The following is a 288,358-nucleotide window of genomic DNA, read 5'->3' as shown; positions in this document are numbered from 1 at the left end:
TTTCTATGAAGTAAAACAATAAATAGCTTAGAAGAAAATCTAGGTAAATAGATTGGGAAATCTTGGTAAATAGGTTGGGAAATATTATCAGGACGGGAAACTCAGAACCTCTGAAAGAAAGACATATTCCACTTATTTAAATTGAAAATGCTGCTAAGATAATAGATTTGGAGGGGAAAGTTTTACAGATAACTTGATAAATGATAAATAATGACACTATAAAAACAGCTCCTACAAATTGCCCAATTAGAAAAATGGGCAAAGAGTATGATAGATAATTCATAGAAAAGCAAATCCAAATTCTCAATAAACTTGAAAAGGTGCTCAAGCTCACCAGTAGTCCACAGAATGCAAATTAAGTTTACAGTGAAATATCACTTTACAAAGATCTGAATGGAAAACATTAAAACAAGAGTGATAGAGACTGTTGCTAGTAGAGGTGTGGGTATTCTCCATACTTTACTGTTGAGAATATGACGGGCCATTTTGAAAGTAATGTGGAAATACATGATAAATTTTAAAATACACATGTTTTTCAAACCTGGAATCTATTCTGTAGACGCAGGAACATCAGCACATAAAGATACATGCATAATAAAATTTATTGCTTCACTGTTTATAGGGACAGAAACTTAAAAATATCTTATCAAGAGAAAGATAAATAATGGATAAATTATGAAAGAGTATCATCAAGGATTATTATGTAGCCAATACAAAAAATGAATTAGAACCAGAGGACAGGGATGTCCACAAGATATTTTTGAATGAGAATTGGAATATGTACAAAATCCATGACCTAATTTTTCCAGAGAAAGCAATGAACTACCCAAAACCCTACATAGAGGTTCTATCAGTTTATCATCCATCTACCTATGTATCTAATCTATCTATGTATTGTGTATATATTATCTTATATCATTATACGACAATGTAGAAAGTTAAAAGGTTATTAGCAGCTGGTCATCTGGGGGTAGAGACTGGGGCACAGAGTTGGTGGGGTGAATACTTGAGAGCATTAAGAAGCGGGGCATCGCAGGGCATCTGTGGACGGGAGTGAATAGTTGCACTCATCTCTCATGGGGATTTCGGGGGTTCTGGGTATACCCAAAGCTCAAGCTCCAAGCACGCTGGTGGGGGCTGTCTTGGGGGATACTACGGCCAGACTCTCCTTGGAGCATGTGGGTGTGGGAGGTATCACAGAGCAGGTCTCCTGTCCCTCCCAGCACCTGACCTGGTGAGATCACAACAGGATGAACACCAAGCACACCCTGGGGCACCCCTGGTCTGGGATATGCAAGACCTCATGCTGTGTTCAGGGTGAATGCTCCTGCCGGTCTCCTGCCCAGGGCACCCTGGTAACCATGGGATCACTGTGTGTATGCAACCCAATAACCCCAGGGCCCTTAGGACCCAGTCTGGTTAGGTCAAAATCCTATTGAAGTCCACAACTACTTATTAAAAATAAACCCTACTTCTCACTTACATCTCATAAAAACCATTCAGGGATCCAAATCCTATTCCACATCAACCATCTCAAACTACCCCATTTCTGGGTTTTACTTTGAGATGATAAAAATGTTGCAAAGCTAGGTAAGGTGGGTGGTTCCACCACAGGGTGAATGTAACTAAATGCCACTTAATTTTTTCACTTTAAAAGCATTAATTTTATGTTATGCGAATTTCACCTCAATAAATCATTTAAGGGGAAAAAAATGCCCTTTCTTTCCCAGCCGAAAATTGCTTTTGTTATCTTACTCTCAGCTCTTCCAAAAACATTCCTCAAAACCCAGTCCACAAACCCGTCCAATTTATTCCCTTCTCTTTTCCCTCTTGTTTCTAGTTCTCTTTGCATTCATCCCCCATCCTCTATCTCAAATCCCAGGAGACAGGCTGGAAAACATGAACTTCTGCTCCTGGGGTTCAGAAAAGAGGGGAGCTGAGGGGAAAAAGATACATTTTCTTTTAACAGGTGGTGTGTGCCTCTTTCACATATGGGAAAAAAAAAGGTAATTTGGATAGCAGCCACCCTCAGCAGCTTGTCTTCCCCACACCCTGAGTCACTGCCCCTGCCTGTCACGACAGCTGTTCTCAGCCCCTCCCACCCCCTGTAATTGGGTGCCCCCATCTAAAAGTTACTTTTGGAAGGGGATAGGGAACCTCCCTTGTTTGGTGGGAGGGAGTCAGGTTGGGAGAGCTCTGCTGGGCAGCAGGGCAGTCTTGCAAAACAGGTAGCTTTGTTTACTTTTCTCCATTTCATTTGCAAAATTGTACCCTTTACTAAAACAGCCTTGGGACTCAAACACAACAAAGACAGGCACAGTAAGATGGCATTTCATTAAAATACAGAAATACAAGTAGTCAACATCATGATGGAGCAGCAGAAATCGCCACAATTAGCAAACATCCAAGCAGCCACTGAGAGGGCAGGAGACAGGCGTGTCGGCCTCAGCCCTTCACCCTGCTCATCCCGGGCAGGGCGGAAAGGCAGGAGCAGGCCAGTCTGCAGCGTCTGGGCCTCCAAGGCTCCAAAAGGCACCCTCCAGCCCCTGCCTCAAATGAAAGTGGGCTTCCTGTGCTTTTATGGCTTAACTGTGGTTTCAGGGAATCAATCTGATCATATTACTAATACCAAAAAACACTTGGAAAGTCATTATGGTACAGCAGAAAGAGCTTTCTACTCCCACTCCACCCTCCCCACACTATTTTATTTTTCTTTAAGTCAAATTAAGTGTGAAGTGAAAGTCACTCAGTCATGTCTGACCCCATGGTGGATACAGTCCATGGAACTCTCCAGGCCAGAATACTGGAGTGGGTAGCCTTTCCCTTCTCCGAGGGATCTTCCCAACCCAGGGATTTCAAATCCTGGCTCTGTCCCTTACCAGCTGTGTTGAACTTGTACAAATCACGTCAATTCTGGAGGGTTCTGTTTGCTCATCTCTGGGGCAAGGTCAGAGTGATATCACTGGTTTACTAGGAGTCTCAGTCAAGTGGGGACATAAACATGAAATGGTTTATTTTTCCTGAAATTGCTTCCAAACTCTCCACGCCACCGCCAACACCGCCCCCACCCCGCCAACCCCACCGACATTTCTCACTGGGTAGCAGCTCCTCTGAATGACAAGTCAGCCCAATTCCATGTATTTCAGTCGCTTATTATTATTAAGGGGTTATATTCAGTCCTTAAGATTCTGCTTTGTTCGTTTTAAAATTTCAGTCTTCTTTCCATTTCAAATACTTTCCCTTCCCTCTTAAAATTGCCAGACAAAATGCAGAATGCCCGTTAAATTAAGAGTTTTAGATAAATAAGTTTTTAATATATGTACTTCTCATTTTGCTTGTTAAATCTGGGAACCCTCCCTCAAGCACAGGCTTTAGGGAGGTGGTTCTCAACCCAGGCCATTCATTAAAAATTTCAATGCCTGTGTTCCATTCCAGATCAGTTAAGTCGGCATATCTGGGCATACCATGAGGTTTTTGTTTTTGTTTTTAAGTTTCCCCAGGGTTGAGACTATTCCAGGGTTTTGCAGGGTGGTCTGGCTTCCTCTGGTTCTACCAACATCTCCCACTTCCCAGCATGCTTTGCTTTGGTTTTTGGGTGTAGAGAAAGGTGAGGCCAGTCTCATTTTATTAGACTACCGATTGTAAACTAGTAACCCTCTCCACTGCTCACCATGGTGCTTCCATTTGGCACCAACAGGCTGTTCCCAGTGCATGGTGAGAGTCCAAATATGGGCTCTCCTGTGAAGCGCATTTTGTTGGTTCTCTGGAGGGCCTGTGTGTGTGTGGGGGTCTTCCTTCTGGGTGCCCCTTGGTGTAGTTGTGGAGGTGGTTTAGTGTCTAAGTCATGCAGACTCTTCTGGGAGCCCGTGGACTGTTGCCCGCCAGGCTCCTCTGTCCATGGGATTTCCTAGGCAAGAACATTGGAGTGGGTCGCCATTTCCTTCTCTGCTCCCTGGTATAGAGATCAGGTTTTATTTGCCTCTCCAAATCAGCTCTCTGCCAGAAGTAACTTCCACTCCCAACAATTTCTTGCTGCTTGCTGCCCAGCACCATGTTACACTCATAATAACTCAGGCTTGTTGAGGTTTTCTAAGTGCCCAGCCCTGTGCTCAGCTATTTCAAATGTTATCTTGCTTTAATCCTAGAAACAGGGTGGATTCCCCACTTTTCAGATAAGTAAATATTAACTAGGAGAGTTTAAGTAATTTGCTGAAGGTCATACAGCTAATAAAAATCAGAGCTCAAACTTGGCTCCAATATCTTGCCTTTACCACTATAATTTATAAATACTCCTATTGTAATGCGATGTATTAAACTTATCTTGCTGTCTGCTACACAGCAGGCACTTAGTAGATATTAGTTCTCTTCCTAGATAACCTCATACTCGAAATCTATCATCATTGAGTACAATTTTATGTCTTTCAGTCCAAGTTACTCAGAGACAATTTAAAGCTTTGTTTCTTCATCCCCATATAGTAATCTATTAACTAATTTACTCTTTTAAAACATATAGTATATGTCAGGTTCTGTGCTAGCACCAAGATAGAGAGTAAGAAAACTTTAGTATTCATTTCTTGTGGCTGCTGCTACAAATTACCACAAACTTGGTCACTTAACAGAAATCTATTCTCTCATAGTTCTGGAAGCTGGGAGACTGAAATCAAGGACTTCCCTCTGAAGATTCTAGGGGACCATCTCCTTGCCTCTTGCAGTTTATGGTGAATCAGGGTATTCCTTGGATTGTGGCTGCATCACCCAATCTCTGCCTTGATCTTCACATGACCTTTTCCCTGTGTTTATGTCTATACTTATCAGTGATTCTAGGATCTACCATATAATCCAGGATGATTTCACACACCCTAATGAAAGAAAGTGAAGAGGAATTAAAGTCCCTCTTAATAAAGATGAAAGAGGACAATAAAAAAAAATTGGCTTAAAACTCTATGTTCAAAAACTAAGATTCATGGCATCTGGTCCTACCCCCTACTGGCAAATAGATGGGGAAAAAATAGAAACAGTGGCAGATTTTATTTTCTTGAGCTCCAAAATCACTGCAGATGGTGACTGCAGCCATGAAATTAAAAGACTCTTGCTCCTTGGAAGAAAAGCTATGACAAACCTAGACAGCATATTAAAAAGCAGAGACATCACTTTGCCAACAAATGTCCATATAGTCAAAGCTATGGTTTTTCCAGTAGTCATGTACTGATGCGAGAGTTGGGCCATAAAGAAGGCTGAGTGCCAAAGAATTGATGCTTTTGAACTGTGGTATTGGAGAAGACTCTTGACAGTCCTTTGGACTGCAAAGAGATCCAACCAGTCCATCCTAAAGGAAATCAGTCCTAAATATTCTCTGGAAGGACTGATGCTGAAGCTGAAGCTCCAGTACTTTGGCCATCGGATGACAAGAGCAGACTCCTTGGAAAAATCCCTGATACTGAGAAAGATTGAAGGCAGGAAGAGAAGGGGATGACAGAGGGTGAGATGGTTGGATGGGATCACCAACTCAATGGACACAAGTTTGAGCAAGCTCTGGGAGATGGTGAAGGACAGGGAAACCTGCTGTGCTGCAGTTCATGGGGTTGCAAAGAGTCAGACAAGATTTAGTGACTGACCAACAATGACTCAAGGTCCTGAATTTAATTACATCTGCAAAGACTCTTTTTACAAAAAAGGTCACATTCACAGCTTTCGTGAGTTAGGATGTAACCATATTTTGGGGGGATGGAGGGTACTGTTTAACAATACAAAATTATAATGGAGCTTCCCAAGTGGCGCTAGTGATAAAGAACCTGCCTGCCAATGGAGGAGACTTAGAGATGTGGGTTTGACCCCTGGGTCAGGAAAATCGCCTGGAGGGGGGCATGGCAATCCACTCCAGTATTCTTGCCTAGAGAATCCCACAGACAGAGGAGCTTGAAGGGCTAAGACCATAGGGTTGCAGAGTCGGACATGACTAAAATGACTTAGCAAACACAGCACAAAATTATAATGGGGTGTGTTGGAAAGAACTTGATCTTTGGAGTGAAAAAAATACATATATCAAATTCCACCCAAGGCATTAACTCAGGCAAATTATTCATATTTTCTAACATACCAGTTCAGGTCTTCTGAGAAACGGTTGGAATTAGATGTGCAAGAGGCTTATTGGAGGACATCCCTGTGGGATTCTTACTTGTAGTTTCTCCAGATGGACTGGTCTGCATGATTATATCTAGCTGCAAGGGAGTCTAGAAAGAATATATTAACTTCCCTGTCTTTATGGTACAGATAGGCAAGAGGGAGAGGGGATTTTGAGTATCTGATACATAATACCTAGATAATACAATGCCTGAACCATACAATATTGGTGTCCACAGTGCCTGTGGCATGGCATTTGGAAGCTTCAGTTCCTATCATAGAAGCAAAGTGCCTAAACTGGCCTAAATCTTTGTTTGAAGAGGAGGGAAGGGTCATCATGGTGATGTTTGGAAGTGTACTGGTTTGCCAGATGAATGAGGACATTTCAGGCAGAAGACGTGCATATGCAAAGATGCAGATCTGTGGGTCAGAAAGGCCTGCTGAAGAAATGGTCAGCAGTTTGGGAAAGTTAGACCATAGATAATGAAGTAGAGAGTGTTGAAACCTGATGAAAAGCACATCTCACATCAAGAAATTTGGATTTTATCCTGTAAAGCAGGATCTCCAGCATTTTGATTGTGTCATTTGAGTCATTAAAAGTCTTTTTGGCATGTACACGCCTTATGTACATTTATTTATGTACCTATAATTGCTATACTGGAGAAGGCAATGGCACCCCACTCCAGCACTCTTGCCTGGAAAATCCCATGGATGGAGGAGCCTGGTAGGCTGCAGTCCATGGGGTCGCCAAGAGTCAGACATGACTGAGTGACTTCACTTTCACTTTTCATATTCATGCATTGGAGAAGGAAATGGCAACCCACTCCAGTGTTCTTGCCTGGAGAATCCCAGGGACAGGGAAGCCTGGTGGGCTGCCATCTATGGGGTGGCACAGAGTCAGACACGACTGAAGTGACTTAGCAGACTTAGCAGTAATTACCATATACCTCTACTATGCTAATATGCTGGGCGGGATATACCTGTATACTAGAGTATAAACTCCCTGAGGGTGGGGATTTATTTTATTCACCACCTATCCCCAAAGCCTAGATGGCCCCTGGCATGGAAAGATACCTAATCAATACTTGTTAATAATGGAATGAAAATGTAAAAGAACTGTAATTCTAGATTTCTTCTTGCACCCCATAGATCATCTTGCTCCACTTGGCATGCATGCAGTCCTCCCCTGGATTTCACCAGCGTGGGTAATAAGAGTTCCTGAAGGGTTTTTGAAACAGTAACATGATAAGATTTCAGAAATACCATTCTGAGTGTATGGAAGAGACAGACAGCAAGTTAGCAGGTGGACTAGAACAGTAGTTCTTGAGCTTGTAGAAGTTCATGGACCAAAATTAAATTTACTGTCTTAACCATTTTTAAGTTTACAGTTCTGTGGCCTTAAGTATATTCACATTGTTCTGTAACACCACCACCAGCCATCTCCAGAACTTTGTCATCTTCCTCAACTGAAAATCTATGCTTCAAACACTGACTCTTCATTCTCCCAACCCTTTAGCTCCTGGTGACAACCCCTCTATTTTCTGTCTCTATGTCTGACTCTCCTAAGTACCTCATCCAAACGGAATCATATAACATTTGTCCTGTAGAGACTGGTTTACTTCATTCAGCACATAATATCCTCAAAGTTCATCTGTGTTGTAGTACGTATCAGAATTTCCACCTTTTGTAAGGCTGAGTAATATTCCATTTGGGCATATTCCACATTTTATTTATCCATTTTTCTGCAAGGTCTTTCCCACTTTTGACTACTGTTAATAATGCTGCTATGAACATGAATTTACCAATATCCACTTGAATCCTTGCTTTCAGTTCTTTGCGGTATATGCTTAGAAGTGAAATCACTGGATCAGAAGATAATCATACGTTTAGTTTGTTGAGGAACTGCCATACTGCTCTCCACAGTGGCTGCACAGTTTCACGTCCCTACCAGCAGAGCACAAGGATTCTTTCCTCATACCAGCACTTGATATTTTCTGTTTTCTTTTTCTTCTATATAATTGCCATTTGAATGAGTATGAAGTGAGATCTCATTGTGGTTTTAATTTGAATTTCTCTCATGATTAGTGATGTTGAGACTCTTTTTATGCATTTATCGGCCACTTGTACATTTTCTTTAGAAAAATGTCTGTTCAAGTCCTTGCCCATTTTTAAATCTGGTTGTTTTGTTGTTGGATTGCAAGACTTCTTTATATATTCTGGATATTGATCTCTTATCAGATTGATAATTTGCAAATATTTTTTTCCATTCCATGGGTTGTCTTTTACTCTGCTGATACTGTCTTTTGATGCAAAAAAGTTTTATATTTTGATGAAGTCCAATTTTTAATTGCTTTTTCCCCTTGTTGCCTAGGTGCTTAGCATCATACCCAAGAAATTATCACTAAATCTAATATCATGAAATCTAAATCCCTATGTTTTCTTCAAAGAATTTTCTAGTTTTAGTTCTTATACTTAGGGCCTTGATCCATTTTGAATTAATTTTTATATATGCTGTAAGATAAGAGCCCAACTTCATATTTTAAGAGTGGGCTATCAAGTTTTGAGCACTTTATTTTAAATAAATTTAGATATATGGAGAAATTCACTGTAATGCCTTTAATTTTCTTTTTCCCTGAAGATTGGTACAAACTTCATCAGAGTCTGTGAGATGACATTTGGAAACCATAGTTTAAAGGAGAGACAGTGATGGCCTGAACCAGAGCTGCAGAGTGGTGTTGGATGGAGAGGCCCAATGTGGGAGGCAGAATCAACAGAGTATCATACTCTTTGTTGATAATGTTTGGGCATTTTTCAAACATCCTAATTTCCAAATATAAACTTCAATATATTTGTGGAAACATGGTATAGCTGTTGTTCAAATTCCAGCTCTGCCCTTACTATATGACTCCTCATCCATAAAATGACATTAAGAGTAATACCTCCTTATAAAATTGGCAGGAGGATTAAGTCACTGAATATTTGTAAAACCCTTAGAAGAGTGCCTGACATATGGTAAGTGCTGCTTAAATAAAAAACTACCAACTAGAAGTTTCTGGGGTCCCTGATGGGCCACTAAAATTTATCCCCTTTCCAGACACACATCTGCCTCCTTCCTCTCCTGACCCATGGCAGAGTCTGCTGGGAAGGCAATCAGTTGACCCTCCCTAACTTCTACAACATAGACTCATCTCTGGGGACCAAGAATAAATAGTTGGCCTGTTATTGATTAGACCTTGAGGTCACCCTTTCCAGTGACTATTGATCTATTTAGAACACTATGCAGTCACTGATTTACAGAACAGCGTCCTGAGTATGCAGAAGAAGACACCCCGCCTAGAATGGCAAAGTTAATGGAACATTGCTCTGGCTGGGCAGAATCCTTCAGGTGATGCCAGCATTTTGGATCTATCTTAAATGCTCGGTCATTGTCTTTTTCTTAATCATACACTCAGACAATGATTCAATGTATCGTGATGTTTATTACATTGTGATTTATAGCAAGGGAAGATTGGAAATGGCTTATATGTCCAACACCAGGGGACCGGTAAATAAATTAAAGGCAGCCACATGACAACTCTCAACAGATAAGATCCACGTTCCCGCCAGTAGGATCCCTGGGCCGCCCTGGATTCTGTACACACTGCATCCTAGCTATCAAACTCTCATTCAGTTCTGTGTGGTCACCTTGTTTCTATCCAGTAATTTCCCCCCTTAGTTTAAGAAGGAAGAGCTAGTTTCTGTTGCCTGTAAATGAAAGAACCATACCCTAATTGCTTTAGGGACATGCATCTTATATCCTCAAGTAGACGTTAGCTCTTCAATGCTAAGGACTCTGTTTTCTCTGTACCTCTCCAAGTTCCAGGAATAGCAGGAATGCAAACGCTGTGGATTTCCCTCAGGTAGGTGGTAGGCCTGAGGGGGAACCTAACAAACCACTCCTGGATGGTCGGCCCGGTCACTGGGAGGCTTAAGGTGTGCGGAAGATGACGGGAAATAAGGGCCACCTCCCATCTAATCAGTATCAGACGAGGGCTTTTCAAGAACAGAGCTAGCTTGTAAGAGGAGAAAAAGTCTGTTATATAAAAACATTCTCTTTGCTGCTAGTCCTTAACCTGCAGGCCCAGCTCACAGAGAGGGTGATCAGCCCCTCGGGCCCTGAGCTGAATCCCGCACTATCTAATTAGAAAGGGTCCCGGGGACATTTCAAGGGGCCTTTCTGAAGCCAGGCTTATACCTGCTTCCAAAGTGAACCCTCCCAATCAGGTTTTCCTTTTCTTTTTTCTTTTTTTTTTTTAGTTTTGTGATGTGGACCATTTTAAAATACTTTACTGAATTTGTTACGATACTGTTTCTGTTTTATGTTTTGTTTTTTTTGGCCTTGAGGCATGTAGGATCTTAGCTCCCCAACCAGGGATCCCCAACCACAGGCCCTGCATTGGAAGGCGAAGTTTTAACCATTGGACCACCAGGGAAGTCCCTTTTATCTTTCTTTTTTTTTTTTTTTTTTGGAAGAAAACAGTTTCATAGATGATGTCTACTGTGCAATGAAGTTTTTGTACAGTGTCTATCCCTCCTCAAAAGAAGTACATCTAGACAGGGGTAAACCACATAGCCACTGGCCTGAGCTCGGCAGCCTGCCCCTCCTGTGCGCCTGTCTCTGTCTCTTTCGGTCCCTGGTTTCCTCTTGGGTCTCGACTCTGCTCCCTGTGGCAGGAATGACAGTGCTCAAATTCCTTCCTGGCATCACCAGCCTAACACTCACCTCTTCTGCTTAGATGCATGTCCCCCAGAAAGCCTTCTCGGATCCCACTCCAACCCCCACCTACCTTCTCGCCTCCCTCATCTCTAAGCCCACCCCCCACACCCCTGGGTAACACACTGCCCCTGTTCACCCTCTTCCCAGCACTTTCACACTGAAGAGCTTCAGTCTGCTTGTCCGTCTCCCCGCTAAACTGCATGGAGACTGCATGAGGACAGGGACTGAGTCTTGCCCCCGACTGCAGTCGCCGCATTGGCGCTTGGTATAGATTTCACTCATTCGCTCAGCGATGAAGACTGCGTCCTGTGTGCCAAGCACTGGGAGCAAATGATGAACTGAAACACAATGTCTGTGCTTACGGAGCTGCTGTTCTAGCTCAGAAGACAGAGGTGAATCAAAGAGACACAAGTAAATATTATGAAACATCTCTGAGGTGCTAAGCTCTGTGCTAGATACCAGGACACAACTCTACACTGTGATCAGAGTGGAAAAATACATTTGTGATACAACGGAGAAATGCACAGTGCCATGAGGCTCATGATAGGGGACTTGACCTTGTCCAGGTGGGTGGTCAGGGAGGGAATCTCCTGAGGAAATGACCCTCTTAACTTCTTATGCCTGTGCTTTGGACACAGTAAGAGGGATGTGTGTGTCTAGATCTGCATGTCAATCTAGATATAAAACTCGAGCTAGAACTGGAGATGATGGAGAGATATCCTGAGATGGGAGGGTGAGCAGCAGGTAGCTAGGCAAGGAGGAAGGAGCCTTCGTGGGGTGTGAACAGCAGGTTCAAAGGCTCCGAGGCGGAAGGGACTGTGGGGTGTCCGAGGCCCTGGCGAGCATGTATCCCCCAATACAGACATGGAGGTAGATGGGCTGCAGAGACCGGAAGTCAGTAAGTCTGCATCGGAAGGCCACTGCAGCCGCAGCCCACTTACTACTGGAACGTGGCCTCCATGTCTACCTGCCACACTGGCTGGGGTGGTTCCTCTTTCAAGCAGGGGTACACCTCCCTGCTCTCAGCCTTTGCTTCCCCTTCCAGCTTGCTGATGAGCTACTGATTTATTCCAGTTGATTCACGGATGTGGCCTCTCAGGGTTCAGGCCCACCCGCACAGTCTCATTGGTGCTTCCTACACACACAGCTCTCTCCTCACACCCCGCTTTCTACTGCCTCCTGAATCCCCTTGTCACACAATCTGCTATGCCGAGTGACATCAGGGAACCAGACTCTGTTATACAGGTACTGTGAAAAGGCATGCAGGTGGCTTAAGCCACACTCGTTAAACAGCAAAAAAGAAAAAAAAGAGGCTGAATCATTTTCTAATTTTGCTCTTAAAATTTTCTCTCCTACCTTATGTAAAGCTGAAGAAATCTTTAAGATGATAACTTGAATTTCCTTGAAGGAGTTAATGTAAGGCTTCTGAACCTATCTGTGCTGTTGGAACAAACCAGGGAGATTCCCTTTAGTTTGTTTTTCTCTTTTCACATGTCTCTTTGACAGATCAAATAATATCCAGATGTTGGAGTGTGTTAAGTTGCTTCAGTTGTGTCTGACTCTTTGTGACTCTATGGACCATGGCCTGCCAGGCTCCTCTGTCCATGGGGATTCTCCAGTCAAGAACACTGGAGTGGGTTGCCGTGCCCTCCTCCAGGGGATCTTCTCAACCCAAAGATGGAACCCATGTCTCTTATGTCTCCTGTGTTGGCAGGCAGATTCTTTCCCACTAGTAATTGGCTCTAATTACTTTTTGCTTTCCCTTTGCAACTCATGGGCTCCTGGGACAATTGATTAAGATTTTGTGTATGACCCAACTCCCCACCCCTCACCATGTAGGAAGCTCAGGAAGAGACAGCACAAGAGAGGAAAGACAACAAAATCAAAGCGTGAGAGACCTCCATGACAGAAGTTCTTCGTCAAAGGAAACAGGACAGTGAGAAAAGTGCCTGGGCCACTCACCCTGGGGTGTCGGAAGGCTTACTTCCGCCATAGGCTCCCCCGCCCGGGGGACAGTGATTGAGTGATGGCTGGGCAAAGATGAGATGGCTTCAATCTAGGATGAATTTGCAAGCAGAGAGAGGGGGAAATCATGGCCATCTTCGGTCGAGGAATGAAGACACGGAATGACAACAGCGAGAATGGGACTTCTCCAAGCCAGAGACATCACTAAGCAGTTGGCCACCTAAGGATTTCTTGTAAGGTATCTTGGATCTTTAAGAAGATATTTTGTAATTAGAGGCCAGGCTAAAATGACAGCACTGAACAGACCGGTATCTTCACTTTTCTTGTAGATGTATTTTTCTGTCATAAAAAGTGGCATATACAGAGGAAAGGCATAGACACAAATAATGTGATCCCATCACCCATAGCCTGTGGATCTTTCCCTAAAGTCTGCATTAATCTGTGCATGTAAAAGTACCCTCAAACTTTCCCCCAAATTAGGAAATCTCACGGCATATTCTATCTTCTAACTTGCTTTTCCTCGCTTCAAAATGTATAACGATGTATAATATCAATATATAGAGATTTGTATGATGTTTTATGATAAAACAGTACTCAATTATATCAATTTTGAGCAATTTCATTCCTTCCAGCTTAGAAATTTGTCTTTTTGCATTTTTCATCATTATAAACAATGTTACAAGGAAGTCTTTGCCAATGAAACTCAGTACATAGCCATGATGATTATCTCAGGGCAAATTCCTACAAGTAGAATTGCTGGAACAAATGGCATATTTTTAAAGAATTTGAATAGTATTACAGAGTACCCTTATAAAGATCATGCCAATTTATATTCCTGGGTCCTGCTGGCAATGTAAAAGCATTCCCATTTTCTCCCATTCTCAGTAAAGTGTATCTTACAAGATGTTAATTCAGGAGAATGCTGGCAACACTAATTAGGCAGACTTGAAGGGAAGTAAGCATCAAAACTCTTTCACCCCAGTCTCCTTCCATCGTGAGCTTCCTCACACGCCTCTGTTCTCTCCTTGTTTTCTCCTTGGCATGATTTGGGTACCCATCTCTCCTGCTTTAAGTCTTAACAGGTTTGAAGGTACGGAACATGTCTGAGTCAATTTATATTCTTCTGTACTCTTAGGGCCTAGCACAGAGTTTTGTTGGTAATAGATTTGTTAAATATTTGTTTAATAAGGTAGGTTAATTGAATTAAAATGTATGATTTCAATCCAAAATAGCTCAAGAGACAAAGTGACACAGTGTAGGAAAATAGCATTCAGTAAAATTATGAAAAGAGTGAAAATGAGTGTTTTATCTTGACGTCCGAAAGCTGCTTAGCAAGAATCTGTATCCTTGGGTTCCTAAAAGAATCCTTGCCAATGTCGCCCACAGTCAACAGGCTCATTTAGTTAGTCATTCATTTATTCAGACAGTTACTAGGGACCTGTCAAGCACCAAGCACATCAGTGAAATGAACCCAGTGGCTGCACTCAGGGATTTTGCTGTGGAGCTGGAGAGCTGAAACATACACATTGATTCCACGAGAGATGATGAGTACCCATAACGTGCCAGGCCCCAGGGATACAGAAATAAATAATATCTCAACCATGACCTCTAAGAGCTTATGATCCCGTGGAGCAGAGAAACTGGAGAGAAATAATTTCACCATGGTGTGATGAGGGCTCTGCCTGTCATAGCAGTGCACCAGCAGAAGGCACCAGCATGTGGAAGGAAAAGAATGAGCTTCAGGATCAGGCAGACCTACATTTGAATTTATAATCTGCTTTCTAGTTCTGGGACCCTGGGCAAGCCACTTCCAGCTTCAGTTTCCTTACACCAGGTTTTCTAGGAAATAATGTGTGTGAAAGGCCTTCAGTATCTGTAGGTGGTAAGTGATTGTGGTTAGCAGGATGAGGGCAGGGATTCTAGCAGGTGCTAGATTGGACCGGGGAGGGTTGGAGGGGAAAAGGATGTTACTGGGCACAAAACACGGAGGAGAACCTTTCAAGGAAAGGGAACAGCGTGTGCAAAGTGGGAGCCTAAAAACCACTTGTCCGTTTGGAAAATCACGGTTGTTTAGTGATGTTGTACCAAACAACACAGAACAAGGAAGGGTGGGGAGTAAAGAGCAGGAACCGAGCAAAAGACAGATCACCGCATGGCTGCGTATGTCACAGTGAGAAGCAGGGGTGGTATCTTCTGTAGTTGATATGTCCAGTACAGCAGCCACTAGCCCCATGTGACCGTGCAACTGTACGTGAATGACAGACATCGAAAGCAGACTTCCAGTTACCAGAGGGAAAAGTGGGGGGAAGGATAGATTAGCAGTTTGGGATTAGCAGATACAAACTACTACATACAAAATAGATAACAAACAAGGACATACTATATACCACCGCGAACTATACTAAATAACTTGTAGAACCTTATATGAAAGTATATGTAGTACCTTATATGAAAAAGAATATAGTTTGTTCCAGAACACACACTGAAGCTCCCAGCTGGAGATCTGAAACAAGCTAGGCAGCCACCACAAATGGGCTGGTGTTGGCAGACAAGATCACAACGGCCCTGCAGTAGCAGACAGGGTGGAGACTGGCACCAGCAGCTGCAGTGGAAAAAAATAACAGCCCAGAAGAATATATGATCCACCTTGTGCAAGAACTCAAGATCCCAGAAGTTCAGTTCCTGAAAGTGTTTTCTGCACAGAATGGGCAAATTGCAATCACTGTTGATGAATAATTAAAAAAATAAAGCTTTTGACAGAGGATGAAATTGTTGGATGGCATCACCAACTCGATGGACGTGAGTCTGAGCAAACTCCGGGAGATGGTGAAGGACGGGAAAGCCTGGGGTGCTGCAGTCCATGGGGTCGCAAAGAGTCAGACATGAATGAGTGCACAATAACAAAGCTTTTGACATTCGGAGTTTTTAAAAAAGTGTCAATATCTGAGATGCAGAATTTTATATCTTTGGCTTCTTTAAAGTTAGCAATACAGACAACATAGAACTCTCTATTTTTTTTGTCTCTATTTTGTCAGGCAATATAGACAAAAAAAAAAGAACTCTAATCTTCCAATTAAAAAAATTTCACATTGGGCTTCCCTAGTGGCTCAGTGATTAAAAAAAGATTTGTCTGCCAATGCAGGAGACATGGCTTTGATCTCTGATCCAGAAAGATCCCACATGCTGCGGAGCAACTGAGGCTGTGGGCTGCAACTACTGAACCTACGCTCTAGTGCCCAGGAGCCTCAACCACTGAGCCCATGTGCCACAGCTACTGAGGCCTGCATGCCCTAGAGCCCATGCCCCACAGCCAGAGTAGCCACCGCAATAAGCCTGTGCACCATAGCTAGAGAGTGGCCCCGCTCTGCAGCCAGAGAAAGCCCGCACAGCAACAAAGACCTAGCATGGCAAAAAATAAATAAATAACTATTAAAAAGAATATATATATTTTATATATATATGTATAACTGAATTCCTTTGCTGTGTATGCTGTACCAGAAACTACACTTCAGTCAGACTGTGAATCAACTATTCAGTTCAGTTCAGTTCAGTTGCTCAGTCATGTCCGACTCTTTGCAACCCCGTGGACTTCAGCATGCCTGGCCTCCCTGTCCATCACCAACTGTTGGAGCTTACTCAAACTCATGTCCATTGAGTCAGTGATGCCACCCAGCCATCTCATCCTCTGTCGTCCCCTCCTCCTCCCACCTTCAATCTTTCCCAGCATCATGGTCTTTTCTAATGAGTCAGTTCTTTGCATCAGGTGGCCAAGGTACTGGGGTTTCAGCTTCAGCATCAGTCCTTCCAATGAATATTCAGGACTGATCTCCTTTAGGCTGGACTGGTTGGATCTCCTTGCAGTTTAAGCAACTCTCAAGAGTCTTCTCCAACACCACAGTTCAAAGGCATCAATTCTTTGGTGCTCAGCTTTCTTTATATTCCAACTCTCACAGCCATAAATTTAAAAAATGAACCGAAATAAATAAATGTAACTGATTAAGTATGAAATAAAATGTAAAATTCAGTTCCTCAGTCACACAAGGCACCTTTCAATACTCACACTTCATCCCAACATTCACATGAAGCTAGTGGCTATCATGTTAGACAGTTCAGATAGAGAACATTTCCGTCATCAGAGACATTCATATCGGACAGTGCTTCTCTAGAAGTCAGCAGACCAGAAGTATTGGTCTCATCTAGGGGCTTGTTAGAAATACAGACTCTCAGATCCCCACACCAAGTGAAGTGGAATCTGCATTTACCAAGATGTACCCCGTCCCCCCATCTCAGGTGATTTATATTGCACATAGACATTTAAGACGCACGCTCTCTAGAATGCAGAGCCACTGAATGGGTTAGGAAGAGACAACATGGTCGAACTCACAATGTTTTTCTTTATACTTTCTGTTCAACATCCCCCCATTTCCCCGCCCCCCACCCCTCCAGCAACCACCATTCTACTCTCTACCTCTCTGAGCAGAGACAGAATTGTCCTGTGCCCATCAATAGCAGGTTCATGCATGTTGTAGCCAAGGTCAGGATTTTCTTTTTTAAGGCTGAATATCATACCTCTCTCTCACATTTTCTTTATCCATTCACCCACTGAGGGACGCTCAAGTTGTTTCCATTCTTAGCTGTCGTGAACAGTGAGATAGTGAACACCGATGGAAATGCAGGTGCCTCTTGGTGGTGGTTTAGTTGCTAAGTCGTGTCCAACTCTTGTGACCCCAAGGACTGTAGCCCGCCAGGCTCCTCTGTTCATTGGATTCTCCAGGCAAGAGTACTGGAGTGGTTGCCATTTCCTTCTCCAGCAGGTACATCTTTGAGATATTAATTTTATTCCCTTTGGATATACAGTGCTCAGAAGGGAGTTGCTGGATCATACAATAGCTATATTTTTAATTCTTTGAGGTCCCTCCATACCACTTTCCATAACGGTGAACCAGTGTACCCTCCCACACATTGGTCAGGTGTTCCTGTTTCTCCACATCCTTTCCAGTATTTATCTTCGGTGTTTTGATACAGCCATCCTAACAGGTCTGAGATGATATGTCATCGTAATCTGAATTTGCATTTCCTCGATGACTAGTGATATTGAGCATCTTTTCATACATCTGTTGGCCATTGGTATGTCATCTCTGGAAAAATGTCTAGTCGGGTCCTTTGCTCATTTCCTTAATTGGGTTATGTGTTTTCTTGCTATTGGTTATTCCTTGTATATTTTGGATATTAACCTTTTATCAGATATATGGTTGGCAAATATTTTTCCTATTTCCATAGGTTGTCTCTTCATTCTATTCATTGCTCTCTCTGCTATGCAGAAGCTGTTTTGCTTGATGAAATCCCATTTGTCTAGTTTTGCTTTTGTTTTATATGCTTTTGGGGTCATTAAAAAAAAATTAAAAATTATTGTCCAGACCCATGTTTCCCCTACGTTTTCTTCTAGCAGTTTTACAGTTGCAGGACTTAAGTTTTTAACTCATTCTTGAGTTGACTTTTGCATATGGAGGGAGATGAGAGTCCAATTTCATATTTATACATATTGACATCTGGTTTCCCCAGGACCATTTACTGAAGAGACTGTCCTTTCCACATTGGGTATTCTTGGCACCATCATTAAAGATTATCTGGTCATATATATGGGGGTGTATTTCTAGGTTCTCTTTTTCTGTTCCATTGGTCTATATGTCTTTTTGGTCAGAAACCAAATTGTTTTGATCACTGTAGGTTTGTAAAATAATTTTAAACCAGAAGGTGTGGCGCCTCCAGCTTTGTTCTTCTTTCTCAAAACTGCTTCAGCTATTCAGGGTCTTTTGTGATAATTTTTTTTTCTTCTATTTCTGTGAAAAATAACACTGGAGTGTTGATAGAAATTGCATGGAATCTGTAGATTGCTTTGGGTAGTATGGGCAGTTTAACAATATTAATTCTTCCAGGTTATGAACACAGAATATCTTTCCAATAATGTATGTCTTCAGTTACTTTCATCAATGTTTTTCACACCTCCATTTTAGAAGTTTATTCTTGAATAAGGATAACGAAAAGAAAGCAAGACCAGCAGAAGAGAGACTGGTTAGGAGACACTAGCAATAGAGCTACTGTTGCTGCTTTTGAGTAAATTTTTAAAAGGCAATTTTTCTTCATTGTAGCAGCCTAGACAGGCCTGGTGAGCAGAGGGCAGGCTACATTTAAGCCTTGCTTCAGCCTAAGCAACCTTGTGCAGTGAACCAAGTTCATGATCATATGAGGAAGCATCTTGGCAGTTGTCCAGGTGAGTGATGCGGGAAGCCTGAAGTACATAGCTTTAGGATATTGATCAACAGCAACAAGCACCACTCTATGTAGCATTGCTTTGTAACAAGCCATGTGTGTTTTACACATACAAAGCAGAGGCAGTGGCAGTTGTGAGAAAGTAGGAAACTGCACTACAAGGACCAGTAGGAGGGCTGGCCTCTTCGCATCATGTGCTAACGGGCAGTCCTGCCCTGTAGAGTGCCTGTTTAATTTCACATCAGGAAAGTGATTAATTTCCTTAAACCAATGCTGTTATTTCTTGTGTATAATACCCATAATTTGAGATTTGAACACAATTCCAGTAAATTATACTAATCACAGAAAAACTTCATTAAACTAATATAGGTTTATTCAAAAGAGTGTCGTTTTAAGCAATCAGTATTCTCAAGTTGAAATGTACGTACTTGTTTTATAATAAAGGAGATTGTATACTTCAAAACTTTGTTCATTGGGAGCCTGGTTTTGCTAAAATCATCTGAGTTTTAGAAAATGTTAACTCATTTGGAGAATGGTCACCTTTTAAGTTGTGGGACATAATGCTGAAAAAGATTAAAACAAACAAACTTACAAGCAGCCTTATATGGAAAAAATCTTTAGACTCAGTTCTCCCTAGGCTGAATACTTCTGGATTTCTCAGACAAGGCAAAGTCTTCTTTGTGCCCTTTGCAATGGCTTTATATAATATGAGTTGAGGCAGAAAAAATGTCTACCATTTGCTACAAGAGTGTTGTACACAACGCATAATTATATTGGTCAGAGTTCCTGCAGGCATTTGATTGGCATACTCAGCCAGGTTATCAGAGGATTGTTGAATAAAAGGATCATTCACAGCTGTGTAGGTGGGCTGAAGGAATCAATGGGGACTGTAGCAGTATGCTGCGGAGAAGGCAATGGCACCCCACTCCAGTACTCTTGCCTGGAAAATCCCATGGACGGAGGAGCCTGGTAGGCTGCAGTCCATGGGGTCTTGAAGAGTCAGACATGACTGAGCAACTTCACTTTCACTTTTCACTTTCATGCGTTGGAGAAGGAAATGGCAACCCACTCCAGTGTTCTTGCCTGGAGAATCCCAGGGATGGGAGAGCCTGGTGGGCTGCCGTCTATGGGGTCGCAGAGAATCAGACACGATTGAAGCGACTTAGCAGCAGCAGCAGCATGCTGGGTCTAGCAACAGCTGAGAGCTGTTACCAACCTAGGCTGGAAGGGGGAAAGGGAGAAGGTATTTTTTGAAACTGTGCCAGTGAAGGCTGACCGTAAGGAGCCCTGGCCTTTGATAGAAAGAGGCAACTAACTTACCCAACCTGGAAGGAAGGAAGGAAAATGTGGGAATAAATGTTCTCCAGGCACCTCATGTTGGCCAAACCTAAGAGGAAGCCAAACGGTAAGAGAGTCTAATGCTGCAGTCCCTTCAGGAAAGCCTCCCCAAACAAAAAGCTACATAGAGAAGGGTGAAGAGTGAACAAACAATACCCAGCACTCACTCCAAAACCACAGACACAGTTAAACACTTATTTTACATGTTCATAATACCTTATGGTTAGCAAGGAATTTCAAATATCCTTCAAATATGCACCTCAGAGCAAATACTCCATATATATTTATTAAGTCAATAAGATATATTATTTTCAATTGATCTATTTTTTCTTATTCCTAATAATTAGGTTTCTTTTATATTTTTTATTATGGAAAAATATTCATAATTTACCATTTTAGCTATTTTAAGTGGCCTTATGTACATTCATGATGTTGTATAACCACCATAATTATCCAGTGCCAAAGGTTTTTCATTATCCCAAATGGAAACCCCATGCTACAAGTTTATTTTTAAAGTGACAGACTTCTGTGCAAAAATTTGTGGAAGATAATTTGTATATAAGAGCTATTAAATGGTGTGACAATTTTCCTGTTAGAAAAGGATAAAGGATAAAAAAATAACCTAAGTTTCAATATGACTCTGTCTAGAAAATCCCATGGATGGTGGAGCCTGGTGGGCTGCAGTCCATGGGGTCGCTACAAGTAGGACACGACTGAGCGACTTCCCTTTCACTTTTCACTTTCACGCATTGGAGAAGGAAATGGCAACCCACTCCAGTGTTCTTGCCTGGAGAATTCCAGGGACAGGGGAGTCTGGTGGGCTTCTGTCTATGGGGTCGCATGGAGTTGGACACGATTGAAACGACTTAGCAGCAGCAGCAGCATAGATAGGTAGTGAAATACATGGAGTTACTATGTTGGTACAGGTGTAATTGCAGTTTTGGACCATGAATTTTAAATCATTATAACTCGACTCAAATATATCTTTATTAATCAAAATAGTACAATAACACATTTTTTGCCAATGAGAAATAAGTTTATCCCTGTAGCATGAAAATCCATGCTTTGGGATTCAACAGCTCTTAGAAAGCATTTTCTGCCCCTGCTGATTGTGGAAGTGTTTTCCCTACAGAAAAGTATCGAGATGCCTGAGGAAGTGGTAGCCGTTTGGTGAGAGGTCAGGTAAGTATGGAGGATGAGGCAAAACTTCGTAGCCTGATTCGTTCAACTTTCAAAGTGTTGGTTGTGTGATGTGCAGTAGGGCGTTGTCATGGAGAAGAATTGGGCCCTTTCTGTTGACGAATGCTGGCTGCAGGCATTGTAGTTTACAGGGCATCTCATTGATTTACTGAGCATACTTTTCAGATGGAATAGTTTCCCTGGAATTCAGAAGGCTGTAATGGATCAGACCGGAAGCAGACCAATGACCGCTGACCTTTTCTTGGTGCAAGATTGGCTTTGTGAAGTGCTTTGGAGCTTTTTTCTCAGTCCAACAACTGAGCTGGTCATTGCCAGTTGTTGTATAAAATCCACTTGTTGTTGCATATCACAACCCAATCAAGAAATGGTTCATTGTTGTTGCACAGAAAAGGAAAAGATGACCTGCCAAAATGATGTTTTTTTTTCTGATTTTGTTGGTTCATAAGGCACCCACTTTTCGAGCTTTTTTCACCTTTCCAACTTGCTTCAAATGCCGAATGACCATAGAAAGGTCAACGCTGAGTTCTTTGGTGACCTCTTGTGTGGTTGTAAGAGGATCTGTCTCGATGATCCTCTCAATTGGTTGTTGTCAACTTCTGATGGCTGCCGACTGCGCTCCTCACCTTCAAGGCTTTCGTCTCCTTTGCAAAACTTCTTGAACCACCACTGCACTGTTTGTTCTTTAGCAGCTTCTGAGCCAAACGTGTTGTTGATGTTGCAAGTTATCTCCACTGTTTCACAACCCATTTTGAACTCAAATAAGAAAATCACTCAAATTTGCTTTTTGTCTAACATTTCCCTAGTCTAAAATAAGTACAAAATTAATAGCAAGTAATAAGTCATTAGCAAAAAAAAAGTAAGAAATGCACATTAAAATAATGTATAACATAACCACATTTATTTTAAAAATGTATTCAATGTCAAAGGCAAATTCAGTTCAGTTCAGTTGCTCAGTCGTGTCTGACTCTTTTCGACCCCATGAATCACAGCACGCCAGGCCTCCCTGTCCATCACCAACTCCCAGAGTTCACTCAGACTCGCATCCATCGAGTCAGTGATGCCATCCAGCCATTCTCATCCTCTGTCGTCCTCTTCTCCTCCTGCCCCCAATCCCTCCCAGAATCAGAATCTTTTCCATTACTTTGCCAACAAAGGTCCATCTAGTCAAGGCTATGGTTTTTCCTGTGGTCATGTATGGATGTGTGTTGGACTGTGAAGAAAGCTGAGTGCCGAAGAATTGATGCTTTTGAACTGTAGTGTTGGAGAAGACTCTTGAGAGTCTTGGAGATCCAACCAGTTCATTCTGAAGGAGATTGGCCCTGGGATTTCTTTGGAAGGAATGATGCTCAAGCTGAAACTCCAGTACTTTGGCCATCTCATGCGAAGAGTTGACTCATTGGAAAAGACTCTGATGCTGGGAGGGATTGGGGGCAGGAGGAGAAGGGAATGACAGAGGATGAGATGGCTGGATGGCATCACCAACTCGATGGACGTGACTCTAACAATGCAAAAACCGCAATTACTTTTGCACCAACCTAACACACAGAAATATTGGGCTTTTCTCATAGCTCAGCTGGTAAAGAATCTGCCTGTAATGCAGGAGATCTGGGTTTGATTCCTGGGTCGGGAAGATCCCCTGGAGAAGGACATGGCAACCCACTCCAGTATTCTTGCCTGGAGAATCCATGGACAGAGGAACCTGGCGGGCTACAGTCCATGGGGCTGCAAGAGTTAGACACGACTTAGCCACTAAACCACCACCGATACACAAAACTGACACATCGACTGTAGTTAATTCAAATATAGGACCTGGATAATTAAGGAAACAACTTCCTGTTGACCACCTTTATGACCAAATTGGCCAGAAAGTCGATCAGTGTGACTGCTCAGATGTTAATGCCTTCTGAGAGCACTGCCTTCATCCTTTTCCAATGAGGAAATAGTCATTTTTGATTCTCAAAACTTGCCAATGAGGCCAAAACAAATTCCCGAAGGAGTTTTGAGCAAGCGTTAATTTCACAGTCAGAGTCTGATGCTGGGAGGGATTGGGGGCAGGAGAAGAGGACGACAGAGGATGAGATGGCTGGATGGCATCACAGACTCAATGGACGTGAGTCTGAGTGAACTCCGAGAGATGGTGATGGACAGGGAGGCCCGGCGTGCTGCGGTTCATGGGGTCGCAAAGAGTCGGATATGACTGAGCGACTGAACTGAACTGAACTGAATTTCACAGTCGCAGCTGGCCTGTTAGTGGCAAGTACTAGTTCCAGTCCTGCATCGGCTGTTGACTAGCTGCACATGCAGAGCTTGCCCACCTCGCCTCCCTTATCTGTAAAACAGCGGGTCTGGACTTTGAGCCCTAAAGCACCTTGTGACTCTAGCCTCTGTCCAAAAACTTCTGAAGCCTTCACTGAAAAAGTCTCACAGTCTAAAGACAGCTAATATCTAAACACACGGTATTTACCCTTGTGATGAAACAGCCAATGTGGAATTTGACCCTTTTGACCAATCATGGAGGTGAAAGTCAACATTCTGTGCATGTAAAGCCAGTGGAGAAACAAATAAGCCAGATTCACTGACTAATGTACTTTTTAATGGGTATTTTAATGACAAGGAGAAGCTGGTTCTGACCTTTTATCTGCAGCACAGTTCTCCCAATGGTGCTGGCAGACTGGCACTGATCCACCCCACCTGGTCTCCTTGGTAACCAAGGGCCTAGATCTGCGAGATGCTTGCAGGACATCTGGCCAGGATTAAGGCACAGACAACCATGATAAAAGATCAAGCCCATAGCCCCGGCCTTTGAAGACCCCTTGCTAATTAGGGCTGGGGTGTGGAGCACTGCTGGCAGTTAGGTTGGTACATTGGTTGAGAAGGTAGGAATCAGACTGCTCGGGACTAAATACCAACCTGTCTCTCACTAATGGTGGAACCTTGGGCTAGTTTTAATTTGCCTCTCTAGGCCTTCATTTTCTTACTTGTAAAAGGAGTTTACTAAAAGTACCTTCTTTGTGTGGTTGTCAGTATTAAATGCATTTAAATACTGAAAGTTCCTAAGCAAGGGCTCAACATGAATTAGCCAGCAGTAGTAACAGTGAGGAGCTTCCCTGGTGGCTTAGATGGTAAATACTCTGCCTGCATTGTGAAAGGTCTGTGTTTGATCCCTGGGTTGGGAAGAGCCCCTGGAGATGGCATCTCACTCCAGTATTCCTGCCTGGAGAATCCCATGGACAGAGAAGCCTAGCAAGCTACAGTCCATGGGGTTGCAAAGAGTCAGACATGACTGAGAAACTAACACACACACACTTACAATGAGATGATTATACAACACCGATAAGAAAAACAGAGCTTTTTTGAGATGACCACATCCAGTATTGTTTTAGGGAGATCCTAGCAAAGGTGGTGGGGCTATAAAAAGACAGCTGGAAAAGTCTCTGGTCTGTTATTTAACAAATACACAGTTAGACTGGGCTTCCCTGATGGCTCAGTGGTAAAGAATCCACCTGCCAAAGCAGGAGACATGAGTTCGGTCCCTGGGTTGGGAAGATTTCCTGAAGGAGGAAATAGCAACCCACTCCAGTATTCTTGTCTGGGAAATCTCCTGGACAGAGGAGTCTGGTGGGCTACAGTTCATGGGGTCTCAAAGAATCTGATACAACTGAGCACACACACACACACACACACACACTCATACACACACACACATATGCACACAAGGTTAGAGTATCAGGGCAGGGTTATTTGAACAGCAGGAGAAGATTGTGAAGGTTGAAATTGATGGCTTTGGCAACAGACAGATCCGAGTTAGGATCCTAGCCCTGCAGATTACTAGCTGTGTACATTTAACTTAATGTGACCCTTACTCTCCTCAAACATACAACCGGCAGAACCTACCTCAGAGGGTGTGTTGATGATGAAATGGATAAAGTATGGAAAGTGCTCAGCACCCTTCCTAGGTCCCACCCTGCTCCATCTGGTCCAGTGGTCTCCCATATCACCCCCATATCTCCCATACACTTATTCATTCATTTCATCTGTCAAACATTTTCTAAGACTAGCTTTCTGTCTATTACCAAACCTGACCCCAGGAATTCAAAAATGATTGAGATGAGGTTCATGCTGCTGAATATCTAAACAGCACAAATATCCTAATGTCCCAATCTCATCTGGAAATGAATCACAGATCCACCCAGTCACAGGAGAGCCACCTCAGAGCGCCCCATGCACTGGTGTGAGATTATAGAGGAGGAGCAGTCAGGAGAAGGGTGAGGAGGTCAGGATTAAAGGAGGCATCTGGAAGGTGGCTGAGGAGAGGTAGTGTGGTCTCAGGGTGAGGGGTGCAGGCCCGTTTCAGAGGCTGCCTTCAGCATCCCAATCTCCTCCCATGAACTCATACAACATAGGTAAAGTTGTTTCATCCCTCCCTGGCTCAGCATCCTGGGCTGTAAAATGGTGAAATGAAGCTTCCTCGGCTGTAAAATGGTGAGGTGATAATATTTAAGAATAGTGGCTCAGATGGTAAAGAATCTGCCTGCAATGCAGGAGACCCAGGTTCAATCCCTGGATCGGGAAGATCCCTTGGAGAAGGAAATGGCTACCCACTCCAGCATTCTTGCCTGGAGAATTCCCTGGACAGAGGAACCTGGTGAGCTACAGTCTATGGGGTCTCAAAGAGTCGGACTAACACTTTCAAGAATTAAATGAGCTGAAACCTGATGAAGCATGCAGCTTGTATTATTATGGTGTGGGTGAGAGAAAGGGAGAATTTTTCATGCACTAAGATATCAGAAGCTTTTGTTTTTTAAACTGGACATTGTCCACATAATGCTGCCACCACACCCCTTGAAGTTGACAAAGGGGGATCCTTAGTTTATCCCCAAAGAACCCAGTCTCATTCGTGGCTTATCAAAAATAATGGGGCTCCCAAAGGCCTGGGTGCATGCCCGAGTGCTAAGTTGCTTCAGCTGTGTCCAACACTGTGCGACCCTCTAGACTGTATAGTCTGCCAGGCTGCTCTGTCCATGGAATTTTCCAGACAGGTTGTCATGCCCTCCTCTAGGGGACCTTCCGGACCCAGGGATCAAACCTGCATCGCCCGCGGTTCCTGCACTGGCAGCTGAGTTCTTTACCACTAGCGCCACCTGGGAAGCTCAAAGGCCTGGGGGAGGTACTTCTTTACCTGCACTTGGGGCCACTTTGCAGTAAGAGCTGGCTCATTATTATGTGGGAGCCTGGAAGCCCCTTCCCTTTGGTCACCTACCTTCCCACAACCACTTTCAGCCCAAGGGTCCCAGCTCCATCCTGTCATTGGCCCTGAGTAGGAGCTAGTGAATGGCATCTCTCAGGGCTCCCCTCAGGTCCACGACTGAGGTCCTGTTTGCCCACGTTTTCACATTCTTCAGGAAGGGCATGCACTGCATAAGTCAGACTCTTTCTTTTTAAAAGATATTTATTTCTGTTATTTCTTTGGCTGCACCAGTTCTCAGTGGCAGCACACAGCATCTTCGATCTTCACTGCAGCGTGCAGAGTCTTTGGTTGTGGTGGGCAGGATTTATCTAGTTCCTTGACCAGGGTCTGAACCTCAGGCCCCCTGCATTGGGAGCATGGAGTCTTCGCCAATGAAACGGCCAGGGAAGTACAAGTCAGGCTCTTTCAAGCTAAAACCAGTCTCTTCCCAGAGGATAATTTGTATTTTATACGAAAGACCCCTTCCCTGCTAAGGGAGAACAGGGAGGGACAATGGGGGTGAAAGCATTTACCCTACATAAAATATTAATGTCCCTACTCGATCCTCCACCCTGAAGTCTGGCAGAGAGACCGTTTCGTGGCTTGCTTTAATTATAAGTTCATCCAATGCCAAGCTTAAGCCCCCAAGGTCTAATTTAGGAGCGTTAAGGGTTTAGTGGAGGCTTGGCATTGCTGAAGAGCAGCTGGAGAGGAGCAATGCCTTGTGGCCCAACTAGGATTCTGATTTCCAGCGGCATCCAAAGAAAGTCCCATCGTCCCAGAGACTCAGTGGGCAGCACGGGCTCAGTGTGTCACCACGAAGCTCATCACCGGATGCGTTTGGCTTCCCTGGCCAAGTTCAGGAGAGCTCTCTTACCGTTTGATGGTCTGGAGACAACTAAGGCTGTCTTCACCTTCTGTGCTGCTGGCTCGTTTCTGTTTGGGAAGAGCAGACGCTGCTAGGGCTTCCCTTTGCCCTTGACAGCAGTGAAGGAGCCCTGTGGACTGATCCTTCCCAACACAGGTAAGGACCAGTAGTTTCGAAGAATTTAAACAGCAAGCAGCATTTCTTGAACAACTAATGCACACACTGCAAATGGCTTGGTCCACTGAGAGAAGAGAGATGAGAATGCCAATCACCGTAAAAGGAGAAAAGACCAGAGGGAAAAGGTATATAGGCCCTGGAGCTGAGAGAGCCAGAAACAGCTTCCCCAAACAGGTGCAAATTGTCTCAGAAGTAAGGTATAATTCATAGAGCATCTGTTCTGGATATTGCACTTATTTCAATTAATTCTCTCACCAGAGTCACAGAGCTAATAAGTACCGAAACCGGGGTTTGAATCTAGGTTGGTTTGAACCCAAATCCATTTCACGGCATCCTGCTATTAAGGAACCAGGGCGGCGTGGGCAGGTGGCTTGGGCAATGGAACCTCAGGCCAAGAGAATCACCTCCCCAGCAGAGGGAAATCTCTGTGGGGTCACAGTCAGAACGAAAAGGCCTGTGTAGAAATCCCTTCCTAGGTCTGAGGCAGACACACGGCATTGCTTGTTGCTGGGCCCTGAAGGGGCCTTAGAATTGTTCTCAGCGGCACATAGCAGGACCACTGTGGATCGGATTTGAAACATATCTGCCACATAGAAGGAGAGAATGGATCTGGAGGAGACAGAGAAGTTCTAAAGGAACCTCACAGAGCCAGAGGTTCAGGAAGGATGACTTGAATTTTCTTGTTTCCAGTTGCCTAAGGAGGGAAAAGTTAATAAAATTCCACTGCTAAAAAGTTGAGGCTAATGCTTACCCAAGGAAAAGGAAGTGAGGTCAGGATGACTTCTTCTTTTTTTTTTTTTCTCTAGTCTCATGCTAAAATTTCACCAATATTGCTGGTATACACTTGTTGACTACCCCCAAATTCAGACCAGAATGGTACTGAAACCTTAGGAAGGAGTGCCCCAGATTGGGCCTGGGCATAGGAAACTTAACAGCAGAACAGATTCATACCAGCTGCTTGCTTTGCTTTCTCTAATTAAAGCACTCTCCAGTTAAGGAGAAATGTTAAAGGCTACCCAGCTTTTGTTGAAACATGTATGTTGGACTGAACTAACTTGAGACATTACTCTGGTTCAGCCAGACTTTGATTAAAAACCTGCATCATTTTCTGCCTCAAGTTTTTGAGCACTAGGTTGATGTCTGAAACCCCAAAAAAGGTTAATCTCCACACTCCATTAAGAGGAACAACGATTTCTCAGGTAGGTTTTTCTTTTTTTTTTTTTTCTGCCTGCAATATCTTTGTAATATTCTTCCAAGGGCTCCTGTGGGCTTAATATATATGACATTCAAAAAATAATAGTAAATGAATTTCTATCCATTTCACCGAGGGAGTTTTTCCCTCCATTTGTAATCTTTTTTTTTTTTTTTTTTTAATGATTATCTTTGCCTTGCAGGAAACAGAAGTAGAGGTGATTTGGGGCCATCTGTGTAATTCTGGGATCAGCTCTCTGTGAGCAAAATGGAAACAAATCCCAGATGAGAGCCCCAACTGTTTGAGAAGAACATAGCAAAGCCCAGTGTTCCTGACCAAGTTGTCACATACAGAGCAGAACTATGGATGAGAGCTGTACAACATCTGTTGCCTGGGTAACCATCCATCCACTGAGCCAGCCCTGAGTCATAAGTGGTGTGGGGAGGAGGTCTGCTGATAGAGAGCAGTGCGAACTCTTCTCTTTCTTCCCCACCTCCATACATGGCCTAAGGATGCCATACAAGGTTAATAGGAACCTGCGTGTGTGTGTGCTCAGTGGCTAAGTCGTGTCTGACTCTGTGATCCCATGGACTGTAGCCTGCCAAGCTCCTCTGTCCATGGGGTTTCCCAGGCAAGAATACCAGAGCGGGTTGCCATTCCCTTCTCCAGGGCATCTTCCTGATGTATCTCCAGCGTTTCCTGCATTGGCAGGCAGATTCTTTACCACTGAGCCACCTGGGAAGCCCCAGTAGAAACGTTCTAGATCTATATCCCTAAAGACCTAAAGACCCATCTTTCCCTAACCCTCATTCAAGGATTCATGGACCTCCGTTAGTCTCATCACAAAAGCTCTCCAGATTCTGTTTTTTTTTAATTTATAATATATATATTTTAAACTTTATTTTTAACAGCAAAACATTTTGTATTGGGGTATAGTTAATTAACAATGTTGTGATAGTTTCAGGTGAACAATAAAGGGACTCAGCCACACATATACATATACCCTTTTTCCCGAAACCCCTCTTCCATCCAGGCTGGCATATGACATTGAAAAGCTCCCCAGACTCTTATCAGTGCTAGTGCATTATCAATGCTAAGCAACACTGCTCAAATGCTGGTCCTCTGCACACTAGCACCTGGCTCCCAGGCTGCACTTCAAGTAGCATTAGAGCACTGACGCCTTAGGACCACTGTGGCAGCCCACCAGAGCTCACACACTTACCTGCAGGGACGGGAAAACCTACTGTGTGGTTTTCCTTTCATGCATTTCATCACATCCTTGATACTACACACAAATTTAGAGAGAAAAATTAATAAATATGCCTTTGCTGAGTAATTAGTTCCAGTTCTCTAAAAACATCCTTAAGTATATTCCCCAAAGAATTGAAAATAGGTATTCAAACAAAAACTTGTATACAAATGTTCATAGCAGCACTCTTCACCATAGCCAAAAGTTGGAAACAACTTAAATATCCATTAACAGCTGAATGGATAAACAAATTGTGGTATATCCACACAATGGAATATTATTCAGCCATGAAAAGGAATGAAGTACTGATATATATCATGACATGGATGAACCCTGAAAGGGCTTCCCTGGTGGCTCAGTGGTAAAGAATCCACCAGCCAGTGCGGGAGCTGGAGGAGACGTGGGTTTGATCCCTGGGTCAAGAAGAGCCCCTTGAGGAGGAAATGGCAACCCACTCCAGTATTCTTGCTGAGAAAATCCAAAGGATAGAGGAACCAGGCAGGCTCCATGGGGTTGAAAAGAGTCATACACGACTCAACGGCTGAGCACGCATGTACAAACCTTGACAATATTATCCTAAGTGAAAAACTAGGCACAAAAGGTCACATATTGTATGATTTCATTTATATGAAATATCTAGAAAGGTACATACATAGAGATAGAAAGGAGGCCAGAGGTTGCCAGAGACTGAGATGTCATCTGAATTTTACCTCAATTAAAAAGGAGTATGTGTAAAAGAAAGGTGGAAAGAAAATGTATAAAAAAGAAAAACAAAAAGTATTCCCCAGAGTTGCACCACCCAAAATCCAACACTCTTCTCAATTTGTTCCAGTTTATGTTCCACAGAATTCATATTGCATTTATAATTTACATTTTGTTTTCAAGTTTAATGTTATTTCCGAAGTATTGCCTATGGTCGATATAGGCAATATAGAGCTTAAATAGTGGGTAAAGCTCTTTGATACTTATTTTTAAATTGCTTCTTAATATTATTGTTTTAATTTATATACAGATATCTGCAGTATATGAAAATATATATTTATATATATATCAATGCCAGCAATGACTAGTCTCCTAAAAGATAAAAAGAAGGAATAGTGTACGGTTGTTTTAATACTATTTCATTTCCTTGTTAGTAAGCTTCTCATCCTACATTTTTCTTTTTCAAATAATAAATGTTTAGTAGAAACTTCTTTGTTTTGTCTTTGTCCGAGTAGAGAATAGCTAATTATTATTGTTTAGAGGAGAAGTTAATAGTAAAGACTTTAAAAGACTGGAGTAGACTAAACTAGACACAGTTGTCCCTAAAGAAGGAACTGAAGAATGGGAAGATTGATATCATCAAATAACCTGGAATGCAAGACTGAACAGAGAGATAATATGCAAGATAAGCGCATATAAGATAAAAGTTTACAATCCTGGTGAAAATCAAGTAGGTTACATCTGTGAAGGATCTGACCTTGCATGAGCGAGGAAGGTGGTTAAACACTCTGCAAGACGATCGTCTTCCAGAATGATGCTGGAAGAGCTACGTTCCAGCCCTGAGAGATGCTGCCAGAGAATCACAGATAAAACACAGAGGAGCATCAGGACAGATCCTGAGATGCAGGTTGTTCAGTCTTACACGTGCTTAGCTGGTTACACCTCAGGGTATAGAGTGGGGGATAGTGCCAACAAGAGCTGTGACTGTGGAGGCCACGTAGTCTGTCTTTTCCAGGAATTAATCGATACTAAATCCCAGGCCTGAAACTAAGAAATAACAGCAATATAAAATTTTTAATTTAATCTGGAGCTTTATAGTATTGCTATGCTACTCATATGGAAATGTGGCAAAAAGCCACCAGGGTCACACTAAATTACTGAGCCTTGTTAATGAGTAGCTGAGGATGGGACATAGGCCCACCATGTCACTGACTGGCTTTGGACCCTTGCTCAGAGCCTTGCTGATCCTTAGCTTTTTCTCCTTCCTAAGCCTCAGCTTGGTTTCCTTGCTAAGCATCCTTTTTCAGGAATGCAAAGAATAGCTGAAAAGAACAGTAATTTTAGCATTACAATGAACACTGCCCAACATTAGTCTCGTCTCTGCTATTCTTTAGTAAATCCAGGGGAGAATCTCACAAATTAACAAGGACTACTGAGGATGGTGGTCTGTGAAGATGCCGAAAAGATGACCCTCTCTTTTCCATTTTTGAGTAAAAACAACAGGAAAAATGGGTTCAACTTTAGCGTGCCCAAGGAGAAACTGTGATTGAACGTGACACAATTTGTTGAGATAATGAATGCATGACAGAGGAACTTCACCTTTGGTGAGAAGAAGCTATGTTCTCAGTGGTCATGTCTCAGCCCTTTGAGGCTGAATTGTGATATACAGCAGTAGTTTCTCACTTTCTGTCACTCAGAGCATGATATCCTGCAAGCCAATCCTGCCTTTCAACCAGAGCAACTCTGCTCACAATCATTTATATACTGGAGTTGTATTAAGATACTGCTTGAAAACACAGTCCTACTTAAACTCAAAATCTTTTGCACAGCAAGGGAAACAATGAACAAAACAAAAAGACAACCCACAGGTTGGGAGAAAACATCTGCAAATGATGTGACCAATAAGGGATTAGTCTCCAAAATTTACAAACAGCTTAGGCCAATAACAGCATCAAACAGCCCACTCAAAAAATGGGCAGAAGACCTGAACAGACATTCTTCCAAAGAAGACATACATATGGCCAACAGGCACATGAAAAGATGTTCGACATCAGTAGTTATTAGAGAAATGCAAATCAGATCTACAATGAGATATCATCTTTCACCGGTCAGAAAGGCTATCATCAAAAAATCCACAAACACCAAATACGGGAGAGTGTGAGAAGAGAAGGGAATCTTCCTACACTGTCGGAGGGAATGTAAATTGGTACAGCCACTGTGGAGAAAGCTATGGAAGTTCCGTAAAAAAACTAAAAATAGAGCCACCATATGACCCTGCAATCCCACTCCTGGGCATTTATCCAGAGGAAAACGTGATCTGAAAGGATGCATGCACCTCTGTGTTCACTGCAGCACTGTTTATAATAACCAAGACATGGAAGCCACCTAAATGTCTGTCGACAGAGGAATGGATACCGAAGATGTGGTACATGTAGACAATGGCATATTACTCAGCCATTAAAAAGAACGAAATAATGCCATTTGCAGCAACATGGGTAGACTTAGAGAGCGTCATAGTGAAGTCAGATAGAGAAGGAGAGATATCGTATGGCATTCCTTTTAAGTGGAATCTAAAAAGAAATGACCCAAATGAACTCACTCACAAACAGAAAGAGACTAACAGACTTAGAAAACAAATTTATGGTTGCTGGGGGGTGGGGAAGGGATAGTTAGGGAGTTTGGGAAGATCATGGACACACTACTATATTTAAAATGGATAACCAACAAGGACCTACAGTATAGCGCATGAAACTCTACTCAATGTTATGTGCCAGCCTCGATGGGAGGGACGTTTGGGGGAGAGTGGATACGTGTATATATATGGCTGAGACCCTTTGTTGTTTATCTGAAACTACCATAATATTGTTAATTGGCTATACCCCAATACAAAATAAAAAGTTTAAGGTTTGGGAAAAAAAAGATTCAATTAGAAAATTTAGTTAAGTAAATCTTGGGGAAGAAATAAACACAGTGGTATAATAGGTAAGTTAAAAATAAAAAGATGGGCAAGGTAGACCATGTGAACACTAATGCAAAGAGAGCTAGAATGGCTGCATTAATAACAGACAAAGTAAATTTCAGAGCAACGAAAGTTCCCACGGATAAAGATAGACACTACAGCACAACAGAAGTGTCAATTCACAAGGTAGACTCAAGCCTAAGTGTGCACACAACTAGCAACAGTTTCAAAACACACGAAAAAAAAGCATATAGTACTAAAAGGAGAAATGGAAAAATCCACAGTTACAGCTTTAATATTCTTCTCTCAGGACTTGATAGAATAAATAGACAGAAAATCCATAAGGATATATGAATTGAACATACAATCAACCAACTACATCAAATTGGTGTAACATCAGGTCTAAGAAATACTGATCCCTGGGCCCCACCCCAGACCAATGACATCAAAATCTCTAGAGGGTGAAGTCCATGCAAGGGTATTTTTGCAAAGCAACCTCAGTGCTTTTGCTGTATAGCCACCATTAAGAACTACTCTTTGAAGTACTGAAAAAGTGATAGAAAATTATCTGGGGGCACAGATGAATTGCCAGGGCCCTGTCTTCAAGGAGGGTGTCACTGGGTTTGAAGAATATGCTTGAATTTATCTCGTGGGAAAGGATTAGGAGGAAAGGCCTTCAGGCATGGGAACAACATGCACCAAGCCACAGAGATATGAAAGAGTATTTAGGGAATGAAGTACAAAGTATATCTATTGTGCCACCTTATACACACACACACACATGCTTGTACATATACACACGTGTGATATATATGAATTAGTCGCTCAGTTGTGTCCGACTTTTTGCGACCCCATGGACTGTAGCCTGCCAGGCTCTGCTGTCCATGGGATTCTCTAGGCAAAAATACTGGAGTGGGTTGCCATTGTAATTCAAATGTTTATTTCCTACTGTTAGGATGAAACTTACAAACGACCTAAACTTTCACAAAGCTCTACATGGAGAAGGGATAGAAATTATTTGAAGATAGGTTCTCAAATATTTGAAGATAGGAGAAATCTGGGGAGTGAAAATTACTAAAAATCATTTGTTTGTATCTCAATTTACATACAAGGATTTAAATATTGTGGTAGACTGAAATACTCAATGCATAAGTGAGAGTCGTTCAGTCACGTCCAACTCTTTGCAACCTCGTGGACTATAGACTGTCAGGAGCCTCTGTCCATGGACGTCTCCAGGCCAGAATACTGGAGCGGGTAGCCATTCCCTTCTTCAGGGGATCTTCCCAACCCAGGGATGGAACCCAGGTCTCCCACATTGCAGGCAGATTCTTTACCCTCTGAGCCACCAGGGAAGCTCTAAATCCATAAAGCCCACCGGAATAGAATGTTTTTGAGTTCAGCCTGGGCGGGTTTGGCTTTTCCTTTTGTTCCCTCTCTAGCTCTCTAGTCTCACTTCTGGCTAGTCTCCCTCTGCCCCCCGGACCACCTTGTAGTTTATTCTTTAACAGCAGAAAGAACACTGGACCGAGTCACCTCCATACTTCTTGCCTCTGTGCCTTTGCTTATGTCGTGCTCCTTGCCAGGATGGTCTCACTCTGCCTCCCCAGCCCACCCTGGTTAATCCTCTACTCTTCAACTCAGGTATCACCTCTTCCAGGAAGACTTCCCTGAATGGAAGTGCTTGGGTTGGGTCTTAAAGATCCTTTAAGATCCTTGTTTGTAAATTCAGAATACTTTGCATTTTTCTGCATTGTCTTTGGATATGCAGTAAAATTTTATAATTTTATTTCTTAATTTTGAAGCACAGATCTGAAGGAGGTTCAAAAAGCTTATGTCATTTCTGAGTCTCCCAGGAGCAGCTGGAATCCTCTATTGTGGTTATTTTGCAAGAAGCAGATTTGAAAGATTGTAGCAAACAGACATTTGTTTGTCTTGGGTATTCCAGAAAACATTGAGGAAGGCCTTAGAAAACAAAACTCTAAGCTGTGGCAGGTGGTGTTATTTCAGAGAAGAAATTAGGCATTAATAAGGTTGGTAACACTAGACCCTGATGTCTATCTCCTCTTCTTGTTGGGAAGTTGTTGGAGGGATGCCAGAGTGCTCCATGGACACATTCTAGGCTTTCTAAGAAACATAAAATTAAATCCCCAGAGGCCCTTTAATGTAGGGTGAGGTTTGTCAGCTGTAAAGTTTTTTAACCGGAAGTGAAAACCCCAGGTAAACATTCATTCTCTCTCCCCCTGTGGCAGGGGACAGAAAGAGAGAGCACAAAAGTCTTGACAGAGTAAGGAAATTAACCTGGCATGGTGATGGTAATGAGAGTTTTCATGATGGGACATTATAACTGTCCTTTGGGACAGAACCGCCTATTGCCCTGCTTAATGATCTGACTGTGTAAGAACAAGACTATGTTTGATAAGATGTTACGTGAAAATAAAAGTAAGCTACAGAATGCTAGGCGAAGAGCCAACTCATTGGAAAAGACCCTAATGCTGGGAAAAGATTGAAGGCAGGAGGAGAAGGGGATGACAGAGGGTGAGATGGTTAATTGGGGTTTCCCTTGTAGCCCAGTTGGTAAAGAATCTGCCTGCAGCGCAGGATACCCAGGTTCGATCCCTGGGTCGGGAAGATCCCCTGGAGAAGGAAATGGCAATCCACTCCAGTATCCTTGTCTGGAAAATCTCATAGACAGAGAAGCCTGGTGCCCGCTGCAGTGCATGGGGTCACAGAGTCGGCCACGACTGAGAGACTAACACACACACAAATCAATGGACATGAGATTGAGCAAGCTCCTGGAGATGGTGAAGGACAGGGAAGTCTGGCTTTCTGCAGTCCATGGGCTCACAAAGAGTTGAACATGACTTAGCAAGTGAACAACAGGCTACTAAGGTCTTCCCCCAGGTGACTCAGTGGTAAAGAATCCACCTGCCAGAGCAGGAGATGCAGATTCAATTCCTGGGTCGGGAAGATCCCCTGGAGAAGGAAACGGCAACCCACTCTGGTATTATTGCCTGGGAAAGCCCACAGACAGAGGAGCCTAGTGGGCTACAGTCCACGGGGTTGCAAAAGAGTTGGACAAGACTGAGCGACTAAACACCAGCAACAGATTATTATACTTGATGTTGTCCTAACTCTATTTAAAACAGGAACACAAGTGCTTTACAAAAACAATTGTGGGGAATGTCATCAACTTTTCAACAGTGATCGTCTATGGCTCTTGAGACTACAGGTAATTTTAAAAGATTCTTTTCCATTATGGTTTATTAGAAGATAGTGAATACAGTTCTCTATACTATGCAGTGGGACCTTGCTGGGTGTCCCTTCTTTATATAACAGCTTACATCTGCTAGCCCCAACTTCCCACTCCATCCCTCCTCCAGCCCCCTCCCCCTGGAGAACCGCAAATCTGTTCTCTACAGGTAACTGTTTTTGCTTGCTTGCAGTTTTTGGTATTTTATCTATTTTTTTGTACTGAGCACATATTGCATTTATAGTACAGAAGCAGTGAGCTTTATTCAATAACAGTAAATAAATAATAGTAAATGAAAAGATGAGACTATGTGCAGGAAGAGGGCTCGAGCAGGACCTAAGAATCGGATCAATCAAGCCGCGAACTTGCAGAGTGAAGATGTGGACATGGTCGTTCCTTATTCTCTGCTAATTTGACAAATGGGAAAGGTAATAACTCAGTGTTTTTAATTTTTCTTATTTTAACACCAGTATTATTGAACCCTTCTCTTTTGGAAAAAAACAAACAAACACCGAGAAAGCACTGTGCGAGTCTGCCACACAGTATGATACCATCAAAGGGGCACCCACAGTATTCTCTGTATACACAAAATTCACATTTCTATCATCAGGGAGTTCTCCTTCAAAACTGGCTGAGCTTCCAATGAATGCATAAATAAGGTTTATAGGATTCTATGTTCTACCAGGGAATCTGTTAGCCTTATGTAGAAAATACAAACTCAGAGTGAGCCCATGAGTGGTAGATGAGGTGGGTGGGCTTTGGAGAAAAACTGACAATACAAAGAGAAGGCAGTCCCATGGCTACACTTTTCATACATAACTGGTACCCAGGTACCTCCATGCCAGCCTTTATGTGCCACCACTGGGCTGGGGCCAACCATCTGCCACCTGAAGGAACCTGGTAACAACTCTGTCCACCTATCAGAAGCGGGGTCAGTCACTGACAAAGAGTCAGGGCTTGATTAGAAAGTGACAGTGAAGAGGAGGTGAATCAAACTTCACAGGTATTTCTGAGGCTCCTACCCTCTGGTGCAGACCCATTGAGAGTTTGTCCAGGAAGCCGAGAGAATCATTCGGTTTCTCAGAATCACAGTGAAGTGTCACTCTGGGGAGTCCCCTGAAAGTCCTTGCCTCATTTTGAGCCATGACTTGTTGATGTTCATGCCTATGGAAAGAGTTAATATCTGTTAGGATCTCTCTACATATATGAGCCACTGAGAAAATGTTCCTGAGCTTCGGGATGCTATTATCATACCTGGTATCATCATTACCGTCATTACTGACTTTCACTAAATCGATTGTGTAATCTTCATAGCATTTGATGACTATCCTTTGCTGAATCAATTTTCTGAACAAAATCTTCCTAGTCTGACTGTGGAACTGAATGAGGTTTTAGAACACAGAAAGCATGAGCTTGATGGCAGGTTTATCAGGGTGTGGGAAATGAAAAACAGGAATACTTACAATTAGACAATGACCAGTGACAACTATTATTTACATAACAAACACTCAGTGATACCAATAGCATTAATGACTAATATTTGAATTAATTCTATATTTTAAGTTCGCATGTAGTGAAATCAACTGTGTGTGTGTATACAGCGCTATGCATTTTAATATTTGTAGGGATTCTCCTCTCCACCAGCACATCAGGGTACAGAACAAATCCATCACCTCAGAAAAGTCCCTTTGCAGTCACACTCTCCCCATCCTTACCCCTGGACACCGATCTGTTCTGTATACTTACAGTATTGTCCTTTGCTCCGGGTTGCTTCAGTCGTGTCTTGACTCTGCGATGCAATGGACTGTAGCCTGCTGGGCTCCTCTGTCCATGGGATTCTCCAGGCAAGAATACCGGAGTGGGTTGCCATTTCCTTCTCCAAGAATACTGTAGGTGGTTGCCATTTCCTCCTCCAGGGGATCTTCTGGACCCAGGGATGGAACCCACATCTCTTATGTCTCCTGCGTTGGCAGGCAAGTTCTTTACCAGTAGCACCACCTGGGAAGGTCTTACGGTCTTTTAGAGACTGTCATATAGGTAGAATCATAGGTATATAACCTTTTGAGATTTTCTTTCATTCAGAATAATGCTTTTGAGATCCATGCAAGTCATTGCATATATTAGCAGCTAGCTCGTTTTTGTTGCTAAGTACTCCACTGCACGCCTGTGTCATCGCTGATGCATCATTTGTGGAAGGACATTCGGGTTGTTTCCAGTTTGGGGAAATTAAGAATAGGGCTTCTCTAAATATTTGTGTACAGATTTTTGTATGAATACAAGTTTTTATTTCTCTAAGGTAAATGCCTAGGAGTGAGATTGCTGGGTTCTATGGTCTATATCTAAAATTACGGGAAAGTTTCAGAGTAGTTGTACTACTTTGCATTTCCGTCGAAAAGAGTTCCAGCTGTTTTCCATTCTTACCAGCACTCTGAGTGGTCAGTAATTCACCGTTCTACGAGGCATCTACTAATATCTCATTGTGACCTCAATTTGCATTTCCGCGATGGTTAATACTATCGAACTTCTTTCCTCATGCTTCCTTGCCATCCTTGTATCCTCTTTAGTGAAGTATTTGTTCATCTTTTATCTGTATTTTAGTTGGTTTATTTTCTTACTGTTGAGTTTTGAGGGTTTTTTATTTATTTATTTATTTATTTATTTATTTTTTCCCTGTAGCTTTTATTTATTTTATTTTTATATATTTTGGATAGAAATCATTTGTAGAAAATTTAATTAGCCAATATTTACTCCCAGTTTGTTAGCCCCTCTTTTCATCCTCTTAACAAACAGTATATCTCACAGACAAAAAGGCTTTAATTCTGATGCACTTTAACTTACGGTTGTATTCTTTTATGAGTCATGCTTTTGTGTCATCTCTAAGGACCCCAAGGTAAACAAATATTTCCTCCTGTGTTTTCTTCTAAAAGTTTTATAGTCTTAGATCTATGATCTATTTTGAGTTACATTTTGTATAAGGTGTGATGTTAGATCAAATCTCTCTTTTTTTTGCCTATGGATGTCCAAATGTTCCAACGTATTTGTTGAAAAGACCATCCTTTCTCCATTGAACTGCTTTTGGGCCTTTGTCAAAAATCAATTGACTGTATTTGTGTGGGTCTATTTCCGGGTTCTTTATTCTCTTCCATTGACCTACGTGTCTATATCCCTTTTCCAATTCCTCCACTGTCTTGATATCTATAGCTTTATACTAACTCTTAAAATCAAGTAGTGTGATTCCTCCAACTTTTTTCTTCTTTCTCAAAATTTCATCAACTAGTTTTCAATGAGATCTGCTATGAATCCAACACCGTGCCAAGCACCTTATGTGAATGATCTCATTTAAGCTTCACAAAAAACCTTTGAGGAACTGCGTTGGTTCAAGTCTGCCAAGAAGCAGATGTCAGGGTGGATTTAAAAGTTCAAAAGATTTATTGGGGGCAATTTCTATAGAGGATGAAGGGGTGAGGGAGCAGGGGTAACAGGGAAAGATTTCAGGTCATGATGCTGTGAAAGGCCTGACACTGTGAAAGGAGCAGATCAGGAAGGAGGCTGAAGCAGGAGGAGACACAGACTGAGGCACAGCCTGGAGAAAATCTCAGCCAAGCTTACAGGGAACAATCGAGAACAAAACTTTCCCACTAGAAGAGCCCCGTGTTGAGCAGCAATCTCCAGGCTCTTGTACTGGACCCCTACCCCACGTGCTAAGCTGTTGGTTGGAAGCAGCCTGAGGAATGTCTGGCCTCTCTATAAATGCTGCAGAGGAGTTAAAACTCAGAGAGATCTGATTCTAACTCTTATTATTTCCCCAAATGCAAATTTCATCTCACGATTAAATTTAATTGTAACATTACAAACAAATAAAATAATTTGAACCCCGCCACCCCTCTGCTCAAACATGAAGATCTCACTGTTAAAAGAGTTAGAAACTCTATGACATTTTTCTACTCTGGCAAGATCCAAATATTAGTAGAACTCAATACAGTGCATTTCTAATGGCTTTTAGATCCATTTCCCTGGCCACAGACACAGAACTGGACCTGGAATCTATTTCTTGCCCTGGTTCCTCATTAATTGATCTTTTTTTTTCCTTAGTAACATTACCCCTTCCTCTTCTTCCTTTCTTATCTCTCCATGTAAATTTCTTCAAAGATCAATATAAACATACACTCATATCCTCCTAGCTGGTCAACAGAAGCCAGCTGTCTTCTGTTTTATTAAAAACCACATTCAGAATCTCTTTAATCAATGTGCTTATTTAACATTTGTAATAAAATGCTAAAAAATGAAAAAGCTTCTGTACAATGTTTATCATTGGCAAAACTTTCACTGCACTTTGATACTTTAGGGTGCCCTATTAAAGCATTCAAGATATTTCCATTTGTACAAGACATTTTTAGTGAGATTTAAACATGTATACTGACCAGCAGCTGGCAAATCAAGACATTTTCTCCACTGATTTTTCACCAATCTTTCTATTCCTTAGGAAACTAAACAGAAATGTGAAAGGCGTTTTTAGTAACAGCAATGATAACATCAATGTAACTCCCATTTTACAGATGAGCAAAGTGTGGACCTGAAAGTTAAAGTGGCATCTAAAGCAGAGATTGTGATGAAAATCCAAGTTTCATGACTCAAAACACGTTCTCTCTTCTCTATACATGCACGTCTGTATACAGCATCATAATTTGTAAACAGAGAAGACAAACAAACCTTTAAAAAGTAAATAGTTGACAGAAGGTTTGGAGTGTTTGTGAGCATGGAACATGCTAGGCATCGCATGTTTATGTAGGAGCTCAGCCACTCACGCTAATGAGAGAATAACCTCAAGAAGTTTCAGAAACAGTTGGAGGAATGAACGGATGATTGAGGGCCTGCCTCAAACCCAAGCAAAGCCGCCACTGCCAGCATCAGGGTCCAGAGGGTGACCACGGAGTCCCACCCATTTCAGATCATCTCTTCTGTTCATGATGTCACATTTTCCTCCTATTTGCCTTAAAATAGGCAAGCCTCTGCTAAGAGGCAGTGAATGGAGAAGGTTGTCCCCCAGCCCTGGACAAAATGCACTTTCCCCCTCTGGGAAGGCATGGAAATGAGGGGTCGACCTTTCCAGAGAGCGTATCTAGGTGAATTAATTTCACGCAGAGCATCTTCCTTCTACCCTGCTCGCTGTGACCACCACCCCATCACTTAACTCACCACACTGTCTACATGTTTGTCTCCGGCATCACTGAGTGAGCAATGTGATTTCAGAAGCACACTCAACCACCTTTATACCCTACAGCACCCATCACAATGGGCTTCCCTGGTAGCTCAGCTGGTAAAGAATCCGCCTGCAATGCAAGGACAACCCGGTTCTATCTCTGGGTGGGGAAGATTCCCCTGGAGAAGGAATAGGCTACCCACTCCAGGATTCTTGCCTAGAGAATCCCCATGGACAGAGGAGCCTGGCGGGCTACAGTCTATAGGGTTGCAAAGAGTTGGACATGACTGAGCAACTCAGCACAGCACACAGTGCCCATCACAGCTCCTGATATAGTTGACACTCCTTAAGCAATGGTCCAAATGAAGGAATGAGAAAAATGATCAGTGTCAGGGCTAGGTTTTCTAGTACTCTGATGAGGAAGAGGAGGAAGATAAAATGATGATGATGACAATAATGATATCAGTTAACATTTATCAGCAGTTATTATATACCAGGCACTCTGCCACATGTTTCACACACACAATCTAATCGAATTCTCACATCAACCTTTACAAGGTAGCAATTTCCACTGATCACATATAACTCCTAGGAAGCTGGAGCTTATTAGGGTTGAATAATCTGCTCAGGACCCCACAATGAGTATATGGCAGAATTATGTCTGTTGGACTCCAGGGAGAGTAGCCTTAACTTTTATGTTATTCTGCTGGTCATACTGTCCAATCCAGAAAATGAATGCATGGTCCCAACCATGGTCTTTCAGAGAGGACAGGAAAGATTCCCTGAAAGATCTGGGAACCAAATCACCTTAGCAAAGGGGGAAAAAAATAATTTAGTGGAAGTTAGGGCTCCATCTTCAAGGAGCTTACAGCCATAATAAGGAGATGAGATCAACATACATATTATATTAATAAGATGACCCAGACATGTGAAACTGACTGTCTTGATATCCACCCATTTATCTAGACAGCCATACCTCTACCAGTTGGTACACGCATCCTATATGCCCCACACTATGCTAAATGCGTTACGTGCGTGCTTGCATGCTTAGTCACTTCAGTTGCGTCTGACTCTCTGTGACCCCGTGGACCATGGCCTGCCAGGACCCCCTGTCCATGGGATTCTCCAGGCAAGAACACTGGAGTGGGTTGCCATTTCCTTCTCCAAATCTTTACATCTACTTTTAAAACAATCCTTCCAACAACTTTTAGAAAGTAGATATTATCTTCAATTATAGATGTTTTGGTTAGGAAAAGTAAGCAATTTGTGCTAGGCCACAGAACTAAGAACAAGTGGTGGATTTGAGTTTCTGAGCCAGGTCACAGGACTGCAGACCCAAGATGACAAGCTGCATCCTCCAAGTACTCTGAACCAGGAATGGTAGAGATCTGGCAGTTATGCCATTAAAGCAGAATGTGTTTCCAAAATGGAGACATCTTGATGAAAAATGAGGATTCTTAGCAAAGACTTGTAGATCTTGTATAAACAGTTCTTTTCCAGATTGGCTAATCATTCAGCCAGGATCTTACGTACGTAGGGAGCAGATAGATATTTTATCTTCTGCCCAAAGGTGATAGGTCTGTATAAGGGCCACATGAGGCATCCTGAGTAATGGGGTGATGGAACATAAAGGGGATAGAAGTCCTATAGCCCAAAGACTCTGGAAGCCTGAAGAGCAGCAGGTCTGCAGTTAATGAGGGAATGATGAAGGCCAAGTCCACAATTTCACCCAGAACTGGCTCTGTTTAAGGATGTGGAAGACTCATGTCTTGGAGACTTATTCTTGGAGGTTATTCTGCTTATTTTGTTATTCTGCTTACATAAGCAGAATATTGTCTAGTAAAAGAACTAACATTTTGGAGCACTTAATATATGTGCCAGTGTTCTAAGCAAGTTTTACAAGATTTCTAATTAAGTTTTGCATGAATTATACCTCATTAAATTCTCACAACTAGCTATTAGGCAGTTGGCTCTCAAGAAAATAAAAAAGGATTGAAATACTGAATACTATATGTATTGATCTGTGCCTTGGGTTAATTTAACTTAACAATTTGTTCAGAGCTATTTCCAGATGCACATATAGTGATCTACTACATTCTTTTAAATGGATACACATTATTCTATAGTATTGATGTATTGTGATTTATAGAACTATTCTCTCGTCATTGGATGTTTACGACATTTCTGTTCTCTTTATACAAGCAACAATCCAATGAATGTTTTTGTTCATACAACCTTGTATACATTGCCAACATTTCTATGGGATAGATACCATCATAGAGTGTCACTGTTCTTTTTTAAAAACAAAATACCCAAATTTTATTTGTTGTTGAGTTGAAGAAACAACTCTAACTTCTGACCTAAATTGACTTTTGAAAGATTCTTTTTCTGTTTTAATATAAAGTTGAAAAAAATTTTTTTCAAGATAGGAGGCATAAATTATAGGCCTCCTATTTGGATAAGAGACCAAAAAGCTACTCATAATCATAAAACAGCTTTAAAATTTTATTCTGTGCTTCAGCATGAGGCAAATAGAAATTTTCAGAAAAATGAATATAATTTGGGGTGTTTTGATGTCAAGTTTAGGCTTTACAGTTTATAGTAATGCTTTCCATTACTCCTATTTTCAAGCGTTTTTTTGTAGATTTGTTCTCTTATACATGGAATAACAAAATATGGGGAGAAATGTACTAGTGACTCCTCACGTATTTTTTTAAAAAAACATATTTTGCCTCTGTACATACTTTGATTCAGCTGCCATTCCTAAATCCCCGAATCTGTCATTTCAGAATTAAAATGCAGTAGTAGCAATAGTGGAGTGGGAGGTATAAACTATTGGGAATAAGACAGGTTCAAAGAAGTATTGTATGAAACAGGGAATATAACCACCATTTTGTAATAACTGTAACTGGAAAGTAACCTTTAAAAATGGAATACAAATTTAAAAAATAAATAAAGATGAGGAAAAGAAAAAGAAATGCAGTTGGTGGCCAGAATCTGTAGGAGGTGAAGAAATAAGCCAGACTACAATGTTGCCTGTGGGGTCCTCCTCCTGTAAAGATGGCTCCTACACCCTGAAAGCATCACAGATAAGCTACTCAAATGTGCATCAACAAATGAATGGATAAACAAAATGAAATATATACTTACAGTGGAATATTATTCAGTCTTAAAAAAGAAGGAGAGTCTGACACATGCTGCAACTTGAATGAACCTGCAAGACATTTTGTTAATTAAAATAAACCAGTCACAAAAATACACAATCGCTATGATTCCACTTACATGAGGCATCTAGAGTAGTTAAACTCAGAATGTAGAATGGAGGCTGCCAGTGGCAGAGTGCGGAGGAAATGGAGTGCTATTGTTTAATGGGTGTAGAGTTTCAGTTTTGTGAGATGAAAAAGTTCTGGAGATCTCTTTCACAACAACGTGAATATACTCAATACTACTGAACTGTATGCACACTTACAAACGATGAAGATGGTAAATTTTATATGTATTTTATCACAACTTAAAAAATTATAGATGGGGACTTCCCTGGTGGTTCAGTGGTTGGGAACCTGCCTTGCAGGGCAGGGGGTGCAGGTCTGAACCCTGGTCGGGGAAACTAAGATCCTACATGCTGCGGAGCAACTAAACTTGAGTGCTGCAACTGGAGAGTTTGTGCACTGCAAGGAAAGATCCTGCCTGACACAGCAAAGATCCTCTGTGCCGCAACTAAGATGCGAGACAGCCAAATAAATAAATATTTAAAATTTAAAAAATAAAACCCTTTTAAAAAGTTATAATGATTTAATCCAAATAACAAGGCATCTGCTAGACTCTGAGGCACCTACTCTCTAGCGCTCACATTTAAAGTTGCATTTTTAAACTTAGTTACAGTAGTTGGTGTAGCCTAGACCCCAACAAGTTGACCTCAAAAATGTCAAGTGGCTAAAACATACTAAAAGATCATTTGTCTCACAAAACAGTCACTGGCAGGTGGTAAGTAAATGTTAGTTAAATGAATGAATGAGTGAAAGTGGCTTATTAGATGTGTATGGAAGTGAAAGTGGCTCAGTTGTGTCTGACTCTTTCCGACCCCATGGACTATACCATCCATGGAATTCTCCAGGAAAGAATACTGGAGTGGGTAGCCTATCCCTTCCCCAGGGGATTTTCCCAACCCAGGAATCAAACCAGGGTCTCCTGCATTGCAGGCAGATTCTTTACCTGCTGAGCTACCAGGGATAAGATGTGTATACAAGCCCCAATACCAAGTATGAATCTCAGTTTATTAACTCAGATGTGAAAGAAATGAGAGTTTCTTCTTCCAGAGTTAAAATTGCTTGCATGCTTAATCAGTTGTGTCCGACTCTTCGTGACCCTGTGACTGCAACCTGTCAAGCTGCTCTGTCCATAAGATTTCCCAGGCAAGAATATTGGAGTGGGCTGCCATTTCCTCCTCCAGGGGATCTTCCTGACACAGAGATAGAACTCGCATCTCCTGCATTGGCAGATGAATTCTTTACCATTGAGCCACCTATGATTAAAATTAAAATATATTAAATCTTCTTTCTGCCAGGCTAGGTGGCCAAAGACAAACCTGAGGCTGCTCTTTGCCACGCTGTGGCAGTATGCTTGTGCTCATTCGCTAAATCGTGTTTGACAATTTTGTGACCTCATGGACTGCAGCCCCCCAGGCCCTTCTGTCCATGGGATTTTCCAGGCAAGAATATTGGAGTAGGTTGCCAGTTCCTTCTCCAGAGGTAGGCAGAATAATGACCTTCAAAGATGTCCACACCCTAATCCCCAGAACGTATGAATATGTTCAGTTGAGTTCAGTTCAGTTGCTCAGTTGTGTCCAACTCTTTGCAACCCCATGAATCACAGCACGCCAGGCCTCCCTGTCCATCACCAACTCCCGGAGTTCACTCAGACTCATGTCCGTCGTGTCAGTGATGCCATCCAGCCATCTCATCCTCTGTTGTTCCCTTTTCCTCCTGCCTCCAATCCCTCCCAGCATCAGAGTCTTTTCCAATGAGTCAACTCTTTGCATGAGGTGGCCAAAGTACTGGAGTTTCAGCTTCAGCATCATTCCCTCCAAAGAAATCTTCAGCAAAAGTACTTTGCAGATATGATGAAATAAGGGAAGATTATCCTGGATTATCTGGGTGGCCAAATGTAGTCACTAAGGGTTCTTATAATTGAAAGAGGGAGGCTGGAGAGTCAGAGTGAGAGAGAGATGTACTGATGCTACTCTGATGGCTTTGAAGAAAGAGGAAAGGGCCACAAACCAGGGGATGTAGGAGCCTTCTAGAAGCTGGAAAAGGCCAGGAAGCAGATTCTCCCCAGGTCCTCCAGGAGGAACTCAGGCCTGCTGATACCTTGATTTTAGCCCCCATGAAACCCATTTCAGACTTCTGATCTCCCAACTGTAAAGTCATAAATGTGCGTTGTTTTAAGCCACTAAGTTTGTGATAATTTGTTTTAGCAGCAATAGGAAACTCATACACACCATCCTCACTTTGCTGGCATGGTAGCTAAATTCTGGAAAGGGGAGGCAACAGTATGCAGAAAGGTTGTATAGAGCACAAGGACTCAAGAGTAGAAAGCGTCTGGATTCAAAACTCAGGTCAGTCGCCTGTTTGGTTTATAACCTGAGTGAAGTTACATAACTTTTCCAAGAACGGCTACTTCCTCACCTGTAAATTAATACTCTCCTCTGTAAACTAAGATCAGTACCTACTTCTCTGGGCTATTGCAAAGAATGAATGTGTTCATTTAGGTGGAGGACTTAGCACAGGGTCCGGCATGCAGTAAACACTATATCGCTTTAGCTGTTATTGTGATTACTCTTAATATTATCATTTGGTCTTGGGTCTTGATTGGTCCATGCTGGTTCCTGCCAAGTGAACCCTAGACCCAGGTCTATGTTTCAGTTAATTCTCTTCCAGAATGTTCTGCCCACTCTGGAAACATGATGCTGATTCCCATACCAATCTGAAACAGGGACCTTCACCCAGATCCCTTGGAATCCTTTTTATCTGCTGGTTGGTGTGCTTGGCTCCCTTGCTTCTGCTTGGGCTCCAACCTAACCCTCTCCTCTGCAACCTCGTCTAGAGGATTGCCCTTGGGCAATGGAAGCCACTTTGCCCAGAGTGAAGATGCCCTCATCCAAGGTCAGAGCTCAGGGGAAGGGCGTAAAAGTTTTGCTCATCTGTTTGAAGGCAGGACAGACTCTGCAATACACTTTAAGCTCCAAAGCTTGAAGAGGACTGGACGAAACCCACCTCCTTCCCCTTCAGATCCCGCTGCACTCCCCACCCTACAGACACCTCCCGCGAGAACTCCTTCAGTCTATCACTTGCAGACACCTCCCGCGAGAACTCCTTCAGTCTGTCACTTGCACGTGAACTGCATCTTTGGCTCTGGTTCTAGGAAACTTCATCTGAAATGTGGCCTAAGTTCTTCAGACACATAATAGGGGCTGTTCAGGGCACATGATAGGTGACCTGAGTGAGAGATGATAATAAGAGGCTGTGGGACTGCAGAGGAAGGAAAGATTTGGGCCGGAGGAGCAAGGAAGGAGATCCAACCAGTCCATCCGAAAGGAAATCAGTCCTGAATATTCATTTGAAGGACTGATGCTGAAGCTGAAGCTCCAATACTTTGGCCACATGATGCGAAGAGCTGACTCACTGGCAAAGACCCTGCTGCTGGGAAAGATTGAAGGCAGGAGGAGAAGGGACGACAGAGGATGAGATGGTTGGATGGCATCATCGACTCAACGGACATGAGTTTGAACAAGCTCCGGGAGTTGGTGATGGACAGGGAGGCCTGGCGTGCTGCAGCCCATGAGGTCGCAAAGAGTCAGAAGCGACTGAGGGACTGAACTGAACTGAACTGAGCAAGGAAGGTGTCGCAGATGGCCTGGGCCGACTTTCCAGCTGTATGTACCTCATCAAAAAAGCATGCTTTTAGACCAGGCTTTGTTGTCGGCCACCTTCAGATGTCATTGTGTCCTATGCACACAGAATGCGTGATGCTATTTTCAACTCAACCTTAGTTGTCACAAAGTCATTTTTTTTTTCTTCAAAAGTAATGATGCTTCTACCTCTTAAGTTTCTCCTTAGGTCCTCTATGTTAAAGATAAGACTTAAAAGCTCAAATATTTTTTGTACCTGGAAACCAAAGTTTCCAAGACAAGTAAAATTATGTAGTTTTTCCTGAATAGATTTAAAAACAACCAAATAAACCATAAAAATTTGAAACATTTCACCAATTCATACTATGATCTTGTTATTGTCCCTTTAGGTGACATACTTCTTAATATGTAAGCATTTATTGCCATTGTGTCTCAGAACGTCAGGATTTTACTTCGTTACATTTTCTGGGGTTTGCATGTTTCTGCTGCTTCCTGACATTCCCCACTAACCAAGACAACTCCTGCCCCCATTTCAACTCTTCTCTCTCACACTTGCCATGCAAATGCTTCTCACGTGCATGCTAAGTCACTTCAGGTGTGTTCGACTCTTTGCGAGCCTATGGACTGTAACCTGCCAGGCTCCTCTGTCGAAGGGATTTTCCAGGCAAAAATATTGCAGTGGTTTGCCATGCTCGCCTCCAGGGGATCTTCCAGACCCAGGGATTGAATGCACATCTCTTGTGTCTCCTGCATCTGCAGGTGGGTTCCTTACCACTAGTGCCTTCTGGGAAGCCCCTTACATAGCCTTTTTTAAATTTTTAAACAAAAGAACCGTGGCCAATGGCAAGCCATTCTGGGAGTGATAAGAATATCATATGAATTCCCTGAGAAAGACATTGACTATATGTTCCATTGGAGCCACAGATAACAAACCTAAAGGACAGTGAGCAACAAGGTCCTACTATAGCACAGAGAACTATATTCAGGATCTCATGATAAACCATAATGGAAAAAAATTATTTAAAAAAACAATGTATATACATATACATGTATAACTGAATCATTTTGCTGAGCAACAGAAATGAACACAACATTGTAAACCAACCTCACTCAATAAAAAAATCTAAATTAAAAAGTCTGAAGGACAGCGTCTTTCCCAACACAGAAAAGTGTTCAATGAAAGGGAAAATCAACAATGGCCAACCATCCACCATTGAACAGGACAAGAAAAATGGTAACCAGTGACTCTCCACCACCCATCCGCTTCTCTGCACTCTTCTCATGTATTGGCACCTTATCTTTTCTGGACTGTTGCCAGGAACCAAACATGAACCAAACTGAATGGTGGGAACTGGCTCTGAGTTGATTCAGTTTGGGAACATAGCCCTTCCTCCAGTCCTGCTGGGGACCCCCTGGAGAGCCAGGCCCTGCCAGGGCGGTGGAAAGGCCACATGTCCTCCCCTGGACCAGACATGCTGGCCCATGAAAAGGGGACTCAGAAGGGCCTCCGTACCTGCCACTTGTCTATGTCTCACTCAGAAACACACTCACAGGTATGCTTGGACACTAGCACATGGAGAGTCTCCAATGTAATTCTTTGATCTTTGCTTGAATGACAAAAACGATGCTTTTACTTCTTCCCATTTCTTTCTTTAAAATATATATTAACATATGCTTTGGGGCTTTTGTATAGTCTTTTTTTTCAGTAGGTCTTTGCTTTCCTGTTTTTAGTTCTAAACCAAGAATGGAGATAGACCAGGATCCAGATGCCTTCTGAATCACTTCAAGGGCAAATAAGGAACTGCACTCATAAACATAGCATGTAGTAGTTAATCATACTGAAGTATTTTTATTTCTAACAAAAGCCTTGTAAAATGTCATCTCCATTTAACATAGTAACAAAAGCAGATGAAAAATAGAGTGATTTGGTCAAAACTCATCAGATTATGGCAGAGGCAAAGCAAGAAACCAAGAACTCTTTGATCCGAACCCAAAGAGCTTGTGTAACTTCCAGTTTAATGGGGCAAAAGTTGTGAGTACACATCTTTGAACATAAAACAAAAACAGAAATATAACTTCTAGCTCATTTACTAATTCTCAGAGAATGCAGCCTCCAGTTTTAGAGTTTGAAAGTCTATTTCAGCATTTGAATGGTTTTAGCACCAACCTCAATTAGGGCTTTCTTTAGATTGCTATTAGCGGCATTCCTTTATAAGATAAAAGGAAATTAATGTTAACATATCATCCCCCTATCCGCACCGCTAAATGTGTATTGCTGTTTCTTATTGTCCATAAAAGCAATAAAGCTATCATCAACAACTTCCACCTTCGTGACTCACTCTTTGGGTACCTGTCTTGAGAACGCTAAAGCTGTGTGGAAGAACCATAACTCAAACGGTCCCTTAGAAAGAAGTACTACCTTTCAGTCTATGACAAAGAATCTGCAGTGAGAATGTTAAATGCAAGCAAATTGAGAGGTATTTAGAAGAAAACGTCACCAGGGAAGAACACGAGAAAATAGGAGAAAGAGATGAAATAATTTATGGCCTTTCTCAAAATTATCAAGTTGGGGTAAGTTTTCTGGATTTTATCCATTTTTTTACAAATATGAAGATACTTATGGCTTTTATTACTAGGTAAAATATCTATCCAAGAATACAATCTTGTATTTGAATTGTAAGAAGGGCTTTCTTACTCTATTTTCTGCACATGATTGGCTAAAATGGAACTATTGTCTACTTAATTATTTCTGCCCCTTGTTTCCCTGTTATTTAAAGAAGTTCCAAGATTTAAGAATTAGCTTTAAACTCATAGTTTGCAAATCATTTTTTGGCATTTGCTGGTGCTGTTACTGTGTAAAACAATTATTATTTCTAACTCTATTCGTGTATTTATTCCCTCCCTTTGGAGGGCAAAAATAAATTGACTTAGACTTAAATATAATTAAATGGATGTAATGTTTTTCAGGGTTTCCCTAGTGGCTCAGACAGTAAAGAATCTGCCTGCAATGCAGGAGACCCAGGTTTGGTCCATGGGTTGGGAAGATCCCCTGGAGAAGGGAATGGCAACCCACTCCAGTATTCTTGCCTGGAGAATCCCATGGACAGAGGAGCCTGGAGGGCTATAGTTCACGGGGTCACAAAGAGTTGGACATGACTGAGTAACTAACACTTTCACTACTTCTCAATATTTTTCAATTAAAAAAAGATAAATATTCTCTATGCTATTAATGATCCCTGCCATCCCCACATCAGTGCTCTCTTTTATTGTCCAAAAGGGAAGCAAATGTTTTATAGGTCAGTGAAAATTTTAATGGACAAGTGTTCAAAACCTTTACCTATAATTCTAATTTAAACTAATTTGAGTTTATGATCTTTAGGGAGATTTGTGATCCATGTGCAGATTAGTATTACAATAAATTATTTTCCAGTAGGGTTCAATATAAAGGAAATGAGCATGATTCTATGACTAGGCAGAGGAGAAATTTTCTAAGAAAAACAACCAAAGGTTGGAATGAGAAATTTTTTCCCAGTGATATCTTAAAATGTGAGTCAGATACTAATTCGTCCTGGGCAATTTAGTTGAAGCATCTCTGGGGGCTGGGTGATGAATTATATGACTCTGAAGGCTCTTTCCATTCCTGCAATGTGATGATAAATTTGGGCATTGCATTAGATTTGTGTTCTTTCAAATGGGTGACATGGCTTTCTCTTCTTTGACTCCAATGAGAAAAATATCTGCTGTGAGATTTTTCTTCTTAGGCTTTCTGTCACGTTTCCTATTTAAAAACAATGAAGATGGATACAATTATCTATAAAAGGAAACAAAGTGAAATTGAATCCCTACCTCATACCAAATACAAAAATCAGTTATACATGGATTAAAGATTATTTGTCAAATGCAGAACTTTAAAACATTTTGAGTTTTCTAGGTGACTGACCATAGATGTTTTAAATACATCAACCTGTAATGGCCATCAAATAAAAGCGTGAGCTATTCAACTACAGTAAAACAAAGAACTTCGGCTCATCAAAAAGACTTTTCAAAACTGAAAAGATAAGACTGAGGGAAGGTATGTGAAACATATATAAAAGATAATTATTAAGGTATACACAGAACTCCTTCAAGTTAATAAGAAAATGACAAATAATCCAATAGAAAAGCAGGAAAAAGAAATGAGTCACTTCACAGAAGAGGTAACGTACATGGCCAATGCGAATCAAGACTATGAGATAGCATTTTATACCCATTTAATTGGCAAAAATTTAGAAATCTGACGATGCCAAATATTGGAAAGGATATGAATCAAGTGTAAATCGCTACATCCATTCTGGAAAATAGTTTGGCATCACCCAAGTCATGTCTCATGACGCTGCAATTCTACTCCTAGGCGTGTACTTGTGCAATTACCCAAACACTCATATTTTGGGGAATTAAGGATACTCACAGTAGCCAAATAGATAAATTATTCTGTGACAGTCATCCAATAGAATGAATGAACTACACCCATGACAACATGGGTGAATTTTAGTTACATAATATTGAGTGAGAAAAGTAAGTCTGAAATATTAAAAAAAAAAGCAAAATGAAACAACATATTGTTTAAAAATAACATTAAAAGTAATAAAGAAAATTTAGGATAATTGTTTCTGGAGTTGAGGAAGATAGCACATGGGTAGGTTTAACTTAGGGATCACTGTAGATCTTACAATGAATGGCAGGTTCTTAGATTTTCATTAAATAATTGTTAATAAAAAATAACTGAAAAGAAAAGATAGTTATGCTCAAAGAGGAGAGTGTGAACCAAGTATTATGATTAACTAGGTTTTATATATATATATATATTTATTTATTTATATATATAGTCTCCCTAAGCTTCCAAAAGAAATAAAAATAAGACTAACGTTTTTACAATTGGATTGTTTGTGCTTTTTTTTTTTTTGTATTTCAAGTCTTATAAAATATCTATGAACCTCCATTCATAGATTATATACTACTTAACCATATGTACATCCACCTTCTCCCACTTTATCTCTTCTTAGTGTTTCCTTTTGGGGTTGCAGTTGAAAAAATGGGCAAAAAAAAAAAAAAGCTTTAATGTTTTTCTCAAAAATCAGTGAGCCTAGAAAATGACTTTCTAGACTTTTATCTTTACACCTGACAGCACATGGGTGCACATCTCCCCTAATTAACAGCAGTGACTTCGCAGTTCTCTGAGTTTTCACTTTTGTCTACTGGGCCACTTTTTCCTTAATCAGTCTTGCTAGGGGGTAATACTTTTATCAGTCTTTTCAAAGAACTGACTTTTTAATTTATTTTCTTTACGGTTTGTCTACTTTCTATGTTGTTAATCCTGACTTTTACTATTTTCCTTCTTTCTACTCTTTAGTTTATTCTGCTTTTCAAGTTGAAAATTTAGGGAGTTGATTTGAAACCTTTCTTTGTTTCTAGCATAAGTATTTAAAATTATACACTTCTTGGGACTTCCCTGGTGGTCCAGTGGTTATGAAACCACACTTCCACTGTAGAGGTCATGGGTTCAATCCCTGGCATGGGAACTAAGATCTCTGCCTGCTGCATGGCACAGCCAAAAAATAGAAAAAAAAAAGGTAAGTTATGCATTTCTCTCTAAATGCTGTTTAGTTATATTTTACAAACTTTAATATTTTCATTCACTCAAAAAATCTTTCTACTGTATCTTATGATTTCTTCTTTGACCTACCAGTTATTTAAAATTACAGTTTAGTTTCCAAATGTTTGGGCCCTTTCTAAGTATCTTATTGTTACTGTGGCCAGAATACATATTCTGCATGATTTAAATTGCTTCTGAAACTTATAGATGCTTATTTTGTGTGACAGATTATGGTGTACCTTTGTGGATATAGCTTGAGAAGAATGTACAGTCTGCAGGGGTTGGGTATGGTGTTCTGTAAATGTTAATAAGGCTAAGTTGAGAGAGAGGCTTGTTCATATCTTCCATGGCCTTATTGATTTTTAAAATGTATTTATCCTGTCAATTACTAAGAGCATTAAAATACCCAGCTATGATTGTCTTCCTTAGTTCTGCCAGTTTCACTTCATGCCTTTTGAAGCTCTGGTACTAGTTGCATACATATTCAGGATTATATGTTTTCCTGATGAACTGACACTTTAACACTATGAAAAGTCTTCGAAAATCCTTTGTAATATTTTTTTGTCTTGATATCTATTTTGTCTGGTATTAATACTGCTACGTTTGATTTCTTAGGCTTACTGTTTACCAGGAATGTTTTTTCCATTTTTAAAATTACAACCTAGCTGGGGCTCAGTCAGTTCAGTTCAGTCGCTCAGTCGTGTCCGACTCTTTGCGACCCCATGAATCGCAGCACGCCAGGCCTCCCTGTCCATCACCATCCCCCGGAGTTCACTCTAACTCGAGTACATCGAGTCAGTGATGCCATCCAGCTATCTCATCCTCTGTCATCCCCTTTTCCTCCTGCCCCCAATCCCTCCTAGCATCAGAGTCTTTTCCAATGAGTCAACTCTTCGCATGAGGTGGCCAAAGTACTGGAGTTTCAGCTTTAGCATCATTCCTTCCGAAGAACACCCAGGGCTGATCTCCTTTAGAATGGACTGGTTGGATCTCCTTGCAGTCCAAGGGACTCTCAAGAGTCTTCTCCAACACCTCAGTTCAAAAGCATCAGTTCTTCAGTGCTCAGCTTTCTTCATAGTCCAACTCTTGCATCCATATATTTGGGGCTATATATCTATAAATGCATTCCTTATTAACTTCCCATAGTTGAGTCTTACTTTATTTTTCATAAAGCAGTCTACTTTACTTATTTATGGCCATGTCATGGGGCATGTGGGATCTTACTTCCCGGACCAGGTATCAAACCCATACCATCTGCAGTGGAAGCAAGGAGCCTTAACCACTGCACCGCCAGGAAAGCCCCAAGTGTTACTTTTTCATCCAGGCTGATTTCTGCTTTTAAGTGATATGTGTAGTCAATCTGCATTTAATACAGGTATTGCTACAATTGGGTTTAAATGTACCATCTTGCCCATTTTATTTCATTTGCCTCAAATGTGAGATAAGGTGACTAAACATTCTGGAAAACAACTCAGTTCCAGGCACACCATAAAAAGTTTGGTTACCCTCACAATATGGATCCTCACCTTATCAACATCTAATTCTAATTACTATTCTACCACTTCATATAAAAAGTCAAAGCCTTAGCACCCATGCCATTCTTTCTGCTATTTCTCTCATGGATTTTATTAACACTAAGAACACATTATAAAGTCTAGACTAGAATTGTAATTTTTTTTTTTACTGTAAACAGTCAAATGTTTTTAAAAAAAATTAAGAGAAAAAGGTTTAAAAATGTATACAGTTGACCCTTGAGCAACATGGATTTGAATAGCATGGGTCCACTTATACACATTTTTTTTCTCCAGTAACTATTATAGTCACATGATCTGTGGTTGGTTGAATCTGTGGATGCAGAACTACAGATATGGAGTGTAGAGTATGGGACTTGAGCATCCACAGTATCTAGTATATTTTGGTGGTGGTTTAGTCGCTAAATTGTGTCCGACTCTTGCGACCCCATGGACTCTAGCCCTGCTCTGTCCGTGGAATTCTCCAGGCAACAATACTGGAGTGGGTTTCCATTTCCTTATTCAAGGAACCTTCCAGACCCAGAAATAGAACCCAGGTCTCCAGCCTTGCAGATTCTTTTTTTTTTTTCCTATCTTACAGTCTCTCTCTTTTTTAAATTCTTTACTGAGTGAGCTATGAGGGATGATCCATGGTATATTTTGGTTGGTCCTAAAACCAGTTCCCCCATAGATGCCATGGGATGACTGTATGTATATTTACCATTCCTGGTGTTCTTTCATTCCTGCCTGTAGATTTAGTTTCCATCTGGTACCATTTCCTTTCAACATGAAGAATTTCCTTTAATATTTCTTACAGTGCATATCTGCTGGCAATAAGTCCTCTCAGCTTTTGCTTATGTGATCATTTCTATTTCATCTTCATTTTTCAAAGATACTTTTACTAGATAAAGAATTCTGGGTTGACAGTTATTCTTTCCCTTTCTAGCACTTTAAAGATAATTTTTCACTGTCTTCTGGCCACCAAAGTTGCAGAAAACTCAGTCAGTAATTTCTGTTTTTATTCCCCTGAGCCTGTGTCTTTTAATCTTGACTTCTTAAAGATTTTATCTTTATCATTGTTTTCCATCAACTTGACTAGAATGTGCCTAGGTGAGGTTTGTTTTGTATTCATCTCACACACTATTTGTTGAGCTTCTTAATTCTAACTTTGGAAAGATCTCAGCCACTGTCTCTTCAAATATTTTTTCTGGCCCGTTCTGGCTCTCTCTCTCGATTCCTCTTTTCTTCCCCTCTTCACTCGCCTCCCCTCCTGTTTCCTCTCTTCTGTCCTTTTCTCTTTTCAGACACTAATCCATGGGATTTTCCAGGCAAGAGTGCTGGAGTGGATTGTCATTTCTTTCTCCAGGGGTCTTCCCGACCCAGGAATGGAACCCAGGTCTCCTGCATTGCAGGCAGACGCTTTACCGTCTCAGCCACCGGGGAAGCCAATATAGATACATTAGACTACTTGATATTGTCCCACAAGTTAAAGAGACTCTGTTCATTTTTACTTTTCTGATATTTAATTTTCTGTTCTAGAATCTTTGTCTAACTCTTTTATAATTTCATCTATTTGTTTAATCCTTTTCTTATTTATTTTTAAATAGAAGATACTTGCTTTACAATATTGTGTTGGTTTCTACCAAACATCAACGTGAATCATTCATACGTTTATCCATGTCCCCTCCCACTGAACATCCCTCCGCCATTTAATTTTTACATCCATCTTTTCCTTCAAGCCTTTGACATATTTATAGTAGTTATTTGAAAGTCTTTATTGGCTAAATATAACATATTGGCCACCTCAGGGTTAACTTTTATTGAGCACCTTCCCCCCGCCCTTAATTGTTGGTCATATTTTTCTGTTTCTTTGCATGTCAAGTAATTATCAAATATATTCTGGATATTGTGAGGAACACCTTGTCGGAGTCTGGATTATTTTGCCTTCCATCAGAGAGTACTGAGTTTTGTTCTGGCAGGCAGTTACAATAGCGGTAGATTTTCATGTCAGGCTTGGTTTTATGCTCTTTAGGGTAGGTCTATTTTGATTTTATCTTTAGTCCTAAGGAATGGCTAGAACTTACTCTTAATATATGGTCTTACTCTGATTTTCAACCGAATGCAGTGATGTTTGTCTACTCTGGCTGGTCCAGGCATCCACATCAGCCAGCACTATGCAATCTCCCTTATCTCTATTCTGCTGTTAGCTTCACAATAGCTGTCTCCTACTAGGCTGCTAGCCCTCTCCAAGCACGTATGATGCATCCCCACCAGAGCTCCGGGGTCACCTTTGCCTAGCTACTTCCTTTCCAGGACTCTGCTCACAAATTCAACCTTCTGCTGCCCCAGTCTTTCATCCCTCCTCCTCAACTCAGCCAGACTGTTATTGGGCTTTCCCTTCCTGAACTATAGGCCAAAAATTTACCCCAGGAAGAAAACTAGGGTAGCCATAGACATCCTTTGTGTATTTCCCTGCTCTCAAGAACCACAGTCCCGTACTTCCCGTTAGGCAATGCTTTGAAACAGCAACCTCATTTGTTTCGCCCAAATTTATAGTTGTTTATGATGGAGAGGGGAGCAAACCCAGTAGCAGTGACTCCATTCTGGTCAGAAGGAGAGGTGACATGACTTGATTCTTATAAGCTTTCATTCTGTTTTTATAAAACTTTGAATTTTTTATAGTGTTGCAAAGGAAATTGAATTATGACTTATAGTCACAGCTCAGAGATCTAATTTCTCATGCTTTTGCAAAGCTGTCACATCCCAACTGCTCTAAGTTTTTTTTTTCCTCTCAGTTGTCAGGATATTTTTCTGGGACACTTGTGACCTTTCCTTCTACCCAATGTTTTCCTTCTCATGTCAAACTTAGGCTCACTACCCACAAAGTTTCTTATTGATATCTTCTGTAATATCTACCTCAAAATTTAAATTCTAAAAATCCTAAACCCTTTAAAAAAATCCAACATTCAGTCATTATTTGTGCATTATAAAAATGATTCTAGAATCTGTGCATTATAAAAATAGATTCCAGAATCTATTTTCAGTCTAAGCCATATTTGGGCAAAAGATCTCTAATATGTGATTTTTCTTACTTTTATGTATGTTGAAATTTTGTATAATAAAATGTTATAGCAAAAACAAAAAGAAAAATCTAAAAGTTCATCATTAGTTCTCTCTCATCTGTCCTAAAACTATTTCCTTCAAAACTAAGTGATGCTCTTAGTTCCAAGTCTAGGATTTGATGGGTGAGTATCTCTCCAAGATAATTCTCATTACTCTATAAGCATCAATCACTTTCCTATTATCCTTAATCTTGTCTGAGCTTGACTATTTCATTTAATCTCTCCTAATTAGATAGCTCCTAAATCTGCAGGCATTTTTGCTACTTTCCTCTAGAACCTTCAAATGTCCTTTTATGTCTCATTTTAAAGCACAGTAACCCCAGCTGCATCTGGTTCTCCAGGAGAGCATTCACAATGCATCTAGAGAAGAAGATAAACATCACCTAGTAAGAAGGTGCTGAGTCCACACCTCGAGTCTTCTTTAGCTTGCTACACATAAAAATCTTCTATTTACGTTCTCTAATGACAATACAAGTCATTTGACAGTCGGTATTAAAAAATAGTTTACAAAATCTGCAAATAAGAAAACCAAAATGTACAATAGAAAACAAAACTGGAAACTTCCTCAGTGAAATATTTATAAATTTTTGCTTAAGCCTTTAAACAGCTAGCAAGTAACTAGTGTTTCCAATTCCTGACTAAGAAGAATTTATGGAAGAAATTTCAGAAGATTAAAAAAAAGTTCTAGACATGCTGGTCTGGGAATCCTGCCTCTAAAACTTAAAAGCTGAGTCAATTTGAGCAAATGAGGGAAACTCTCAGAATCACAGTTTCTAGTCTGTTATATGAAGACATTTCGTGGTTTGCATGAAGTTTTCCCTGAGATGTTCACCTTGCAAAGAACACTTGCTCTTTAAACCTTCTCTGGTCTCACTAAATGGGTTTCAAATCCTAGATCTGTCTGCCTCCATAGCCCATTCTAGCTACTCTGTCATAATTTCAGTAGTGTATTTCATTTCAGAAAATATAAAAGATAGGGCTTCCCAGGTGGCTCAGTGGTAAAAGAATCCTCTTGCCAATGCAGGAGATGGAGTAGATGCAGGTTTGATCCCTGGGTTGGGAAGATCCCTTGGAGTAGGAAATAGTAACCCACGCCAGTATTTTGCCTGGAAAATCCATGGACAGAGGAGCCTGGCGGACTATAGCCCAGGGGTTGCAAAGAGTCAGACACGCCTGAGCCACTGTGCATGCACACAAAAATAAAGAAAGAGAGACTTCCCTGGTGCTCCAGTGGCTAAGAATTCACCTTGCAATGCAGGACTTACAGGTCCTATCCCTGGTGAGGGAATTAAAACCCCACGTGTGGTGGAGCAACTAAGCCCACACGCAACAACTAGACAATTTGTTACTGCAACAGAAGATCCCTCATGACACAGCAAAGATCCCGTGTGCCACAACTGAGACCCAAGGGCAGACAGATAAATAAACAGATAAGTAAATATTAAAAATAAAATACAAGATAGCTTAGGAGGGTCCATCCACAGTGATTTTGGAGCCCAAGAAAATAAAACCATGGGCTTTTCTTTTCCCCTTCCATTTTTTCCCCTCGACTCATTGGAAAAGACTTTGATGCTGGGAGGGATTGGGGGCAGGAGGAGAAGGGGATGACCAAGGATGAGATGGCTCGATGGCATCACCGACTCCATGGACGCGAGTCTGAGTGAACTCCGGGAGTTGATGATGGACAGGGAGGCCTGGCGTGCTGTGATTCATGGGGTCGCAATGAGTCGGACACGACTGAGCGACTGAATTGAACTGAACTGATGTGCCATGAAGGGATGGGATAGGGTGCCAGTGTCTTAGTTTTTTGATATTAAGTTTTAAGCCGGCTTTTTCACTCTCCTCTTTCACCTTCATCAAGAAGCTCTTTAGTTTTTCTTCACTTTCTGCCATTAGTGTGGTATCATCTGCATATCTGAGGTTGTTGATATTTCTCCCGGAAGTCTTGATTCCAGCCTGTGATTCATCCACCCTGGCATTTCACATGATACACTCTGCAGAGAAGTTAAATAAGCAGGGTGACAATATACAGCCTTGTTGTACTCTTTCCCCAATTTTGAATAAGTCTGCTGTTTCATGTCTGGTTCAAACCATTGTTTCTTGATCTGCATACAGATTTCTCAGGAGACAATTCAGATGGTCTGATATTCCTATCTCTTTAAGAATTTTCCAGAGTTTGTTGTGACCCATACAGTCAAAGGCTTTAGCATAGTCAATGAAGCAAAAGTAGATGTCTTTCTGGAATTCCCTTGCTTTCTCCATGATCCAAAAAATGTTAGCAATTTGACCTCTGGTTCTTCTGCCTTTTCTAAATCCAGCTTGTACATCTGAAAGTTCTCAGTTCATGTACTGTTGAAGCCTAGTTTGAAGGATTTTGAGCATTACTTTGCTAGCATGTGAAATGAGTACAATTGTACGGTAGTTTGAGCATTCTTTAGCATTGCTTTTCTTTGGGATTGGAATGAAAAGTGACATTTTCTAGTCCTGTGGCCACTGCTGAATTTTCCAAATTTGCAGACCCACTGAGTGCAACACTTTAATAGTATCATCTTTTAGGATTTGAAATAGCTCAGCTGGAATTCCAGCACCTCTACTAGCTTTGTTTGTAGTAATGCTTCCTAAGGCCCACTTGACTGCACATTCTTGGATGTCTGGTTCTAGGTGAGTGATCACACCATCATGGTTATCTGGGTCATTAATGAACTTTTTGTAGCCTGAGTGAGGAAAATACATTATATCTCACACCTGAAAATAAAACTGAGAAGAAAATTCACCTGAGAAGACAGATGAAAATACAAGTTAAAAAAAAATAAGTGCACTTAAAGAGCTCAAATGCATCTGCAAATAAATAATAAAAATTAATACTAAAAATATGATTTCCTAATAAAAAAATAAGAAGGTGAAAAATAATCACTGCTAAGATCTAAAATGTATTATTTATAATATAGGCTTTGTGTTTAGATGATTTTGCCCAACTGTAGGCTAATGTAAGTGTTTGAGCATGCTTAAGGTAAACAAAGCTAAACTGTTATGTTCAGTAAGCTAAGTGTATTAAATACATTTTTGACTTATGACATTTTCAATTTACAGTGGTTTTATCAGCACATAGCCCTATCATAAGCTGAGAAAGATCTGTATTAGCAAATAATAGCAAGTTCTCAAAAACTGATAGACTAAAAGCAATAAGTTTTGTTAAAGGAATGTGGAAGTGGCTTGCTATTAAAAAAAAAAAACTCACTCTCAGGGAACATCAGCACAATTTATTACATCAACTAGCTAAAGGACAGAACCCATAGATTCTTAGCAATAAATCTTGGAACAGAAGGGCTTTCATCAAATTCAACAACTATTCCTAATAAAAACTCATAATAAGTAATGAAACATTTCATCTGCTAAAAACTACCTGCAAACCAACCACAAGTATTATATTAAATGCTAAGATACACTAAATTATTTTCCTTAAAATCAGGAGCTAGATTGGAATGCCTTGTTATCACCCTCATTGTTTATAACTTCTGTTGTTAAATAACTGGCATAAATATTAGAAAAGATAATAAAACCACACTTTTTGCTGATGATATAATTGTATGCCTCGAAATCCAAGAGACTCTATTAAAAAGATATGAGAGTAACTAAGACTGAACTGAACTGAACTGAAAGAATTTTAAAAGATGGTAGTATACAAAATGTAAGATAAAGCAATTTTCCTCTAGCAATAACTTCCTAGATGAAATAGGAGAAACACTATAACAGTGCTAAAATATATATTAATATGGGACTATCTATAAAAAGAAGCTCACATGATCTATAAGGATCTATAAGAAACTATAAAATCTTATCAAAAATGGAAAGATCTTAACAAAGTTGAATATAAAACTTTCTGGTTTGAAATAACTTAATATCATAAAAACATTAATTGTCTCAAAGGCAATAATAAATTTAGTTCAATCCCAAATGGAATTCTAAAATGGTTTAACTGTCTAAAATATTCTTAGAATTTATATGGATGAAAAAACACCCAAAGATATCCAAGAAAAGTATGGAAAAAAAAGAAAACAATGTGTAGTTAGAGAGTAGGAAGATTGGTTTTGGAAATATCAGAAGGCACTGTATTATCAAGGTAGTCAAATGATTATGGTATGACATGGAAACAGACAAATCAGTTGTTGGGATAGTTAATTGAAAATAGATTATAGTATATATAAAAATATATGTAAGATGGATTAATACCACAGTTGTAGACTGATGTATTTAGAGCAATTATGCAAGAGCTCATGTAAGAAAAAAAGCATGTTACCATGTAGAAAAATGGGAAAAGGATACAAACAGATAATATACATAAGACCAACTCCAAATATAACAAATACAAACAATGCTTTAGCGACTTCCCTGGTGGTCAGTGGTTAAGACTTTGCCTTCCAATGGAGGGGGTGCAAGTTTGATCCCTGGTCAGGGAGCTAAATGGAGAAGGCAATGGCACCCCACTCCAGAGCTCTTGCCTGGAAAATCCCATGGACAGAGGAGCCTGGTAGGCTGCAGTCCATGGGGTCGCTAAGAGTTGGACATGACTAAGTGACTTCACTTTCACTTTTCACTTTCATGCATTGGAGAAGGAAATGGCAACCCACTCCAGTGTTCTTGCCTGGAGAATCCCAGGGACGGAGGAGCCTGGTGGGCTGCCGTCTATGGGGTCGCACAGTCAGACACGACTGAAGAGACTTAGCAGCAGTATCAGCAGCAGCAGCAGGGAGCTAAAATCCCACATGCCTTGAGGACAAAAAAAAAGAAACAAGATTGTAACAAGTTCAACAAAGACTTTAAAAATGGTCAACACCAAAAAAAAAAACAACAAAAAACCAAACCTTAAAAAAAAAAAAGATGCCCTAAAGTATTGCTAAGTTGCTTCAGTCGTGTCCGACTCTGTGCTACGCCATAGACGGCAGCCCACCAGGCTGCCCCGTCCCTGGGATTCTCCAGGCAAGAACACTGGAGTGGGTTGCCATTTCCTTCTCCAATGCATAAAAGTGAAAAGTAAAGTGAAGTCGCTCAGTCGTATCTGACTTTTAGCGACCCCATGGACTGCAGCCTACCAGGCTCCTCCGTCCATAGGATTTTCCAGGCAAGAGCTCTGGAGTGGGGGGCCATTGCCTTCTCTGCCTAAAGTACTAGTACTAGTACTCAGGAATATGCACATAACACTAGCAATAAGCTGTCATTTCCTACTTATTAAATGGCCAAGATGAAAGTTAACATCTATTGCTGGCTGCAACGTGGAGAAAGAAAAAGCATGCTCTGAAACATCCCTGGCGGAAATGTGAAAACTTTCTGTTGTGAAACTGTCAAACAACATCTCATAAAATTAAAAATATTTATACTTTCCAACCCAACAGTCCCACTCTTAGGAATCTAGCCTCCAGAAAGAAAATCATCATGAATTAAGGAAATATATAAATGGTATTTCCTGTAAGATTGTTTTTAGGAAACCACTGGAAACAGACTGAATGCCTTATTACAGGGAAATGACTGAATCAAGTGTGAAATACCCATACCAAAGGAAATATGCAGCCATTAAAAAAAAAATGAGTGAAAGTTCTGTCAAGTGACTTGGAGGAATTTCTAGAAGATGAAGGAGGTGTTTAATGTTATCTTTTTTGCAAAACAAGTAAGAACAAAATTAACCAAATACTTACGTGTGTGTCACGTATTTGTGTATGTTTCTATATAGGGTTATACGAGTTGGGAGGGAAAGGAAGACATTCAGACTGGGCTGTTCACATAAGTCACCTTGGGCTGTTGGTGTTGGGGTGTGATGAGTGAGCAGGTGGCAAGAGGTGCTTTCACAATGCAACACTGGAGTGAAATCTGCAGAGAATGTCTCTTCCTTTGTGTTGGGGGCACTGCTAACAGCTACAAAAAAAAAAAGAGCAAACATTAGACATACTGAATTTTGACATTATGATACAGTGTATTTTTTCCTTCCCAGAAACATTTTGCTTATTTCTATCTGAATTCAAAAGAGTAAGGGTTTTTTGTTTAACAATTCAATTCTCTTTACTTCTTTAGAATTTACAATTTAAAATTTTTACACTCCCTCTCTAAGTTTTTATATAGGTTTAAATTTGTTATGGTGCACATTTTTCTAAAGGTAGAATGCTGGGTTTTCTTGTTTACTATGCCCTTACTGACGCTATTTTTTTTGTTGTTTGTTTTGTACTTTTAGACACAACAGAACATATTTATATGAGCAAATTTTAATTAATATTCAAATATTGTATCCTAGGTTATAATTAACAGGTGAGAATTAAGTGTCTTAAAGGTCTCTTTATTCGGTTGAGGGGGATCAGGGAAGGCTACCTGGAGGAGGTGTTGTGACACACAGTAAGCCTTCAAATGTTTGCCAGTGGGGACACTTCTAAACTGACACAGAACGGTCAAGTAAGAATTAGCCAGAGAACTGGGAGAACAGATAGGTTATTTCAGACAGAGGAAACACTAATAATGACAAGGGCATTTATTGGAAACTATGTACAAAATAACTCAATAACTGCTTTGATGCATGAGCTCACAGATTCCACACATTAACCTGACTATTTCCAATCTACAGATGAGGAAACTGAGACTTAAGAGTCAATAGGCTGTTGGGTGTCAAGGCCTCTTAGAGCACAATAAAGGGTGGAATTATGAGTCAAACTCCAGTCTGTGTGTTGCCAAACTCTGAGCTATTATTCACTGCAGTGTACTAACAGCAGGTATAAAATGCAAGATTCTGTCACCTGAGTGAGTTAACAGCTCACCCAGGCGTGACCACACTGCCTGTTTCACATTTCACTACCTGAAAGAATTTGGTAACGTTTCACACCTGGATGTTTGTGCACTTTGCCAGCTAGACCTTTTAGAAATATGTTCAATGAAGCAATTGCCAGTATTAGCCTGCAGGTGGTCCCAATATTGATACTATTCTATTCAAAGAAATATGTATTCTATTCTGCTGTCAGAATATTTAACATACCTAACTCTAGGTAACTCAATGATGTAAATACCTTTTTCCTAATTTTTTTTTTTTTGAAAATCTAAATAACTTTTATGGTAGGTTGTCTTCATGAAACCTGTTCTTTACTCATGTATGTATAAAGCAGTAAATGGCAAGGATTCCATTCTATTCCAAGTGAAGGAAACATAGTCGAAACTCTCATTTTCAGCTCTGTCTTTGTCTGAGATCATTTGTTTACCAGGAACAGAAATCCTCTAAAACTAGCTAAGGAAAAATGAGGATTTTACCTTAAAGACTTGACTTTACCAGAGTATTTTGTAGATCCCAAAGGAATCGAGTTGATTTGGATCTCAAAAAGAAGCTAGGAAAGGAACTGGAAAAAAATCAGGAATCTTACGTTATTCTGGAGTCATATGTTCTCTGATTCTCTCCTCTCTGTTCACCTGCTTTATTCTTTTGACTGCAGATCAGCCCCTTCTGTTTCAGCACACAAGAACCCTTGCTGGTTTTGGATAACTCCCAGGTCAATGTACAATTGAGTTAGACTCTAAGTTCCCTAGTTTAAATGATCTGAAAGGTGAATCTGGCCCACTAATAAATTGCCTTCTCCAACATCTAGCCCTGGTCTGCATAATTGTGAGCAAGGGGATGTGGGCTTTTTAGTATATAGTATGTAGGGTTCCCATCCAGGGTCTTGGAGAAGATGGATCTCTAAGAATAGTGGGGGGAGAGGGGCGGTAGGGCTTGCTGCCGTTAAAGTAATAGTCTATGCAGACAGCAGTAACAAGAGGAATACCATTTTACATCAGATCAACCAACATTAGATATTCCTGTCCAACTGGAATACAAGTGCAGTGCAAATAATTTGAAGATACCTTTATGGAACCGTTCTAATTTCACATATATAGCTCTTGGGAAAATGTTGCTTGATGCCCAAGAATGATATATTCTATAAATAATGTTTTCTTTAAATTTTCATATCTGATTTTAGGGTGAAATTTGACATGGACCTTGTCACAGACTTGTGACTCGAGGACAACTCTCATTTTAAAATGTGTTACTGTAACATATTTTGAGAAAATTCATGTGCCTACCCCACAAGGACCAGGTGTTTGCAGGCGACCCACGTATATTTGTCAAATGAATGGATGCCAATTTTGCCAGTCTTTCAAGAACCATGCCATTCTATTCTGTTCAGTTCAGTCGCTCAGTTGTGTCCAACTCTTTGCGACCGCATGAATCGCAGCATGCCAGGCCTCCCTGTCCATCACCAACTCCCGGAGTTCACTCAGACTCACGTCCATCGAGTCAGTGATGCCATCCAGCCATCTCATCCTCTGTCATCCCCTTCTCCTCCTGCCCCCAATCCCTCCCAGCATCTGAGTATTTTCCAATGAGTCAACTCTTCACATGAGGTGGCCAAAGTACTGGAGTTTCAGCTTTAGCATCATTCCTTCCAAAGAAATCCCAGGGCTGATCTCCTTCAGAATGGACTAGTTGGATCTCCTTGCAGTCCAAGGGACTCTCAAGTCTTCTCCAACACCACAGTTCAAAAGCATCAATTCTTCAACACTCAGCTTTCTTCACAGTCCAACTCTCACATCCATACATGACCACTGGAAAAACCATAGCCTTGACTAGACGGACCTTTGTTGGCAAAGTAATGTCTCTGCTTTTAATATGCTGTCTAGGTTGGTCATAACTTCCCTTCCATGGCTAGGGAAGCCAAAAAGAGTGTTCTGCCTTCTGTGTTATTCAGGGGATGATTTATGTACTCTACGATTTTGACTTTCCTGCCTGTGTCCTGCTGCCCAAAATGAGACCATTTTGTTCAACATTAGCAAAGACTCAAATTATGAAACTCAAATCAGCCAACATCTCTGGCAAAGGCTGGACAGAGGTGAACAAGGAGAACAGTGTGAAGACTGAGGCTAAGAATAGATTTTCTTGGATGGCCTGTGGATATTCATCACAGCCTCCACTCACTTGCCATTATTAGCACTGGTAATATCTGGCTGGCTAGATTTCGTCATAGTCTCAGGTTCTATTCTTTTCTAGGTGAATTTAGTCAGGGCTGATGCTACTAAATGGATTTCTAACCCAGAGCCTTGGGAACATTCCAGGGGATGCTGAGTGGAAGAACCACCAGGTAGCATTTTTTTTTTCCTCTGCAGTTTCTTGCTCTGACAGGTCCCCCTGGAAAATAACACCTGCTAGTCCACAGTTATCATAGGATAGATACGTAGATACAAAATAGGTTCTCATTTTTATTTTTTATGATTCTGAGCCTTAGTCTCTGCATTGTTTATTTGTTATATTTTCTTTCGAGATTCTTGAGAAAGGGCATTTATTTTTAGCAATCAGTGGAGCTATTTGAAAAGTGATTGGTTTTGCTATTGTATTTGCTGTGCCCCTCAAAGCACAGTCCTGAAATAAGGACTTGAAAACATAGGTTAGAGAGGAGCCTCTGGCTCTCGTCGCAAGCTAGACATACTGTATTTGATACAGTGCACCAAATTCTACTGAATTTTAGTCTGTTATCAGTTTAAAAATATTTCAAATAGGTAAAAGCACAGATAGGTGACTATCTGTAGTGAGAGTCAAACTCATAGATTGAGTGATCGTGTCCCACCACGTGTGCTTCCCTGACAGCTCAGACGGCAAAGAATTTGCCTGCAATGCAGGAGACCTATGTTCAGTTCCTGGGTTGGGAAAATCCCATGGAGAAGGGAATAGCTACCCACTCCAGTATTCTTGCCTGGAAAATTCCATGGACAGAGAAGCCTGGAAGCTACAGTCCATGGCGTCGCAAAGAGTTGGACTGAGCAAATTTCACTTTCCAAGAAATCCTTATCTCCAAGGTGATGGTACGAGGTGGTGCAGCTTTTGGGGAGGTGCTTGGGTAATGAGAGCATAGCTCGCATGGATAGGACTTGCACCCTTACAAGAGGCTCCAGAGAATCTCGCACCTCTGCTACTACATGAGGACGCAGAGAAAAGACAACTGTCTCTAAACCAGGAAGCCTCTTCTCACCAGACACTGCAGCTGCCAGCGCCTTGATCTTGGACTTCCAGCCTCCAAGTGTGAGAAATAAACTTTTATTGTTTATAAGCCTCCTAGTCTATGACACTTTTCTTAAAGCAGCTCAAATAAACTAAGACATAGGTCTTCACCATTTTCAAGTTTAGACATGTGTCTAACACTGGGGACAACCCTGCTCCCACTCAGCAGGGTGAATTTTTTTGTAGCCAGCTCTTATGTAAGTGCTTTCACAGTCTGTGATTTTCCCATGGTCAGATTATCCTTTCGGCCACACCTGTTCATGCACTTAAGCACCAAGTCTTAAATATTTGTTATCATGTACTTGATATTATGTGACTCTCAAAATAGTTGCTGTCGTTCAGTCACGATGTTGTGTCCGACTCTTTGCAACTCCATGGACTGCAGCATGCCAGGCTTCCCTGTCCTGCACTATCTCCTGGAGTTTGCTCAGATTCATGTCCATTGTGTCGGTGATGCCATCCAACCATCTCATCCTCTGCTGTCCCCTTCTCCTTTTGCCCTCACTCTTTCCCAGCATCAGGGTCTTTTCCAATGAGTTGGCTCTTTGCATCAGGTAGCCAAAGTTTTGGAGCTTCAGCATCAGTCCTTCCAATGAATGTTCAGGGTTGACTTCCTTTAGGATTGACTGGTTTGATCTCCTTGCAGTCCAAGGGACGCTCAAGAGTCTTCTCCAGCACCACAACTTGAAGGCCTCAGTTCTTCGGTGTTCAGCCTTCTTTATGGTCCAATGCTCACATCCATACATGACTACTGGAAAACCGTAAAACAGTACCATCTCATTACATAAATTCTCCTACAGATGATTTATTAAAAAAATACCAAGTCACTCAGAGTCTCAAAAATGCCAGGAGATTTTGGGTATGTCATCAAGTTGCAGAGATGCATTCCTTTCACAGATGCATCTGCTAATTCATTTTCACCAGTCTACCTAAGCTGAAACGGAGAGCAGTCTCCATGCTCATTTGGTGGATGACCCAATAAACATCAGTAGCTGTGACAGCCAGTCGAGAAGTGCTTTTTCCCCTTTCACTAAAATTCTAGTTTATTTGATATGGTTCTTAACTGTTGGGGAGATGGGGGGAGTGGCCTTGCCCAAAGCCTGGAGAGCAGACTGGGTCTCTTTTGGGAATAGAGATGACATTTCTCTTATATTGTTCATTGTCCTTTGGAAACTCTCCATCTCAAGAAATTCTTCAACCCATGGATGAATTCTACGGAACCCACAGGTTCTGAAACCCAGAGACTGGGGTTTGAGTCTCCCTACTTGGAAGCTGCTGACTCTGCATGCTTAGCCAGACCCTTTTCTGTGGGGGGTGGTGGGAGTGGAGGCGAGAGGGGATGGGATACAGGGTATTGGTGAGGGGAGCTCAGAATACTTTCATCCAGGTTACAGGATGACAGTGGCCCTTGGACTGGCAGCCTGGCAGAAGTAGGAATGGCCACGTTCGGCTGTGTTCAAACCACAGAGAATCCACCTTAAAACACCGTCATAGTTCATTCTCCCCAAAACCAAGCAAGACCCAGTCCCACATCGACCCACAGGTACCAGTTCAGTTTCTGTGGAATCAGAAACATCTGATGTTACAGCTCCCAGGCTCCTGATATTTTCCTGTTCTGTCCACTCTTCCATTTTTCCAAACTACCTCTTGGCTGCCAACACTTTAGATTTGCCTGTTAGGAGCCTGGTAGTTGGGACTTTTAAACCAAAGAAGTGGACATCTCAGACTCAGTTCTCTTAACGTTTCCTCCGGTTCTCTAAATTTCTTTCTCTGAGATTTCTTCCATGAAATGTTACTAAGACATTGTAATTCTCACTTAGAGCATGAGTCTAATTTATTCCAAGTTCAAAATTTTTCACAGTCTAGTATCTGTGTGTGCTCAGGCGTGTCTGACTCTTTGTGACCCTTTGGGCTGTAGCCCCCCAGGCTCCTGGGTCCATGGGATGTTTCAGCCAAGAAAACTGGAGTGGGTTTCCATTTCCTCTTCCAAGGGATCTTCCCCACCCAGGGATGGAACACGCATTTCTTGTGTCTCCTGCAGTGCAGGCAGGCAGATACTTTTGCAGTTTTAGATCAAAGTTTATCTAAGAAATATCTATTGTGTATTTTATGAAGCAGGAATGAGAATACAGTGGTGAACAAGACAGAAAGTTCCCTGGTTTCCTAGAGCAGGCATTCTAGGAGCAGAATGGCTTCATAATTCATTCACTTCAGAAGTCAGAGGGAAAAATAACGCTAGAAATAGGAAAGAACTATGTGTTTGCCATGTTGTATAGTGTACTATAGACCCGGAATTGAAAAAAAGACTTCACAACAAAATATTTCAGATCGATTACTTCCATCCAGGAAATAATACTATTTTTGGCAAACTAGAAATTACTTTATCCCTCTTTTCTTTAAAGTTCTCTTAAATCGGTAATTATTCAAGGTCTCCATCCAAATCTCATCAAATTGCCCTATTTGTAGCTTCCTATTTCTGTGCTGAAATGGAGCCTATAAAATACCTCAGGGGCTTAAACTGTGTGAGGCAAAAAGGTATTTAAGTCTTTAGTTGAAATTATAAGCTTTGAAAGTGTTGCATTTTTAATTTATGGAAGTATTCCTCCACTTCCTTTTTTGGGGGAAAGTGGTTAGGGAGAGTGGGAAATACTCAATATACGTTTACTATATTGACTGTCTTCTCTTTTAAATACAGTTTTCATGAACTGAAGACTTAGAAACACTTCACACTGCTTGCACGCATCTGTAAACTTCGTGGCTTCCCGCCCCCCGCCCCCCACCCCGAGCAGTTTCTTACCGCTAGTCCAATTGTCGCAGGCAGAAAAGCTATTAATAAATACATATCTCGTTTTTCACCGATCGTTCTTCCAGAAAAGTGCAAGTGAAAAGGAAATAGAGAAGAAGGAGTACGGAGGAGGGGAGAGGAAAAGGAGGGAGAGACTAGGGGAGAAAGAAGCCAGAGAATGAAGGCGTAGCAGAGCGCTAGAGCATGGACTGAGGACGAGCGGACCCAGCGCAGCCGCGGCGCGGAGCCGCCTGTGGCCACTGGTCCCCGGAGCTGCCAATCCGGGAGGAATTTCTCCCGGGTTTCGCTGGGAGTTACACTGCCGCCTCCTCTCCTCGGGCGGCCCGGAGGAGTCCGGAGAAGCCGGCTGGGGAGGGAAGAGGGAGGGAGCGGGAGGAGGAAGGGAGGGAGGGAGGAGGAGGAGGACCTGGGGAGGGAGGCGGCGGCGCGGGAGGAGGAGGAGGCGGAGGAGGGGCGCCGCGGCTGAGCCACTAGCCCGGCTCGGACGCGCTACTCTCCAGATACTCCGGGAGCTCCAGCCGCGCGGATCGCGCGCCCCCGCCGCTCTGCCCCCAAACTTCAGCTGCAGCTACATTCCAAGCCATCTAATTTATTCCTCAAAAAAATCAGAAACGGAGCAGCGACACAGAGAAGGAGTCCGCGGAGGAGTAAAACCACAGCAGAGCAACAAGAGCCTCCGAGCCGCCTCCCCCGCCCGGAGCCACAATCCGGCCTCGGGAGTGGAGGAGCCAACAAGTGAGAAGGCGCCGCGGTCCCGGGGCGCAGCCGGAGGAAGCGGGCGCTCCGGAGCCCCGAGCCCCCCGAGTCCCCTCGAGCCCCCCGAACCGCGGTCGCTGCGGCAGCTCTGCTCCTGATCGCTCTGCGCGAGCAGCGCCGGGCGCTGGGCGAGAAGCTTCGTGTTCTCCCTCGTTGCAAGCGGGCGGCTGGGAGCCACCGGTCCCGGAGGAATATGCGACGCGCTTGGATCCTGCTCACCTGGGTCTTGGTGGCCTGCGTGTCCGCCGAGTCGGTGAGTTGGGCTGGGCGGGGGGCGCGCGCGCCGTTTAGGGTGCGGAGGCCGAGCCGAGTCCGCAGACCCCGCGGAGAATCGGGGAGCGCCCCCTGGGGGATGCCCCCCCCAAGTCCCCTACTGCCAGACGTATAGCTGGGGATCCCCCGGGGATCTAAGGGATAAATGCGCTCCACGCCTTCTCCCCTTTCCCTTCCCGCAGAAAAGCGCCTCTCGCTGAAGTTACCCCGAGGTCCCCCGGGATGAGAGCGAAGGTATTGCCGTTTTGTCGAACCGCGGAGGCCGCTGAAGACGTTCCCAACTTATTCACCCTCCCGAGGGTCTTGCTGCGTGGCCGAGAAGGACCGATGGGGAAGGGGGACGGGAGAGAGGAAGCATGCATAGGGCTTCAAGGGAAGTGGTCCCCCCCACGCGCTCCCCGAGACTCGGGGACGGCCTGGAAACTTTGGGGGTCCCTTCCTCCGTGCACCGCCCCCCCCCCGCCCCCCGCGCTAGCTTCCCTACTGGATTGAATGCATGTTCTAGGAAGATGGGGCTAAGCTTTTTAAGAAACCCGCGAAGTGTCCGGAGAGGAAAGTTTGCAAAAAAGTTCTTTTGTTTGATGTTCCCAGTGGCTGGGGCGAGGGAGCACAGACACTACGGGGTAACGCGACCCGCGGAGGCGCGCAGTCCTGGGTCCTGCTGGGGGGACGGGGGGAGTGCGTGGAAAATGCACCCCAAAATGCCGGGGTGCGGACCCTGGACTCCCAGTTCTGCCGACCCGCCCTGCTTGAGGATCCAGGGGGCTCGCGGGCCATCAGGGGCGGGAGGGCATCTCTGTATGGATCGCGTTCGAGCGCGGCAGCTGGGCGAGACGGGGGTGCGGATGGCACTGCACTCGGCCTCGGGTCGCCTGGCCGCTCGCAGCCTGAAGCTTCCAGCCTGACGCGCTCGCTCTCGTGGACCCCAGCCGGGGTGCCCCCAGGCCCGGGGGAGTCTCTTCTCCGGCTCGGCTGCGGGCAACCCAGCCTCCCTCCCCGGCCTTGGTGGTGGGAACTGGGTTTCCCCTCCTCTGGCTCGAGGGTTGGAGCTGGTTTCCCTACGACGCCCAGCGAGCGCCCTCTACAGGGAAATGCCTCCTGGGCTTGCCCTTGTGCCTGGCGGCCCCTACCTGGGCGCCCCGAGCTTTGTCCGGCTGGGTGGAACCCCGAAACACCCGCGAGCCCGTCTGCAGCCTCAGCGCGGTCCGGGGCCTCGGGTAGGGAGGACAGCTGTTTCTATCCTCCTCTCGTTCCCCATACCTCCTCCCTTGGCTACTTAGCAACGTGTCCATTTTCTAATAAATCGGACCGTCCCTTCCAAGACAAATCATGTCATCTTTAGGGGTGGTTTTGTAAGGTTTTTTTCCCCCCTCGCCTTTGGCGTGTTATTCTTCCCTTCTCTCCCGGCCCCCTCCTTTTTTTTTTTTTTTCCTTTTAAATTGATACGATTTAGGATTGGGAAACCTCTTTGGCATCGAGCAGCCGATGTGGCATTTATCATCAGTGCGGAGGGGCTCTGGGTGTGCTAGCAGGTCGCCGCCAAACATTACGCGGAGATTGGAGAGCGTAGACTGAACACATTTGGGTGCTCCGGCTGGCTGTAGAGCTCCGAGCCTTAACGGCATTTCTCTTTGGCATACGATCGTTTTTATCCGTTGGGATTGGTAGTCTCCCAGCCAGTTATGAACTTTGGCTCTTTGCACACCAAAAGAGACATTCTCTGTTTCTTTCAGAAAATCATTATTGTTCATCTTGTTGCAAAACAGGGCAAAGGGAGAACTCTATCTAAAGGTTTTCTAGCGAAGCCTGCGTAAAAAGCTGTGCTGGGCTAAGGAGGTCCCTTTTTGCTGAGTCCTGTTTGGAGATTTGCTAGAAAGTGTTACTATTTGAGGATTCTACAGGAAGAGTATCTCCCTGGGTTTTTTCTTAAATCCAACAGTGATTCATAAGGAAGCTTTTTGGCTGAAGGATACCTGTCTTCTCCCGTGACACCCTCCCCGCTGCCCCAACTCTGTATCTTTGGGGTTCTAATGTTTCTCATTTCCAGCCAGAATTGGATGCTTTCCAAATGAGGTGTTTCACCGTGGTAGATACCATTTTCAGGAATTGGAATATCATTCAAAAGGGTGATTAGAGATTTTTAAAATGTCAACTGTAGCATGAATGAAGACTGTGGCAGAGAGTCTTTGTAAGGGAGGCAGTTTTTCTCAAAAGCAGCTGTTTCAAAGCCCAGGAAGGCCAGTAGTTCATTTAAATTACTTTTCAGTCTCTATTTGTTTCAAGTGTAGCCGCATAAATGAAAGACTTCATTTTTCAACATTTTAGTCATTCTAGTACATTATTTCCAGTACTTTGCATTTTAATGGGAAAACTGCAACTGTTTTCCAGGGAGTTAGAAATAGTGATCATCTGGACTCAGAGTCTCTCTTTTTTTTGGAAGGAAAAGTGTCCTCAGTGCATTCTTGAGTTTTATACCAAGTTCAAGGGGGAAAAGAAAAGGAGATTCTCAGCAACTAAAGCTCAAGGCTATCTGTCTGTGGAAGGGAACCAGTGGCCCTTGGTTTCTGCATGCTGGAGACAGCAGGGAGAGCCTGGTCATGGCCGTGCATTTATACTTCCTACTGACCATGTGAGGAGAAAGACTGACGGAGTGTGGCAGTAGTGATATGCTGCTGTTTTTCTATCAATTTTTTACATGATTGTTTATCTTTAGAAATAATACATTGCAGACTGCTATAAACACGTAATGTGAACTGGAGATATGTTTAAGAAAAGGAAGTGTTTGAACTAGTGGAATTTTATACCCATGCTTAGATATGTGTAAATTAAAAGAAACTGTCAAATCATTTGGACCCATGCATTACCTCTCATGTATTATGAAAGGCAGGCATTGGAAAGTTTGCATTCGAAGGAAAAATTAAATTGGAACCATATAACCTTTTGCAGTTCCTTGAAAAAATAAATTTTGGCTGCTCTAATGTAGCTAATTATACGTGCTAGGGAATCTTAGAGGAACAAGGGCTCTTTCTCTGTTAGTTGGATTTTAGCAGTAGGTAGATGTCTCTTAGGAAGGAAAGATCTTATTAAGATCAGGCCTGTGGAAGAATGGGTGTCCAGAGGAATCTGAGTACACCTTCCAACTCCTACTTCTGGGACCTGGAACATGTAATTTTGATGGTGCTTGCCATTTGAGGGACTGTGTAACATGATTACACACGTGGCATCTTGAATAATCACTAGTTTGAAAAAGATTTCAAAAGATCATCTAGTTTTTTTTTCCTGGGCAGAACTAGTCCTCAAGTCTCCAGAAGCCCCCTCAGTGACCTCACTGGCCAACTTAAGGGACCAGGAGTCTACTCAAGTTGGCAAAGCCCAAGGTTGACCCAACCACACAGAGCCTGGCCAGCTCTGTCATTAAGGTTTATAGGGAGTCCGGTTAAGTCACTGTCCTATCGGGCTGTCTGCTGGCAAGAATCTTGGGTCACAAGAGGAATGTCATCTGAGTTTAGATTCCCACGAGATTGTCTCTCCTCCATTGCCAAAACTCAAACCAGAAGGTCTTGCCCATCATTTTCTTCTTCGTAAGACAGAAGACCTGCTGTTCATGCCACTGTCGAAGGTACATTCATGTATTTCAAAACCACCTGATTCTTTCATGTACCAGAAGCCAAATAAAGTTTTAGAGAAAAGCAAGAAGTAATGAAGAAGAACTGGCTTGTTTTTGCAGAAAACAAGCTACTCTTTTTTAGTCGCCTCTGCCAGTACCCTCATCTTAATTCTAGACTTTCAGATTTGAATCTTGAAGTCAGGTGCCTGATGTATTCATAGCTGTTGATTTTGTGACCAGTTGACCACTGAATGCACCGACATGTTGTTCATTCCATGATATTTATTCAGCATCTACTAAGTGTTTGGCGTAAAGGCGTGAGCAAACCAGGCAGCCCCTCTGTCTTCTTGGAGCTCATATGTTGGTGATCCAGGTAGCATTCCTTTTCACGTTTTTCTTGAAAAAAAAAAAAGGGGGGGGGCCTTGCCAACATGTAAAGCTGACCTGGTGGCTCAGTGGTAAAGAATCCACCTGCCAGCGTAAGAGACTCCAGTTCATTTCCTAGGTCAGGAAGATCCCCTGGAGGAGGAAATGGCAACCTACTCCAGTATTCTTGCCTGGGGAATCCCATGGACAGAGGAGCCTGGCAGGCTACAGCCTGTGGGGTCGCAAAGAGTCAGACACGACTTAGCAACTGAACAAGCCAGCGTGTTTCCCATGTTAGCAGCCATGTCAGCGCCCTTCCTGGCCCAAACATTTATCCTGTTGGATTTATTTACAGGATAAATCAAACAACACCTGCTCTTTGATTTATCCTGTACCACTTTGTGTTTCCCTTGTTATCCTGGTATGGAGTCTAAGTACCTCTGCCTTTCCAGGTGGCACTGGAGGTAAAGAACCTGGCTGCCAGTGCAGGAGACATAAGAGACCTTGTTCGATCCCTGGGTTGGAAAGATCCCCTGGAGGAGGGCATGGCAGCCCACTGTAGTATTCTTGCCTGGAAAGTCCCATGGACAGAAGAGCCTGGTGGGCTACAGTCTATAGGGTCGCAAAGAGTTGGACGCAACTGAAACCAGTTAGCAGAGCGCACAGCACAGCTAGCCACCACCCCGGCCCATCACTCTCCATCACGCCTCCCAACCCTTGCCCACTGGCCTCACTTTCATGAATGTGCCCTGGACATTGCTACCTCTTCAGTATTTCTCCTTTTGAATTCTGTTGATTCATATCCCACGCTCCCAGAGAGCCTTTTATGATTGATCTAGCCATATTTTTTTCTCTTTCTGTAAGGCAGACTGACAATCCGAATCACTGAAAGTATGTAAAAAATAAAGATTTCAGGGCCTTCTAACAATCAGAAGCCTAAAAGGGGGTGGGTAATCTGTATTTTTATGAAGCATCTCAGATGATGCTAATAAAGTAGCCACAGTTGGTAACCACAGGTCCAGTCATACACTTTACCCCTTCTTACAAGCTATTTTGTATTAGTCCTGAAGCTCCCCCCGGGTAAGAACCTCTGACCCTGAGGGCCAGGATAGAGACAAAGGATTTGGGATGGGGAGATGTTGGTACTTTGCTGCTTACTTCCTGTTAGGACTTGGACAAGATACTAAATATTTGAATCACTTAAAAAAAATACATATGTGTGTATATAAATTGCACCTGAGAATGCCTTTATAACAGGACTGTTGTGAGGGTAAAATGAGGGAGCATGGGAATGGTACCTAAGGTACAGAAAATAATAGTATTTACTCTTTTTCTTTCTTGGGCTCTGTTTTCTTGGCTATGAAATGAGAGAGCCATATTTGATGTTCTTGAAGCCCCTGAGCCCTCTGGGGGCATGGAGATTGGCCCTGTCTGAGGAGAGGGCCCTTGTTGCCATAACTTTGACCCCTGCAGTAAACGCCTGTTGATTTAAGCACAGGTGCCCATGGCCTGGGAAGTTGGAGTCTGTTAGACCTGCTGATGCTCAGCTTTGCTGTGGCCCCTGAAGACGGTGTGGTCTGGAATCAACTGAATCCCCCAGCCCCAGAGGAGGACCTGGGCTAGTTTGCTGCAAGTTTTGACTCTCTTGACCTCCAGTTTCATCAACATTGTAGTGTTGGTGTGAAGAACGAACGAATCCAGTGCTTCCCATCCGTGTATATTCCCGCTTCCTTCCATGTCTGTGTCGGTATCCTTCAGTTGGATCAAGTTTCTAGCAGGTCAGAAAGAGAGAGTTACAGTGGCATCGTGTGCTTGGGTGCCCCTGGGCATCTAAAATGAGATGGCATGGGAGGTGAGGCATGTTGGAGAGCTGTGAGTAGAGATAGGAGGCATTTTGATTCTTTCAGAGTAGAAATGCATGGAAGAATTTCTGGGGTGATTGCCTAGAGGGGTAATTGGCTCTGAGTAAGAAAGGATTCTTGAAATAGATGGTGTATGTTTGTTTTTCCTCTGGTGTCTTAAAGAGTTGATGAGACTGGGGGAAAGCCTTAAAGTCATTGAAGAATTCTCCATTTGAATCAGCAGAGTGAGGCCAACTGGTATACCTGTCAGTGCTATGCGAGCCAGGGCATGGTCTTAGACTCCAAGCTATAGAAAAATGTTATTAAAAATGAGATATGTTTTCACATTTCTCTCCTCTGCTGTTGAATCTGTTCTGTGAGAAATGTCACAAAGATACAGTTGTGTCCTTTATAAAGCGTTTTTGATGTTTATTGTATTTTCTTATGATTATACAGGCATGTTAAATATGAATAATACAGATGTTTAAGGAGAATGGACAATTAATAGAGTTTAGTCTCATGGTAAGAATGACACATAGAACAAGATACCCAGTGAAAGGAAAATTATTTTTTAAAAGTTCTTATCAAGAAAGAGTATGTTAAAAATTGTATGTTTGTACAATTTATTGTTAAGTATAAAGGCAATAAAAGTAAATGTATAATGTTGAAGGCAAAAGTGATGTTTTGCACACCTGTAATTAGCAATCATAATTCCTGTGGGACTTCAGCTTTCCCATCTATAAAATGATGAAGTGAGCTAGAAGAACTTTCTGTCTTTAATATTTATCTTTTCCTATGTGCTTCAGGGTATAATTGGAGCAATGTTAAGATTAACCTAATCAATAAGTGATTATTAAGCTCCTGCCAAATACTTACTATTCTATTACTGGAGCAAGGAACTTATTCATGTTACAGAAAAGCAAGTCATTTCTACTAGCTGGTGGTAATCAGTTAACTTGAGCTAGGTATTCATCATGTACTGGGATTATATACATCACTCTAAATATTCAGGATCTAGTGTTTAGTGTTTTCCCATGTATGTTCTCATATAAGCCAGTGTATTATAGCTTTAATACAGTTAATGTGATAGAACTCACTTTCATTCTAGAAGGAAGACAGCATGACTTGTTGATGCAATTTGGAGGGCTTTTTGAAGCATAAACCACCGCAGGGATCTCAGGCTACTCTTTTGGTTTCTGGCCTTGACCTTCATTTACAGAGACGGGCCTTTAACTGCCTTCCCTATGGGTTCTTTCTATAGCACTGGAACCCAGCGTCAGTGCTGTGAAGACAAGACTCTAAATGAGCAGATGGTAGAGTGGCTCAGAGCCTGCGCATTGGAGTTAAGACGTGCCTGGGTTAGAATCCACTTACTGTGTCACCTTGGGCAGGTTTCTTAACCTCTCTGTGCTTAGCTTCCCCATCCGTAAAGTGGAATATCCTAAAATAGGGTCTCAGGATTATGTAAGACAGAATACATTGGAACTTTTAGCACAGTAGTATATCTACACTCTATGTCACATGTTGCTGCTGCTGCTCAATCGCTTCAGTCGTGTTCGACTCTGTGCGACCCCATAGATGGCAGTCTACCAGGCTCCCCTGTCCCTGGGATTCTCCGGGCAAGAACACTGGAGTGGGTTAGTCACTAATATTCTAATTCCTGGTTTTCCGCTTCTAAAGTGTGGGGATTTGACAAACTATATGGGCTCATCTGATAAGTTCAAGTCCAGAGAGCAGCCCAGAATATGCATGATAGAATGGTTTTTCATAGCTGGGTTCTTTCTGTGACTTGGGGAGGCCTAGCTCTACCCTGAGATATTGGGGACATTTTTGTATTGATATACTCAAGATACTGTGGGTTAGGTTCCAGGCCACCGCAATAAAGCAAGTATTGCAATAAAGCAAATATCACAATAAAGCAAACCACATGAATTATTTGGTTTCCCAGCACATATAAAAGTATGTTTATACTATACTGTATTCTGTTATGTTAAAAAAAAAATAAGTGTACATTATCTTAATCAAAAATACTGCTAAAAATGCTAACCATCATCCAAGGCTTCAGCAAACTCTAATCTTTTTGCTGGTGGATGGTCTTGCCTTGATGTTGACGGCTGCTGACTGATCAGGGTGGTGGTTACCAAGGGCTGGGGTGGCTGTGGCAGTTTCTTAAATTAGACAACAATCAAGTTTGCCACATAGATGAACTCTTTCTCTCATGATTTCTGTGTAGAATTTGGTGCTATATGATAATTTTCCTCCCAGTAGCACTTCTTTCAAAACTGGAGTCAGTCCTCTCATACTTTGGTGCTGCTTTATCAACTTAGTTTATGTCCTATCCTAATCTTTTGTTTTCATTTCAAAAAGCTCTTTGAAAGATCAAAAAGATCTATGAAGATATTCATCGCGTCTTTGGGAGTAGATTCCATCTCAAGAAACCACTTTCTTCGCTTATCCATGAGAAGCAACTCCTCATCCATTGAAGTTTTATCATGAGATTGCAGCAGTTCATTTACATTGTCAGGCTGTGCTTCTAATCTAGTTCTCTTGCTATTTTCATCCCATCTGCAGTTACTTCCTCCCCTGAAGTCTTGAACCCCTCAAAGTCATCCCCTCAAAGGGTTGGAGTCAGTTTCTTCCAAATGCCTGTGAATGTTTATATTTTAATTCTTCCCATGAATCACAGATGTTCTTCATGGCATCTAGAATGGTTAATCCTTTCCAGAAGGTTTTCAGTTTACTTTGCCCAGATACATTAGAAGAATCACTATTGATAGCCTTACGAAACGTATTTCTTAAATAGTAAAAGTTGAAATGATCCATGAGCTGCAAAATGAATGTTGTGTTTGCAGAAATGAAAACAGCCTTCATCTCTCCTCTCAGCAATCACCAGGTGCATTGTTAGTGAACAGTAACGTTTTGAAAGGAATCTTTTTTTTTTTTTTTTTTCTGAGCAGTATGTCTCAACAGTAGGCTTAAGATATTAAGTAAACCATGTTGTAAACAGAGGTGCTGTCATCCAGGCTTTGTTGTTCCTTTGACAGAGCACAGGCAGAGTAAATTTAGCATAATTCTTAAAGGTCCTAGGATTTTTGGAATGATAAATGAACACTGACTTCAACTTCAAGTCACAAGCTTTATTAGCCCCTAACAAGAGAGTCCTTTGAACTTGGAAGTCAGGCATTGACTTCTCCTCTGTAGCTATGAAAGTCCTCGATGACATCCTCTTCCAATGGAAGGCTGTTTCATCTACACTGAAAATCTGTTTAGTGTCACCACTTTCATGAATATTCTGAATATTTCATGAATATTCACTTTCAATAGATATTCTGAATGGCTTGCTGGAAATTCTACATCAGCACTTGCTTCTCATCTTGTACTTTTGTGTTACAGAGATGGTTTCTTTCCTTAAACCTTAAGAACCAACCTGTGCTAGCCACAACCTTTTCTTCTGCAGCTTCCTCACTTCTCTCAATCTTTCAGAATTGAAGAGAGTCAGGGCCTTGCTCTGGATTAAGCTTTGGCTTAAGGGAATGTTATGTCTGGTTTGATCATTAAACTTTTTCTATATCAGTGATGAGGCTGTTTTACTTTGTTCAAATTTGTGTGTTCACCTGAGTAGCACTTCCATTTCCTTCAAGAACTTTTCCTTTGCATTCATAACTGCAACTGTTGGGCACAAAAGGCCTGGGTTTGGCTTCTCTCAGCTCTAGACATGCCTTCCTCACTAAGCTTACTCACGTCTAGCTTTTGATTTAAAGTGAGAGACTCTTCCTTTTACTTGAACATGTAGAGGCCACTGCAGGGTTACTAATTGGCCCAATTTCAATATCATGTGTCTCAGGGAGCACGGAGGCCAAAGGAGAGGGAGAGAGACAGGAAACGGCTGGCCAGTGGAGTGGTTAGAATACATACAGCATTTGTTAAGTTTGTTGTCTTAAATGGGCAAAATTCATCCCCCAAACAATTACAATAGTAACATCAAAGATCACTGATCACCATAACAAATACAGTAATAATGAAAAAGTTTTCAAAATGTGAAACAAAGCCACAGAGTGAGCAAATGCTGGTTGGAAAATGGCACAGATAGACTTGTGAGAGGCAGGGTTGCCTCAAACCCTTAATTTCTAAAAAATGTGGTATCTTTGAAACACCATGAAATGAAGTATGCTTGTGCTCAGCCTTTTCTGTAAATGTGGGCAATATGAGAGAATGTGTCATTGATTATTTCTGGCCCATGATAAGCTTCTCCAGTAATTTCATCTCTACAACTCTCTCCAAAGGAAATAATTGTAGCTGGGTAAATGTATTTATTGAAGCCTTACTTATGATAGTTAAAAAACTAGAAACAACCTTAGTGTATAATACTAGAGGAATGGTTAAACAAAAGATTCTGAGTTACACATTAAATATCATACAGCCATTAAAAGTGGATCTGAAGAATGTTTATAACTTGGAAAATGTTTATAATAGAAAAAACTCTGATATACAGCTGTATATAGATGACTGTATAAATCAACTTCAATTAAAAAGCTGTACAGTAAAACCCTGATTATCTTGAATAAATCTGTATATATCTATTCATATATGTGATGGTAGTCGTGGCTTAGTTGCGAAGTCGCATTTGACTCCTGTGACCCACGGACTGTAGCCTGCCAGGCTCCTCTGTCCATGGGATCCTCCAGGCAAGAATTGGAGTAGGTTGCCATTTCCTTCTCCAAGGTATATACTTTGTATTTATGCATCCACAAATCTATGCATATAATGAAATTGCATAGAACTAAATGAACACAGACATAAACACAAATGAATGCAGGTAAAACTGGGGAAATCTGAATAGGAATGGTTGATTGTATCAATGTCAGTATCTTTGTTGTGATGTTTACTTTAATTTTATAAAATGTTACCATTGGGGGAAATTGGGTAAAGGGTACAAGAGAAGTTTCTATATTATTTCTTACAATTTCAGGTGAATCTCAACAAAAAATTGAATCTCAGTTTCAGGTGAATCGGAACAAAAAATGTGAATCTCAATAAAAAATTGCATCAAAAAAGTGGCACCAGATCTAGGTGATTCTACAAACAAGTTCTGCTGATCCTTCAAGGACAGATAATTATTCCAAAGCTTAGAGAATGACAGAAGACTGTTCTCATTTCATGAGGTTAGCCTTATGTCAGAAGCAGATAAGGTAAGCACAGGAAAACAAGTGTTTAGGCCAGTTTCAATTGTGATCATAGATGCCAAAATTTAAAACAGAATGTTATCAAATTGAGCACAGAAGCTTACTGAAAGAATAATAATGAGTTCCAGTAGGGTTTATCCAAGGAATGCATCAACATCAGAAGAGCAGTGCAGTCATTGACAGTTTAAGGGAGATAATGATATGATCATCTCAACAAAGGCAAAAAAGCATCTGATAAAAGTTTCAGTTCAGTTCAGTTCAGTCGCTCAGTTGTGTCTGACTCTTTGCGAACCCATGAATCGCAGCACAGATAATAGTTTACAAAAATGTTAATGTAAGGGTCTAATATCTGGTTAAGTGAAGACTTACTGTAGAAGGCTTGGTACATCTGTGCTGAAGGCTCAATTCATTTGACATGTTTAGGAACCAGAAGGGCCACTGTTTACTGAGTTGTTAGGCAACGGTCTGCCTGCATGGATGACAGGTGTGTGACATCGCAGTAAGTATGGGTCATGACATATATAGATCCAACTCACGTGCAGTCGTACTCCTAGCATTGCCGCATTTCACTTGTGCGCCCACCCTAATCAAGATAACACAGGGAATGATATTGCAGGTTTTGGAATCAAGTATACTGCGGTTCGGTTCCTGGTATTACCACCTGAAAGCCATATGACCTTGGGGCACAGTTGCTTATCATTTCTGAGCTCTTTTTTTTTTTTTCAGTATAAAATCCAGAATTATATTTTGCTTTTGGGTTAATTTTCAAGACTCACCTCTATAGTGACTGAACACTTCTAACAAAAAAACTAACCCATAGTAGATGTTTTAAACTCATTTGGTTCTCTTTCCTTTCAGCGTTAAGTTTTGTGATTCTGGAATGTATTATATATGCATCAATATGTATGCATGTTTCTTGTTTCATGCTTGCATTCTGACCCTTGGCACGAAGGGACATACATTTTCACACAATTTATGACCAATGTGTTTTTCACTAAGCAGGGTGTGATGCGGCAGCTTTTTTTTTTTATTTCCTGCATCATCCATTTCCTGGATTATATTGAAGTGAAGCTCAAAATAGACTTGCATACAGGTTGGAAATTTAGTTAAGACTTGAAATATCTGACCTAGTACCTGGGATTGTAACTGTAAAATGCTTCAAGGTGTCAACATTGGAATCCTATTGTAAACACTGATTCATCTGTTAGGTGCACTAATGAATTAAAATCTTAACTTCATTTATGTCTCACCTCTGAACTCTTTAGCTAAGAGTAGGGAGTATTTTTTTCATTTTAATTTCATGGCTGCAATCACCATCTGCAGTGATTTTGGAGCCCAGAAAAATAAAGTCATCCACTGTTTCCACAGTTTCCCCATCTATTTGCCATGAAATTAAAAGATGCTTACTCCTTGGAAGGAAAGTTATGACCAATCTAGACAGCATATTGAAAAGCAGAGACATTACTTTGTCAACAAAGGTCCTTCTAGTCAAAGCTATTGTTTTTCCACTAGTCATGTATGGATGTGAGAGTTGGACTATAAAAGAAAGCTGAAGAATTGATGCTTTTGAACTGTGGTATTGGAGAAGCCTCTTGAGAGTCCCTTGGACTGCAAGGAGATCCAACCAGTCCATCCTAAAGCAGATCAGTCCTGAATATTCATTGGAAGGACTGATGCTGAAGCTGAAACTCCAATACTTTGGCCACCTGCTGCGAAGAACTGACTCATTTGAAAAGACCCTGATGCTGGGAAAGATTGAGGGTAGGAGGAGAAGGGGACGACAGAGGATGAGATGGTTGGATGGCATCACTGGCTCAATGGACATGGGTTTGGGTGGACTCTGGGAGATAGTGATGGACAGGGAGGCCTGGCGTGCTGCAGTTCATGGGGTTGCAAAGAGCCAGACACGACTGAGCGACTGAACTGAACTGAACTGAAGGGAGTATTTTAATTGTATTTGAGTTGATTAGGTTTTGTAATTGTCCTGATTAGTTATTGGATGAAGATTTATATTTGGTAAGGCAGTTGTTGTTGTTGTTTAGTCATTTGACTCTTGTGAGCCCATGGACTGTAACCCACCAAGCTCCTCTGTCCATGGGATTTTCGAGGCAAGAATACTGGAGTGGGTTGCCATTTCCTTCTGCAGGATCTTCCCAACCCAGAGATTGAATCTGTGGCTTCTGCCCTGTCTCCTACATTGTAGGTGGATTCTTTACTGCTGAACCACTGGGGAAGCTGTGGTAAGTTAATTCATGTTACTGCATATCAACCAGGTGCAAACGTCTTACTTGTCTCGTGAGTTAAAAAGAAATAACATGATTCCTACCTTCAAGCCACTATTATCTATCTTTTGATTATTCAGGGCAATTACAGATGGGTTGGGCCCATATTTAACATAACCACTCTCTGTAAACTGTCTATCACTTTGTTTTTGTCTGAATCTATTTTGACATATCTAGCAATCACAATTGCCTGAGAACTACAGTTGAGAAGGGTAAGAAGAACTGCTTATAGAAGAGAAGTCACTGCTTTCCCAGGCAAACAAAAAGTCTTCCCTAAAGTGGGACCTTGTCTTAGAGAGAAAACCAGAATTAGACGCTGGGTTTTGATCCTTTTTTCTTTTCCTCCATCTGCTCTGCAAGGAAAGACTTCTGAATATTAAAATGTACAAAAGGCACAAAGATCAAGAAATTGTTTAGAACCTGAGTAGTCTATTGATATTTACATCAGGGGAGAAAGAAATCTCACGTTTCATCCAATTTAATTCTCCACACTCTGTAAGCTTTGGACTCTTAAAGATTAGAGCTAGATCTTATATTATGTTTGAAGAGTTGATCAAAAGGTCTTAGTTGATGAATAAAAGAGGTATAAAAGTGTTGGGATGATTTTCATTGTGTTCTTTTTGGATTCTGCCTTTTCAGGATGTAAGAGTGGATTTGGGGGCTGGAATTGACTTGTCCAAGATCACGTAGTTAGCTAGTGGTAGATGTATAAATTGAGCACAGGCTATCTCATTTATTGCTGTTTTTCTTCTTGCCATAACACATTTCCTATTTGGCTCCTTCTTCCTCATTCCCTACACTAATGACTAGCACTTAATACACTTACTTCTGGCCATGTTTGATGAATAAAAAGAGTTCCAAGTAGAATGTACACTATTTGTTATACACGCTGCATCAACGTGGTTCATGTGTTTTTGTGCAAAATGAATATTTAAAGTGATGTTTAGATCGTTTCTGAATTTCTAGCCAGAAATGTGCTCCTGCTAACTCCTTTATTGTCTGTGAACCTTTGGGCTCATTTCGGGAGGAGGGCTGAGAGCACTGGGATCCGGAAGACCCATAGAGATCAGGGACTGAAATCAAATTGATTTGTAAATCTTGGGAAGATCGTAGGCAGAGATAAAAGCTTCTTGGAGATTAGAATCAAAACTAGAAGCAAAATCCTCATGAATTAATACCACATTTTATGTGAGTAGCAAACTGCTGTTGCAGGTTGAGGGGAACATTCTTTGGATTTTTAGACTAAAATTATGTCAGCGCCTTCAGGGAAAAGAGTCTGTGGAACTGAGGGCCCAAGTAGAAGTGCTTTTTCCAGTGCTGGGTGAAGGTTTATCTTCTGACATATTTTCTCTTGAATACTAATGTTGTAAATCTTAGTGTAATAGTGTAAATACGTTTGAGCCCTAGTTTTTCAGAAAATAAGTCTGTGGAATGATATTTTGAAGAAATGAATTTTGTTAAAAGACAACAGCATGAGATATTACCACCCTGATCTCCTCTGTGCTCAGAACTCTGATCGGCACTTCCCATTTATTGCCTATAATTGGTGGTATTACTTGCCACGGCTGTATTTTAGGTGACTGAGCAGAAGTCAGACCCTCCATTTTTCTACCTTTAGATAGTCCTGGTTTGATACTATATTCTTTCAAGAGAGCAGTGAGGGTTTAATCACTTTTTAATGCGGTCTCTGATGGGTGCTGCCCCCATTAGTGATGGGTCAGACCCTTCATTTGCATTGTTGAGCTAATAGTCTAGGTCACCCATTTCCTAATTTCTTTACCAACATTCAGCATCTTACCTTGAAAGCTTTTCGCCACAAGCTTCAGTCTGGTAATAGAAACTCTTTAAATGCCAGATCTGTTGGTACCTGGCTGCAGGGCTTTCAGCAGGTTACTTAGTTTTCTCATCTATGAAAAGGAGATGAGTCACAGTAGCCGTTCATCGAGATGCTGTGAGGATTAATGAGCACTTAGGAGAGGGCTTGGCGTAGACTTGGCGCTGGTCTCTGGCTGACGTGCATTGAAATGGATGGCTAATAAGATATGTTGATCAAAGAACCTTTTTTGAGGTTGTAAAACCTGAGGCTGAGAAAAATGATGGTGCTGCTGACCAGATAGGAAACACAAAAGGAGAGGCTGACTTTCTCTTTCTTTTTTTGTGGCTGTTGAGGAGTCTTTCCTCTTCAGCTCCTAGTCTTCTGTGAAGAACAAGTTCAGAATCAGTGATTCTCAGTCTTTCCTGGACATTAAACTCACCTACGGAGCTTTTCAAAGCTTTCTGTGCCTGGGCCCCACTCAGGACCAATTAAACCAGAATCCCAGCCAGCTGGGAAAGCTCCCGGGGTGATTCTCACTTCTAGAAGATTTGCGAACTACGGTTCTGGATGCTTGTTTGATCTTCCCCCAGCTCCTAGGAAAGACTGAGGGCAAGAGGAGAAGGGAGCGGCAGAGGATGAGATGGTTGGATGGCATTGCTGACTCAGTGGACATGAGTTTGAGCCAACTCGGGGAGATAGTGAAGGACAGGGAAGCCTGGTGTGCTGCAGTCTATGGGGTTGCAAAGAGTCGGACATGACTTAGTGACTGAACAACAGTAACAGCTTTGAAGGAAGTCTGGCACGCAAGATTTTGTCCTCTTAAACCCACTGTCCACTGCATGTGACCAGCCACCTGGAGTGCAGTGGCTTCCCAGGACAGATCTGCTGCTGGGCACAGCCTAAGCTGCATGCAATTGGGAAATACTCACACCCTCCCAGGGCTTCTCTTGTGGCTCAGCTGGTAAAGAATCCACCTGCAATGTGGGAGTCCTAGGTTCGATCCCAGGGTTGGGAGGACTCCCCTGGAGAAGGGAAAGTTTACCCACTCCAGTATTCTGGCCTGGAGAATTCCAAAGAGTCGGACATCACTAAACAACTTTTACTTTTCAGGCTTTCCCAGGCTTTTCAAAACTTTTCTACCCTGCTCTTCAACATCTCTTTCTGCTGGTTCACACTCTTCTGATAATTATGTTGGTAGATTAGGATACATGTAAGAACTCTTTAGACAAAAGATCATACATGTATAAATTAAATTTGTCCGAGGACGTCTTTAAAAATTTGAAATATATCCCTCGCCTTTTGAAAACTCTCCTCGGTGGAATGAAAGGTGCCTGTCTTTTTGGTCTGGTTGCAGAAAAGCATGTTTGGTCAGCTTGTTAGATTTGCCTGAGTTCAGGCTTTGAGCAAAGAGATGGTGTGTTTGACTGATTGGAAATGTATTCTAGGGCTTGTCTGAATGTACTGGTCATGTCTAAGCCGTCTACACGTGTCTTAAATGATGGCCCTCTTATTGTAACTGCACTTCAGCTTTTTGGACCTGGTTCAAGTTGAATTAATTCCATGGAACTAGAATGTTTCCGGTTAGAGCCGGGAAGAGAGAATGCTTTAGGCTGTCCTGTGAATAAGACATCCGAGTTGTCTTTAGTTCTTGCTTAAGTAAAAAAGCAGCAGCCCATTATCTACTCTATTCATAGTTTACTTTGTTCAGATAGCTAATTTGAGAGCATGTTTGCCCTCGCTCAACTCTAAAACACAGTTTTCCATCCCTTGAATAAAAGGGAGTATCTTTAATTGACTCCAGGGGAAAAAAAAAACCTTGTTTAAGAATTCTGGAGTTCTCAAAGCTTTTAAAAACGGCTCCGCAGGATAACATTAAAATGCTGACCCTTTAGAAACTGCCATTCAACATGGATCTGTCTTACAGTACAGTTGGAAAGAAGTATTATTCTGAGCAAGCTGTTAAAGTGAGCTGTTTGCTATGATTCATAGGCTTTTAAACCTGATGAGTCTGTAATAGCCAGAATAAAATTCAGCATTATTACTGTTTATTATTTTGGTCAGAACAGGGTTAAGTGTGTCCTTAGAAAAATATTAAGCCTTCACAGAGACTAGTCGTAGAAATTTAGGAAGCGGACGTGTGAGTTCTTCTCCCCTCCCCCAGTGGAGGGCATGGCAACCCACTCCAGGATTCTTGCCTGGAGAATCCCATGGACAGAGGAGCCTGGCGGGCTACAGTCCATAGGATCACACAGAGTTGGACACGACTGAAGCGACTTCGCGGGCACACACACATGCGTGCACCCCCAGTGTATCCTGATAGATGTTCCAGAGCACCGATAGAATAAAACTGGCAGATAAAGAATAAAACTGGCAGATAAAGGCATTTGCTCTTAATGGAAATTTTGGTCTATTGGAGGCATTATTAACTCTAGCATTTGCTCAGATGTTCTCAAAGTGGACAGATCAGAGCTTCTGTATCACCAAGGAACGGGTTAGACATGCGGGTTCTGGGCCTAACTCCAGGCCAACCGAATCAAATCTGTGGGTGGGATCCAGCAATCTGAGTTTCTAAAAGCCCCTCAGGTGATGTCTGTGGCTCACTAGAGTTTGAGAACTCCTGAGAAATGGTTCTCATCCCTAACAGCCCAGGCGCCACTAAAGGAGGGATCCTGGGGGCGCCCACATGTCAGTGGGCTTTTGTTTTGTTTCGCTGTTTTCAGCGCCGTGGTGATTCTGCTGTGCAGCCAGGCTTGTAGACCACTGCTTTAGGGCGTCACTACCAAAAATGTGGGCCCTGTTTTGGCAGCCTGAGCACCACCTGGGAGCTCATTAGAAATCCAGAACCCCAAACCCCACGTGAGACTGCTGACTTCTAATTTGCATTTTAACAAGACTCCCAGTGACTCATAGGCACATTATAGTTGGTGAAACACTACTTTATAGAAATAGTGAGTTCCCTTTATAGAAATCAGCCCCTAGAATGCCCTTAATTTACAGTTCTGTTGAGGAGACAGAACAGCTGCTTCGGCTTCCATCTGATGTTGACTCAGGGAACCAGGCAGTGGTTGGGAAGAAAGGGATGGCTTGGGAGATCCTCCTGGGACTGTTAGGCTTAACGGTAGCCCATAGCCATAGCCATAGCCATTTAAGCCATAGCCATAGCCATTTAAGCAGCGAAGACACGGTCAGGTGCAAGTAACAAAAATCCTAGCTTGGATCGGCATGAGCAATAAAAAGGAACTTTTCGGCTGAGATAATGCAGAAGCCCAGGAGTAGTTTTGCCTTCAGTCTGGGCTGCATCCAGAAGCTAAAGTATCAGGTCTCTCAGTACAACTTCCCTTTCTTAGGTTTAACTCCCAGGACTTATACTGATTAAGGTAGCAGCTCAGCTGTTGTTAAAAAGAGATCCCCAAATACAGTGTCTTAAAATAGCTGTTTTATTTCCTTTTGACATAAAAGTCCAAAGACAGGGCTGCTGGGATGGTTCTGCTGTTTTCACATGCAGCTCTCATCTGTGGCTCCAAGGTGGCTGCTTCATCTTTACTGTCTCCTAGCCAGGAGAGAGGGTCAAGGAGAAGATGGGCCCATTCCTCTTTTTTTTTTTTTTTTTTTTTAGCCATACCCTACAGCATTTGGGACCTTAATTCCCCAACCAGGGATTGAACCAGCGCCCCCTGCGTTGGAAGGTGGAGTCTTAACCATTGGACTGCCAGAGAAGTCCCTGTCCATCACTCTTAAGGCCTACACTTCCACCTATTAATACATCCCATTGGTCAGAGTGTACAAGATGCAACGCAGGTTGGGAAATGTAGTTTCTCCACGGGCAGCCGCATGCCTGTGGGGAGGTTGTATTAGTAAAGACAGGAAGATTTTAGATATCGATGTCAACTAGAAGAGACCACTCCCCTTGCGGTGGCAAGATGGGTCTGGCAACTCCAGGTTAGCAAGCAGCCCATCTTCTCAGCAGTTGTGGTAGAAAGAGTTTCTCTTTGTCAGTTATTCTACTAAGAATCCGAGAAGAGCTTGTCATTGACTCTTGATTGGCTTGACCTGACTGTGTCTGGCCTGGGCCACAAGCATCATCCCTGGAACTATAAGTGGAGGAAGAGGCTGAATCCCTTAGATGGTGCTGGGAAAGGCTTGGCTCTCTAGATAAAAACGGGGGGACTGTTAACCTGAGGGGGGAGAATGAACGCTGTCAGAGTGGGACACTTCGTCTTCCCTTCCCTGTGCTCTGGCTCTTAACTATAATCACTTTTCTTTCCTCTTTCAAGCCTGATCTTCACCTTACTTGATTTTTCCAGAATAAGATGTTTGGCACACACAACATTTGGCCTTGGGGCTTACACTTCTGAGACCATGTCTTGGAAGTGGGCTCATATCTTGCAGGGGGAGAGGGAGTCATAACTGGAAAGTGGAGGTTGTAACGTGGATGTAGGTTCAGGCATTGCCCTTTATCCATGTGAAAACTCCTACATCCATCTATTTAGTGACCAGTTAAATAGCAGATGTATTACAGAGTAAACTTACACTTTTAACTGGCATTTGGACCTAGACAGGCAAGGGAAGTGGAGAACTTGGGGCTGCTAAAGCCAGGGGTGGGGGAGTGTTTACTGTCAACTTAGTTGTGTATGGAATATTTGAAGATTATTGGCATCTTAGATAAAAGACGTTTTAAGAGCAAATGTATTTGATGAGTTTAATAAACATAAGAGACTGAAGCAATGCACTTTTGATGTCTTATTTTACTGATTGGTAAATATTAATAAAGGAGAAGATAAATTTGTTTATCTTTGACTGGTAAATGCTTTTTTAAAAACATTCTAAATAGTTTGCATCTTTAACAGCAAAAGATTGTATAAATAGAGGTCTTTAGTACATCAAACAGTGATGAATGTTATAAAAATGATGAATTATGCTGTTTACCTCTCATTCTCAAGGTTTTGTTTCCTTTAATATGTATATTTTAGTAACATATTCATTGCACAAAAGATCTGAGGTGGTTTCCAAGACTGCAAACTTTTCCACAAACTTTAAAAGAAATGGTATAAGTGGTTGAATTATATGCAACAGGAGCATTTTTAAAGCATATACTATGTTTAAAAACAGTTGTAACAGTTAAATGATAGAAAAATAATGCATAATATTCAAAATTACATGCAGTTTCCAAGCCTCTCAACTGAATGCTTATTGTCCTTTTTAATAAAAATATGGATTGCAGGCATATCTGATATAAATGAGTTAAAATTTCATTTGCCCAGAACTTGGTGTATTACGTTAATAAGATTTATCCAAAACGCTATTGTTGGTTTAATAAACATTAAGAGATGCCTCCTAGTGTTTGCTGTTTTTCTCCCTGGACATTCACTGCTCTTGTGAGCCTTTACCAGACTGCTTTTGTAGTTTTTTTGCCTTGAGGGTATAGATGGAGACAGAAAACCCAGAAGATTCAAACCAGTTCCATATCCTAAACTATTTGCAGATGTGTTTAGTATTCATTCAGAAAAGCCTTTTAGTTAATTTCATATAAAGCTACTCTCCTTTAGCATCTCCATGTGCTAGAGCTTGTATTTACTTTACTGGAAAATTTAAAAACAAAAATATTTTTCTGGAAAGCATCATCATCTTACAAGCACCAGGAAGACATAATGTGATGGCTTACCTTTGACCCTTTGCCTTCTTAGATCTTTCATTGTTTTGGACAGTTAGGAATAAAAAGGGTGGTAGCTTCCAAGGAGACAGATTTTGATTGAATAAAAGAAAGCGCTTTCTGAAAGGCAAGCAGGGATGGAATAGGCCACTTCAGAAGTACTGAGGCCCCAGCCCAGAAGTAAGTGAGCGTGTGCTTGGATGGCCATTTGTTTGGGATCTTTAGAAGAGATTCAGAGCATCAGGTGGCTGGGAGGTTAGTTGACCTTTATCGCATCCTTCTAACCTTAGATTCTGTTGTTCTTACAATATTTTAAAGTTAGACACTGAGCAACTTAAAATAGATTTCCTTTCCTTTCCTAATAACTTGGTTTTAGACTACACATTGTTTCCTTAGTTGAAGGACCAATTTTCTGTACAACTGAAAATTGGACAGATTTCAACTGGCCAACTTTAGGGGACAGGGAAACTATTGAAATGTACCATTGCCTCAAACTTCAAGGGACCTTGACAGGTGCTTAAAACAGGCAGAATGGGCAGCTTGATTGCCTACTGTGAGCCAGAGAGGTGTGTACCTGGGCGATGAGCAAACTCAAGTCACAGAGAGGGGCCAGGACTTGAGGGTGAAGGAAGAGTCTCCAAAGGATGAGAAGCAGCTGGCCTCCAAGTCAACATGGAGGGTGTTAGGGAAAGGAGCCACCGTCCCAGTGTGTCCCACCGGCGGGAGGTCGGCTGAGCTGCCCAACCATTCACTCCTCCGTCACTTTGTGACACACGGCCAAGGTCCTTTGCTTAGACTGGGTGAGGCAGTCATGCTGTGTCGTGACCACCCATGACCCGTGGGCTATGAAAGTCGTTCAGTCGTGTCCGACTCTTTGTGACCCCATGGACTGTAGACCATGGAATTCTCCAGGCCAGAATACTGAAGTGGGTAGCCTCTTCCTTCTCCAGGGGGGTTGTCCCAACTCAGAGGGTTGAACCCAGGTCTCCTGCATTGCAGGCAGATTCTTTACCCACTGAGCCACCAGGGAGATCCTTATGACTTTCCTTATGAGGCTTAAGCTACTATTGTGAAAAATACCCCCGACACAAATGCTGGGCTGCAGGTTAGGAACTAACAGGAGGTCGGTAGGTTGGGAACCGTTTCTCTACCTCTTCACTGTTGTCCACAGAGCACCTGCTTTGTGTTTTCTTGTTTACTCTGCGTGAAGCAAGACTGCTGGCCAGGTAGCCGCAAGACTCGGGTTCCTGTAAGCTGGCCTTTCTCTGCCGGTAACCAGCAGTGACCTCTGGGACATCTCTCGGCCTCTTCTGTCTCATCTTCCCTATTTCTAAATTCCATGATCTCTGCCACCGAACGTGCGATAGCTCTATAATGGCTGCACTTTTTTTTTTAAAGGAAATAATTTTTTTTTCTCCTTTCTGCCTACTGCTTTGGAATAAAGTTTTCAAAATTCCAGTCCATATTGTAACATGGTACTCTATTCTCCTCCTTTGTCAGCTGAGTACATTGGTTCCAGTTGTCATTTAGAATGCTATAATCTTCATGACTAACCATTTCCTCTCTCGGAGACGCCACCCCATCTAGCTGCTGTCGCTCAGATTTCTTCATCCCAGATAGGAGGATGGAGGTTGCTTCTGAATATGGGAAATAGAAACTTTTTGGAGTATGAGGTGAAATTCTCACAGTAGGGAGAATGTGGTCCACCTGCTGGAGGCAGGAAACAGCTGCAGTGTGCAGGCCAGCTGTCCTTCTTCTGTGGATCAGAGTTCCCAGCAGATTTCTTTCCTCATTTTTAGGCTCTGAGTATTACACACTACATGTACAGTTTTGTTGTCCTGGAATCTAATAGTTCGGTTGAAAACTGGCAAGCAAATGCACTCTGGAAAGTTCCTGAGGCTAGGAGTAGCTCAAGTACGGTATTCTGGGGGCGGGGGTCCCAAGGACTGACTGAATCTCCTCTTCTAAAGGTGGTGGACATTTCACCCAGTACGATTCAGCCACCGATTTTCAAATTTGACTATCTCCCAAATGCCTGTGAAGTTGATGGCCAGAATTATTATGAAAAATGCTGCCTAACTGTGATCACGACACACCCACTGATTTGCAGCTCATTAGCCCCAGGACTGCCCAGAGATGCCTTTCCAGGTGGATGGGTCTCCTTGCTCAAGTACTGTCCTCACGCTGCCTGGATTAGAATCATCTCGGGGGAGGGAAGGGGGTGGTTTATTGAAAGTGCACTTTCTTGGCTCCCACCCTCGACGCTGCATTTTAATGTCTAAATACTGAAGTTATAGAATAACTGCTCTAGGCTGGAGAACTAGAAAGCTTGGAAGGACTTTCTGTGGACTCCACCTCTCTGCTAATAACCTTTTCGGTGTGTTTATTTCTGGTCTGTGTGGTTTAGTCGTTAAGTCATGTCTGACTCTTGTGATACCATGGACTCTAGGCCGCCAGGCTCCTCTGTCCGTAGGATTTTCCAGGCAAGAATACTGTAGTGGGTTGCCATTTCCTTCTCCAGGGGATCTTCCTCATCCAGGGATCGAACCCAGGTTCCCTGCATTGCAGGCAGATTGTTTACCGACTGAGCTACCAGGGAAAGCCTGGTCTGAGGTCCTTTATTAAATACGGAATTTGACACTGAACTCAGGATCAAAACATATCTTGCATTATCTGAAAACAATTTATTATTCAAAAAAATCATTTGCTTGGCCATGCATCACTGGCAAACAGTCTTTCTTTTTGCTCTTAGTAGTTAATGTACATATATTTGTGTGTATATATATGTATATATAATTTGATAGCTTTAAGATATAACTCATATACCACAAAGTCACCCATTTAATGTGTACAGCACAGTCTAGTGATTTTGGTATTTTCACAATTGTGCAACATTTGCCACAATTTGATTTTAGAACATTTTTCATCACCCCAAAAGGAAAACCCTCTCATTCCATCAACAATCACCTCTCATTCTGCCCCCACTAAGTCCTAGGTAACCACTAATCTGCCTTCTGTCTTTATAGACTGTCTCTATAGTTTTGTCTGTTCTGGACGTTTTGTGTAAGTGAAGTTATATAATATGTGGTCTTTTGTGACCAGTTTCTTTCACTTAGCATGATATTCTCAAGGTTCATCCATGTTGGTGCACAGATGAGTACTTAATTTCTCTTCCTTGCCAAATAATATTTTGTTATATGGATGTACCAAATTTTGTTTACCCATTCATCAGTTGACGGACATTTGGATTGTTTCAACTTTGGGGCATTTATGAACAGTACTATGGGGCTAGTGGCTCAAATGGTAAAGAATCGGCCTGCAATGTGGGAGACCTGGGTTCGATCCCTGGGTCAGGAAGATCCCCTGGAGAAGGAAATGGCAACCCACTCCAGTATTCTTGCCTGGAGAATCTCATGGACAGAGAGGCTGGGTGGTCTACAGTCCATAGAGTCGCACAGAGTCGGACGTGAGTGAAGTGACTGAGCAGGATGAACCGTACTGTTCTGAAAATTTATGTACAGGTTTGTGTGTGGACATATGGTTTTGTTTCTCTTGGCTATATACATAGGAGTGGAATTGCCAGGTCATATGGTAACTCTATGTTTAACATTTTGAGAAACTGCCAAACTGCTTTCCAGAGTAGCTGGAATATTTTATATTTCCACCATCAGTGCATGAGGGTTCTCAGCAATCCTTGCTAACACTTGGTATTATCTGGCCTTTGATCATAGTCCTTCTAGTGAGAGTGTCATGGTACCTCATTGTGGTTTTCCGTTTACCTAATGACTAGTGACGTTGAGCATCTTTCTGTGTTCCTACTAACCACTTGTATTTCCCTTTGGAATATGTCTGTTTAAATCTCTGCCCACTTTAAAATTGGGTTATTTCTCTTATTACTGAGATTTGAGTGTTCTTTATATGTTCTAACTGCAGGTGCTTTATTCGATACTCAATTTGTAAACATTTTCTCCCGTTCTGTGGATTGTCTTTTCATTCTCTTGGTAGTGTACTTCAAAGCACAGAAGTTATAATTTTTATTAAGTCATGTTTATTTTTCTTTTGTTGCCATATATGAGGAACCCTTTCCTCACTTTATTCCTATGTGTTTTAAGAATTTTCTCTTTTTTAGGTCTTACATTTAGGTTTGTAACCATTTTAAGTTAATTATTAATTTTTGCATGTGTTATGAAGTAGGGGTACAGCTTTTTTTTCGCATGTGGTTACTAGGTATCCCAACATATTTTGTTAAAAAGAAAATTCTTTCCTCCATTGAATTGTCTTGGCACCCTTGTCGAAAATTACCATAATGACCAGTAGACCATAAATGTAAGGATTTATTTCCCAACTCTTGATTTTACTCCATTTATCTATATGATCTATATGCAGTATTTTATGGACCAATTTATCTATGTAAATTTATATATATTTATCTGTTAAATATATTGCAGTCAGTTCAGTCGCTCAGTCATGTCCGACTCTTTGCGACCCCATGAATCGCAGCACGCCAGGCCTCCCTGTCCATCACCATCTCCCGGAGTTCACTCAGACTCACGTCCATTGAGTCCGTGATGCCATCCAGCCATCTCATCCTGGGTCGTCCCCTTCTCCTCCTGCCCCCAATCCCTCCCAGCATCAGAGTCTTTTCCAATGAGTCAACTCTTCGCATGAGGTATCCAAAGTACTGGAGCTTCAGCTTTAGCGTCATTCCTTCCAAAGAAATCCCAGGGTTGATCTCCTTAAATATATTTAATATCCATTAAATATATCTATTGAGTTCAGTCGCTCAGTCGTGTCTCACTCTTTGTGCCCCCAAGGATGGTAGCCTGCCAGACTTCTCTGTCCATGGAATTCTCTAGGCAAGAGTACTGGAATGGGTTGCCATTTCCTTCTCCAGGGGATCTTCTCGACTTGGGGATCAAGTCTGGGTCTCCTGCATTGCAGAAGGATTCTTTATTCTCTGAGCCTCCTACCTGGTGGCTCCCTGTGTGTGCCTGGCCACCCCTTAAACAATGGTACGTTTTATCGTTGTTGCCTACGTGTGTAACTATAAGAATAAAGGTATGTCCTACTGTTGATTTCATATTTTGTTAGTAATTCTGGTGAGAAGAGCCTAGGAAGCACATAAGAAGGGGGATTGAAGTGACCAGTGCTCTTCATTTAATGGTATGAAAAGCCTAGTCACATGCTCTGAGGATATTTCCTCGTTATTTTAATATTTAATGAGAAAATATGTGGCATAGAAAGAGTAAGAAACAAAACTTTGCTGTGACACCGAGTGGTAATAGTTAGGAAGATGGCCTTACCTTGAGAGCAGTTACCTTGCAGATAAATAGCTGAAACTTCTTTCAGAAATGTCTAACTTTTGTTCTTGGGTTCATGGGAATTTTAGAGATACAGGCTTTTAATTGTTCACAGCTGGTGCATGAATATAGTGGTAATAATAATTAGGGACAATACGGTTCACCTCTTAAGTTGTTAATTTTAATCCACTAAAGTGTTTTGATCTGAAGTCTGGCAGCGTCTTCCAGTGGGAACATTTGGAGGGGTTCCATCCTACTTTTCAGTCAGGAAGTATGTGTTTCTGCCTTGTCTTGCTAATTTGTTACAATGATTTCCATGGTTTGATTTTCATGTCTTCCACCTAAAAGCACACACACAAAAACCAGCCTACACTCAACAAAACCCTTACTGTATACAGGGCCCTTGAGCAGGTGCAGCAGGCACCATGAGCCTGGATCAAGAATATCTGCAGAGCTTGTGGCCTCAGGTGTGGCCGCTTACCTGATGGAGATGGGAGCCTTGTTAGGAGAGGAAAAGTGAGTTTGAATTACGAGCTTGTGAATGGAGGCCAAACCCCAGTGTGGTTGACACTCATTACTTCCGTGGGATGAAAAGAATGCTTCCAATTCCCTAGCTAGTAGAAGCAATCGTAAAGCTGATTTTATAAGTTATTTATTCTTCCCACCTTGCTTTTTGTCAAGTCTTCAAATTCCACAGTATTAAGACAAGTTTCTGGAGGCATTCACTCTCCATGACTCCATCTTAGGGAAATTTTTCTAAGTGATAAACATTTATTAGCGAGTAAGTATGGATTTCCTTGGCCGTCCAGTGGTCGATTCTGCATTTCCACTGCAGAGAATGTGGGTTCAATCCCTGGTTAGGGAACTAAGATCCCACATGCTGCATGGCACAGCTAAAAAAAGAGAGGGGAAAGAGAGAGAGAATAAGTATTAAAAAAACGTGTATTCTTGAACAGTGATTTCAATGGAAGTAGTATTCTGAGAAATTTTAAAGCAACAACAAAACAGATTTCGTATGAGAACATGTAACTATATCAAATTGGTAAAAGACAACTCTTTCACCTTGGATACCTTGGGGAAAAAAAAACCTTAAATTGACATTGCATATGTGAAAGAAATGTAAATCCTAATTTTGGTTATTTTTAGAAGTTAGTAGTAGAACATTAATTACATGAACAATTTTATAGCTTCTCATAATTCACACTGACCCCTGGTTTGGCCGAGGCGGCCCACTCTTGTATTCTGGAACTAAATGATTTCTCCTAGCACATCCTCTTTGCTTTTCCCACAAGACTTCCTGGAACAAGACAGCGTTTGCCAGGTAGGGTTGATACAAGAATCCTGCCAAGATAACTTTGTGATGACAACCTTTTTTGCTTTTAAAAGTACACATTGTAAAAAAGCTCCCTTGAATCTACAAATAAAACCCATTTTATGAAGCTGGGTTGTTATTCACATTGTACTTCCAGGAAAGCAAATTGGAATTAGTTTTCATTTCAGAGCGCCGTGAAAGTGAAGTGCAACAAGTCAGAGAGCCGCAGGAGAGGTTGTGACTTTGTGGAAACACCAGGTCAGTATTGGGAATTAGTGTGAGATCCCCAAATGCAGCAATTTCTCAGTGGGTGATTTTTGTCATTTCATTCACTTTTGCTAGCTCATGAAAAATTGTCAGAGTGAACAGAGGGACAGCATTAATCCCTGAATAAGGAACGCTTACATCCCTACCCCTCAAAGACTTTTTTTTTTCATCCCAACCTATTTGTAGGTGATCTTTGTGCGGACACTGTATGTGCTTATGTCTTCTAAGTATTTGCTTCTGGAGAACCAGCTTGAAAAAGCAAAACAGAAAAATCCATTGGCATTTTGAGAGTTGAATCCACAGAAGATGTTGTTTGCAATGTGCTGAAAACATAAGGTTCAAACAGCCGGAACAGGCCTGGTGCCAGGCAGTTTTACTGTGAGAGAAAGAGGAGGTCTGAAGCAGTCCTTTTAGGATTATCTCCAACTCAGCAGCTGCTGTCTGAGTTTGATTACGCACATCCTGCTCCGGGAGACCTGCCTTAACCCTGGGCCCCTGGGGAACCTCAGGCCTCTCTTTTAAACAAAAGGCTCTTCCCCTGGACACCCAAGGGCAAAAGCCAAAACAATATGGAGGTTAAAAGAAAGTGGAGCTTTTAAAGACTGGATTTGAGAGAACAGTCTAGGAAGGAAACTTGAGTGCAGAAGTTTGGAACTTGCAAGAGCCTTTTAAGACCCTCTGATTTTACAGATGAAGGAGCAGAGACTTGGGGAAGTTAAGTGACTTGCCCAGAGAGAACCAGTCAGAACTGAAATCCAGATCTCCTTGCCGCCCTCCTACCCCCCAACCCTCACCACCCTACCGGCCCCACCAGCCCTGGTTTGTATAGGATCACATGCTTTAAAGATGGGATTCTCACACCCATATAAATGACGCATTGTATATTTTTGAAGATTGAGCCGAAAGAGAAGAAATGTTGAAAGAGCATTGGAGTTAGGAGCTGACCAGGTGTATTCAGATTTTTCTTTCAAGCAGCAGAGTTTCCTCAGTGTGTAAATAAGTGGACCAGTAAATAGATTATTCCAGTAAATTCTGCGTAAGATTTTTAAAGGTCAGTTCAGTTCAGTCGCTCAGTCGTGTCTGACTCCTTGCGACCCCGTGAACTGCAGCACGCCAGGCCTCCCTGTCCATCACCAACTCCCAGAGTTTACCCAAACTCATGTCCATTGAGTCAGTGATGCCATCCAACCATTTCATCCTCTGTCATCACCTTCTCCTCCTGCCTTCAGTCTTTCCCAGCATCGGGTTCAAATGAGTCGGTTTTTAAAGGTAGAACCAGGCATATTGGAGAGGTGTTGGGAGGGAAAAGTTGAATCTAGGAAGATGGTTCTGAAAACTAGGAAGGATGTTTGTGTAAGGAACTCTCATTCAATGATTGTGGTATCTGGAGCTGGGCTACACAGCCTCTGAGGATTTCTGACCTCCAGTCTGGTGAAGGTAGGTGGGCTTACATGATCTGCGTTGAAGAATGCACATGGGATCCTTGAGCCTAAGGCTGTCCAGGTAACAAAAGGCTTTGTCAGAGAAGACAGCTGCTGAGAGTTTTTGGAGAAGAATGCGTGGTTGGTTGTTTTACATTTGTGTTGGGAAGTGAGAATTTCTCCCTGCCCTATGGTTGAAATAAGATGAAGGTTTCTTCCTTTTAAAGTTTTGGAAGCTAATTTCTTACAGAAAATAATACTGAAATCCAGGAATATTACTAAAATGTGGATTCTTTCCCTTCTTGCCCGGTTAAAGGACTGAGCTGGTAGAGTTTTGTTTGGTATAACGGCACCGGGTAACATTGTTGACCTAAAAGGGTTTTGATTAAACGAGAGAGAAAAATCAGAACAATCTTATTCACTAACATGCCAGTCGGATTTGCAGCCTATTTTTATACTTTTTAATAGTGGAATTTTTATTCTCCTTTTAAGGTTATATTGAATGTGAGCTGAGTATCCTTTTCTACATGCCACCATCCTTTCTGTGAAACCTAAGAGAAAAAGACTACATTTAGGATACCCTGAGATACACTGGGATGTGTTTCTTTGCACTTAATTTTCTTTCTAGGATTTTGGTGACATCTGTAGCTGAAAATAAAAGGAGCGATGTCTCAAGCAGGCAAATGTGAGAGTCTTCTTTAGAGCTGTGCCTTAGGAATGTCTTTTATTTAGTGGCCTAATTAGGACAGGCCTGTGTTGGTTTATTGATTGACAAGCTTTTGAAGTACCTGTTGCCTGCAAGTGTGAATTTTTAAAGCAGTTACCTGATTTTCTTTTTTCCCCTCTGACTGGAGAAAAGTTAGGGCATAAGAATACGCTGTATATTATTTTCCTTGTTCTTCACCAAAGACAAAGTTTTGGGTTCTTTGGAAAAAGAAGTTTATCCGAAGGTCATGAGTCCTTTCCTCCTTTTTTTCCCTTAATTGATAGCAGCGGCTCTTTGTCCCATTGGGATACATTGTCTTAATGGTATTCTTATGCTGTAATGATATCAAAGGAGGCAACTAAAGTGATTTTCTCTGTAGGCAATTGTTCAGTTTATGATATATTATAAAACTTTTTGAAGAGCTATTTATAGTCGTAAGAGAGGGGAAGTAGCTTAAGGACCTGTGATCTTTATTTGAGATAGTTACTAATCTATCTAATTGGATCTTTAGAGCAAAATGGGCAGTTTGTGGATGTGTAGTGTAAGATGAATTCTGTGTAAGTACTACCTCTGAATTGTCAGCTTGCCCAGAAGTGACATTCCTCAGCTGGGAACTCTCTCTGGGTTGTTGTTGTTGAGTTGCTAAGTCGCGTCCGATGATTTGTGACCCCACGCCAGCCTTCCTTGTCCTTAACTATCCCCCGGAGTTTGCTCAAACCCACGTCCATTGAGTCTGTGATGCCATCCAACCATCTCATCCTCTGTCACCCTCTTCGCCTCCTTTCTCTGGGAAGGGTGTATATATATATGTCTATTTCTGGATTAGTTTCACACAAGTGAAGTGTCTTTCCCACCTGCTGCTCTTTGCCTGGGGTTGGAATTTTTCCCTTTTACTGCTTGTCACTTGGCCTTTGAATGGAAATGTGTCCTCCGTTTCAGAGTCAGAAGATTGTGTAATTCATCAGGAGAAATTTCTCCGAAGACTTATTAATTCAGTTGCTCCATGGCAAACTCCGCACACTACAATGATAAACCTCTGAATTTGAAATCTCTTAAAAATTTTTTTCTTCCCAAAATGTGTACAATTTCTGAGCTGCTAAAAATCCCACATTGTATTGGACTGTCATTCTCTGTAATCTCGCTTTAGAGGATTTGGTGGTGTTTGGCTGCTCCAGCTAAACCACATTAACATGAAATTCAGTCTTTTGAAGTGTAGAAGCAGTGTGGGAAGAATAACGGGAGATCCTAGGTTTCCTTGAAGAAGAAAGAAGGATATATGAGGAATATACATGAATGTCCCTTTCCCAGGCCTCAGATGGTAAAGAATCCGCCAGCAATGTGGGAGACCTGGGTTTGATCCCTGGGTTGGGAACATCCTCTGAGGAAGGAACTGGCTACCCACTCCAGTATTCTTGCCTGGGAAATCCCATGGACAGAGGAGCCTGGTGGGCTAGAGTCCATGGGGTCACAAAGAGTCGGACACGACTAAGTGACTAACACACACACACACTCAACCATGTTTGGAAATGTGACTTAGTAATTTTGGTTGGGAGTTAAGCTTGTTCCCGGTGCCTTGGGCCTCTTCCAGTCCTAGGTATTGTTGGAGAGGAACCTTTCATTCTTGGCGTTCTGGGGGAGATCTACGTCTGTAAGCCGGATAAAAATACGTGGCAAGGTGATTAGTTTAATTGGCCCGCTAGTATAATTATTCAGTAGGAGGTGACTGTGGGATGGCTATTCTAGCCCAAAATGCCTGGGAGGAAGGGGGAGGAGACTCACTGAAAACAGCAGCAACGTTACAAAACGTTGGTTTAAATGTGCATTTAATAGCAAATTATCCTGTCACTTTAAGAAGGATAGAGAGATTCTTAACCAAGTGGGATTAGAATCTAATCCCCCCACCCCCCAAAAAAAGAGGTGGGGTTTTTTTTTTTGCAAGGATAACTGTGGGGAATTCTGTGAACGATCTCTCTCCCCTTAAGTAGTACCGGGGGTAACAGGATTTAGTGGATGTAAACTCGCCCCAACCCTCCCCCAGGTGTTGCGACAGGCAGGGTGGCTGCAAGCTGGTGTGCCCCAAGAGTGGGGTGTCTTGGCTTCTTTCAGAAAAAGCCCAGTGGAAGCGAATGTGGTAAGGCTGCGTATTTTTCTTTCACATCAAAGGGCAGGGAATGTTGCGCAGACAGTGAGCTAAGGAGGAGGGAGCAGCCCTTTCGGTGCGCGCTTTGGGAAAGTATGTGTGGAACGCGGTGGCTCAGGGACCAGGTCCCTCCCCCACCCCCCAGAGGGCCCAGGTGTCTGCCTGGTCGCTGTGTTCCTGGAGCCCAGTGACCGGAGGCTGAAATTGCAGCCAGATGAACTGAAAATAAAATTGATGGCTTTATTGGACATTCTTTTTGTGAAATTTAACTTTCTAATGGGCACATTGATCACTCTGGGGATGGCATTATCCATGGCTGACCTTTCGTTTGGGGGAGTTGCCACTCGCTGACGGCTGCTGCCTTCAGCTCTGCTTTGATTCCTCTCCACATCTGCTGAACATGTGAGATAAATATATATATATGTGTGTGTGTATGCATGTATATACTTTTTCCTCTGAAGCACACTGACAACTGGCTAGAAAGATTTAATGAAAATCAGTCAGAACTAATTTTAGCTAGCTATTCCAGTTTAGGGTCCCGGCTCTCCTGGTTTCTTTTCAAATGTAGACATTATGGCTTCCTACAAGTTGCTGGGGGGAGCATGGGGCAGCATGGGGAAGGCTCTTTGGGCAGGAGGCTGGGGGTCTTTGGCTTATTTCCACCCCGCTCCACACTGCCCACCCCCTTTTAATGATTTGGAGGTGGCTGGGAATCATAAGCCTGCAAGGCTTGTTATCAGTGTGCTCAGTAATATTTAAAAATCTTCCTTCCTTTCCTTTGTGTGTTTCTGCTTGCTCCAGAGAAGTGGCTGGAACGCCTGCTCTCCTTCTTCAGGAGAATCCCAGTCAGGATGTCACCGTCTCCCCAAGTGCTCCCAAGTGTTTGTGGCTGCCCACTCCCTCTCCCTACGACATCCTCTGTCTCATCTTTGGCCAATCTGGAGGCAGGAAGTAGTGGGACTTCCTGTTTGGGTGTGATGTCACTAGGGCAGGAGGTGGCCTTGTCTTGGACGTGGTCATCCTCTCACCTTGGGGTTGATGCAGCCTGCTTTCTGCAGCAGCTCCATGCTCAGCCTCCCACCTGCGCTTGGTGAGTACTGCTCGGCCTTGTTGCTCCAGCACTGGTTGGTCGACTTAGGTCCCTGGACAGACTCCTTGTCAGAACACCCTTCCCAGTAGAGGGAGCCCGCACCCGCCTGCCCCTGTGTCCTGGTGGGGCTGCATTACCTCTGAGCTGCTTAGGAGATAGGGACAAGCTTCTTTACCTGGGATCTAAAAGTCAGGCCCTGTTGCTCTAGTCTTTTCCTTCTCCTTAAAGCTTCCTTATGACAAAATCTTCCAACCCTCCAGGCAGGTTTGCTGAACTCAAACAGAAGGTAGTGCTTAGAAGCGTTGAGACTCTCCTCCTCCAAGATCATGCCTTACGACAAACTGGATTCCCAGGTCTTTATTGATTTCTGGGGGTTTCCCTTGATAGTTGCATTCCCCCCTCTCCTCGGGAAAAAAAGCATTATTTGGCCTCACTTTGGCCATAAATAGAATGAGACAAGAAACTCATGTAACTGAAAAGGGGGTCATCACAGTGCTTCCAGAGGGGAGGACTCAGGATGTTTGCATATCTCTTATCAGTGTACAGAGCTTTTTAAAGTTTTACAAACTTATCAAGAACACTCATCATGGTAACTCTGTGGGGTGGGCGTCATTGACCTGTTACCCAGGGAAGGAAAGTCGGCAATCCTTGAGGTTGGAGGAGAGGCTTAGCAAAACTAAGCATTTGATCCAAAGTAAAGCATCCAGTGGTAGAGATGGTCTTGGCTCTTGGACTTGACTGGTAGTGGTTTGCCTTGGAGTATTTCTCTGTGATTTGGGCCTGGCCAAAGTGGCTTTGTACCGATTACTGTAATAGGTCTAAATCAATTAGATTTCAGTAAATACATACAGACCATCTATGATTCAAGATTTAAACATAGGAATCTTTAATGGCAGACTTGAAGTTTTGTAGAGAATGAAGCATCAAAAATCATTTTACAGAGGCAGAAGAAAAAAGTTACAAGTTTACATGCTTGATGTACAGACCAAAACCACCCTGTTATTACATTAACAATATGTGTTTCTCGCTTTGCCTCATGTGGCCAATAAATGCAGAAATTTCTTTACTCTCTTCTTTGCATTAAACATGTGGAACAAATGTCTCTAGCCTGTTTTCAATGCTATGAGGGAGAGAGAGGAACTTCTTTCTAGATTATAGGAGTGCCAAGGGAATGGTCTCCTATTAACAGTGGATAGATTGCGCCTGGAGACAGGTGAGGGGAGGAGAGTAAACAGTTGAGCAAAAAGTGAGGAAAGGTCTTTCCCATTTCTTTTTGAGTACAAAGGGCCTTTGTAAGACCTTGGGGTATATCACAAAGACAAAATGGTCAAGCCAGGGAATCCAGAATTGGATTCTACATTGATTCTCCTGCATGTCACCGTGGGTTTCACTTGGCTCTGTTGACCCATCCATAAAACCGGGATGGTGATACAGCTTCGAGGAAGGCTTGGAAGGTACTCACAAGGTCCTGGATCTGCAGGGGGTGGAGGTTGGGAGCTGGCCACTAGCCTGGAGGAGAGAGGCAGGTGTCCTCTGGAAGGTGATGACTCCATGCAACTGTCTTTCTGATGTCTGCATGGCTCCAGTTCCTAATACATGGCTCTATGTTCACGTGTCAGAGTCACACTTTGTTTTCCATGACTCCTGTTAATTTTTGGCATGGACGCACCCAGGATTTACTTCTACAGCTAGCACGGTGATTGACCCATAATGGGTGCTCAGTAAATACTGGTTGAGCAAATGTATCCCAAGGGGAAGAGGGACAATGTGCCTATTCACAGGTGGGGAGAGACCATGCCTGCGGACAAGTTTCGAGCTTCATTTCTGCCTCTGGAGTGTTTGAAGGCACGCTTCATAGCATTGGAGGCAGTGCTGCCATGTCATAAATAACCCCAGAATCGGTCTTTGTTTCCTACTGCGTTGCCCGGGTCACGGCTTATCAGGAACAGGTACCGAGGGAGGTTCCGCCCTTCTCCTGCCTCTGCTGGGTGCTTTCTGCCTAAGCTAGCCACCCATTCTCAGGGCTATGTTTGTCCTTCTCACAGAGAAATCTGATCATGGCAGTCTCCTTACTAGTAAGTGCCCTCAGTGGCTCCCTGTCGCCCCCAGTAAAGCCCATACTCCTTGCGCCCTCTGACCTGGTCCTTCTACTGTGTTGGATATCAGGACCCCCTTGGGCAGCCCTGCAGGCTGTTTGGGGGTGAAAGGCGGTGGAACGGGGGTGGTGTTGATCTACCAGATGGAGTTAGATCTGCTGGGTTTAACCGCGGAGTTTTAAAACCTGCTCTGAGTTGGTCTCCAAATGAGCTGAAAATCAGTATATTTGGTACACATCAGTACAGTACACTAAGAAAAAGGTGTTGGATGTTTGGAATAGGTGCAATAGTTCATGTTAAGGGACAGAGAAAATCACGATGCTAAAGGATCTTTGCATATAGTCTTCAAAGACCTATTTGATAAAAAGTGTTTTCAACTGACCCTGTAGTTTATTTGGAAGAATATATATATGTTGTATAGGTGCACGTGTATCTACGCTTGAATATATCTTTTTAATTTGGAAAATAAATGAGACAGACTTGTATTACTGGAGATTGAAAATTACTGTAAAGCTATAATAAAAGAGGATGACCTGGGTGTAAAAATGAACAAACAACCAAACAAAATAGCACCTCTCAAAAATTTTCAGTGTGTGGAATAACAATTATATGGTAAGTCCTTGGGAGAAGGTACTGGTTATCTGGTAAAGGAGGTTGTGAAATTGGATACTTAAAAAAAAAAAGAAAAAACCACACAACCTATTTAGATCTTTGCCTCAGGTCATCACCAAAATACCATTCTTGTGCATTGGGTTATGTATTTTTAAAACCCTAAACCAAAAAAATATTGAGGGATATTTGATCTCTGAGTAAGGGTGTCTTTTTAAGGCTGAAAGCAAGAAGCAGTGGTTGCTCAACTGAGTACATAAAATTGTTACTTTTACCGAGGAATTATCAAATGACCAGTGATCACTAGTACCAAAAAATGCAAGCCCAACAAGCGTTCATTCCTCTAACATCGTATCAGGCAAGGTTTAGAAAATGCAAAGACTCAGGACTCACGCAGTTCAGTTCAGTTCAGTCTCTCAGTCGTGTCCGACTCTTTCCGACCCCATGAATTGCAGCACGCCAGGCCTCCCTGTCCACCACCAACTCCCGGAGTTCACTCAGACTCACGTCCATTGAGTCAGTGATGCCATCCAGCCATCTCATCCCCTGTTGTCCCCTTCTCCTCCTGCCCCCAATCCCTCCCAGCATCAGAGTCTTTTCCAATGAGTCAACTCTTCGCATGAGGTGGCCAAAGTACTGGAGTTTCAGCTTCAGCATCATTCCTTCCAAAGAAATCCCAGGGCTGATCTCCTTCAGAATGGACTGGTTGGATCTCCTTGCAGTCCAAGGGACTCTCAAGAGTCTTCTCCAACACCACAGTTCAAAAGCATCAATTCTTTGGCACTCAGCCTTCTTCACAGTCCAACTCTCACATCCATACATGACCACAGGAAAAACCATAGCCTTGACTAGACAGACCTTTGTTGGCAAAGTAATGTCTCTGCTTTTGAATATGCTATCTAGGTTGCTCATAACTTTTCTTCCATGAGTAAGCGTCTTTTAATTTCATGGCTGCAGTCACCATCTGCAGTGATTTTGGAGCCCCCAAAAATAAAGTCTGACACTGTTTCCACTGTTTCCCCGTCTATTTGCCATGAAGTGATGGGACCGGATGCCATGATCTTCGTTTTCTGAATATTGAGCTTTAAGCCAACTTTTTCACTCTCCTCTTTCACTTTTATCAAGAGGCTTTTTAGTTCCTCTTCACTTTCTGCCATAAGGGTGGTGTCATCTGCATATCTGAGGTTATTGATCTTTCTCCTGGCAATCTTGATTCCAGCTTGTGCTTCTTCCAGCCCAGCGTTTCTCATGATGTACTCAGTACTCATTAGAATATGCTTAGACATCCTTTCAGGAAAGAAATGTAGTTTAAAAAAGTCTAGATATTTTTAAGTGGTTTGGATTTTATATATACTGGGGAAATATTTCTATTTAAAGACTAATGTAAATTATTTAAACATGGAAACCTCTAGTTTTATAACCTTGGTTTTTCATCTTAGTTTTGTGGTTGCCTTTTAAATAACAGAGGCCCTTTGGCCTTTGAGTTGTCCAAAAGAGAGATACCTTCAATTTGATGCTTTTAATCATATACTATTCCATATAAAATAGGGCAAAGAGATCAACCATACAGGGGTTTTATGACCCTTAATATTCTAGAAGACCATAATGAGGCATTATATGTAAAAGACAAGTCAGCCTAGACTCCAGTTTCTGAAGTGTTCACATTGTAAGTCACAGGGTGACTTGGAGTACACTGCCTTAGCTCTCTGGGTCTTAACATCCTCATCTGTAAAATGGGAGAGTTGAGTTAACTCACAGTTTCCCAGCTAGGATGCTGTGGCATAGCTGTGCTGAGATTTTGATGTGTCTGAGCCCTCGGGGCCACTGAACAGAGCCTGTGGTGGAGGCCACAGATCTGTCACCTCCAGCCAAGAATAGCCACTTCTTTCTCCCAGTGGGTTGTGCAAATACTACCCCAGATCATACTTAACTGCATCAAACCTGGATGAAGCAAGTTGTTCTACTTTCAGATTCAAGAGGTGAAAGCTAGGTGGGGAAGGAGATAATTTCACATATCACAGTGAACCACTCATCCTTTTGACTATTTTGTAGTGTGTTTAAAAATGAACAGAGGAAAATACATCAGAATGTTATCAGTGATTGTTTTCCGTGGTGTACTTATGGATAATTTTTTTCTCTTATTTATAATATTCTGTGTCTTTCAAATTTGCTGTGTTAGGAATGGGTTAAGTTTAAAATGAGAATAGTCAACTAAAAACAATTCTCCCTGTAGCCATCATCATGTTCCAAAACTCCATGAGTACAGGTGCCTCTGTGGCTGTCAGTGTTAAGATTCTGACAAAAATAAAATGCCAAACCCGGGACCCATTTCTCTTTATGTAAATGTCCTGGGGGATTTTCATCCCAGGGTTTCTTGCTTGCACAGGTTTATGCTGTGAGGAGTAACCTTTGAGCAGAGGCCTGCTGTTGAGGGAGTTAGAAACCTTCTCTTTAGTCAAGGGTCGCCTACCCCCAAAGTCATCTTCTTCCCCAAATGCTTTCTGCCCTTTCTCCCATCCCTGAGATCCTTGGAATTACTGAGTAGTTCTTTCTTTGTTCTTCTTGATCCCCAGTGTGTATATAGTTAGATGTCCCTTGTGCCCGCTCAGCTAAGCAATGGAGATTCTGTTTTTAACTTGTCCTCTCTAAGGCAGCCCTTCTAGGTCCTTTGCCATTATTTTTTTTTTTTCCCTCTCCCAGCTCCCTCCTGCTTATTTACATCTTTCTGATAAAGAGTTGCCTGGAACTTTCCGACCTAATAGTTTAAACCACACCAGAGATTGTGGGCTTTTTTTTTTTTTTTTTCGCCTCTGGTTGGTTTTGCTTTACTTTGAGGAAAAAACAATATAGACGTTAAAGGTGTTTAATCCCTATTTTCTCTGGCTTCTTAAAAAAGCATTTTTGATTGACTCCAAACATTTTAGTTCTCTGAAAAGTGTGATTGTTTTGTCTAAATGTTGGAGGTGGCAGGCCCATGGGTGGGTCATGAGAAGTGCCATTATAATTCTTCAGCAAAATTTTAGAATGATTAATAGGGAAGCTACTGGAGCATATAATAATGACTCATAAAAGTCAGAATATGCTGTAATACTGTATGTATTAAAAGTGTGCTAAATATTGATTCTTTCCTTTTATATAATGCTTTAGTGTCTTACAGGGTGCCTTGACCTTCTGAACAGAGATAATAAACTAAGGTGTTCAGTAATAGAAACTTCCAATTGGTGGAATGCTAGTAAAGGATGTTGTAATTATATATTTGATTTTTATACTAATGTTGTTTTCTTCAAGTGATGCCTCTGCAGTCTGAGCCATGTCACAAATGTTGAGTGTTTCCTGCTTATACAGCACCAAGCTCTGCATTGCAGCTGATAGCATCATTAGTCGTTGGCCACGGGCCGTAGCTCAGACTTACAAGATGTCAGAGTTAGTGGGGACCTTGAGGTCATCCAATCCAGTGCTTCCCAGTCATTTTCACTTCATAGAACACATTGAAAAGGTTTATACACTCACTGCAGGGAGATAAATGGCTGCTTTTGGCTGGAGGTGTGGTTCTGGGGCCTCCAGTGTGGGCTCTGTACAGATGCCCCGAGCGCCCGGGGGCATCAGAAGCCTGGCACAGCTGGGCCAGCACATGCCAGTTGGGGAACTGCGATCTAATCCAACCCTCCCATTTTACAAATGAGACATCTGTGTTTACACATCGAGACCTAGAGAGGTAAAACAGCTTGTTCAAGGTCACACAGTGAATTAGTGATGTTACAGTAGATAGAATTGGAGCATTTCCGAGTCTGAAATGGCTTCTCTTTTACATAGAATGACCTTTTTCAGGATCGTTAAGGACCATAAAGACCTTTTACAGGGCATGTTTTCCCAAAAGGTTTATTATCTCTTTGCCCTATTATATAAAAGAGAAGTATATGCTTAAGAGTAGTAAATCATGCATATATTTCTTTTCAACAATCCAAAGAATAAAAGGTTGTTTAAAAAAAAACAACAGTGAAATGAAAGTTACAAAACTGGAAACGGCACAGTATATATAAAAACCACCAAAACCATTTAAAAATATTTTATTTACACAAGTCAAAAATGTACTCAGTGTTTAAAAACTGTAAGTTTGGGAGTTGTCTTGCTTCTGAAAGTCAAGAGATAAAAGTACGATGGAAAAGGAGATGAAAAATGTTAATAATCACAATGAACTGCCGTCCCCTCCATCCTTACATTTAAGCCCTTTAAGAATACTAAGTAGCTGTGGTTCTCTGGGGTAGTTTTGTGATTCAGTTCTGGTAGCTTCTGAGTCCTCCTTCCACCCCATGGTATGACTCACTGATTCTAGTGTCATCACAGCTTAGTTCAGACTTACATACGACCATGTGTGTGCCAGTGAGGATGGTATTGGAACAGGGCATCTAGTTTTCAGTTCCATGACTGAACTACAAACTCTGTGTGCAGTTTAGGACAGTTGATGGCATGCTAGAGTTGTGACATCAGACGGATTTGTTCCATCATTACCTCAAGATGTGTAAGTCTAGACCAGCATCACCTACCATTTACAGCTGTATCTTAATCTCTGTCTCCTTTTTCTCCTCTATACAGTGGGGAAATCATAGTACCTGTCTGCTAAACTTTTGGCACAGGTTAAATACTTTTTATAAATGCAAAGACTCAAGAATAACATCTGGCACATAGTAAGCCCACAATAAATGTTAGCTACTGCTATTATTTGCCACCATGATTGTCTTGGGGTAAGGGGCAGGTGAGGCCGTCAGGTGAGGCCCTCAGGTGCAGATAAGAGCTATTCTACCTTATCAGTTTCAGACTAACACCTTTTATAAAAGTAGCAGTCACCTAACTGAGTTCTTGCAGCACAGGGAGTGTGAATCTTGCCAGGTACCTCCAACAGGCTCCTTTTGAGGGGGGGTTTTGTTGGACTTTCTTCTTTGGAAGAAAGATAAAGAAAGCCTGCCTCCTGGGACATGGGGAAAATGTATTTCCTCCCATATTTAACATTAAATTCTGGTCATTATTTTGTAGACTGTTGTGGAATAAGAAGGAGAGATAAAGATCCCAGCTTTTGACTTTCCTAAGACTTGCAGCTAACCAGTATCTTCAGCGTGGTACTTTTCTGAGCCATGCGCTCCTCCAGACGGTGTGGGGGGAAGGGCTGGAGCTTTGAATTCAGACAAGCTGGCTTTGGCTTCTGGCCACATGTGACTGAGCTTGTCCCGGCTGTGCCTTCACCTTCTCTGGTAGTCCTCCAGGTGGGAGGTGTACTGCTACAGGTGTACGAGCTATCAGGGATGCAGAGTAAGAGGCTAGCAAGGTGCCTGGAACGTAGCTCGTTTGCCATGAGTGTGCCTTGTCTGTTCTGAGTCCATTGTTGCCAGAATTGTGGTTTCATTTTTTAATTTTTTTTACCTGCATCTTTGGGCAGTGTTGTGTGGTAGCCCAAGGCTGTTTCTCACCAGTGGCCTTTCAAGCTCCTCGTCCTCTGCCTTCTTCCCCCACCAACTTTTAAGCATCATACTGAGTTTCTTCAACCCCTTTAGTTTTTTCACCCAAGTCGTCAGTCCCTCATTATGCTTCTTGCTGTCTCACTGTCCTACCCCCTCACCCATAGGATTGCCAGATAAAATACAGGATGCTCAGTTAAAATACAATTTCAGATAAACACCTAATTTTTTTAACATGAGTATGCCCCTTGCCCTATGTGGGACATATTTATACTAAACAGTATTCATTATGTGAAATTCAGATTTGACTGAGCATCTATTTATGACTCTGACAACCCTATGAATATCTGTTACCAGTTACACTGCTGTGGCATATTTTGGCTTTAAGAATGCCAACAGGAAAAAGAGAGGCTTCTCAGGTAGCTCCTGAGGCCGCATTTTGACTGCCTTGAAAAGAAAATGCCCGACGGTTAAGAGGAGAATCTGACAGTTGGTAGGAAGCTCTGTGATGTCAGGGCAGGAGATACATATCCACTTTGATTCAGGAGATTGACACGATATTTAAAAAAAAAGGTCATTTAGCAGTTCAGCATTATGTTAGGCAGTTTTATTAAATGTAGAAATGGCTTTTTCATGCAGCCCAAGGCATGATGTTGAAATGGAAAACCCAAACAGGAATGATTTGTGTTCATCAACTGTGAACACTTAAGGAAATGTCCATGGGGAATACGCAGTCATCAGATGACATGGACTTACCCTACAAAGAATCTAATTTATGGGTGAGAAATTTGAAAACAGAATGGCTTACGCCAACTTTTCTTTTTCTTCTTTTCGTTTCTTCCCTTTCACTTCTCTCCTGAAAGACAGAACTAGAGCTATGGACAAGAACAATCATGTGAAGGTTGGTTATGGCCTGAGTGCTCCCAGGTAGGTGTTTCACTGGTGGCTCTGTGATACTTGTTGAGTATCCTCTGGGTGTGGGAGGTCATCATATTTCCTGAGTGCCTGTGTGTGCCTGGCAAGGTTGTAGGTGCCAGGGCTGCAGCAGCAAGTGGCCTAGGCCCAGTTCCAGCTTCATGGTGCTTGTGCTCCATCAGTGGGGGCACCTTGAGAAATACAAAGATGTGCCAGGTTGGGAGGAAATCCTGGCCTCCAGGAGCCTGATGAGGATCGGTTCCTGTGTGCTTTCCCTCTGTTCAATCAGAGAAAGGGTGTGTCGTTGGCCAGAGCACTGGAAACCTGTCTGGGCACTGTTGTTCGGGAAGCTCATCAAACCTCAGTTCCCTCTTTGGGGAATTTTACACCAGAATCTTCAATCCAACCTGACAGCAGCAGGCTGTAATAAAATAGTTAGTCAACTAGCCAGTCGATCTGTCTTCTCAAAATAACAAAGGGATCTTCCATGTTTTGTCAGATAGCATGCCTGCTAACACTGGCACATTAGCGGTACCTTCATAGTCATCTACTGTTATGAAAAATGGTGGAACTTGGTTCATTCTAATGACATTATGATACATTTGAGGGGACTGAAAAGATTGTACTGTGATAGTTAGGTGTTTCTTCCTCACCAGGAGAATTTAGAAATGGTGCAGAGTAAGAGAGAAGACTGGTGGTTCTGGAAGTTCTCAATTTTTTTTTTTTTAAGATAAGAGAAAAAGCCTGATTTTAAACCCCTTGGAGTCTGAACTCTTGCCTGTATTCTAGAAGCTTCGTGGGCTGCTTGAGAACCCCAGCCTGAAGTTTTTACAGGACCTCACCGTGTCCAGATATTTCAGAGCTGTCACAAAGTTCTCCATAAATTCTGGAAGCAATATACTTAAGGAATAAATGCCTGCTGTGGAGTACTCTTTAAGGCTCCTTTCTCTGTGACAGTAATGAGGTGGTTATCAAAAAGACTGCCTAGAAATCAGTGGTTTTAGGTGTTCAGGGAAGTCAATCTAATAACTTTTCTTCTGAAAGATTTTTGCTTTGGGATATTTTGTTTATTTTGTACTGGTTTCAAATGCTATTTTAATGAGCCTAGTATGTTGTAGTGGGCCTATAACCTAGCCATGAATTTTAAGGATAATTTAGGGGGAAAAAGTTCATTCTTCTATTCCTTAAGGGCTAATATACTTAAAAATATCTGTCAGCTTTGTCTTTAAAATCTTTTTATTTACAAGTGACCCCTGACTTTAAGCCTAATTGGTTTCCAAACGTTTAGTCTTGAGACCTGGCCATAACACAAACTCTTGTTTCCTGTAGGCTGCGTTGAATGTAAAGCTTATGTGATGTATTGGGCTTCCCTTTCTGGAAATCTGCTTTATAGTGTCAAAAATAACAAAATGGGTATGAAAATATATCAGAAATTAAATTTTCCTTCAATACAATATTGTAAAGTAATTAACCTCCAATTAAAATAAATAAATTTATATTAAAAAAAATAAAAAAAAATAAAAGACAAATGTTTATTAAATATTTTAGATGAAAGATAGTTTAAAAAAAGAAAGATTTGCTGTAAATAAATGTTACTTTGGGGAAATTTTCCTGCCTAGGTTGGATTGATTGAAGTTGTTAGTTCAGTTTCCCTTAAGCAAATGTGGGTATTTTTGCCATTGCTTCAAGTTCCTTAAAATTGTATTATATAATGGAATGGTCTGCCTCAGATTCTCTTGTGCATGAAAATTGATAGAAATGCCACTAAGTTTCTTAATTGCTGAAACCTGAAGGAGGGGCAGTTGCCACAGCAACTTCTGTAGCCACCCATACTCCAATGTTTCAGAAGGATCTTCTTTGCTGAGCTGTGAATGAAATATTAAGAATTCATTCAAGTCTTCAGAATGAGCAATTGCTGGAGAAATTCATTTGCCCTAAGTACAGTTAGAGCAGACAGCTAGCTGGATATGTGCCGTCCCCAGGAGCATCAGCCGTGCCAGTTCACTGACCAAGGTGTTGACTTTTGGGGGTCTGATTGCCATCAGTTTTGTTACCCCTGTGAGGATCTTATAAGAGGAGAGGCAGTTGCAAATTGAGCTGTCTTTGGGGTTTGTTGCCTGGCCATTATTAGGATGTTCTCCTTTAATCTATGTGTGTTTGTGTCTTAAAAAAGTGAGCAAAACCAAAGTTTTGGCTAAGAGAACAAATTTATGCTGTAATCATTTGTTGGTTTTTCTTTTCAATAAGAAAACAAAGCAGGGCTTGGCATTACTTGTAAATAACCAGCACTGGCCATAGAATTTCATGTTGGAGTTCTTTCAGAAGTGACATTAAAGGAAGATCTTTTATCTCCCATGTTGTCAAAGATGAAACACATCTAAGTGTGAATGAGATGATATTAAAGTATTTTCTTCAAACATCTTGGGTACTTCTTTTTTTCTTACAGATCATCTCATTTGGTTTTGTGCTTTGTAGAGTTGCATACATGGTAAATTACTTAAGAATGTGTGGATGTGTTGACTCTTACTTTCTGGTTGAATTTTTGTTTTTAAAAAATTACTGAATTATGTTAAGAAAGGAAGAAAACCATTCATCTTGCATGATTGCTCATGGTCAAGGAAGCATCAGTCTATAAATCAACATGTGTTAAGTGTGGTAGTTATTTGCCTAGCACCAGACCACAGGGATCAAAGGAAGACAAGAGGAATGACCTCTACTCCCCTTAAAGTCTCCTGACCACTTATTAGGGATTAAAAGGCAATAAGACATGAATTTAATGAGTTTTTCACTACCAGTGCATTCTACTCTCATTTTTTTCGTTCATCCTTTTTGCTTGTGTTAGATAACATTTCTGGTCTTCTTAGTCTTGTGGGTTACTCCCCTCCTCAGATTTTCCAGTTTTCTAAGGTGTCCTTTTTGGATCAGGGTCTATTTTAACAGTTTCTTACCCTTTGGGAGGGCTTCCCGGGTAGCTCAACTGGTAAAGAATCTGCCTGCAATGCCAGAGACCTGGGTTTGATCCCTGAATTGGGAAGATTCTGGTAAAGAATCCGCCTGCAACATGGGAGACCTGGATTCAGTCCCTGGGTGGGGAAGATCCCCTGGAGGAGGGATGGCAACCCACTCAGGTATTCGTGCCTGCAGAATCCCCATGGACAGAGGAGCCTGGCGGGCTACAGTTCACAGGGTGGCAAAGTTCCAGACACGACTGAGTGACTGAGCACGGCAGCATAGCACCCTTTGGGACGTCATATGAGAGGAACAGACAGAAGCAGTTCGGACTAATTGACATGGTTGGGAAAATAGGGCCATATTGACAGGAAGAGTTCCAGAAGAAATGCTTCTAAAACAAGTCATTATATTTAGCTTCAGGAAGATAATTCGATCAGGCTTCCAGGAAGTGCTAAGGAGTAGGAAGAAAAGTGTCATGTTCATTATGAATAGCATCTCTTATCTACATGCGTCTGATGTCTGTTTAGAATCTCCAGATGGTGGAGGAAGGAGACGGGAAGCCCCTCCAGGTGCGGCGGTGAATGCCTCGGCGACTCAGAAGTCTGTTGCTCTCGGCAGGTCCCCGATGCTCCTGCCTGCCTTGGAGGTCACCTTTGTGGAGACAGTGGCTGCCCAGAACACCGCCTGCAGCCACACACACACACACACACACACACACACACACACAGCTCTATTTAAACTTCTGTGGTTTGTGGAAGTCAGGATTTGAAAGGCTTTATCAATTGTTTATTCATTCTGTAGTGGCTTTCTCTTTGCAGATGAAGAGGCTACCCTCTTGGCCTTCGTGAAAATAGGTTTTCCTCCTGCCCTGAAACAGAAGCTTTAAAATATAAACTGATAAAGGCAAGGCGTTTTACCAGGAAAATTTCAGTTCACACAGGCCCAGTGAGTTATTAAGTCCCGTACTCTCCTTGAGTGGTAGGACATAGAAGAGAGCCTTGGGAAGCATTTTCTTACATTTTTTTTTAATTGCAAGTTCATCTCTGTTTCTCTGAAAAGTGAAAGTGAAAGTTGCTCAGTCATGTCCAACTCTTTGTGACCCCATGGGCTATATATAGCCCATGGAATTCTCCAGCAGAATACTGGAGTGGGTAGCCTTTCCCTTCTCTGGAGGATCTTCCCAACCCTGGGGTTTAACCCAGGTCTCCCACATTGCAGGCAGATTCTTTACCAGCTGAGCCACCAGGGGAAGCCCTTAAGAAAGAGACTTAAAACTCACACTTGAGGAGACTGTGTTCCAGTCTCTGAGGTACTTTGATTCAAAAGGTATTTATTATAGAAAAAAAGCACATATGTACAATGGGTTATTACTCAGTTTTAAATAGAGGAGATTCTGAGACCTGCTCCATGGACGAACTTTGACGAGATTATGCTGAGTGAAATAAGCCAGTCGCGAAAGACAAGTGTTAAGTGTTGTACGATTCCACTTTCATTTATAGGCACCTAGAGCAGCCAGATTTCTGGACACAGAAAGAAGGTAGAAGGGTGGTGGCCCAGTGACTGAGGGCAGGAGGAATGGGGATTTGTGTAATGGGTACAGAGTTTCAGTTTTGCAAGATGAAGAAAATGGATGATAGTGATGGGTGTAGAACATAGTGAATGTCAACACTCTCGAACTGTACAGCTGAGAATGGCTAACGTGATATATTTTATGTTCTGCATATTTCCCTGTGGTTTTTAAAGATATTTATTTATCTGGTTTTTGGGTGCCCATTATACTCCCGTGACTGACACAAGTGTCCCCAGGTTTAGGGGAGCTTTGCAGGTCAGTGGGAGGTGAGGGTGTGATGGCTGCTGGACTGGGGGTGCACTTACATCTTGGTAAAGGATGCTTTGGCCTTAAACTCAGGTGAACCTGCACCGAGCCCTGAAAAAGGACCTCACCTGCTTCTCTGTGATGCCCGTTTCTGCCTGGCTTCGCCTCCCAACACGTGGTGTGGCTTGTCGCTGTGTCCTCAGAGCCCGTGCCTTCAGGATCCCTTGAACGAGTTTTCTCCTTTAAATTGGTTTGCTTTCTGCCCCATTCTGAAATCCAGCTCTGCCCTTCCTCCTTGGCCTCCGTTTTTGAATCACCTGTTTGGTGTGTGAGGATCTCCAATTTTACAGCCCAGATCATTTACCTCCTTTGGACTGTCCATTCAAGGAGGACATGGGCTCTGTGGCCCTCTGACCTTGGCAGCACCCAGCACAGTAAAATGCACTTAATGAATGTTTTGGATGAGGATGAGCCTCTGAAGTTGGAAGCTGATGTTGTTGGTGCCTATTTAATTGAAGGTTACTAATGCCTCTTTAACAGTGAAGGATAGTCTTTCTTCCATTTCTACCAGAGACCAACAAGCCGTCAGGTTTTCCAGTGGTCCCGTAGGGTCTCAGAGTCGGACACCATGGAAGCGGCTTAGCACACGCGCAGGCTTAGCATATGTCCTGGGTTTTCATACCTGATTTTCTGGCTTAATTAAGTGCCCTGGTTGAACGATAAATTTTATTGCTACTGTGGTTAAAAGGAGGAACTTGTGGAGAAAATCAGTTATTAAGGAAAAATGGGGAGCAGAGGAAGGCAACTTGAAGTTGCTAGATATTCAGGAGGTGAGGAATTTGAGAAATAGCTGCAGAGTCTGGCGTGTTAGGGGTTCTTTGGATGAAAAAAAGTATTTGACTCTTAAATTATAAGCATGCTAGTTAAATTATAAAGCATATGCTAGTCTAATATGTTAGAATTTGAAAGTCTTGAGGGCTGTATGGGATCAAAGGAGGATTTATTTTAATTAGTCACATTATAGAATCCTTTAGTGCAGGTTAACAGGTTAATATGTTTACTTAGGGCTTCAAACATTTTTATGGCTAATGGCAAAAGAGTTCAGTATAAGGTACAGATGTGTGTATGTGTCTTGCATTTGTTTCTTGTTGTCTGTTAAAATTCTGTTTTTTCTGTGCGTATGTATTTAACTTAGATAATTGTATAGTGGATATTCGTTATTGATTGACCCTAGCTATTTGGGAACGCATGTACACCTGTGGTGGATTCATGTCAATCTATGCCAAAACCAATACAGAATTGTAAAGTAAAAATTAAAAATAAATAAGTAAATTAAAAAAAAATAAAATAAAATAAAAAAACCAAGATGATAATGAAGGAAACTAGGTAGGACCATAGTAATATCTTTATAATTATTGAGGGAGCATCTTGTAATCTGAAGAAAATAAGTGTTTTTTTAAATTGAATATCATTTAGGATTTTTTTATGTTGCAGTTTTTAATTTAAACAAATTTGAGCTGACTTTCTGTTAAGGAGGTGTCTTTGTTTATTAAACAGAAAGACTAGCTGTAAGATACTTTCAGGATTGGTTTTCTAGCAGCCCAACAATTTTAGCATCATCTTGTTTATTTTCATTTTTCCACTCTGGCATCTGCTTCTGCCTGAGCCTAGAGCTCCCCTTGCTGTGGACAGTCAGATTATTTGAGGGTTTTTTTTTTTTTTTTAATTGAGACAATGTATACTTTAAAATATATTTTAAAACTTTTCAAAACCTACCCAGTATTATTGCCTTACATTTTGAAAAGCTTTATAATTTTACAAAGGACGTTCACATCCATGTGTTGGCATAGCACTTTTCCTGGGTGGGGAAATTCTCATTTGCATTATATCTTGCATATGATGAAACGGAGTGTGAGACTTACTCAAGGTGTTATAGCTGAAGAAATGAACCTGAACCCAGGTCTCCTGACTTTGTGTCCTTTGCTCTGCCAGAAGGCTCCCTCTCGTTTCTTCCTGTCTAGTTATTGCCAGACATAGTTTTCCCCCAATTTTCTTTCCTTGGAGGCTTAGTTTGAGGTTGGGCCACACTATTGTTAGGAAAGAAAGAACCTGCGGGCCTCTGGACTGATTGGACATGGTTTGCCCATCAGCAAAGTGACTTGACGGATATAATGTCATCCCTGTCCTACGGGTGTACCCAGGAGAAGTCAAGGAGCATCAGTTCAATTATCCTTTTAACAGCTCTGCCTCAACTGCCCGTCCCATCCCATTCCAATCATAAGGACTTTTCCTCTGTGTTCCTAAGCTCTTGCCCTCCCTGCTTGCTGACTGTCCTCTCAGTCCCAACCTCAAAAACTGGGTGAACTGCTGCTGCTTTTTTCTCTATTTATTCTGGTCATCACTGCCTCTCTCCTGAGCCCCTCTAGTACCTTGACTTTCTCTCATAGCACTGACTACACACTGCTTTGTGCTCTAGCTATTTGTCTTTATTATATCCCTTCCTACAAGACTGTGCTGAGTCCTCAAGGGTAATAACCATTTCTCGTTCATCTTGGTGTCCCCTCTGCTCTTAGCATGGTGCCACATATCTGGGAAGCTTTGCAGTTAATTTTTTTGAATAAATGAGTGGATTTAGGAATGGTTATGCCCACTCATGGGCTTTCCCAGTGCCTCAGCAGTAAAGAATCTCCCTGCAATACAGGGTACACAGGTTCGATCCCTGTGTCAGGAAGATCCCCTGGAGGAGGGCATGGCAACCCACTCCTGTATTGTTGCCTGGAGTATCCCGTGGACAGAGGAGCCTGGCGTGCTACAGTCCATGGGGTCACAGAGAGTCAGACACAACTGAAATGACTTCGCATGCTTGCACACATGCCTACTCATAAGATTTGAGGACTGAAGCTTTTTGAAACACATGCATGTTCTAGGGCAGTTTATTATTGGTATAATTATCACCCAAATTGTGCATAACTTAAAAAAGTAATTGTATATTTTTATGCAGTAGGTTATCATGTGGAGTTTTAAGCCTGCACTACTTTTTATGGGCCTGTTTAATTAAATGGCACAGGGGTTTTTGAGACGCTGCTGGGAGGAGGGGGAGGGGCAGAGTTGAGGTCTTTTCCAGAAGCTCAGTGAGCTGGCTCTTCGCACTGTCGGTATATCCTGTTAGGCTAAGCCCTGGCACAGCTGTCTCCACCTGACTAGCTTTGCTCTGGTAGCTGGCATCCATTGCATTAGCTGAGAGAGCAGGTTTAAAGACTTTAACTCTTCTCTGCCTGGGCTCTGTTTCAGAAATATTTTGGAGGCGTTTCGGAAAGTAGAAACTCGTTTCGGAAAGTAGAAACTCAACAGACAAGAGTTTGGTGGTTTTGAGAGTTCTTTCTTTTAATGTTTACATATTTACATTCATTCCATGTTCTTCCAATTCTGTAGAACCAGGACTGGGCTAATCACTAGTATCTTAAGGACTAAGTGTTAATCACTCAGTTGTGTCCGATTCTTTGCGACCCCATGCACCGTAGCCCGCCAGGCTCCTCCGTCCATGGGATTCTTAGGGCAAGAATCCTGGAGTGGGTTGCCATTTCCTCCTTCAGGGGATCTTCCTGACCCAGGGATGAAACCCAGGTCTCCCACATTGCAGGCAGATTCTTTATTGTCTGAGCCACCAGGGAAGCCCATTTTAAGGAACAGGTAGTTCAGATGTGTGAAGTTAGAAAAATTCACTTGAGAGAGGCTCACTGAGCTTCTGGAAAAGACCTCAGCTCTGCCCCTCCCCCTCCTCCCAGCAGCGTCCCAAAAACCCCTGTGCCATTTCATTAAACAGGCCCATAAAGTAGTGCAGGCTTGAGAGAGATCAGAATAGATCAGTCCATACTGGGGAAGGAAGGGCTTTGAGGTAGACCTCTTGAAATAGGTAACATTTAAGTTGGTGGAGAATATTTTCATGTAGAGATAAGAAACAGAACAAAGTCCAAGGTAAGAATGAACATGTAAATATTAGGAAGGAGGCAGGCAAGGAGAATCTCACTCAGGCTTCAGTGAAAGATGATTTGTGAACAAAGGTTCACAAACTGTGGGTGCATAAGAAATGTCCACGATCTCTGTAAGTATGCACATTCCTGCACCTTACTCTGAAATTTGGTCAGTTCAGCGTGTTCTGAGGTTTGAAGTGTGGCCTGGGCATCTGCATTTTTGACAAACATCCTGCTAACCATGAACTCCTTAGAGTGCTGTGACCCCCTGCTTTGTGGAGTAAACAGGATACCCTGACAGGGTAGCAGGGATGACATTTCATTTCATTTTTGGCATCCCTTTCATTTTTGGACGGGATTTTGTGACTTAAGGTGGGGAGACCAGAGCTCTGGCTGGAGGAGCGGTTCTGGGGCTGCTGAGTTATCCTGGTGAGGTGGTACAAGCTGTGAGGGGACAGAGAGAGGGGAAGATCAGCAATTAAAGGGCAGAACTTTTCCTGCAAAGAAAGTATTAGCTGAAGAAGGAGTTTGCCCTTCTGTAGACTGCTCAGATAGAGAAGGCAATGGCATCACACTCCAGTACTCTTGCCTGGAAAATCCCATGGACGGAGGAATCTGGTAGGCTGCAGTCCATGGGGTCTCTAAGTCGGACACGACTGAGCGACTTCACTTTCACTTTCCACTTTCATGGATTGGAGAAGGAAATGGCAACCCACTCCAATGTTCTTGCCTGGAGAATCCCAGGGACAGGGGAGCCTGGTGGGCTGCCGTCTATGTGGTCGCACAGAGTCGGACACGACTGAAGTGACTTAGCAGCAGCAGACTGCTCAGAAATTGCAGAGGAATTTTCCACTTCCATGAACTATTGCATTTTTTAGAAGGGAAACCCTTTACATCCACCCCTTGAAGGGCCCAACAGTGGTCTGTCACAGAGTCCAAAATAGCCTAAGGTGAGAGAGTGATCCAGTTTGACTAGGAGTCCATGGATCCTGGATGGAACCTAAGGATTTCATGGATCAACTGCCAGAAACTGTAGAATTTTTTGTGGACAGACCAGTTTCAGGGTGTGGTGAGGGTCCACACTCTTTCTTATGTTCTCAGAGGAGCCCTTACTAACATTTCAGTTCAGTTCAGTTTAGTTCAGTTGCTCAGTCATGTCCGACTCTTTGCAACCCCATGAATCGCAGCACTCCAGGCCTCCCTGTCCATCACCAACTCCCAGAGTTTACCCAAACTCATGTCCACTGAGTTGGTGATGCCATCTGACCGTCTCATCCTCTGTCGACCCCTTCTCCTCCTGCCCCCAATCCCTCCCAGCATCAGGGTCTTTTCCAATGAGTCAACTCTTCACATGAGGTGGCCAAAATACTGGAGTTTCAGCTTCAGCATCAGTCCCTCCAATGAACACCCAGGACTGATTTCCTCTAGGATGGACTGGTTGGATCTCCTTGCAGTCCAAGGGACTCTCAAGAGTCTTCTCCAACACCACGGTTCAAGAGCATCAACTCTTCAGCGCTCAGCTTTCTTTATAGTCCAACTCTCACATCCATACATGACCACTGGAAAAACCATAGCCTTGACTAGATGGACCTTTGCTGGCAAAGTAATGTCTCTGCTTTTGAATATGCTATCTAGGTTGGTCATAACTTTCCTTCCAAGGAGTAAGTGTCTTTTAATTTCATGGCTGCAATCACCGTCTGCAGTGATTTTGGAGCTCCCCAAAATAAAGTCTGACACTGTTTCCACTGTTTCCCCATCTATTTCCCATGAAGTGATGGGACCAGATGCCATGACCTTAGATTCATTTAGGGCAAGCTAATTTAGTAGAAGGAAATGGCAACCCACTCCAGTATTCTTGCCTGGAGAATCCTATGGACAGAGGAGCCTGGCAGGCTACAGTCCACAGGGTCACAAAGAGTTGGACACGACTGAGTGACACACCCAGTGACTCAAATTTAGTCCTTGGGCCTCCCAGGTGGCACTAGTGGTAAAGAACCTGCCTGCCAAAGCAAGAGACATTAGAGACACAGGTTTGATCCCTGCATCAGGAAGATCCCCTAGAGGAGGGCATGGCAAGCCACTCCAGTATTCTTGCCTGGGGAGTTCCATGGATAGAGGAGCCTGGCAGGCTACTGTTCATAGGGTTGCAAAGAGTTAGCCATGACTGAAGCGACTTAGCATAGCACAGCATAGCACAGCAATTTAGTACTTGACTGATTGGCTGGCCTGCTGTCTCTCTCTTCTCTGTTTTAAAAATCTGAAACAAATTCCTGTTAGTGAAAAAATTAGCCCATTAAAGAACACAGAGGGCTCCGGTTCAGAGAACGGAGTGATGGAGGAGACACGGACCTCCCTACAGAAGACACTCTCTTTCTTCTGTGTGATGGGAATGCTGTCCTCATGGTAAACTGGAGGAAAAAGGAAAGGGGGCCCATTTTTGTAGAACGTACGATGGCGTTTTCTGTTCCTCAGTGGTCTCAGCTAAAAGTGCAAAGAAAGGGAGGTGAATTATTAGTTATTGCCATCAAGTTTGGAGCTGAGAAAGAAGGCTGGTGTGTGAAACAGGACTGTGTGTGAATGGATTTCTCAAGTGTTTCATTAAAGATTTGTCAGAATGCTTAGTCCTCTAACCATCTAGAGTCCCTCACCTCTGATTCCTTATGTGGAATTACAAAATGCTTTTGGGAAGAGGACTTGCACACGCCTTTTGTTTGAATTTCCATATATTGATTAATGGGCCCAGCCGTGCATCCTGCCGTGAATTCCCTCTGTTGATGGGAGCCCTCACAAAGAGCAGAGCTCTTCTGAACCAGCACTTTCCACGCAGACCACAGGCTGCTATATTGGGTGTGACCATTTAGTAAAAAGCCGCTGTGCTAGAGTGAAAACGGACCATTTCTAAATGGCCTATTGATTCGCAAAACCTTTTTGTGTGAGGTTGAATGGTCTCATATCCGAGTTGAGTGGAAAGCGCGGGCTATTTTCAATTTATTATTGTGTCTCAAAGGCTTGAGTTGATGGCGTTTAGGCAGTGATGTCCCGTCCCCCGCCCCCCGCCAACCCCCTGTTGAAAGTTCCACTCACATCCGATACCTCGGATGTACATATGAAAATCTGGTTCAGTAGCTTATCCTATAAAAGTCTCCCACAGCCACACTTACAGTGTGAGTCACAGTTGGTAAATTAGGCCAAGAGGCCTAATTATGACTCAGGCTCACCCATAAACTTGGGGACCACCTCCCCACTAACGCTTTCCACCATTATTTAGAGAAGAAGCTGCTGGCAGTTGTTACGGTCTGCCTTCATTCGCTGTATCACAGTATTTAATCATGAGGTTAGTCTGGACTCTTCATAAAATTTGCACATGGCAATAGATGGTATCAGGGTGTACCTAGATAGAGGATTTCCCCCCCCCCCCCGCTGATATAAGATATCAAAATGGCTCTTATGTAAAACTATGGGGTCTGAATTTAAAGGATACTTTGTCTTGATGGCTGACCTGACTTGGGTGGTTCCTGGTTTGGCTTTTTATGCAAAGTTTTAGACAGGTTTCATAGATGTTTGTTACAATAGCAGCAACAACAATAATAAAGGTAGTTGAGATGCCCATGCTTTCTCTTTCCCCAGACATGAAAGGTCAAGGAGGAAGAAAGTTCTAAGGATCACAGATGCTTTTTGCTGCAGACTGCAGTGTGATCCATCTTGACAGAAGGATTCTACTCGCCTTCAGGCAATCTTCCCTGCAGGGAGCGAGCTGCCATCCTTTCTCTGTTCTTAGCCTATATTTTACCCCATCATCTCAATGCTTCCTTTTTTTTCTTCTTGAAGTGACAGGAATATTCATGAAAGGTGAGGAACTGCTGGAAGTAGCCATGACCTGAAATGGACCAATGAAATTGCTGGTCTGAGCCCTCTGTTTAAACTGTCAGTTTTAATAGGTGAGAATCTGCTTTGCAGTGAACTCAAAACAGGGAATTTGCAGCTTTGAGGGCATGCGCTTCACTCATCTTGATGTTGATTTTGGTGGTGAGTAAGACCACAACTTTAGAGCCTCCTAGATGAGAGTGTGCTCATAGAGTAGACATCATGTCATGCGTTTTTGCAGCATATTATGTGTTGGGTGAAATTTCTTCTTATCACTGTTCTAGCAAATTGAACTCAAATGTGTCTGTGTACCTTTTATCTCTATCTGTCAGAAGCATTTCTTGGGTAGTCTGAGTGTAGGCATCTAAAAATGGAGTGTTGAAAGAACACTCTTATACTGAAATTGAGATCCTTAGTTCTTCAGGTAAACTTAGGGAAGAGTGTTGTATGAAAACAGTTGGTATAGCAGTGTTTCTAAAATGTTCTCCTATTTTTCTCCCTTTCATTCATTTTCCTCCCAGGAGGAGGTCTTGATATGGGGAAAAAGCAAACAAATTCCCCCCCCCCCAATGTTTACATATGTTTCCTGAATCACAATCCCCCTAAATAGCTGGGAGGCTTGAGGGTCTCCTGCCAGTGTGGGATACCCGAATAACAAAAGTCTTATCTGTTAGTCTTATCTAACTCAGAAAATGGAGCTGAAGTCTATTTGAGAGCTGTCCAGCAACTGCTGTGAACTGAGCAGCCTTTTTAGAAATGAGTGGCTTATGAGATGTTGGGAAAGGGGGGTTCAACCCTAATAACAGTAACTTTAGGAAGCGTTAATACAGCTTGTAGATAGAACCAGTTGTCTTCACAAGTAGGCCCTTTGGAACCAGTAATTCGGGGAATGTTTATTAATTGGCCTTTTGTTTCTCCTTAGTTGGTGTGTCTTTGGGGACAACATGGTTTTAAAAGACCTTAAATCAGTTTTTCTTCTGAAGGCTATAGTGATAACTTCTGTATGTTTGCATACTCTGAAATGCCTTACTATAGAAATTTGATAAGTACTGAATATTAATCAAGTAAGTATTCAAAAAATTATTGAATTTTATAGTTTTAAATTTAATGAACATTGTTTAAAACAAAACTTATTTCTTTGGGTTGAACCAGAGCCTAAAAACTGTTGTAGTGATTAACTGTCCTAGTCTTTTAGCTCAAAGAATAGAGTTAGAAGAACTTTTCTGATTCATTGGTTTTGAAATCCAGCTCCCTTTTGAAACTTCTCTCTTGCATTTTGGTTTGAAATTTTACACTTGGGCCTCTGGGGTTTCTGTAGTAGTGTATAGGCCCTCCAAATATGGGCAGCTTAGATAGGCTGGGACCTCTTGGCTCACATGAAAATTTGAACCCCCAGCGCTTGTCAGTGATCTCATATTTACAAGTGTGTATAATGTAAAATGTAAGAATTAAAATCAAAGTGGAAGATGGGATAGTTGCCCCACTCTAAGTGTAGGATTTTTGATTGAATCTTGCGATAATTCAGTTCAAGCAGTAGGTGGAGAATGCTAACAGTCATTCCCAGGGAGAGAAAAATTCTACTGAAGAAGAAAACTTAATGGCCATCGATACTATCATTATTGGCACACTTGTGTAAGCTGTGCAGTGAGGAGGGAGTTTTGATACCCCCACCCATTGTGCGTGTGTAGCACCTCCATTGACTTGGGCCGATTCCCAACCAACAAACAGACCCCTAGAACCCTGGAGAAGTAACTTAGCCCCAAACAAGACCCCTGACCTCCCTTCTCCAGGCATGTCTCATTAAAAACTAAAGTGCTCCACTGAAGTATATTACAATGATTCTTATTTAAACTGGCCAATCATAACAATTCCAGTCGTCATGTATGGATGTGAGAATTGGACTCTAAAGAAAGCTGAGCACTGAAGAATTGATGCTTTTGAACTGTGGTGTTGGAGAAGACTCTTGAGAGTCCCTTGGACTCCAAGGAGATCCAACCAGTCCATCCTAAAGGAAATCAGTCCTGAATGTTCATTGGAAGGACTGATGCTGAAGCTGAAACTCCAATACTTTGGCCACCTGATGCAAAGAACTGATTCATTTGAAAAGACCCTGATGCTGGGAAGGATTGAGGGCAGAAAGGGAAGGGGCCGACAGAGGATGAGATGATTGGATGGCATCACCGACTTGATGGACATGAATTTGAATAAGCTCCAGGAGTTGGTGATGGATAGGGAAGCCTGGCAAGCTGCAGTCCATGGAGTCGAAAAGAGTCAGACACAACTGAGTGACTAAACTAAACTGAGTTGAACTGAATTATAACAATCCGTTGCCCTTTTCTAACTATTCCTCATCAGCGTTTGGAGCCCCCAGGAACCTTTTGTGTGGGTCCTGTTTCTGCAGTTGCAGGAGTCAAATTGCTTCTAGTTGATGAGTGACCTGATCATTTTTCTAGTCCTAGTATCATCAGCTGGAGAAAGCAATGGCACCCCCCTTCAGTACTCTTGCCTGGAATATCCCATGGATGGAGGAGCCTGGTGGCCTGCAGTCCATAGTGTTGCTGCTAAGAGTCGGACACAACTGAGCGATTTCACTTTCACTTTTCACTTTCATGCATTGGAGAAGGAAATGGCAACCCACTCCAGTGTTCTTGCCTGGAGAATCCCAGGGACGGGGGAGCCTGGTGGGCTGCCGTCTACGTGGTCGCACAGAGTCGGACACGACTGAAGCGACTTAGCGGCAGCAGCAGCAGTATCATCAGCTCCTGGTTCCTACCCACCATCTCCGTGATCATCGGTCTGGAAAGGTCCCTGGGTTGCACATAACTCACAGGCTGCTATTGAGGAAAACTTGAAACTTGTCTCCTGCCAGCCAAGTCCCACCTGAGCAGGGCTGCTGGCAATAGGAGGTGACTGTCCCCAGGGAGCTCCAACTTGCTTCTAGCCCTTTGGCCCATTAACTCATCCCCTGGGGGAGGTATTCTTTGGCCCATGCCCAGGCAGGTGGTGTAGGTGCATAGAAGACACCTTTTACACGCTTGCTCTGGGTTCCTACAAACCCCCAGAAATTCACCTCTCACCCACTAAATGGGATTAAGGGAGAATCTGCTTAAGAGATAAGAATCTTATCTTATTTCTTGATAAGAATAATTTTTCTTCTCAAACCCATCTCTACATAGGACATGAGGAAAGTCACTTCATCAGTAAAAAATTACTAGTAACTAATGCTATGCACTGCTTATTTGAGTGCCAAGCCGCTGTCCTAAGCGCTCTGTGTCTGTTCAGTCGTGGAATCCTCCCTGCCTTCATGTGAGGTGGGTATACTGTTACCCAGCCCAAGTCACAGATGAGTTAACCAGAGAGACCCAGGGCAGTTAAGTCACTTGCTCAAAGTCACCAGGAAGGAACCAGGAAGTAGCCTAACCTATCCAGCCCCAAGGCTTTGTCCTTAAGCTCTTGTACTGCTCATCACCAGTACAAGCTAGTTTCAGGATGGGTTATTTTGGGTTCTAATGGGCTTTTCAAGTGGTTGACTCTGCTTGTTTATGAGAGCAGGCAGATCGTTTTGAGACTCTATGGAGGGAGAGATACCAAGGAAGAAACCAGTTATAGAAAAAGTTCTTAACTAGCTCAGCGAGCTTGCCAGGCCCTCTGCTCTGAGACTTCAGTCTCTCCACTCTGATTCCACCCCTGCCCCTACCGTGAGCTCAGGTGCCAGAGTCTCCTGTGCCCACTTCCTTTTTCTTAGAATATGCTTTCTCAGATATCTCCATTTCCATCAGTTCCCCTCTTCCTCCTTCCTCTTCCTTGAACAAGATCAGCCTGTGTTCACTCTTGGGGGGCAGGGTGAGTGAATCAGGGACTTGATCGGCAGAATGAGGGACCAGTTCTTGCTGCCTTCTTGGAGGACTTGATGAGTCCTGGTTTGGGAAAAGGAACAAACTTCAGCATTCTTCAGCAGAAACCTTGAAACACTGGTGTGTATTTGACTTGCCCCTAACTTGATGGTGTTCTTCTCCAGCTGGGCTTGGCTTAAAGCCTTACTTCACCCAGACTTTGTTCAAGCTGGTGTCTCGGTCTCCACATGAAATAAAGAATGAAGTACAGATTCTAGTGTCTAATATTAAACTCTAACTTGTTTTTACTCATGAGTTCCATCTTGAGACTCTGTTCTACCCAGAGGTCCTGAAGACCTTCTTTCCCTCTTTTGTTTTGATAGATTAAAGTTCTTAGATTATATTCCATGTTATTGATCTTGGCATATATGGGTTTCAAAACTGAAAGGGAAGTAAATGGTGCGGTGTTGTTGCCACGCATTTGTTTGAATTCTATCCAGCATCTAAAAGGAAGGTGTTCTATCCAGCCACTGTTTTTTGACTTAAGATCAGTTTGCACTTTGCCTTTTAAAAAATGGATTGTTTCACTCAATACATTTGGTGTTTGTGTACGTAGGCATTTATTCTGACTCAACATCATTGTCAAGTCCTAACTTTTACTTAGGACAACATTTTCTAATATTCTTACTTATAGGCACTCTTTCTCTGCTTTCAACGCCGAAAGGGACAAAGGTTTTAGGTTTTTGTTCCTAACTCTTAACATACAATTAAAAGTATTTTTATACTGTTTTGAAGGCTGTCTATTTTGTTCTGTGGTTCTGTTGTTCTGTAGAAGGGATACTTTACAATCCTTCAGTGTGTACTTAGTTAGCTTTTCCTAGAGTGGTCTCCCCTCCCCCATCCCACGTTGGAAGATGGAATGATGAAATTCCTGGGGCTTCTTGAAGCTTCTTGCCTTTGTTAGCTGGTAATGCTTCTCCAATTCATTAAGCTTATAAGAGTTTTCTGGTATTGAATGGAAAAATCTTGTAGGTATTTCAGTAATTTCAGAATAGCTATTTTATAGTCAGACTGATGAGAAAAAAGCAATTTTAGGTTTGAAGTTAATATGTAATGAAAATTTCACATTTTAAAAATGATGCAAAAATCTGACACCTTTATTTTACAAAAGTTAACACCATTATTTTACATTGAGGGATAAATTGCTAAAAGACATAAAATAAGTTTCATTTGATAAATATTTGTAAGGAAAAAAATGTGTTTTACGAGGCATACTTTTTAAATAGACTTAATCCCTATAAAACCAGTATTAATTTCGGAAAATACTAATTACAGGCATTCAATTTTGATAATAAATCTGTAAGTACGCTATACTCATGGATTGTTTTAGAATGTACTTTTATAAAATTTTATACTGTTTAATTATTTTGATTTTTAAAACATATTTTTTGAAGATTCCTGTAGCCGTTTTAGCTGCAAATGACCTAGAAGTTACACTGTATAATATGAAAATAGCCTAAACTGTGTGGGTGTGTGTCTACTGAGTCATTCCTCTTGCTAAATTTGATTGCTTTAATCTCTTCCTTTTAGGAAGAGATAAGGGTCATGGGAAGTTGTAGAGATAAGCAAGCCTTACACCAACATCAGTTTTAGAGTATCCTGCTTTTTTTTTTCTTGCTTGCTATTTTTTGGCAGCAAGAACTGCACACACCAAGAACGAAGTAGATGATAGAGTCATTTATCCATCGTAAAGAACCACAAATGTATTTTTTTCTTTATGCTTTATTGCTCTGCTTTAGACTATTGCCTTCAAACCATGAAAGCCACTTGTACTTACTTATGTCTAATTATATACAAGGATTGGTAAGCTTTCTGTCTAGTTTGGCGCCAAGCTCTCTGTGTAATAAGATTATTGATTGATGACATACAATTCTGGATTAATACCAGAGATATTTTTCCTGAGGAAGTTTACATGGTGGTAGTTAAGATTCTAGTATATTGAAATATAATATATGGTGTATTGAAATATATGAATAGCTGAAGAGCAGGCTATCCATCCATAAAAGGTCATAGTGTAGGTTAACATCTGAATTTTAATTAGGTCTTAAGTTTTGTAAGTATCATTTCTTTCAGTGAAGCACAAGTATGAGAATATTATCCTTAAAGTGAGTTATATCCACCTGGGAACCCTCCCACCTTTGGGCACATGTTTCCTAATTTGATGTTAAAAGGAGAAAATAGAATTTATGCAAATCATGGTTTATGTTCCGACATTTAATTTAAAATAACCTGTAATCTTATATATGCCAATGATTTTCTAAACACTTTACAAAGTGACTTCACATGCTTTACCTAATGTATTCCTCACCGGATGCTGGGAGATAGGTCTTGGTACCTCGTTTGACACACTGAGGCAGAGGTTGGCACCCACTTGTTTTTGATCTGGAACTTGGGACTAGGATGCACTCATCTGATTTGGGATCCAATCCACTTTCTATCATTGCTACATGAAGCTTTTGGGGTTTTGTTATTTCCTCTTGTTTAATGTTAAAGTATGGACACACCCTTACCTACCTGCTGCACGTCTGGCCTCTGCCTGCTTCTGTGCCCCATCTCCTCGTGTTGCCTGCTCTCCTGTCACCCAATAGCATGGGCAGATTTCAGCTTCTCCTGTGGGCCACTTCCTTGCTCCAGGGACTTTTGCATAAACTGCTCTTTCTTTTATTCTTTTTACATTTTGGCCACACTGAGCAGCATATGGGATTTTAGTTCCCCGACCAGGGATTGAACCCTTGCCCCCCGCCCCCTGCAGTGGAAGCACAGAGTCTTTAACTGCTGGACCGCTAGGGTTGTTTGTTGTTGTTCAGTTGCTCAGTTGTGTTTGACTCTTTGCAACCCCGTGGACTGCAGCACACCAGGCCTCCCTGTCGATCACCAACTCCCGGAGCTTGCTCACACTTGTGTCCATTGAGTCGGTGATGCCATCCAACCGTCTCATCCTCTGTCATCCCCTTCTCCTCCTGCCCTCAATCTTTCCCAGCCTCAGGGTCTTTTCCAATGAGTCAGTTCTTCACATCAGGTGGCCAAAGTATTGGATGCCCAAGGAAGTCCCAGAGACTATTATTTCTGTGTGAAACGTTCTTCCTCTCTGTTTCTCTTTTCTTTTCTTTCTTCCTTTAGTTAAGGCCTGTCCACCTTCAGCCTCAGAGCAGTCTCCTTTGACCACTCCTCCCCCACAACACCCACACAGGCACGCACACTCTCGTGGCTCTGCTCACCTCTCCTGGGAACACTTGTTTCTCCAATCTGTTTTCATGGCATTTGATTGACTCTCATTAGACTAAGCTCCAGAGGGACGGGGCTCTGTTCAGTTTTGCACCTTGTGTTATAAAGGGGGGCGTACGACCTCTTTGTGGGGTCTTTAGGGATCATCACAAATGGCCGCAGAGGTTACCCCCCAGAGAGGCATATGAAATTAAAGGCGTTATCGCACTCACAGGTCCTGGGAGAGGGAGGCCCAGCATGCGGCGCGGGGAGCTGTGTGCAAGAAGCTCCAGGGAGCACACTCAGCGGGGCAGGTGGGGGCGGGGAGGACCCTGGTCCGGTGCCTTCACTGGGTTCAGGTGGGGAATACAAGCACAGGAGGTGAACTCACTGGTGTGTTTGAATGTTAGTAGCTCACAACTGGGGGAGGGCGGGAAGGAGGACGTGTGGTAGGGCCAGCTTTATTGCACTAGAGCAACTGGCCATCTGCACGAGGTGTTGACAGCCTATTTGTGGTGATTTTGAGGCAAAGGAAAATATTAAGCTGGAAAAATTTATACACATTATATTCTCAGCCTATAGTATGGTGCCTAGCACTTTAGAGGTTTCATATTCCTGGATAGGTAGGTGGATGGATGGTTAATACAGACTTTGTTTTGTCTCCTTTCTTAGGCCACTAGAATTGGGGGGCGCTCATGGGATTCAGTTAGCGTTCATTAAGAGTAGCTGGTGTGGGAATTCCTTGGCAATCCAGTGATTAGGACTCGGCCCTTCCACTGCAGTGGCCTGGGTTCAATCCCTGTTCAAGGAACTAAGATTCCGTAAGCTACAAATCAGGCCAAAAAAAGAAAAAAAAAGGAGTATCTGTTATGGCACTCGGGTAGATTTGAATAACTTAGAAATGTTTTGTTTAGTTCAAAGTCCAATCAGTTAACCAATGTCTACTGAGTACGAGCCAGGGTGTGAAGTGTTGTAGCTTTTTGGTCTTCTTTATGTCTCCATTGTAGCATTTATTCATAGTTTATAGAGCAATGAGAATGATTCAGGTAGTTGAAAGAAGCCACCAGGTAAACGTGCACAGCTAATAAATACTGATATTTATTTAAGGGAGCTGCGTAAACATTTAAACGCAAAATGTATGTCACTGGAGGAATTTAATAAAGTCAGCTAGATTAAAATTTTTTCCCTCTGGTGTATAATACTTCACAGTCTTGAAAGTTTTCAGAAAATGTGGCTACTTTTCAGTTACTCCTGACAACACTTACTCTTCAGATTTAATAGCATTTTCTGCACCAATGTCCTTCCTTTGTTCATCTCTCAAACTCCCTTTATTGACCCTGCAAGTTGAGGCATCCATAGAAATCCACAGGCTTAACTTATTTGCCTGCTGTAGAGAAGGTTCGAGTTAGTATACATTTTCTCTTGGTCTAAGAATAGTATATTTCCAGCTTGAGCTGTAATAAATTGTTAAACTTTTAGTGAAAGCTGGACCCCTCAACTTCCTCTTGAGCTTGGTTGTTAAAACATAGTTTGTTTGCAGTGAATTCTCAGAATATCACACAAACACGTATGTTCAAATATGATTAAGTGACATACTTGGAAGTCCGAGTATGAATTGGAAAATTTATGGTTTGGATTATTTTTGTAATGTAAGTTCAGATTTTTCATCATTATATTCCCCTCTTTGGGGATGATCATTTGAGAAGTTAACTACATATAAGCCAGGTTTAAGAAATTTTATTATGTTTAAAAGAGAAAAAACTAAACATGGAAATGATTCTTCCTCTTTGGCCACACTACTGCCCTCATGCTGTGGATCTTAACTTTTAACCAGTTTTAAGATTGGATCAGTTGAACATTTTGTCCTATGTGTGGTCACTCCATACCTTTATATAAGGATGGTGTTTCTTGCTAAACAGTATTTCTATCTCTTTGATACTTGCCCCAAGCCCAAGAACACAATACCTCTGTTGTATAGTAGGAAGGTCCTAGAATGCCAGGCTGGATTTTTTTTTTCGGCTGGTGGGGGCGGGGTGGGGGGGGATTTTTTTTAAAGAAGATACACAAGTGCAAGAGGAAGGTAAGCATGTTAAACTGATCCTGAGGATAAATGTCAGGGCGTGTCTGAACCGTGTCTACACTCAGTGTACTTTGTAAATAAAGCCCATAATTGGTACGCATGAGTAGTTAGCAGTTCTAATTGCATGAAACCCATCTGAGAAGGATCCATTCTGTTCTTGGCGGTTGAGGAGATTTTAAGTGTAGGGTAGAGCTGTGTGTCATTTAGAAATGGTTTGCTAGGGTTCAGACATGCTGCTTTTCTGGTGGGTAGAGATGGGGAAAGAGGAAAATAGCTGGATTTGTCTTGATTCTTGGGAAAGAAGAGGATTTATGATTCAGGCTCAAGGCTTTGGTAACTAGGAACAATGCCCAAGCAAAAGATATAGCCAATGGTGGCTTCATGGCAAGAAGCTGAAAGACTTTCATTGATAAGGATGTTGCCTGTTTAGGTGCCTGTGTTGGTTGTTGTCTTCAATTGTCACCTTGACGTGTATGGAGGAAATCTTTTCAAAGTGAACCCAATGACAACGTGTTTCTGAATGTTACCTTTTAAAATAGGCTTTGAATTCTGATGACTAAATTCCTGACACCTAGTGGGTGCTATGAAATGTTTATTGAATGGAAGAATGAATGTGATTTTTAAATGGAGTAAGTCCATATCCGTTCAGTTCAGTTCAGTCCAGTCGCTCAGTCGTGTCCGACTCTTTGCGACCCCATGAATCACAGCACGCCAGGCCTCCCTGTCCATCACCAACTCCCAGAGTTCACTCAGATTCACGTCCATCGAGTCAGTGATGCCATTCAGCCATCTCATCCTCTGTCATCCCCTTCTCCTCCTGCCCCCAATCCCTCCCAGCATCAGAGTCTTTTCCAGTGAGTCAACTCTTCACATGAAGTGGCCAAGTACTGGAGTTTCAGCTTTAGCATCATTCCTTCCAAAGAAATCCCAGGGCTGATCTCCTTCAGAATGGACTGGTTGGAAAAACAGAGACTTTACTTTGCCCACAAAGGTTTGTCTAGTCAAGGCTGTGATTTTTCCAGTAGTCATGTATGGATGTGAGAGTTGGACTATAAAGAAAGCTGAGTGCCAAAGAATTGATGCTTTTGAACTGTGGTGTTGGAGAAGACTCTTGAGAGTCCCTTGGACTGCAAGAAGATCCAACCAGTCCATCCTAAAGGAAATCAGTCCTGAATATTCATTGGAAGGATTGATGCAGAAGCTGAAACTCCAATTCTTTGGCTACATGATGCGAAGAACTGACTCATTAGAAAAGACCCTGATGGTGGGAAAGATTGAAGGCAGGAGGAGAAGGGGACGACAGAGGATGAGATGATTGGATGGCATCACCGACTCGATGGACATGAGTTTGAGTAATCTCCAGGAGTTGGTGATGGACAGGAAAGCCTAGCGTGCTGCAGTCCATAGGGTTGCAAAGTGTCAGACACGACTGAGCGACTGAATTGAATTGAACTGAACTGAAGTCTATATCAATCAAATATCCATTTTTGAAGCATTTCCGTAAATCATGTGAAATTTTTTATTCTTCTGTGTACTAAACTATGTGATACATATTAATTAAGCACCTCACTAGAAAACTCTTAAATCATATATTGTCTTAAATCTCACCTATAAAGATAATTTCCAGATTATTTCATGGGTTGCTAGTGAACGAACTGGTTTATTTTTTGACTGTTTGCATGACTTATTGGAGCTGGGAAGTAAGTCTACTCATGGTAGTTTAATGACTAAGTTATCTCCTTTATACACAGTTCTGATCTATGTGCTTGTCACATGGGGTCTCCTCCCCAAAGAATGATGATGGAAGCAAGCTTACTGTATTTGGTACAAGGTTCAGTGGTGACTAGATGGGATATAAAGTGAAAGAAGAAACTCAAGGCTGAATGGTCAAGAAGGATGTGAGACTTGAGGTAGGCTTAAAAGATACAGGATTTTGAAGGCTAGTGAAAGTGAGTCGCTCAGTCGTGTCCGACTCTTTGCAACCCCACAGACTATACAGTCCATGGAATTCTCCAGGCCAGAATACTGGAGTGGGTAGCCTTTCCTTTCTCCAAGGGATCATCCCAACCCAGGGATTGAACCCAGGTTTCCCGCATTGCAGGTGGATTCTTTACCAGCTGAGCCAAGGGAGAAGAAGGGAAGGGATTGCTGGAGAATCCCACCTAACTTGGAGATGGAATTGAGTGTGAAACAGTGAGGAGGGCAACCGACTTGAGGCTTTTATAATAGATGAGAGATGAGGAGGGGTTGGGTGCCAGGCAGAGCATTTGGAATTTAATAAGATAAATAATAAGGAACCATTGAACATTTCTGAAAAGGGAATTGGAGGAATGAAACTGTGGTTTTAAAGATAAGCTTGACTTGGTATGTTTATGAGTACTTCTCATGACATTAGCCTAACTTGCAATTTCCGTAGCCCTAATGACCAGTAATAATTTAGTGATTAAACTTTTCTGAGTATTAGGTTTTTGTCTCCATTTTTATGTCTCTTTAAGTCAGAGTACAGATAAGTAAGTTCAGTCCCTACCCTGCAGGAGAGGTAGAGGAAACTCAAGAGGTCTTCAGCCTGATTCTAGCCAAGCTGGAATTAATCCAGGAATAGTAGTAAGTCAACTTTTCTCTTCTAGCTACTACTGACCTTCCTAATGTGAAATGAATTGTAAATACTTGGGGAAATGAAAACACCTAAGTCATAGTTTTTGAGTTGTATTCATCTTGATCTTAAAGATGACGAAATATGGAAAATTGGTACTCTCCTTTAGTGTTCGTTTGATGTTGTAACAGCTTTATTGAGATATAATTCACATGCTCTACAGTTCATCCATCTAAAAAGTACACAACTCAGGGGTTTTTAGTGTGTTCAGAGTTGTGCAGTCATCAGCACACTCTAATTTTAGAACTTTTTCATCAAGCCCCTGAATGAAGACCGGTATCCATTAGCAGTCACTTCCATCCTGCTCCTAAGCCCCACGCCATTCTCACCTCATCTCTCATGCCTCCCAGCTCTAGGCAACCACTAGCCAACCTTCTGTCTCTATAGTCCAGTTGATATTTATTTAAACTAGTAGTTTCAGGGGCGGTCCTAAGATGGCGGAGGAATAGGAAGGGAAGACCACTTTCTCCCTCACAAATTCCTCAAAAGATCATTTCAACGCGGAGCAAACTCCACAAAACAACCTCTGAATGCAGGCAGAGGACATCAGGCAACCAAAAAAGCAGATCATTGTCTTCAAAACCAGCATCCCCCCCTCCCCACTGCGCGACTGAACTAGTGAGCCTAATAAAAAAAAAAAAAAAAAAAAAAAGGGTCCACCACCGCCCCCATGTGTCAGGACGGAATTCAGACCCTGAAGAGACCAGCAAACAGAAGCTAAACAGAGGGAAACGCCTTGGAAGTGACCAACACGGCCCACAACATCAGAGAAGGCCCAGATATATCTTCACAATTTTTACAATCATTCCTTTTTTTTTTTGCTTTTTTTTTTTTTTTTTTTTTTTGTTTTTTTTTTTTTTTTTTTTTCTCTCAAACTTTTTTTTAACTGTTAAGTCTCCTATTTCTCTACTTTATATTTCTATAACTATTACTTTTCAAAAAAAAAAAAAAGACTCTACTTTTTTAAAGCAAACACCATATATAGCCTTCGCGTGGTTGTTGTTGGTATTTCTTTTTTAATCTCGGGTTTTTTTTGTTTTTTTTTTTTTAATTTTTATTTTTTCTTATATATATATTTTTTCCCTATTTCTTTTTCTTAATATTATTATTATTTTTTAATCTTTACTCTTTTTTTTCTTTCTTCCTTCTGCTTCGTCTCTTTAACATTGTATTTCTGAAAATCTAACCTCTACTCTAGGTTTTTAATCTTTGCTTTTCGGTTTTTGTTGTCAATCTTGTACATTTCATAACCCAATCTTACCTGACAGTGAGATTACTGGCTTGACCACTCTCTCCTCCTTTTGGACTCTCCTTTTTCTCCACCGGGTGGCCTCTGTCTCTCCCCCCCCCCCCATCTCTTCTATATCCAACTCTGTGATTCTCTGTGTGTTCTAGATGGTGGAGAGCACCTAAGGAACTGATTACTGGCTGGACCTGTCTCTCTCCTTTTCATTCCTCTCTCTTACCCTCCTGGCCACCTCTGTCTACTTCCTCTCTCTCCTCTCCCCTGTATAACTCCGTAAATACCGCTGAGAGGTCCAGACTAAGGAGCGCACATAAGGAAGTGACTATTGACTAGCTTGCTCTCTCCTCTTTTGTTCTCACCGCATCTCATTCCAGTCACCTCTAACTACCCCCTCCCTCTTCTCTTCTCCATGTAACCCAGTGAACCTCTCTGGGTGCCCCTCAATGTGGAGAAACCTTTCATCTTTAGCCTAGATACTATATCATTGGTGCTGTATAGATGGAGAAGTCTAGAGACCACTGTAAAAATAAAACCGAAAACCAGAAGCAGGAGGCTTAAGTCCAAAGCTTGAGAACATCAGAGAACTCCTGAATTCAGGGAACATTAAGCAATAGGAGCTCATCAAATGCCTCCAAACCTACACTGAAACAAAGCTCCACCCAAGGGCCAACAAGTTCCAGAGCAAGACATATCACACAAATTCTCCAGCAACACAGGAACACACCCCTGAGCCTCAATATACAGGCAGTTCAAAGTTACTCCAAAACTTTAGACGTCTCATAACCCATTACTGGTCACTCCACTGCACTCCAGAGAGAAGAAGCCCAGCTCCACCCACCAGACCTCCAACACAAGCCTCCCTAACCAGGAAACCTTGACAAGCCACTGATACAACCCCACCCACAGTGAGGAAGCTCCACAATAAAGAGAACTCCACAAATTACCAGAATATAAAAAGGCCATTCCAAACGCAGCAATATAACCAAGATGAAGAGACAGAGGAATACCCAACAGGTAAAGGAGCAGGAGAAATGCCCACCAAACCAGACAAAAGAGGAAGAGATAGGGAATCTACCTGAGAAAGAATTCCGAATATTGATAGTGAAAATGATCCAAAATCTTGAAGTCAAAATGGAAACACAGATAAATACCCTAGAGACAAGGATTGAGAAGATGCAAGAAAGGTTCAACAAGGACCTAGAAGAAATAAAAAAGAGTCAATATACAATGAATAATGCAATAAATGAGATCAGAAAAACTCTGGAGGCAACAAATAATAGAATAACGGAGGCAGAAGATAGGATTAGTGAAATAGAAGACAGAATGGTAGAAATAAATGAATCAGAGAGGAAAAAAGAAAAACAAATTAAAAGAAATGAGGACAATCTCAGAGACCTCCAGGACAATATGAAACGCTCCAACATTCGAATTATAGGAGTCCCAGAAGAAGAAGACAAAAAGAAAGACCATGAGAAAATCCTTGAGGAGATAATAGTTGAAAACTTCCCTAAAATGGGGAAGGAAATAATCACCCAAGTCCAAGAAACCCAGAGAGTCCCAAATAGGATAAACCCAAGGCGAAACACCCCAAGACACATATTAATCAAATTAACAAAGATCAAACACAAAGAACAACTATTAAAAGCAGCAAGGGAAAAACAACAAATAACACACAAGGGGATTCCCATAAGGATAACAGCTGATCTCTCAATAGAAACTCTTCAGGCCAGGAGGGAATGGCAAGACATACTTAAAGTGATGAAAGAAAATAACCTACAGCCCAGATTACTATACCCAGCAAGGATCTCATTCAAATATGAAGGAGAAATCAAAAGCTTTACAGACAAGCAAAAGCTGAGAGAATTCAGCACCACCAAACCAGTTCTCCAACAAATTCTAAAGGATATTCTCTAGACAGGAAACACAAAAAGGGAGTATAAACCCGAACCCAAAATAATAAAACAAATGGCAACGGGATCATACTTATCAATAATCACCTTAAATGTAAATGGATTGAATGCCCCAACCAAAAGGCAAAGACTGGCTGATTGGATACAAAAACAAGAACCCTCTATATGCTGCTTACAAGAGACCCACCTCAAAACAAGGGACACATACAGACTGAAAGTGAAGGGTTGGAAAAAGATATTCCATGCAAATAGAGACCAAAAGAAAGCAGGAGTGGCAATACTCATATCCGATAAAATAGACTTTAAAACAAAGGCTGTGAAAAGAGACAAAGAAGGCCACTACATAATGATCAAAGGATCAATCCAAGAAGAAGATATAACAATTATAAATATATATGCACCCAATATAGGAGCACCGCAATATGTAGGACAAATGCTAACAAGTATGAAAGGGGAAATTAACAACAACACAATAATAGTGGGAGACTTTAATACCCCACTCACACATATGGACAGATCAACTAAACAGAAAATTAACAAAGAAACGCAAACTTTAAATGATACATTAGACCAGTTAGACCTAATTGATATCTATAGGACATTTCACCCCAAAACAATGAATTTCACCTTTTTCTCAAGTGCTCATGGAACCTTCTCCAGGATAGATCACATCCTGGGCCATAAATATAACCTTGATAAATTCAAAAAAATCGAAATCATTCCAAGCATCTTTTCTGACCATAATGCACTAAGATTAGATCTCAATTACAGGAGGAAACCTATTAAAAATTCCAACATATGGAGGCTGAACAACACGCTTCTGAATAACCAACAAATCACAGAAGAAATCAAAAAAGAAATCAAAATATGCATAGAAACTAATGAAAATGAAAACACAACAACCCAAAACCTGTGGGACACTATAAAAGCAGTGCTAAGAGGAAAGTTCATAGCAATACAGGCATACCTCAAGAAACAAGAAAAAAGTCAAATAAATAACCTAACTCTACACCTAAAGCAACTAGAAAAGGAAGAATTAGAGAACCCCAGAGTTAGCAGAAGGAAAGAAATCTTAAAAATTAGGGCAGAAATAAATGCAAAAGAAACAAAAGAGACCATAGCAAAAATCAACAAAGCCAAAAGCTGGTTCTTTGAAAGGATAAATAAAATTGACAGACCATTAGCCAGACTCATCAAGAAGCAAAGAGAGAAAAATCAAATCAATAAAATTAGAAATGAAAATGGAGAGATCACAACAGACAACACAGAAATACAAAGGATCATAAGAGACTACTATCAGCAATTATATGCCAATAAAATGGACAACCTGGAAGAAATGGACAAATTCTTAGAAAAATACAATTTTCCAAAACTAAACCAGGAAGAAATAGACAATCTTAACAGACCCATCACAAGCACGGAAATTGAAACTGTAATCAGAAATCTTCCAGCAAACAAAAGCCCAGGTCCAGACGGCTTCACAGCTGAATTCTACCAAAAATTTCGAGAAGAGTTAACACCTATCCTACTCAAACTCTTCCAGAAAATTGCAGAGGAAGGGAAACTTCCAAACTCATTCTATGAGGCCACCATCACCCTAATACCAAAACCTGACAAAGATACTACAAAAAAGGAAAACTACAGGCCAATATCACTGATGAACATAGATGCAAAAATCCTCAACAAAATTCTAGCAATCAGAATCCAACAACACATTAAAAAGATCATACACCATGACCAAGTGGGCTTTATCCCAGGGATGCAAGGATTCTTCAACATCCGCAAATCAATCAATGTAATTCACCACATTAACAAATTGAAAAATAAAAACCATATGATTATCTCAATAGATGCAGAGAAGGCCTTTGACAAAATTCAACATCCATTTATGATAAAAACTCTCCAGAAAGCAGGAATAGAAGGAACATACCTCAACATAATAAAAGCTATATATGACAAACCCACAGCAAACATTATCCTCAATGGTGAAAAATTGAAAGCATTTCCCCTAAAGTCAGGAACAAGACAAGGGTGCCCACTTTCACCACTACTATTCAACATAGTTCTGGAAGTTTTAGCCACAGCAATCAGAGCAGAAAAAGAAATAAAAGGAATCCAAATTGGAAAAGAAGAAGTAAAACTCTCACTGTTTGCAGATGACATGATCCTCTACATAGAAAACACTAAAGACTCTACCAGAAAATTACTAGAGCTAATTAATGAATATAGTAAAGTTGCAGGATATAAAATCAACACACAGAAATCCCTTGCATTCGTATACACTAATAATGAGAAAGTAGAAGAAGAAATTAAGAAAACAATTCCATTCACCATTGCAACAAAAAGAATAAAATACTTAGGAATATATCTACCTAAAGAAACTAAAGACCTATATACAGAAAACTTTAAAACACTGATGAAAGAAATCAAAGAGGACACTAATAGATGGAGAAATATACCATGCTCATGGATCGGAAGAATCAATATAGTGAAAATGAGTATATTACCCAAAGCAATCTACAAATTCAATGCAATCCCTATCAAGATACCGGCGATATTTTTCACAGAACTAGAACAAATAATTTCAAGATTTGTATGGAAATACAAAAAACCACGAATAGCCAAAGCAATCTTGAGAAAGAAGGATGGAACTGGAGGAATCAATTTGCCTGACTTCAGGCTCTACTACAAAGCCACAGTCATCAAGACAGTATGGTATTGGCACAAAGACAGACATATAGATCAATGGAACAAAATAGAAAGCCCAGAGATAAATCCACATACATATGGACACCTTATCTTTGACAAAGGAGGCAAGAATATACAATGGAGTAAAGACAATCTCTTTAACAAGTGGTGCTGGGAAAACTGGTCAACCACTTGTAAAAGAATGAAGCTAGATCACTTTCTAACACCACACACAAAGATAAACTCAAAATGGATTAAAGATCTAAATGTAAGACCAGAAACTATAAAACTCTTAGAGGAGAACATAGGCAAAACACTCTCTGACATAAACCACAGCAGGATCCTCTATGATCCACCTCCCAGAATTCTGGAAATAAAAGCAAAAATAAACAAATGGGATCTAATTAAAATTAAAAGCTTCTGCACAACAAAGGAAAACATAAGCAAAGTGAAAAGACAGCCTTCCGAATGGGAGAAAATAATAGCAAATGAAGCAACTGACAAACAACTAATCTCAAAAATATACAAGCAACTCCTGCAGCTCAATTCCAGAAAAATAAACGACCCAATAAAAAAATGGGCCAAAGAACTAAATAGACATTTCTCCAAAGAAGACATACGGATGGCTAACAAACACATGAAAAGATGCTCAACATCACTCATTATAAGAGAAATGCAAATCAAAACCACAATGAGGTACCACTTCACACCAGTCAGAATGTCTGCGATCCAAAAATCTGCAAGCAATAAATGCTGGAGAGGGTGTGGAGAGAAGGGAACCCTCCTACACTGTTGGTGGGAGTGCAAACTAGTACAGCCACTATGGAGAACAGTGTGGAGATTCCTTAAAAAATTGCAAATAGAAATGCCTTATGACCCAGCAATCCCACTGTTGGGCATACACACAGAGGAAACCAGAATTGAAAGAAACACATGTACCCCAATGTTCATCGCAGCACTGTTTATAATAGCTAGGACATGGAAACAACCTAGATGTCCATCAGTAGATGAATGGATAAGAAAGCTGTGGTACATATACACAATGGAGTATTACTCAGCCATTAAAAAGAATACATTTGAATCAGTTCTGATGAGATGGATGAAACTGGAGCCGATTATACAGAGTGAAGTGAGCCAGAAAGAAAAACAACAATACAGTATACTAACACATATATATGGAATATAGGAAGATGGCAATGATGACCCTGTATGCAGGACAGCAAAAGAGACACAGATGTGTATAGCGGACTTTTGGACTCAGAGGGAGAGGGAGAGGGTGTGATGATTTGGGAGAATGGCATTGAAACATGTATAATAACATGTAAGAATCGAAATACCAGTCTATGTCTGATGCAGGATATGACACGCTTGGGGCTGACGCGCGGGGATGACCCAGAGAGATGTTGTGGGGAGGGGGGTGGGAGGGGGGTTCATGTTTGGGAACGCATGTACACCTGTGGTGGATTCATGTCAATCTATGCCAAAACCAATACAGAATTGTAAAGTAAAAATTAAAAATAAATAAATAAATTAAAAAAAAAAATAAAATAAATTCTACTTATAAATGCAAAAAAAAAAAAAAATAATAAACTAGTAGTTTACAGAATGTTACCGCAGATTTTGGCATCAGAAGACCTGGGTTCAAACCCCAGCTTCCTAGTACAATGACCTGCAGAAAAAAATTAGCTTTGTAAGTCTGTTTTCATACTTTTAAAACATGAAAGCTACTTCACAGCTTTTTGTGAAGATTAAAGGACATTTATATAAAAGTATTAAGTGAGGTATGCCTTCCACAGGAGGTATATAACTGAATTATTAAAGGGTTTCAAATATTGATCCTTTAAAGTAGTTGGTGAAGCATAAGACAATGCGTAAAATTGTCTGGATACAAAAGGACAGAGTTTCTGTTTTTAAGGCTATAGTTTTATTGTCGATGTGACTTTAGGGTTTGACTTTTAAGATGGAAGAGTGCTTCTGGATTTCCCTATAGAACCAAATATAGTGCTACTTAAAGCTATTTTTGGATCACAGACTCCTTGGAGAATTTGATGAAGGCCGTACACATACACTTGATTTCATTTCTTTTAAAAATCAGGAGGCTGATGGATCCTTTAAAACTATCCATATACTCCCTACATAGTATATTAAGAGCCCTTAGTCTTTTAAAAGAGAGAGAAAATAGCTCTTCAAAGCTAGAGTGAACAGTCCACCCACACACTGGCAGGAAAACACAACCTTTAACTTGAAGGGTATTTGTTGATCTCCTAGTTCTTAATGTCCAGGTCAAAGTGTGCCCAGTAAGTGTTTGGCCCAGCAAAGGGGACTTTCTTCTAGGCACAGAAATGTACACACATCTCACGCAGAGAAGAAATGGAGGGTAGTGTCCCTGAAAGTCACTGCTGGGGAGAGGAAGAAAAAACAACGAGAGCATCTGTCATATTGTAAGCAGTGCCCGCTCACCCACCCCCTGGGCCTGCCCATTTTAGAACCCTTGTATAAACAAGCACTGATTCCCACTGGTCCGCGGGGATGCGGAAATTTACAACAGCCTTACTGTACGTGAGCGAGATGGCCTTGATTGAGTTTATACTCCAGATAGCTGCTGCTTGATACCGCTCCACTCTTGTTTGTTTCATCGCGGTTCTGTGACCCCATGGTGTGGCATCCCTCAGATATAACAAAGTTCTTATCATATCAAAACAGCAGATTTCTTCCTTATCGTATCTATTTTCCCAGTTCCTTCCCTTAGCTGGAAATGTTTATTATTGTGGGAAAATATGTAGGTACCAGCAGTGACAGGATCTGATGAAGAACAAAGTCCAGAAGGTTGTGATGGGGAGAAAAGATGAGCTGAAAGCAAAATGAACACTGGTGAACGCAGCATGGCCAGGTGGCCCTGACAAATAGGAAGACCACTTGTATCATAGTCCCCTACCAGATGTGTTTTCCATAAATCTTTTCTCCAGTCTGTGGCTTCTCTTCTCGTTTTCTTGACTGTGTAGTTTGCAGGGTAGAAGTTGTCAATTTTAATGAATTATTATCAATTATGTCTTCCATGGATTATGCTTTTGGTATTGTCTCTAAAATAGTCATTCTCATACCCAAAGTCATTTAGATTTTCTCCTATGGTATCTTCCAGGAGTTTTGTGTTTGACATTTAGGTCTATAATCCATTCTGGGTTAATTTCTCTGAAGGATGAAAGTCTGTGTCTAGACTTTTTTTTGGCATGTGGATCTTCCCAGGTGGCGCTAGTGGTAAAGAACCCATCTGACAGTGCAGGAGACCTAAGAGACGCGGGTTTGATCCCTGGGTCAGGAAGATCCCCTGGAGGAGGGTATGGCAGCCCACTCCAGTTTTCTTGCCTGGAGAATTCCATGGACAGAGGAGCCTGGTGGGCTACAGTCCATAGGGTTGTAAGAAGCTGGACACGAGTGAAGTGACTTGGCACGGATCCAGCACCATTTGTCAAAAAGACTGCTTTTTCTCCGTTGTATTCCCTTTGCCTCTGTTAAAAATCAGTTGACTACACAGTTGACCTTTGAATTATGCTGGTTCACCTATACGTGGGTTCGTTGTTTTTGTTTTTTGTTTTTTTTTTTTTAATAGTAAATATTACAGTCCTACACGATCCATGGTAGGTTGAATGGCTGGTGTGATAGACAGATGGGGAGGATACAGGCAACAGTGGATACAGAGAACAAACTATAAGTTGTGTGTAGATTTTCCACTGCAAGGAAGGTTTTCACCCCTAAACCCCTGTGCTGTTCAAGGGGCAGCTGTACTTATGTGTCTGTTTCTGGGCCACAACCTGTTAGTGACTTAAAGTGACAGAGGTGGTACGGTTACTGAACTGCCCTGCCTCCCTTCCTTGCTCTTGGCAGGACTTCTGCAGGCGATGGTCAGCCAGGGGAGCCAGAGGGCAGGGGGCTGACATGGCGGGGCCCCTGTGATCTTAGGAGCCCTGGGAGTTTCCAAGGAAAAAATTCTTTGTTGCCGAGGTAAAAGGGAAAGGTTCTGTAATAGAATAAAAGTGAATCTAACGTTTGTTTCCTGCTGTTCATCAGGTTCCCCATTCATAACACTTTCATTCTTACTGGTAAGATAATTAGAGCAAAATTCTGTGTAACTACTAGAACCAGGGATTCCTTTGAAACAAATATAATTGGTAATCCTCACCTTCAATTCTTCATTCTAGGACAACCTAAAATACAATTAGGGCTGTTTTCAAGCAGAGATGTTGTGTTTAAATTACCCCACTTCTCTCACTCTCTGTTTCTACAAGCTGATCTCAAGTCCAGATTTCCCACTTGGGGACTTGGATGGTTCTGCTATTTGGTGATGTTAGTAAATATAAGAAAGAAATTTACTATGAAATTCCATTCTTTTTTTTTTCTTTTCATTTGCCCCGCCAATATCACTTAACTTTGTGGCTTCAGACCATCATTTTCACATGCCCGCATCATTTCTAATCTCTTTTTCTGGCTCTGTGCTCTTTTCTTTTTCACTGTTCTGATCCCCTGGTAGACGTTTTCCTTGGATGCTCTGTTGGTATCCCAAACACCAAAACCAACATTGGCTGGTCTTCTCCCAAAATGGTGTCAGCAAGATGTCTCTGCTGCCAAGCCTTACTGAATTTTCCAATCTTGAGACCTGGTAAACCCCTCCTTTGTCCCTATTTCATTATCTTGCTCTAGAGTAGCCTTCCTGATAGCTTTCCATCAAGGCTTCCCAGCTCTCCCTAATCCACCCTTCTAAGGATCTCACTTCCTGCTCCCGTACTTTCAAGTATGCCAGCTGCCAGCATTTTGGTTGTTCTTTCACAATTCCCAGTTCAAAGTTTGGGCATCCTGGGCTGGCACTCAATATCTTCAGTTTCCTGTTTTAAAACCTAACTTCCCCCTTATTTCTACTACATTTCCTCATGCTCTTTTCTACCTGAGTGTTCTTTCCGTGTCCCACCCCATTTCATATAAATATCTTGTACTTTTTTCCTTTTGTGTCTTCATTCTCTTCTAAGCTAGTGGGCCTCAGACTTCAGTGGGCATTAGAGCCACCTGGTAGTCTGGTTGCAGCACAAATCACCGAGTCCCACCCCCAGAGTTTCTGTTTCCATAGGTCTGGGGTGCAGTCTAAGAATTTATGGTTCTAACAAATAGCATCATGCTAAATGCTGGGCTCGATGAAGCACAAGCTGGAATCAAGATTGCTGGGAGAAATATCAACAACCTCAGATATGCAGATGACACCACCCTTATGGCAGAAAGTGAAGAAGGACTAAAGAGCCTCTTGATGAAAGTGAAAGAGGAGAGTGAAAAAGTTGGCTTAAAGCTCAGCATTCAGAAACTAAGATCACGGCATCTGGTCCCATCACTTCATGCCAAATAGATGGAAACAGTGAAAGACTTTATATTTGGGGGCTCCAAAATCACTGCAGATGGTTACTGCAGCCATGAAATTAAAAGATGCTTGCTCCTTGGAAGAAAAGTTATGACCAACCTAGACAGCGTATTAAAAAGCAGAGACATTACTTTGCCAACAAAGGTCTGTCTAGTCAAAGCTATGGTTTTTCCAGTAGTCATGTATGGATGTGAGAGTTGGACTATAAAGAAGATTGAATGCCGAAGAATTGATGCTTTTGAACTGTGGTGCTGGAGGAGACTCTTGAGAGTCCTTTGGACTGCAAAGAGATCAAACCAGTCAATCCTAAAGGAAATCAGGCCTGAATATTCATTAGCAGGACTGATGCTGAAGCTGAAACTCCAATAGTTTGGCCACCTGATGCGAAGAACTGACTCATTTGAAAAGACCCTGATGCTGGGAAAGATTGAAGGTGGGAGGAGAAGGAGATGATAGAGGATGAGATGGCTGGATGGCATCACCGACTCGAGGGATATGAGTTTGAGTAAGCTCTGAGAGTTGGTGATGGACAGGGAGGCCTGGCGTGCTGCAGTCAATGCGGTCGCAAAGGGCTGGACACAACTGAGCGACTGAACTGATGAACTGAACAAATAACTGGGTGATGTTGATGGTATAGAACTCCACCTTGTATCTTGAGTACTGCTCTTCAAAGCAATTTTCAAAGCTGACACGGAAGTATTACAGTCCATATTTAATACATTTGGGTTAAATTTAGCTCATAAGAAGGTTGTCCATTATCCACATCTGTGCACTGGAGTTCGTGTACAGCAGTGCTAAAATGGAGTTTTGAACTTAAAAATGTGTATAATTTAAGCTCTTACTCTGTGCCAGCTGACAGGCCCTTTGCCTGTAAAAGCACCATTGAATTAAGGGTTATACTTCTGTTTCCTCTCTACATGCTACATGAGGATACTTGTCATCTTGACTCGTGGGCCACAGATGGCCTTGCTCTGTCATTACAGACCAGCAGGCTCTACAGCCAGTCAACTGCCAATTACCAAACTACAGGGCTGTACACTGAATGTAATGCCAGCATCTCGGTTGTTTTCTGTTCCCAGGCCTAGGTACAGCCTTGTAGCTTGGTGGCTTGGTAATTACGCCCTTTTAAAGACTCAGGTGTCCCCATGTGTCCTGCTGAGAAGGCTATACATTTTAGTCTTATTTTTAAATGTAGGGATCTATCCTTGTCCCATTGAAAAATGGATGTGTAGGCCGCCTGTACCATCAGCAGGGGGTAGGAAAGAGTAGGTAGGAAGGCGATGTGGCTTCCAGCTTCTTAGAGCCACTTGTGTGCTTTTCACTTTTCAAGGGCAAGTCCAAGGGTGCGTGAGTTTGAGGAGGGTGTCTGGAAGATAACCAGAACCTAAAAGACGACTTTTCACTCGTCTTCTCGTTATATTTATGTTCTCTGGGTCTAGCCTGCAGTCCTTTAAACTTTTAGCCTGTGGCCTGGCCTCACGCAGGGAAGTAAAGGACCTCTTTGGGGCTTCTTTTGTAAAGTATTCTGAAGGGAAAGTCTGAAGAGTGCTTGCCGCTGAGTGAATGTGCCTAAGATGTAGTTACCTCTGGACTTTTAATATCTAACCCCAAACAAAACATTCTGAGGAAATGTCTTCTGATTCTAGATATCTTTTGCTGTGGTTCGTCTTAGAAGTTTTCTCTTTTCTGTGTAGTTAGGTGATGAGGTTGACCTTGCTGGTGCTTTGCAAAGTGCTTTGCCCATTGCTTTGGGAGTTGAACTTTGTGATCCTTTAGAAAACTGACTTCATGCCTTCTGTTGCATTTTAGTCATTCTGTGTCCATTCTTTACTTCACAAACTTTGATAAATTAGCAAGCAATGGGATAGGTATCTTTTTCTGCCCAGGTATATTTATTTATTCTTTAAAGTTGTACATTGAGGAAAGGAAAGTAGTTTTTAGGAAAATTGTAACGCATTAAACATGTACAATAAAGGCATAAAGCCTATCAAGTATTTTAATTACACTTTTTAAAAATGAATATTGTATGACTGAATTATTGTGTGAATGAGTAGTGTATATTAATACACTGATGTCTTATTTCTGAAGTTTTTTTTTAGAAATAAGATTACTGTTTAATAATAGTCTGGTTAAGTGTATACATTCGCTGTCTATAAGTTCAGTTTTTAAAAAATTCTCAGAATTTTTTTCTAGAGGTGAAAGTTATATTAGAGATGCCCAATCTCTTATTTTATAGGTAAGTGCAGTGATGTCCTTTGTTTCTTGTTAGATAAGAAACGGAATCTCTGTGGGCTTCCCAATGGCTCAGCAGTAAAGAATCTGCCTACGATGCAGGAGATGTGGGTTCGATCCCTGGGTTGGGAAGATCTGAAGGAGGGCTTGGCAACCCACTCTAGTATTCTTGCCTGGAGAATCCCGTGGACAGGGAAGCATGGCTGGCTATAGTCCATGGGGTTGCAAAGAGTCGGACATGACTTAGCACACACATGCACACACGTAGTGAGGCCCTGATAAATCACACTGATTTCTGAAACCACCCTGAGTCTGACTTTTATCTTTTATTCAGATGATATCTCAGGATCCTGTGGGGTTGTCATACTGAAAAGAATCTTCTGTGTTTCTCTGTGTGGAGGAAATAAGTTTAGGTTGAGTCTTGGTTTAGTAGCATTTTGGATAAACAGAGCACACATGAGCCCCAGCATGGGTCTTGTGTGGTCTTGCTTGTTGCGGTAGGGAGAGGGTAGGCAGTGGTCTGTGATGCCAGCACCAGCAGCACTGCTGTAACTGAAGGGCTGAGAGTGTCGCCTTGTAGCTGTCTCAGTCTTCCCTGACTCCCACTGTAGCCCCATCACACATCCCATATAGACTGGGAAAAGCTACCTTTCCTTCCACCAGCCCTGCCCTACGTGTGTCTGATCAAACAGGCCTCATAGATAATGGTCATGAAGAAACTGAAGACATTTGGAGTGAAATGGTGTTTCCCTTGAGGGTGGGAAGGGAAGGGCCCAGGGGTGGAAGACTGGGGGATCAATGACCCAGAGTGTTGTGGAGTTGAAGTTCTGCAGCCCGTTGAAATACCTGAGTTGTCACTCGCTGGAAGACTCGTACTGTGAGTGGAGAATGCCATATGCCTGGTGCTCTGGAGATCTGGGCTTGAGTCTGCCTTCTTTTCTGCCCCTTACATCACTTATTAGCTGTGTGATCTTCAGTAGGAGTCTAGACTCACATTTTTTTTATATACTTTTTAAAGACATTTATATTTTATATTATAGTTGATTAACAACATTGTGATAGTTTCAGGTGGACAGCAAAGTGGTTCAGTTGTATATACACACGCATCTGTTCTTTTTCAAATTCTTTTCCCATTTAGATTGTTACATAAAATTGAGCAGAGTTCTCTGTGCTATATAGTAGGATATTGCACCTCTTTTTAAAAATTTTTAAAATTTATGTAATTTTAATGGAAGGATAATTGCTTTACAGTGTTCTGTTGGTTTCTGCGAAACATCAACATCAAGCAGCCATAGGTATACGTATGTCCCCTCCCTCTGGAACCTCCCTCCCACCTCCCTCCCCATCCCACCCCTTTAGATTGTTACAGAGCCCGGGTTTGAGTTCCCTGTGGAGTCACTTTTCTTTTTTTTCAAACCAAAGATCTTATATATTTATTCCCAAGCCAGCTCACTAATACAGAAACACTGAAGCAAAGAGACAAATCATTTTCCCAGTAAAGCACATTTGGCTGTCCAGACGTAGTGATGTTTTCACAGCGATATGGTAAGATGCAGGTGACCCTGATACAGCATCTATATGTGTACCAGCTCAGGTGTGCGACTCCTTACAGACCCAGCTTGGTTCTTCTCTGGGGTCTCCTCTTGGAGCTGTACCTGATTTTGTTGCGCATTATCATCCAATCTGTTGGGGTGTTCGGACAGTTCTGCTTTTGTTTCTTGCCCATGAATCGCTTGATCCTGAAAGTCTTATGAGACGACTTGGTGAGAACAGAGAGAAGTGAGAGCATCTCATGACGGAGCAAAAGAGAGAGCAGCCCTTTTGCTGTTGATGGTGCCCACTGCCTGCTCTCCCTCATCTGGGTGCCAGAAGCGTTAACTGCCTCACCTGGCTGTGGGAAGCCATCATTGGATGATGTGGGGGTGTGGCATAAAGCAGTGAAATGAAAGTCTAGTGTTTCATCATGGTAATTATCCTGGTTTTAGTGTTTCTTATATTGGTTGACTTTATTGTGGATTTCTTAGATGCTTTCTCTTAAAGAAATCAGGAATTTTAATTTGAAAGCACAGTTCACGTAAAAGCATTAGAGTTGACTTTGGTAAATTCATGAACTTAAACACTTAAACTCTCTCCCAGCCTTTAATTATTGTTTGATTGTTTAAGAGCATTTAATTCGTCCTAATGCTATGGCGTTATAGAACCATTAATAGTGTTATGGGTTTGGAAGCAAAGGCTGCAGCTAATTCCTTAGAATGATAAGAAATATTGTGAAAGGGTTTTGAGTTATTCTACTCACAATATTTCTAGGGAAATAATGAAGTATGAACCATTACAGATTTTATTTGGGCATGTTTTACATGTCTAAAGAAGCTTTTATAATAACCGTTGTAGTTATTTGGTTCATGTGAAAGTAAGCTGATAAGCACATGTAACATAACAGAAAATATTTTTGCTGATCTTAGTTTCCCTAAGATGTTAGTCGTCTTTTGTTTTAGGTCATTCTGACCTTGGAATTTGAGAAGCTTGGGCATTATTTTCAGATGTTAATTCCATGGTAAGCATTTATATTTAAGGAGGGGTGTGTGTACGTGTTTGTGTATGTATGCTCAAATATATCTTTATTTCTGTCTACATAGTGAAAATTTTATAGTAAGCTATCATGGCTATAACAGTTTCTATCAAATGTCATCAAAGTCTGACTAAGGGAATTCTGGTAGCAAAAAGATAGGGAGAATTCTCATTTCTCAGTTGCAGTTTGAAGAGAAAATGGTTTCTTAATGACTTCTTATGAAAGCCTTAAGTTTTGGCATGTTCTGCCATCTTTATTTTGATCAAGTGTTCACAAGGGTAATTTAGTAGTCATAGATATTTTTTTCCTAAACTTATTTTTTCCATAAAAGCCTCATTACCCAACTATATTCTGAGAAGTGGAGCGAGAGTAACATCTCTTGAGTACTGACTGTGTGCCAGGCACTGTTACATATGCAGGTGGCATTATACCGTTGCAGAGGTATACTCTTCACTTTTTAGGAGGGGAAACTCCTGTGAACTCTTGCTCTGCTTCAAATCTAGGTCTGCACGTCTGTATTTTTCCCACTGTTTCCTTCTGTGCACGCTCAGTCGTGTCCAACTTTTCGCTACCTCATGGACTGCAAAGGCTGCCAGGCTCCTCTGTCCATGGAATTTTCCTGGCAAGGTTAATGGAGTGGGTTGCTATTTCCTACTCCAGGGGATCTTCCTGACTCAGGGATCGGACCTACATCTCAGCGTTTCCTGCATTGGCAGGCAGATTCTTTACCACTGCGCCGCTATTGCCCACTCTTCATCTAATACTCTAGTAAAGGTGGTTCTAAACTTGAAGGAGTTTTCTTTGTCAACTTTTCCTTGAAGGAGTTTCTGACCATAGCTCAGGCTGCCATTTTGGAAAAGTGGGTCTCTTCTGAGTTTTCTCAGTTTCCTTTGCTTTGTCTTAAAAGTTATATGAGGTAGGGGCTAGGTAAACCTGATCTGCAGCAAACCCTGTGGGTTTTTCATCTCTTACTCAGAAGTACTTAATTACTCTTGGCACATCCTATAGTGAAAGAATACATCTTGTGGGGGTGGAAGATGAAATGGTAACTATAATGAATAAAATTGTTGGCCAGTCACAAGTTGGTTTAAACAAAAGTGGGGAGGAAGCAGCTCAAAAGAATTTGCTTTTCATAATGTACCTTCAAAACATAATCAGAATTTGTTGAAGATACTAAGCAATCGTCCAGTTGCTAAAATGGTTGGATGAGGACTTGGTGATAAAGCCCTGAAGCTCTGTCTGTATTAGCTGGACAGGCAGGGTGGCTGGAGAGGTGATGTATGTGGGTCAGACAGGCTCAATGACTTGCCTGAGGGAAAACCTGGAAGTGGAAGTCTCACTTGGTGTTCTTGATTCGTAGGTGGGAAATAAACACCACAGAGACTGAGGTAGAGGCATCTTTTCTTGTATTTGCAGGTTTGAAGAATGTGAACTGGTTTGCTACTGTAAATTGAACACAAGTCTGTTGAAGCCAGGAGCTAGTTGGTGTAAACCGCGTGGAAAAACCATGGCTCAGGCGGCCAGTTTGGAAAAGTGGGTCTTTATTCCTAAGGAAAAAATAGGGGAAAGTTAATTCATTCAATAAACATGTCCTGAATATTTTCTACGCTTAGTAGGGAAGCAGGTGATGAGGGAAACTCTTCGTCTGTGGGGATAGGAAGATATAAGTCAGAGAATAATAGAAATGAGAGTCACGAGGAGTAATGAAGTCATTATGTGATCAGGGAAGGGTGAGGAGTTACATGTGGCTGTTGCTTAGGTGGAGTGTTCTTCCATGTTCACTGTCCCTTCTTCCTTCTTATTAACTAAGCCTAGAGATCCTTTCCTCCATGAAGGTCTTTCCTGACCCCCTATCCCAAGACTAGGTTAGATTTCCTTGTTGTGGGGACCTAAAGTTCAGTATAGCACCCCTAGCAGACAACTGCCCCCTGAATGATAGCTTACTCTTACCTGACTTTAAGCTCCTGTGATAGAAACAGCCATGTAGACACAGTACCCTTCAGTAGGTTCTTAAGTATTTGCTAAATGAAGCTATAAATGTTGGAATGTAGTTGGGGAGGGCCCTGTAATAATAATAGATATTTGTTGAATGCTCATTATGTGCCAGGCAAGGCTGAGTCCAGGCTCTTAACCAGCATCCCCATGCTGCCCTGAGCCTTTTTGTGAAAGGGAACATCTGATTACTGGTGGTCTCCAGGGATGTTGCCATTCTAGATAATAGAGGATCTCAGTGATATGTTGGAGATGGAGTCTTCCATTTGTAAAAACATCTGCTCTAAAGACATCTATCTAGAAATATTTAAATGATTCTGTTCTATTTAATATATGCTTGGCTTAGAGCAGAAAACAAAACGTACAAACAAAAAACAGAAGACACAGGCCCTACCTTGAGGAGCTTATATTCTGCTGCGCGTAGACCTAAAAGTTAAAATAATTTTGGCTAGAGAAAAGTAAGTGAAAAAGGTTAAAAAGGTGACCTGGTAGACCTATGCTATCCACGGTGGTGGCTACATACCCCATGAACGCTGAGTAAGTGAATCACGGCCAGTCCCCACTGTGAAGAGCTGTAAGTGTAAGATGCACACTGCAGTTCAGAGACTGAGTATGAAAAGAAAATTATCAATATCCCATTTTTTACATTGATTACATCTTAAAATAAATTGTTTATGTTTTTAGTCGCTAAGTCGCGTCCAACTCTTCTGTGACCCCATGGACTGTAGCCTGCCAGGCTCCTCTGTCCATGGGATTCTCCAGGCAAGAATACTGGAGTGGGCTGCCATTTCCTTCTCCAGGGCATCTTCCCAACCCAGGGATTGAACCTGTGTCTCCTGAATTGCAAGCAGGTTCTTTACCACTGAGCTGCCAGGGCAGCCAACTGTTTATGTATTGGGGTAAATAAAACATAATAAATAAATGACAGGTGAAATATGCTAAACACCAAAGGACAAATATTGTATATTCCACGTATTATATGAGGAATAATCAGATTCCAAAGACAGAAAGTAGCATGTTGTTACCAGGGGCTGGAGGGGCAGGAAATGGGGAATTATTGTTTGATGGCTAGAGAATTTCAGTTTGGGATGATGAAAAGGGTCTGGAGATGGAAGGTAGTCATAGTTACTTGACAGTGTGAGTGTACTTAATGCCGCTGAACTATACACTCCCCACATGGTTAAAATGGTGAAATTTATGTCTGTTTTAATCACAATTTTTAAAAAGCCGAACAGATGAATTTAATTGGAAAAATTTCACTGCTAAAAATTTAAAAATTACACACATGGTTTGCATTACAGTCTTTTCGGAGTGTGTTTGGATAGAGAGTGGTGGGTAAGACAGTCATGAAAGGCCTTTTTGAAAAGATTTTCTAAAAGAAAGATGAGTCCTCTGAAATGAGAAGGAATTGAGCACAAAGAAGCCTGAGGGAGAGTTTCAGGCAGACAAAGAGCTAGTGCAAGGATCCTGTGGGGGGCGAGTGAGATAAGGACGAGAGCAGATCCTGCAGTCTTACAGGCCATGGTGAAGAGTTCAGGTACTCCTTCTGCTCAACTTGAGAACAGAAACAACACAATTAAAAAATGCAAATTCTGTATAGAAGAAACCATACAAAGTTGCTGATGTTTCTGACCTACAAAATGGTAATTTCCTCCCATCAGACCTCACAGTGGGATTTGTTTCACCCGTGATGTGCCCTTTCTGCAAGCAAAGAATGCACTTTGATTGTTTCTAATTACTCATTCTTTGGTGGCTTCCTCAGAGGACAGCGCCCCGTCCTGTTGTCTTGCAGAGCACAGGGCCTGACAACATGTCTGTGTGGAAATGGAAGAAAACCTAGATGATCACAAGCTGACGCTGTCACAAGGAATGAAAAACGATCCTGAAGGCCATCTCTGGAATGTTTCCTATTTGATAAACCTCTGTCTTGGTCAGCTTGGTGATTCTCGGAACCTGGAAGAAGAGAGAATAGTATCATTAGTGCCTTTGCACCTCTTGTCTCTATGAAGTCACCGGGGGCATTTATTATTATTGCACAGGGGAACTTTTCCTTCTGGAAAGGCCTTGGCTCAGGACAGGGTTGGCCTTCCCCGTAGCTGGGGAGGGTTGTTGGAAAGGCAAGTTGGGGTGCTTTAACCTCGTATTAAAGGCTATCAGCGCTGGCCCAGGTTGTATCTCAGCCTCTGCTTCCCGAGGCCACCAAGGTGGTCTTGAGGTGTGTTTTATTACCACCTCTCCTGGAGCAGGGACCCAGAGACAAGGAGAGGTGAGCCCACCAGAGGTGCTGCAGGCCAAATCTTTTTCTTAATCATCTTTGGTTCCAGAGCCCCTGGTGGAAAATGTTTGTTCATGTTAAAGAGGAAGATGGTTAATACCTAAAATCTTTCATTTTCTAGAAACAGTCTCTGGCCTTGGAAACCTCTCTGGCCACCTGCTTGGGGACCACTGAGTCCAGCTAGGGATAAAGATTACTGCCTTGGGCCTTGGGGCATCTCAGGTGGTGGAGAGGGAAGAGGTGAGTGCAGATTCCTCGGGCTGTGTGGGGCGTTAAAAGTTGTCTGTACTTTGCCTTCTGAGCCCCCACTTTTGCACAGCTCTTTGAGATTCCACAACTCCCCCTTGGTCCTGCCTGTGAGGGGGATTTCCTCTTCTGTGAAAACTTTTCCTCCTTCAGGACTCCCTCCCTCCCTTGGGGCAGAAGCTCAAGGCCCAGGGAGCAGAAGGAGGGGATAGATGAATGGAGAGAACAGCATGGAAGCAGATGTACTAACACGTGTTAAATAGATAGCCACTGGAAATTGGCTGCATGACTCAGGGAGCTCAAACTGGGGCTCTGTAACAACCTAGAGGGGAGGGGGAGAGGTTCAAGAGGGAGGAGACATTTGTACCCTTACGTCTGATTCATATTGCTGTATGGCAGAAATCAACCAATGTTGTAAAGCAATCATCAATCAGTTAACAATAAATAAATATAATTTTTTAAAAGTTGTCTGTATATGTTGTGCTCTCCTGGGATGACTGGACATCTTTTCCTGGTAGCCTAGGTGCTGTGCAAGCTAATTTTCTAAACACAGTAGAGGCACGTGATGTAATTTTTGATGTCTGAGCCACAAAGCAGGAATCTGTCCCGTAATTTCCAGAAGATCTCTCAGCTCTGCATACTGTGATCTGTTTCTGTGGGTCACTGTTGTGTCATCTTCGTTTACTGTCAAATGGTCAACTAACAGAAGTCATGAGCTGCGTTCATTCACCACTTTCTAACCACACGAGGAACTCCGTATTCGGGTAGCTCATATGAAGGTGGAGTTGTGTTTAGGGGAGTTACAGAGCCTTTCCTATGTTTTTCAGTCCTGATAAGCTTCTTTGGTTTGTTTTATATAAAGATTAGCCAGATCATTGTGACCCCCTGGCTTCATTATGACACAGATTAAGAAAGTTGTGTGGCTCCCCAGATTGGCCTGAGTTTGAGTAACAGTCATTTTTTTTTTTTAATCAATAAAATGGTAGCTGATCTGCCTAAAAGAGAAAATCTACACAATTATAAATAATCCATTGGGTTTTTATTTTCCAGTTTACAATGCTGGTTCACGGGTTGTCTCTCTTTAATTTTCCCATAAAATCCGGGAGATAGGCGTTGTTATTTTCTCATTTTACCCAAAAGGAGATGGACTAAGCCTCTGAGTTTCTGTCTGGGTGCACTGATTTCAGGTTGGAGTCTCATAAGCCCCTTCTAACTCCCGTGTTGCCTAACTGTCTGGAGCATGGGCCAATGGACTATAAAAATCCGTTCATTCAATGTAAGGGGAGGAATCTGTCACCCATCAAGTTTCATTTCTGATTCTCTCCCTAGAGGTGTCACTGGCACGTCCTGCTTGCTCGGTCTCCAAGCTCATCAAATCTCAAACCACTGCTGTGGGAACCCCATGCCTGCTTCTGCCTGTATTTCTGATTCAGCGAAGGACTCTACCCCTCATTCCAATCCTGGGTGTTAGGGTGGTATGTGAGTGATGGTGAATTCACCATGTGATCACTAAAGCTCAGGATTCTTCAGCTATAAAATGGGGCTAATTAATACCTGCCCTGTGTTGTGAATATTCTGAGGTCTCATCCATTTAAATCGGGTACACAAATGCACTGTAAGGATAGCAACCACTATTGTCATTTTAAAAAGCCCTTATATCCTCTTACCCCTCACGTGATCAGTTGTCAGGTCCTGCAGATTCTACCCACGTTAATGCCATCCAGTCTGTCTGCCTGAGACTTCTTACATAATTGCTGCCATAATTTGACTCATCAACCGAGGCTCCAGTCCAGCCCCTCTAATCTATCATCTGCTCTATATCTAACCTGATATTTCCCAAAGCACAAATTTGAACTTCTCCTTTAAGCCCCTCATTTACTTACAGAATAAAAATTCTTTAGTTTCTCCCCAAAGCCCTTCATGACCTGCCCCCTTACACAGCCTCCTCTCACTATCATTCCTGTTCCTGGACACATACACTGCCCTCCACAGTGTAGAACTAAGGCTCCTCTGAATAACCTCCCATCCAATCTTGGTCCCCTAAAAGCTGGCATTCTCTGCCTCCGGTTTCTCTTCTTCCCTCCCACCCCTCAAACCTCCCCCAACCCCCTCCCCATGCCTAGCTGGGATCATCTCACCTTCAGCTTCATGGTCTCAGTACTTCCCATAGCATCCTGCATACAGTAGGTGCTCAAGAAGTGAACAAATTAACTCTTGGTTTCAGTGGATACAGGGTGGCCAGGCACCTTTAGCCCTGGGTCTTCTCAACTTTCCGGCATCTCTGAGGAGTTGGCAAGGCTGGACCACAGACTGGGATCTTTAGGAAAGACCCTGGATGGGTAGCTGAGCCATGAGAAGACCTGGATTCTGCCCTTGGGAACTTGGGGTGAAGAGAAATGAGGTCACTGTCACCACAATTCATCCACTTTATCACTGTACAAAAGCCTACGTATGAGTCGCGTGTATATGGCAGTGGACTGCCCTGGTAGCTCAGCTGGTAAAGAATCCACCTGCAATTCAGGAGACGCTGGTTCAATTCCTGGGTCGGGAAGATCCCCTGGAGAAGGGAATGGCTATCCACTCCACTATCCTTGGGCTTCCCTGGTGGTTCAAATGGTAAAGAATCTGCCTGCAATGCAGGAGACCTAGGTTCAATCCGTGGGTTGGGAAGATTCCCCTGGAGGAGGGCATGGAAACCTGCTCCAGTATTCTTGCCTGGACAATCCTCATGGACAGAGGAGTCTGGCGGGCTGCAGGCCACGGGGCTGTGAAGAGTCACACACCACGGAGCGACCAAGCACAGCATAGCACGTATACAGCAGCAGCCGTCTCACCAGGAATTTATCCAGAGTTGTCCCTTGACTACTCAGAATTTACTCCAGAATTGTTCCTAAATATTCCTGGCAGAAGCAGCCGTCCACATCCTCCCCTTACCCTCAGCAACAACTAGCTGGAAGTGATCAGCTATGGTTACTGTGTCCATTAGCCAAGAAGTAACAAAGCCAGGCCTCTTGGCACTGCAGGCTGTAGGCTCTTACCCTGTTGTGACCGAGATTACACCTGTCCAGAGACATCTGACAGATTTCCACAGAAGGTGTTAGTCTTATTGTTTTGTGAGAAAGACATTGAACACTTCTGTCCATATGTTATGATCCGGAAAACTCAAGAACCATCTAGAACTTACTGCATTACATGTTATGTTTGAAACCTCTAGAAATCCAAGCCTCTCTCCCACTGTGGGGATTCGCTTTGTCCCTTCCTAAAAAAGATGCAAAGCCTGCTAAATGTGTTCCTGAGCGGGTTTTGACATCTCTGAGTTACTGTTGTTGTTCAGTTGCTCAATCGTGCCTAATTCTTTGCAACCCTGTGGACTGCAGCATGCCAGGTTTCCCTAACTTCACTATCTCCCAGAGTTTGCATGCTCAGATATATAGAAGTGCCTGAAAAAGGACTCCACGATCTACCTGCTGTGGGTCTTAGAAATGCAAACCTGTCTTGAGAGAGAAGGCTATGACCAGGGGAAAGGATTTATTCTCTAAGACTCCGGTTGCTCTCTTTATTGGTTGTCTGTTTTAACCAACTTTTTACTGAAGCCCAGAGCCTTCAGGAAAGGACACAAACCAGAAGTGTACAGCTTGAATTTGCAAATCACTCTTTTCATATATTAATATATAATAATTTCTAGGACTCACTGCCACCACCAATTTCTTGTCGAATTAAATGGAGGGAAGGTGAGGATGGAAGTGGGAAGTTCTGAATGCTTTTCCCTCGACACAGCTGTTTGATAACTTTCCTGTCACTTATGTGCTCAAGGAGGTAGTTTTGTTTTCCTGGCGCTCATATTTGAGCCACTCACAGCCTGGAATTTTTGCCTCCAGTTTGGTTTCTTTTGCCTTTTACATGATGAATCCCGTGAAGCCCCCCACCCCATGTATGAAAATGGCCTGCTCTTGTCTATGTACGTCGGATACTTGTTTGTCCAGAGAAAGGACACCTTATCAGCACACTTGGTTCTGATAAGGGCGTTCCTATCTAAGGTGGATTTCGCCCCCTTATTCTGAAGATGCCTCTCTTATCCCCATGTCTTTCCCTTTTCTGTCTTCAGAGGTGGAAATTCTTTAGGGCTGTAGTTTATCTCTCAAATGCACAACCTTCTTTTCTTCTGGAAGATTTGTCTGATCACCTCCCGTCTTCCCATGTGGTCCTTTGTGGGTCCAGTTAGTTGAAGCAACTTAACACAGGCTGTTGTACTTTTCAGTGGAGCTCAATCCACTCTTCCTCCCGGTTAGGAAAACATCACTTTCTTGACCCATTAGTGATGAACTGTTTACCATATGATCAGCCTCGGTGTCATATGAAATGTTTTCAGCTGGAATTGTCTCCCCCGTTACCCCGAAACTTTTTAATTATGAAAATTCTTAAATATACATAAAAGTTGAAAGACTGTCCTCCACCCGAATTCAGTAATTGGAAGTCATATTTGCTTTATTTATGTGTAGATTTTGGAGGGTTGTGCTATGGATAGTAAAATTTATCCATCAGGATATTTCATCCCTGAGTACTTCAGTACGCACTCCCTGTGAGTAAGGACAGTATTTTATATGAAAATAGTCTTACTCAAGAGAGTTAATTCTAGGTCCATACTATCTTCTAATATCCAGTCCACATTCAAATTTCCCCAGTTGTCCTAAGAATGTATTTTATAATTTTTTTCAAAACCAGGTTATACCAGCGTTTTTATTTCCTGTAGTTTATTAGTGCGTCAGGGGCTATCTGGGTGATTGTGATGGCTCAGGGGACAGAACAATGTTGCAGTCGTGTAGACATTTCTCCAGGATAAGATTGCCTCTACCTGTCTGTTGTTGGCAGTTTCCTTACTTGCTTCATGCAGCAGTGGAGGCAACAGTGAATTAATAAGCATGAATGCAGACACCCATCACTGCTGTGAATGGACCACTTATCACTCCTAGAAGTTCAGAAAGTCTCATTTTTTTCATGCAGCTAACTGTATCTGCCGTTGCTTTGATGCAGCCATGTACACACATTTTTAGCACCTAGGAACCATCTCGTGTGTGCTGATTTGCCAAAAACGTGTGTTGTTATTCTGGAAGGGAGCATAGCTCAGGAGAGATATATGGGCAAGAATTCTCCAGAGATTTGGATTTCATGATAATTAATAGAGTCTATTTTGGGGGAGTACATGTTAAGATGTACAGAATAATTGAACAGATAGTATGTAGGTTCATGTATCTCCCAGCACTCGGTCCTTTCCCTGATTGTTGCACCCATTGGATGTAATTAATGAACCAATATTGATACATTATCATTACCTATAGTCCACAGTTGGCATTAAGGTTCACACTTCGTGTTGTATATTTCTATGGGTTTTCAAAAAATGTTTATTTATTTACTTGGCTGTGACGGGTCTTAGTTGCAGTATGCAGGATCTTTAGTTGTGGTTTGCAAACTCTTAGTTGTTCCATGTGGGGTTTGGTTCCCTGACCAGGATTGAACCCAGGTCCCTTGCATTGGGAGTGCAGTCTTAGCCACTGGACCACCAGGGAAGTCCTCATGCTATGGGTTTTGACAAATGCATCATATCAAGTATTAACAATTACAGTTTTCCACAGGATAGTTTCACTGCCCTAAAAATTCCCTGTGTTCCACCTGTTCATCCGTTCCTCCTTCTCCCTGAAAATCTGACCTTTTTGCCTCTGCCAGAATGTCATAGTTTAAATCATACACTGTGTAGCCTTTTCAGACAGACTTTTGTCACTTAGTAATATGCATATATGTTTCCTCCACGTCTTTTAGTGGCTTGCTAGCTCATTTTAGCTTATCACTGAATGTTATTCCATTGTTTGGCTCTATCACATTGTTTATTTATTACTGTTATTCTTCAACAGATGATAGAACTTTTTGGCACTAGTAGGTATTTGGTTAATTAGTAGTTACTAAATGGCTTAGATTGAATCCTTACTTTTTTCTGATAGGTGTGTAGTGCAAAGGGAGTGTTGTGATGGAAAAGGCAATTCTGTGTTAGGAACTGATTTCTGCTAATGTGCAGTTATCGTTTAAGGAGAGAGCATTTAACCCCACAGCCGCTTAGCCCAGCAACTGCAGACAACTTTGATATGCCCAGGCTTCTAACAACAGTTTAAACATTCTCCCTAGCATTGCAATGTCCAATATAGTAGCCACCAGCCACATGTGGCTATTTCCATTTAAATTGATTAAAAATAAAATAAAAAATTCAGTGCCTCTGTTGCACCAGCCATATTTCAACCGCTTGATAACTATATGTGTCTAGTGGCTTCCACGTTGGACAAAGCACATCTAGAGCATTCTCATCATCACAGATAGTTTTGTTGAACAGCCCTGATCTAGAGCATTCAAATAGAAGGATGGGATTGAAGTGAGTTGACCAGGCCGATTCTGGTTTCTCTGTAAGGCTTAGCTGTTTTGTGCTGCAGCAGTTTTACAATGGAAGAGAGGAAGGCCAGAGATTTGTCTGCTGGAGCAAAGTTGCTTAAAATAACTTACTAGGGATGAAAAGGCTGCCCAGGGCAGTGAAGCTGTGAAATCCTCCTTGTGTGACAACCCCAGGAGGCCCAGCTTGACAAAGGGTTAGGCCCTTGATCAGCTAGTGTTAAGGACTTTTACAGAACTCTGAGTTCTTGCTTATTTAGTCTGGTGAAAAAGCAGGGGCTTTCTCTAATTTGAGGGGTTGGGGTGGGTGTGGAAAGCGAGTTAAACTTCTCAACTAATAAGCTTGCAAATTGTACACCATCCCTGAGTAAAATCCTGTGGTCCTTGGATTCCAGGAATGTGAATCTTGACCAAATATCACATATTTGCCATAGAAATTGTAGCTCTCTCCCTTGAAATTGAAATTACTCTTATTTGGGAGCAAAAGCAAATGGCAGTTAAGTTTTCTTGTGTGTTTTTTTCCCTTCTTTTTTGCTAGCTCTTGGATTTGATCAGATCTAATTTCGTTCACATGGTAAGTGCCATGCTGACACAAAGTATTATGGGTTGTCAGTCTGCTTAGATCTCAGTTCTGTATTTGTTTTATGTATGGCATTTTACTGAAGTCTTCAGGTTTTTTTCTTCTACGTTGAAGTCCAGATAACAGACATTATATGAAATTGTGCTTTTCCTTAATGCCTAATCTCGAAATTGGCTGTTGATGCTGGTGAGGGTTTTTAATATAATTTTCAACTGAAAGCACCAAATTGCTCTGTTTGCACAGTGCAGCTTCAAATATTGACTTTTCACCTTTTGGCATGCTCAGGCTTCTAAGGGGCCTCATGTGGAAAGGCAAATTTGACAGAATAATATATCAACCAGAATTCCTGTGAAAAGGCTTAAAATATTCTGGTATTTGGACGTCCAGTCAGGATGTGACCACTTGGAATCATGACTGTCTGTAAACACAGGCTTACAATTGATAGTTTCTCTAAGAATAGGCACAGAGAAAATAGTATATTATCTTGCAAATGAAGAACTGGAAATGCCAGACCTCAAATGAAGACGGATTTCTCTTTAATCTTTCAGCTAGTGTCACCTGCTAAACAACTCTCAGAAGAGTTGCTGAGATTTAATCAGTATTTAATAATTATTGCATTTGTTCAACTGACTTTGTTTTAAAAACTAACACATCAGCCCTCAAATAAAAGGCAGGGTAATGGATGGATTTCTTATATTTACTATGGTTTTCATTTAATTTTAAAAAGTATATTTTAATTTAGACACTGTTTCATGTTAGCAAAGTCTCGAGAAATTGATTATGGTTTCTTCACATGGGGTTGTTTTCTTAAAAGCCATGCAAGGGGAAAGAATCAATATTAGAGCTTTCTGAGTGGCAGCTTTATACAGAGCCCCCCCCCCCCCCGCCCCCGGCGCGATTGATTACAGCTGTTTTTGTAAAGGATTTAAAAAGAACAATCTGTATTAAAAACCTACTTCTTTGCTATGAGCTTGAACAGTTCCAAGCGGGTTTCCATGGGGGCTGCGCTGCAGTGTGACCACTTGAAGGGCTTGTGGCCGCACCGGCGAGCCAGGGCAGTCGGATGAGAAAAGGCTATTAGGTGAGGGGGTGTCGGAGTGCATGCCAAAGAGGTTACCGTGGCAGCTGCAATCATTCAGCCGAATTCCTCAGGCTCCAAAGCAGGAGAGGCAAGAAGCAAGTGACTTTTCTACCAGTGGTGTGTAAAGCAGCCGGAAAAGAGAGATGAAAGTCAGTCTCTGTTCCAAAGCATTGGCCAAAGGCAGGGATGTTCAGGCCAAGTAAGGAGGCATAGAAATGGATAGCCCCCAGTTTCCACACCCCCAACTGCTGCCTGGGAGGCCAGTGAGGAGTGGACGCATCTTCCGTGGGCCTCTTACACCGAGCACCAGAAGTGAGCTCTAATCAGGCTGCCCACTGCTGTTGTCCCAGTTAAATAATAAACTCCACTCTGTGGGCAGAGGCGCTGTGTGGCGGCAGGGTGCCTGGAGCAGTCACATCTATCCAAAACTGGTCCCATTTTGAATGGCTGTGACAGGAACAAAGTGAGAGACCGGGAATGTGGGCTGGGCTCCCAAGTCTTTACTTCTCAGTAAGACCTGTGCTCTTTCGGAAATGAAGATGTAACAAGCAGCCCTGGGTGGCTGTCATCTGAGAAGGTGGGGCATTTTACATAGACCTTGCCATGGGTTGCTTTGCAGAAGGCATTTGTAGGCCTAGGGTGGCCCATTAATTTGGGAAGAAGTCAAAATCCTGGGGAATGTGGGAATTTTTAGAAAATATTGTTACATTTAGTACCCATGAGTGCTAAATCACCCCATAGGCCTTTGGTATGGCTTGCTTTAGAACTGATGGAATCAGTTGGTAAGCAGCCTTTGTTACTGGATCTACTTGGGGAAAAAAATTCCTTGAGATGATCTGATATGTTTTTGACTCCCAGTGATTAATATTTGCTTTTCTTTATCTCCTGTATTTTTAGAAAATGAAGTGCTATTTCTCTTATGAAATGTGCTTATGAATGTGTGTTCCAACTGAGACTTTTAATTATCACTAGGGAATTACCATGAATCGGCCTCACTTGGATGCAAAAAATAATAATGATGGGCTCTTTTCAAAAAAATATATTCTCGAAAGCATTTCTTAAATATTATTTTTTAATGGCACATGTAATTTTACCATCTTGCAGCCTCCCCTTTTCCCTTCATCTTCCATACCCTTGTATCGTAAGAGTATAGGATTCCATCAGCAGGATGTTGGAATGTCTCCATAGATGCTGATCAGAAAGACAGAAGGCAGCGCTGGGTGGTGGGGATTAGGTTACCTTTTGGATTTTTGAAGCTTTTTCCCCACATGTTAGTTTGAATAGCCAATGAAGTGTTTATCATTGTTGGGAAAAAATATGACTGTCCACACAGCTTCTTTCCTCTTCCTTTGGTAAGATTGTAAATATTACCTTCAGATAAATAACTCATAAACAACACTCGACAACACCAACATGAGTGCTTTCTCAATGCATTCGCATACGAGATGGCACAGGTCACGTGACTATAAACGTACTCCCTGTGAAACAGGTGCTTTTGTCTGGGAGCTCAGGTTTCATTTCTTGTGGAATTTTATACAGGATCCACAGTGGATTTCGTAATCAGTCTCTAATACCTTTAAATCTTTGCCTGCTTCCTTTGTTAAGGAAATCATTTCTTTAAAGGCTGCTTGGCCTTCCTTGTTAATTGGTTGAAGAGTTTGGTCAGGAACAGTTGGTTTCTACAACAAAAAGAAATACAGGGCCAGGGGCTATGAGTCTTGAGCAGAGTCAGGATGTTTTTCTGGGAGATAATCAAGAATGTGATTACCTTCAGCTCCCAATACAGCCACCACTGTGACTTGGCACTTGGTATTAAAAATCCACCCTTCAGAATAGTTTGACTTCAGTTTTGAAATCTGTGGTCTCATCACCTTTGGAGGTATCTCCTTCTGTCTAGCTTTGTTCCTTTTATTTAGATAAGCGCCGTCACGTTTTCAGTCTTCCAGGGTAAGGAAGTAGTCACGTGTCATTTTCTTCATCGCAAAAGTCTCCTAGATCAGGTAGTCACCTTGGCAACACAAGGCTTTCTAGAATCAGCAAAAGGAGAGAGAGAACAAGAGGCTCTCCTTACAAACAGACAACATCGATGTAACAGAGTGAAGTGAAATGAAACTCGCTCCGTCATTTCCGACTCTTTGCGACCCTATGGACCGTGCAGTCCATGGAATTCTCCAGGCCAGAATACTGGAGTGAGTAGCCTTTCCCTTCTCCAGGGGATCTTCCCAACCCAGGGATCGAACCCAGGTCCCCTGCCTTGAAGGCGATTCTTTACCAGCTGAGCCACCAGGGAAGCCCAAGAATAGCGAAGTGGGTAGCCTATCCCTTCTCCAGTGGATCTTCCTGACCCAGGAATTGAACCAGGGGTCTCCTGCATTGCAGGCAAATTCTTTACCAACTGAGCAATCAGGGAATGTAACAGAATGTGCCCTGAAAACCGGGAGCAACTGAAAACATCTTCAGGGCTCACTGGCACATCAGCCCTGGAGTGTGTCCAGGGCACAGTGCTTCCAGGTCAGATAGTGGCCACTGCAGGTGGGGACTAGACAGGAAGGAAGATTGTTGACTGGGGTACCAACAACCACACCTTGACATGAAGCGTCTTCCCTGCTTTAAATAAGCCAGAAGCAAAGTGTAACGAATGAGGTGGATGATGAGACCCAGGGCATTTTAGAGCCTAGAATCTTGTGATTAAATATCCACTCTACTAGACCTTTTGCTTTATGGCTTTAGATAAACTGGATCAGGAGTGACCAAAGCACTGTGGTGTGATTCTGTGGTACTATCCGGAAGTGTGCACTTTTTTTTTTTTTTTAATGTTTGTCACTTATATACCTGTATACTTCCATGATGCTTTCTTTAGGCTCTTTCTACATGTATGCAGCTGTCTGTTTAAATATATTAGCTGTTAAAAGTACTGTTGATGTTTGGAAGCTGGTTCCTGGCCGTTTCCATTGTTTGTGGCTTCAGTTCAGTTCAGTTCAGTTCAGTTCAGTTCAGTTGCTCAGTCGTGTCCAACTCTTTGCGACCCCATGAATCGCAGCACGCCAGGCCTCCCTGTTCATCGCCATCTCCCAGAGTTCGCTCAGATTCATGTCCATCGAGTCCCTGATGCCATCCAGCCATCTCATCCTCGGTCGTCCCTTTCTCCTCCTGCCCCCACTCCCTCCCAGCATCAAAGTCTTTTCCAATAAGTCAACTCTTCTCATGAGGTGGCCGAAGTACTGGAGCTTCAGCTTTAGCATCAGTCCTTCCAAAGAAATCCCAGGGTTGATCTCCTTCAGAATGGACTGGTTGGATCTCCTTGCAGTCCAAGGGACTCTCAAGAGTCTTCTCTAACACCACAGTTCAAAAGCATCAATTCTTCAGCGCTCAGCTTTCTTCATGGTCCAACTCTCACATCCATACATGACCACAGGAAAAACCATAGCCTTGACTAGACGGACCTTAGTCGGCAAAGTAATGTCTCTGCTTTTGAATATGCTATCTAGGTTGGTCATAACTTTTCTTCCAAGGAGTAAACGTCTTTTAATTTCATGGCTGCAGTCACCATCTGCAGTGATTTTGGAGCCCAAAAAAATAAAGTCTGACACTGTTTCCTGTTTCCCCATCTATTTCCCATGAAGTGATGGGACCGGATGCCATGATCTTCGTTTTCTGAATGTTGAGCTTTAAGCCAACTTTTTTGCTCTCCTCTTTTACTTTCATCAAGAGGCTTTTTAGCTCCTCTTCACTTTCTGCCATAAGGGTGGTGTCATCTGCATTTGTGGCTTTAGCAGCGTATATATGTTGGGAAAGTATAACAGTAATTAGGAACAAGATCATTCACAAGCCACCAGCCTCACCAATTAACTCTTCATTTTTCTATTGATTTGAGATTTTTAGAGTTGTAATATTAGAAAATATTAAAGCAATATATACTTTTTAAATACAGTGTGTTGTCCAAACATTTTTCCTCATTGTTCTGTGGAATATGATTTTTAATGGCTATGTTGAGAAAATTAATGTATGATACGTAATTGACATAGCTATCCTTCTGTAGTTGTATTTACATTGTCTCAGTGGTTTTGCCTTAATTCAGTAGTAAACATTCCACCTTGCCTTCTTTTTAGAATATTTCCTTAGGATAATTCCTGAGAGTAGAAATATCTGATCAGATGGTAGAAAAGATTTTATATCTTCTTAAAACATTGCCAGTGTGCTTCCCAAAGGGCTCATGCCCATTTCTGTAAGTCGGCATCTTTCACATAGAGCTCCTCTTTACAGGCCTGAAGCAAAGTGTCCGTATCAATGTTCAATCTCAGCGCTAGCTTAGACCTGAAATAGGCTCAGTTGGAAATTCCATCCACCAACTGCCCCTCATGTCTTGAGAGCAAGTTTATTCTCCAGCATTAGTTGGAGCCTGGCAGGGTGTGGTCTGCCCTTTGGACCTGAGGTCTTTCCCATTTTCCTGTCCCATCGGCATCCTGGGACACTCTTGTCAGCTCCCGTACAGTGTAGAGAATATATGTGGCTGTGCCTCGGGGCTTAAAATTGTAGCAGTTGAAAAGCCTTTAGAGTGAATTATTAAATCTAAACCAGAGCCTTTTGGCTTCCTGTGCTTGACTTGGAGTCTGTTCCATTATGGTAGTTTTTACAAAACACTTCTGAATGAGAAATACATTCCAAATCTCTTTTTCCCCCACCTCTCCTGCCAAACACCACCAGGAAACAGAATCTGGTTACTTCAGTTAGAATATATTAATCCTGACCCTCTCCAGCCCTTGGGACTTTTCAGGTTAGGCCCTCATGGCTTCTATTTTTACTCTAGTCTAAACTGTGGTCATATGGATGGCAAAATAAATACTAGAATATTTTAGTTCGGGAGGGAGAGAGGCAGCAGTGCTTATAATAACACGGCAGCAAACCTCTCTCTTCTCTCTGCTTGATATTCCAAAAAAGGAAGAAAGCGCCACTCAGAGCACATCTGTAAGTCATGAACATTTTCCTTTTGTGTGTCATGCATATTCAACATAACCCCCCTCCCTGCACGGCCCAGGCATTGCATTAATATCCATTGCTCCGTAAGATCCCTAGTTTTGGTGCTGACAAATTTAATTCAAGACCCAGGTAACTTCCCTTCTCTCTCTGGACCAAGAATCCAAACCCTTTATCATAAAGAGAAGTGCAAAGTGGTAGTGTGTTCTGCTCTTGTCCCCCACTGCCCACCCTCCTGCCCTTTGGACCTGAGGTCTTTCCCATTTTACATCCATGTCCCTGAAGAGGAAGACTGGTTTTGTTTACATTTGAAAAGACCCTGATGCTGGGAAAGATTGAAGGCAGAAGAAGGGGATGACAGAGGATGAGATGGATGATATCACTGACTCAATGGACATGAGTTTGAGTGAACTCCGGGAGTTGGTTATGGACAGGGAGGCCTGGCATGCTGCAGTCTATGGGGTCGTAAAGAGTCAGACACGGCTGAGCTACTGAACTGAACTGAATCCTAGGAAGAAAATTAAAAAAAAAAAAAAAGGATTGAATTTCACAATATAGATATTTCAAAACTCAAAAGTTACAAAAGGACATAAAGTGAAAACGCTCTCCAGGTGAGAGATTTTGCGTTTAGTTAGTTGACCTTGTAATTTTCTCTAGGTGACAAAGCATAAAGTATGTCAAGAATTTAGGTGCAAGGCTTAGATTTCTTTCAGCTCAGTTTAGTCGATGTGTTTTCTTCGTGAGATGGTGACCTATAGAGACTGAGGGCTGTGCAACAGGGGGCTTTGTAGAGTCATATGGCTGTGATACGATTATTGGCAAGGGAGCAGATTCTTGCATATTGGCAAGGAAGTGTCTGTAATCAGGGCTGTTTGTTGTTACCAAGGCTTAGTTTAAAGAGAAATGGGACCGAGGCCCTGAATCCTGCCTGTTCTATGTTGTAATGCTTGGGGGTGGGGGCGGGGATGCAGAGGAGAATTGCATCCTTCAGTTAAATAAGCCTTCTGGGTCCTCCTGTTTGAGATATTGGTTTAAATTTACCCACCAAACCATTTACTGAGCCAGGACCATACTGTAGACTCAATAGACAAACCCTATAGGAAGAAAAATAATGTTGAAGCAGCTACTCCAATGTACCTATGGTGAGACATCTTTTGTGACAAGGATATGGATTCTGTTGAATCATTAATATACATTGAGATGAGCCAAGTAATCCTTTGGTCAGATTTTTTTTGCTATTGTTTTTCTTAACATGCTGATTATTGGGCTGAGCACTTTATTAGAGAAAGATTTTGTTTGTGCTTTGTTGGCTAGAAAATCGAAGTGCTTTGACCCACATTCTGTTCTTTTTTTAAACAAAGAAGAAAATTTCGGCTGTGAAGTACACTAACTCAGTGTTACTTTTTGAAACACTTTTCAGCCATTCCGATGTACTCCAGAGACTAGTGTTGTGCCCAGCTCCTTGGAGGCATTCTTAATGAGTTGGCGAATTCTTCTAAAGTCATCCTTATCTTTCTGTTAGTCCTCCTCACAATATAAGGCTAAATTCCAGATTCCCCTTTTCATAAGGAGACCAGGTAAGAGTTCATGGATTGAGTTTTCCCCGATGTGTTTTAACCAGGTAACTTGTTTCAAATATGTGGTTATTTTCTTTCACCCAGTGGTTTTAAGCTTGCTTTCAGCCTTTCAGAAAAATGCGATCTCTCTTATTTGTTGAACCTTTACCCATATGCTGGCTCTAAAGCAGTAGGAGATACAGAAAACACCAGACCTGCTCCTGGTTCCTCAGCCTCTTCAAGTAATGTACATTCTAAGGGGTGAGGTAAGATTATCGCATCCAACAGGAAAATCTGCCATGACTAGTAAATTCTGAATGAGTGGTTCAGACCTGCAGGATTGTAAGTAGTTACTTGTAGGAATTCTATCATCTCTCATGCTTTGGTTTGTTTCAAAAGGTTCATGGAACTAGTTGAATTCTTTCACAGTCGCTAATGATTTGACTCTCTTAGAGTTTATTTTTTGATGTAACATTTTTATGAGCAGCCCAGGCATCTTTTTGCTTCATACTTCACACCCAAATGTGATTCTGCCTTCATAAACCTGATATTTTTCTTTCCAGAATTGGGTTTATTCTCCTAATAGACACAAGTAAATAATTTATACTAAATTCCCACTTAATGGAAACGCATGCTGAAGTGTTTCTTAAAGTTAGAGACTAGCTTTTTATGCAATTAAGGACCAGTGTAGGTGTTTGAAGCAGGTCTGAGCTTAAAGACCTTTCTTACGGATTTCTTAAGTAGGAATTTAAGAATCTGCTTTCATGTGTGACCTCAGCTTTTGTATGAGTTACACACAGGATGGTAGAATAAGTCTAGGCCATTGTTAGCAGAGCATTTTATGTAAACAAGTCCTTAGAATAAGTGCTTGGTAAATACAGTAGCACTTGCCTGTAAGTATATAATGCAGTCGTATCTCACACATGTTCAGGGACCACAGTTGGACCACAGTATGCTTCCCAACAGTAAACATAGGTTTCTTTCCTTCCATTACATCTTTGATTTGGACGGGACACCTAACAGAGATGAAGGTGTCACTAAAAATGACTGAGTGACAGTTGGCATCCTTCACAGGGGCAGTGTACAGCATGTTAGGCAGAGAAGAAATTGTTAAGCTAGAATTCTAACTTTTCACACAGATTTTTCCCTATCTCTAATGCCAAAAACACTAGTTCTGAAAGATGTTAAATAGATTTTCAGGGCATGTGGGGAGAATTTCCATGGCCAAAGTTTGAAAGTGTTGGATCAAGCAGAGTTCAACAAGACTCTTGTATTACAGTTCTTCTCAGGGCCTTTATTATGATTACGTGTGAATTACAAGGCGGGGTGGTAGGGGGTGGGTAGTGGGCAGGCCCAGCAAGGCCAACACTCTCAGTGAGTAGACACTTTGAAACCCTGACTTGAATCCTTATTCCCCACTTCTGAGCTGTCTGTCTTTGGACAAGCCTCAGTTCCTTGGTCTGCAGTGGAGATTGTTGAGATGATTAGATTTGCCAGTGCTTATAAAACACTTAACACAGAATGCCTGGCACATAATAAACACTTAGCAGTTAGCTACAGTTAATCCTTGTGAACCCCAGGCTAACTAGCTCTGATAGCTTTGTGTTGTGGGGCATTATAGTTCAATAGCAAGAGCCCAGAATTTAGGTGGCAAATGTTTTGTGCTCCAGTTTGACCACCAACTAGACTGGATGATTTTTAAGTGACTTTATCACTGTGGTGTCCTGTGTCTTCACTTTTGAAAGAAATAGGTCATCTGGATGCCTATAATGTCCAGTCAAGCTCTAAGATTATATGTTCCCATGGGCTCTACCTAAGCCAGAGTTGGCAAGTTCATCTTAAGGGCAAGTATATCATCCCTGTGGGACTATGGAGGAGAAAATTTTAATTATTATTTCATTTACAGTGTGTGTTCAACTAGTAATAAAATAGATTATTAAGTCATCTCTGGAAAAATAAGCTAGAGTTACAGCCAATGTCGTGCTTTGTAATCACCATGAAAATAAATAAGCATTTGAATCTTTGAGGCCAAGTCAGGACTGAATGTGCCTTTATGCTGAAACTAAGAAACATCCAGGTGCTTGTTTTCTATGAGGTGATTCAGAGTGTCATAACAGGCCGCACAAACACTTAACTTTTACGTCTGAAGGCCAATTTTCTGAAGGTTGGGTTTGGGGTGGTGGTATCCATAAATAGGCTTTCTACTTTCTGACTTTGCTATCAGCCTAAGTTTCCACCGTGTGTGCGTGCAAGCTAAATCACTGCAGTTGTGTCCAGCTCTTTGCAACCCCTACGCACTGTAGCCCACCTGGCTCCTCTGTCCACGGGATTCTCCAGGCAAGAATACTGGGGTGGGGTGCCATGCCCTCCTCCAGGGGATCTTCTCGAACCAGGGATCCAACCCACATCTCCTCCAGCTCCTGCATTGCAGGTGGATTCTTTACCACTGAGCCACCAGGCAAGCCCCAGTTTCCACCATAAGGTGAATTTAACACCTACTGCTTTGAGCTTTAATTATCTTGACCACTGTTTATTGGTTGCACTAGTTTAAGGCATTTAGAGGACATCCATCTAGTAGATAAAGCAGTGTATCTTTTAAGGAAGACCTCGGATTTCTAAATAACAGCTTTCCACCCCGGCAGTTGGAAACATGAGATTTGCCGGATGTAAGCTTTACCTCATAATTAAAAAAACCAGCAAGTAGATGTATTCAGTTGCCATCTCACACATTTTCTTTGCTGAGACAATGGGAAGATTTGTGATATTTCTTATTTTGAGATTAGTGCACTTGGGGTCTTCTGTGCACCAAATCAGCGTTTTCTCTGTTCATTTTTATTACAGACATCATATATGTTTGGGCTGAGCTGTTTTGTCAGAATATTGGTTTCATCATCTTCAAGTGCGCGAGCCCCTCAATTTTCTGTCCTTGGAGGAGTTTATTTCCTCTTAGAGGTTTTGTATAAAGTAAATTGATGTCACCAGGTCTGAGTGGAGATTTTTTGTTGTCTTTGATTTGTGTGTGTGTGCGTGTGTGTGTCATGGAACCTGGGGTTTGGGTGGAGGAAGTGGCAGTAACCGACTGGAAATGCAAGTGAGGTCATGTAGTGGAAGAATGTCTTTCAAGGCCAAGGAGTTTTTATTTTATCCAGTGGGAGATAGGGAGTCAAGAAAGGGTTTTTTATATTAGCAGGGGACCAAGGTGGTCATGTTTAAGAATGGTCCCTCGGCAGATGATGGATTCAAAGACAAAGCCCTGAGGGGTGGCTGAGGAAGGAAGCCTTTGTAACGGTCCAGGCCCAGCGTGGCACGGTTGCTGCAGTTTGAAGGGCAGGGAGGAAGCGATAGAGTTGGGAGACAAAGGCAGATTTTACCAGCCTTCAGGCATTACCTCCTCTGTGGAGGTAACTCGGGGCTCGGTTTCCACAGCTGAACCTCCGTTCTGTCCTGCGGTTGCTTTTCCTCCTCATTGTACCTTGTTGCTTTCCACATCTTCCCTCTGCTCTCGCACAGCATGTCTCGCGTCAGCTGAGGGGAGAAAGGTCTAAAAGACCAGCTTTGTTTTTCTTCCAGCTTGTACTCTGAGCCCTGTTAGCCAACAGTATTGACGCTGCCCCTTGGTCATGGCCAGTCCCCAGTGAAACAAATTCGATAGGAAATCCTGCCATCGAGCTGGGCCTCTGCACGTTTCCTCTCCATTGGTTTCCTTCATCCAGGGGCTCTGTCTCATCGAACGCAAGACTGTTCTGCGTGTCTTGGGGTTTTCTGCTTAGTGAGGCAAATCACAGTTGGCTGGTGTAGAAGCCGTAGTCTGAAGTCACCCCTTTTCTTGGCTTTTGGAAAGATGCGTGTCTTGCCCCCAGGGGATGTGAGTGCAGAATTCATTTCCCTTTCTGGGCATGTTAACTGCAGAAATCCTTTCCGCACAGAGTGTGGAGTCTTCACCAAAGGAATTGTCATGTTTGCAAAGATTTTTTTTTGTTTAGAAGAAAAGACAATGGAGGTTTTCTTTGAGCATTATCTGCTACCATGGGAAAAGAAGCCTGCTTATATGAGATCAGACTATGGAAGGGTGTGTGTGTGTGTGTGTGTGTGTGCACGCGCATATGCTAAGCTGCTTTAGTTGTATCTGACTCTTTGCAACCCTATCGACTGTACCCACCAGGCTTCTCTGTCCATGAGGTTCTCCAGGCAAGAATACTGGAGTGGGTTGCCATGCCCTCCTCCAGGGGATCTTCTCAACCCAGGGATCAAATGTGCAGCTCCTGAGACTCCTGCATTGGACTTTTTTTACTGCTGAGCCACCAGTGAAGCTCTCTGTGGAAGGACAGATATTGACAATTCCTCTTAGGTGCTTGGTGCCCCTGGCGTCAGAGGAGGAGATAACTTTTAGTGTGATGTCATAATTATCTGTACCACATCAGACAATGGAGGAACAAATCCTTTTAGCTGCCCTCTAGCATGTTAAACATCCCATCAGCCCCAGGACTGCCCTGGAGCCTCGCAGAGCCTGAGGGGCTGAGGGGGTACCAGCTTCTTTAGATGCCTCCTGAGCCCAAGTCTTGTAGCAATTCAGGTCCCACAGCCTCCTCCTAAGGAGCTGGTTGTCATAGAGAAGTGAGTTGCTTGTCAAGCCAGCCTGTGTGGTTGAGTTGTGAGGTGGCCACAGTCCTCTGGGAGACGTGTTTTGGCCCATCTGCCTGTGTGTGTGACAGACGTGCCCATCTAGCAACTGGGTCACCTAATGAATAGACTTGCAGTTTACAAGTAGGGATTAAATATTTCGTGTGGCCCGTGCCACCTCCAACTTCTTTGACAGAGCCAAGAGGAAAAAATCATTCAGTGTTGAAAAAAGGCAAACAGGTGTCTGCTTTTAAGTTCAAGGTTGCGCAAATAGGTCCCTGTCCACGTGTACAGTTTGGGACTGATGGCCTCCGAGGCTTGGGATGGAAAGATATCAACTGGAGGAGTCCCCCAGGACTCGTGACATGTGTTAACTCTGAAGCCTGAGTCAAAGGCCAGTTTGTTTTAGGTAATCGCAGTCAGCAAATATTTATTGAATGCCCATGCCTTCCGAGAGGGCCAGAGAACTTAGGTCATTGAGGCCCTGCCTTCTCCAAGTGTGCTCTGCTGAGGGGCCACAGGAAAACGCACACCAGACAATCAACAATAACACCGAGCCTTTGTCTTCAATTGTTCACAGGCTAAAAAGCCAAAATAGTAGTTTCTAACAAGGGGACATGGAAGGTCTGAAAAAACAGAGCCTGTTTTGTAGACTGGACTTGAGAGAAAGAATGAAAGGGCTCTGCCAGTGGAGTTCATAGGACAAAGTTTAGTACACGCAGGTCAGCAAAGGGCCCAAGCGCTGTTTGCTGAGCACCTGCTGCCCACCAGATGGTGTGATTGTGGGGGGTTGGGTGAACTGAGGACGTATGAAGCACAGTCCTTGCCCTCGTAGGAGCTAAGACACTGCCAGGGTCAGTGACGCCAATGGTGGTGCTGTGGAACCCACGGCTCCTGATATTGTAGGTTCACGAGCTTTGGGAAGCCCGGCCTGGACTGGTGAAAGCCTTGGAGACTGCTATCATGAAGCATGGCCTCAGAGGGCAGAGTTAAGCTCTGACTGTTCTAGGAAAATTCTAGCACACTCTTGTCTCAGGGTGGTTATTCAGTGCCTGCCGGCCAGGCCCCTGGGAAACCAGGGCCTCATTAAGGTGTCAGTTCTCAGAATGTGTCGATGTGGCCGCTTAAGCAAAGCGGGCATCCATACCCTCACGGTAGTTGTCACTGAGGCCTGGAGGACACCGGCTTGGGTTTAGGACACTTCGGTCTCTCCAATCAGCTGTCAAAACCCAAAAGAAGAAAGTGGTGCCGTGATGGGGTGGCCCCGGCGTCCTTCTTGGAAGGTTCCAGTCCAGTGACAGCTGGAGCAGAACAAGGCTTTATTTTATCAATAAAAGGAAATCTAATGAAAGCCACTGTAATGAGGGAAACATTTTTTTGTCATTCCTGTTAAAAACAAACATTCCATTTGATTTTTTAAAAAATAGGACAATAATGAGTGCTGCCTTTTTCCAAACGCAAGGGTTTTTTAGAGGCTTACAGGCTGCTATATTTGTTTCTGGGCTGTCATGAAATACTGGTGGTAAAATATCAATTTACTGAAGCCATTTAAGAAAAATTATACATCTACTCAGCCTCCACTTCATGCGAATGACTCTCTTGACAGGATTAGGTTGAATTTTAATACTAAAACTCTTACTGAAGAGCTAAGAAGCTGTGGAACTGGTCAACTTGGTGAATGATCCCTTTCCCTATTCAGTGTGTGATTTGCTGTTACCCAGTGCCAGGAATATAAAAAGAATGCGCTCATGTGGGTTTATCTGCATTTGTCATTAAGGCTCCACTAAGCCTGTGGGCCCCAGATGCGGCTCGCGGTGGGCTTGCCCTGGTCCACAGCCTCGCGGGCCCTGCTCCTGGTGGGGTGTGGTGCTGGCCTCTGCACGGCCCCCGAGAGCTCCTGGCCACGCTGGTGCCTCTCTGAGTGTGGCCAGGCCTGTAAATGTCCAAGGGACCTTGACACATCCCTGGGAGATGATTTTTCCCAAGCACCCTAATACACCCCCAAGGAAGTCTTAAATGAGTTGACTGTCTTGCAGCTTTTCCAGTCAAGGAGCCTCACGGTGACTTTGGGAAAGCAGATGGCTCCAGCTAGCACTGGGGCCACCGGCCCTCAGGCAGCTTTAGTGGGAAGTGAGGAAATAAGCCCGTGATAGGTGCTTCTGAGGCATCTTCTGAGGATCCACTGGGTTAGGTTTCCCTCAGGAGCATTGTCTGTGGTCAGCCCTTGACGTCATGCGACTTGTCAGGGTGTGCCGAGGAAAGGTAGGGACAAAAATCGGTTTAAAGGAACAGGAAAGAGGGACAAGTAGTCACTGAGGTATAAGCCTGAACAGTGCGATGAATGAATAAACTCATTTCCTAATTTCTCACCATCCTGACCCCCCTCTCTCTCCTTTCTCAGCGGGCAGAGCTGACATCTGATAAAGACATGTACCTCGACAACAGCTCCATTGAAGAAGCTTCAGGAGTATATCCTATTGACGATGATGACTATGCTTCTGCATCAGGCTCGGGTAAGGCTAGCTACATCCACACTCATCTCTGTTCTCTGTGTTTGTGTATGCATGTGCACACACACACACTCTTACACACACATACACTCACACTCTATTGGAACGTGCTTCAGGGAAGCAAGCAGGAGGCATAACTGTTAAGGGCAAGCTCTGTGGAGTCACAGTGCCTGGGTGTGAATTCTAGCTCCCAGCTACTTGAGCTGTGAGATCTTGGAAACATATTTAATTTGGCTGAACCTCAGTTTCCTCATTTATAGAATGGAAGATGATAATAATCCCTCCCACATAGGGTTGTCATGCATCTTAAGGGGTTGATACACCTGTAACTCTTAGAGCTTGCTGCTTGGCGTGTGGTCAGAGTTCTGTCAATATTATCAGAGTGATGTCATGAAAACCACCCTCAAATACTAGTTTCATAAAACTGCCAACCCTACCTTAAAGCTTATAGATGAGACCAAGAAGAGTTATGCTTTCTTACTACTAGTGTGTTGCTCAGAAGTAGGAGGGAGAATGCAATAGCCAAGTAAAATGATTGTACGCTGATATCTTCAACTCCTGTGGTGTATCAGTTATCTATTACTTCAGTAATGCCTTGTAACAAACCATCCCAAAGTGTAGTGGCTAAAAGCAACAGTCATTTTGTTTAGCTCCTTATTGTTCAGGGTGGCAGTTTAGGTGGCCTGACTGGGCTCTTTCCCATGTCAGTGGTCAGCTGGAGGTTGAGTGTGCTCATCTTGCTGGGCTCTGTCTTATCTGTGGGTAGCCGGGCAGACGTGGCTCTGGTCACTGTGGGCTCTCTTTCTCCAGAAGGCCAGCCATGTGTCCACAGGGAGGAGACAGAGATCCCAAGATAGCAAGTAGGAGTGTGCAAAGGCTCTTGAAGTCAAGGCTTAGAATGGGCACAATTTCACTACCATGTTTGATAGGTCAAAGCCAGTCATAGGCCCAACCCAGACTCTGCTTCCTAGTGAAGGGAGCTGAAGGGTTGTCACAGTGCAGAGGAAAACACTACAAGGAAGAGAAAGGATTTGATCATTTTGCAATCAATTTCCCATACCTGGGACATATTTCACCTGTGCCAGGACTGGCTCCCAGGAAACTGAGAAAGAGGAGGAGCTTGTGCATGTATTAATGATCAGATCAGGAAGGTGAGGTCAGCAGCATACTAGGCAAGTCTTATCCAGGATCTTCCTTGATTTGAGTTTCATTTTACATTCAACATTTGGTAAAAGTCTGTGTAGTCAAAGCTATGTTTTTTCCAGTAGTCATGTACAGATGTGAGTGTTAGACCATAAAGAAGGCTGAGCATCAAAGAACTGCTACTTTCAAACCATGGTGCTGAAGACTCTTGGGAGTCCCTTGGATAGCAAGGAGATCAAACAAGTCAATTGTAAAGAAAATCAACCCTGAATATTGATGCTGAAGCTGAAGTTCCAGTACTTTGGCCACCTGATGTGAAGAGCCGATTCATTGGAAAAGACCCTGATGCTGGGAAAGATTGAGGGCAGGAGGAGAAGGGGATGACAGAGGATGAGATGGTTGGGTTGGTCCATTGGACCGACTCAATGGACATGAGTTTGAGCAAACTCTGGGAGATAGTGAAGGACAGGGAAGCCTGGTGTGCTGCTGTGCATGGGATCGCAAAGAGTCAGACATGAGTTAGCAACTGAACAAATGCTGAATGTAGATGTCTCACAATCAGATCAGCGTGGGCTTCAGAATAACCCAGAGCAAATTAAAATTGTGTCTTTGGGAGAGATCTAGCTATATAAGAATGAGTATCTTAGGTTGGAAAATGGCAAGTCTGAGAAAGACAAGAAGGGTTGTGGCCGACCTAGTTAACAGTGAGCTTACAATGCAGTCCTCTTGTAAAAATAGCCCTAGTTATTCTGGGGAGGGTGATATATATCACACACGCAGGATGAGTGTGAAAAGTTGTTCTCTGTAGCCCACAACTCTATTAATATTGTTCACTCATGGCACCTCTTCTTTTTGTTAACACCTCAAAAGTGCTTTGTAACTGTCTTCTTCAAAATGTCTCAGGAAATATACCTATACATACGTTTTTGGTTCTCATTTCACAGATCTTAGAATCTGAGAGTTGTTAGAGACTTGTAGAGGATGTCCAAGGTATTTTTCTGATTTCTGCTAAGATTGTCCTTAAATTTAATACAAAGAATGCAGCTCCAGTCCTAATCCTCTGGAAGCCCACCCGTGTCCCCCATCCAGGTGGAAGGGGATTGAAGTGATAGTTTGAAATCCTGAACCACTCATCAGACAGATCGAGCTCTGACTTAAATGTGAGCCCACATTGCTTCTGCCTTGGCTGCAACCTTGGGCAGATCATTGCTGCAAAGAAGTGTATCGTTCTGGATTTTGGAAACCTCCTTGCACTATACTGGGGATGTTGATTTTCAGCTTAAAGGTAGCAGAAGCTATAACTAAAATTTGTAAAGCCCTTTACTTATTACTTATTTACTGCATGTCAGACACTGTTCCTAGTCTTATAACATCCTAATAAAGACAGATTCTGTTACCTCTGTTTTTCACATGAAAAAATCTAAGGCCGGAGGAGATTGAATAGCTTGCCTCAGATCATACTGTCTGAAGGAAATGGAGCTGGGATAGGGGCCAGGGAGCCGGGCTTGAGAGTGTGTCCTCTTCACTCCTTTGCTCTACTGCCTCCTTGTGTCCTGAAACTCCACTCTAGAATGAGGAGACCCTGCCTCGGCGATGCACGGTCCCTGGTGGAAACTGGGATCTCCTGGGTTTTGGCCAGTGTTCCCTCTGTTCTCAGTCCTGTCATGGTGTTCAGTAGAGGAGCACAGGGCCTGCAGGAATGTCCCAAGACCCAGAGGGTACCTCTCAGGGGAGAAGATATATCATCCTCTTACTATATATATGGACTCAGGGGTGGGCATTGACAGACATGAAAACTTCAACCATCGACTTAAACGTTTCATGGACATTCACTGTGTGCCAGATGCTTGACCATATTCTTTGGACACACAGAGATGAAAAACTAGGTCTCTGTACTCAAGGAACCAAGAGTCAGATGAGAAAAATGTAGAAATGAGAAAAAATATAATTGTTACACCATGTCATGGATGACATAGCATAAGAAGGTGCTATACAACAAAAGTGTAAGAGTTAAATGCAGAGTTCTGGATAAAGGTGGCGGATTGAAGGTATATAACCTTCCAATACCCAGGTAAACTGCCCGTAAACGAATTGGGCCTAAACTCATGAAGACAAATGGAACAGTATAGGAGCCAAAGGCCACAATGGTTTGAAAGCTGGGAAGCAGATGGGCTTGTAGTAACAGACTTGGCAGACATGAGAAAGCTGAGTTAGTCAGCTGTGGGGTGTGGACGGGGGCAGGGATGGGAGAGCAAAGAAGCAAACTAATTTACACGGCAGAGTCCCCCCAGGGCCCCTGAATTCACGCCGCTATATGGAGGGTGAAGATGGTACTAAACTCAGGATGACTGACTGAAAGTTTATGAACCAAGTAGATTTCCCACCTGAAACTATCACAACATTGTTAAGCAACTATACTTCAATACACAATAAAAAGTTAGAAAAAAGAAAGTAAGTGGAGTCCCTAATTCCTTCCCATCAGAATGCAGCAAAGGGATTGATGCTCCTGCTCTGAGAAGAAAACTGGAGGTTTGTTATCTGGAGAGGAAAAACAGAGGGGTCTTTGGACTAGAAATATATCAGGCACATTTGGGGATGGGGGCCCCACATTGAAAACAGGGAGAGCAAGTTCTTAGATTAATGCTTAGGTTAATGCAGAGATTTTTCCCAGTTGTCTTCTCCCAGTCAGTTCCCAGAACTTGGCCTTCACCCTCTCTAGGGACTTGAACCAACTCAAAGGAAATAATTCTAAAATACTGACATTGGCATTTAACGGACTTCTTCTGTGTGCTCAGAGTTTCTAGTCAGCTGCTCAACGTTTCCCTCTTAAATATGAGAAGACAACCAAGGCTCCCTGGACATTTATAGGAGAGCTGTAAACGTCTGAAAGATCAAGACCTTCCTATACCTCCAAATTGGAAGAGAACAGAAATTCACACTGAGAACTTAGAGAAAAACTTATTAAATTTGGAGAGATAAGGTGCTTTAATGTTGAAACAAGAAGAGGATACTATAAAAAAAGAATATTGTGAGAGTGCAAGAGTCCTTGGAGAGTGAAACTGTCATGTCAGAAATGAACAACTCATTAGGAGATGAGATGATATGCAGATATTTATTCAACTCATTCAACAAGTATTTAATAATGACCTATAACATGGGGAAATAGACACCATTCTAGGTGCTAGGGACACTTTAGTAAATAAAATCTAACGATGCTTTCTCTGATGGTGGAATAATCTTATTTATTCCTTCCTATATTCTCTATTTCCCAATTTCATCTGTGAAAAAAATGCATTATTTTTTTTAAAAGATGTATTTCTTCAGGAAGTAGAAGAAAATGTTTTTTTTTTTTTTTTTAAAGAAGAGACTCAGTGAACAATGGAAGCACATGAAAATAGTTCCATGATGGAGAAAGAGGGGATGACACTGATTTTAGGAATGAGAGTTTAAGCAGGAGAGTTTCCAAGGTGGAAACAGGCTTTGGGCTCAAGGCTAAGCTGTTTCAGGCACAGAGGACAGTGAGAGCTGAAAGTCAGGGGTGAAGGGGATGTGATCAATGGGGTCCCCAGATTTCTGGTTTGGGCAAGAGGGTCAATCTTTTTAATAAAGATGGTAAATGCAGTGGAAGAGCCACCTGAGGTGGGTCATTCATCTAATTTAAGAAGTGCTAACTTGAGAGAATTTTCTACTTTACAGAATCTCTTCTTTCACAACAAATTCTCCAAACTCCTAATTTGGCGGTTTGTATTTGTAACTATTGTAAGCCAAGAGTCTTGAAAACCCTTAATTGAAAAATTTTCATTTCTCACTGAATTTTTTTTCCTAAGAAGCAAATCAGTCATATTATGTATAAAATTTCGATGGAAAATCAGGGAAGCTGATATGAGAGAGTAGTGTATTTGGACCCATCATTATTAATGACTTACATTTACGTAACATTTTATGTACACAGAAGGCTTTCAAATAAATATATATAATGTTTGCACCTCTGAGAATTAGTGGTTGTTATCCCCCATTTTACTGATGAAGAAACAAACTCAAGCATTATTTGTCCAAGGTCACAGAGATAATAAATGCCAGAACAAGTACTAAGTTTGTTTAATGCCAAATCCCATATTTATTTCAATATACTCTTCACCATTTTTTTTTTCTGAATAATGAGTGTACATGCTGGAGGAAATCAATATATTAAAATATTTAAAATGAGTCATATTCATAGCTTTGCACTTTTCCTAGTATCTTACCTCATATTTTTTGAACTGCTTGTTATTTTAACATGATTCCATGCGGAGTCTGGGGCTATTCATCATTTTTTCCTGTCTGAGGAAGCAGGTTAATTTGAGTTACAGACTATGAATTTTTTGAATTGTTACAAGTTTGACAAATGATCAACTTAAAAAGAATGTTGTATTTGAATGTGAACAGTTCTCAAATGTTATTTTTGTAAAAAGGCAAAATGAACAAACAAAAAGACATAGTGCCCAGGTGGAAGTCAGTGGTTAGTCCTTACCGAACAGATACTGGGCCAGTGCCTGGAGGTGTTGGGATTTTGTTAGACACTCTTGTGGGGAGCCAATCAAATGCAGTCCCTCAGCCATAGGAAGCTTGTGATAAATGCAGTCTTAGGGTAAGAAAGGTGGTGCTAAATAAGCAGGTGATGAAGACTCTAATGTGGAAGGAAGGCCTTCTCCAAGGAATGACATTTGTGCTAACGTCTAGAGGTGAGGTTTAGAAATTAACTAGGCAAAGACTTCTGGCCAAAGATCAGGGGACCACAGCTGGAGTCTAGGGGATAACAGGATAAATGATGCTGAAGGAAACTGAAAGAAAGGTAGGCCAGGACCGGACTACACAAGAAGAGGCAGCGGCGTTTCATATTCACCTTGAGAGCAGTGGAGTGCCTCTGGTACAGTTTTAAACAGGAGAGTGATGGGGTTGCTGCCTGTCTGTGCACAGAGGACCGGAAGGAAATGAAGAAGGGCGGTATAGTGATGATGGGAAGACTGGACGGGGGTGGAAGCCCGGGAACCCTAGGAAGGTGTTAAGAGTGGAGACGTAAAAAGAAGGTAAAATCCATAGAACTGCATATGGATTCAATGTGGTGGTGAGGAAGAGGGGAGGGAGCCACAACTGTGATTTACAGGAACGGAGGGTTCCACTCGCTGCCAGATAACATGAGGAGAAAAGACTGCATTTGTAGAGAGACAGGCAGGGAAATCATGAGTTCTAGTTTTTTTAAATTTTATTGACATATAGTTGATTTACAATATCGTATTCATTTCTGCTGCACGACAGTGATTCAGTTGTGTATATTTTTTCAATATTCTTTTCCATTATGGTTTATCACAGGATATTGAATATAGCTCCCTGTGTTATGCAATATGACTTTGTTGTTTATCCATTCTATGTATGATAATTTGCGTCTGTTAATCCCAAACTTCCAATCCTTCCCTCCTTACCTCCTCTCCCCTGGCAACCACAGGTCTGTTTCATGAGTTCTGTTTTGAACGTGACCGAGATGTATTTACTACCTTTGAGTCATTCAAGTGAAAATGCCAAGTAGGCTGGTGGATATGTAGGTCTAAATTTTGGAGGAGTGGTAGAAGGGAACCACTTGGGTTAGCTTGGGTTTCATTTGTATTTAGATGTAACAGAAGCCATGGGTGAGAGAGAAAGTGTAGAGTAAGGTGCAGCCTAGGGCTCAGCCTTAAGGAACTTTTCATATTTTGTGTCCAGGTAGAAGACAGTGAATCTGCAAAGGAGACTTAGAAATAGCCAGAGAGGTGAGGGGAAAGCCAGGAAGTCAAAGTCATAGAAACCCAAAGGTAGTGCATCAGAAAGGAGGTGAGGACCGCTCTGGAAAATGCCACTGGATACGGTGCATGAAGGGGAATGGTGACCTTAAGAAAACAGTGCCAGCAGTGTGGTGACAGGGAACATTCGACTAGGGGAAGCAGAACAGAAAGTGGAATAGGTGATGTGGGAAGGAGCTGGTGAGTCGGCACAACCCCACTGAGAAAGTCTGGCTATAAACGGGGGAGCAAGTGCAGCAGCTCACTCACATACAGGGTTGGTGTTCCCTTTTCGTGGTTGTTGTGATGGAAAATGGAAAATATAGCATGTTTCAGCATCGAAGGGAAACAATCTCTTGAGGAGGAGAGACCGAACACACAAGCAAAAGGAGGGCTACTTGAGGGTCTTCTCTGGTGGTCCAGCAGTTAAGAATCCACCTTGCAACGCAAGGGACATCGGTTCGATCCCTGATTGGGGAACTAAGACCGCACGTGCCATGGAGCTGCTAAACCCATGCACTGCAACCAGAGAGCCCAGATGCGGCAACTGCTGAGCCCACAGGCCACTACTGGAGAGTCTGTGTGCCACAATGAAACATCCCTCATGCCACAACTAAGATCTGATGCAGCCAAATAAATAAATTGTTTTTAAAAGGGCTACTCAAGAACATTCAGGATAATAATAATATAGAAAAAAATGCCAGACTCCCCACAGATCCACTTTGAAGTCACTTCTTCAAACTCTGAAGACTGCAAGAAGGTTTATGCTGAGTTCCTGAGGAGCAGATATTGTGAAAAAACATGGCTCTGTCATCGTCAACTTTAGACCACGTAGCCTGATACTGTAGAATCCTGTGTTGTGACTCGTGTGCTTAGCTCATCTTTGCTTATTCTTCCAGGAGCTGATGAGGATGGAGAGAGTCCAGAGCTGACCACGTCTCGGCCCATTCCAAAGATACCATTCACTAGTACTGCTCCGAGAGTGGAAACCACAACGCTGAGCAAGATACAAGACAAGATCCCTGCTCAGACAAAGGTGTGTTTTATTTTGCATCACGTCATCAGGTTATGGTCAACGTGCCTTTTAAAAAAATTGTACAGAATGTTCCTTTTAAGAGGCACCTTTTAAAACTGTGTAAGGACAACTGGTCTTTTCATTATATTGTAAATGGCTCCTCCTTATTCTTCATGATTGTTTTGACATTTGCCACCTACTGCTTTTTTTGTTGTTGTTAAATAGGCTTTGTTTTTCAAAGCAGTTTTAGGTTCACAGCAGAACTGAATGGGAAGCACAGAGAGTTCCTGTATACCACCTGCCCCCACACATGTTCAACTGCCCCCCCCCCCACTATCAACATCCTGTGACATCAGTTCAGTGGCTCAGTTGTGTCCAACTCTTTGCGACCCCATGGACTGCAGCATGCCAGGCTTCCCTGTCCATCACCAACTCCTGGAGCTTACTCAAACTCATGTCCATCACGTCAGTGATGCCATCCAACCATCTCATCCTCTGTCGGCCCCTTCTCCTCCCGCCTTTGATCTTTCCCAGCATCAGGGTCTTTTCCAATGAGTTGGTTCTTCACATCAGATGGCCGAAGTATTGGAGTTTCAGCTTTAGCATCAGTCCTTCCAATGAACATTCAGGACTAATTTCCATTAGGATAGACTGGTTGGATCTCCTTGCAGTCCAAGGGACTCTCAAGAGTCTTCTCCAACACCACAGCTCAAAAGCATCAATTCTTCAGTGCTCAGCTTTCTTTACAGTCCAACTCTCACATCTATACACGACTATTGGAAAAACCATAGCTTTGACTAGATGGACCTTTGTTGGTAAAATAATGTCTCTGCTTTTTAATATGCTGTCTAGTTTTGTCATAGCTTTTCTTCCAAGGAGCAAGAATCTACATTGGCTGGTCATAATCTCCTAGAGTCCAGAGTTTAATTTAGAGTTTGCTCACTGTGATGTATTACCTTGTATGGGTTCTGACACATTTCTAATGGGCGTGTATCCACCATTAGTGTAGCCAACAGAATAACTGCACTGTCCTAAAAGTCCTCTATCCCCTACATGTTTGTTCCTCCTGCCCTCCCAGCCCCTGGAAACCACTGATTTCTTTTTACTGTCTCCGTAGTTTGTGCCTTTCCAAAATGTTGCATAGTTAGAATCATGTAGTATGTAGTCTTTTCCAATTGGCTTCTTTCAGTTAGTAATATGCATTTACAGTTCCGCCATGTCTTTTCATAGCCTAATGGCTAATTCTACCCATTATTTTTATCACCCGGGCCTAGGTTATAAACAAATCTTTTTTACAGGGTGCTTCTTCTTAAGGAACTCACAGCCCAGTTAGGAAGCAAAACCTTTTCAGTTTATGTGAAGTACATTAGGAAAATTTGTTTTTATTTCATAAAGAATTGGTTGTGAGTTAAAACCATTGTAAACTTTACATCTGCTGAAATAGGTTGTGGACTAAGAAGACTCCAGGTACTAATCTCAGTAAATATTTTCCCAAAGTCTTTTCAGGCCCACCACCAGTGGTATGTAAACTTCAGCTCTTCCAATGATAATGATGAATGTGGGTACATATCTATATTCATTTTGAGAGCTGTCTTATTAAGAAATAAGATCTTTGGCCTTAAAACAGAGCAAAGGTTTCTAATGGAAACTAGGGGACTGGTGATTTTGGCTTTATTAGCATGGTATTGCAATTAGCTGACCAGCTACTACTAGGTAAGCTTCTTACGTTGGAAAATGCATGCTACAGTCTGAAGAAGGCTGAAGTTTCAAATCCTGCTGTTGTTGTTCAGTTGCTCAGTCATGTCTGACTCTTTGCTACCCCATTCACTGCAGCACGCCAGGCCTCCCTATCCCCTCACCATCTCCCAGATCTTGCTCAAACTCATGTCCATTGAATCAGTAATGCTATCCAACCACCTAATCCTCTGTCATCCCTTTCTTTTCCTGCCTTCAATCTTTCCCAGCATCAGGGTCTTTTCTAATGAGTCTGCTCTTTGTATCAGGTGGCCAAACTATTGGAGTTTCAGCCTCAACATCAGTCCTTCAAATGAATATCCAGGGTTTATTTCCTTTAGGGTTCACTGGCTTGATCTCCTTGAAGTCTAAGGGACTCTCAAGAATCTTCTCCAACACCACAGTTTGAAAGTATCAATTCTTCGGCCCTCAGCCTTCTTTATGGTCCAACTCTCACATCCATACATGACTACTGAAAAAACCATAGCTTTGACTAAACGGACCTTTGTTGGCAAAGTAATGTCTCAAGTCCTAGATCTGGTCAAGTGTCTTAGCTTCTCTGACCCATTTCTCTTGGGTCCTTGGGAAGATTAAATGTGAGGGCATGCAGCATGGCCCCTGAGACTCAGTAAGCACTCTGTAAGCCTTCATGGAAGTCGGTTAGAGCAGTAGAGACTGGGGCAGTTCCCCAAGGGAAAGTGTGGAGTAACAGCGGCAGGAGACTGCAGACAGTGGAGGATAGCATGCTGCTTAGGAGAGCTTGGAATCACAGGTGTCCCTGCTTGGTGCTCACCCATCTGTTGGTTAGAAATGAGATGCTGCCAGGGTTTAACAGCAGACAGGATGTGGAAGACTGTCATGAAGGTAGGGACAGGGTGTCTCTGGAGTGAGAAGTGCCCCCTCTGCAGGCAGGACTGCGCATGGGCTTCCAGCCCGATGACGCCCCTCCCTTTCCCACACTGCACTTATTTTTCCCTTCCCCTACCCACAGTGCATTTGTTTTTCCCCGCCCCTTCCCACAGTGCACTTGTTCTTCCCCTTCCCACAGTGCACTTGTTCTTCCCTGCCCCCGCTAACCTCCTACGCACGCCACTCCCCACACGAGCACATAGGCTGGGGAGGAACAGGGCTGGCTAGGTTTCTTCAGATGTGGAGCAGCCAGGACAGTCCTCTCCAGCCTGGAGTGCTCTCTGTTGGATGAAGGGCCTGTTTCCGTTAGCGGTAGACCAACTCCACAGGCCAGGCACTAGAAGAAGGAGCTGTGAGCCGTGAGGCAGACACATCTGGCTCTGTGTGGTAGCTGCTCCAGAAATGGATTCTGTTGAATGAATGGAAAGAAAAAGGGAGAAGAGAAGTGAAAAGCAACAGGTGCAGCTGAGGGTAGGTCATCCAGGGTGGCCGCTGAAAGATGCATCTGACTGTACTGCATGTATATGTGACCACTTGTCGTGACTGAATTCCCTGAGGTCAGGAACCATTAGGACTCACTAGCTTGAGACACGGAGAAGGCAATGGCACCCACTCCAGTACTCTTGCCTGGAAAATCCCATGGACGGAGGAGCCTGGTGGGCTGCAGTCCATGGGATCAGGAAGAGTCGGACACGACTGAGCGACTTCACTTTCACTTTTCACTTTCATGTACTGGAGAAGGAAATGGCAACCCACTCCAGTGTTCTTGCCTGGAGAATCCCAGGGACAGCGGAGCCTCGTGGGCTGCCGTCTATGGGGTAGCACAGAGTCGGACATGACTGAAGTGACTTAGCAGCAGCAGCAGTTTGAGACAAGAAACTCAGTTTTGGCTTTTTGTGGTAGAGTTTTTATCTTCAGGAAAACCTAATTTGACATAGAGCTGTCTGGTCAGTTGACAGCAATAGGTTGAAAATTGATGTAAGTTTTAAAAAATTGACTTTAAGGGAGTAATTGTGTCAGATTGAAATAAAAAAGATAGCTGTTTGGCAGATGAGCTCAGAAATGAAGGACCCCGAAACATTTTAATATATCCTTGGTATCGTTTGTTTTTGATGTAGTAATAATAAAAGTTCATCCATTTGTGGGAGGTTTATTGAGTGCTACTCATTGTGTCGAACACTTTTTGCAGTACTTATCATGATAATATTAGTGATGAAATTTTCTATTTTGTAATTACATGGCACAGCTGAATTAAACATTGCCTTTCGGATACCATTAATACAGACTTTGCTTTTGAGTGGGCGTCACAGTGGCATTGATGTCACTGTTATAGATATTCTGTCCAGTTTGTTGTAAATTTATGTGACTAAAATAAAAAGAATACAGGTATCTGTTCAAGCAGAGCATTGCTCGTAACCTTTTACTCCGTTACATTTTCATGGTATCCAAAGAACCCGACATGGATATGACAGATCTTTAATTGACTTCATCTAATCATCTATGCTGCCTTTTCATAATTTCACTTTGCACACATATATGAGAGTCCAGGCATTTCAGATTAGTTCTGTACTATAGAAAGTATTCGTATTAGTCAAACTCTTCCTTTCATACAATAAAACTTGTAAATTTAAAGAGTAACTGTTCCATCCAGAGCACTCAGAAGCTTGTGCACTCATGCCTGTGAGTAGTGTGGTAGCCCCAGTTCTGTGGAGACCTCCTGTCCCCCAACCTGCAGACCCCCTGAAATGCAGGCTCATTCCTGGCTGTTGGATCAGAAGCTGAGTAAAATGGAAATGTTAACTCTCTCAAAGGATTTTAGGGATTGAAAAGACCTGAGGGGAACTCATGTGATCTGTCATATAAATGAGACAAAGATGACATGGATGAATTAAATTCCATCTCTAATGTCACAGTAGCTACTTACCTTCACCTCATTCACCACCAGAACTCACTTCTTCTTTCCCTCATCACAAACCTGGGTATCAACTTACTTGAGTTTTCTCTTCCCTTTCCTAACTCTCCCTTAACTGTTAATGTGCAGTGAAAAGTCTCCTAGATTAGAATCCAGACAATTCATTTTCTCATCTATTGAGTTGTCTGTCCTTCTACCAGGCATCCAATTAACAGTGGGCTTTCCATGAGAAGAATGGAGGAATTGAGGCAGAATACTGTCAATGAGCTTTTCTCTTTGCTTTCCCTTGGTACAGGAAAGCCAGGGGAGACCTTTATTTTTTTTCTCTCACAATAATGTAGCTGCTGCTGCTGCTAAGTTGCTTCAGTCGTGTCCGACTCTGTGCGACCACCAGGCTTCCCTGTCCCTGGGATTCTCCAGGCAAGAATACTGGAGTGGGTTGCCATTTCCTTCTCCAATGTATGAAAGTGAAAAGTGAAAGTGAAGTCGCTCAGTCGTGTCGGACTCTTAGCGACCCCATGGACTGCAGCCCACCAGGCTCCTCCGTCCATGGGATTTTCCAGGCAAGAGTACTGGTGCGGGGTGCCATTGCCTTCTCCACACAATAATGTAGAGAATAGTGAAGTTTGGAATGCATGTTGTATGGCAATGAAATGATCATTTTCCTGTAGCCTCTGCTTTTTGTAAGTCATGGCAGTTTGAGGGTTAAGTCAGTACAGGGTTTTCGTGTGGCTTAGGAAAATAAGACAGGCATTCTTTATCATGCTTTATTATACGTCATCTTCAATGGAAACAAGTCTAGTGCTCTGTCCACTGAGGCAAGGCCACTGACCTGGAGCTCAGATGGATACACCTAGTGATCCTTCTTGGAAACATTGATGACCTTAAGGCACCCCAGAAAGGTGAGGTCTCTATGCTTTTTAACCCCCTAGGCTAAGTAGCTAGTGGCCATATTGGATGAATGCTGGCCTTCAAAAAGCCATCAGGCATTTAACTGGGCCACAGCTTAGAATCCTAATGAAGGTGGTTGGCTGCTCTTAGGAAGAGTAGTAAAGCTAAAAAATACTTTTGTCTACAGTAAGAGACCAGTGGAATTGACTGTTTTTTGTCAGTAGTGTTAGCCAACAAGAATTTGAGCCTGATAGAGAAGAACCAACTCATTTGAACTGAGCTTATCTAATTCAGTGGTTCTCAAACTGTAGAATTATCTGGAGAGCTTTAAATAAGTACCAACAATAAGTGGTGCTAGTTTTACTCAGTCCAGAAGAATGAAATAGTCTCTAGTGGTGGTCTTTTATATATATATGTATTTTTTTTTCTTTAACTTTTCAGGGATTTCAGATTTCAGTGTAATCTTAGGTCATTTGTACACAATGGCCAACATTGGTGCTGAAGGTTAGAAAGCCAACAGATGATTTATGTGATGGTATAATGGGCTATAAAGTGTTCTGGAAGATCAGGGCTTTGTGAAGGACAAATGGACAATGAAAGAAGTGAAAATTTTGTATTGGAGCTAGAAGAAGTGTATGAACCGAGGCACACATGTTAAGAATCAGTTTTGGTAAGTAAGTGGTAATAGAGATGGCTTGTCACGGCTTCCTACTGGAGATTAAGCAGTGGCCTTGGGAGATGGATTGGAAGCCACCCAACGCATGCAGTTGGGTATGATGTGGTAAAGACCTAGATAAGGCCTCAGGAATGAGAATCCATGGAAGACACTGAATTTGAAGGGATGGTGAAAGGCAAATTGAAAGGACTATATATATATATATATGTATATATATATATATATATAGACTTCCCTGGTGGCGCAGACGGTAAAGTGTCTGTCTACAATGTGGGAGACCCAGGTTCCATCCCTGGGTTAGGAAGACCCCCTGGAGAAGGAAATGGCAATCCATTCCAGGACTATTGCCTGGAAAATCTCATGGACAGAGGAGCCTGGTAAGCTACAGTCCACGGGGTCGCAAAGAGTCGGACATGACTGAGCGACTTCACTATCACTATATATATATACATATATACACACACACATATATATATGATATACGAGGTGTCACTTAGTCATGTCCACCTCTTTGCGACCCTGTGGACTGTAGCCAGGCAGGCTCCTGTGTCCATGGAATTCTTCAGGCAGGAATACTGGAGTACGTTGCCATGCCCTCTTTCAGGAGATCTTCCCAACCCAGGGATTGAACCCAGGTCTCCCACATGGCAGGCAGATTTTTTACCATCTGAGCCACCACCAGGCAAGCCCATTGAAAGGACTGTGACATACCAAAAGATATAACTTGAAATGTGCCAAAATAACTTTGGGGGCCCAAGAGAATAGTAGTTACTATTGATGAAAATGGGGAGGGGGTCAATCTGTTATGATGGAACAGCCAAGGATGAGGGTCCTGTAGGGTTCTGGTAGGTAGGAATAATGCTGCCCGGAGGTGAGATGGTGAGAGTTGTAGAATACTCAAGAAACTGAGAGTGCCCTTCACTGGACAGATAGAAAAAGTGAGGCCCAGAAAAGTAGTGGATCAGGGCCACACAGGAGCTCTTTACAGAACCCAGGCCCCCCTGAAGTCTAGATTCTAATCCAGGGTGTGGTGAAGGTGTAAGAGTGAATAAATAGTGGGGATCATCACAGATGAAGCCTGTTGGCTGTGCCCCACAGAGCAGGCAGAGCCCTGGGAGAACACTCAGGGAGAATGCCTGCAGGGAAGCTGCCATCATAGGACCCCAGGTCGCAGAAAGGTGATGAAGGAGTGAGTTGAATTGGGTAATGTTGTTGGGTTGGAGCAGCCAGAAGGGGATGGTGGCCAGAAGACTGAAGAGTGGTAAGAAGGCTAGAGATCCTTGTGAAATGTCAGCTTAGAGAATAACCATGCCATTAGGGTTATTGCAAACTCAATAAGTTGTCCATCTTGCCTGTACATGTGATGGGTGTTGTATAAAACCATGAACAATGTGAGTCCACCATAGGACTAACACATTGGTATACACATCACACAAAGGGACTATTTCATTTATTTTCTAAACCCAGTGTTTGGAAAAAAAAAAAAACAAAACTTGGGAAAGTACTTACTATTTCTTTCTTCCAGCACATTAAAAGAAGATTTTTATAATCTTTCTTCTTTTTTTTTGCCTATACCAGTCACCTGAAGAAATTGATAAGGAAAAAGTTCACCTCCCTGACTCAGAAAGGAAAATGGACCCAGCTGAAGAGGATACAAATGTATATACTGAGAAGCACTCAGACAATCTGTTTAAACGAACAGAAGTCCTGGCAGGTCAGTAGCCCGGTGGAGGTTCCTTAAATAGGCTTCTGTTTGTCTGAGTGATGTTCAGAAGTATCAGCGGGGTTTGCCGGATACTGAAACCTTACTACTGAAAACCATCTTGAGCACCTGTCTCATTGCAGAGCGAGCAAGGCAAGGGCTAGGCAGAGGTTGTCTCTGTTTTCTGTCAGCTCCCTCAGCCTACCCCTTGGCCTGCCATTTGAGTTGGGGTGGGGAGAGGCAAGAAGAAAGTTAAGGCCTAAATTGGTCTAGAATAGCTGGGTGTCAGGTATGGCAGAATGTGAAGCTCAGTCAGGCTTGATCCAAGACCTCCTGATCTCAAGATAAATTTAAGAGAAGAGAAGGTTCTTTATGGAGAGGGCCGTTGATACAGTGCCTACGGCACAGAAGAATGTTGTCTCTAATCATAAACAAAGTATTAACCTTTGATTTTAAAGGGGAAGATTTGCAAGATTTTAGAACACAGTCCTTTTTAAAAATTTTTATTTTATTGAAGTCTATTTGATTTACATCGTTGTGTTAGTTTCTGATGTACAGCAAAGTGATTCAGTTATACATATAATAGTTTACATCTGCTAATCCCAAGCTCCCATTCTAGCCCTCCCCCACCCCCACCCCTCCCTTAGCAACCACAGATCTGACCTCTACCTTTGTAGAACACTTGATCCTTGAGAGGAAAGTCCCAAATCCAAGATGACAAAGGAAATTTGCATGCTTTTTTCACAGTTCCCTTTGCAAAATTTAAGTCAGTTATATCATGTTTTGTGTTTTCATTGAAAAAGCAATTAGAAGATTAGATTACAAAAATGTGAATGCTGAAAAGGCTTAAGAGTTTTAAAGTATGGAACTAGTTGAGGTCACAGCCAGATTTTTTCTTAACGAGGCTTTTGGGTAATATTATTAATACTAATCAAAGGAAGTGTTATACCTCTTGAAGAATGTCAGCTTTGCTTAATTACCTGGTTGCTTCATTGAATCCAGTTTTTTTTAGTTTGGGGGTTTTCAAATTAAGCTTTTTATGAAAGTGTCGATAAATTGGCCTTAACGAAGCTAATTTCTACCATCCTTGAATCTCTTCTATAAGTAATCTTCCTTTTGTGTGTTTCAGCTGTCATTGCTGGCGGAGTTATCGGCTTTCTCTTTGCAATTTTCCTTATCCTGCTGTTGGTGTATCGCATGAGAAAGAAGGATGAAGGAAGTTATGACCTTGGTGAACGCAAACCATCCAGTGCTGCTTATCAGAAGGCACCTACTAAGGAGTTTTATGCGTGAAAACTCCCATTTAGTGTCTCTATTTATGAGATCACTGAACTTTTAAAAATAAAGCTTTTGCATAGAATAATGAAGATCTTTGTTTTTTGTTTGTTTGTTTTTTTTCATTAAAGAGCCATTCTGGCACTTTAGTGATAAAAATCCCATTGTATTTAAATCTTTTCATGTATTTCTTTAGAACAACATAAAATTCAAACTTAACATCTGCAGTGTTCTGTGAATAGCAGTGGCAAAATATTATGTTATAAAAACGCTCAGTGTACATGGAATCAGTTTAAATTTCTATGCGCAAATATGAAAAGAGTGTTTTTATCCGATGGTTCGAAGATGAAAGCTATTTCATTTGTGTCAGCATGTCTCAGAGTGACCTTATCAAGTTGGTCTTACTTTGTTAATTTATCTGTTGTTCCCCTCTCCTCTGCTCACCCTTGAAAACAAAACAAAACTCTATGCCTTTTGTAGCTGTTACGGTGCAATTTGTCTTTGGGTAATTCAGATAATGGTAATTTAGTGTATATGTGATTTTCAAATATGTAAACTTTAACCTCCACTTTGTATAAATTTTTAAGTGTCAGACTATCCATTTTACACTTGCTTTATTTTTCATTACCTGTAGCTTCAGGCAGATTTGCAACAGCAAATTAATGTGTAAAATTGGATTATCACCCCAAAACTGTTTAGTCATGTCTATCCATTCAGATCTTCTTTTGAGAGGATTTGATGTGAGTTACTGACAAGCCTCAGCAAACCCAAAGATGCTAACAGTGTTTTGAGAAGTTGCTGCAGATTCCTTTGGCCACTGTATTTGCTGATTTCTTGCAATTTGAAGGTACGAGTAGGGACTTAAGGAAAAAATCAGTTTTTGTTCTTACAAATGCATTTAAGTTGTAAACGTCTTTTTAAGCCTTTGAAGTGCCTATGATTCTATGTAACTCGTTGCAGACTGGTGTTAATGAGTATATAAAACAGTTAAAAAAAAAGTTGGTATTTTATAAGCACAGACAATTCTAATGGTAACTTTTGTAGTCTTATAAATAGACGTAAATTGTAATTTGGGAATATAAAAACTACTGAATAAATCATGTGGCCTAATATTGAAAATGTCACTGTTATAAATTTTGTACATTTTCGATCAAATGTACACTTCCCCTTTGCTAACGACCGTCTGCTCTCAAGGATGTTGTGGGTTTGATTTCTGAGTGTTCCACGGTGTCTGTAAATCAAAACCAAAGAGCTCATTTGATGAGGCTGTTTATTGTCAGATTCGCTTCTGAATTGGCCAGAGGAAATCTGAATGTCCTGTGTGTGTTTGGATGTAGATATTGGAAGGCTGCCAGGGAGGGAATTGTGAGTTTCACAACCTTTATAGAGATAGCTGATGGCAATATTGAGATGGATACCTGCTCTGGCAAATAACTTTTAGGACTATAATTTCCAAAGAACTAAAGAGGGCTTTCCTGATGTCGGTATCTATGGTTTAGTCCTCTGGATTGTTTTACCTTTGAAACTGTGCTCCGAATCTCTCCTGAAGTTTAACCGAAGAAGTAATAGATAGAATACCATAGTTCACACTATGGGGAAGCAGAGTCCCTCAGGGAGGTTCTAGGCTTCACTGCTTAGGAATGAGGTTGCCAGAGAGCAGTGATGCCTGAGGAAGAGATGGAAATGTGAGGGTACCCTGGTGTCCTGGCTGGGGACTTCCTTCTAACTGAACATTTCCTTTTTCTGTTTTACCACCAATTTTGTTTTAAAGTGTGAGCTGCCAAAGTAGGAAGAACACAGCAAAAATAGCAACCTTTCCAACATATAATTTGCTTTTAACGAAGTATGAATACTTGCTTCATTTGGAGAACATTCCCTGGAATTGCCACAGAACTCAATTAAAAAAAAAAAATTGATGCAGCACTCAGAACAGTGTTTACTTAAATTCTTAATGGCCTTAATTCTCAAAGTCCTGTCCCATCACTTACAGAATCAGTCTACTGCGGAGTGATTAAAAGGAAGTGATAGCACTTTTTAAAGCTGCACAATGTCCCTCGGTTATGGAGGTTATGAGTGTAGTGGGTATACCTCTAACTGTGCAAAGCATAGCAAAGTTCAGTTCGTAGAATATTAACTGCTTGGAATATTCATGCCAGGAAAAGGAAATTTCTGGCAATATTTTGTCACTGCTGTAAAGCAAAATATTTGTTAAAGTGCCAAAATAAAGTCTGTCATGCTGAAAGTAAAAAATCATTGTATAGACTGACATCCAGTTTTCTTCAACTCTACGTTTTCTGCTCAGTTTTTTTTTTGTTGTTGTTTTTTTAAGATTCAGTAAATACTACTATGAAAAGTGTTAGTAATGATTACCAAGTTCAGGAAAATTTTGGTAAAATATAAATATTAAAGCCAATGTGAAAATTTCCTGTTTCCTTAACCACATCTAAATGATTTCCTGTGTGTGAATATGGCTTTCTTTGAGAAGCTTGCAGTATTCAAACTGTCCCATTTTGAGCATATGTGGGTAATGGTATGAGCTCATTTTAAAAAAAGTTTCACCTGCAAGTGCCTAGTACCTGAACTTCAGGATTAGGACATGGTTAATAAAGTTGAATTTAGGTTAGACAAGATTATGGAAATTACCATCTATTAACATGAAACTTAATACTGTCAGATCAGATGTTTAAGGAATTATGTTTTGGTAATTTTTGTTTTTTTTGCAAGTAAAAGACAATATACACTTCCTTATTAAGGATATAGCCTGTTTGTCTAGGGTTTAGGAGACAGCTAAATAAGAACAAAATTAATTTACCTTGGTTGCCCTAAAAAACCAAAGGGTACAGTAACTTTGTAGTTTTTAGGAATTTATTTCTTCAATATCTCAGGTATTTTGAAACCGTAAGGAAAATTTTTAAGTGAGGAGCAAAAATATAAAACAAAAAATATTGCAGGATTAATTTTATAATCCTACACGCGTACTCAGTTGTGTCTGACTCTGCGACCCTTTGGATTGTAGCCTGCCAGGCTCCTCTGTCCATGGGGATTTTTCAGGCAAGAATACTGGAGTGGGTTGCCATTTCCTTCTCCAGGGGATCTTCCCGACCCAAAGATGGAACCCTCATCTCCTGCATTGCAGGCAGATTCTTTACTGTTGAGCTATCAGGGGAACACTAATTTTACAATAAGGATATTCTTTACAGCTTTATTATAATTACATAATGAAATGCTTGGAAAAGTGTATTAAAATGTATTTGGTTTTAAAAGGCAATGACTAAGCAAAACGACCTCTTAACTTGAGTTTTTTAAGTTCTAAGCCTCTGGCAGACAACAGTGAGACCCTCAGAGGTTTCCAATTAAAATAAATCAAGCCAGCTGATAAATAGATTTATCTAAGTAATCACTAAGGTTTTCTTCAATGCCAAAGGAGATCCAATCAGTCCATTCTGAAGGAGATCAGCCCTGGGATTTCTTTGGAAGGAATGATGCTAAAGCTGAAGCTCCAGTACTTTGGCCACCTCATGCGAAGAGCTGACTCACTGGAAAAGACCCTGATGCTGGAAGGGATTGGGGGCAGGAGGAGAAGGGGACGACAGAGGATGAGATGGCTGGATGGCATCATTGCCTCAATGGATGTGAGTCTGAGTGAACTCTGGGAGTTGATGATGGACAGGGAGGCCTGGTGTGCTGCGATTCATGGGGTCGCAAAGAGTCAGACACAACTGAGCGACTGAACTGAACTGAACTGAACTGAACTGAATATTTTATGACCGTAGTGAAATCAGAGGTTTGTTCATTTCTGGGGAATTAGACTTAGTTGGCACTGAAAACTCGATAAAACAGCTATCTGCCATTATCAGTTCAGTCACTTAGTTGCGTCCGACTGTTTGCGACCCCAAGGACTGCAGCACGCCAGTCTTGCCTATCTTTTACCAACTTCCAGAGCTTGCTCAAACTCATGTCCATTGATGCCATCCAACCATCTCATCCTCTGTCGGCCCCTTCTCCTCCTGCCCTCAATCTTTCCCAGCATCAGGGTCTTTTCCAATAAGTCAGTTCTTCGCATCAGATGGCCAAAGAATTGAAGTTTCAGCTTAAGCGTTAGTCCTTCCAAAGAATATTCAGGATTGAGTTCCTTAAGGATTGACTGGTTTGATCTCCTTGCAGTCCATGGGACTTTCAAGAGTCTTCTCCAACACCACGATTCAAAAGTATCAATTCTTCAGCGTTCAACTTTCTTTATTGTCCAACTCTCACATCCATACATGACTACTGAAAAAACCATAGCTTTGACTAGATGGACCTTTGTTGGCAAAGTAATGTTTTGGCCATATAGAACTGAAAAAACAGAATCAGAATGAATTTTGTTCCACTCTGTCTCCTAACTCTGGGCAACTTCACTCTTATTTATGGTTCTAGGATTTCATTCCTTTTTGTTTATCTGCTGCATATGGTCTTTAGCAGAGCTTTTTCTGACCAAGAAATCGTGGTGACTGTGGGAAAATTGGTTTCCTGTGAATTAGCTGGAAGGGTGTAACCTGAGCAACTGTCCTAACCCATAAATAGCAGAGTGAAGCTTTAGGCTTTGGTGCTTCAGATGTGCTGAGTGCAAGACTCATTCATTCCAATTGCCTCAACAAAATAGCACACATTAGCCACAAATGCTATGTGCAAGGCATTGGAGGTTTAATCAACAGATATTTGCCTAGTGACTTGTCCTGGGCTCCTTCCTAGAAGCTGGGAGTATAGTGGTGAACTAGGTAAACAGAAATCCTTCTCTCATGGAGTTTGGAGAGAGCTGCATAAGAGAAACAAAATTCATGGATAAAATCAACAAGTAGAAATTATCACTTGGCGGTAGTATTTCCACAATGGACCTGATGCAGGCTGATGTAAGGGACTGAGCGCTTATTTCAGCCCAGGTGGACTAGGTACGCTGTGGTCACCATCTCAAAGTCTCAACAGCTTAAAACAGGAAACATGGTGCTCATGTCACGAGTCCATGGGTTGGCAGAGAGAGCGACTCTGAACAGTCGTCATCTTCACTCCAGGTCTCGGGCCAGTGGAGGAGCCATGATCTGGAACACTGCCAGTCTCGTGGCAGAAGAAAAGTCATGGTGAAACACACAGTGGCTCTTGGGCATCCCCTCAGTGGCAATGTATATCACTTCACCCATGTTTCATTGGGCAAAGCAAATCACATGGCCACAACCAACTCCCCAGGTACAGAGAAGTACAATCCCACTCTGTGCCCCTAAGGACAGAGGTGGGCTATTTATGAACAGCTGTAATTACTACCACCTGGTCAGGAACACTCTCCAGGGGAGTAGGGCCTGAATGATATGGAGCCAAATGTGCTCACGTTAGGATGGACATCCAGGCTGTGGGATGCCTTTCAGAGGGACGGGGCTCGGCATGTTGGAGGCACAGTGAGAAGGCCAGTGGTGCCTGAGCAAGTGCACAGGTGTAGAAGAGGTGGGATAAGAGTGCTGAGATGCGTAACTACCTCCTGATTAGTCTTCTTTCTTCCACCTTTGGTCCCTTCTGTTTTAGTTCCCGTGAAGAATCTAGGCTGGTCTTTTTACGACATAAATTATTTATGTCACCTCCTTCAGTGGCTCCTGTGTTACTGAGAATAACATCCTGACTCCCTATACTTGCCCTCCAGATCTTTAGGAAATGAACCCTGGACAATGGATGTAAGGAGACAGGGCAGAGGCTGGGTGGGTGGGTAACCATGGCCAGTTCAGAGGTCATGATCGTTACCTAGCAGAGAAATGATGGTGGCTTGGCCTAAGGTGGTAATAGTGGAGACTCAGAAGCCTGGAGAGGGACTGTTGGGGAGGTGGAATCAATGGCTCTTGCTAAAAGATTGGAAGGAACAGAGAGGAAAGGAAGAAATAAGAGGTCACTCATATTTTTGACTGAGCTGGGTGATCCACATTTTGAGAAGGAGAGACTATCAGGGGGAACTGGCTGTTAAAACAAGATCTCTTTGGACCATGTTAAGTTAGAACTGTTAGACACCCACGTGGAAGTGTCTGGTGAACAATTGAATGTAAGAATCTAGAGCCCAGAGAAGGGGTCTGAGCTGGAGATGTAAATTTAGCAGCAGTGTCCATTATTGCCTGTTTGTACTCTGACTCACTTCCTTCTCTTCCCTGCTCTGCTCTGTATGGAAATTGGGGTGGGGGTGACCCATGCAAGCTATGTTCCCCAAATTTCCCTGCCAGCTGACTTCTGAGAAAGTCTGACCAGTGTTGGCAGAAGGCTAAAGATCAAGAGGAAGGGAAAACCCAGAGTACTTTCCCCTCTCCCTGCTCTGAGCAGCATCTCCAGCGTTAATGCATCTCCTCTATTGTTTGGATTCCACTGGTCCGACTCTCCTCCGAGTCCCCCCGCCCCCCCGCCACCCCCACACTGTTCCCAAACTCTCGTAAACCCCACTTTGCCCTCCTTGTCTCTCCAGCCTCAGGGAGGGTCACAGCTTCCTGCTGTTGCTCTTCTCTGGGTTATCTGACTCTCCCCGGTTTGCCCGCACAGCTTTTCCAATGTCTTTGTCAGTAATTCTCTGGATTAAATTCCCCCTGTTTTGTTACCCCGCGGGGGCTCTTTTTTCATTCCTGGCCCCCGACTGATGACACAGGAGTGAGCAGCATGCAGACGGTGGTACTAAAGCCATGGGACTAGATGAGATCATTGGAGAGGTGGACAGCAGAGCAGGAGGAAGGCCCTAGGCCTGCCTCCTCACACAGTCCTTTGCAGATGGGCCACTACCAGATTCGCTCTAGCGCTGGTCACAGGACTGGATTTTCATTTTGGCAGATGCTTAGCAGGAAATCCTCATAATGCTTGATAGGGTGCTCATTGTTGAGCACATTAATAAGCATGTTAAAGTATCTACTTCTACCAGGTCATTAATAACATACACGATGGACTGTTGTTAAAACTGGAAAAAGTCATTGGGAGGTAGTAAGAACTATCTGAATATTCAGGAAATATCTCTGTCTTCTGTGTTTACAATAGGAAAATACCAGTACACTAAACAGTAATTCTCCTACTTGTAACCTTGTCCTGGGATCATTGAAAGCAGAGCTTTATTTGTTCCTTAATTATATTCTGCTCAGGTAAATACCAGAGTAATCTGGCATTTCCTCTGCCCAGACCAATTGCAACAAAAACTGATAAAGATGGTACAAAATGTAGATGAGTTTGGCTGCCTGTCAGACCCAGAACTTGGAGATTAGGGAAGATTTCCTTTTCTGATCACCCCATATCTCCATCCTCTCCTCTTTTTTTTCTTCTTTTTCTCATCCAGTTCACTTTTTCGCATGTAAAATAAACATGATAACATACACTGCATGACCTGTTGTGGGAATTCAGTGAGGCACAGGTGGTGAGGAAATGCACTTAATACACTTTCTGGTATGGTTCTGGTAGAGCCTCATTTCAGGATCATTTATTCACCCCTTCACCAGCTGCTTCCTGGACACCCACTATGTACCAGACACACAGGTCCAGCCCTGGGAATACAGGAGCCAATGAAACAAAGTTCCCGTTCTCAAGTAACTTACATTCTAACGGGAAGAGATAGACCATAAATATGTAATGTGTCAAAAAGAAAGTCACATGTGAGCAGAGAAGAAGGAGGAGAGGGACTGAGCTATGGTGGGTATGGTAGGAGGCCTGGAGCGCTGGGGAACATTCTAGGCAGAAGGAGCAGTAAATGCCAAGACCGAGTGTATAACCAAGGAGCAAGTGGGTTAGAGACAAGTGATGGGCTGTCAGAGAAGGGCCCACATGCCAGATGATATGCAGATGGCCTTGTAGCTGAACCAAGGAGTAATGTTACCTCTCCCACGCTTACAATTCATTCTCAAAACTTAGGAGGCAACAGAATCAGCAGAAGGGCTTGTTGAAACAGATTTCTGGACCCTGCCTCCAGAACTTCTGACTCTATAGCTGAGGAGAACTCAAGAACTCTCAATCCCAACAACTTCCCAGCTGCAGCTGCTGCTGCTAGTCCCAAGGACCCCACTTTGAGAACCACTGCTTCAAACAGATTGCTTTGATTATGGTGTTGAGAACAGATTGGTTGTGGATGATGAAGGTGAAAGTGAAGTCACTCTGTCGTGTCCGACTCTTTGCGACCCCGTGGACTGTAGCCCACCAGGCTCCTCTGTCCATGGGATTCTCCAGGCAAGAACACTGGAGTGGGTTGCCATTTCCTTCTCCAGGGGATCTTCCCAACCCTGGGATCAAACCCAGGTCTCCCACATCACAGACAGACGTTTTAACCTCTGAGCCAGCAGGGAAGCCTGGTGGTGGATCTGGGCAAAAACACAAGCGGGAAGACTAGTGAGGCCGTTTCAGTCCTCAAGAAGCAGACACGACCATCACGGATGGCAGTGGCGAGAGTGGTGGATTTTGGAGAGCCAAAAAAAATGTTTTAGTCACCTCTGACTCTTCTGTGACCCCATGGGCTATAGCCCACCAGGCTCCTCTGTCCATGGAGTTCTCCAGGTAAGAATACTGGAGTGGGTTGTCATTCCCTTCTCCGGGGGATCTTTCCAACCCAGGGATTGAACCCACGTTTCGCACATTGTAGGCAGAGTCTTTACTATCTGAGCCACAAGCTGTTGCCGTCCTCGACAACCATAGAGAGACAACCATATTGGAAGGCAGTGGTGAGAAGTGATGGCCACATGTTACATGCCTGCTTTGGCTTCAGTTTTCATTGTATTGAGGGGCTAGATCAGGTGTGATTCATTTTGCTGCTTCCCAACCTGAACATACCTAGGCCAGTTCTGGAGAGCCACGCTGGCCAAGTCTGAAAATCCAGATGAATACATAAGTGGTTTATTGACATTATATTTTAATACCTGATTACATTCTACAATTCACATTTCCATACTTTATGGCCACCTCGTATTTTGAAAGTGTGGCCAACAGCAATTACTAACAAGCCCTGGGTGACACTCTTCTCCCAGATGGCTGCAAGCTCCTGACTTTTCCCTTTTTCTTAAGATATCAGGAACCACTCTTCTGATCTAGTCCTCAGTCAACCCACTCCTCCCTCTTTACTCCTACAACTTTCAACATGTACCTTTGTCAAGCCTCATGTTACATATCTGCTCATGCTTCAGTTCTCAGTGTATTGAGGGACTAGATCAGGTTCGATTCATTTTGCTGCTTCCCACCCTGAGTACCTAGGCCAGTTCCTAGCCTTGGATAATGGACACACACCCATATCATCAGCTCTCTTACTAGCTCTTACGAAATTCCTCCCTGAAATGTAGTAAGGCACCATATGTTTGGGACATTCAGCCAAGCCAAACCAAACCCAACAATTTATATCACGTCAAAAATCTAAACAGAATCGAAGCAAGTAGGTGTTCACAGATATTTGTTAAGACCTTGGGCTTGAACATCCCCTGACTTAAAACACAGAATGTGCTCTTGATGGGTTAATGGTCTTCTTGCAGATACACTTTATCATTTTGTAGATAAATATTTATCATTTATACAGCGAGCTGATTTGTGTTTTCTCCCTTTGTTCTTCTCAATATTTCCATTATGGTGCCACATAATCACCAAGCTGGATCCATGCTGTCCTGAGATCAAAAACTACCCTTTTTATGACCTCCCCTCCCATTTATGTGAAGGAGGCTGGGCTGTAAGCACGGTATGAAAAAAATTCTTATATGCCATCTTGATTACTAACATCTGTTCAAATTTCCATTCATAAATTTAAAATTCAGGCTTCTGCAGCCATCTGTTTTCTTGCAACAATCTGAAAAGAAGAAAAGCCCAAGGCAGATGTGCAGGTGGGAGAGAAGCTTTCGCCTGGCTCAGCCAACTTCGCCGAGTTTCAGCTTTGCTTTCTTTCACCTCCTCGGCAGAGGAAAAGTGGGACTGTCATTCCTGCTGGGAGGCATTTCAGCCCCTGTGTCACAGTCTCCTGTCGTACCGGGACAAGGGATTAGGAAATGAGCAAGGTGCTCTTTTTCTCCACATTTCTCTTTTTAGTTCATTTAATCATGTTAACCCCATATTCTGGACACCTTGTAAAGAAATGCATTTATTTATTTATTTTGGCCTCAAGGTTTGTGGGATCTTAGTTACCTAATGAGGGCTCAATCGAACCCGCGCCCTTGGTGGTGAAATCCCAGAGCCCCAGCCACTGGACCCCATCCCCTAAAAAAATGTTTTTTGTTCATTTTGTCATTGCTTTCCGGTGCCCTCTCTGTCACTCCTTGTCTCTCTCTCTCTTACACACGCACACAAACACTATGGATGGAGTGCCCATTTTATGAACCAGAGGACAGGTACTGAATGCTTCCTAGTGATCTGCTCTGATCAAGAGGAAACTCGGTGAAACTTCTGCCTGGCAGAAGCTGGAGAACTGGAACCCATTGCTTGCCCAGATCCTGGGCGATTTTGTAGCTTGCTGGGCCACTGGGCCTCTCATGAGGAATTTCTCCGAGGATGACTTTGGCATGGTTAATGGATATGATTTGGCAGCTGTAGGACCCAGATGTCAAGCTAGGCAATGGCCCTTTCTGATTTTGCTCTTGGCATTGTTATCGACGTCTAGGGGACTGGGCTGCTTCTAACGCCGCTTGGCTTTATTCCATCAGTGCTGTTGCAGCAACTGTGAAATGCCTTTGAAAGCTGACATGACATTTTGGAGGCCTGCTGGGCTGCAGTACTCTTTTAAATGCAACCTAGCCTGGGACTCACTTTTAGCTTTATATAAATTTTTTTTTCTAGTTTATCTTGAGAAATAAGCCGTCAGCAAACCACATGCAAAGTCTATTTCACATTCTTCTGTGCCTCTCTGAAAACCTCAGCAGTATGAGCAAGGATCCACCCATCCCAAACCCTAGTTTAACAGTCCTGTACGTAAGCTGGTGGTTTGTGGGATCTTCTTGCTGGGCTCTATGTACTTATTTTCATTCTACTCTGACATTGCTTTTATATATAACTCATGACTGATCTCACTGTGTGACCTGGGATGAATCACTTAACCATTGTGACAACTTCTTGAAATAAGTGCCATGAGAGTAGACAGAAACTCGCCTCCCTTAGGCTTGCTGGTGGAGATGGTGGGGGAGATGTTTGCATGTGTGGGGAAGGGCTAGGCCAGCTATGACGGACACACAGATTCTCAACTTGCAAGTTACCCGTGATTCTGAACAGCTGTTGTCACCCCATCAGAGGAGTCCTGGCCGCTAATCTCACCCTCCACCCCTGCCATCAGTGGAAGCCTCGAGCAGTTTCTGTCTCCCCCTTTGGTTCTCAGAATCCCTGCCATGCCCCTTTCTTCCACTCCCTGGACTCCTCAGGACTCAACAGTGAGACTCATCCAGAGACAGGGTTGCAAGCCTCAGTTTACAGCTTCGTGTCAGAGTGAAACAAGCCCAGAGCAGAAACAGCAAACGCCCAGCTTCAGGGCCTCTCTTCCTACATCTCTGTTCATGGAAGACATTATTAACTGATCCTGGTCTGCTAAGGCAACCTCAGAGTTCTTCTCTAGACAGCACTCACTGCCCTGTGCAGCAGCTAGTCACTGATTAGAATCGAGCTGGGAGATAAAGCCTCTTCACCATCCTTTGCCCAGAGGGACACTGGTCTTGAGGCCATAGTTGTTATGAATCAGTCGTGTCGTTAAATAAGTTTGAAATATTTAAAAAGGTTGGCCTAGGACTAAACAATTTGCCGTACTGTTTTGGTGGGAAATATATTAGAACTGAAAATATCAGCTTGCAAGTGAACTTTTGGAAAGCAACTGGCACATACATGTGCTTCCCTGGTGACTCAGTGGTAAAGAATCCACCTGCAGTGTTTGAGGTGCAGGCTCAAACCCTGGGTCAGGAAGACCCCATGGAGAAGGAAATGGCAACCCACTCCAGTATTCATGCCTGGGAGATCCAATGGACAGAGGAGCTTGATGGGCTACAGTCCATGGGGTCGCAAAGAGTTAGACACAACTTAGCGACTAATCCACCACCACCGCATAAATGGACCAGCGCAACTCCTGCACTTTGGTTATGTGGTGGCAAGAGCGGCCACATGGGTTGAGATTGAGAACTGGGACTGCCTAGTTCTAATCCTGTCCCCACCTCTCGCTGGCTGTGTGACTTTATTTATACAGCTTAACCTCTTTGGGGCTCAATTCTTTCAACTATAAAATGGGGAAGGTAATAGAATTACCCTTCTCATAGGATTAGGATGATGATGAAAAATGTTTTATTTGGGACTTCCTTGGTGGTACAATGGATAAGAATCTGCCTACCAGTGCAAGGGACACAGGTTCAATCCCTGGTCTGGGAAAATTCCACATGGGCAATTAAACCCACGCATCATAACTACTGAAGCCCAAGCGCCTAGAGCCTGTGCTCTGCAACAAGAGAAGCCACCACAGTGAGAAACCCACACTGCAATCAGGAGAAAGCCCACGTGCAGCAACAAAGACCCAGTGCAACCGAAAATAAATAAATAAACCATTTTTTTAATGTGTTAAAAATGTATTATTTGTAAAGTCCTTAGAATACTGCCTAGCATACAGAAGGTGCAATAGAAGAGTTCATGAGTTAAAATAAATGCCACATGCCAATCTAAACTGGGAGGCTCTGTTTCTTTTCTGTTTTTTCTTTTCTGGCTAGGGATTGTCTGGCTATATTAGTCCATTTTAATACCATATAGAAGCATTTCAGTTACCTCACCTGTAAAATTGGAATTAGCGCCTAGCTGCAGAAGGATATTGGGAGTACTAAATGAGTCAATACATTTGTAAAGTGTTAAATGGGGTTTTCAGGTGGCTCAAACAGAAGACTCGGGTTCTCCCATAACCCGAGAACTTGGGTTTTGTTCTCTTTAGGAAACGAAAAATGAGATGATTGCAAATTTTGTAGTGTATAAATGAGGTGTTATGTGTACCTATTAATAATTTATTTAGCATTCTGTTTTTGTTGTTTAGTTGCTAAGTAGTGCTCAATCCTTTGCAACCCCACAGACTGTAGCCCCCCAGGCTCCTCTGTCTGTGGGATTTCCCAGACAAGAGTACTGGAGTGAGTTGCCACTTCCTTCTTCAAGAGATCTTCCTGACCCAGGGATCTAACCTGACTCTCCTGCTTGGCAGGTGTATTCTTTACCATTGAGCCAGCTGAGAAGCCCATTTAACACTTTGCAAATGTATTAACTCATTTAGCACACTCAACATCCTTCTGCAGCTGGGCATTAGTTTCAATTTTACAGGCGATTTAAGTGAAATGCTTCTAAATAGTGTTAAAATGTACTGCTACAGCCAGATACACCCTTAAGCACCTCTCAGACACATGGAACAGAGGTGATCACCCCATTCCAGAGACAAGCAGATGCTTCGAGGACTTTGCCCAATGTCTTCTGTAACATCAACACATCCCAGCTGATAAAAATGTGAGTTATTCAAGGTTGTGTACACTGATCCATTGATTCTTTCCAACTAATTCCTTTATTTAAATTTTACTTTAAAAATATATTTTACTATCACAGAAAGAGGGCATGGGCATTGTTATATATTAGAAAATAAAGACAAACAAAAATAGAATAAAATGCCACTCAATGATTACCAGTACTAAGGTTAGTATTTATCCTTCTAGAACTTTCCTCGTATTTCTTTTTATGTGTGTGAAATGAGATCACGTTATGCATACTACTTATTCTATGCTGCTGCTGCTGCTAAGTCGCTTCAGTCGTGTCCGACTCTATGCGACCCCATAGACGGCAGCCCACCAGGCTCCACTGACCCTGGGATTCTCCAGGCAAGAACACTGGAGTGGGTTGCCATTTCCTTCACCAATGCATGAAAACGAAAAGTGAAAGTGAAATCGCTCAGTCATGTCCGACTCTTAGCGACCCCATGGACCACAGCCTACCAGGCTCCTCTGTCCATAGGATTTCCCAGGCAAGAGTACTGGAGTGGGGTGCCATTGCCTTCTCCACTTGTTCTATGTAACCTGCTTTTTTTTACCCCTGGTGAATGATGTCCATTTTTCCATTTCAGCACGTTTCATCTCATCTAATAACAAACCATATTTACATTACCCAGTCATCTCCAAAGTGTGCTTTGTTGCTGTTTATCCAAATTTGAATCCCATCCAAGACCATGTTTGCATCTGCTTGTCATATCCCATAAGGCTCTTTTAATCCATCCCTGTTTTCATGACAAGGATTCTTTGAAGAGACTGGCCCAGTTGCGCTGCATCCTTGACCCTTGCTTTCTTAAATTTGGAGATGATCCTAAATTTACAGAAATATTGCAGTACAAATAATCTTTTTTTTTTTTTCTGAAGCATGTGAGAGTGAGTTGCTAACATGACGCCCCATCACATCCAGACATTTAAGTGTGTATTTCCTATATATATATTAAAAAAAAGACATTCCCCTACATGACCACAATGCCACTAGCAAATCAGGAAATCAATGCTAATATATCACTACCAGCTAATCTTCAATCCTCTTCAAGTTTCTTTAATTACCTCAGTAAAGCCCTTCAGATGAGGGATCCAGTCTGGAATAACACGTGGAGTTTTGGTGTCATTTTAGTCTCCTTTAATACAGAACATTTTCCGTCTTTCCTTGACTTTCATGACCTTGACATTTGCGGAGATTTGAGGCTTTTGTAGAACATCCCTCCACACAGATTTGCCTGATGTGTCTTCCTGATTAAATTCAGACTGTGTGTCTTTGACAGAAATATCATAGAACTGATGCTGCCCCTCATCAGGTGTCAAAAGACTTAGGTTTGCCCCGTTACTGATGATGTCAGGGCTCAGTGGTAAAGAATCTGCCTGCAACGAAGGAAATGCAAGAGACATGGTTTCGATCCCGGGGTTGGGACGATCCCCTACAGGAGGAAATGGCAACCCACTCCAGTATTCCTGCCTGGAGAATCCCATGGACAGAGGAGCGTGGCGGGCTGTAGTCCTTGGGGTTGCAAAGAGTCAGACGTGACTGAGTGACGCAGCATGACGCAGCGTGATGATGAGGCCGACGTTGACCGTTACGCTGGTGTCTGCCTCCCAGGCATCTTTCCCTTTTCATTTGTCAGTGCTTTATGGGCATTTATTTTGAGATTAGGGAAATATCTCATTATGCTATTTCTTTTTAAAAATATTTATTTGACTGCACCAGGTCTTAGCTGCAGCACACGGAATCTAGTTCCTCAAGCAGGGATCGATCCTGGGCCCCTGCATTGAGGATCAATCCCGGGCCCCCAGTGCATCTCAACCTTGTTGAGATAGTATAAGGAAGTCCCTATACTCTTTCTCATCATACCTTAAAATTTTTTATTTATTTATATCAGTATTGATTCATGGATTCCTACTTTAATGGGTCACAATCTGTAACTACCTTTATTTATTTCCATATTTAGTATTATTCCATATTTGGCTAGTGTGAGTCCCTTTAAACTGGCTTCTGTGTCTTTTTGATGTGACATGTCTCTAAATTCTTTGATCACGTTTCAACTTTCTGGAACAAAAAGAGGTTTCGGGGTGATCTTGTACTTTTTGTAGCCCAGTTCTGGAATCAGCCATTTAGCCAAGGATCCCTGATGTGTTTTAAGTGCAGAATACTGTTTAGAAATCACAATCTAGACACTTAGGGTGTTTTACTGATATTGGGGTATCACTACTCCCGGATCCTCTCATCCTCCCAGCGCACGGAAATAAGGGATGTGTATTTGTGTGTGTACTCGTTTACATTTTAAAAATCTATTCATCATCTCTCTGTTTATTCTCTATATATCTGCATTGTAAACTGTGTTCACATCATCATCTTCAACCTAATCCAACACACAGGGTCATACTAGTTTTCCTTTTTCTGTATTTGTAATTTCCTTCTCCAACCGTGAGACATCTCGCTTTCCTTGCCCTTAATATATCTTCTTATTTAATCAACCCACTTCAATGTCACCAATCTTTCATTTGTCCTCTTTATACCACTTGGGCTCCAGTACCACACACTGGCCTGACTTACCATCTGGATGCCCTATTCACCCAGCTCAAGCCCTGACACTTCATACCACCACCCCCCGCTTCTGTCTGGGCATCCTCCTCACCCCACTGGGCCTCCCACTCCATACCAGCACCTCCCCCCAACACCCAGTGTGGACGTCTTCCTCACTCTGCTCAGGCTTCACTGTCTTTCACTGAGTAGCACCCCTGTGAGGAAGAGACACCCTCCTCACTTTGTCTGGCCATGACACCCCACATAGGGTCACACTCCCACATGGAGCCTCGCCTCTCCCCACTCAGCCTTCAACTCCTCAATCAGGCAGTTCAACCACTTAAACACCCTCCTCACCTTCTCAGGCCAAGCTACCTCATGCCAGGCTTGGCCCTGTGTGGATACCCTTCTCCTGCCACGCAGACACTAGCATCCTCCTTTGGGCCACCACAGCTCACCAACCCCCTAGGCCCCCAGTGCACACGCATACACACTTTACTTGCTCAGCTCCATCTAATGGATTTTGCACAAGTTTCTCAGGAAGAAGAAAGGAAGGGAAAGAAGAGGAGGAAAAGAGGCCACAATTGACTCTGGTGGATGAGACTGCTAGCATCCTCTCCCACCAGTGATCGAGGCCCTGGATCCACGCCTACTGATCCACGTTTAGTAGTAATTCCACAAATACCATGAATTTCTTTTCTGTGGTTTTTTTTTTTTTTTTTTGAGAGAGAGACACACAGGGAGAAAGAGAGGAAGCGAGCCAGGAAGAGATTTCTATTGTTCTTTCCCAATGGATTTGGTGAAGAGAAATGTCAGTTTGCTAATAATTAGTAGGGAACTGATTAGTTTGCAAAGGAAACCATAACAAAGTACCTCAGGCTGAGTGACTTAACTCAGTTTCTCACTGTTCTGAAGACTAGGAGTTCAAGATCGATGTGTCCACAAGCTTGGTTTCTTCCAAAGCCTCTTTCTTTGGCTGAGAGATGGCCATGTCCTAATCACTTCTTCCAATAAGGACACCAAACCTATTGGATTAGGGCCCACACTAATGACTGCCTTTTAACTTAATTACCTCTTTGAAGAGTCTATCTCCAAATACAGTTACATTCTGAGGCACTGGAGATTAGGACTTCAAAAAGAATTTTGAGGAGACACAATTGAGTCCACAATAAGGACATACTCCAATAAGGCTAAAAGTCTTCATAAGGCTAAAAGTGACCAGAGTGCCTTATGCAATATAGATGTTAAAGACTTCCATCTTTTTATTATTATTAAACTTATTTTGTATTGGGGCATAGCCATTAATGTTGTCATAGTTTCAGGTGGATGGCAAAGGGACTCAGCCATACATATACATGTATCTATCCTCCCCCAAACTTCCTCCCATTGAGGCTTCCACATAACATTGAGCAGAATTCTCTATGCTATACAGTAGGTCTTTGTTGGTTATGCATTTTAAATAGAACAGTGTACACATCCATCCCAAACTCCTTAACTATCCCTTCCCCCATCCTTCCCTCCAGCAACCATTATTTTGTGCTCTAGGGCTGTGAGTCTGTTTCTATTTTGTAAATAATTTCATTCGTATTATGTCTTTCTAGATTTGGGTGTAAAGGATGTCCTTCTACGTTTCTGTTTCTCTGTTTGACTTCACTCTGTATGACATTCTCTAGGTCCATTCAAGTTGCTGCAAATAACACTATTTCATTCTTTTACATGGCTGTGTAATATTCCCTTGTATATAAGTGTCCCATCTTCTTTAGCCTTTCTTCTGTAGATGGACATTTAGGTTGCTTCCATAAGACTTCCTTATTTGAATGACTAACCTCTTCATGAAAGTTTATTCTTCTATTTTCTTCAAAAATTCCTTCTAACAAATCTGGGGGAAATAGTCTGAATAACTTTGGTGGATGACAGAGGAAGCTTTTGTTGTTGTCGTTGTTTGGATTTTGGCAGGAGTTGCAGCACATAGCTTGCGGGGTCTTATAAGCCCTGACCAGGGATCAAACCCATGCCCCCCACTGTGGAAGCGCAGAGTCTTAACCACTGGGGCATCCTAGAGACAATTTTGACCTTTGGGTTTCCTGAATAGCATAAATTAAAGCCAAGGGCAACAGCATGAAAAGAAGGGGAACATATATTAAGGGGCTCTGGAAGGTTTGCTCCAGGGCCTATGGAAAAAAAACAAAATGACAAAGTGGTTCTTGCTCATGGAGAGATGTCAGGCTCAGGGGTCCTGGGCCAGGCACAGAGGCTGGAGAAACGGGTCCACAGGATACGAAGGCTGCAGCCCAGGGCTTTTGGAGGAACTAAGTTCAGGGTAAGACTGAAATAGAAGGCCAGGCTCAATGGACCATGAAGTGTCAATCCAAAGAGATCTGGGTACCTGACCACAGGACAGAAATAGAGATGAGCAACCAGGGAACAGGGTTAGAGTGGAGGGTACACAGTGGAACCTCGAGCAATTTTCTGAACCTCTGGGACATAACTAGGAACTGTCTTTAGCTCCCCAGCAGTCTCAGTTATGGTGAGCTTAGTCTTTACAACCAAATCATGTGCTCTATGAATTAGGACTCTCTGGGAAGCAAAGAGCGGAAACACTAAGTAAAATAAGCTTAAATATTAATTTAAAAAAAGGAATTATTTGTGCATGTAGCTGAAAGGGGCAAATCTACTTTCAGAAACAACTACATCTTGGGGTTCATGTGGTATCAGTACTTTCCGCTTGGCTTCTGCTCAACTCTGCTTCCCTCTTTGGTTTGACTGCATTTTTTAAACCACATGAAAAGGGCTAGGAAAGATGTTTTCAAATAGATCATCTTCCACTTTCCTTTATCTGTCCAGAAGAATCCACCCTCTTTCTTCCAGTGTCTGCAGTACATTTTAAGGAAGACTCTAGTTCAGTTTGAGTCATATATCCATTAACAAACCAGTCACATGGTCAGGAAGATGGCATACTCTGAGTTCATTCTGGGTGTGGTGGGAGCGGGCACAAGTGTACCAGAGTCACTTGGAAGGAGAGAGCAATGGATCTCTAGAAGGGTAGCAAAGTGCTGTTACCGGAGGAATAGACTATGGATGCATGGAGAGGGGTGGGGCGAACCACACAACCATTCCAGGCTGCTCTACCCCAAACCAAGGGTGATAGATTTTACAAATTCCAGTCATCTCCTGTCCTGAAGTATCTGTGTGTTAGAATTATCTCTCTCATGTCCAGGAATGACCTTGGAAGACTAGGTCTGAGGACTCAATGTTCTTGCTACGGCACTGGCTTCCTTCTGAGTCAGGCCCTTTCTCTATATGCTAAACTAGCGTCTACTCTCATCCACTTTTAAAAAATTAATTAATTAATTGGCTGCCCTGGGTCTTCATTGCCAATCTCATCCACTTTTGTTTGTCATTTTAGTGTCCACAAAGAGATTGGTAAGAGTTACACTGACTCGAGGACATGTAGTGGGCAAAGTGCGTACAGCGTTGGCCAAGCAAAGAAATGAAGCTTCAGGTCTCTGGTGAGATAGTCCTTGCCAGAGAGACCTAGCAACAGTTTCTGCCTCTAGGAGAAAATGTTATAATATACTCACAGATAAGGCAGATAGCATTGACCTGCTTCTCATTGCACTCTCTTCATTCTGTCTATCTATTGGTTATCTTCTGTCACCGATTTCACTTTTATACACTCACCGTGTGCCAGGTGTCATTTTAAGTGCTTTTTACAAACACCAGCTTCTTTATTCCACATAATCTTCATATCCTAACATTTTGTGTCAGAGTTGAGGAAATAATTTTTCTTCTGCAGGTTTATGAAAATCCTCAAATTGATCCTAAACATTTGAAAGTAATCAATAATTAAAATGAACAATAAGAAACTTGTTCAAGTCACTAAACCATGTCTGATTCTTTGCAACCCCATGGACTGCAGCACGCCAAGCTTCCCTGTCTTTCAGCATCTCCCAGAGTTTGCTCAAACTCACGTCCATTGAGTTAGTGATGCCACCCAACCATCTCATCCTCTGTTGCCCTCTTCTATTCCTGCCTTCAATCTTTCCCAGAATCAGAAACTTACCTCAGAGCAGAACATGATTACCCCCCCCCTCCACCACAAAAAAAAAAAAAAAAAGAAGAAGAAGAAGAAGAAGAAGAAAATTTTAAATAAGTAAAGAAGAAACAGTTAGAACTGGACATGGAACAACAGACTGGTTCCAAATCAGGAAAGAAGTACATCAAGGCTCTATATTGTCACCCTGCAGAGTACATCATGCAAAATGCTGGGTTGGATGAAGCACAAGTTAGAATCAAGATTGCCAGAAGAAATATCAATAACCTCAGATACGCAGATGACACCACCCTTATAGCAGAAAGCAAAGAAGAATTAAATAGCCTCTTGATGAAAGTGAAAGAGGAGAGTGAAAAAGTTGGCTTAAAACTTAACATTCAGAAAACTAAGATCATGGCATCTGGTTCCATCACTTCATGGCAAATTGATGGGGAAATAATGAAAACAGTGAGAGACTTTATTTTGGGGGCTCCAAAATCACTGCAAATGGTGACTGCAGCCAAATTAAAAGATGCTTCTTCCTTGGAAGAAAAGCTATGACCAACCTAGACAGCCTATTAAAAAGCAGAGACATTACCAACAATGGTCCATCTAATCAAAGCTATGTTTTTTCCAGTTATCATGTATGGGTGTGAGAGTTGGACTATAAAGCAAGCTGAGTGCCAAAGAATTGATGCTTTTGAACTGTAGTGTTGGAGAAGACTCTTGAGAGTCCCTTGGACTGCAAGGAGATCAAACCAGTCAATCCTTAAGGAAATCAGTCCTGAATATTCACTGGAAGGACTGATACTGAAGCTGAAGCTCCAATACTTCGGCTACCTGATGTGAAGAAATGACTCGTTGGAAAAGACCCTGATGCTGGGAAAGATTGAAGGTGGGAGGAGAAGGGGATGACAGATGATGAGATGGTTGGATGGCATCACTGACTCAATGGACATGAGTTTGAGTAAACTCCAGGAGTTGGTGATGGACAGAGAAGCCTGGTGTGCTGCAGTCCATGGGGTCACAAAAAGTTGGACATGACTGAGTGACTGAACTGAACTGAAATATGTAGTCCTTGGGTCTTGTGAAAATTATAATTTCAGACAGTCCTCTGAACTATCTTAATGTGATATAAATAAATGGAATTCAATATTCTAGGTACTAGATACTATGGTAAAAAATGACAAAGAAAAAAAAACCTGTGTGCTTCATTGCTTGTTGGTGTCTGACTCTTCGTGACCCCAGGGACTGTAGCCTGCCAGGATCCTCTGTCCATGGGATTCTCCAGGCAAGAATACAGGAGTGAGTTGCCAGGCCCTCCTCCAGGAGATCCTCCCAACCCAGGGATCCTTCAAACCCAGGTCTCTTGCACTGGATTCTTTACCGTCTCAGCCACCAGGGAAGTCCTTGTAAAAAAAAATATGCTTACTTATTTGTTCTTAGTGAAAGAGTCACAGTTCCTGTTCTCATCAAACTTACTCTCTAGTGAATAATAGTGAAATGTGGCAGAGACTGATAACTGTCTCCCTGTTTCTTCCATCCTTCTTCATATTAGTAACAGAATTCCCAGAAGTCTTCGCTGTGCTTGTGGTAGGCAAGTGAGAAACTACTTTCCCTAGCACCTGTGTAACTAGATGAGGCTATGAAATTATACTTGGGGTAATTAGATGTGACCAGAAGTGTGCAACTCGCAAGTCAGTTGATTGAAGAATCTCCTTCCTCTCACGTCTATTGTCTCCCTTCTCATGGAGGGAAATGTGTAGATACAGTGCTGGGGTCTACCTTCAACCACGGGTAAGAACCACACTCAAGCAGCCTATCTCAAAATCAGATCCCTGTAATAGAAATAAATCTTAGAGGAAATGACTTAAGTAACTCTGATTTCCATTATTCCAAGGATGGTACAAAGCTATACTATTGTAGATACATAAGATAAAGGTTAAGTCATTACCACCATGGATGCTTTATAGCATTGAACCTTAGTTTTCTTGATTGAGAAGGGCTGCTTGAGGATGTTGAAGAAAAAATTAAAAGAAATCTGCATTCCTGGATGTCCACGTGGACCTCAGCCTCCAAACCATTTTGACTGCGTGCTCATTTTGAACAATATGAGAGAGAACTGAATATCATTATTATTTGAGTTTCTATGTTTTTTGCTGTCTCATATTCAGCAGCTTAGCCTTTTGCCTATCTAATTTATGCCAACAGGAGAATGAGCATTGCCGTGGGACTCAAGAGAGCTGGGTTCAAAGAGGTTTTTGATGTTGGGCCAGTTGGTCTCAATCTGAGAAGATAAATAAGAATAGCTTGGGGGTTGTCCTTATCACAGTGCTTTGTCCAAGACAGCCCATCTGGACAGAACAGTGGTTACACACTCAGGGAGAACGACTGTAAACCAATGCCAGGAGGTGCTTTTCCCACCTGCCTCCTGCCCTGCTTTGTCCTAGATCCTTGTGGGGCAAATACCCCTCTTATTTATGAACAAAAAATTTAAACTGCCAAGGAGTAAAGTGAACATGTAAAAGAGCTGTCAGACCAAACATATATCATTCAGCTGACTTTCTCTGGAAGACACATCTTTCCTCAAAGACGGAAAGTTGTCATTGCTGGCAGAGGGGGTGTTAGTGGTCATCTTAGGGGAATGCTGTATTCTAGGTTCTGCTCAATTTTTGTTTCTCTCCAGTATGTTGACTTGGCAGCACCAAAGTCAAACCACTGATCTCCCTTCTCATACTTCTTATCAATAGCCATGGCACGTTGTAGATAGCTAGCACTGGTGCCCAAAACGCAAAGCCCATGGAGAATGTCACATGCAAGTCTTGCAATCACAAGGTGGGGGAGATATCCATCTATATTTTATGGATGAGAAAGCTGATGTCTAGAGAATTTTAAATAACTTTAAAAAGGCCACAAAGATATTAAGTGATTGGCTCCACAACTGAAGTTCTTTCTATAGACTACTTTCCATGTAGTCTCTAAATATTGAGTAAAAATGTCCTCTATGGTAGATTGAACTGGTTTTTAAAATACTTTGAGACTATGCCAATATCACTCTTTTTAATTTAGTTTATTTGCTTGGCTGTGCTAGGTGTTAGCTGTGGCACGTGGGAGTCCAGTTTCCTGACCAGGAATTGAACCTGGACTCCCGGCATTGGGAGCACAGAGTCTTAGCCTCTGGACCAGCAGGGAAGTCCCCTGGATTGAACTACTGACCCCAGTTTTCACTTCTCCTTGTATCTACATTCTTTACAAGTGAGTTGATTGTTTCTCTCACTAGAGGCACAGGGTACTGCCCTGCCTCTTTACTTTGGACTCAGCTGTACGACTTGCTCTGGCCAATGGAATGTGGGTGGACATCACTATGCCCCTGTTCAGAGCCTCGGCCTTCAGAGACATCACAGTTTCTGCCTTCCCTCTGGGACTTCTGTCATTACCATGGAAAGAAGATGCCCTTGATCAACTGCACAAAGGAGGATAAGAAGCCCCCATAGGCAGTGCTTCCCCAGGGCCCAGAATTAACACAGCTGAATCAGATGTGGAGGCCAATCTACAGCAAGGGACTGAGCCCGACAGACTTGCAGAGCAGAGCAGCCAGCTGAGCCCAGCCTAGAATGGGCCTGGCCAGCCTGAAGACATGAGCAAAAATAAATGAGTTGTTTTAGACACTGAGATGATTTGTTATACATCGATAGCTGGCTGAGACAATCTCTTAGAACACTTTTTATCCACTGTAGAAATTTTTGCACTGTCCTGAAATTGGGATGAGAGGTAATTATTCTGCTTGTAAAAGTTCCCTGTAGCTTCTAGGATAAAGTCCACACTCTAACTGATCTCCAAACAGTCTTGGTTCTTATCCTTGCCTAACTGTCCACTTTATCACCTCTACACACTCGCCATGCTGGGTCCCCACGTTGATCATTATGTTTCACGCCTTCATGTCTTTTGTGTATTCAGCAGCCTCTCCCTGGAATGTCCTGACTCCTTGGCCTAATTAATTCCAATCATTTTTTCAAGATGAAGCAAAACATCACCTAATTCAGGAAGCTTTCTTGACCCTCCAGTGTGATTTAGATGCTTCCTTAGGTATGTTCACCTTTAATCTAGCCCTTGTCACACCGTCTCGAAACCATCTTTTCACATGCTTGCCTCTTCCACCTGCCTCTAATCTCTTTGAGAGTAGAGACAGTGTTTCATTTGTCTTTGATTCTTGGAATCCATCACAATATTAGGCTGAGGACAACCCCCACAGGGAATGAATACTAAGAAAAAACATAAATTTCAAGCAATCACTTAAAACATTCTCAAACTAAGAAATCCTTCTGTTTTTAAGAGGAGGCTCTTTTTCCTCAATAGGGGAAGGATTTTAACTGTACATGATGCCCCAGGCCCCATACCAAGTACTTAAGGGATGCCACTATTTTTTTTAAATTTTTTATTTTTACTTTATTTTACTTTACAATACTGTATTGGTTTTGCCATATATTGACATGAATCACCACGGGTGTACATGAGTTCCCAAACATGAACTCCCCTCCCACCTCCCACCCCATATCATCTCTCTGGATCATCCCTGTGCACCAGCCCCAAGCATCCTGTATCCTGCATCAAACATAGACTGGCGATTCGTTTCTTACATGATAGTATACATGTTTCAATGCCATTCTCCCAAATCATCCCACCCTCTCCCTCAGAGTCCAAAAGTCCGCTCCTCACATCTGTGTCTCTTTTGCTGTCTCGCATACAGGGTCATCATTACCATCTTTCTAAATTCCATATATATGCGTTAGTAAACTGTATTGGTGTTTTTCTTTCTGGCTTACTTCACTCTGTATAATAGGCTCCAGTTTCATCCATCTCATTAGAACTGATTCAAATGTATTCTTTTTAATGGCTGAGAATTGTCAGGAAATGCACATAACACAAAATTTGCCATCTTAACCATTTTTAGGTGTACAGTTCAGTGGCACTAAGCACATTTACATTGTTTTGCTACCATCATCATTGTTTATCTACAGAACTCTCTTCCTCTTGCAAATCTGAAATTTTGTACCCCGTAAACAATAACTCCTCATTCTCCCTTAACTCCAGTCCCTAGCAACTACCATCCACTTTCTGTCTCTATGAGTTTGACTACTACAGATACTCCTTATAAGTGGAATTATCAGTCATTGTCCTTTTATGACTAGTTTATTCAGCATAATGTCCTTGAAGTTTATCCTTAAAGCATACATCAAATTTTCTTCATTTCTGAGCCTGAATAATATTTCAGATTTAGCTTTTTTTGGCTAATATTTTAGAAAACCCTAATCTACCATTATGTTTTAAAGGTAAAGTGACATCTTATGAACAATGAGACTAAGAAAAAAAAAACAAACCCAACTGGATTTGGTCCTGCAATTCTGGGAAAACTAAACTGTTAATCAGATAATTGCAGAATAGCACATTTAAAATAAATATCAAGCAATTCCTTTGAAATTCTGGTGTTGGAAAACAGGGCCACCACCTGGTATATTCTGTATTTATTTGGTTTTGGGGAGTGCAATTTGGCTGCAGTTCACTGTAATTAAGAACAGTATTATAATGGAGTTCAGCTCAACTCATATATTGGCTTTGACTTATGTGACACCTGTTATCATTTGGATTTGTTATGTGAGCCAAAAGCTTTATTTCAAACATGGTTTCTACCATAGTGGTGGTCTCGGCTGGGAATGGAGGGATGGTTTTGTAAAGTATAACCCATCCTCTTATATTTAATTTCTTTCTTTTTCTGGCAGTGCCACACGATATGCAGGATATTAGTTCTTGACTAGGGATCAAACCTGTGCCCCCTGCAGGGGAAGCATGGAGTCTTAACCATTGGACTGCCAGGGAAGTTCCTATACTTAATTTTACCTCTCGGTTCTTACATGGCTCTGCAAATCAATTTACTTTACCATCATGGTTATCCTGGCCAGCTCAGTCTTTAACTATTACTAGGACTTACAATATGAATATTTATTGAGTGCCTACTATATGTCAGACAGGGTTCTCAATGCTGGAAATACAGTAGGTAAAAAAGCAAACTATCTGCCCTTGAGGAATTTTCAGACATCATATAATAAACATACTAAATAAATACTATCACATAGTATGTTGGAAAATCTCATGCATGCGGAAAAATTGCAGAGCAGGTTAAGGGTGGTTGGGGCTGGTTACAGTACTACATAGGTTAAAGTGAAGTGAAAGTGTAAGTTGGCTCAGTCGTGTCAGACTCTTTGCTACCCCATGGGCTATATAGTCCATGAAATTCTCCAGGCCAGAACATTGGAGTGGGTAGCCCTTCCTTTCTCCAGGGGATCTTCCCAACCCAGGTCTCCCACATTGCAGGCAGATTCTTTACCAGCGGACCATGCAAGGGGAGCCCAAGAATACTGGAGTGGGTAGCCTATCCCTTCTCCAGGGGATCTTCCTGACCCAGGAATCGAGCCAGGGTCTCCTGCATTGCAGGCAGATTCTTTACCAACTGAGCTATCAGGGAATCCCATACAGTAGGTAGTCAGGGTTAACCTTATAGAGAAGATGAGAAGTGACCCCAAACCTGAAGGACATGGCTGAGGAAGAGTTGGTGAAGTCTAGGAAGAAGAGCAGCTAGTGCAAAGTTCCTAATGCTGGAGTGTTTAAGGAGTGGCAACAAAGAAAGCAGTCTGGTTGGAGAAGGGTAACCCTGGGGAAAAGAAGTGAGAATGGAGGCTACACCACGCAGCATCTTATAGGCTGTTATTAGCACCTTGACTCTCTGGATACAATGGGAAGTTACTGGAGAGTTTTGAACAGGATGACATTATCTGACTTTCACTGTTAAAAAGTTCTATTCCAATGTTTAAATTTAAAATGCTTTAATTATGGTAAAAAGCATGGAACATAAAATATATGACATATACACTTTAAGCATACTGCAAAACTGAAAACTATACCCATTAGACAACTCTTCATTTCCCCTTTCTGCTAGGCCCAGGCAACCATCATTCTACTTTCTGTTTATGAATTTGACTACTTTAGTTACTTCATATAAGTGGAATCTTATGAATATTTGTCTTCTTGTGAGTGGCTTGGGCTTCCCTGGTGGCTCAGTGTTAAGCAATCTGCCTGCCAGTGCAGGAGATGTGGGTTCAATCCCTGGGCCAAGAAAATCCCCTAAAAGGAAGAAATGGCAACCCATTCCAGTATTCTTGCCTGGAAAATTCCATGGACAAAGGAGCCTGGTGAGCTCCAGTCCATGGAGCCACCAACTTAGCATAATGTCAAGATTCATTCACATTCTAACGTTTGATAGGATTTCTTTCCTTTTTAAGACTGAATAATACCCATTGGATCTATATACTGAATTTTGTTTATTCATTCATCCACTGTTGAAAATATGGATTGCTTCCACTTCTTGGCTCTTGTGAACAATGCTTCTATGAACATGGATGAGCAATGATCTCTCTGAGACTCTACTTTCAATTCTTTTGGATATATACCGAGAAGTAGGATACCTGGAACCTATGATAATACTATTTTTACAGTTTTGAGCATTTTTCTTTTTTTTTAATTTAATTTTTTGCCACTTTTTAAATTTTTTTAATTGATGGATAATTGCTTTACAGAATTTTGTGGTTTTCTGTCAAACATCGACAAGAATCAGCCATAGGTACACCCATGTCCCCTCCCTCCTATTTCCCTCCCCATCCCACCCTTCTAGATTGCCACAGAGCCCTTCTATAGTGACTGCACCATTTTACATTCCAACTAACAGGGTGCTACTGTTCCAATTTCTTCATAACCTTGCCAACACTTGTTATTCTCTATTTTGGGTTTTGTTGCGGGCTGCACTTTGTGGCATTTGGGATCTTAGTTCTTTGAGGGATCGAATCCATGACCCTGAAGTGGGAGCTTGCAGTTTTAACCACTGAACTTCCACTGAAGTTCCTGTTTTTTTTTTTTTTTTTTTAAACAGTAGTCATCCTAATGGGTATGAGGTGATATCTCATTGTGGTTTTGATTTGTATTTCTCTTATGATTGGTGAGCATCTTTTTATATGCTTATTGACTATTGTATGTTATCTTTGAAGAAATGTCTATTCAAGTTCTTTGCCCATTTTAAATTCAGCTATCTGGGGGTTTTTTGTTGTTGAGCTATAGGAGTTCTTTAGATATTTTGAGTATGAGCCTTTATCAGATACATGATTTGCAAGTATTTTTTCCTGTTTTTAGGGGGAAATTTTCACTCAGTTGATTGTGTCCTTCGAAGCACAGAAGTTTTAAATTTTGGTCCATTTAACATATTTTTACTGTTGTTGCCTGTGCTTTTGGTGTCATATCCAAGAAATCATTGCCAAACCCAATGTCATGGAATTTCTTTCCAAGGTCTTCTTCTAAGAGTTTCATAGTTTTAGGTCTTATGTTTTAGGTATTCAATCCATTTTGAGTTAATTTTTGTATATGGTATAAGGTAAGAGTGGAATTTTAATTCATTTGCATGTGGATGCTCAGGTTCCCAGAACCATTTGTTGAAGAGACTATCCTTTCTTTATTGAGTAGTCTTGGCATCCTTGGCAAAGAACATTTGGCCATATACATGAGGATTTATTTCTAGGCTCTCTGTTCTAAGCCATTGGTCTATACATCTGTGTCCATGCCGTCAAATGTAAAGGAGTCAGATAGAAAATAATATAAATTGTATGATTCTATTTATATAAAATTCCAAAATGATTTAATCTATGGTGTTAGAAGTAAGGGGGTATCCTTGTGGGTGGGTAACAACTGTAAGGGGCATGAAGGGGTTTTGGTGGTACTGGTAATATTATTTATTGATCTTCATGCTGATTTATACAGGTATGTTCACATGAAAAGTCACTGAGTTATACACAGGTATTTAGCATTCATAATTATCAGACTCTTTATACTATTTAGTATAATCTTAATTAAAAGTGGTTGCCTAGAAACAGAGAAATATGATCAAAATCCATTGATTCTATACTGCTTTTAATTATAATGACACTCATTTTCCCTCACTGGATTTACAGTAGACAAGTTAAAGGAATAGATATAAGTTTCAGCCTTTCATATTCAGGGAGACCTCTTTTTCACATACCTGGGAGAGTAGTTAGAAGTGAGTGATGAAAGGGAATAAGTAATGCTTCTTATTGCATTCTTTGAAGAATCAACATAACATTGGCTTTTGTTAGCTGACAGATAGCATTCGATTATAACATCTTCTCTAATTGCAGTATTCTGATGATGCCAACTTTGACAAAAAACACCTTTTTTTTTTTCATAATGCCAAGTTGATCAAGACCCACCAAAATAAGGACTCACAGTTATTCCTGCAAACCCACGTCAAGGGAAAAAGAAGGTATAGACCTCTTTTCAGTAGTATGCATATTAGAACTTCCCAATCTGTGTGCCTTGGTACACTTTGTGTTGGGAATGAATTACATGTGTATGGAGGCCGGATTCTACTTAACCTTCAAGAGTGGTTAAGCCAGGCCTAAAGTGGAAGAAATTACTGGGCTGGTCATTCCTACAATGAGATACCTCGTTCTTCAAATCCATTGTTTACTATAGATATTTTCCCTGGGTGCAGTAAGGTACAAAGGGTTGGAAAGTCAGTAATGAGAAAAATAATAAGAGACTCCTAGCACAGTGAGGCAATGGCAACCCACTCCAGTACTCTTGCCTGGAAAATCCCATGGACATGGATTTTGAGCCTACATGGCTCCCATGGGGGAGCCTGCTAGGTTACAGTCCCTGGGGTTGTGAAGAGTTGGACACGACTGAGCAACTTCACTTTCAGTTTTCACTTTCATGCATTGGAGAAGGAAATGGCAACCCACTCCAGTAATCTTGTCTGGAGAATCCCAGGGATGGGGGAGGCTTGTGGGATGCCGTCTATGGGGTTGCACAGAGTTGGACACGACTGATGCGATTTAGCAGCAGCAGCAGCACAGTAAAGAGTTCCACTTATAAACAGAGAATTATTTCTAAATTCTGATAGTAACTGAGGTTTCTGGATGGGCCAGAGGAGTCTCTAGGGAAGAAAAACAATGTATAGTGGTTTCCAGGGAAAGCTCTAGAGTTCAAGTACTTGTTTTTGAATGATGGCTCTATCATTAACCAATTGCTTTCAAAAGTACTTGAAAAACAAAATGACACTGCCCTGTGCCTCATTTTCTTCATCTATGATTCATAGAAACCTACTTCAGAGAGTCATATCAAAATTAAATTCCATTAGCTCAGTGCTCAGCATATAGTAAGTGATCAAGAAATATTAGCTATTGCTAACACTGACTACCACTGTGTACCATTTATTGAGTACCAGGCTTGAATGCCAGACCTGCAAGGAATTTTTATAAAGTTTATTCAATCTAATCCTCAAAGTAGGTTTATTATTTCCTATTTTATAGATAAGAAAAGTAATGCAGAGAGAGGCTAAACGACTTGTCCATGGCTAACAGCTAACAAATGGCAGAGCCAGACTTTAACTTCTAGGTCACGTAAACTCATGGTCTTTCAATGTTTTTGCTAATATACTCTCTGGGACATTAAAAAAAATTACTTATATAATTTTCATTATAATTATAATAGTTACAAAGAATATAATTTCCAGCATTGTGAATACTGACATTTCAAAATAAAACTGTTATATCACTCTTCGTATCCAATGGCATTTAAATTTCACAGTGATTGGCTACTCACCATAGTCCATTTAAAAATACTTGAAAAAACTTATAATAGTTATAAATTTTACACAGTTCCTTTCCTTCCATGAACTTATTTTTCCATCTCAATGCCCTTATTCCAGGATTTTATCCCCCAGTTTTTATGATTCAAAGTATTTTTTGGCTTCCCTATCTGTGATAATTCTTTACATTAATAAATACACATAAATTTCCTGTGACCATAAGGTCTTGTGTTAAAATTTTTTTCTAAATTGAATTATCATTATATTTACCAGTAGTTCAAAATTCATTAAAACATATTATGAATTCACTAATTATTGAACATGGGCTTCCCTGATGGCTCAGTTGGTAAAGAATCCACGTGCAGTGCAGGTGGCCCTGGTTCAATTCTTTGGTTGGAAAGATCCACTGGAGAAGGGATAGGCTACCTGCTCCAGTATTCTTGTGCTTCCCTTGTGACTCAGCTGGTAAAGAATCCGCCTGCAATGCGGGAGACCTGCGTTCGATCCCTGGGTTGGGAAGATCCGCTGGAGAAGGGTGTCTATCCACTCCAGTATGCCGGCCTGGAGAATTCCATGAACTGTATAGTCCATGGGGTTGCAAAGAGTCGGACACCACTGAGCACCTTTTACTTCACAACTATTGAATATAAATGTAAGATACTGGAATGAGATAGATGAGGGTCATGTAGCTCTGTAGAACTCTGATTAAGGACATTATCAAAATGTCCCTTAGCTTGCTCAGGGACATCTCTTCCCTCAGGACAATGCATTTTTAGGGAGATGAGGGATATGCGAGAGGAATTCTTTCTTGAGCTTCTGGATCTTAAGCCTCTTCACGCCTGTCTGCCTCTTGGAAAGTACTTCATCACTGAGATGACTACACATTCCAGTTTATGCCTGTTATTCTGGCATAAGTATGAGCAGAAACCCTGTCACTCTCTTAAGTATCTCCATTTGGAGGATAATATTGACCGCCCCATCAAGTACCCCTTGTGGTTCCCCAAGTGAATATTATTCAGATCTGAAGACCATTCCTATAAACCAAGGTACCTGACTTTCTTTTCTCCTGTTAAATCGTAAAAATATTCATTGTACACTTATGTTCCATGTACTATATTTGTTACTCTGACATATCTTGTCATCAGTATATACCCCATTTTTCTACCCCTCTTTTTTAACAGATAAGAAAACTGCAAGCCCAGAGAGCTTAAATGACCTGTCACAGGTAGTAAGTGACTAAACCAGAACTCACGCCTTGCTCCCTGTTTCTAAACCTGCGCTTATAATCAGGTGTAACCTATGGGTCTCCAGCCTTGTGTTGATTCCCATCCCTCAGGCATGGGGGTCCCACCTTGTTGAAACTTGAGTTGTAGTTTAGGTCTGCCAAACTGCCCTTTTGCCCAAATCTCCACATCAAACACTTCCTACCAGGCTCCCTTTTACAGTTCTCAGCACTTTCTCTTCATCCCTCTCTTGATTCTGTTCACCAGCATCTCTTCTCTAGGTGACCGCACAGTGTCCAATCCATTTAGCAAAGGAATACAGAGCAATCTCTCCAAATGTTAGCATTCTGCTCACCTTCCTAAGCCAATGCGGTGCTTCCCATAAAGATGAAGTCTGAACCTCTTAAGATTTACCAGGCCTTTCTTCTCAAATGTACATATCAGCCCTACTGAACTTTCTCCTTTTTATTCTCCAGCTTTACCCACTTTGCCTGTATTTGTCCCACACATATACCCATCTCCCAAACCCATCTTCTATTCATACTTGGGGCTTCCCTGGTGGCTTAGATGGTAAAGAATCTGCCTGCAATGCAGGAGACCTGAGTTCAATCTCTTGGTGGGGAAGATCCCCTGGAGAAGGGAATGGCAACCCACTCTAGTATTCTTGCCTGGGAAATCCCATGGACAGAGGAGCCTGGTGGGCTATAATTCATGGGGTCACAGAGAGTCAGACCTGACTGAGCAACTAACATTCGTACTTGAGATCTTAGTTAGATCTCCAGGCAGCTTGGTTGGACTTTGTGAGCCACTCTGTCCCACTAACTTGGTGTCCTTACAGTAGTGTGTTGGAGCCAACTGGAACAGTATCTCAAAGCCGATTATTCACATCATTTCCCAAGTTCAGCATTGCATGACATCAGGTTGGCACCTTGAAACTGGTGACAGTGGAAGTGGTGCAAATCAGGGTCTTTTTTTTTTTTTTCAACTGATTAGTCAACATTTATCAGAACAACACTGTACCCCTCCTGTATTTTCATAATGCTTAGAACACCATTTACTTTATTCATTCAGTGACTGTTTACCTACTTCCTACTACATGTCAGATACTGTTCTTATTGATGAGGCTATAAAGGTGGGCAAATAAGATAATCCTTACCATCATGGAGCTGACAATGCTGAAAGGGAGAGATTGACCTTAGTCAGATATCCACATAAATTAAATTAAAAATAATAATTATGTTAAGACCGAAAAATGTTTTAAAAATCTACAATAGGTGAGGCTTCCCTGGTGGTCTGGTGGTTAAGAATCCACCTCCCAATGCAGGGGACATGAGTTCTATTACTGGTTGGGGAACTAAGATCCCACATGCCCTGGGGCAACTAAGCCTGCACCCTCCACCAGAGGGTCCACGTGTCACAACAAGAGAGAAGCCCGTGCGCTGCAATGAAGACCTGGCAGAGCCAAAACATAAAAAGTAAAATAAAATGGAAAGAACATACATGAAAAAAAAAAATCTGTAATAGGATATTTGACCTAGTCTAAGAAGGTTTTCCTGAGCTAAAATCAGATGAAGGATAAGTGTAGGTTTAGGAAGGAGCACGATGAAGGAGCATTCCAGGTCCAGGAAACAACATGTGCTACGGTTGGAGGGAGCATGACCCTCAGGATCAAGGGAAAGAGGACAAGTGTGGCAAGTGGGAGCTTGTTGGGAGATGCAGCTGCAGAGTTAAGGTTACACAGGGCTTTGCAAGCCTCACCAAAGAGTGCTGTCTTTATCCTAAGAGTGATGGAAAGTCACTGAAGTGTTTTGAGTAGGTAAAGCACATTGAACAAGTGGAAAATCAGCACAGCGTGGCACTTCAGAAATCAACTCTGCAGCCAGGTTTCCTAGCTCGAAAGGCTGACTCTGTGACTTACTAGCAGTTTACTAGTAACTTCTATGTGCCTCAGTTTCCTCATGGGTTGCTGCTGCTGCTGCTGCTGCTAAGTCGCTTCAGTCATGTCCGACTCTTTGTGACCCCGTAGATGGAAGCCCACCAGGCTCCCCTGTCCCTGGGATTCTCCAGGCAAGAACAGTGGAGTGGGTTGCCATTTCCTTCTCCAATGCGTGAAAGTGAAAAGTGAAAGTGAAGTCACTCAGTCATGTCCGAATCTTCACGACCCCATGGACCGCAGCCTACCAGGCTCCTCCATCCATGGGATTTTCCAGGCAAGAGTACTGGAGTGGGGTGCCATTACCTTCTCCGTTCCTCATGGGTTAAATGGTGATAAAACCTAATCTGCAGGCTGTTTATCAGGTTGTAAAGCTCTTAGAAGAGTACATTCAGTTCAGTTCAGTCGCTCAGTCGTGTCTGACTCTTTGCGACCCCATGAATTGCAGCACGCCAGGCCTCCCTGTCCATCACCAACTCCCGGAGTTCACTCAGACTCATGTCCATCGAGGCAGTGATGAAATCCAGCCATCTCATCCTCTGTCGTCCCCTTCTCCTCCTGCGCCCAATCCCTCCCAGCATCAGAGTCTTTTCCAATGAGTCAACTCTTCACATGAGGTGGCCAAAGTACTGGAGTTTCAGCTTCAGCATCATTCCTTCCAAAGAAATCCCAGGGCTGATCTCCTTCAGAATGGACTGGTTGGATCTCCTTGCAGTCCAAGGGACTCTCAAGAGTCTTCTCCAACACCACAGTTCAAAAGCATCAATTCTTCGGCACTCAGCTCATCATAAATGCTAATGAAAATGCTTGTTCAATTAAATAAACAAAAATATCTTTGGTAAGACAACTGAATGTTATGGGAGGGCTGTGGTCTAATAGGGGATGCAGATAAAAACAAATCATTATAAAATAGCATGGAGTAAGCACAAAACATAGTGCTAACACAAAGATGAAGAGGAACTTGGTTTCCAGTTATTAGGAGCAGAGTCAAGAGCATAAAGGATGTTCCAGTTGGAGAGAGCAGCACTAAGAGGGGTGGAGATTCACAAATGTCACTGACTCGGATGCGATGCTTAAAACTTAAAGCCAGACATCAATAAAAACCAATGGGGGGGATGGGGGTGCAACAGTGGGGGTTGAAATTCCTGGTGGTCCAATAGCTAGCACTCTAATGGTGGGACCAGGTTCCATTCCTGGCCAAGGAACTAAGATCCTGTAGGCTGCCTATATACAACAATAAAAACACCCCCCTCCCCAAACAACAACGAGGGGAGAAATGTTGTGGTAGAGGGACTAAGCTGTGATTAATTTCAACTCCAAAGCAAATGCAGAGGCTTTATGGAGGAGGGCTCGCATGAAGGCTGACTGCATAGGCCTGAACAGGTCATAGTGCTAACTCTGCACCTCACTAGTTTGTGATTTGACTTCTCTAATTCTTAATGTCCTCATCTGTTAACTGGGAATAATAATAATAATAATAATAATAATATAATAACTCATAGAGTTAAGTCACAGTTAATGCATTAAAGTCTTAGCATAAAGCACCCAATAAATGTGAAGCTATTATTATTATGAATTGAAACTTGAGTGAGAAGAAATTTGATTGGCACTAAAGGAATAAAAGGTCCCAAAGTCAGAAAGCATGTGACATCTGAAGAACAGCAAGTCAAAAGACACTTTAAAATATGGTCATCAGGGCCAATCTATGAACAGTTTTTACTGGTCCATGATGAGATAAATATAGAAATTGAGAGCAAACACTTAGAAATGAAAAGAATACACAAATAAATTGGCAGTAATTTTATATTTGTATACCTGCATCCGATCCCATCACTTCATGGCAAATAGATGGGAAAACAGTGGAAACTGGCTGACTTTATTTTTCTAGGATCCAAAATCACTGCAGATGGTGATTGCAGCCATGAAATTAAAAGATGCTTACTCCTTGGAAGGAAAGTTATGACCAACCTAAACAGTATATTCAAAAGCAGAGACATTACTTTGCCAACAAAGGTCCATCTAGTCAAAGCTATGGTTTTTCCAGTCGTCATGTATGGATGTGAGAGTTGGACTATAAAGAAAGCAGAGCACAGAAGAATTGATGCTTTTGAACTATGGTGTTGGAGAAAACTCTTGAGAGTCCCTTGGACTGCAAGGAGATCCAACCAATCCATCCTAAAAGAGATCAGTCCTGGGTGTTCATTAGAAGGAGAGATGTTGAAGCTGAAACTCCAATACTTTGGCCACCTGATGTGAAGAGCTGACTCATTGGAAAAGACTCTGATGCTGGGAAAGATTGAGGGCAGGAGGAGAAGGGGTCGACAGAGGATGAGATGGTTAGATGGCATCACCGACTCAGTGGATATGGGTTTGGGTGGACTCTGGGAGTTGGTGATAGACAAGGAGGCCTGGCGTGCTGTGGTTCATGGGGTCGCAAAGAGTCGGACACAACTGAACTGAACTGAAAATACCTGTAATGAAAATTGGGACTTGCAGTTTTTATGTTTTTTTTTTTTCCACTTTTCTAGCAAGTTTTAAATTGTATCTTACAAAAATGACAGTTCATGACTTATTGGAAATAATAAATAAATAATAAATAAACTATCTTTACCTCAGATAATTTGAGAAAAAGTAATAATGCAGAGCTGGAGATAGCAACATAGAGATGATCCTGGTGGGCCAGGGTCACCTTTGAGGAACTATTTTGAATGTCTGAGTTCACACTTTATTCAACAGGCCAACGGGGTTACTAAAAGTTTAGACAGATTGTTAACCGAAGGTTAAGTGTATCGAGGTAAATGGACACTGCAAATTTTGTACTTTTTAAAGTTCCCAGGGAGCATGTGTTTTAGTTGTTGTTGTTGTTAAAGAGGAGACCTGAATTGCTCCGTGTCTCACAAATATAACTGTTTTTATTTGATAAGAGTGTGGTTATACAAAGGAATTCAAATTTATCAAAACAGAAAACGTTGAAAATACGTGAGCACACATTGTGTGACCAGTGATGCGAGTGGCTCCTTGATACAAAAAGCTACGCCAGGTAATCAGATGAATCTCCTTTCTCCAGCACCCTTATATAATTAACGCATCAACCGAAGAGGCAGGACTCTGCCGGATCTCGCCCAGCTGGGGTCTTCTCGTCCATCTTCATCACCCTCGGCTCTCCAACAACCCTGCGGGGTAGGATGGGACAATAACGCTCTAATCACCCGGTAGCCGTGGGAGGCGTTGGACAGCTCACCTATCCCAGGGTTTCCAGACTCTGCCCTCATCCAGGTGCTGAGACAGCCAAAACTTAAACATTTTTCTTTCAGCTCCTCAACCCGTTTCTTCGCCACCTGCCCGCCACTCCTGCAAGCGTACGACACCTCGGGTGAGCCCTCTGGCCACCTGAAGTCACATCGCAGGGAGGCCCTCTGGTCACTTGCGCTCTTGAAACCCCCTCGTGGCTCCGAGGTTCAAGGCCGTGGGCACCCGCGAGGCCTGAGAGCGACGTTCTGGCCGAAGGACTCCAAATAAAGACGCCAGACTGCGGGGGCCCAGGGCACTGTGGAGCCAGATCCAGAAGGTGAGGTGACAGCCGGTAGCCCGCGGCCCTCAGGTCGCTTGAGTCGCAGCGAGGCCGTGGTCGGGCGTCGTGGAGGCGGCGCTTGGCCCCCCGCCCGCCTGCGGGCGCCCGGAGTCGCTGGCCGCTGCGCCCCGCCTTCTCGCCGCAGAAAACCCGGCAGCTGCCAGGACCAGGTTGGGGGCCGCGTCGCGGGTGTGGCCGCCGCCGCTTGAAGGCTGGGCTGTGAACCCGGCCCTGAGCGCGGCCGCCGCCGCCGGCGCCATAGCTCCAGCGGCCGACCAGGTGCGTGCGCCGCCCGCCCGCCCCCGGCAGCCAACGGCTGAGCTGGCTCCCCCCGGGCAGGCGAGCCGAGGCGGGTGGCAGACCCCAGAGTGAGGGGAACTTTCCGAGTAGCTCGTTCGTGGGAGCGACTGACAGACGGGGTGGGGAAGCCGCCGGGAGACCGGTCTGGCCTGTGGCTTCCGCAGCAAAGGCCCAGAAATGAGGAAATCGAATGAGGGCGCCGGGATGGAGGAGGATGCTGGGCGCAGAGGGCAGGAGCCAGGCATCATGGCTCCTTTTCCCTCTCGTCCTGGGACGCGGGAGGGAGTGCTCCGGCCTCAAGCTGCCAAGATGCTTCCCTTGCCGGCATCTGGAAGCAATTCCTAGTTTGCCTTTATCGGGAGCTCCTCTGTGGTTCTTTTCACCTTTTATCTTGTACTTTCATTTTTGGTGTGCAATTCTAGGTTCCACGCCGGCTCCTAAGTTCCACGGGACAGAGCCCGTGTTGGACTTGTCAGGTCCTCAGTGTGGTCCAGACGGTAAAGCGTCTGCCCGCAATGCGGGAGACCCAGGTTCTATTCCTGGGTTGGGAAGATCCCCGGGAGAAGGAAATGGCAACCCACTCCCGTACTGTTGCCTGGGAAATCCCATGATGGAGGAGCCTGGTAGGCTACAGTCCATGGGGTCCCAAAGAATGGGACACGACTAAGCGACTTCACTTTCTTTTTCTTTCAGTAGTACTCAGTGAGGAATTGAGCAAGAAAGTGAGTTCCTATGGAGAACTGGTGAATTAACGTCAGTGAATGAATACACTTGAAATAGATCTGAATGGAAGAATACATGAATGGATATAAATACACACAACGTGGAGGCAGTGGAGACAAAGGCTTACAACTCTTTATCTTCTGGTAGTTTTCCAAAGGCTGTATACATGTTGCACTCATAAATGCAGTCATTCTGACTGTGGCTGTTTAAAAGTTCTATGCTGTATTAAAATAATCCGCAGAAGCATCCCTTCATTTTCCATTTTAGGTAGATTTTCCTTTATGCATTGCTTAAAGTGAAGTACGTCTAGGTTTCTTCTTCTGGGTGTTTTTTTTTTTTTTTTCTTGTATTTTATTTTCTGACTTTGCAGAATCAGTGTCACTATAATTTTCTTTTTACATTTATTGTGTACTTTATAATATTTTTTTAATGTATTTATGAAAGATAAGTGAATCTGAAGGCAGTACCACGTGACTCTGCTTTTTGTAATTGGTAAAACCAGACATTTCTTTGAATTCAGGATTGTGGAGGATCTTGTTTGCTTTCCCAAGACAGGTGCTGGCTGGTTTGTGGGTGACTGAAGAAGGCTGACTATAGTTCAGAGAGGAAAAGAGAGACATTTATCTGTGTGCAGATACTTTGGAAGTGACTCAGGTGGAGACTGCTTTAATTCAACTGGTCACTGCTTCAGTTTCAGGTTTCCAGGCCTGGGTTTCAGAAAACCTGGATGACTTTAGACTTGTTCCTTTATCTCTTTAGGTCTGTTTCTTAATCTTCGAAATGCAGGAGGTTCGGTAGGGCCCCTTCCTGAGGTAGACTTCCAGGATTCTCTTTTATTAGGTAAAAGGTGAAATTGCAGATGATTTTAGGAAAGCTTAACTCACTTCAACTGCTCCGCTTGGGATTCTGTAGAATATTGGCCCCACTGTCTTATCTGCAAATTACAACTCATTCCTCATCTTCTTCACTCTGCTGCAGAAGGACCTGGGAGTTTAAGATGAGAATTATAGAGTCTGGGCAGGAGGGGAGAAAGGAAGGCAAAACAGTTTTGTACATTGCCACAGGCCCCCCATCCTGGGTCTAACTTGTTTTCAATGCACTCAGCCAGACAATGCCATATATTTTCAGCATATCTAGGGAATCATCACTATTAATTTGCCTGCATTTGAGATTAGTTATCATAGATCACAACATTTTGGAAATGGAAGGACCTTAGAGATTTTTAAAAGGCACTTAAAATGTCATTTTACATATATATTAAAACATTTCTTGCATGCTACATTTCACAAAGTCCCAAATGTGTTAAGTAAAATAAAATTAACGTTACCTACTTCTGTTCTTTCAAGTCTCTTGGGAGAAGTGAAGTCAGATATGGTGCTTGGTGGAAAAAAAAACACACAACTTTTTGTGACTCTGTTCTCAAAGATCCAGTTGTGGGGTCACATATGATTCCGACATGGAATGTAACAGAGATGATATTTATGGGGCAGTGACCACTCACCAGGCACTGTTACATTTAACCTTTTTACTTGTTTTGCCCCATTTCATCCTTGCTGTAAACTTAAGTACTGCATACCTTGTAATCCCTATTCCACCTTCCAAAAATAGAAACAGTGCTTTGAAAATGGGAAGGTAAGGTATTCAAAACACAAACAGATGGAGGCAGGGTTTCTCCCAGAAATGTAGACAATCCCTGCTAGGAAAATCTGTGCAACATTGGAGAATGTGGTCTCTGTGTGTGTTCCAGGATATATATTAAACTCTCGGGCATTGTGGATAAGGGTATTTAGAATGGGAGCTCAGGAGGGGGATAATTGAGACTGAATTACAGAGAATTGGTATAGCATTTTGAAAATTATTGAGTTCCATTGCTACTCTGGAAGACTCACATTTTTACATAGGTGCACATACATCCTAATGTTAAATGTGCTCATATTTAATAATCCAGGGAGTATAAAAAGGATCAATCACATCAAGAGATATATGGATGAGTGGCACCTATGGACATCAAACTGAGTACAGTGTTGTTTTTTGGGCTAGTTTTCCGATCCTTGATAAGTTGCTACCTCCCAACCTCCTTCTTTATAAGAGTGACAACTCCTAATGCAAAATACAATGCCTACCTTGCTGTAATCTAGGGGCAGGAATGCAGGATGAGTTTCCAAAACTCTTATAATTAATTGACAAGAGCAAAAGAGGAAAAGAGAGGCCCATAAAGTAAGTGGTAAATTATTTTGTTTCTTCGTCAGTCGAGTTTCATAGAAGGCAGAGACCAGTTGCAGCTGCTTGAAAAACTAAGAGTGATGCCAGTTTGATTTAGCTCAGGAGGCTGAAACTTTCTGCCCTGAAGGCTGGTGTGATGGAATAGACCTTCCCATTGCTCACAATATTATGAAAAAAACATTAAAGCAACAATTTTTATTACTTGCCCTGGAGCTAGAGCTTTAAAATGTACTTTCTTCTCCCCCTGCCCTCCCTAAACCACTTAGGTTTTTTAAAACAAACAACCCATTTATGTGTTTGCTACATTAGATTATTAGTCCTTTCCTTTATTCTTGGGCTGTTTCTTTATTGCAGCTAAGATGAAGGACTGGTGTGCTTCTGTGGAATTTTTCTTTAGTTATTATTTTACTCTGTGTGTGTTAATTTCAGTAACCGTTTATTGAGTGCGTACTGTGTGCCAGATAAAGATGAATGAGATACCAAGTTTATGGAGGGAAGTGAGCCATCCACAAATAATTGCAGCACAGGGTGATGTGGAAGTAGTGGCCACTCATTCTCCCAGGAGAGAGGTTTGGTCAGAATTTAGGAAGACTTCACAGAGCAGGTGAGTTTTGAACTGGATTTTGAAGCCTAAAGGCCAAAAGGAGGGAGAAAAGTGTTCTGAGCACAGAGAACAGGATGGGCAAAGAAAAGGAGGCAGTTTGAGCATAGCACTGCCAGGGAGAGACATGGATTGGGTGGGTCTTGTAAGGTTGGGGCCAGAGAAAGAAGGTCCTTGAATGTCATGTTATTTCAACTTTATCACAGCCTAGAAAATTTTATTTAAGAGTTTTAAAGCTAATTTTTAATAGGAGGAGTGCTATAATTGGACTTTCTCTAGAAAATAACCCCAGCAATAATATTTTGGGGAAACTAGAGATGGAAAGCTGGGAGGCCAGAGGAAAATGAGGATGCTGGTGCTATAGTCCAAAGGAAATAGGATAAGGGTCTAAACTAGCATAGGTTTGAGAGATTATCAGCAGATAGGCAGAGCAGGGTTTAATGACTAGCCAGATATGGGAAGTAAGGTTGACAATAATTCTGAGGTTTCAGTATTGCTCACTTAGGTAGATGCAGATGCCACTAATGAGGGTACTAAACATCAGATGAGGAAGAGGTTTGGGGAGGAAGACAGTGAGTAGAGACAACTCACAGATGTGAGAACATGTAGGAATATCCTTGATGTAGACCCTTGACTAGTGACTATAGTACTGTGACATCATATAGCCAAGACTGGTCAAATTTTATGACAGCTCCGCAGTCTAAATAGACAGTTCAATAAATCATGTAAAAAGAAGGAAAAAACACATTAGACTTTACTAATGATGTTTATATTTCAGGTGAGTTTCTTAGAACTCTAATTCTTATGTAAGTTCTACTGAAAAAAAAAAGATACTCAAACAATCAGGGGTTATTAAAAATTATCAAGAAAACCAAACCAGAGTGACACAGAGGGGAGTGGTTGAAATGAACAAAGATAAGCAAATGGTTGGAGTGTAGCAGAGAGGACTAATTGCTCAAGACACAGGTATAGGCAGATTTGGAATACAGAGATGATATTTGAGCTGGCTCTTCCAAATAATGTATTTCTTTAGTGGTAAGAATATCACAAGCTTTGGTTTCTCATCTATTCAACTTGTTCAGTTCAGTCCAGTCACTCAGTCCTGTCCGACTCTTTGTGACCCCATGGACTGCAGCACACCAGGCTTCCCTGTCCTTCACCAACTCCCGGAGCTTGCTCAAACTCATGTCCATTGAGTCGGTGATGCCATCCAGCCATCTCATCCTCTGTCGTCCCCTTCTCCTCCCACATGCAATATTTCTTGTCTTTTCCAAGGAGTCATTCTTTGCACCAAGTGGCCAAAGTATTGGAGTTTCAACTTCAGCATCAATCCTTACAATGAATATTCAGGACTGATTTCCTTTAGGATGGACTGGTTGGATCTCTTTGCAGTCCAAGGGACTCTCAAGAGTCTTCTCCAACACCACAGTTCAAAAGCATCAATTCTTTGGTGCTCAGCTTTCTTTATAGTCCAACTCTCACATCCATACATGACTACTAGAAAAACCATTGCCTTGACTAGATGGACCTTTGTTGGCAAAGTAATGTCTCTGCTTTTTAATATGTTTTCTAGGTTGGTCATAGCTTTTCTTCCAAGGAGCAAGCATCTCTTAATTCAACTTGTTAGGGAGAGACAAACAGGTGATTGTTTAGAGGTACTGTGCAGAGGGTTTGTTCTTATTTTGCAGATAAAGTGTTGGAAGACTTTGAACTAAGAGAAGAAAAACAGAGTAAGATAAAATGAGAAGGGTAATAATTAGGAGGGATTTTCAGAACATTTAATGAATTCTATGAGAAATAGTTACTAACAAAGAAAAAGTTAGATTGATGTAGTGTTCTCTTAGGGTCATGGCATTAAACTTGCTTGGAAAAAAGGATAAATTAGCATAGAACCTTATATATTAGAAAGAATTTTTACATTTGATTGTTACATGAGCCCTCAAAAGCATGTGCAGCCAGGCACTATTATCTTTCTCTTATAAACTAAAAATCTTGATGTGAAAGAGGCTGTAGTTTGTCTCAGATCCTATAACTGGCAAGCACTCCAGGCCTTCTGAATTTCAGCCCACTGCTCTATCCATTGTTTTGGAATCTTGCTTGCCTGGGAACCTTGATGTGTTACAGTATGTCCCTTCCACTCCCACCATGTCCATCATGTAAAAATAAGAATAAAGCAGATAAGAATGAAGCAGATGATATTTGAAGGTCAAGAAAACCAAGATCGGGGAGAGAGGCAGTGATGGAAAGGCTCCTTACCACCAGCTGTGCTACATGCAGTAGAAATGGTCACGAAGTCTCTAGAGAATATCTGGGGAACTCAAACAATACTTAAAATGTAATAGGAGAGTCTACAATAAAAAACAATTTTATGATTAAATCTTCCAAGAGGCAAATAACCCTTTAATTAAGTGGCATGTTAATGGCCACTAGGATCTGGTAAAGGCAAACATCCTTCCCGAGAGCCCCCAGAAGAAGTGCAGTCCTGCCAACACATTGATTTTAGCTGGTAAGTCCAGTGTTGGATTTCTGACCTACAGAACTATAAGCATTTGTTTTGTTTAAGCCACCAAGTTTTGTGGTCATTTGTTACAGCCAGCAATAGAAAACCAGTGCATTATCCTATAGATTTGCTGTAGGGTTAAGAAATGTAAGCATTTAGGAAAGGCCTTCTCAGTCAATACTAGCTACTGTCATTATTATTTTTTTCACTGGTACTTTCTCTTCTGTTTTTGCCTTTTTGTAATAGCCGTCCTGTGGTTACCCCAGATTGTTGGAAATCACTTCCCTCCTCCCCTGAGACTGTGACCTTAGGAGTTCCTCACTCCCAGGGTAGCCAGTATTCAGTCTCCAGCAATTTGTTAGAATTACCATTCAGGTATTCCTACATTTTATGGGTTCAGTGTCTTCTGCTCCAGATAAGCCAGAGCTGGGCTGTGACTCTCTGGATTTGCCTATCTCTGTAGACTTCAGGGTGGTGGTTTGCTTTTTACCCTCACTTCTCTGTTCTAAGGGGAGTGGTTGTCAGTTTGTTCAGTTCTATTTCCTTCTGCAAGGACAGGAGTAATGAGAGAAGTGAAAACAGTGCTCTCAGTACCCTATAGCTGTAATGAGCTCCTCTGTTCTTAGGAGAATTCCATCTCTATGCTGGATCCCTTTCTATTCTTTGGTTTTCAACCCAGTTTCATTCCAAAGAATGCCTTCTGGATTTTCTCATAGATTGAGATGCCATTAACCAAAATAGAAAACCCAGAAAGGATTCTGTGATGTATCTGAAATACAGGGTACAGTTCAGTTCAGTTCAGTCAGTTCAGTCACTCAGTTATGTCTGACTCTTTGCGACCTGGGGAGATTAGCCTTAACTCTTTCCTATTCCTCATCCTCCCAGATTTTAAGTCACCAAATGTTGCTGTGTCTACCTTTGATAGCACCTGAAATTTTCTGTTTTTTAATTATCCCCGTTCTTTCTATCCCCTTCATGGATCACAGCCTTGTAATGGCAAAGGGGGTTAACTCAATGAAGCTATGTGCCATGCCATGCAGGGCTACCCAGGACAGATGGGGTCATAGTGAAGAGTTCTGACAAAACGTGGTCCACTGGAGAAGGAAATGGCAGCCTACTTCAGTATTCTTGCCTGGAGAACCCCATGAACAGTATGAAAAGGCAAAAAGATATGACACTGGAAGATGAGCCCACCAGGTCAAAAGGTGTCCAGTGTGCTGCTGGGGAAGAGCAGAGGGCAATTACTAATAGCTCCAGAAAGAATGAATGGCTGAGCCAAAGCAGAAATGATGGTTAGCTGTGGATGTGTCTGGTGGTGAAAGTAAAATCCGATGCTCTAAAGAACAACATTGCATAGGAACCTGGAATGTTAGGTCCGTGAATTAAAGTAAATTGTATGTGATCAAGTAGGAGATGGCAAGATTGAATATTGACATCTAAGGAATCAGTGAACTAAAATGGACAGAATAGGCAAATTTAATTCAGATGATCATTATATCCACTCTGTGGACAAGAATCCCTTAGAAGAAATGGAGTATCCCTCATAATCAACAGAAGAATCTGAAAGGCAGTACTTGAGTGCAACCTCAAAAATGACAGAATAATCTCGGTTTGTTTCCAAGGCAAATCATTCAGTATCACAGTAGTCCAAGTCTATATCCCAATCACTGATGCTGAAGAAGCTGGAGTTGACCAGTTCTGTGAAGACCTACAATACCTTCTGGAACTAATACCAAAAAGGAAAGAGTTTCTTGATGCTTTTGAATTGTGGTCCCAGAGAAGACTTTTGAGAGCCCCTTGGACTTCAAGGAGATAAACCAGTCCGTCCTAAAGGAAATCAACCCTGAATATTCATTGGAAGGACTGATGCTGAAGCTGAAGTATCAATAGTTTGGCCACCTGATGCTAAGAACTGACTCACTGGAAAAGACACTGTTGTTGGGAAAGATTTAGGGCAGGAGGAGAAGAGGGCAACAGAAGATGAGATGGTTAGATCGCATCATCAACTCAGTGGACATGAATTTGAGCAAATTCTGGGACATAGTAGATGACAGAGGAATCTGATGTGGTACAGTTCATGGAGTTGCAAAGATTTGGATGTGACTTTAGTGACTGACCAAGAACAGCAATCCTTTCCTATCATGGGTCTACTCATATCCTTTATTGTTTCTTGCCTTGGATGGGCAGAGTCTTTTAATCATCCACACTGCTTCAAGAGTTGGATCATAGGCCAGATCATATTATTTTCCTTCTCAGAAGACCTACACTTTGAGAAATTACCTGTGAAATAAAGTAGAAACTCCTAATATGACATTTAAGGTTCTTAAAGATTTGGCATTAAAATGTATTTCTCAGTGCATTCCTAGTGCCTTCACTTACTGTATTAGTTCTCTAGGCCTGTCATAACAAAATACCACTGACTGTGTAGCTTAAGCAGTAGAAATTTATTTTATCATAGTTACAGAAGTTGAAAGTCCAAGATCAACATGTCAACAGGTTTGGTTTCTTCTGAAGCTTCTCTCTTTGGCTTGCAGATGTTCATCTTCTTGCTGTTTCCTCACATGGCCATTTTTTTCTCTGTTCATGTGCACCTCGGTGTCTCTATATGTCCAAATTTCCTCTTCAATCAGGTTATATTAGCCCACCTCCCCCAGTGCCCTCATTTTAACTTAATACCTCTTTAAAGTCCCCATGTCCAAGTATCACATTCTGAGGCACTGGGTTGTAGGGCTTAAGCATATGAACTGGGGTGTGGCACAGTTCAGCCCACAACACCTGTAAGGCCCCTCCGTGTATTATTCTATATGTGTATATTGGATTGCATCATGGGTGCACATCTTGACGTGGGAAGATTTGAAAGATACTGATTCCTGGGTCCCACCTGACTGTGGGTTCTGAACCACTCTGTCTGAAATGGGACTGGGAATACGTTTGTTGTAGGCATTCAGGTTCCCCCTAGTGCTTTATAATACTGCAGCTTTTTATACCCCAGACTTTTCAAAATAACTAACTTCTGGAGAACATGTTATAAATGTTCACATCTTTGCTCATGGTTGTTCTTTAACTGGAAAGACCCTTCCTACTATACAACTGTGAAAATTCATCTGTCCTGCAAGGCTGAGCTGAAATACCATCTTCTCTGTTATTACTTCCTTGTTCTCTCCTGTGATAATCCTGCACAACTTTATTATTACAGTTGACCCTTGAACAACTTGGGGATTAGGGGCACCAACCCCAGAGCAGTCAGATCTGAGAATAACTTTACAGTTAGCCCCACCTATCTGTAGTCCTCAGATTCAACCAACATCTGGTCCTGCAGTACTGTGGTATTTATTGAAAAAAATCCAGATGTGAGTGGACACACACTGTTCAAACCCATGTTGTTCAAGGGTCAACTGTACTTTATTTATTTATTTTTTTGTTCTGCATTCTTTTATTTATTTATTTTTAATTTTTTTAAATTTTTTTATTTTTTATTTTACTTTACAATTCTGTATTGGTTTTGCTAATACTTGAGAATCAGTTTCCTATTTTTTTTGTGTCCTAGTCATTTGCCTTCATCTTTCACCAGCTTCCTAAGGCCTAGGCCTAGGATGACCTATTCCTTATTTCTGTATATCTGAAACAGTTGTAGTTGCTCTGAGCACAGTAGGTAACCAGCCACTGTCTGTAGTATGAATAAATGAACTCATTAATAAATGCTAATAATTTCTTTTTCTTTAAGTGGGTTTTTAAAAAGCTATTGTTGCTTTAAAATTTGATAAACTTGTTTATCTCTCCACTGGATAAAAAGTCATAAGAAAATTATTAGCTTTACAATGTAAATCTAATGGCAGATTTTACTCTGGAATTGGGTATCCTACGAGATCAACCCTGGGATTTCTTTGAAAGGAATGATGCTAAATCTGAAACTCCAGTACTTTGGCCACCTCATGCAAAGAGTTGACTCATTGGAAAAGATTCTGATGCTGGGAGGGATTGGGGGCAGGAGAAGAAGGGGATGACAGAGGATGAGATGGCTGGATGGCATCACTGACTCGATGGATGCGAGTCTGAGTGAACTCCGGGAGTTGGTGATGGACAGCGAGGCCTGGCGTGCTGCGATTCATGGGGTCGCAAAGAGTCGGACACGACTGAGCGACTGAACTGAACTGAACTGAACATGATACAAGAACAATATTCTTCATGTGTATTTCCCACTTAGAACTTTAAACATGTAAAAATTTTTCCTGTAGAAGGTGTTGGATAATAGGAAGAGAATATAGTGAAGGCATCATAACAATTTGTGATAATGACAAATTTTTCTTTTTGCATTGCATTTTCAAGGCAGAGTGTGGATGGTTCAATTCTTAAAGATGAATGGATTTCCCAGCATCCACTTGTATATCCTTGTTTATCCTCTCAATCAAGAACTGATTCCTTTTAGGGGGGATGTGTTAAGGTGGAAATCTATTAGCTGAGCTAATAATAAGCAGTGCTTTTCTGGGTCAGTGAATAACAGAAACAGTTCTTGAAATAATTACATCAGCCAAGATCCAGTTTCCGAGTAGGGATCAAGAGTCTGACTTATCCTTTGTCAGTCTTCTCAAAACTACTAAAACTTCTAGAGATGGAGTAATCGCCTCTTAAATAATAGCTCCAAAGCCTTTTCTGAACCAGAGCAGGCAGTAATAGGGATTGGCAGGGGAAGGACTGATGTCTACGCATGAGGGGAAAAATGACTTTGCCTTGAGAAAACAGATGAGCCTTTGGATGTGGAAATTTACAAGACTCAGAGAGCCCTGAAACATCTTTAGAAGCTGAGCCCAGCTGAATAATGGGAGGCTGTGTGCTGGCTTGGCATGGGAGCCTGTCTGGCATAAACTCCACTGTAAACAACTCTTCAAACATTTGCATCTGCATACATGACATTAGATTCTCAAAATGTCCAATTAAACACTTTTCAATAAAAGAAACGTTTGCTTCCTCAGTTGACCTGGTGTCAGCCTGGCCTGTCTGGTGGGGAAGGAGTTGCAGCTGTTGAATACTGTTCGTTTCTGGACCCAGTCATGTCCTTCTGGTGGTTAGGACTCAGTGCTTTCATTGCCATGGCCTGGGTTCTATCCCTGATCAGAGAACTAAGATGCACAAGCTGAGTGGTGCAGCCAAAAAGAAAAAAAAGACTCTTCTTGAAAGCTGTGGAAACTGCGCCAACCTGTGGGCCATGGGATTAGGTTAGGTAACTAGAAGGAAACACTGAGGCAGTGAGTGCTTTTCAAACTCAAGAAAACCTACTCAGTGCTTTAGTTGTTTTGTCCTTTGAGCTTGAAAAATTATAAAAGTGATAATAGTAGCTGAGAAAGTGAAAAAGGGCAGTGCTGATTTATTTATTTATTTATTTTAATTTATTTATTTTTTATTTTACTTTACAATTCTGTATTGGTTTTGCCATACATTGACATAAATCCACTATGGGAAAATATTATTCTCTTGAGAACGATAAGCGAACTATATATAATTCAATTTTTCAACATTTCAGCAAATATATATTGAATAAGTGTTAATGGTGTGTAAGTATGTGTGTCTGTAGTGTATGCATTTCCCTGTCTGTGCTGACAGACATGGAGCTGCCCAAATTGTGACTGGTATAGCACACAACACAGATGCACAAAGGGAGAGAGGAAGGGAATAAGAGAGAAGAATCAAATTTAGATTATTCTTTAGAAAAGTGGGCATGTATAAGGAAGTGAAAAGCAAGTGATCTTGAATAAATTTTTCAGTGCTACTAGCTCAGTTTCAGAGAAAGCAATGGCAACCCACTCCAGTACTCTTGCCTGGAAAATCCCACGGACGGAGGAGCCTGGTGGGCTGCGGTCCATGGGGTCACCAAGAGTTGGACATGACTGAGCGACTTCACATTCACTTTTCACTTTCCTGCATTGGAGAAGGAAATGGCAACCCACTCCAGTACTCTTGCATGGAAAATCCCAGGGTCGGCAGAGCCTGGTGGGCTGCCGTCTATGGGATTGCAGAGTCGGACACGACTGAAGTGACTTAGCAGCAGCAGCAGCAACTTCAGTTTCCTAGTCTGTAAAATAGGGAATATAATATCAAGAACATCAAAGTTTATTGTCAGAATTAATTAAAATGATCTATATAAACTGCTTACAGGCTTCCCATTGATAAAGAATCCTTCTCCAAATGCAGGAGATGTGGGTTCAATCCCTGAGTCAGGAAGATCCCCTGGAGGAGGAAATGGCAACCCACTCCAGTATTCTTGGCTGGAATATTCCATGGACAGAGGAGCCTGATGGTTTATAGTCCATGGGGTTGCAAAGAGTCGGACACACTGAAGCAATTGAGCACGTATGCAAACTGTTCACAGTGGCACTTGCCACATTGTGAATGCTCAGTCAATGTTAGCGAATGATGAAATATTAATAACTTTTTGGACAGAGAAGATTGAAGCATTCCTATATGGTGAAGGGAAGGAGCCACAAAGAGGGAAAAAATGGATAGCTGGTGTGTGGCTGTACCACATTGAGTCCATCTTGTCAGCTCTATTTTAGGTCCACAGTTCTAACCCCTACCCCTCTTTCTGTGAGGCTGAGCTTTAGCTTAATTGACAAGGAATTCACTCAAGCCAGATATGTTCCCCATCAACGTTTACCCATGCTTTCTGGTATGAAAACTGGAAGCCTGCCTTATGCTTACACAGATGGTTACTGGTCATGAGATCCCTGGGGAGGGAAAAAATCCCCCATCCCCACTGGTGTGGTCGTGCTTCTCACTCGATAGTTGGATTCTGTTTTTAGCTTTGGCCCCTTTAGATCCCTCGTACCCCTTTCCATGGTGCAAAGTGCAACTGCAAATGCCTCCAGATCATCCTATCCGCCTGATCCTTCCTTCCTGTATGTAGGTTACCCATAGTAAACTTCATAATTGCACTTAATGGAATTGTCTGCTTTGTTTTCTGGTCTCAAAGTTCCTGGTCTGTTTGGAGGATATTCTTCAGTGTCTCTACCTCTCAGTAATTGCTACAGTATGGATAGAGAATTTGGCTTTGGAAAGGAGGGTGCTCAATTCTTTCACTGAGATGGGAGCTGAGAAGAATTGTGTAGATAAAGGGATAGAAAAGTTTTGGGTTGAGGATGAAGAAAGCCAAGTCATCTCATGGTCATAATATCATATTCTCAGTTATGTAGAAGAGGAGAGCTTTTGCTGAGCATGAGGGGAGTAGAGGTTGAATCTGGGGCTTAAGGAGAGTGGAAAAACTTTGTAGCAGCTGCTGTGGGGAATTTGATAGGAGTCAGTTGAAGATAAATATAAGGGTTGCTGAGCAATGCAAGGGACCCAGCTGAGATCAGACAGCCTTAGTTCATAGTGGAGATATTTGCCATGGTTAAGAAAATGTTGATGATAATATCATGGAGCACGTGCAATTTTGAAGAATTGGCAGCTTAGAGGAAGAGGAAAGGCAAAGGTGTTATAAGGTGCTAATAAAAGCATTCTTGGAATCGTTAACCACCAGGTGATATTGTGAGCCAAGATTAATCTGAAATGGTTAGTTGGGTAGACAGAAATACAGTCAGACTGGAGGCAAGGAGATCCTTGGACTGGAGGCAAGGAGACCCTTGGACTGCAAGGAGATCCAACCAGTCCATTCTGAAGGAGATCAACCCTGGGATTTCTTTGGAAGGAATGATGCTGAAGCTGAAACTCCAGTACTTTGGCCACCTCATGCGAAGAGTTGACTCACTGGAAAAGACTCTGATGCTGGGAGGGATTGGGGGCAGGAGAAGAAGGGGATGACAGAGGATGAGATGGCTGGATGGCATCACGGACTCGATGGACGTGAATCTGAGTGAACTCTGGGAGTTGGTGACGGACAGGGAGGCCTGGCGTGCTGCAATTCATGGGGTCACAAAGAGTCAGACACGACTGAGTGACTGAACTGAGAACTGAGGAAGCAAGGAAGTGTCTTAGTTAGCTCCAGCTGCTGTAACAAAGTGCAATAGAGAGGGTGGCTTATGCATGGCAGAAATTTACTTCTCACAGTCTGGAGGCTAGAAGTCTGAGATCAAGGTGCCAACATGGTCAGGTTCTGCTGAGGACCCTCTTCTGGGTTGTATACTGCCACTTTCTCGTAGTATCCTCACATGGCAAAAATAGAAGGTGCCCCTCTTACAAGGGAACAAATCCCATTCATGGGACTATATCCTTATGACCTAGTTAACTATCAAAGGCCCCACCTGCTGATTCTGTCACATTATTATGGTGGTATTATATGCATTTTATGGTGATACATTCGGTCTATTGCAGGAGGCTCTTCACTTAGCTGGCATCAATCTAGCTGCTACTCTGCCACACATGTGTTGAGTGGTGGGGATACAAGGATGAAGAAAACACAATTCACTTTAAAAGCTCAAAAGCGTTTATTGAGCTTCTTCTGTATACTGGGCAGATCATACATAGGACATTGATTTTTCCCTTGAAAAGCTTTAAGACTATGACATAATCTAGATAATTTTGATTCAGAATTTTGATTCAGAAATGGTAAACTTTAAAGGAGATAAGCAGAGGGTGCTAGAAAATTGTAGAAGAATACATTCAACACATTCTGTGAGAAGAGGAACCAGGTCAGGAAAAGCACCCGGGAAAAAACTGTGCCTGAGTTGACTCAAAAAGACTGAAGGAGAGTGGAGGTGGAGAAAAAGCAGAGTGAGGGGATTGCAGATAAGAAAAGGTTTCAGAGAGAAGGTGATCTTTGAGATATGTGATGTATGATACTGCTGCTAAAGTAGAAAAATAAAAGACCAGAATTACAGTGGTGACATTTTTGTTGGCAGGGAAAAATGGAAGGGATGTCAGAGGATAGAATGATAAGATTTAGTGACATTGAATATGTGGGAGAATGAATAGACGAGACTGAACGATAGGACAATTATGTTTACATTAACAGAAAGAGGCAAATCTTCTTTCTGGGTTAGAGAAGATTCTGGGGAAGGTGATGAGTTTGGAGATTTTGAATCAGAACATCTGGTTAGAAGTGAAAGCAATCTGACTAAAATGATACTAAACCAAAAGGAGAGATCTGTAACTTTCGTAACTGGAAAGTTCAGAGATACTTTTGGTATCTCTGATACATGGTGTTAGTCATGGCAGGATTCAGGTTACAAATGATGTGATATGGACCAATCTCTAGCCCTGTTGTCTCTATCTCTTGGCTTAGCTTATCCTGTTTAGCTTCATTTTGCAGACAGGTTCTCAGTATACAATAGGCAAAATGGGTACCTATAGCTATAGAGTCCCATCCTGACATTCCCAGTGGACACAACGTTTCTTTTTTTGCAATTTTATATGTGAAGACTTTATTTTACCTTTTCTCAATTATAATTTTAAAAATGTAAATTATTTCAAATGTTCAGTATTCAGTGTAGTCTGATTGAGGGACAACTATAATTGTCTTCCAATCATTTGAAGTTAAAGACATTTGTATTTTCCAAATTTATTTTATTTCCATCAATCTAGGAAACTTTTAAACATCTTTCTACCAAGTTTCTTGAATTTTTACCCCTTTATTTATTTATGCTATTCTAATCACACCTCACATCAGATTTTTCTGTTAATTTTCCCTAATCAGAAGACTCAAGAAAATCCTCCCTTTAAAATAATTGCATTTACATTGTCATTTGTCATTGCATTTATTGCAATCAATGCAATTAAAAAGTAATTCAACCAGTATTATTTGAGCATCTTTTTGATTTTAGACTGAAATATGGAGGAAATCAAAATACAAAGTTACATAAAATAAAGCTGTCTGTTTTCAAGACAGTCACGGTCTAGCGTCAGAGACAAACATCCGAACGTAACACTCAGATGATCAGCAGTGATCCTCAGGAGGAATATGAGCAGAGGGCTCTGATGCCCACAGAGCAGAGAGGCTCGCTTCTGGCCCAAGAGCGAGGCCCCAAGGGCTGCGCAAAGATAGGGTAAAGGCAATGCAGGGGCCAGTTGGTGTGCAGGATTAGAGGGAGAAGGAAGAAGGGAAGGCTGCCCACCAAGTTCTGAGAATTTATATGTGGAAGGATAGTGTATTCTATCATGAATGGGAATCTAGAAAGACGTTGAGGAGAAGGGGTTGTGAATTTAGTTAGGCTTTGAAGGTATCCACAAATTGAGATGCCTCTCAGGCACGTTTGGAATGTAGGTCTGGTCCAAGAAAACAAACACAGGGTTTGGGATTAGGTGTAAAGAGACAATGAATATGGTTAAGTTGGGTGAGAAAAGCATTTGGGTAGGAGAATAATAGCAGCAGACTCAGTAGATCTTAGAGGGATCTAATGTCAGCACAAAAGGAACATTTAGAAAACAAATCCCAGTGATAGATGTGTGTCTGAGTTCCCATCTTTTAATTGCAAGGAGAGGCTCTTCTTCCTCCCTCCCTTCCTTCCTTTCTTTTTACACTTAAAAAAATAAATTGTTCACCCATTTCTCCCAGTCTTAAACCCTTGCCTGTATCTATGAGCCTGTTTTCTTTTTAGCTTAATTTTTTAAGATTCCACTTAAAAAATTAAGTGGAATGGCATTTATCTTTGTCTGACTTATTTCACTTGGCATAATGCCCTCATTTTTGTCTTAATTTCTAATCATATTTTTCTGTTATGTTTCTCATCCCAGAGAAGTGGCTGTCTGTAGGGATGTCCTATGTGTTTCAGCGGTATACTCCTCTCTCAACCCAAAGGCCAGGGACCAGCTGGTCCCAGGGTAGGTTCTGCTTTGTGTTTGTGAACTCAGTTCTCCAGCATGCTGAATTGCAGCTTACTTGCTTCTGGTGTCTGGTTCCCGGTGGGAGGGGCCAGTCCTTGCCCACTAGTGGGCAGACCTGGGCCTGGGTGCTCTGGTGGACAGGGCCACATCAAGGAGTGTGTCTAGAGGTGACTGTGAGTTCAGAAAGTCTTTTGGTAGCCTCTCTGATAATAAGTGGGTCTGTGTTCCAGCACTGTTGGTTGTTTGGCCTGAGGCATCCCAGCACTGGAACCTGCAGGTGTTCATTGGGGCCAGGTCTTGGTGCCAAAATGCTGGCCTCCTGATACCTCCACCACCAGTGTTCTTTCCATAAGTGAGTCATAGCCATCCCCTGCCTCCCCAGGAGACATGCTAAGACCAGCAGGTAGGTCTGGCCTAGGCTTGTATGAAGTCCTGGGTCCTCGTGCCCATGAGACCTTGTGTGCGCCCTCCAAGAGTGGAGTCTCTATGTCCCCCTGTCCTGTGGATCTCCTGCATTCGTGCCCTGCTGGCCTTCAACACCAAATGCCTTGGGGGCTCCTCCTTCTGATGCCAGACCCCCTGACAGGGGAGCCTGTCATGGGACTCAGAGCTCTCACTCGTATGGGAGAACTTCTGTGATATAATTATTCTCCAGTTTATGGGTCTGCCCTGGGGAGATGGGGGGATGGAATTTGATTATGTCACTAGTGCATTGCTCTACGGAGAAGGAAATGGCACCCCACTACAGTACTCTTGCCTGGAAAATCCCCTGGATGGAGAAGCCTGGTAGACTACAGTCCATGGGGTCGTGAAGAGTCAGACACGACTGAGTGACTTCACTTTCACTTTTCACTCTCATGCATTGGAGAAGGAAATGGCAACCCACTCCAGTGTTCTTGCCCGGAGAATTCCAGGGACAGAGGAGCCTGGTGGGCTGCTGTCAATGGAGTCGCATGGGGTCGGACATGACTGTAGTGACTTAGCAGCAGCAGCATTGCTCTAACCCTCTTGTTGTGTTCCTTCTTTTGTCTTTAGATATATAATATCCTTTTTGGTAGGTCTTCGTCTTTTTTGTCAGTGGTTGTTCAGCAGTTAGTTGTGATTTGGTGTGCTCAAGAGTGAAGGTGAGCTCAAAGTCTTACTCCACCATTTGTCCTTCTGACAATTTGGTATAATGCCCTTGAAGACCATGCATTTTGTTGAAAATGCTAAGATTTCACTCTTTTTTTTTTTTTATGGCTGAAGAGTATTCCATTGCATATATATTGCAGTTTCTTTATCCATTTACCCATTGATGGACAGTTGTTGCCAGTATATTGGCTAATATGAATAATGCTGCAATGAGTGCATATATTAAGTGTTTTGTTTTCTTCAAATAAGTACTCAGAAGTGGAATTGCTAGATCATATGATTCGTTTTATTTTTAATTTTTGGGGGAACCTGTTTGCTATAGGTTCAGCAATGGAATGCAGCAATGTGCATTCCTCTCGGCAGTGCATACAGGTTTCCTTTTCTCCACATCCTTGCTAACACTTGTCATTCTAGTTGTTTTGATAAGAGCCATTCTAACAGGCACGAGGTGGTATCTCATTATGGCTTTGATTTGCATTTCCCTGATGATTAGTATAAAAGCAAAAGCAACACCCCATTGTGGATGTGATGTGTTGGAAGTAAAGTCTGATGCTGTGAAGAGCAATATTGCATAGGAACCTGGAATGTTAGGTCAAAGAATCAAGGCAAGTTGGAAGTGGTCAAACAGGAGATGGCAAGAGTGAACATCAACATTTTAGGAATCAGTGAACTAAAATGGGCCAGAATGGGTGAATTTAACTCAGATGACCATTATATCTACTACTGTGGGCAAGAATCCCTTAGAAGAAATGGAGTAGCCATCGTGGTCAACAAAGAGTCCAAAATGCAATACTAGGATGCAATCTCAAAAATGACAGAAAGATCTCTGTTCATTTCCAAGGCAAACAATTCAGTATCACAGTAATCCAAGTCTATGCCCCAACCAGTAATGCTGAAGAAGCTGAAGTTGAACGGTTCTATGAAGACCTACAAGACCTTCTAGAACTAACACACAAAGAAGATGTCCTTTTCGTTACAGAGGACACGAATGCTAAAGTAGGAAGTCAAGAGATACCTGGAGTAACAGGCAAGTTTGGCCTTGGAGTATAGAGCGAAGCAGGTTAAAGGCTAACAGAGTTCTGCCAAGAGAACGCACTGGTCATAGCAAACACCCTCTTCCAACAACACAAGAAAAGACTCTACACATAGACATCACCAGATGGTCAATACCGAAATCAGATTGATTATATTCTTTGCAGCCAAAGATGGAGAAGCTCTATACAGTCAGCAAAAACAAGACCAGGAGCTGACTGTGGCTCAGATCATGAACTCCTTATTGCCAAATTCAGACTTAAATTGAAGAAAGTAGGGACAGCCACTAGACCATTCATGTATGACCTAAATCAAATCCCTTATAATTATACAGTGGAAGTAACAAATAGATTCAAGGGATTAGATCTGATAGACAGAGTTGGCAGGGTCCAGCCCCAGTGGATCCAGGGTAATTCGAAGGGGAGACAGAATCGGCATCCTAGGAAAAAACTTATTTAATTACAGGTATATAGAGAGATTAGAAACGGATAGTGTAGTAGGAAATATTAGTGGAGAAAAAGATGCTGAATAACTTGGTTTACGGGATACCAATAAAATTCCAAGACAAGGAATTTGCACCATCTACGTTGGGCCACTGGCACCACTTGAATATTGGAAGGTGCCCCTCCTTGGGCTCCTTCTTGCATGGAACTTAAAAGCCAGGGCAAGTAAGTAGACGTGGCGGGCACCCATGCTCCAGATGGGAATTCAGCCAGAAAAATGGGGAGCAAGAAAGAAACGACACGGGGGAATCAGTCTTTCCAAAAACTGATCTGATTTCTTTATTTTTTAGGTTTGCTTATATACCTTTTGTTATACATAGGGATGACTACAGAGTCACGTGGGGGTCAGCAGTCCTGACCTTTATCAAAATCAGGTGCTTCACATAAATGTATAAAAAAAGGTCTTATGGGTTTTACATCATCTTCTGGCCATGAGGCCTGTTGACATTTTATGATCCTTTCTTTCTGATAACCAAAAAACTTATTTTTTCCAAGGGTGTTTTTTCTTAAACCAGGTGCCACCCTCTGAAGGTAGCAGATAAAGTTGCATTCCTATAGGGTGAGGGTGTAGTGGGTTACAACTAAGAAAGGAATTTATTTAACGTAAGGTTAACATGATAAATCTTAAAGGTTAATACTTATTTCTCCTATATGCTAGTTATATTCATTATAAGGGCAGGGAATATGGAGATTTAGCAGCAAACATCAGCCCAACAAATGAAAACCCTTCACCAATGTTCCCCTTAAGATCTATTTAGTCTTAAGATAGTGATAAAGTTACATTTTTGCATAGCAAGGACACAGTGATTTATAACAAAGTACAGTGATCTATAAAAAAAGAGAAAATTCATTAACTCAAAAGGTCTAGTATTGCTAACATCAAAAACTACTATATTTCCTTTTCCATATTCCAAATACATTAATATATTCCCAGGTGCCTAAGGATATGGAGGCCTGGTGGCAATCATTGACTCAACAATGAGAAAAGCCCTATGCTAATTAAGATTTTCAAAATACTCCAAACTCTCTGTGCTGTTTATGGTTGAGAGGTAGTAAACAATCATGTGCATAGTGGCTGGAGTATGGGTAATCCTGTCACACAAACTAGTCTGCCAGCAGAGAGGTTTGACCTGAGACACCCTTGTCACGCCCAGGAATTTTTATTGACTGGAGCTGCAAGTTTACTCCTTCTCCGAGAGAACCGATGGGGAACAGCCCCCCCATAAAGTCAGAGATGTAGGTGAGAGCATGAAACAGTAAAGTAGGTAGACTCTGGTTTTGAGGGTAGATGCTTGGGAACAGGGGGTTTCCTGAGGTTTGATCCCACCTTTGTGTATGCTGAAGCCTCCTTCCTCATGACCTTTGCCATGGGCGGAGTTCCTCACGCTGGCTCCTGGCACAGAGTGCCTGAAGAACTATGGACGGAGGTTCATGACATTGTACAGGAGGCAGGGATCAAGACCATCCACAAGGAAAAGAAATGCAAAAAGGCAAACTGGTTGTATGAGGAGGCCTTACAAATAGCTGAGAAAAGAAGAGAAGCAAAAGGCAAAGGAGAAAAGGAAAGATATATCTATTTGAATGCAGAGTTCCAAAGAATAGCAAGGAGAGGTAAATAAGCCTGCCTCAGTGATCATTGCAAAGAAATAGCAGAAAACAATAGTATGGGAAAGACTAGAGACCCCTTCAAGAAAACTAGAAATACCAGCGGAATATTTCCTGCAAAGAAGTGCACAATAAAGGACAGAAATGGTATGGACCTAACAGAAGCAGAAGATATTAAGAAGAGGTGGCAAGAATATATAAACAAACTATACAGAAAAGATCTTCATGACCCAGATAACCACAATGGTGTGCTCACTCACCCAGAGCCAGACATCCAGGAATGTGAAGTCAAGTGGACCTTAGGAAGCATCACTATGAATAAAGCTAGTGGAGGTGATGGAATTCCAGTTGAGCTATTTCAAATCCTAAAAGATGATGCTGTGAAAGTGCTGCACTCAATATGCCAGCAAATTTGGAAAACTCAGCAGTGGCCACAGGCCTGGAAAAGGTCAGTTTTCACTCCAATCTCAAAGAAAGGCAATGCCAAAGAATATTCAAACTACTGCACAATTGCACTCATCTCACACGCTAGCAAAGTAATGCTCAAAATACTCCAAGCCAGGCTTCAATAGTATGTGGAATGTGAACTTCCAAATATTCAAGCTGGTTTTAGAAAAGGCAGAGGAACCAGGGATCAAATTGCCAACATCTGTTGGATCATCAAAAAAGCAAGAGGGTTCCAGAAAAACATCTCCTTCTGCTTTATTGATTACGCCAAAGCCTTTGACTGTGTGGATCACAATAAACTGTGGAAAATTCTGAAAGAGATGGGAATACCAGAGCACCTGACCTGTCTCCTGAGAAATCTGTATGCAGATCAAGATGAAACAGTTAGAACTGGACATGAAACAACAGACTGGTTCCAAATCATGAAAGGAGTACGTCAAGGCTGTATATTGTCACCCTGCTTATTTAACTTATATGTAGAGTACATCATGTGAAATGACAGCTGGATGAAGCACAAGCTGGAATCAAGATTGCCCAGAAGAAATATCAGTAACCTCAGATATGCAGATGACACCACCCTTATGGCAGAAAGCAAAGAGGAAGTAAAGAGCTTCTTGATGAAAATGAAAGAAGAGAGTGAAAAAGCTGGCTTAAAACTTAACATTTAGAAAACTAAGATCATGGCATCCAGTCTCATCACTTCATGGCAAATAGATGGGGAAACAATGGAAACAGTGAGAGACTATTTTTTGGGGCTCCAAAATCCCCACAGGTGGTGACTGCAGCCATGAAATTAAAAGATGCTTGTTCCTTGGAAGAAAATCTAGGACCAACCTAGGCAGTATATTAAAAAGCAGAGACATTACTTTGCCAACAAAGTTCCATCTAGTCAAAGCTATGGTTTCTCCAGTGGTCGTGTATGGATGTGAGAGTTGGATTATAAAGAAAGCCGAGCAGTGAAAGATTGATGCTTTTGAACTGTGGTGTTGGAGAAGACTCTTGAAAGTCCTTTGGACTGCAAGGAGATCCAACCAGTCCATCGTAAAGGAAATCAGTCCTGAATATTCATTGGAAGGACTAACGCTGAAGCTGAAGCTCCAGTACTTTGGCCACCTGATCTGATGAACTGACTCATTGGAAAAGATGCTGATGCTGGGAAGGATAGAAGGAAGGAGAAGAAGGGGATGACAGAGGATGAGATGGTTGGATGGTGTCACTGACTTAATGGATATGAGTTTGAGCAAGCTCCAGGAGTTGATGATGGATAGGGCAGCCTGGCATGCTGCAGTACATAGGGTCGCAAAGAGCTGGACGTGACTGAGTGACTGAACTGAACTGATGATTGATAATGTAGAGCATCTTTTTGTGTACCTATAGGCTGAACTGTGGTGTTGGAGAAGACTCTGGAGAGTCCCTTGGACTGCAAGGAGATCCAACCAGTCCATTCTATAGGAGTTCAGTCCTGGGTGTTCTTTGGAAGGAATGATGCTAAAGTCCAGTACTTTGGCCACCTCTTGAGAAGAGTTGACTCATTGGGAAAGACTCTGATGCTAGGAGGGATTGGGGGCAGGAGGAGAAGGGGACAACAGAGGATGAGATGCTTGGATGGCATCACCAACTTGATGGACGTGTGTTTGAGTGAACTCTGGGAGTTTGTGATGGACAGGGAGGCCTGGCACGCTGTAATTCATGGGATCGCAAAGAGTTGGACACAACTGAGTGACTGAACTGAACTGAGGCTTCCTGCATGTCTTATTTGGAAAATATTTATTCAGATCTTATAACTAATTTTTAATTGGAATCTTTTTTTTGTTGTTATTAGGTTATATGAGTTATTTATATATTTTGCATATTTAGCCCTATGATTTGCAAATATTTTCTCCTATTCAGTAGATAGAATTTTCATTTTGTTGATGATAGTTCTAGTGTTAATTTTTCGGGGAGACTGTTTTCCACAGTGGGTGCACCAGTGTGCATCTGTACTTTGCTGTATAGAAGCTTTCAGTTTTATATAGTCCCACTTGTTTATTTTTGCTTTGGTGTCAGACTCAAAAAATCATTGCTAAGACTTACGCCTAGGAGCTTACTGTCTATGTTTTCCTTTAGGATTTTATGGTTTCAAGTATTATATACAAGTTTTTAATTTATTTTTGGAAATTCTTTTTGTGTGGTGAAGATAGTGGTTCAGTTTCATTCTTTTGCATGTGGCTGTCCTATCTTCCCAACACCATTTATTAAAGAAACTGTCCTTTCCTCATTGTATGTTTTTGATTCGTTTGTTATAAATTAATGATCATGTATGCCTGGGTTGATTTCTGAGCTCTCTATTCTGTTCCATTGATCTATGTGTCTGTTTTCATGCAAATGCCACACTGTTTTAATTACTGTAGTTTTATAGTATGGTTTGAAATCAAGGAGCATGATGCCAGGTTTGTTCTTCATTCTCAAGATTTCTGTGGCTATTTGGTGTCTTTTGTGGTTCTGTACAAATTTTAGGATCATTTGTTCTATTTCTGTGAAAGATACCATTGAAATTTTGGTAGGGATTGCACTGAATCTGTTTATTGCTTTCAGTAGCATGAACATTCTAATAGAATTAATTCTTTGATTGCATGAACACAGAATATCTATTTATTTGTATCTTTCTTAGTTTCTTTCATTAATGTCTTATATTTTCAGTGCACATGTCTTTCATCTCCTTGGTTAGATTTGTTCCTAGTCATTTTATTCTTTTTGATGCAGTTGTAAGTGGGATATCTGTCTGATATTTCATTATTAGTGTATAGAAATGCGGTAGATTTGTGTGTGTTGATTTTATATTTTGCAAATTTACTGTGTTTGTTTATTCTAGCAGTTGGTTTGATGGAGTCTTTACGGTTTTCTATATATCTACAAAGAGTGACAGTTTTACTACTTTTTTTCTAATTTGAATGCTTTTTATTTCTTTTTCTTGCCTAATTTCTGTGAGTAGGACTGCCAGTAATAATTTTTATTTGCAACATCTGTATGTTTTAAAATCTGTTTTATTATTATTCGGGTATGGTGAGGCCAACAGATCAGGAAATGATTGCCAGTGAATTGTGTTGCTCCCAGTTCCCAGGAGGGAATGTGCCAATGCTGCTCACAGTTCCCAGGAGGAACGGCATGCGTGCCATGCATGGTCACATAGGGAAGCATCAGGATTGGTTAAGAGGTAAAAGGAATGAGGGGGAAACATGGGCAAAAGACTTAATTGTGGTTTTGGCAGGAAAGAATGGGTTAGACTGGGTAAGCAGGCTTAGTGTTGGCTAATATGAATAATTTCAATGGACTCTCAGGTATTGGAACTGTCCCAAGTTGTTTGGTACCTGGCCCTGGGTTGATTAGGGCAGGGAAAATTGGTTTGGCCTGTGAGAGTTAGATAAAGGAAGTGATTGAACAGTATGGGTTTTAGATTGGTTGATTGTATATGAAAGGGGTGTTCATTAAGAATTCACTAACCCTGGTAGGCTGCAGTCCATGGGGTCGCTAAGAGTCAGTTACGACTGAGCATCTTCACTTTTACTTTTCACTTTCATGCATTGGAGAAGGAAATGGCAACCGACTCCAGTGTTCTTGCCTGGAGAATCCCAGAGACAGGGGACCTGGTGGGCTGCCGTCTCTGGGGTCGCACAGAGTCAGACACAACTGAAGTGACTTAGCAGCAACAGCAGCAACCCTGGGAGGGGTAGTTCTCCTAGTCTGTGAGGTCCAAGATGCCAGAGCTTCAAGAATATAGACAATAAGAAAATATAGTTGTTATTTTACAATATCAATATCAGTGAAGATTCTGATTGGCCTTGCTTGGGTCATCCTATCTCTGTAGTTTGGGTATGGAGTGTGGATAGGAATGGTACTGTGATTGACAGCCAGTCTAGACCAGAGGATAAGCTTAAAGCCAAAGAAAACAGAAAGGAGGAAGCTCTGCTGGGAAGCCAGAAACTATAGTTACTGTAGTGCCCTACAAGGCGCCTGTAGCCATTGTGGTGGAGCTGAGCAGCTTGCAGTTCAAATATGGCTCTGGGCTTCCAGACTTCAGACAGGTTAGAGGTTTGTCTTTGTCTTAGCAGCTCTCGTTGCACAACATGCACTGTTCCCTGGCTTGAGGCCTTTCCTTTATCTTGGGCTTCTATAAGTCTATAGAGTTCCTGAAACTCAATGAGTACACGTATGTTTTCCAGTCCCTTTGACTAGGTACCAATGTTCTCCTCAATGCTTACAACAGAAATCTTAGCTTTTTCTTCTTGATGCCTTTCCTTTCCCCTCTCTCAGGTCATCTATCTCCTTCTGAATCTCTTCTAGATTTATCCCTTTCTTATGCATATTTTGCTGCCGACTTTCTAGTTAGGGTCTTCATCAGTTTTCTAGTCTCTTCTTTTTAGTCCATCTTTCTTCATATTGTCAGATTTATCTCACTGGGGGAAAATTAGCTCCTACTCCTGGGGATAAACCACCCTCCCATGCTGGACTGGAAGAAACACAAGCTGGAATCAAGATTGCTGGGAGAAATATCAGTAACCTCAGATATGCAGATGACACCACCCTTATGGCAGAAAGTGAAGAGGAACTAAAAAGCCTCTTGATGAAAGTAAAAGAGGAGAGTGAAAAAGTTGGCTTAAAGCTCAACATTCAGAAAATGAAGACCATGGCATCCGGTCCCGTCACTTCATGGGAAATAGATGGAGAAAAAGTGGAAACAGTGTCAGACTTTATTTTTTGGGGCTCCAAAATCACTGCAGATGGTGACTGCAGCCATGAAATGAAAAAACGCTTACTCCTTGGAAGGAAAGTTATGACCAACCTAGATAGCATATTCAAAAGCAGAGACATTACTTTGCCGACTAAGGTACATCTAGTCAAGGCTATGGTTTTTCCAGTGGTCATGTATGGATGTGAGAGTTGGACTGTGAAGAAGGCTGAGCATCGAAGAATTGATGCTTTTGAACTGTGGTGTTAGAGAAGACTCTTGAGAGTCCCTTGGACTGCAGGGAGATCCAAGAAGTCCATTCTGAAGGAGATCAGCCCTGGGATTTCTTTGGAAGGAATGATGCTAAAGCTGAAGCTCCAGTACTTTGGCCACCTCATGTTAAGAGTTGACTCATTGGAAAAGACTCTGATGCTGGGAGGGATTGGGGGCAGGAGGAGAAGGGGACGACAGAGGATGAGATGGCTGGATGGCATCACTGACTCAATGGACGTGAGTCTGAGTGAACTCCAGGAGTTGGTGATGGACAGGGAGGCCTGGTGTGCTGAGATTCATGGGGTCACAAAGAGTCGGACACGGCTGAGCGACTGAACTGAACTGAACTGCACCAACAAGTTACTTGAACATTATATAGAGAGAATGGTGTGAACACAGCACAAGGGTGAATGTCTGAAGATTGAAATTCAAGTCACCTCCTCTGCATTTCATCAGAGATATTTTATGGCTTAAATGAGAAAATGCTTGCTTGAAAAATCTTTATAAACTGTAATGTTCAGATGATAGTGGTTTCTTTCTTTCTCTTTCTGTGCTGTATGAATTCTAAGTCTTTTCCAAACTCTAATTTTCAGCCTTTTCTCCTCTTTTTAAGTGATTTCCTGTCTGTCTCCACATTTAGCCCACATTTGGTTGTATCTTTCTATATGTTGCTAAATGTGAAATGCTCTTCTCTTTGCTCTTCTGACAGCTAAGTCTTAACCATTTTTTTATGAAGACCTGACTAAAGTCCTGCCTCTTTTATGAAGTCTTTTTAATATTCAGGTCACCCATATTCTCTTTTTTTTCTTATACTTCATTTTTCACTATTGATCATTTACTATTTAAGTTTTGCTTATCTTTTAGTCTATATAATGTGTTTTATACTTCTGAGGGCAGGAATCCTAACCTTAACTACTTTTGTACTGTGCATAGTTCTGGTCATATAGTTTTAAATAAATGACTGATAATTAATTGTTAATTGGGAGAAAGTGCTAATCTGCAATAATTGCACTTTGGATATGCTTAGTGAGCTTCTCTTTTCCCCATAGGAAGAAATAATTGTGGATTGATTAGACTGACAGATGCAGAAACAGCTTAGTCCAACTTAACAAACCCTTATTGCATTCTGGAACATATGGCAAGTGCTGAATAAATAATGTTCATTTGTTCACTTATTCAGTCAACAAATATTTGTTGAGTGTCTACTATTTCCCCACACTGTGTAAGTTATTGTAACACATGTATATACTATTAGACATTCAGATGTTGAGAATCCAAGCATGAATCTGACCTGGTCCTCATCGTCAATTTGCTTTTCTTCAGTGACCAATGATGACACTGTTGGATGACTGTAAGTCATTTTAGAAAAGTAAATAATATGCTGTGGACACAAAAAGAACGGAGCAATTCCATTCTGACTTGAATAGTTCAGGAAAGGATTCACAGAGGAGAAAACATTCAGAAAAAAAAATGAAGTGAGCAGGGAGGTAGCTTTGACACTCATGTTTGCTTTGTGACAGTTTTGTACTTTACAGTGTGTTGTTAAAAATTAGCATGCTGGGAGTTTCCACTTCTGGGAAGATGGAGTAGATGTACTTTTTTCTATTTATCCCGCTAACTACCACTAAAAAACTTATCTGTTTGTCTGTCTACCTACCTACCTACCTACTCCAACATAATAAGATTCTGAAAGGTGGACAGAAGGTAGGCCAGCTGCAGATGTTGGGACCTGAGTCCCTTGGGTTTTCTTTTTGTGTCATGTATCTCAGACTTGGCACTGAAAAAGCTGGCAACTTGGAAATGCCAGTGAGTACAGAAAACAAACTAATAACCAACAGAAACCACCCCCCGCCCTTCCACAAAAGTCTGTTCTCTCTAGTTGAAGAGTCAGGAAAGAGAGAATCTAATAACAGAGAAAACTTTTAGAAAGTAATCACTCTATTCTAGTCAAACATTACAGAAAAAAATGTAGCCCACTGGGACCCATGCCAACAAAGACTGAGTGGATGGATACCTTAGACTTCTACGCTCCTAAGACTGTCACGGGATATCCCAACATGCCTACCAGGTGGTGTCGCAGAAGACCAAACATGGAACCAGGACTTTCGTGCCCACCAGCCACTGAGGAGCCTCCCCAGCCTCAATGCCGTCTGTAGAATATGCAGAGACCATGGGGGAGCCGGGGCTGTGGCCCATTTGGCAATAATGTACTCCTCCCCTTCTCTGCTGGCATGGGGTCAGAGGAGCTATTCTGAAGGGGCAGTGCCTTCACCATTGCCAGCAGTAATGAGACCATCTCACTATGTAGTGAAGACTATGTGGAAAATCTGAAACTCCCATCCTCATTCAGAATTCATAAGGAGACCCCTTATGGAGGGGGGTGGAGGCCACGTGGGAAACCTGGACTGCTGTCTCCAGTGGCAGTGTTGGGCTGCGGCGTCTCCAGCCCCCTTCTACTGCTGTGGTATCAGAAAAAACAAACAAACAGTTAAAACAGAAGGTTTAAAAGAGATCCAGCCCTGGTGGCCCAAATGGTAAAGAATCTGCCTGTAATGCAGGAGACCTGTGTATTCAATCACTGATTCAGGAAGATCCCCCGGAGAAGGAAAAGGCAGCCCACTCCAGTATTCTTGCCTGAAGAATTCCATGGACAGAGGAGCCTGGCAGGCTACAGTCCACGAGGTTGCAAAGAGTCGGACATGACTAAGCAACAGACTTTCACTTTCAAGGAATAACCAGCCTGGTTCCAACAGTCTTGACAGCCACCTCACCCCTAAAGGAAGATGATTATTATTATTTTTGTCACTTGGATGATATGGGATGGAAAATAAAGCAATATTTCAGGAGCTTCCAGGGTAAGGAGATGCCAGGGAAAAAAAAACAAATGGCACATGTGGGAGGACACACCCAAACGGTAGAGACAGGATGACCCAAGTAAAGCCAGTCAGACATAGCATTACTGTGATGCGCTGTGCTGTGTGTTTAGTTGCTCAGTACCAAATGGCAAAAACAGTCTATACAAACAAGAGAACTACAGACAAATGTCCCTCCTTTACACATAGACAGAAAATCCTTAACACAATATTAACAAATAGAATTCAGCAACACAGAAAAAGAACTTTATTCCAAGGATTGCAAGACTGATTCAGTATTTGAAAATCCATCAGGATTGTGATGGCTGGAACTATTAGGAATACAATTATAGAAGCATACAATTTACAGTATGTGCAAACCTAAAGTGTGAGTGTGTTAGTGAAAAGCATGTGCAAGAATGTCTTGTACAGTAGACATAATTCTTCTTTTTCAGTATTTCTAATGTTTCGTTGTAAATTGTGAGAGCTATACAGTAGTGTAACGTGGCATTTGTAATATTATTTAGCCCTTAACTTGCCAAGAAGAATATACTCTATTGGGATATATAGCTTCACTATACTACTAACCACTGTTTTGTCATATCCATGTGAATTATGCAAAACAAAAGATAAGCAAATGGTCTAGCTAAGGTTTGGCAGCTGTGGCAAGGAACCTATCAATTTGAAGTTTGTTGTAATGGATTGCATTTAAAAGTAATTCTAAGTGCTTGAAATGAATAAAAAATCTACAACTCATTTCCAAAATTGGAAGAATAAAGAAAATAAAGGTCTTGCCAACTTTTCATTGATTTGTTCTTATGCAGTATATGGAAGTTTAGCATTTTAGATTCTTTCCTAATTATCAGTTAATTTTTCTGATCTAGTTAAAACAACTAAGTTTTAACTAGAGTGGTAATTCACCATTATGATATTTAGGAATCTGGCAGAAAAAGAGATTCAATCACATCTTATGGTTTAAAGGAATTCTTACAGATTTAGGTGTAATAGATTTTTGCTTTAATACAACCAGATAATTGTCTTTCTGTTCAATGTCCAATTGTTGTTGATCAGTTTCTAAGTTGTGTCCAACTCTCTGCGACCTTGTGGACTGTAGCATGCCACACTCTTCTGTCCTCCACTGTCTCCCGGGGTTTGCTCAGTATCCAATATCAGCTTCAGTTCAGTTCAATCGCTCAGTCATGTCCAACTCTTTGCGACCCCATGAACCACAGCACGCCAGGCCTCCCTGTCCATCACTAACTCCCAGAGTTCACCCAAACCCATGTCCATCGAGTGGGTGATGCTATCCAACCATCTCATCCTCTGTCGTCCCCTTCTCCTCCTGCCCTCAATCTTTCCCAGCATTAGGGCCTTTTCCAGTGAGTCAGCTCTTCACATGAGGTGGCCAATATATTGGAGTTTCAGCTTCAACATCAGTCCTTCTAATGAACACCCAGGACTGATCTCCTTTAGGACGGACTGGTTGGATCTCCTTGCAGTCCAAGGGACTCTCAAGAGTCTTCTCCAACACCACAGTTCAAAAGCATCAATTCTTTGGTGCTCAGCCTTCTTCACAGTCCAACTCTCACATCCATACATGACCACTGGAAATACCATAGCCTTGACTAGACGGACCTTTGTTGGCAAAGTAATGTCTCTGCTTTTTAATATGCTGTCTAGGGTGGTCATAACTTTCCTTCCAAGGAGTAAGCGTCTTTTCATTTCGTGGCTGCAGTCACCATCTGCAGTGATTTTGAAGCCCAGAAAAATAAAGTCAGCCACTGTTTCCACTGTTTCCCCATCTATTTGCCATGAAGTGATGAGACTGGATGACATGATCTTAGTTTTCTGAATGTTGAGCTTTAAGCCAACTTTTTCACTCTCCTCTTTCACTTTCACTAAGAGGCTTTTTAGTTCCTCTTCACTTTCTGCTATAAGGGTGGTGTCATCTGCATAACTGAGGTGATTGATATTTCTCCTGGCAATCTTGATTCCAGTTTGTGCTCCCTCCAGCCAAGCATTTCTCATGATGTATTCTGCATATAAATTAAATAAGCAGGGTGACAATATACAGCCTTGACATACTCCTTTTCCTATTTGGAACCAGTCTGCTGTTCCATGTCCAGTTCTAACTGTTGCTTCCTGACCTGCATACAGGTTTCTCAAGAGGCAGATCAGGTGGTCTGGTATTCCTATCTCTTTCTGTGTAATAAAAATGAAGCCAAGAGTCAAAAAGGAGGCAAAATAAAGCTTCATGGACATCTGAAACCATTTGTGAAAGCTGCTATATTAAATATCACAAAGCAGCTAGTTAACTCCGGATGCCTCGTCAGGACTGCACCACTGTGTCACTCCTAGACCTTGTGATGATGTCCTCTGAGGTCATGTATTACACAGTCAGCTCAGTTCTGTGTAGCAGCCCTAACACCTACCCCGTGTCTGATACTCCTCTAGGTAGTGGGGATATAGCAGTGAACTAAACAGGTGAAATCTCTGCCCTCAAAGAGTTTCCATTCTAGACTGGGAATATGGACCATAAGCTAAATGGATAAGTTCATTTTATACTATGTTTAGAAGTGACATGTTCTATGCAGAAAATAAATTGAGGGAGGAAGAGAAGGACTGGTAGAGTCAGGGAGGCATTGGAATTTTGAATCTGGTGGTCAAGGAAAAAGTGAGTTTTGAGCACAACCTTGAAGGCACTGTGTTCCTTCTGGGTAAGATTGTTCCAAACAGTGAGAACAGTTAGTACAGAAGTTCTAAGGTGTGGACTTTATACTTTAGCAAGGAGACCAGAGTGACTGGAGCTGGGGGAGAGAGTGGGAGTAAGGAGGTCTGAAAGCAGCAGGAGCCTGCTGGTATCTGAGCAAGATGGGGAGCAATTTGAGGGCTTTAAGCAGGGGAATATCCTGTTTGACAGCTAACCTTGGCTTGAGTACCATATTGCCTTGCTAGTAAGGAAGCAGCTCAAATACCACAGTGAAGCAACTTAGCCATAAAATACTGTTAGGGCTGCAGCTGGGGAAAAGGGTGGTTAGACTGAAAAAAGGAAAACCCCCAAACCACACACACACAATACCTGATGAGACTTTTCTATTACCTTTAAGATAGTGGAGGTGGAGGAATTGGAGATAGTCCTATAATAAAAACAATCTTGTATCTCAAATAATTGTTGGATTAGAAACAATGAAACTGATCACAGATCTATTTTAGTAGGTAGTGCAATAATATGCCAACCATTACCACGGAATCTTAAAATTTTCAACATTGCAAAATACCCCAAATACCTGTTTCAGCTTGGATTCCTCCCACTGGAAAAACCTGTTGAAAACCGAAAAGGTTTTGAAGAGGAAGGAGCCTGAGAAGTAGAAGGGGTCGAGATGCATGAATTTTCTGAACTTTTTGTCCTTTTCTTTAATGACGTTATATTTAATACACTTTTGTGGTTTTATGTTTATTGTTTAATCAATATACTCCTTATATCTCATTAAAGTCAGATCTACATGGCTGGAACTTCCCTGGTGGTCCACTGGCTAAGACACCAAGCTCCCAATGCAGGGGACCTGGGTTTGATCCCTGGTCTGGGAAATAGATCCCACATGCTACAGTTGAGTTTGTATGCTGCAACTAAAGATCCTGCATGCTGCAAAGATCATGATCCCACCTGCCACAACCAAGACATGGTGCAGCCAAATTAAAAAAAAAAAAAGATCTATGTGGCTGAATAGTATTGTTTTGTAGTCTCTAACGTGTAAGACTTCATGACCTATAGCCCAAATTAGTGGTACTAAGGCTGTAAGTTTCCTGAAGAAATGTTTGTGGAGACTAAGATAATGAAAAATACCTGTCTTACTTGGCTAAGAATTATTGCACTGGATTCACATTTCTCTAGATAAAAATCCGTCAGCATGTCCATGACAGGCACGTATTTTCGGGTTGAAACTTGGCGTGGCAGTTCCAAAGAAGAAAGAGATTCAAACAAAATGTGAAGAAAATCTTACTTTTGTTTGAAGAAGGAGACATTGCCTTTGTACCCTGATACAGCTACATCCCACAGAAGTGGGAATGTTGATTTTTATTTTGTTTCTAGTAAAATAAGGAGTGCCTTTGAAAACAGTTTATCTTCAGATGTAAAGGTGGAAAAACACCTTTTGATGTTTGGCAACAGATTTGCTTAAGAACAGAAATGGTTTAGAGGGCTTTTTAAAAAGAAGTAGTATTGTCTACTTTTTTTTCCCTCCTGGTTATCATAATCAGATTGAAAATTGAAACACTGATACCCTTAAGGGTGCAATTTATCTGGCCTGTCCCTGGAATAAAACAAGAACACCCGCAAAGGTGACACCCTCTTTAGAAAAATAAATAGACTCTAAGTGCATATTTGTTGAGAATTTGAGAAGATACATGACAGATAAAAGAAAGCATATAAAAAAGGCTTTAAACTTTTATAGTTTTTGAGGCAATATGTGCAAGTGGAACACCACTCAAAAAGAGTATGTAGTGAAATGTCAGTTTCCCTCTCCCTTCTGCCCTGAGCTACTGGGTTACTCTTCACAGAGGCAACCCCTGCTTGCAGAGGAACCCCTTGTTATCATGTCTTGTGTATTCTTCAGGAGACAGTTCTTTTTTTTTTTTTTTGGGTAGTTAAATGGTAGTTTATTATGCATTTTATTCTGTGCCTCATTTTGTTTTTCTGACATTTCATCTTCAGGCTGATCAATGTTTGTTCAGAGAGAGCACTTCATTCTTTTTAATAGTTTCATGTTTTACCTGAACAGATGTACCATAATGTACTTAGTCTCCTATACAATGGCATTTAGGCTTTTCTACACTTTTACTGTTATAAACTATATAACAGTAAATATCCTTGTGGACTTCCCTGGTGGCTCAGATGGTAAAGAATCTCCTTCAATGCCGGAGACCCAAGTTCGATCCCTGGGTCTGGAAGATTCCCTGGAGAAGGAAATGGCAACCCACTCCAGTATTCTTGCCGGGAGAACTCCATGGACATAGGAGCCTGGCCGTACCATCGCAAAGAGTTGGACACGAATGAATGACTAACACACACACACACATGCACACACACACACACACACACCCTTGTGTGTAGGTCTTTTTGCTTGAGTATATTTGTAGGATAATTTCTAGAAGAGGAATTCTTATGTTAAAAAGTGCATGCTCTCTATAGAAATTGTACATCCCCAGCAGCAATAGGTAACTGTGCCTATTTCCCTATCCCCTTGTCACCACCATGTAAAAACTTTAAGATATTTGGCAGTCTGATGGAGGGAAATTGTACCCTGTTTTGGTTTTTATCTCATTGTGAATGATGTTAAACATTTTTTCCAAACTTTAAAAGTGATTTGTATTTTCTGTGATCTGTCCATTCGTGTCTTTTAATTCTTTTTAAAAGCATTATTATAAACAAAATGAAAGGAAAGTCCACAGAATGGGAGACAATATTTGCAAATAGTGTGACTGTCAAAGGATGAATCTGTAAAATATTCAAACAGCTCATACAGCTCAATGTCAAAAAGAGCAAACAGTCCAATAAAAAAAACAGGCAGAAGATCTGAATAGACATTTCTCCAACGAAGATATGTACATGGCCAAAAAGCACATGAAAAATACTCAGCATCACTATGTATTAGAGAAATGCAGGTCAGAATGACAGTGGGGTGTCACCTCACACTGGTCTGAATGGCCATCATCAAAACGTCTACAAACAGTAAATGCTGGAGAGGGTGTGGAGAAAAGGGAACCCTCCTTTATTGTTAGCAGGAATGAAAATTGGTACAACCGTTGTGGAGAACAGAATGGTTCCTTAAAAAGGAACGGAGGTTCCTTAAAAAAATAAAAATATAACTACCATATGATCCAGCAATCCTGTTCCTGGGCATTTACCTGGAGAAAGCCATGATCCAAAAGAATACATGAACCCCAGTGTTTATTGCAGCACTATTTACAATAGCCAAGACATGAAAGTGAAAGTGAAGTCACTCAGTCTGTCCGACTCTTTGGGACCCCGTGGACTGTAGCCCACCAGGCTCTTCCATCCATGGGATTCTCCAGGCAAGAATCCTGGAGTGGGTTGCCATTCTCTTCTTCAGGGGATCTTCCCAACCCAGGGATCGAACCCAGGTCTCCTGCATTGCAGGCAGAGGCTTTAACCTCTGAGCCACCAGGGAATGCCTTGGAAGCAGTCTAAATGTCTGTCATCAGAGGAACAGAAAAAAAGATATGGTACATTTATACAATGAACTATTTCTCAGCCATAAAAAAAGAATGAAATAATGCCATTTATAGCAACATGGATGGAACCTAAAGATTATCATACTGAGTGAAGTAAGTCAGACAAATACCATATGATATCACTCACATGTGGAATCTATTTAAAGAAAAAAGATAGAAATGAACTTATTGACAAAACAGAAACAGACTTACAGACACTGAAAATAAACTTATGGTTACCAAAGGGGAGAGGTGAAGGGGAGGGATAAATCAGGAGCTTGGGACGAACACACATACTACTATATATGAGATAAATAACCAGCAAGGACCTGCTAAATGGTACAGAACTCTACTCAGTATTCTGTATATGAGAAAAGAATCTAAAAAAGAATGAATGTATGTATATCTATAACTGAATCACTTTGCTGCACATCTGGAACTAACACAACATTGCAAATTGACTGTATGCCAATAAAATTAAATATTTTTAAAAAGCTTTATTGTACTTTTCTTATTGACTTATGAGAATCCTTAATGAATTTATGACTATGCTTTCTCTAAGAGTTTTATAGTTTCTGGTCTTACATTTAGGTCCATTTTTGAGTTTATCTTTGTGTATGGTGTTAGAAAGTGTTCTAATTTCATTCTTTTACATGTAGCTGTCCACTTTTCCCGGCACCACTTATTGAAGAGACTATCTTTTCTCCATTGTACATTATTTCCTCCTTTGTCAAAGATAAGGTGCCCATAGGTGCATGGGTTTAACTCCAGGCTTTCTATCTTGTTCTGTCTCTTGTCTGAAAAGCTTTTGATTTCTCAATCAATTTTGAATGAAATCCTTGTCAGGTAGAGTAATCTTGGTTTTATATTTTTCCCTTTCAGAACTTTAAATATATCCTACCATTCCATTTTGGCCTGCAGAGTTTCTGCCAAAAGATCAGCTATTAATCTTATCGAGTTTCCCTTGTATGTTGCTTGTTGTTTTTCCTTGCTGCTTTTAATATTCTTTCTTTGTGTTTAATCTTCATTAGTTGTGTCTCGGCATGTCTCTTCTTGGATTTATCCTGTATGGGACTCTCTGCACTTCTTGGACTTGATTGACTATTTCCTTTCCCTTATTGGGGAAGTTTTCAACTATAATTTCTTCAAAAAATTTCTCAAACCGTTTCTTTTTCTCTTCTTCTGGGGTTCAAGTGTTGGTGAGTTTAATATTGTCCAGAGGTCCCTGAGAATGCCCTCAGTTCTTCTCATTCTTTTTCCTTTATTCTGCTCTTCAGCAATTATTTCGACCATTCTATCTTTCAGTGGACTTACCGTTCTTCTGCCTCAGTTATTCTGCTATCGATTCCTTCTAAAGTACTTCTAATTTCAGCAATTATGTTGTTCTCAGTTTATTTCTTCTAGGTCCATGTTAAATGTGTTAATTGACTCTTCTGTTTTCTCCATTCTGTTTTTGAGGTTTTAGATCATCTTTACTCTCATTACTCTGAATAACTTTCAGACAGTTTTGCCTATTTCCTCTTCGTTTATTTGGTCTGTAAGTTTTTACCTGGTTCCTTCATTTGTTGAGTATTTCTCTGTCTTGTCAGTTTTCTCTGCTTGTGGTCTCCTTTTCTCAGGCTTTTGTGTTGCATTCCTTCTTCTTTTTGGTCTCTGCCCTCAGTGGATGAGATTGTTCTAGTGAGTTGTGTAAGCTTCGTGTGGGGAGGGACTTGCGCCTGTGTTCCTGGTGGGAGGAGGTAAGGTTGTTTTTCCCCTCTGATGGACAGTGCTGTGTCAGCTGGTATGTTTTGGGGTGTCTGTGGGAAGCCTGTCTGCTGATGACTGGGTTTCTGTCTTTGTCTTGCTTGTTGTTTGGTTGAGGCATTCTGCAGTGGGTGTTGCTGACAGTTAGGTGATGCCTGGTCTTGGGTATAGGTGGAGGCCTTCGTGGGAGTTCTCACTAATTAACACTCCCTGGGGTCCGGCGTTCTCTGGCAGCCTAATGTCCTAGACTCAGCATTCCCACTCCAAAGGCTCAGGCCAGTCTGTGGCAGGAAGACCGAGATTCCATAAGCTGTTTGTTATGGCAATAAAGGCGTTTAAAACAAATACATAAAAATAAAAAATAAAACAAGAAAGAAAAAACAAACCCCAGACAAATGATAAATACAAAATCAGACAAATAATAACAACAAAGGAACACACACACACACACACACACACACACACACACACAGAAACAAAACCAAAATAGTCCAAAGAAAGGAAAGTACAAGAGAGTGACCTGGTGAGCAAAAGAAAGCAAAAATTTTATTGACCAATTAAAAACGAAACAAACTAAAACATAAACCAGAAAATAAGACCAAAGCAGAGTGCCAACGGGGGAATAAAGCAAGGAAAACAAAACAAACTAACAAACATGGTGAGATAAAGACAGAAAAGGAAGGAAAAAAAATAGAAAAGCAAAGTTAAGCAGAAGTGTATAAAAAAGACGTATATATATTAAAGAATACCTACAGCAGGAAAAGAACAATAAGAAAAACAAGCAAACTAATAAAAAAGATAAAAAAAAACTGCACAGAAGTTCAAAAAGCCAACTTAGAGGTAGAAGTATATAAAGGAAATAAAAACTGATTTAATAAAAAGTTCTCAAAAGCTTAAATAAAGTTAACAATAATAATAAAATCAACAACTACAGCAACAGAGGGAAAAAAAAAGAACAAAAATCCAGAAGCAACTACAGAGTGATTCAAAAGACAAGAATAATCATAAATGTTCTCGGATCTCAGCTATCAGCTTCCTTTCCCTCAAAGCTGAGTCAGTCTACTGTCCCCTCCCTAGATTGCCCTCCAGGACTGGGCTGGTCTCTATACCTGCTGTGGGGACAGCTCAGACTCTAATCCGGCCCTTCCCCTGCATGTTCTTGCCTCCAGTGTCCACTGCTGCCAGAGCTAGGGTGTTTTCTTTTGTGGTAACTCTCATTGTCCTTTTATATGTTCCATAGACACAGAGGCTGCCTGGTTGATTGCGTGGACTTAATCTGCCGCTCGTACAGCTGGTGAAACAGTTCTCGATCCTCTTCCTTAACCTCCCTGACCCTGGAGTTCAATTGTGGTTTTATCCCCAACTCTGTGGTAAAGAAGCTGCCTGCAATGCAGGAGACCGGGGATTGATCCCTGGGTTGGGAAGATCCCCTGGAGGGGGAAATAGCAACCTGCTCCAGTATTCTTACCTGGAGAATCCCATGGACAGAGGAGCCTGGTGGGTTGCGGTCCATGGGGTCACAAAGAGTCAGACACGACTGAAGCGACGTAGCATGCAGGCATGCATTGGAGAAGGAAATGGCAACCCACTCCAGTGTTCTTGCCTGAAGAATCCCGTGGACAGAGGAGCTTGGTGGGCTGCTGTCCATGGGGTCGCACAGAGTCGGACACGACTGAAGCAACTTAGCATGCATGCATGCAAGCGACCAGTACTGTCACTTTTGAGGGTGCTCCCGAGGCTGCCCTGGAGGACTTGGGTCTGCCTCAGTGGGGGCCAGGTGTGACCGTGGTGCAGCTTCTTGGATCATAGGGACCCCGGCACTGCCACGTACACAGGGGAACTGGTAGCCACGAGCACAGGAGATTTTGCCCTCTAGCCTCTGGCACCTCTGCCCCAGTGAGACCTGAGAGTATGCCTCATGAGAGTATGGAAGTGACAGCTGCTTAGATAGTGGGGACTCTGGTGGCTCCAAGTGTGCAGGGCCACCAGCAGCCTCAGGGGCAGGAGCTATGGCACCATTAGTCTTTTTCTAGCTTCTGGCAGCTTGTGTTACAGGGCCGCCTTGGTTCAATAGCCCTCCAAACTGGTGAGAAAACCGTGATCTCAAAAGAGTTTTCAGTGTACCATTCCTGTGTTTCTTATTATCCTGAATGCCACCAATTGGAGGAGGAAATGGCAACCCACTCCAGTTCTCTTGTCTGGAGAATTCCATGGACAGAGGAGCCTGGTGGGCTACAGTACATGGGGTCCCAAAGAGTGAGACATGACTGAGTGATTAATACATACACTGCCACCAATTCTGACTGACTACACTAAACTTTCTTGTCTTGGAGCTCCTGCCAAGGACCTGGCTCAAGCCATTCTGCCTTTGTGCCACCATTTGAATGAACATTAGCCCCTAAGTAAAAGCTTTTTGTAGTCTATAGAGGTGGTCATTTAATTTTCTTTATTATATTATTAATATGCAAAATTATTTAATCAATTTTAATTATAAAATTACTCTTTTATTTTGGGAATAAACTCTCCTTTGTAATGGCATGATATATTTTAATGTGATCCTGGATTCTGTTTACAATATTTGTCTAATGTTTGTAAAATGAAATATGTATGAAATATGTATGAATGTTTATGAATATTCAAATATTCATAAAATGAATTTGAGCTGTAGTTTTGTTTTTTCTACACTATCTTTATTGGAGGTTTATATCTTCATAAACATAATTTTGAGGCTTTTCTTCTTTTTCTATGCTCTGAAACACTTTAAATGGCATTGGGCTTATCCACTTAAGGATTTGGCAGAATTTCTCTTGTAAAACAAACTGTGTTTTGAACTATTTTTGTAGGAGTAAATATTTGACAATTTGTCCTACTTTTTCTATGGACATTAGTCTGTTAAATTTTCATTCCTATCTGGGGTAGATTTCTTAGTAAATAATCTGTTTCATCTTAGTTCTCAAATTTACTCACATTGAATGACCAAAATGGTGTTTTAGGATTTTAATTTCTTATGCTTTGTTATTTTCCCATCATTGTTTCTTTCCTTCTAACTAAAAAAAAAAAAAAAAAGCAAATTAAAGGTTTTCTTTTGTATTTGCCACTCCCTCTTCACCCAAGAAACAGTTCTTGGATTTACTTATTAATTCTGTGATGTTCTTTTTCTAATTTATTAATTTCAACTTTTATTTTTATTAATTTCTTCCTGATGTCATATCTTTCTTTTCTTTTATTTTGCCTTCTTGAGTGCTTAAATTATCTTTTTCATTCATCCTTGTTTCTTAATATTTTGGCTGTATTGTCTAGATAATCTAGTTACCCTGTTTTTCTAAACAGTGTTTCAATCCACATCAGTTCAGTTCAGTTCAGTCGCTCAGTCGTGTCTGACTCTTTGCGACCCCATGCATCACAGCACGCCAGGCCTCCCTGTCCATCACCAACTCAGAGTTTACTCAAACTCATGTTCATGGAGTTGGTGATGCCATCCAGCCATCTCATCCTCTGTTATCCCCTTCTCCTCCTGCCCCCAATCCCTCCCAGCATCAGGGTCTTTTCCAATGAGTCAACCCTTCGCATGAGGTGGCCAAAGTATTGGAGTTTCAGCTTTTGCATTAGTCCTTCCAATGAACACCCAGCCTGATCTCCTTCAGAATGGACTGGTTGGATCTCCTTGCAGTCCAAGGGATTCTCAAGAGTCTTCTCCAACACCACAGTTCAAATCATCAATTCTTCGGCACTCAGCTTTCTTCACAGTCCAACTTTCACATCCATACATGACCACAGGAAAAACCATAGCTTTGACTAGATGGACCCTTGTTGGCAAAGTAATGTCTTTGCTTTTTAATATGCTCTCTAGGGTGGTCATAACTTTCCTTCCAAGGAGTAAGCATCTTTTAATTTCATGGTGCGATCACCATTTGCAGTGACTTTGGAGCCCAGAAAAATAAAGTCTGACACTGTTTCCCCATCTATTTCCCATGAAGTGATGGGACCGGAATCCATGATCTTTGTTTTCTGAATGTTGATCTTTTAGCCAACTTTTTCACTCTCCTCTTTCACTTTCATTAAGAGGCTTTTTAGTTCTTCTTCACTTTCTGCCATAAGGGTGGTGTCATCTGCATATCTGAGGTTATTGATATTTCTCCCGGCAATCTTGATTCCAGCTTGTGTTTCTTCCAGTCCAGTTTTTCTCATGATGTACTCTGCATAGAAGTTAAATAAGCAGGGTGACAATATACAGCCTTGATGTACTCCTTTTCCTATTTGGAACCTGTCTGTTGTTCCATGTCCAGTTCTAACTGTTGCTTCCTGATCTGCATACAGATTTCTCAAGAGGCAGTCAGGTGGTCTGGTATTCCCATCTCTTTCAGAATTTTCCACAGTTTATTGTGATCCACACAGTCAAAGGCTTTGGCATAGTCAATAAAGCAGAAACAGATGTTGTTCTGGAACTCTCTTGCTTCAATCCATATAGTTCTTTTTTTTTAATCATTATTTTCTAGATATCCTACATCTTCTGTTTTTGAGAAATTAATTTCTTTCTGGGTTTGGCTGCATCAGGCCTTAGTTGCAGCATGTGGGAATCTTCACTGAGTCATACAGGACATTTGGTTGCAGTGTGTGACTCTAGTTGTGTCACGTGGGCTCAGTAGTTGTGGCTCACTGGCTCCAGAACACACAGGCTACAGTAGCTGTGGTGCCCTGCTTAGTTGCTCTGCAGCACTGGGATTGTAATTCCTCAACTTCTTGCATCCCCTGCATTGCAAGGCAGATTCTGAACCACTGGACCACCAGGGAAGTCCCTCTACAGCTTCAATTTTGGTATCATCTTTGAAATATGATATCAGTTACATCATATTTGGAAGCAAAGAAAACTTTAGCAATAACATTTTATTTATTTATATTGAAGTATAATTGACTTACAATGTTGTACCAATATCTGCTGTACAGCGAAATGACTCGTTTATACACATATGTACACTTTTTAGTATTTTTTTTCCATTATGACTTATCACAGGATGTTGAATGTAGTTCCCTGTGCTGTACATTAGAACATTGTTGCTTACCCATTCTGACTGTGAGAGTTTGCATCTACAGCCCCAGACTCCCAATCCACCCCCTCCCTCTCCCTCCCCCTTGGCACCACAAGTCTGTTCTCTCTGAGTCTGTTTCTGTATAAGTCTGTTTGTGGATAGATTCACTCATACCATATTTTAGATTCCACGTATAACTGGTATCATATGATATTTGTCTTTTTCTGACTTACTTCACTTAGTATGGTAATCTCTAGTTTCATTCATGTTGCTGCAGATGGCTTTTTTTTCCTGGCTGAGTAGTATTCCATTGAATATATGCACCACAGCTTCTTTATCTGTTTGTTTGTAGATGGACATTTAGGTTGCTTCCATGTTTGTGAACAGCGCTGCTATGAACATAGGGGTGCATGTGTCTTTTTGAGCTATAGTTTATCTAGGTATATTCCCAGTAGCTGAATTGCTGAATCATATGGTAAATTCTATTTTTATTTTTATGAGAAACTTTCATTCTGTTTTCCATAGTGGCTATACCAGCTTACATTCCCACCTATAGTGTAAGAGGGTTCAAAAAGTTAACAGAATTTTAAGATACCTCATGGTAGAATATTTTTTATGTTCTAGTTTTGTTATTTTAAAGTTTTATTGCATTGTGATCACAGATATCTATGCTGTTTCTACTTTTTTGGAACTTGCTAAAGTTTTCTTTGTTTCCAGATAGTTTTGTAAATGTATCTTGGGAACTTGAAAGAAGGTGTGTTCTCTATTTTCTGAGCATATCACTTAGCGGTACATCATTTTATTTATCTTTTCTAAATTCTGAGATATATTTTGTCTGTTCTGTCATGTACTGAAAGAAAAGAATCAAAGTTTCCTGTTGCTGAGATTATATTTTCTAGTTTAAAACTTGTATTTTTTAAAATAGATTTTTCTTTATGGATAGCAATGCTATATTGATGGATATGTAGATATTTGTAGCACTTAATCTTCATATTGGATTGTACTATTTAACATTATAAAGCTTTTTTTTCAGTTAATGTATTTTACTTTACATTCAAACTCATCTGATATTAATATCATGAACCTTGCTTTCTTTTTATTTGCTATTGCTTTTTAGAGCCTTTACTCTTCCTTTCATCTTCAACCTTTTTTTCCTGCATCTAAAGCTCTCCTCTTATATGCAGCAGATAGCTGGATTTTGCTTTGAGAGTCAGTCTAACAGTCTCTTTTTTCTGTTAATAGTTAAGTTTAAGTTATATGTGTTTATGGAAATAAATGTTTGCTTTTAGTTCTGTCATCTTTTTGTTTGTTTTTAAATTTACAATATGAATTAAATACAGTTTAGTTGGGTAAACTGCTTTGTTGGGTTGTGTGTGTACTTTATGATAATTTGGAAGATTTGTATTTTTGTTCTAGTAGTTACCCTTGTGATCATCTTTACATATTTCTCTCTCTTCTCCCTATGAACATTGTTGAACTTGGCTATTTCCACTTCTTTCCACTACCTTCACCGCCAAATTAATAGTGTTATATTTCTTTATATCTATTTAAATATAATTCTACATTTAAATATGTTATATACATTTTAAACATTTAATTCTAAAGCTTGATTTGTCAGTTTTAAAAGATATCTTTTGACCTCTAGTATATCAGAATATTTTCATCAATGAGTAACTGAAAACTGTCAGCAAATCTAATGATCGCTTAATCGATAAAGACATGTTATCTCAGTAACAAATGTCCAGATATAGGATAGTTATAGTATCTCAGTAGTGTCTTTAGGACCTTGGGTTTTTGCATCTTTCCACTTTGCATTCCTTAGCATGTAGGCTGTATCTTCATGGTTATCTCTTTTTGGTTCCATTACAGGGATGGAGTAGCTATGAAGCTGAGGCAAGAGACAGAAAAACAGTGCTGTTTTGCCTTCTCACATTTCTTCTCAAGAGCAAAGAAACAAATGTTTCCTTATCCCTCATTGGCTAGAACTGAACCACATGTTCATGCTAAGGCATTAACTGTTAAGGCAAACAGACTTACAAAGCCTGGCTTAGACCATTCCTCAAAAGTGAGGAGAGCCCCTCCTAGCTCTGCTGAAGAAGCAGCTGGGGAGAATAGATTTGTGCAGGTAGGACCTACACATTGGTGTCAGCTATCTATCCCTGCTTCCTTAAGATGGGGAAACCAGCAGCTATCCCTGCTTCCTTAAGATGGGGAAACCAGCAGAAGGAGATTTAAAAATTACATAAAAGTCACAAAGGAGAAAAAAAAAAAAGTGTTGCTTTGCTCCTTTACTTGTTAATATACTTTTCTGCATGTTATGGCTTATAACACAGTAATTCTATCCTATAATCATAATCTCTTTATTTGTTTTGTTCTTAGTTATAGTGAATTCAGTACTGCTGTTAGTCATTTTTTGTTGGAATTTTTTTCATTTATTTCTTGATTAGCTGAAGTTAATATACTAGCAGTTTCTTCTAAGGATGGTGAAGAGGAGAGAGAGAATCAATTTGGGTCCTTCCACACCCCACTCCACTACTCTTGCCTGGAAAATCCCATGGACGGAGGAGCCTGGTGGGTTTCTGTCTATGGGGTCGTGAAGAGTCAGACATGACTGAGTGACTTTCCTTTCACTTTTCACTTTCATGCATTGGAGAAGGAAATGGCAACCCACTCTAGCATTCTTGCCTGGAGAATCCCAGGGACGGAGGAGGTCGCACAGAGTCGGACACAACTGAAGCGACTTAGCATGCTCAAAAAATGTTTGTCAGCTGTCGTTATACTTCAGCAACAGTTCTTTTGGATACTTGGTCTTGATGTATTTCCTTGAGAATTTTTCTCCAGATCGGGAAATAAATATGGATTGAATCCTATCTGTTTCATTGCTTTGATTATGTGCTTTGGAGATACTGTCTATGCATATGTTTGATTCCACTTTTTGGATTCCATATATTTCATTTTTGCTGTAATTGTTTGAAAATTATAATTTTGTTGTAAATATTTTAAAATTGCATTTACATTTCATTCTGATCAATGTTCTCGTTTGCGTGCTTCCTGATCCTTACTATTTTTAGCAGTCTCTTTGGGCTGTCTCTAAAATGATTTTCATTTCTCTGATGATTTTTTTTTCTCTTCTGTTGATGAATTCTGTCAATACATAATTAATCTCTTTCTATTGACTTGGTTTATTTAACTTAAGCTCCTGTATGTTTACATAGAGTTTTTGTTTTATAGAGGCATTTGCTTATTTTTGATTTTGTGAAGTTATATCTGGCCACATTTTTTATCTGTTCTGTCCCAATATTTTTTTAAGTCACTTTTTTTTTTCTCCTTTGTGACTTTTATGTAATTTTTAAATTTTACGTGGCTGTGCGGCATGGTTTGCTGGATCTTAAGTTTTCTGACCAGGATCGAACCTCCCTGGCAGTGAAAGCTCTGAGTCCTAACCATGGACCACCAAAGGTTTCCCTTCCCTCATTTTTTATAGCCCTCCTTAAATGAGGCATGTTCATTCCATAGCAGTTACTTGTGTAAGGTTTGTAAGGGAGAGGGACCACTGTGGTGTTCCAGGCTAACAGCAGATATCCCTGTGACGCAGGATTTGATTGGAGAGTATGGTCTTTTAGCTTTTACTTTCTTCCTCAATGCTTCATCATCAGCTTTCTGAAAATATGGCTTGTACGTTTGATTTGTTACCTATTCCCAGCTACCTGCTTTCTTCTGTGCTAACTCTGGTCCAGAAAATCTGCTGCTACTTCGTGTCTCTACTGTCATCATTCCAAACAAGGGGTGGTTGCTTCTTTCCATCAGGTTGGGAAGTTTGGAAAACTGTCCTCGGCTAGTTTTGTCTCAGATCAGTAGCCACCGGTGCTCACTTCTGACATCTTCGTGCAGCCCTGTTTGAGCTGTGACACAGGTTTATACGTCTAACGCAAGGGAAATGAGGTATGCCCGCCTCTTTTGAATGCTATAGTTGTTGACTTGTTCAGACTCTCGCGGTCTCTCCTGATAATGGCAGGGATTAGGAAAAGCTGACCTAGGGTTGCAAAATCACTGCAGATGGTAACTTGCAGCCATGAAATTAAAAGACACTTGCTTGCTCCTTGGAAGAAAAGCTATCACCAACCTAGACAGCATAGTAAAGAGCAGAGGCATTACTTTGCCAACAAAGGTCCATCTAGTCAAAGCTATGGTTTTTTCCAGTATTCATGTATGGATGTGAGAGTTGGACTATAAAGAAAGCTGAGCACCAAAGAATTGATGCTTTTGAACTGTGGTATAGGAGAAGACTCTTGAGAGTCTCTTGGACAGCAAGGATATCAAACCAGTCAATCCTAAAGGAAATCAGTCCTGAATATTCATTGAAAGGACTGAGGCTGAAGCTGAAACTCCAATACTTTGATCACATGATGCAAAGAACTAACTCATTGTAAAAGACCCTGATATTGGGAAAGATTGAAGGCAGGAGGAGAAGGGGACGACAGAGGATGAGATGGTTGGATGGCATCACCGACTTAATGCACACAAGTTTGAGTAAACTCTGGGAGTTGGTGATGGACAGGGAGGCCTGGCGTGCTGCAGTCCATGGGGTCACAAAGAGTCAGACATCATTGAGCAACTGAACTGAACTAACCTTGATACACAAACTGGGACATCAGTCAACTCTCTGCAGATTTTGGACCTGTTAGCCCCAAAATGGTGTGAACCAATATCTTATAATAAATCTTTGTTTTTCTGGAGAACCCTGGCTAATACACACAGGGTATGGAGACTGACTAAATATAGGAGCCACAGATGAGTTAAAGATGACTTAAAATTTGGGATTAAGAATTGTGGAGAATAATAACTGTAGTAATAGAAATGGGGAATTTGAAAACAGGAAGTCAGTTTTGAGGGAGAATTTGTTTGGTTTTGGTTTAGCTGACTCTGAAGTGAAATTGGAGATTCAGGTGAAGTTATTTTGAGTGGCTGCAGTAAGATAGGCAGCTGTGTTGGTTAGGCTGGGTGGGGCATCTTGGAATCATCTGTAAGTGGGAGAACAGAAGTCACTTGAGAGAGCAAAGTCCACAGGGCAGTGAGATGGAGGAGCCTGGTGGGCTGCAGTCCCCGGGGTCGCAAAGAGTGGGGCACAACTGGCACAGTCAGGCACAACTGAGCGACTAGCACTTACTTACTACTAGTTACCAGTATTCCTCAAAATGTTTATAATTTGATTAAGGACTTAAGAACTACATTTGAACAATAATACAAGTTTTAAAAGTTAGTTTAAAAAGTGGAACATTCTGGTAACTAGTATAAGAATTACTTTACTTGGAGAAATGCCTTTTTTGAGATGATGCTTCGATACGTTTGGGCAAGAGTTAGGCTCCAAGGCCTGGCAGGTCCTCAAGTTTCTGCAAGAACAAATTTAAAAAGCAGGAGGATCAAGAGGGTCATTGATGGTGGTATGAGAGATGGCTTTAGGGAGAGGAATGCCAAAAGAGGATTTTTTCATGTGAAATTCTCCGTTTTCTGAAATGTGACCCTTTCTTTTCTCTAAACTACCAAACAATTGCACTCATCTCACACGCTAGTAAAGTAATGCTCAAAATTCTCCAAGCCAGGCTTCAGCAATACGTGAACCGTGAACTTCTTGATGTTCAAGCTGGTTTTAGAAAGGGCAGAGGAACCAGAGATCAAATTGCCAACATCCGCTGGATCATGGAAAAAGCAAGAGAGTTCCAGAAAAGCATCTATTTCTGCTTTCTTGACTATGCCAAAGCCTTTGACTGTGTGGATCACAGTAAACTGTGGAAAATTCTGAGAGAGATGGGAATACCAGACCACCTGACCTGCCTCTTGAGAAAATGTATGCAGGTCAGGAAGCAACAGTTAGAACTGGACATGGAACAACAGACTGGTTCCAAATAGGAAAAGGAGTACGTCAAGGCTGTATATTGTCACCCTGCTTATTTAACTTCTATGCAGAGTACATCATGAGAAATGCTGGACTGGAAGAAATACAAGCTGGAATCAAGATTGCTGGGAGAAATATCAATAACCTCAGATATGCAGATGACACCACCCTTATGGCAGAAAGTGAAGAAGAACTAAAAAGCCTCTTGATGAAAGTGAAGGAGGAGAGTGAAAAAGTTGGCTTAAAGCTCACATTCAGAAAATGAAGATCATGGCATCCGGTCCCATCACTTCATGGGAAATAGATGGGGAAACAGTGGAAACAGTGTCAGACTTTATTTTTTTGGGCTCCAAAATCACTGCAGATGGGGACTGCAGCCATGAAATTAAAAGACGCTTACTCCTTGGAAGAAAAGTTATGACCAACCTAGATAGCATATTCAAAAGCAGAGACATTACTTTGCCGACTAAGGTACGTCTAGTCAAGGCTATGGTTTTTCCTGTGGTCATGTATGGATGTGAGAGTTGGACTATGAAGAAGGCTGAGTGCTGAAGAATTGATGCTTTTGAACTGTGGTGTTGGAGAAGACTCTTGAGAGGCCCTTGGACTGCAAGGAGATCCAAGAAGTCCATTCTGAAGGAGATCAGCCCTGGGATTTCTTTGGAAGGAATGATGCTGAAGCTGAAACTCCAGTACTTTGGCCACCTCATGCGAAGAGTTGACTCATTGGAAAAGACTCTGATGCTGGGAGGGATTGGGGGCAGGAGAAGAAGGGGACGACAGAGGATGAGATGGCTGGATGGCATCACTGCCTCGATGGACATGAGTCTGAGTGAACTCTGGGAGTTGATGATGGACAAGGAGGCCTGGTGTGCAGCGATTCATGAGGTCTCAAAGAGTCGGACACGACTGAGCGACTGAACTGAACTGATATACATCAGTAATAACCATAAAAATCACAATAAACGTTTGTTGAGTAGATTTCCTTTAGAAACCAGTAAAGGAGCTGGGATTTATAAAAACATACACTTGCATATGATTAAATTCAAGACAGTGATGCTGTTAATAAGTCCTGTAATTTTGGAGAAGGGCAAGGACTCTGTGGTTTGCGTTGTCTCTGGGAAATGGATCTTGAAGTGAATCTGAAAGGCTGGATGCAATATGACCGACAAGGAGAGCATTCCATCGGTGACTGTGGCATTGGTAAAGGGAGGAATGTACCTAAGACAGGCTTGAAACAACACATGAATGGTCTGGTCTGCCTGGATTCCTTCAGGCTTTCAGTGGGAGTGCAAGACTGCCGATTGGCTGGTACATGAATATGAGGAGTGTCCTGAATAAAGATGTTATTGTTTTTTTTTTTTTGCCTCTGGATGCCTTGTGAGATCCTAGTTCCTCCACCAGCAATCAAACCCATACCCCCTGCAGTGGAAGCATGGAGTCCTAAGCACTGGACCACCAGGGAAGTACTGAAGTTGTAGTTCTTAGTAAAGGATGAGCCTTCCACAGCCTGTGAGGTTTTTTTTTTTTTAACTGTACTTCACAGTGAGAGCCAGCATTCATTTTGTTGTGAGACTTGGCCTTAATACTGTCAAAAATACAGAGAGGGAGCCGCTAGAGATGGGAAAACCAGGATAGATTGGGGTCACTGGGGCTCAACTAGGAAAAAAATTTTGAGAAGCATGACTTGACCTATGAAATCCCAAAGCTGAGAGAGGTCAAGGAGAAGAGCCTTTCGGCAATTTGGAGTTCTTGATGTGTAATAACACATCTCAGCAGTGGGCGTGTGGCGGGATGGAGGGCAGTGACAGGCATGTGGCAGAGAGTTAGGAGGAGGGGGGTGGTGAGGAAACGGAGCCATACTGGTAACGAGTGGGAGGGACAGAACGAGTGGCAGTCCAAGCAGGTGGTCCACTCAGATAACTCTGTGACCAGGCAGAGAGGACTTTAGCACCAGGTAAGAGCCTGGAAGGAGAGAGCTTAGAGGCAGGGACTAGAAATGGAAGAGTGAGCGGCCCCATGAAACTGCCAAGGTGGACAGGATCTGGACAAGTCGGGCTAAGTGTAATTGACAGGAAGAGGGACATTTTCCCTCTGGGTGTCTCCTTCACGGGGTGCTTCTGTTAGTGAGACTTCCAGAGAAGGGGAGAGCAGAGCTCTGACTCCCATAGTCAGTGAAGTATGGGGTCAGGGACTTCTGGGCTCCACTGTATGGAAGGGGTTTAATCTTTTGTGAGCTGTGGTTCTGGTAGAGAATAGAAGCCAAGGAAGAGACTAAGGGAAAATATGGGGTGAATTTATTTGATTACTTAAAGTTTTGATGCAAGATTAATTGAGTTTAAAAAAAAAAGCATTTGCAGAGGGAGCAGGCAGAAGAAGCTGGCCATGACATATAAACAAGCATCTCTGGGGGCCAGGATGGCACAAGTTACTGAAGGGGGCAGGTCATGGACTGGAGAACTCCTGCCCAGGCTCTGGGGGGAACCACTACCCAGCCTCTGCAGCTGTCACTGTGGTGGGGTGCACGGCCGGTGTGGCCCATCCTGGGAGATCTGGAGTTTATGTGAGTCCTCTGAATGAATTGGCACTTGTTTCCAGTTTTTTTTAAAAAAATGCTGTGTGACTCAAACCAAAATGCCCATTGGCAGTTTTGGGGCCTTGGCCACCAGTTTGTCAGCCCTGTTAATTGAGGGCCGAGGAAGCCCTTGGTGTGGGACTTTTGGTTTTTTAATGGCTGGCTTTTATTTGGGACCACCACTTAATGATGGAGAGTAGGGACATGTTTCTTCATCAGTTTCAATTGAGTGGCATTCTTCTGACTCCACTGACAGATGGACAACATTTAAAAACAGTTGTCACTGAGGCACTAGACTTTCAACATCTTTTGAAAGAATCTATAACCACAGCTTCACATTTGTACTCCACTAAGTACTGGTTCCAAATAGGAAAAGGAGTATGTAAAGGCTGTAAACTGTCACCCTGCTTATTT

The 288,358-nt window shown here is 42.0% G+C and overlaps 2 protein-coding genes and 2 long non-coding RNA genes across 6 annotated transcripts in view; 2 read left to right on the top strand and 2 right to left on the bottom strand.

The window, feature by feature from the left end:
* Nucleotides 1-62,883: 62,883 nt before the first annotated feature.
* Nucleotides 62,884-72,695, bottom strand: LOC120878461. Its single transcript, XR_005724549.1, has 3 exons — nt 72,497-72,695; nt 65,336-65,552; nt 62,884-64,412 (listed from the first exon to the last, which is right to left on the bottom strand). It is a non-coding gene; the product is annotated as an uncharacterized LOC120878461 (long non-coding RNA).
* Nucleotides 72,696-72,955: 260 nt separating this feature from the next.
* On the top strand, nt 72,956-201,626 carry SDC2 (syndecan 2). Its single transcript, XM_040261033.1, has 5 exons — nt 72,956-73,514; nt 182,216-182,327; nt 190,159-190,295; nt 197,975-198,110; nt 199,228-201,626. The coding sequence occupies exons 1-5, from the start codon at nt 73,455-73,457 to the stop codon at nt 199,389-199,391; spliced, it is 609 nt and encodes a 202-aa protein (XP_040116967.1). The 5' UTR covers nt 72,956-73,454; the 3' UTR covers nt 199,392-201,626.
* A 34,705-nt stretch (nt 201,627-236,331) lies between these two features.
* Nucleotides 236,332-288,358, top strand: part of CPQ (carboxypeptidase Q) — a 572,477-nt gene continuing 520,450 nt past the window's right edge. For 2 of the 3 annotated variants that reach the window (XM_040261026.1, XM_040261027.1), the window contains exon 1: nt 236,332-236,825. The gene's annotated coding sequence lies outside the window, so the exon portion shown is untranslated. Of the gene's footprint in view, nt 236,826-236,922; nt 237,108-288,358 lie in introns of those variants that run through there. The other variant, XM_040261025.1, reaches the window with a different exon arrangement.
* Nucleotides 277,117-278,912, bottom strand: LOC120878456. Its single transcript, XR_005724546.1, has 2 exons — nt 278,765-278,912; nt 277,117-277,581 (listed from the first exon to the last, which is right to left on the bottom strand). It is a non-coding gene; the product is annotated as an uncharacterized LOC120878456 (long non-coding RNA).

This window comes from Oryx dammah, unplaced genomic scaffold, assembly GCF_014754425.2.
Source record: "Oryx dammah isolate SB20612 unplaced genomic scaffold, SCBI_Odam_1.1 HiC_scaffold_19, whole genome shotgun sequence".
In the NCBI taxonomy this organism is placed as follows: Eukaryota; Metazoa; Chordata; class Mammalia; order Artiodactyla; family Bovidae; genus Oryx; species Oryx dammah.
The sequence above is the reverse complement of the archived record's forward strand: the minus strand, read 5'-3'. Positions and strand labels throughout refer to the sequence as shown.

Bases quoted from the DNA above. Each gene is read 5' to 3' on its own strand.
- SDC2 (XM_040261033.1), top strand. From the start codon at position 73,455: ATGCGACGCGCTTGGATCCTGCTCACCTGGGTCTTGGTGGCCTGCGTG. The intron at 182,328-190,158 runs GTAAGGCTAGCT...TTATTCTTCCAG, and splicing joins TGCTTCTGCATCAGGCTCGG to GAGCTGATGAGGATGGAGAG. The intron at 190,296-197,974 runs GTGTGTTTTATT...TGCCTATACCAG, and splicing joins AGATCCCTGCTCAGACAAAG to TCACCTGAAGAAATTGATAA.